Source organism: Mustelus asterias, unplaced genomic scaffold (genome assembly GCF_964213995.1).
Source record: "Mustelus asterias unplaced genomic scaffold, sMusAst1.hap1.1 HAP1_SCAFFOLD_539, whole genome shotgun sequence".
Taxonomy (NCBI): Eukaryota; Metazoa; Chordata; class Chondrichthyes; order Carcharhiniformes; family Triakidae; genus Mustelus; species Mustelus asterias.
In genome coordinates, this window is record NW_027590490.1 from 1 (window position 1) to 288,358 (window position 288,358).

The following is a 288,358-nucleotide window of genomic DNA, read 5'->3' on the forward strand; positions in this document are numbered from 1 at the left end:
TGGCGGACCAGAACTGGGCGCAGTATTCCAAATGTGGCCGAACCAACGTTCTATACAACTGCAACATCGGACCCCAACTTTTATGCTCTATGCCCCGTCCTATAAAGGCAAGCATGCCATATGCCTTATTCACTACCTTCTCCACCTGTGACGTCACCTTCAAGGATCTGTGGATTTGCACACCCAGGTCCCTCTGCGTATCTACACCCTTTATGGTCCTGCCATTTATCGTATAGCTCCCCCCTACGTTAGTTCTACCAAAATGCATCACTTCGCATTTATCTGGATTGAACTCCATCTGCCATTTCTTTGCCCAAATTTCCAGCCTATCTATATCCTTCTGTCGCCTCTGACAATGTTCCTCACTATCTGCAAGTCCAGCCATTTTCGGTGTCGTCCGCAAACTTACTGATCACCCCAGTTACACCTTCTTCCAGATCGTTTATATAAATCACAAACTGAGGGAGTGCCACACTGTCAGAAGGCCCTGTCGAAATGCCATCTTTTCAATAACACTGATGCCCTCTCTGCCTGCTCATGAGTGTCGATCGCACAGCCACTATTGCAAAGAGCAGCGGGGGGGTGGGGGGTTGTGTCCACGTACCTGACTAACTTCCTCTCTGGATTGTCTCCTGTCAGTTGATTGGATCTTGCGTAAACTGGCTGCTGCATTCCCTACGCGGGATTCCAGCTCACAGCCAGCAAGGTCCCCAGTCCAAGACAGCTGATAACTGGAAAGGAGGTGCAAGTGAAGGGACTGAGATTTAATTGATTATTGATCATTCTTCAGGTCTAGAATCAGCTTGCTTGATGTTGCTGGAAGTGGACTGGCCTCTGCGAGGAACTATGTCCCCAAACCTCTGCTCCACTCACCCAGAGAGGAAAGGTTCCCAACATCTTCATAGAACCAGTGTTCTTGCTGCAATCTGTACGGTGTCCATTCTGTAGCGCCCATCCAACCTCATCACACTGCACTCCCCTTTCCCTGCTTTCCCCGTCACCGCCCCTCCCCACCACACACAGTCCAGGTGAGCAGTTCTCTTCATCACTGAGGGTGATTGAAATTCAGAGGTGCCCGCGGGGTTGTACTCACCTTTGGAAGAGTGGCTGTAAGAGTAGGGAGTTGCCACAAGGTGTCAGCCTCACCCTGTGAACACATTGCTGACACTGGGAGAGGTCGGCGTGATGGAAGGTGCAGAGGGACACTGGATGGTTCTGTGACACTGGCAGAGAGGATAAAGCACTGTGACACAGCAGGAACAGCTTCACATCTCCATCAATTTATTGCTTCCATGCATTGCTGCCATTAAAGTGAAAGATTTTGTACAGTAATTTCAGAACTTTACAGTATACTTTTATCCCATTTTACAAAGACTTTCTTTTCTCTTTATAACAAACAGCAGGGGGATTAAACACACGTAATGAAGACCTCACATTGGGCGGTGATGCAGCACAAGCTGATGAACAAGTCTAGCTGCACAAACAGTGGCTCGAGGTAGCAGTCTCCAAATGTACCGTGTCAGCCACAGGCTCTGGGTGTATCCTCTACCCACCCCCCTCCCAGGATGGGCGGTCAGAGCCAGGGGTACAACCCCACCCCACCCTCCCTCCACCCTAACCAGGGGACAACCCCACCCCCCTCCCTCCCAGCCAGGGAACAATCCCACCTCCCTCCCAGCCAGGGGTATAAGCCCACCCTCCTCCTTCCCCCCTCCCTGCCAGGGGTACAACCCCACCCCCCTCCCTCCACCTTAACCAGTGGACATCCTGACCCCCTCCCTCCCAGCCAGAGGACAACCCCACCTCCTCCCTCCCCGCAAGGGGTACAAGCCCATCCCCCCCTCCCCCTATCCAGGGGTACAATCACCCTCCCCCCTAACCAGGGGTATAATCCCCCTCCCTCCCTAACCAGGGGTACAATCCCCCTCCCTCTCTAACCAGGGGTACAATCCCCCTCCCCCCTACCCAGGGGTACAATCCCCCTCCCCCCTATCCAGGGGTACAATCCCCCTCCCTCCCTAACCAGGGGTACAATCCCCCCTCCCCCCTATCCAGGGGTACAATCCCCCTACCCTCCCGCAGTAAATGCACTGACCAAGTGCCAACACTTGTATACCAGAAAGCACACTGAAATGAAAAGAGGCCAAGAACTACCCCTAGGAAAGTGCGCCTGTGACTTTCCACTGATAGATCACAGCTTCCTCGATAGCCCTTGTACATGGCAATTCCACAATACAGTGATTTAGTAATTCCTTATTCAAATCTCTCAAACTGATTGGCGATCAGTGCCAGTTTACACAGCCTCCCACATCACAATAATGTATCCCCAACAGCCTACCCAGTGAGCCAAGCTGAAACTTGCAGAGGGCGATGGAGAGGGAGCAGCTCTTACAGACTGAGACTGCCGTGCTCCCCAGACATGCATTACACAGGGCAGCAGACAGACAGTGCGCAGGGAGTTAGATAATAACATATCTTCTGGATTCAGAGTTCCGCCTGGAGCTTTTCTACATACTGGATTCACTTACCCTGAACAGATGAAGGCACAGGGCAGGGGGGTCGCCTGAGGGTAACAATAGAGCTCAGGAACCTGCAAGGTCCCAAACAAACACTCTGATATCATGTATGTGCCAGACCGAGAGAATGTTCACATTTCTGCAAATTCCAATCTATCCGATAGTGGTGTGTGTGTGTGTGCACTGTCCCATCAAACAGTCCCAGGACAGGTACAGCACGGGGTTAGATACAGAGTAAAGCTCCCTCTACACTGTCCCCATCAAACACACCCAGGACAGGTACAGCACGGGGTTAGATACAGAGTAAAGCTCCCTCTCAGTCCCAGGACAGGGACAGCACGGGGTTAGATACAGAGTAAAGCTCCCTCTACACTGTCCCCATCAAACACTCCCAGGACAGGTACAGCACGGGGTTAGATACAGAGTAAAGCTCCCTCTACACTGTCCCCATCAAACACTCCCAGGACAGGTACAGCACGTGGTTAGATACAGAGTAAAGCTCCCTCTACACTGTCCCCATCAAACACTCCCAGGACAGGTACAGCACGGTGTTAGATACAGAGTAAAGCTCCCTCTACACTGTCCCCATCAAACACTCCCAGGACAGGTACAGCACGGGGTTAGATACAGAGTAAAGCTCCCTCTACACTGTCCCCCATCAAACACTCCCAGGATAGGTACAGCACGGGGTTAGATACAGAGTAAAGTTCCCTCTGCACTGTCCCCCATCACACACTCCCAGGACAGGTACAGCACGGGGTTAGATACAGAGTAAAGCTCCTTCTACACTGTCCCCATCAAACACTCCCAGGACAGGAACAGCACGGGGTTAGATACAGAGTAAAGCTCCCTCTACACTGTCCCCCATCAAACACTCCCAGGACAGGCCACAGGGGCAAGGTTTGGAACAGAGCCTCTATGACAGAGCGGTTGGATTGGGTTTCAGGCAGCTGCATTATGCACTGGGCTTTCACTGGCGGCAGTAGGTCCGCTCATTTTAACCAAATCCCTGTGAACTCCACACACCCTCCCTTAGCCAATACTGAACCCTGGTCAAAATTCATCATTATCTACAAAAAAACTTTCCTTTTATAAAAAAAAATTAAAAGGACCAGTTAATAGTTGAGAAGATGTTTGGTTTGATCAGTCTATGAAGTTACACACAGTATCATTCCGGGACACAGGCATGCCACACATTGAACACAGAGTGACCGAGTGCAGAGCGGCGAGGGCACCCACACACCGGCCATGGTCAATGGCACCGCGCACAGGCACCAGCTACACGCGGCTGTGCACATCATGAGGAGGGGATGGAGTCAGAAACACAGCCAGACACCTGCCACAACACTCTCCAAACTCTCCCACACAGTGACGTCAGCCAGTCAGCAGGGGGCAGCAACATGGGGTGGGGGGGTCAAGGTGGAGGGTTGGGGGGGGGTAAGATGTGGGGGATGAGTGCGGGGCTGGCAGAGGGTGGCGGGTGGGTGGGTAGAGGGGGACGAGCAGTAGGGGGCACAGGGTGGGGGGGTGGGTGGGCAGAAAGGGGGACACACGCAGGTAGAGAGGGGAGCAGACAGGCAGAGGTGGGGGTACGGGCGGGTGGTGGACGTTGGGTAGAGGGGTGGAGAAATGGTGCAGGGGAGCAAGTGGCCAACAGAGAAGACAGGGCAAAGTTGGTGAGTGCCCTCGTGATTCTTAGTTTGACAGCACTGAGGAATGCCTGCAGTCTGGTTACACTGAGACTCCAGCCCCAAGCTCAACCACGAGTTACACATTCGACTCCGATTAAATTCCAATCCCCTCCCAGGCTAGCAGCAATGGGAATCGACAGGAACGCCGGGTCTGCACACAGCAGACTAGGGGCGCTGTGAAAGCACTGTTTGGATAATGACTAGGGCAGTTATAGGAGAGAGCTACCCCTCCACATGCAGTCCATGCAGTCACCATTGCAGCATGCACTGATATAAAGCTAACAGCCACAGGCAGAGAGGGTGTGAATGAACCGTGCTAGTGAGGACTGTGCCCGATAGTTGGGCACAGGAGCCTCTCGAATCACAAGTCCCTGGGGGGGGTGAACGTGTTTGGCAAAGCTCCACCATCCCATTACAGAGTAAGACATTCAACACTGAACAGTAACAGCACTTTTGGCACATGAATAAAATACTGATAACGATTCTGGGTCACTGACTGAGCAGACACCAGCATTCCCCAATGTCACCATTGCATGGGCCCAGCCTGAGCTAAAACACTGGATTAAAGATTTCCAGGAACATGCTGGATAAACACCCAATCTGATAAATATCTGACCATTCAAGGTGATGATATTTTCAGCGTGTGAGTGCTCAGAACTGATGGCTGCCCCACTCTCTGTTTCTCTCATCCTGCAGAGTCAGTCTGTCTCAATCTCTAACCAGCCAAACCATCCAGCACACACATTAGACTAAAACATCTTTATACATGATTCAGAAGCACAGGGTTTCAAGTTAAGGTTGACCTCAAACCAATCTCCTGTGTCAGAGTCGGAGTGACAATGATCAAAGGGATGAGATTCCACAGCACAATCCCCAGGCAGCCCAGGGGAGACTGCACACACTCATTCTTAACGTACTGAACACCTTGGTGACATTGTACAGCTGGTACATTCTTGGTGGTGCAACACACACACACACACACACACCCTCACACCTCACACACACACACCCTCACACACACACACACCCTCACACCTCACACACACACACCCTCACACACACACACACCCTCACACACACACACACCCTCACACACACACACACCCTCACACCTCACACACACACACCCTCACACACACACACACCCTCACACACACACACACCCTCACACCTCACACACACACACCCTCACACACACACACACCCTCACACCTCACACACACACACCCTCACACACACACACACACCCTCACACCTCACACACCCTCACACACACACACACACACCCTCACACCCTCACACCTCACACACACACACCCTCACACACACACACACACCCTCACACCTCACACACACACACCCTCACACACACACACACACCCTCACACCTCACACACACACACCCTCACACACACACACCCTCACACACACACACACCCTCACACACACACACACCCTCACACACACACACACCCTCACACCTCACACACACACACCCTCACACACACACACACCCTCACACACACACACCCTCACTCACACACCCTCACTCACACACCCTCACTCACACACCCTCACTCTCACACCCTCACTCTCACACCCTCACTCTCACACCCTCACTCTCACACCCTCACTCTCACACCCTCACTCACACACACACACACCCACCCTCACCCCTCACACACACACCCCCTCACCTCTCACACACACCCTCACCCACACCCTCACCCCACACACACACACACAAACACACTCACCCCTCACACACACACACACACACGGAAATACACACACACCCTCACCCCTCACACACACACACCCTCACCTCTCACACACACACACCCTCACTCACACACACAGAAATACACACTCACCCCTCACACACACACACACACCCTCACTCACTCACACACACAGAAATACACACACACCCTCACTCACACACACACACCCTCACCCCTCACACACACACACCCTCACCTCTCACACACACACACCCTCACTCACACACACAGAAATACACACACACCCTCACTCACACACACACACCCTCACCCCTCACACACACACACACCCTCACCCCTCACACACACAGAAATACACACACACCCTCACTCACACACACACACCCTCACTCACACACACACACCCTCACTCACACACACACACCCTCACTCACACACACACACCCTCACACACACACACACACCCTCACTCACACACACACACCCTCACTCACACACACACACACACACAGAAATACACACACACCCTCGCCCACACAGAAATACACACACACACACACCCTCACTCACACACACACACCCTCGCCCACACAGAAATACACACACACAGATGCACACACACTGATACACACACACACACCCTCGCCCACACAGAAATACACACACACACAGATACATAGATACACACACACACACAGATACACACACATAGAAATAAACACACACACACACACACTGATACAGACACAGATACACACACACACAAATGCATACACACACACATACAAACACGCATAGTTACACACGTGCACACAGATACACACATACACAGACACACACCCACAGACTTCACACTCACACACACAGATACATCTGGGTCAACACTATCAGGCTAAACATGAGTGTCATTCAAGGACAAACTTTGGTAAATGCGAGTGAATCTGTGAACTCAGGGTTCGATATTTGGGTAGAAGGTGTGAAGATTTGTTGCTGAGACTCTCCCTGGCGTGATCGGTGTTTGGATCTCTGCCACGGGCAGAGTTACTGTCCATTACTGAATGGAGTCTGGCCACAGCAGGACAGCTTTCAATGAAGTAGAATGGCCACAGGGAGAGGAAGTAATTCCAAGGTAAACGTCAGAAGATTGGGAAAATAACACGTGGGGATTACAAGTCTACACGGATTGAGCAATCACCGGAAACCAAGCTGGAGAGAGGCGAGTCGCTCTGACATTCCCACAATCTGCATCCTGTCAGTGAATACATTGTGCACTCAGTGACAGCCTCAGAAAAGGGTAATCCAGGAGCTGACCAGCTTGTATCTCTAAAAAGAACAGCAGCAACAGCAGAGAGTGAGCAATAGAGGGCCAGGATTGAGGGTGAGAGAGATTAGAATTGATGGTTTTGTTTGTAGGATATGCTTTTTAAAATAGCAAATAAATGTGGTGGGGAGATGTCTTTGTTGGACGGGGGTCTGGGGTGTATGGTGGAGAGATGTCTGTTGGAGTTATCATGTGCGTTCTCTGGATGAAGCTGGCTGGGTCAGTTGGACTGTTCTGGACTTTGCGTGGACAGGTTATTGTGTTTTAAAGCACAATGCTTATTCAATAATCAGCAATCTCCTGTACGCATCCTCTTCTCATCAGAGTCAGCTATACAACCAAGTGTGACTGCACACAGCCACACTGTGCACAGGGCACAAACTGACAAGCTCACAATAGAAACTGGACAGAGAGGAAACCTTCCTCCTCCAAGGAAAAGCGTGACTCCCATTTCAGGTCACTTACTAAAGGTGCAGATAAACCAACACATGGAAAGCTGGGTTCTTGAGTCCCTCGGTGAAGGTATCTTACGCACCTCTACATCTCCAAACCTTCATTAGACCCACCAGAGGAACCTGGTTAAAAGGCTAATTTCTTTTTTTTTTTTGCAGAAGCATTGCGTGTGCATGCTGCCCTGATACAGCTCAGGCACTGGAAGAGAATTCATGCAACAGGATAGGGAGAGAAAGGCCATAAAGCAAAGGATCCTCGCACGATTCCCCCCTCATCAACTCGGGGGAAGCTTAGGAATAAGGAACACCAGTCTGTAAAATAAATAAGATTAAATAAAATCCACTCCCCGGGGACAAAGAGCTCGAATACAAAGCTTGACCAAAAGGATGAACAGAGTCCCTGAAGTGTTGGGTCTCTCTTTTCCGCTCACTTGGTTCTGTTCTGGGCAGATTCCCATTCGGAAAGCCCATCTCCCCAATCGGTTGGATTCACTTGTTCTTTTTCTTGAAGAGCTTGAATCCTGGCTTCTTTTTGCCAGGGTTGGGCTCCGTCTCCTCACCTGTCGATGTGCTGTCTTCCTCCACTGGGGATTTTTTGGAGGCAAGTTGGGGGATCTTAGTGCCCTTGATGCCATTTTTTGCGTCGGTTACCGCGGACTCGGGGTCGGTGGAGGTGGGGCTGAGGGAGCGTGAAGACTCGGAGGGGCTGAGGGCGGAACCCTCCGTGCCCTGGTGGATCTCCCCCAGGCTGGCTGATTTCTCCAGGCCCCGGTTTGGATAGGCCTTCCTGCTGGCCAGAGGACTGTCCGAGACATTCTCAGAGCACATGCTGCTCAGTGAGTCGGCTTGCTTGCTGCTGCTGCTGCCGTCTGGAGTAGGAGCATTGGAGTCTGAGGCCACACTCTGGGTGGGAGTGGTTTCTTCTGTCAGTTTAAGGAGGGAGGTAGGTTTGGATGGGATGGATCTGGATCCGGAACTGTGTAGGAGGGCACTGGGGGATCCCGAGGCGCTGGGAAGTCGCTGATGATCACTGGATTGAGAAATGGAGGATTCGGAGTCGGAGCGATTTAACTCCCTGTTGGGAAAAAAAGAGGAAAACACATCAGCCACGATTAACAACACTAAAAGCCTAAAGCAAAGTGGAGGACAGAATAATTCATCTGAATTAACCCCAAAAGATGCTCAACACAAACATTGACAGGTTTAGAACAGCCTTAGCACTGAGCTGGCAGGCCCGTACAGAGCTGGCAGGCCCGTACAGAGCTGGCAGGCCCGTACAGAGCTGACAGGCCCGTACAGAGCTGACAGGCCCGTACAGAGCTGACAGGCCCGTACAGAGCTGACAGGCCCGTACAGAGCTGACAGGCCCGTACAGAGCTGACAGGCCCGTACAGAGCTGACAGGCCCGTACAGAGCTGACAGGCCCGTACAGAGCTGACAGGCCCGTACAGAGCTGACAGGCCCGTACAGAGCTGACAGGCCCGTACAGAGCTGACAGGCCCGTACAGAGCTGACAGGCCCGTACAGAGCTGGCAGGCCCGTACAGAGCTGACAGGCCCGTACAGAGCTGGGGCCTCCGCTGTTTATCTACAGCTTGAAGAGACCAAGGGTAATGTAATCAAGTGTGCTGATGGTACCAAAGAAGGTGGGAATGCAATCTGTGAGGAAGGCACAAAGATATAGACAGATTAAGTGAGTAGGCAAGAAAGGGACAGCTGGAGGAGGGGGGGGGGGGGGGGGGGGGGAAGAGTTCTGGTGGGAAAAGAGGAATTGAACTGCTTTTTAAAAGAGCGTGAATGTCTGAATGCTGATCACAGAATGATTACAGCAGGAGGCCATTCAGTCAGACCTGACCATACTAGCCTTGTTCAGAGGGACTTGGGTGTACGCACAAGAAACACACGCATGCAGGTAAGCAAACCATTAGGAATGCCAATGGCACACTGGCCTTTATTTGCAAAGGGATTGGTGTACAAGATAAGGAAGTTTTGCTACAATTGTACAGGACCTTAAAGAGACCACACCTGGAGTACTGTGTGCAGTTTGGATCTCCAAATTTAAGGAAGGACAGACTTGCAGTGGAGGTAGCACAGTGAAGGTTGATGAGATTGGTCCCCGGGATGAGGGGGTTTGTTTACGATGAGAGGCTGAATAAATTGGGTCTCTACTCTCTGAAATTTAGAAGAATGAAAGGTAACCCCATTGAAACATTTTTATTTGTTTGTGGGACATGGGTGTCACTGGCTAGACCAGCATCTGTTGCCCATCCCTAATTGCCCCGAGAGAAGGTGAGGGTGAGCTGCCTTCCTGAACCGCTGCAGTCCCTGAGGTGTAGGTACACCCACGGTGCTGTTAGGGAGGGAGTTCCAGGATTTTGACCCAGTAACAGTGACATACAAGATTCTCCAGGACAAGGTAGACAGAGAGAATATGGTTGGGGGATCTAGAACTCGAGGGAACAGTCTCATAATCAAGAGCCAATCACTTAGGACTGAGATGAGAGAAATTTCCTCAGAGAGTTGTGGTGCTTCATTGTTGAATATATTTAAGGCTGAGATGTTTCAGGGAATTAAGGGGTATAGGGAGTGGGAGTGGGGCTGTTATTATATCGAATGGTGGAGACGGCTGAATGGCCAACATCTCAGCAGTTTCATCTCTCTTAAATAATTTGCTAGAAGAAATATTTTCAACTCAAATAAATCATTTTTAATCCAAGAAAATATAAGTATCTGGTGACCTTAGGACAGAAGGGGAGGGAAAGGGACGATGAGCAAACTGACCACAGCACCAAGGTACAGGGAGCCATCCAAGTGGGGGGAGAAACAAAAAATGTAGTAGAAATTGGGGATAGTACACTTTTGGATGCTGTTGGGGGGGACGACTTAGCAGGGGTAAGCCATGGTGAACAGGTCACTGGCTCAGAGTCTGTCCTTGTGGCTCAGAAGGGAAGGGGGGAGAGGAGTAGAGGATTAGTCATTGGGGGCTCCATAGTTAAAGGGATGGATAGGAGATTCTGTGGGAATGAGAGAGACTCGCGGTTGGTGTGGTGCCTCCCAGGAGCCAGAGTCCACGATGTCTCGGATCGAGTTTTCGAAATCCTTAAGGGGGAGGGGGACCAGCCCCAAGTTGTGGTTCACATCGGCACTCAAGACATAGGTAGGAAAAGGGATGGGGATGTAAGGCAGAAATTCAGGGAGTTAGGGTGGAAGCTTAGGGCGAGAACAAACAAAGTTGTTATCTCTGGTTTGTTACCCGTACCACGTGATAGTGAGGAGAGGAATAGGGAGAGAGAGCAGTTGAACACGTGGCTACAGGGATGGTGCAGGAGGGAGGGATTCAGATACCTGGACAATTGGGGCTCTTTCTGGGGTAGGTGGGACCTCTACAAACAGGATGGTCTGCACCTGAACCAGAGGGGTACCAGTATCTTGGGGGGGAAATTTGCTAATGCTCTTCGGGAGGGTTTAAACTAATTCAGCAGGGGGGTGGGTACCTGAATTGTAGCTCCGGTGTGCAGGAGGTTGAGAGTAGTGAGGTCATGGATGAGGTTTCAGAGTCGCAGGAGTGTACTGGCAGGCAGGAAGGCGGTTTGAAGTGTGTATACTTCAACGCCAGGAGCATCCGGAATAAGGTGGGTGAGCTTGCAGCATGGGTTGGTACCTGGGATTTCGATGTTGTGGCCATCTCGGAGACATGGATAGAGCAGGGACAGGAATGGTTGTTGCAGGTTCCAGGGTTTAGATGTTTCAGTAAGTGCAGGGAAGGTGGTAAAAGAAGGGGAGGTGTGGCATTGTTAGTTAAGGACAGTATTATGGTGGCAGAAAGGACATTTGATGAGGACTCGTCTACTGATGTAGTTTGGGCTGAGGTTAGAAACAGGAAAGGAGAGGTCACCCTGTTGGGAGTTTTTTATAGACCTCCGAAAAGTTCCAGAGATGTCAAGGAAAAGATTGCAAAGATGATTCTGGATAGGAGCGAAAGTAACAGGGTAGTTGTACCGGGGGACTTTAACTTTACAAATATTGACTGGAAAAGCTATAGTTCGAGTACTTTAGAGGGGTCGGTTTTTGTCCAATGTGTACAGGAAGGCTTCCTGACGCAGTATGTAGATAGACCAACAAGAGGCGAGGCCACATTGGATTTGGTACCGGGTAATGAACCAGGCCAGGTGTTAGATTTGGAGGTAAGTGAGCACTTTGGTGATAGTGACCACAATTCAATTACGTTTACCTTAACAATGGAAAAGGATAGGTATATACCAAAGGGCAAGAGTTATAGCTGGGGGAAAGGAAATTATGATGCGATTAGGCGAGATTTAGCTGGCATAGGTTGGGGAAGGAAACTGCAGGGGATGGGCACAATTGTAATGTGGAACTTGTTCAAGGAACAGCTACTACACGTCCTTGATAAATATGTACCTGTCAGGCAGGGAGGAAGCAGACGTGCGAGGGAACCGTGGTTTACTAAGGAGGTTGAATCTCTTGTGAAGAGGAAGAAGGAGACTTATGTTAAGATGAGACGTGAAGGCTCGGTTAGGGCACTTGAGAGTTACAAGTTAGCCAGGAAGGACCTAAAGAAAGAGTTAAGAAGAGCCAGGAGGGGACATGAGAAGTCATTGGCAGGTAGGATCAAGGAAAACCCTAAAGCTTTCTATAGGTATGTCAGGAGTAAAAGAATGACTCGGGTAAGATTAGGGCCAGTCAAGGACAGTAGTGGGAAGTTGTGTGTGGAGTCTGAAGAGATAGAAGAGGCACTAAATGAATATTTTTCGTCAGTACTCACACTGGAGGGGGACAGTGTTGTCGAGGGGAGTACTGAGATGCAGGCTGTTAGACTGGATGGGATTGATGTTCATAAGGAGGAGGTGTTAGCAGTTCTGGTAAGGGTAAAAATAGATAAGTCCCCTGGGCCGGATGGGATTTATCCTAGGATTCTCTGGGAGGCTAGGGAGGAGATTGCAGAGCCTTTGATCTGTGTGTCGTCATTGTTTACAGGAACAGTGCCAGAAGACTGGAGGATAGCAAATGTTGTCCCCTTGTTCAAGAAGGGGAGTAGGGACAACCCTGGTAATTATAGACCGGTGAGCCTTACTTCTGTTGTGGGCAAAGTATTGGAAAGGATTATAAGAGATAGAATTTATAATCACCTAGAAAGGAATAATTTGATTAGGGATAGTCAGCATGGTTTTATGAAGGGTAGGTCGTGCCTCACAAACCTTATTGAGTTCTTTGAGAAGGTGACCAAAGAGGTGGATGAGGGTAAAGCGGTTGATGTGGTGTATATGGATTTCAGCAAAGCATTTGATAAGGTTCCCCATGGTAAGCTTTTGCAGAAAATACGGACACATGGGATTGAGGGTGATTTAGTGGTTTGGATCAGGAATTGGCTAGCTGTAAGAAAACAGAGGGTGGTGGTTGATGGGAAATATTCATCCTGGAGTTCAGTTACTCGTGGTGAAACGCAAGGATCTGTTTTGGGGCCACTGCTGTTTGTCATTTTTATTAATGACCTGGATGAGGGCGTGGAAGGATGGATTAGTAAATTTGCGGATGACACTAAAGTCGGTGGAGTTGTAGACAGTGCGGAGGGAAGTGGCAGGTTACAGAGGGACATAGATAAGCTGCAGAGCTGGGCTGAGAGGTGACAAATGGAGTTTAATGCAGAAAAGTGTGAGGTGATTCACTTTGGAAGGAGTAACAGGAATACAGAGCACTGGGTTAATGGTAAGATACTTGGTAGTGTGGATGAACAGAGGGATCTGGGTGTCCATGTGCATAGATCCCTGCAAGTTGGCACCTAGGTTGATAGGATTGTTAAGAAGGTGTACGGTGTGTTAGCTTTTATTGGTAGAGGGATTGAGTTTCGGAGCCAGGAGGTCATGCTGCAACTAGAACATAGAACAGTACAGCACAGAACAGGCCCTTCGGCCCACCATGTTGTGCCGAGCTTTATCTGAAACCAAGATCAAGCTATCACACTCCCTATCATCCTGGTGTGCTCCATGTGCCTATCCAATAACCGCTTAAATGTTTCTAAAGTGTCTGACTCCACTATCACTGCAGGCAGTCCATTCCACACCCCAACCACTCTCTGCGTAAAGAACCTACCTCTGATATCCTTCCTGTATCTCCCACCACGAACCCTATAGTTATGCCCCCTTGTAATAGCTCCATCCACCCGAGGAAATAGTCTTTGAACGTTCACTCTATCTATCCCCTTCATCATTTTATAAGCCTCTATTAAGTCTCCCCTCAGCCTCCTCCGCTCCAGAGAGAACAGCCCTAGCTCCCGCAACCTTTCCTCATAAGACCTACCCTCCAAACCAGGCAGCATCCTGGTAAATCTCCTCTGCACTCTTTCCAGCGCTTCCACATCCTTCCTATAGTGAGGTGACCAGAACTGCACACAATACTCCAAATGTGGTCTCACCAAGGTCCTGTACAGTTGCAGCATAACCCCACGGCTCTTAAACTCCAACCCCCTGTTAATAAAAGCTAACACACTATAGGCCTTCTTCACAGCTCTATCCACTTGAGTGGCAACCTTTAGAGATCTGTGGATATGAACCCCAAGATCTCTCTGTTCCTCCACAGTCTTCAGAACCCTACCTTTGACCCTGTAATCCACATTTAAATTAGTCCTACCAAAATGAATCACCTCACATTTATCAGGGTTAAACTCCATTTGCCATTTTTCAGCCCAGCTTTGCATCCTATCTATGTCTCTTTGCAGCCTACAACAGCCCTCCACCTCATCCACTACTCCACCAATCTTGGTGTCATCAGCAAATTTACTGATCCACCCTTCAGCCCCCTCCTCTAAGTCATTAATAAAAATCACAAAGAGCAGAGGACCAAGCACTGATCCCTGCGGCACTCCGCTAGCAACCTGCCTCCAATCCGAAAATTTTCCATCGACCACCACCCTCTGTCTTCGATCAGATAGCCAGTTACCTATCCAATCGACCAACTTTCCCTCTATCCCACACCTCCTCACTTTCATCATAAGCCGACCATGGGGGACCTTATCAAACGCCTTACTAAAATCCATGTATATGACATCAACTGCCCTACCTTCATCAACACACTTAGTTACCTCCTCAAAAAATTCAATCAAATTTGTGAGGCACGACTTGCCCTTCACGAATCCGTGCTGACTATCCCGGATTAATCCGCGCTGACTATCCCGGATTAATCCGCATCTTTCTAAATGGTCATAAATCCCATCTCTAAGGACCTTTTCCATCAATTTACCAACCACCGAAGTAAGACTAACTGGTCTATAATTACCAGGGTCATTTCTATTCCCTTTCTTAAACAGAGGAACAACATTCGCCATTCTCCAGTCCTCTGGCACCATCCCCGTGGACAGCGAGGACCCAAAGATCAAAGCCAAAGGCTCTGCAATCTCATCCCTTGCCTCCCAAAGAATCCTAGGATACATTTCATCAGGCCCAGGGGACTTATCGACCTTCAGTTTATTCAAAACTGCCAGGACATCCTCCCTCCGAACATCTATTTCCTCCAGCCTATTAGCCTGTAACACCTTCTCTTCCTCAAAAACATGGCCCCTCTCCTTGGTGAACACTGAAGAAAAGTATTCATTCTTCACCTCGCCTATCTCTATTGACTCCATACACAAGTTCCCACTACTGTCCTTGACCGGCCCTAACCTCACCCTGGTCATTCTTTTATTCCTCACATAAGAGTAAAAAGCCTTGGGGTTTTCCTTGATCCGACCCGCCAAGGACTTCTCGTGTCCCCTCCTAGCTCTCCTAAGCCCCTTTTTCAGCTCATTCCTTGCTAACTTGTAACCCTCAATCGAGCCATCTGAACCTTGTTTCCTCATCCCTACATAAGCTTCCCTCTTCCTTTTCACAAGACATTCCACCTCTTTCGTGAACCATGGTTCCCTCACTCGGCCATTTCCTCCCTGCCTGACAGGGACATACCTATCAAGGACATCCAGTATTTGTTCCTTGAAAAAGTTCCACTTTTCATTAGTTCCTTTCTCTGACAGTTTCTGTTCCCAACTTATGCCCCCTAATTCTTGCCTAATCGCATCATAATTACCTCTCCCCCAATTGTAAACCTTGCCCTGCCGTACGGCCCTATCCCTCTCCATTGCAACAACAAAAGACACCGAATTGTGGTCACTATCTCCAAAGTGCTCTCCCACAACCAAATCTAACACTTGGCCCGGTTCATTTCCCAGTACCAAATCCAATGTGGCCTCACCTCTTGTCGGCCTATCCACATATTGTGTCAGGAAACCCTCCTGCACACACTGCACAAAAACTGCCCCATCCGAACTATTTGACCTACAAAGGTTCCAATCAATATTTGGAAAGTTAAAGTCCCCCATGACAACTACCCTGTGACCCCTACACATATCCATAATCTGCTTAGCAATTTCTTCCTCCACATCTCTATTACTATTTGGGGGCCTATAGTAAACTCCTAACAACGTGACCGCTCCTTTCCTATTTCTAACCTCAGCCCATATTACCTCAGTGTGCAGATCCCCCTCGAAGTGCCTTTCCGCAGCCGTTAAACTATCCTTGATTAACAATGCTACTCCTCCACCTCATTTACCAGCTTCCCTACACTTAGTGAAACATCTATACCCCGGAACGTCCAACAACCATTCCTGTCCTTGTTCTACCCACGTCTCCGTAATGGCCACAACATCGTAGTCCCAAGTACCAATCCACGCCCCAAGTTCATCTACCTTGTTCCGGATGCTCCTTGCATTGAAGTAGACACACTTCAACCCACCTTCCTGTCTACCGGTACCCACCCTTGACCCTGATACTTTCCCCAATACCTCACCACCCTCACTGACTTCTGGACTACAACTCCTTTTCCCACTCCCCTGACAAATTAGTTTAAACCCCCCTGAAGAGCCGTAACAAATTTCCCTCCTCGGATATTGGTGCCCCTCTGGTTCAGGTGCACCCCGTCCTGTTTGTACAGGTCCCACCTTCCCCAGAATGTGTTCCAATTATCCACGTATCTGAAACCCTCCCTCCTACACCATCCCTGCAACCATATGTTTAACTGCACTCTCTCCCTGTTCCTCAACTCGCTATCACAAAACTGTACAAAACTCTGGTGCGGCCGCATTTGGAGTATTGCATACAGTTCAGGTCGCCGTATTATAGGAAAGATGTGGAAGTGTTGGAAAGGGTGCAGAGGAGATTTACCAGGATGTTGCCTGGTATGGTGGAAAAATCGTATGAGGAAAGGCTGAGGGGCTTGAGGTTGTTTTCGTTAGAGAGAAGAAGGTTAAGAGGTGACTTAATAGAGGCATATAAGATGATCAGAGGATTAGATAGGGTGGATAGTGAGAGCCTTTTTCCTCGGATGGTGATGGCTAGCACGAGGGGACACAGTTTTAAATTGAGGGGTGAGAGATATAGGACAGAAGTTAGAGGTAGGTTCTTTACTCAGAGAGTAGTAAGGGCGTGGAATGCCCTGCCTGCAGCAGTAGTGGACTCGTCAACATTAAGAGCATTCAAATGGTTATTGGATAAACACATGGATGATATTGGAATAGTGTAGATTAGAGGGGCTTTAGATTGGTTCCACTGGTCGGCGCAACATCGAGGGCCGAAGGGCCTGTACTGCACTGTAATGTTCTATGTTCTAATGTGAGTGGAGTTCATCATTTTCACAGAACTCCCCAAAGCAAAAATGATCAAGTTTAATGGCAAGCTTCTAATAGATCACTCCGTCTGACCCAATATCAGCCAGTCAAAAATAGACCTTTCACCCTCTAGAACCTGGGGCCAAATTCAGCCTTAGACAAAGGGCTGAAGCCTTCACCTCCTGCTTTGGGCACCAATGTCCCAGTCTGTTAGTTACAAGAAGCACTTGTCTTTATTCTGGAACACCAGTCACACGCTTCCGAATCCCCTGGACAAAATCCTTGCATGATTTCCACTTTTGGATAATGCAACACCACAGCAAACTTGTCGATCCCTCCTCATCAAAGATTCACAAGGAATTTTGGCAAAAGACTTTTTATAGAATGAGGAGGGGTTCTGGGAGAGAATGAGAGTACAATATTGCGTACTTCCCCAGTTGATGCTGTTCAACACCTAAGGCTATCAGCCTGCTACACTGCAAATCAACTGGAGCCAACTTCCACCTTTCAGAGTCAGAGAGGCGGAGGGACAGAGAGGCGGTGGGCTGGGGGGGGGGGGGCGCAATGGAGGGGGGGGGACCGAGGGGGGAGGGGGGGGAACGGAGGAGGGGCGGAGGGGGGGGAGGGCCAGAGGGGGAAGGGCCGGAGGAGGGGAGGGGCGAGAGGGGCGAGAGGGGCGGAGGGGCGAGAGGGGCGGAGGGGCGAGAGGGGCGGAGGGGCGAGAGGGGCGAGAGGGGCGGAGGGGCGAGAGGGGCGGAGGGGCGGAGGGGCGGAGGGACGGAGGGGCGGAGGGGCGGAGGGGCGGAGGGACGGAGGGACGGAGGGGCGGAGGGACGGAGGGGCGGAGGGACGGAGGGACGGAGGGACGGAGGGACGGAGGGGCGGAGGGGCGGAGGGACGGAGGGGCGGAGGGGCGGAGGGGCGGAGGGGCGGAGGGACAGAGGGGCGGAGGGACAGAGGGGCGGAGGGACAGAGGGGCGGAGGGACAGAGGGGCGGAGGGACAGAGGGGCGGAGGGACAGAGGGGCGGAGGGACAGAGGGGCGGAGGGACAGAGGGGCGGAGGGACAGAGGGGCGGAGGGACAGAGGGGCGGAGGGACAGAGGGGCGGAGGGACAGAGGGGCGGAGGGACAGAGGGGCGGAGGGACAGAGGGGCGGAGGGACAGAGGGGCGGAGGGACAGAGGGGCGGAGGGACAGAGGGGCGGAGGGACAGAGGGGCGGAGGGACAGAGGGGCGGAGGGACAGAGGGGCGGAGGGACAGAGGGGCGGAGGGACAGAGGGGCGGAGGGACAGAGGGGCGGAGGGACAGAGGGGCGGAGGGACAGAGGGGCGGAGGGACAGAGGGGCGGAGGGACAGAGGGGCGGAGGGACAGAGGGGCGGAGGGACAGAGGGGCGGAGGGACAGAGGGGCGGAGGGACAGAGGGGCGGAGGGACAGAGGGGCGGAGGGACAGAGGGGCGGAGGGACAGAGGGGCGGAGGGACAGAGGGGCGGAGGGACAGAGGGGCGGAGGGACAGAGGGGCGGAGGGACAGAGGGGCGGAGGGACAGAGGGGCGGAGGGACAGAGGGGCGGAGGGACAGAGGGGCGGAGGGACAGAGGGGCGGAGGGACAGAGGGGCGGAGGGACAGAGGGGCGGAGGGACAGAGGGGCGGAGGGACAGAGGGGCGGAGGGACAGAGGGGCGGAGGGACAGAGGGGCGGAGGGACAGAGGGGCGGAGGGACAGAGGGGCGGAGGGACAGAGGGGCGGAGGGACAGAGGGGCGGAGGGACAGAGGGGCGGAGGGACAGAGGGGCGGAGGGACAGAGGGGCGGAGGGACAGAGGGGCGGAGGGACAGAGGGGCGGAGGGACAGAGGGGCGGAGGGACAGAGGGGCGGAGGGACAGAGGGGCGGAGGGACAGAGGGGCGGAGGGACAGAGGGGCGGAGGGACAGAGGGGCGGAGGGACAGAGGGGCGGAGGGACAGAGGGGCGGAGGGACAGAGGGGCGGAGGGACAGAGGGGCGGAGGGACAGAGGGGCGGAGGGACAGAGGGGCGGAGGGACAGAGGGGCGGAGGGACAGAGGGGCGGAGGGACAGAGGGGCGGAGGGACAGAGGGGCGGAGGGACAGAGGGGCGGAGGGACAGAGGGGCGGAGGGACAGAGGGGCGGAGGGACAGAGGGGCGGAGGGACAGAGGGGCGGAGGGACAGAGGGGCGGAGGGACAGAGGGGCGGAGGGACAGAGGGGCGGAGGGACAGAGGGGCGGAGGGACAGAGGGGCGGAGGGACAGAGGGGCGGAGGGACAGAGGGGCGGAGGGACAGAGGGGCGGAGGGACAGAGGGGCGGAGGGACAGAGGGGCGGAGGGACAGAGGGGCGGAGGGACAGAGGGGCGGAGGGACAGAGGGGCGGAGGGACAGAGGGGCGGAGGGACAGAGGGGCGGAGGGACAGAGGGGCGGAGGGACAGAGGGGCGGAGGGACAGAGGGGCGGAGGGACAGAGGGGCGGAGGGACAGAGGGGCGGAGGGACAGAGGGGCGGAGGGACAGAGGGGCGGAGGGACAGAGGGGCGGAGGGACAGAGGGACAGAGGGGCGGAGGGACAGAGGGGCGGAGGGACAGAGGGGCGGAGGGACAGAGGGGCGGAGGGACAGAGGGGCGGAGGGACAGAGGGGCGGAGGGACAGAGGGGCGGAGGGACAGAGGGGCGGAGGGACAGAGGGGCGGAGGGACAGAGGGGCGGATGGACAGAGGGGCGGAGGGACAGAGGGGCGGATGGACAGAGGGGCGGAGGGACAGAGGGGCGGAGGGACAGAGGGGCGGAGGGGCGGAGGGACAGAGAGAGAGGGACAGAAAGGGGGAGGAGATTCCAGCACATTGCATGATGAAGCCAGTTTTCAGATCTGAAATCCGGCAATATGTCTGGGAGAAGTATAAACGGCATTCAGAAATGGGTAAATAACCAGATGGGCTGTGATGGATGTGAGCAGTCGATGGAATTTACGTGGACGATCTCCTCATTGCACTGGGGAATTGAAAGGCAGAGTGGACAGAGGAGAGAGTGCTTCACACAAAGGTTTGTAAGAATGTGATTCACAGTTCCAACCAGCAACGCACACACAATCGGGTGAAGTGCTCCAGCGAGAAATAAATACATTGGGTGGGAATTTTCTGCCTCGCTCACCCCGAAACTGTAAAATCCCGCCCGGACCTTCCGATGGTCCCCCCCTCGCCCGCTGCGATTCCCATGGCGGGCGGGACGGTATAATTCCGGCCATTGTTTGGAAAGTGAGTATGAAGAAATTGTGGAAAGAAGCTGTGATATTTGACAAGATTGAGAGAGGAGAGTGCAAGAGAAAGACAGACAAAGGGACAAGGAAGAGAGAGAGAGAAAAAGTGACAGAAACAGTCATATTCCCCTCGCATCTCTAGCCCAAAATCTTAAATCTGCATTCCCCCACCCCCTCCAAGTTCATGTACCATCAGCCAATGGGAACAGCTTGTCTTTGTCTACCTTATCCAATCCTGTCATTATCCTGTCCACCTCGATCAAATCTCCCTTCAATCTCCATCGCTCCAAGGAGAACAACCCCAGCTTCTCCAGCCCAACCTTGGAGCTAATATCTACTCATCCCCAAACCCATTCTGGTAAATCTCCTCTGCACCCTCTCAAGGACCCTTACATCCTTCCTAAAGTGTGGCGACTGGAAACCGGACACAGTACTCTTGGACCTAACCAAAGCTTTATAAAAGCTTCAGTAGAACTCCCCTGCTTTTATACCCAATATGTCTGATTATGAATCATAAAATCCCTACAATGCAGAAGAGGCCATTCAGCCCATCGAGTCTAAACTGACTCTGACGAGAGTATCTTATCCAGGCCCTCTCCCCTGCTCTATCCCGTAACCCCACACATTTCCCAAGGCCAATCCACCTAACCCGCACATCTTTGGAGTGTGGGAGGAAACCGGAGCACCCGGAGGAAACCCACGCAGACACGGGGAGAACGTGCAGACTCTGCACAGACAGTGACCCGAGCCGGGAATCGAACCCGGGTCCCTGGCGCTGTGAGGCAGAGTGCTAACCACTGTGTCACCGTGCTGCCCCGGGTCCCTGGCACTGTGAGGCAGCAGAGCTAACCACTGTGCCACCGTGCTGCCCCGGGTCCCTGGCACTGTGAGGCAGCAGTGCTAACCACTGTGCCATCGTGCTGCCCCGGGTCCCTGGCACTGTGAGGCAGCAGAGCTAACCACTGTGCCATCGTGCTGCCCCGGGTCCCTGGCACTGTGAGGCAGCAGTGCTAACCACTGTGCCACCGTGCTGCCCCGGGTCCCTGGCACTGTGAGGCAGCAGCGCTAACCACTGTGCCATCGTGCTGCCCCGGGTCCCTGGCACTGTGAGGCAGCAGCGCTAACCACTGTGCCATCGTGCTGCCCCGGGTCCCTGGCGCTGTGAGGCAGCAGTGCTAACCACTGTGCCACCGTGCTGCCCCGGGTCCCTGGCACTGTGAGGCAGCAGCGCTAACCACTGTGCCATCGTGCTGCCCCGGGTCCCTGGCACTGTGAGGCAGCAGAGCTAACCACTGTGTCACCGTGCTGCCCCGGGTCCCTGGCACTGTGAGGCAGCAGAGCTAACCACTGTGTCACCGTGCTGCCCCGGGTCCCTGGCACTGTGAGACAGCAGAGCTAACCACTGTGCCATCGTGCTGCCCCAGGTCCCTGGCACTGTGAGGCAGCAGAGCTAACCACTGTGTCACCGTGCTGCCCCGGGTCCCTGGCACTGTGAGGCAGCAGAGCTAACCACTGTGCCATCGTGCTGCCCCAGGTCCCTGGCACTGTGAGGCAGCAGAGCTAACCACTGTGTCACCGTGCTGCCCCGGGTCCCTGGCACTGTGAGGCAGCAGAGCTAACCCACTGTGTCACCGTGCTGCCCCGGGTCCCTGGCACTGTGAGGCAGCAGAGCTAACCACTGTGCCATCGTGCCGACCAGGTTCCCATATGCTTTGCTAACCACTCTCCTTATATGTCCTACCACCTTCAAATACCTGTGCACATGCACCCCCAGCTCCCTCTGTACCTGCATTCTATTCCCATATTCTCTCTTTGCTAGTCTTACTTTCCTCCTCACTTGCCCTCTTAACGATGTCTTTGGCCTGGTTCTCAGTTGAAGAATCCACCTACACTTTTTTTGTTTCATCATATTCTCCATCACTCTCATCTGATTCACAATGAATCACGAGGAACGAGAGAGAGAGAGATGTTGAGAAATCGATAGATCGAATGGCTGAGTGAGTGACTGAGAAAGAGAAGAAACAAAGGGAAAAGAGTCTTAAAGAGGAACTTATATTCTGAGGACAGGGAGCTTCTGGAGGGTGAGGCAGTGAGGAGGCGGCAGCATTGAAGGAAGGAGTCCCCCCATCCCAGGATGTCACTGGGTTGGGTACTGAGAGCTGTGTTGTACATATACTCCCTCCACATCATCAGATAATGCAAACCAGTCACAGTAAACCGAATATAGGCGGCACGATGGCACAGTGGTTAGCACTGCAGCCTCACAGCGCCAGGGACCTGGGTTCGATTCCCGGCTCGGGTCACTGTCTGTGTGTAGTCTGCACGTTCTCCCCGTGTCTGCGTGGGTTTCCCCCGGGTGCTCCGGTTTCCTCCCACAGTCCAAAAGATGTGCTGGTTAGGGTGCATTGACCCGAACAGGCACCGGAGTGTGGCGACTCGGGGAATTTCACAGTAACTTTGTTGCAGTGTTAACGTAAGCCTTACTTGTGACTAATAAATAAACTTTAACTTTTAACCCACTCAATGTTCCAACTAAAAAGCAGGAATATAAGGCCAGCCACTGAGTAATAACAGGGTCAGCTTGAACAGTAATAGTTACAGCAAAATACGCACTCATGCAGAAGGAAAAACCAGGCACCCAAAGCCCATGGGTTCGGCCCTGCCTGGGTGAGTCTCATTCCTATCTGAATGTCTCTGGGATGGGACAGCAGGCCCATCACCTAGCCCCAGGATTATAACTGAAAGCTCACACTGCCAGTGCAGTCATGCGATGGGAGTTATACTGCTCCATGGCACCTCTTTCTCTCCTGAACGCTGTGTATTAAGAGTTCAGTTTCCTTGCCCAAGCCTAGGTGGCTAGTCTGCTTGTGAGCACCACAGCAGTTCACAATACTTTCCCCACCTCAGGTTACCAACCCCTCCAGGATTGCCCTGGGGTCTCCAGGAATTAAAAAGATTCATCTCTTGGACACTACAGCGAGCAGCTCCCAGTGGAATACAAACTCACAAGACCATCAGGGGAGACCTCATTTGTATAATTGTAGAGTTACCGTGAGCGAGAAACTTTGAGTGGGGTGGGATGGTGATCAATTGAAGGAATTATGTGTAACTGGAATGATCTACACTACCTCCAGGAAGCTACAACAGATCACGATCAGATCAGTGGTAAACAAAGCCAATTTCCTCACCATTCCCTAGTCCAAAGGTACTGAGGCCAAAGGCACCCTGACCCTCAGATCAGCCAGCCCAGCACAGAGTGGAATACCATCAGTGACCCTCTGTTCCATACGGTTCAGCTACATACTATCATCACCCTGGACAGGGGACAGCTACTTGACATTGCTCACCCTGAATTATAGACTTGACATCTCACAGTAGGCTGGGGCCTTGCCAGCACTGAATAAGGATGCTTGTTGTAGTGGCCCCTCCCACTGGCATCCATATCCAAACATTTGATTCAACTCAGCCCAGGGATTTTAAAGTCTGCTTTAGAGTTGCCACCTCCTTCAGATATACTCCCATGGGTTTCATCACCCTGTAGCATCACCCCCCACCCCCCGCCAACCCCTACATGGCTGACCTTAGTCTCTGCCTTTGCAAAAACTGACTCCTTCATTACTCAACCCAATCATTCTTTGGCCTCCTCCAGCTCCGGTATTGTATCACCCAAGCAAGTGTTCCATGACTTCCTCTGGCTGAAATCAGTTTTTTTTCCCCAATATCGCTCTTTGAGTGTCCTCCTGAATTATTGACAGCAATCCCAGGAAGTCATCCCAAAGTCATTGACATGAGCCTCACTCCAGACTGAAGCCTGAGTGACATCTCCTGAATGGAAGGAGATTTCAAACCAGAATGGGAGTCTGCCCCGACTGCAGGGTGAATGGAGGAAGACCTTTATCCAGGAAATGAAAGCAGAAAACAGGATTGAAAAGTAGCAGTGAGGATTTCAATGGGGATAAGAGGAAACTGAAGGAATAGGCACACTGCAAACTCAAACCACACAGCAGCCAGTGCGCGCACACCCGAGTAAGATTTCTAACTGCAAAGCAATTGCACACTTGTTCACAGGGACATACAGTCAGGTACAGACAAACTAACAGACACAATCATCACAGCAAGAAGGCTATTCACTCCATTCTGCCTGTGCTGGCTGGAAGAGCTATCCATTCTATTCCTATTTTCCAGCTCCTGGTCCATAAATTTCAGCATCTCCAGCACAGATCCAAGTATATTTTTAATGTGACCAAGGGTTTCTGCCGCTCAGACTCTTCCAGGCAGTAAGTTCCAGATCCTCATCACCCTTTGGTCGTAAACAATTACTTTGTTAAGGGAAATAGAGTCACCCAGACTCGAAGCATTGCCTCTATTCTCTCTCCACAGACGCTGTCAGACCTGCTGAGATGTTGCAGCCTTTTCTGTTTTTGTTTCTGATTCCAGCATCCACGGCAATTTGCTTTTATCTTTATTATCCGTCCTATTGCAGACGCTCATAATTTCAGACGCCTCCATGAAATCTCCCCTCAGCCTCCAAAGAAATCAACTCTAGCCTATCCAATCTTTCCTCGCAGCTGAAACTCTCTAACACTGGCAACATCTTCTTACATCTCCTCTGTCCCATCTCTAGTTCGACCACATGCTTCCCGTAATGTGTCGATTTAAACTGTGCGCAGTAGTCTAGCTGTGGCTTTATACAGTTTGAGGATAACTTCTTTGCTTTGCCCTTCCAGCATCCTTAACATAATAAAATGTCCAAAGGTGCTTCACAGGGGCATTATAAAACTGTCACTGTTCCAACATGAGGAGATATCAGGTCATATGACCAAGAGTTTGGTCAAAGATGTAGATTTTAAGGAATGTCTGAAAGGAGTAAGGCCGGGTAAAGATTCACACAGGTTTCAGAGGGATTGCCAAAGCTTGGGACTGAGGCAGCTGAAGGTGCAGCCACCACCCAATGGGGGTGCTCAAGGAACCAAAATCAGCTGAGTGCACAATTCTTAGAGGATTGTGGCGGAGGAGATTAAAGAGAAAGTTTAAAGTTTATTCATTAGTCTCAGAAGTAGGCTTACATTGACACTGCAATGAAGTTACTGGGAAATTCCCCAAGTCGCCACACTCCGGTGCCTGTTCGGGTCAATGCACCCTAACCAGCACGTCTTTCGAACTGTGGGAGGAAACCGGAGCACCCGGAGGAAACCCACGCAGACACGGGGAGAACATGCAAACTCTACATAGGCAGTGACCCGAGGCCGGAATTGAACCCAGGTCCCTGGCGCTGTGAGGCAGCAGTGCTAACCGCTGTGTCACCGTGCCTGGGTCCCTGGTACTGTGAGGCAGCAGTGCTAACCGCTGTGCCTCCATGCCGCTCCATCTTTACTGTCTTCTCAGTTTTTACGTACTGATATTTATATGGATTTTATTTACCAATATATTTTCATTCCCTATAAATTTCACCCTGGCATTTCCTATTCCCTGTGAAACAGAGTACATGGCTGTCCCTCAGTTTCCTTTGAAACGTTTTTGGACTGCAGTTTTAAATTTAGAGTAAATGATGGAATCAGTTCTGTTCTGAAATCGGCCCGATAGCAAGACTGGGTGGCTTGCTCGTTAGAGGAGGCTTAGACTGATTAACTGGCAAGGAGCTGCAAGGTATTTAAGCTTGGAGACATTGGCAGCAGTCTCTGAGTTTACAATGAATAGACTGCGAGTCTCTCAGAAAGGTGTTGAAGATACCCGGGTGTAAACAGTTTTGCTGTAAACTGTCTATTTACTAAGGTGAGCGCAAGCTGCATTTAAGGATAGCTAATTAGCATTTGTAGCTAGGTGCAAGATTAACGTGTGTCATGTTGCCATGGGGAAAGGACAGAGGAAGCCATTTTCATGATCAGATTACAGGCTTCCCTACAAATCAATGAATATCATTGATATCGTGTGGTCAGCAGAGGAAAGAAGTTATGGCTTTACGAGCTACCACAGGTGGATGCAGGAGGGATCTGGCCTCCAGTCAAAGAGACATATTCTGCAGCCATCTAAAGATTCTGGGAGACTAATCGAAGTTACAGCTTAGCAACAGTAAGTAGTCTCACAACACCAGGTTAAAGTCCAATAGGTTTATTTGGTAGCACGAGCTTTCAGAGTGCTGCTCCTTCATCAGGTGAACCACTCACCTAATAGGCCCATCCATTCCTCCTGTTAGGCACAATTTGCAACTCAGTTTTATTAGTGTATAACAGACATTCTTTGTTCTTCACTTGCTGCTAAACTCAACTAAAACCAAGTTTATGCCGTTTAACAGGAAAAAGGGTGGCATGGACAAGTTGGGCAGGAGGGCCTGTTTCCATGCTGTAAACCTCTGTGACTCTACCTGTGATCATAAAATCCTACCGCTTGATGGCACTGAACCTGAGCAAGTTTCCGCTTATTAATATCTCAGAGTCTGGCTGCACCCATGCTTTGACTTTTAATTCCCACACTGACATTTCACAAGCTAAGGTTAAGTCTTGACTTTCTGTTTCACGGTAAGTCCTGTGTTATTCACTCTACTAGATACACCACAGTTCAGTTGTCTATCCAGCCTGTTTTTGATCATGGTGACCTCATTTATAAAGTGGCCACCTGAACCTCTCTTGGTTAGTTATAGACATTCTCACTCTGCAATCAGATCTGTGACTGCTGCCCCTTTTCACACCCTTCTGTGTGACCTGTACTCGCTGATTCACTGGCCCTCATTGTACACAAGGCTCAAGCTCCACTGGCTTCTGTTCATTTATCAAAACTTGCCCGGGTAAACACCCAGGTTACATTTTACTGTCTCATCTTAGAGTCTGAGGTCACGTGACTTGATCAAATTGGTAACTCCAGGAATGAGTACAGTCTTCAGTGGTAATTAATTAATTTCTGGAACCAGGTACAACTAAAGCTGACGGCAACTAACTTTATTACCGTGGTACCTTTCGCTGAAGGGTTAAGGTTTTGTTGGCTGATACTTGGACTATTATCAATTATATTGTGTAATTTCTGTTGCTGCGATGTTAGCCTCTGAGTCAGGTCATTATTGTGAACGAGAATTTGTACTCAGCTGACTCACCTGTCTCAATAAAGGTTAAACAAAATAAATAAAATACAGGAACTTATTGGAATGTGAGAGTAATTACGGACTGTTTGCGAAAAGGAATGTGATTCCACAGAAAGTGCGGTGTGTGGAGTAGAAAAGGGGAATGTGGCTGAAGGTATAAGTTGCCTACAAAAAGAAAGTAATGTTTAGTCAACAGTATTTTTAATCTGTTATTAAAGTAAAAGTTTTAAAACACTAAATCTTGTCATTTCATCCTTTTCAGTTATTAACTGTAAGTTTTACATTTCTTTTTAAATGTCACTGGTCTCTACAAAGATTGTAACACCTAAATATCTGATCACTGCACATGGACTCAAACTCATTCACAGATGCAGAAACCCAAGCACAAAGGGCGGCACGGTAGCACAGTGGTTAGCACTGCTGCTTCACAGCTCCAGGGTCCCGGGTTCGATTCCCGGCTCGGGTCACTGTCTGTGTGGAGTTTGCACATTCTCCTCGTGTCAGCGTGGGTTTCCTCCGGGTGCTCCGGTTTCCTCCCACAGTCCAAAGATGTGCGGGTTAGGTTGATTGGCCAGGTTAAAAATTGCCCCTTAGAGTCCTGGGATGCGTAGGTTAGAGGGATTAGTGGGTAAATATGTGGGGGTAGGGCCTGGGTGGGATTGTGGTCGGTGCAGACTCGATGGGCCGAATGGCCTCCTTCTGCACTGTAGGGTTTCTATGATTCTATGAGTGTAAGAAAGTGTAAGTGTATTCTGCACAAATTAAGGGGCTGGTTTGTATACACACAGAACTGTGATAACCATCCCAAGCACAAACCTGGGATAAGACATAAACACACACACAAGACTGCTCACAATGTACCACGCAACTGTATATCGGGATTTGCTGCAATGCCATACACTCAGTTTGCACTGTCATCACACACGCACACACACGCGCACACGCACACACACGCGCGCACACACACACGCACGCACGCACACACACACGTGCACGCACACGCACACACGCACACACATGCCTGCAGTCAGAAATCTTAAACAGGAGCTGAAAATCAGAGCAAGCCAGTCAGGCAGGCAGGAATGAAAGGAAAAGAGCAGTACCCATAACTTCTAGTCCGCACACGGATCCCAGTGGTGACGTCAAGGACATCAGGAGGGGGAAGGTCAGGGATGGATTCCAGCGTAGGATGGTGGGAGGGGTGAAAGAAGCAGTGAGAGTGAGTGCAGGAGGAAGGTAAGGTAGGTCCAAACACATCAGAACAGGGACACACAAAGGAAAGGCTTTGCATACGGCGGAGAGATGACTTGTTGCTCCACGGAAGAGATTCACTCTGTCCAGGAATAAAACCTTCTACCAACCTCTGTGAGCCAGCAGCGTGCTGGGTGTCAAGCTGACGTTGGCGGACAGTTGGGTGCAAGCTGAGGGAAGCTGTGAGGAGAGAAGAGAACAGTTAGAACACAGGAAAGAACACATTACTCAGTGTGGCCCTGAGCGACCACAGCCACTTCCCCCACCCCCTCCCCACTGTGTGTCTCGACAACCTGCCAGGCCCCAAGTGTCTCCTGCCCTGACCCAGTGCCATCTGACTATCCCTGTGCACCCAGTCCAACAGACTCTGCCCATCCCTACAGAGCCCCGCACTGCCACCTGATGCAAGGCTGCCACTTCACTGTGGGCACAGCGCCTCCCACAGGCTGTGACTTGGGCCAGCAGCAGCAACTGAGGCTGCGCCACTCAGAGGGAACACCAGACGGTGCTGCCCAGAGAGCCGTGACTGCCGGCAAACACATGAACCATGTTCAGAAGCGACCTGCTCAGTCCAGGCCGTTTGTACTGAGGAAGTGTCAGCAAGTGTCCCAGCATCGTGACACCAGGAGCACACCGAGTGTCAGATCAAATTCTAAGATCAGCGTGATCTGGACAGGTTGGGTGAGTGGGCTAATCAATGGCAGATGCAGTATAATTTGGATCAGTGTGAGGTTATTCACTTTGGAAGCAGAAACAAGGCGGCAGATTACTACCTGACGGCTGTAAATTGGGAGAGGGGAGTGTGCAGAGGGACCTGGGTGTCCTTGTGCACCAGTCACTGAAGGTAAGCATGCAGGTGCAGCAGGCGGTAAAGAAGGCAAATGGTATGTTGGCCTTCATTGCGAGAGGTTTCGAGTACAGGAGCAGGGATGTGTTGTTGCAGTTATACAGGGCCTTGGTGAAGCTACACCGAGAGTATTGTGCGCAGTTTTGGTCTCCTTTTCCGAGGAAGGATGTTCTTGCTCTCGAGGGAGTGCAGTGAAGGTTTACCAGGCTGATTCCGGGGATGGTGGGATTGATGTATGAGGAGAGATTGACTCGGTTAGGATTGTTTTCGCTGGAGTTCAGACAAATGAGGGGGGATCTCATAGAGACTTATAAAATTCTAACAGGTCGAGACAGGGTAGATGCAGGGAGGGTGTTCCCGATGGTGGGGGAGTTCAGAACCAGGTGTCACAGTCTGAGGATCCGGGGTAGACCATTTAGGATGGAGATGAGGAGACATTTCTTCACCCAAAGAGTGGTGAGCCTGTGGAATTCATTACCACAGGAAGTAGTTGATGCCAAAACATTGAATGTATTCAAGAGGCGGTTGGATATAGCACTTGGGGCGAATGGGATCAAAGGTTATGGGGAGAAAGCAGGATTAGGCTATTGAGTTGGACGATCAGCCATGATGGTGATGAACGGCGGAGCAGGCTCGAAGGGCCGAATGGCCTCCTCCTGCTCCTATCTTCTATGTTTCTATGTCACTCAGAACCCCAGGCAGCACTGTCAGAGAGGAGGAAACCTCAATCCGGAGCCTATCAGCACCTTCCTTCTGTTATTACCGACATACCAACAGCAAACAGTGATCAGAGCAGACACAACATGTTATCACAAGTGATTTTTTTGTGCAAAAGCTGCTACAAGACAGGACAGTTGCTGACCAAGCTGTGGAACAAAAGCAGTTAGCAATAAAAAAGACCATTACATCAGCTTGATTCTGAGTGAGTGAGAGAGGGACACCTTTAACCTCACTTCAGGGAAGGGAGTCCTGTGTTTGTAACTTGAAGTGATTCGGGGGCAAGGAGAGAGTCGAGGGGGGTGGCGGGAGGGCTGTGGGGGGGGTGGGGGGGTGTGGGAGGGTCGAGGCGGCTGCCGAGAAGGTCCGGGGGAGGCGGGAGGGTCCGGGGGGGGGCAGCAGGAGGTCTGGGCCGGCGGGAGGGTCCGGGTGGGAGCGGGAGGGTCTGGTAGATAATGTCAGAGAGGGAGAGGGTTGGGTTGAGGGCATGGCATGAAGTATGATGGGGAACCTGAGTGGTGAGCGCTAGCCATCCATGACCCAAATGGCAGGAAGAATTGGGGTGGGGGAGTTCCAGTTCCCAGATCCTCTTATCATAGACAGACTTACCTTTATAAAAACACAACTGTGAACAGTACAGTTTGAACAGGGAATCATTGCCCTCGGCAATGTCTATGTTTTTCCCCTATCTTCAGAATGATCACCTCCTCAGGCAGAGGGGGCCAGGTGGGCAGTGCATTTGGTAACTGGGTTACCCTGAAAGGGGGTTGAACGTGTCCGTGAAGTTAGTCTGTTGCTTGTGCTACAGGGTCTCGAGTTGGCTGTGGATGTTACGATCTCACGACACACGGTAGGTGTTGGGGAAGAAGAAGAGTCACCAGAGGAACAATGCTCTTAACAGACTGGAGGGAGTGACTGAGCTTCAACTTAACAGAGAAACTGAGCATTCTCTACACTGTCACCAAGAACAGCAACACTGTGCCCACAACTCACCACCCAGCACGTGACAGAGAGAAACTGTTTTTATAAAGCCCCTTTCAGGACACCCTTAAGATATTTACAGATAATCAAATAGCATTGAAAGATCAGTGAATTTGGTACAGCAAGATCCCACACATAATAATATCAAACATTCCCAGGACAGGTACAGCACGGGGTTAGATACAGAGTAAAGCTCCCTCTACACTGTCCCCATCAAACACTCCCAGGACAGGTACAGCACGGGGTTAGATACAGAGTAAAGCTCCCTCTACACTGTCCCCCATCAAACACTTCCAGGACAGGTACAGCACGGGGTTAGATACAGAGTAAAGCTCCCTCTACACTGTCCCCCATCAAACACTCCCAGGACAGGTACAGCACGGGGTTAGATACAGAGTAAAGCTCCCTCTACACTGTCCCCATCAAACACTCCCAGGACAGGTACAGCACGGGGTTAGATACAGAGTAAAGCTCCCTCTACACTGTCCCCCATCAAACACTTCCAGGACAGGTACAGCACGGGGTTAGATACAGAGTAAAGCTCCCTCTACACTGTCCCATCAAACACTCCCAGGACAGGTACAGCACGGGGTTAGATACAGAGTAAAGCTCCCTCTACACTGTCCCCATCAAACACTCCCAGGACAGGTACAGCACGGGGTTAGATACAGAGTAAAGCTCCCTCTACACTGTCCCCATCAAACACTCCCAGGACAGGTACAGCACGGGGTTAGATACAGAGTAAAGCTCCCTCTACACTGTCCCCATCAAACACTCCCAGGACAGGTACAGCACGGGGTTAGATACAGAGTGAAGCTCCCTCTACACTGTCCCCCATCAAACACTCCCAGGACAGGGACAGCACGGGGTTAGATACAGAGTAAAGCTCCCTCTACACTGTCCCCATCAAACACTCCCAGGACAGGTACAGCACGGGGTTAGATACAGAGTGAAGCTCCCTCTACACTGTCCCCATCAAACACTCCCAGGACAGGTACAGCACGGGGTTAGATACAGAGTAAAGCTCCCTCGACACTGCCCCCATCAAACACTCCCAGGACAGGTACAGCACGGGGTTAGATACAGAGTAAAGCTCCCTCTACACTGTCCCCATCAAACACTCCCAGGACAGGTACAGCACGGGGTTAGATACAGAGTAAAGCTCCCTCTACACTGTCCCCCATCAAACACTCCCAGGACAGGTACAGCACGGGGTTGGATACAGAGTAAAGCTCCCTCTACGCTGTCCCCCATCAAACGCTCCCAGGACAGGTACAGCATGGGGTTAGATACAGTGTAAAGCTCCCTCTGCACTGTCCCCATCAAACACTCCCAGGACAGATACAGCAAGGGGTTAGATACAGAGTAAAGCTCCCTCCACACTGTCCCCCATCAAACACTCCCAGGACAGGTACAGCACGGGGTTAGATACAGAGTAAAGCTCCCTCTACACTGTCCCCCATCAAACACTCCCAGGACAGGTACAGCACAGGCACCAATGACCCAAAAACTATTTTTAATTCCTTCACAGGATGTGGGTGTCACTGGCTAGACCAGCATTTATTGCCCATCCCTAATTGCTCTTCAGAAGGTGGTGGTGAGCTGCTGCCTTGAACTGCTGCAGTCCATGTGGTGTAGGCACACCCACAGTGCTGTTAGGGAGGAGTTGCTGGATTTTGACAGGAAAGAAATAGTGATATATTTTCAAGTGAGGACGGTGTGTAGCTTAGGAGGTGGTTATTCCCATGTGGCTACTACCCATGTCGGTCTGGGTAGTGGGTTTGGAAGGTGCTGTCTATAGAATCTTGATGAGTTCCTGCAGCGCATTTTGAGATGGCACACATGGCTGCTACTGTGTGGTGATGGTGGAGGGAGAGAATGTTTGAGGTGATGGATGGGATGCCAATCAAAACTGGCTGCTTTGTCCTGGATGGTGTCAAGCTTCTTGAGTGCAGTTGGATCTGCACTCATCCAGGCAAGTATTCCATCACACTCTTGACTTGTGCCTTGTAGATGGTGGACTGGCTTTGGGGAGTCAGGAGGCGAGTTATTCACTGCAGGATTCCTAGCCTCTGGTAACCATAGTATTTATATGGCTAGTCCAGTTCAGTTTCTGGTCAATGGTAACTCGAAGATGTTGACAGTGGGAGATTCAGTGATGGTAATGCCATTGAATGCCATGGGGGATGTTGGATTCTCTCTTGTTGGTGATGGTCATTGCCTGGCACTTGTGTGGTGTGAATATTACTTGACACTTATCAACCCACGCCTGGATATTGTCCAGTTCTTGCTACATTTGGACACGGGCTGCTTCAGTATCTGAGGAGATGTGAATGGCACTGAACATTGTGCAATCATCAGCGAACATCCCAACTTCTGACCTTATGATGGAAGGAAGGTCACTGCTGAAGTGACTGAACATTGTTGGGCCTAGGACACTACCCTGAGGAGACTACACCAATGGGAGAGACTGCAGCCTGACGGAGATTCAGCCAGAGTGAGGTATCGGGAATTTGGAGCTGAGTGGGAATTTGGTGCTGAGGGGAAAAAGGTGCTCATCTTCGTGAGGAGCGGAGAGGTGGACCTGCGAGGGAGACTCGAGGGCGAGCGAGAGGTAGAAAGAAATCAAACCGTAACGTCACAGCCAGCCCGTTAAGGATTGGCTGGTGACTGGTAAGTAATTTTTCCTTTTCTCTTTTTTTCTCTTGGCATTGAAGCTGTTGTTAAGTTAACTTAGCAACAGGCAGGAGATCCCAGACCCGTGTCATGCTCCTCTTGTGCGATGTGGGGATTGAGGGACCCATCTGGTGTCCCTGGCTCCTTCACATGCAAGAAGTGTGTCCAACTGCAGCTCCTGTTAGACCGCTTGGCGGCTCTGGAGCTGTGGATGGATTCACTTTGGAGCATCCGCGATGGTGAGGAAGTTGTGGATAGCACATTCAGTGAGTTGATCACACGCAGATAAAAATTTCTGAGGGAGATAGGGAATGGGTGACCACCAGACAGAGGAAGAGTAGGAAGGCAGTGCAGAGTTACCCTGTGGTCATCTCCTTCCAAAACAGATATATTGTTTTAAATACTGTTGGGGGAAATAGCTCACCGGAGGAAGGTGGCAGCAGACAGGTTCATGGCACCGTGGCTGGCTCTGCTGCACAGGAGGGCAGGAAAGAGAGTGGCAGAGCTATCGTGTTAGGGGACTCAATTATAAGGGGAATATACAGGCATTTCTGCTGACGTAAATGAGACTCCAGGACAGTGTGTGGCCTCCCTAGTGCAAGGGTCAAGGATGTCTCAGAGCGGCTGCAGGGCATTCTGGAGGGGGAGGGTGAACAGCCAGCTGTCATGGTGCATATAGACACCAACGATATAGGTAACAAATGGGATGAGGTCCTACAAACTGAATTTAGGGAGGTAGGAGTTAAACTAAAAAGTAGGACCTCAAAGGTAGTAATCTCAGGATTGCTCCCAGTGCCACGTGCTAGTCAGAGTAGGAATGTCAACTAAGGTGAAGACGTGGCTTGAGGGATGGTGCAAGAGGGAGGGATTCAGATTCCTGGGACATTGGAACCAGTCCTGGGGGAGGTGGGACCAGTACAAATCAGATGGTCTGCACCAGGGCAGGACTGGAACCAATGTCCTGGGGGAGTGTTTGCTAGTGCTGTTGGGGAGGGTTTAAACTAATGTGGCAGGGGGATGGGAACCGATGCAGGAAGTCAGAGGGAAGTAAAGTGGGGACTGAAACAAAAGGCAGTAAGGGAGATAGTGAAAAGCAGAGAAACCAAAGTCAAAAATCAAAAAGTGCCACATTATATCATAATTCTAAGAGGGCAATAAATGCCAAAAAACCAAGCCTGACGGATCTGTGTCTCAATGTGAGGAACATTTGTAATAATGTGGATGAAATAACTGCGCACAGTCATTAATGGATGTGATGTAATTGGGACCCCGGAGCCTGGCTCCAGGGTGACCAGGGAAAGAAACTCTACATCTAGGGTTAATCAACATTCAGGAAATCAACCATGATCATATTGAATGGTGGAAGGACCGAATGGCCTACTCCTGCACCTATTTTCTATGTTTCTATGAAAGATCTAATGTGTTAGAACCAGTTCAGGGAAGGTTTACCAGACTAATACCTGGAATAGGCCGGTTGTCTTATGAGGAAAGGTTGGAGAAGTTAGGCTTGTATCCACTGGAGTTTAGAAGAGTCAGATGCAACTTGACTGAAATTTAAGATGCTGAGGGGTACTGACAGGGTGGACATGGAGAGGATGTTTCCTCTTGTGGAAGAATTTACAACTAGAAGTCACTGTTTAAAAATAAGGGGCCACTCATTTAAGGCTGAGATAAAGAGAATTTTTTTCTCTCAGAGGGTGGTAAGTCTCTGGAATTATTTTCCTCAAAAGGCAGCGGGAGCAGAGTCTGAATGTTTTTAAGGCAGAACGAGATAGATTCTTGATTAACGAGTGGGTGAAAGGTTATCGGGAGATGGGCAGGAATGTGAGGTTGAGATTACAATCACATCAGCCATGATCGTATTGAGTGGGGGAGCAGGTTCGAGGGGCTGAGTGGCCTCCTCCTGCCCCTAATTTGTTTGTTCGTATGAGTGAGAACAGTTTCTCCCTATTTACTCTGTTAAGACCCCTCATAATTTTCTTCTGGACAGCACTTAGGATAAAATAGTCTGCTTGATCAATATCTGAACCATCACCGACACACAGTGGCAGCCGTGTGTACCATTGACAAGATGTACCCCAGCAACTCACCAAGGCAACACCTTCCAAACACACGACCTCTACCAGCCACAAGGGCAAGAGCAGCAGATACCTGGGAACACCATCACCTGGAGGTTCCCCTCCAAGCCACTCACCATCCTGACTTGGAAATATATCGCCATTCCTTCACTGTCGCTGGATCAAAATCCTGGAACTCCCTCCCTAACAGCACTGTGGGTGTACCTACACTACAGGACTGCAGCGGTTCAGGAAGGCAGCTCAACACCACCTTCTCGAGAGAATTAGAGGTGGGCATTAAATGACTCAGATCCCATGCAAGAATAGAAAGGCAATATCGGCATGGCTGGAAGGCTGGGAATTATTGTCAATCCCTCATCGTGACAAGTTGAGGCTTTGATGCAGCTGCCTCGCTAGCCACACAACAGGATAGTCAGCAATCAGTCAACCCCTTTAGTGTGGGACTGGAGTCACAGATAGAAGCAGAATGATTAAGGATGGGCCTGCTTCCTTTGTTGAATTCCATTACTAAACGGATTGGGATTTGATGATAATCTGACATCGCCGTGGTCAGTTTTACATTTCTGGACATTTTGAGGTGGAATTTGGGCCTCTCACTCCCTGGGTTACTGATCCAGGGTAACAGCAGGTTAAGCAGTAGGTTACTGGAGAGAGAGTTTGCGCAGAAGCACCCAGCAGAATGTCTCATCCTGTTTATTTCTGCAAAGAAACGGAAGAGCTCAGAAGTCACTACCCGCAGAGAGTCAGGAAGCACAGCATGCCGACTTGTGAGCAGAGGTGGCAATTAAAAAAACGAGATAGATATATATGTTTAAACTCAAACCAGTGGAGTTCCATGTTGAAAGACTGTCCAGGGGTGTCCTGGAATGCTCACTGACTCTTTGATCCATTAACCATGTCATATCTGGTCCCAATCCAAGTAAAAAAAAAAGGAAAAATTCACATATACCAAATAACACAGTCAGCATCACTGTCAGTATGCATTTCCTACTAGCCAAACCCTGTAATATGATAGCCATAAATTCATACACGTAACAGTGACTGGGTCTATTGGTGTGAGAAATAAGACTGTACAGATATTGGATGATTTAATACACAGTACGCGTGTGCATTTCATTAAGAAGCATGAGCCAGTGTAACTGGTGCCGGGGATGAAAATCCGGGATGTGTAGACAGAAGCACTGCTGACTGAAGGACTGATCCTGTTATTAAATAGGAATTCTGAGATAGCTTGATTTTAAACAGCATTTAGGGGGCATTTTGGGGCAGCACGGTGGCACAGTGGTTAGCACTGCTGCCTCACAGCTCCAGAGATCTGGGTTCGATTCCCGGCTTAGGTCACTGCCTGTGTGGAGTTTGCACGTTCTCCCTGTGTCTGCGTGGGTTTCCTCCGGGTGCTCCGGTTTCCTCCCACAGTCCAAAGATGTGCGGGCTAGGTGGATTGGCCGTGCTAAATTGCCCCTTAGTGTCCTGGGATGTGTAGGTTAGAGGTAAATATGTGGGGTGATGGGGATAGGGCCTGGGTGGATTGTGGTCGGTACAGACCCGATGGGCCGAATGGCCTCCTTCTGTATTGTAGGATTCGATGATTCTATGATTAATTTCTGTAATTCCAGATATCTTTCTGTGAAGGACAACAGTGGGATGAAGTTGTGTTTTGAAAATGTTTTCTCTGAGCAGAATGTTCAGTTGGAGGTAGGTGATGATCATTGCTGGCACGGACAATTTCCATCTCCACGGTTACTGGAATCATCACCACACGGGTGTACAACAGAACCCACGCAGTGAACTGGTCACCGGCTGCAAGCTGTGGGGAGATAGCAAACGGCAAACAAAGAGTGGCCATTATTTACTGCCATCTAACCAGGTTGGAGATGAGCTTACTGTGGGCTGCTCTGATGGATACAGTCAGATGGTGAGGAGTAAAGGATAGGATGGGGTTTAGCTGCATAGTGAGAGTTAAGGGATACAGTGAGAGGTTAAAGGATACGGTGAGAGAGAGGTTAAGGGGTGCGGTGGGGTTAAGGGGTACAGTAGGGTTAAGGGTACAGTGGGGTTAAGGGTACAGTGGGATTAAGGGGTACAGTGAGAGGTTAAAGGGTACAGTGGGGTTAAGGTGTACAGTGAGAGGTTAAAGGGTACAGTGGGGTTAAGGTGTACTGTGAGAGGTTAAAGGGTACAGTGGGGTTAAGGTGTATGATGAAGTTTGGGGGAAATGATGAAGGTTGAGGGATACAGTAGGGTTGAGGGATACGGTGAGATGGTGAGATTTTTTTTATTCATTCGTGGGGCATGGGTGTCGCTGGCTGGCCAACATTTATTGCCCATCCCTAGTTGCCCTTGAACTAGGCTTGCTAGGCCATTTCAGAGGGCAGTTCAGAGTCAACCACATTGCTGCAGGCCAGACCGGGTAAGGACGGCAGATTTCCTTCCCTAAAGGACATTAGTGAATCAGATGGGTTTTTCTGACAATTGACATTGGTTTCATGGTCATCAGTAGATTCTTAATTCCAGATATTTTTCTTGAATTCAAATTCCACCAACTGCCGTGGCGGGATTCGAACCCGGGTCCCCTGAACATTAGATGAGTTTCTGGATAATAATCTCGCGATAATACCACTTGGCCATTGCCTCCCCAATGGAGCGACATGGTGAGACGGACTTGTTGGGCAACCGGCCGTTTCCTGCAAAGTTTTGTGGTAAATGATGAGTGTTTATTACTTACATTGGAGAGTGACTGGAGTTACCAATTCCTCCTCCATATCATCCAGGTCATCAGTGAGGATGAAATGTGTGGGTGTGGACCGTGCTTGTCCAAGCCAGCTTGGATCCACATTCAGCACCGAGTGCAGGGCGCTGATCCCGGGGTTGTTCACTATTTGGAATCTGCAGAGCATTTCTATCTGCTGCCAGCGGTGGAGCCGTTCACGTAACGCTGCCGTCACCTCACTCAGCGACTGCCTACAATCACAAACAGCAGCTCAGTGCATGGCCAGTACACATCAGCACAGTCCCAGAGACTGGACACACACAAGACCAACATCGCCACCCGGCCCAATTACCAAGAGATCACACTCAGATATAGCCGCACAGTCCCAAAGACCTTCAGGGATATCGACTCTCCCAAAGACAAACCCTCTCCCATCCCTCCCCGGAATAGAAACACTTCCAGAGACCCTCAATCTGCAAATATCGGCCCGCCCTGAGACCCCCCCACACCCCTCAAATATCAACTCTTCTGGAAACCAGAACCCAATGCAAATATCATCACACCTCTTCCTATACAGTTATATCCTTGGCTTCGCTCTGGGTAATCCTCTTGCACTATTGACATGTTACTGGGACTTCCCCATCTAATTTCCAAACAGATGACAATGCTATCAGACCAGAATTGTGTTAAATATGCAGGAACACAAATGCCATGCTAGCACAGAAAGTCATGTAGAAAAATCTGATAGCGCAGAAACCCAGGTAGGAACTGCTGAAATCCAACTTGTTTTGTGTTGTTATGAAGCAGAGGTAAGTTTAAATGATCTATATTTGTATTGATAAATATTAGAAATAAGGTATAGATTTAAGTGGGATTAATTTAGTGTTCTGTGTGAGGAAGAGTAAAACTCTAGTTAGATTCATATTGAACAAAGGTGTTTTAATGTGTGGGGAGGGTGGGGGGGTTTGGTTTAATTTTAAACCGTGGCTGCATTGTGCTGAGAGAGTTTACAATGTGTAAAATAAATACGAGATTGGAGAAAGAATGAGTTGTTGCTTAGCAACCAAAAGCCACTTCTAGGGAAAATACTTTTTTGAGCTTAGCTTTAACTACAAGCCAGGGGAGAATGAGTTTTGCAGCCAGAGAGGGAACATCCCTCACAGCTTTGCCAGAAGCAGACCCATACAATGGAGTAAGGAGCAAGTTAGAAAGTGCCAGAGTTAGTTAAAGAAACTAGAGGAGCGAAGAGAAGTTTCCAGGAAGTCTGAAGTTAAAAGGAGCAGAGGAAACTGGAATTGGAACAGGATACTGTTCACTGAAGGCACAGACAGAGCTGAGAAGGAGTTGGCTCGTGAGAAGCTGCAGATATCTGAATTAATTCAAAGAATTGTGATATTTTACTACAGCCTGTGAAGCAATAGTTGAAGTAATGGTGGAGCAATTGGTGGCTGGATCTCAAAGTTTGTGTGAATGTTTAAAAGCTGCCAAATGACAAGTAACATTCACGCCACACTAGTGCCAGACAATGACCATCCCCAACAACAGAGAATCTAAACATTCCCCACTGGCATTCAATGGCATTACCCCCAACACTGAATCCCCAATATCCACATCCTGGAGACTAACATTGACCAGAAACTGAACTGGAGAGACCATATAAATACTGTGGCTACAAGATTAGGTCAAGTCTAGGAATCCTGTGGCCAATAGCTCACCTCCTGATTCCCCAAAGCCTATCCACCATCTACAAGGCACAAGTCAGGAGTGTGATGGAACACTCCCCACTTGCCTGGATGGGTGCGGCTCCAACAACACTCAAGAAGCTCGACACCAACCAGGACAAAGCAGCCCCGCTTGATTGCTACCCTTCCACAAACATTCACCCTCTTCACCACTGACCTACAGTGGCAGCCCGCGTGTACCATCTACAAGATGCACTGCAGCAACTGACTAAGGTTCCTTAGACAGTACCTTGCAAACCTATGACCACTAGCATCTAGAAGGACAAGAGTAGCAGATGCCTGGGAACACCACCACCTAGAGATTCCCCTCCAAGCCATACAGCATCCTGACTTGGAAATGTATCACCGTCCCTTCACTGTCACTGGGTCAAAATCCAGGAACTCCCTCCCTAACAGCACTGTGGATCTATCTACACCACATGGGCTGCAGCGATTCAAGAAGGCAGCTTAGCACCACCTTCTCAAGGGCAATTAGGAATGAGCAGTAAGTGCTGGCTTAGTCAGCAATGCTAACGTCACATGAAGCATTAGAAAAGTGACTTTTTGCCTTTATCAGGGGGATTGTCACAGTAACTTCATTGCAGTGTTAATGTAAGCATACTTGTGACGCTAATAAAAAACTTAAAACTTATCATTTCCCATCTCTACCCTACATCCTGGTTCCCTGAACGTAGGTCATCCCCCTCTATTGTGCTATTACCACCATTGATTCACAGAACTACCCATCCACCATTTCCTCGTTTCCAATGCTTCACAAATATCATGCATCCTTCAAAATTCAGGTCCCAATCTATGTCCTCCTGCAGCCATGTCTCTGTAATGGCAACAGATCATCCTTATTTATTCTGATTTGCTGTTCTCAGTTTATCAGTTTTGTTTTGAATGTTACGTGCATTCAGATTCAGAGCCTTTAGTTTTGTCCTTTTATTACTTTTGTAACCTCTAGCCTTATCTGCTGATTTACTCTTAAATTATTACTCCTTGTACTCTGTCCCTTCTTGTCACAGTCTGTTTCTCATTTCCCACATGAATACCTTTCTCTCTTGCCTTGTCTCTACTCTTTCTGGTGGCACAGTGTTTAGCACTGCTGCCTCACAGCACCAAACTTCAACTTTGATTTGCCACATCTTAAAGTTTTAAAGTTTATTTATTAGTGTCACAAGTAGGCTTACATTCGCACTGCAATTAAGTTACTGTGAAAATCCCCTAGTCACCACACTCCGGCGCCTGCTTGGGTACACTGAGGGAGAATTTAGCATGGCCAATCCACCTAACCAATTTGATCCCTTGCCCCCAATATTTAGTTTAGTTTAAAGTCCTCTCTACTTCCCTGGTTATGTGGCTCACTAGAAAATTGGTTGCAGCATGGTTCAAGTGTATACCGTCCCAACACTGGGTAGACTGGGACTTTTTTCTCTGGAGGGTAGGAGGCTGAGGGGTGATCTTATAGAGGTCTATAAAATAATGAGAGGCACAGATCAGCTAGATAGTCAATATCTTTTCCCAAAGGTAGGGGAGACTAAAACTAGAGGGCATAGGTTTAAGGTGAGAGGGGAGAGGTACAAAAGTGTCCAGAGGGGCAATTTTTTCACACAGAGGGTGGTGAGTGTCTGGAACAAGCTGCCAGAGGTAGTGGTAGAGGCGGGTACAATTTTGTCTTTTAGAAAGCATTTAGATAGTTACATGGGTAAGATGGGTAGAGGGGTATGGGCCAAATGCGGGCAATTTGGACTAGCTTAGGGGTTTAAAAAAAAAGAGCGGCATGGACAAGTTGGGCTGAAGGGCCTGTTTCCATGTTGTAAACCTCTATGATTCTATAACACTAGAGACCCAACTTTCCCTCAATACCACACAATGCAAAATCCTCTTCTCCCACACCAGTCTTTGAGCCACGTATTCACCTCTGTAACTTTATGCATCTGATGGCAATTTGCATGTGGCTCAGGTAATAAACCAGAGATTCTTATCTTTGAGGTTCTGCTTTTTAATTTTGTGCCTCGCTCCTCACCCTGTACAGAAGCTCTTTCCGAGTTCTGCCTAGGTCGTTGGAACCTACTTGGGCCACAACGTGACCTACCCTCCCACAGCAACTTCACTTCATCACTTCACAGAGATGACAGAAACACTGTTCAATTAAATGTCACGCTTCAGTTGCAATATACCCACCACCATCACCACCTTCCCCCATCCCGGTCCTGCCACTCCTGAAGATCTGTACTCACTTAGCCGACAGGATTTTATGATCAACATCATCCAGTGAGGAGCTGTGCGCCACGTGAAACGTTCCAAACAATGTGTTTCTCTTCTTCTTTATTTTTTCTGCCTGTGGGGAGGTGGGGGCAAGGAAAGTGGGGTTTGGGAGGGGGAGGTTTAGTGAGCAAAGACAGAGAGAGAGTTGCAGGTCAGAACCACACTCGCAGGAGGCCAGCTTCAGAAGGTCAGTTTATTACAGTAACTCACTCGATGGAATACATGTCTAACTCCAGTACAAGTGTTTGGGAGGAGCAAGAACCTTACTTCGCCAGCCTGTGTGAGGCAATTGACCATTGAAAGTTATTTTGCAGATCTGATTGAAATCTAAGTGGGATTGTGCTTTGATTAAGTCAGATAATGAATGAACAGTAATCAGTCAGGCAGCATGCTCGGTGCAGGCTTGGAGGGCCGAAGGGCTGTTCCTGTGCTGTAATCTTCTTTGTTCAGTAGTGACATTATTAACTGTAGACATGTTTTCCTAAGGCTGTGTTTTCCGCTCAGGTCATTCACAGCTGGTATCTGGCTGACATTTTTATTTTTCTTTTCGAACCGGCTGCTGAAATGAAAGATGTCTTTTGTTTATCAGAAGTGATTCCTCTCGCTGCATTCGATGAACTACAAGTCAGGACAATGAATAGCCTTACGCGTGGGGTGGAATCAGGAGATGGAGCTTGACTGATGCACAAACAACCTGATTAATGGCAGATGGGAGACATCATCGAAAGATGTGTAAACATCTTGATTGTGGCCTTGTAGTGTCTATAAGGAGGATTGATAAGGAGCCATGCTTATCAGACTCTGTTTTGAGAGCATCGGAATGAAGACGCGAGAGGTTGGAATGGAGCCAGAAATTTGGCATAAAGGGACTCTGTTTCCAGGATTCATTGTTGCAGCTGGGGTGTAATAGTTAACCAGTCTAGATTGAGGGAGGAAAGGCAACTAGAAATGGACAATAAACGCTGGCCTAGCAACACTGCCCACATCCTGTAAATGAAATCAAAAAATATACATCTTATATATGGCATTTTTATTTGACAACTATGAAACAATTATTAATGATTAAAAGAAAATCAAAGATGTTAATAAAGAGAAAAACACCATATATAAAACATAATAATACATATAACTCAGCCGGTTTTTTCTTCCTTTGTTTTTAGTATTATCTTTCTTTCAAAGGGAAGGAGGCTAAAAACGGGTACCTACTTGCATTGTTGGGAAAATGTTAGAATCCATTATTAAGGAAGTAATAGCAGCACATTCAGAAAATCATTATCTATTCATCAGCCGGGGCATTGAGTTTAAAAATTGGCAAGTCATGTTACAGCTTTATAGAACCTTAGTTAGGCCGCACTTGGAATATAGTGTTCAATTCTGGTCGCCACACTACCAGAAGGATGTGGAGGTTTTGGAGAGCATACAGAAAAGATTTACCAGGATGTTGCCTGGTATGGAGGGCATTAGCTATGAGGAGAGGTTGGAGAAACTTGGTTTGTTCTCACTGGAACGACAGAGGTTATGGGGAGACCTGATAGAAGTCGACAAGATTGAGGGGCATAGACAGAGTGGATAGTCAGAAGCTTTTTCCCAGGGTGGAAGAGTCAATTATTATGGAGCACAGGTTTAAGGGGCAAGGTTTAAAAGAGATGTACGAGGCAGATTTTTTACACAGAGGGTAGTGGGTGCCTGGAACTCGTTGCCGGGGGAGGTAGTGGGAGCGGATACGGTAGTGACTTTTAAGGGGCATCTTGACAAATACATGAATAGGATGGGGATGGAGGGATATGGTCCCCGGAAGGATAGAGGGTTTTAGTTCAGTCGGGCAGCATGGTTGGTGCAGGCTTGGAGGGCCGAAGGGCCTGTTCCTGTGCTGGAATTTTCTTTGTTCTAATCAAGCAGAATCAGCATGGCTTTATTAAAGGGAAATCACGTCTGACTAATTTATTAGAAAGTCTCAACCAGAGTTGATAGACGGGAACCAGTAGATGCATTGTATATGTATTTCCAGAAGGTGTTCGACAAGGCTCACAAAAGGTTAAGTCATAAGATAAGTGCCCCTGGTGATGGAGGTGGTAGTTTGGCGTGGAGAATTGGCAAATGGGCAGGAAACAGAGAGTGGGGATAAGGAGTTCCTTTTCAAGTTGGCGACCAGTAACCATTGGAGTTCCACAGGGATCAGTGCTGGTATCGCAACTGTTTACAATATATGTGAGTAACTTGGAGGAAGGAAGTGAATGTACTGTAGCCAAATTTGCAGATGGAACAAAAATAGATGGGAGGGCAAGTTGTGAGAGGGATACAAGCAGTTTACAGAGAGATATTTATAGGTTAACTAAATAGGCAAAAAGTTGGCAAATGGAGTATCATGTGGGAAAATGTGAAGTTGCTCATTTTGGAAGGGAGAACAAAAGAACAGAGTATTATTTAAGTGGAGAAAAACTGCAGAAAGCTGCAACACAAAGGGACTTGGGGGAACTTGTGCAAGAAGTACAGAAAGCTAGCACACTGTTGTACAGAAGGAATGTTGGTCGGATCAGCCTTATCCTAATGAATGGCAGAGCAGCCTCAAGGTGCCGAACGGCCTGTTCCTATTTCTTATGGTCTTGCGGTGAACTTTTTGTAGTCACATGACAGTGTTTCTATAAGAGGCCAAAAAGCTGTTGGCTTTTTTTATTCATTTGTGGGATACGGGCATCACTGGATGGCCAGCATTTATTGCTGGATCAACCCCATTGCTGCAGCTCTGGAGTGTAGGCCAGACCACGTAAGGATGGTAGATTCCCCTCCCTAAAGGATATTAGTGAACTAGGTGGGTTTTTCCGACAATCGACAATGGTTTCATGGTCATCAGTAGATTCTTAATTCCAGATTTATTTTTAATTGAATTTAAATTCCACCATCGGCCGTGGCGGGATTCGAACCCGAGTCCCCAGAGCATTAGCCGGGTTTCTGAACCAATAGGCTAGTGATTATACCACTAGGCCATCGCCTCCCCAATGACATGATAACGAACGTTGCTCTCAAAGTTTTAGAGAATGTTTCAACGATTGTTCAAGTCTTTGATTTCATTGAATCCGATGGGTGGAGAGAAACATAGAAAATAGGAGCAGGAGGAGGCCATTCGGCCCTTCGAGCCTGCACTACCATTCATCACCATCATGGCTGATCATCCAACTCAGGAGCTTGATCCCACCTTCCCCCCATATCCTTTGATCCCCTTTGCCCCAAGAGCTATATCGAGCTGCTTCTTATAAGATGTGGATTTTATATGCTGAATACAATTTACTCTGAGATAGTCCTCAAACTCTTGTGAAACAAACCGTGAACCATTATTGCTAACAATCTGTTTTGGTTTATCAAATCCAGCAAAAATGTCATCAAGTTATCCAATGATTTGATCAGTTGGAGCAGATCTCATGATAACTTCTGGCCACTTTGAACGTGCATCAATTATAACTGTGAATATGTAACCTTCAAACTAACCAGCAGAACCTACATGCAATCGCTGCCGTGGCATTTCAGTCCACTCCCGAGAATGTAAAGGAGATAGTGATGATAGATTTCCTATCCCTTTCAGACAGCAGACTGTAGATCACTGACTCTCTGCAGTTAAAATCTGTTTCCTCATCTCCCATCTGGTATTATTTCCCCTCACAATTTGGAGAGATAGCACATACCCCTTCCTTGGCAATGTTCAGCTGCCTCTCAGCACTCTGCTTCTTGATGTTATAATATTGTACTTCCACCTCGTGTGTAAGCTGCAGCCATTTCTGAAGAGTTTCCGGTGGCGACCAGCTCCCGCGGGATTCCAACTCCTTTTCCGCTTTCTTCAGCGCCATGCGTACCTGAGAGAGACAGAGGCCTGTTTCAATTTCCATTCTCACCTTTTCAGCTGTCCCAGGGAAAGCAAGAACGTCACCGCACACCTTACTGCCATACGGTGGAGGGGTGGACGCTCCCAGCTCTGCCTTCTCACTTGCCAAGGCCATTAGCAGCTGAGACTGAACAGCAGAACCCGTGAACTTCAGACATAAACCCACAGAGCCAAGCTCTGCAGCCCTGGCATGGACCCCGCCCACCCACCCAATCAGGCCCTACCTATATCACACCCAGCCCCCTCCACACCCTGGCCCAGCTTTGCCCACACCCTGGCACCAGCCCTCCCCCCACCCTGGCACAGCTTTGCCCACACCCTGGCTCCAGCTTTGCCCACACCCTGGCACCAGCCCTCCCCCCACCCTGGCACCAGCCCTGCCCACACCCTGGCTCCAGCCCCCTTCACACCCTGGCACAGCCCCATCCACATCCTGGCACAGCCCCATCCACATCCTGGCTCCAGCCCTGCCCCACACCCTGGCTCCAGCCCTGCCCCCCCACCCTGGCACAGCCCCATCCGCACCCGCGAGCTTCCACCCACATCTGTCCCTGTTCAGCTATGAGTAAACACATCCCAATGCGTCACACTGTACCTGATCCTAGCGAAACGTACAAATCCCACCTGTTCCAATTCCTCCTCCGCATATTTTTGGCGACTCAGCTCGTTCTCTGTGCCTTCCCGCAGTTCCCGCAGTCTCTGTGCTTCCTGCTTTGCGGCGTTGATCTCATCTCGCAGCTTCTGCTCCAGGTTAACTTTCTCCACCTCGACAGATCGATGTTCCTCCTGCGCCTTCTGCAGCCTGCAGGTCCAAGAGTTCAAAACATCCTCAAACCTCACTGTAACATCACATTCGGGGAAAAGCAGTCTCCTGATTTCATACCCGGACCTGGTTATAACTTTAAGGTGGGAGACAGAAAACTCCCCAAATGAACAGAGAGGTGCAGACAATTTAGCTTCAGTTAGAACTTTTCCTTCAATCAACAGGGTCATGTTGCAGATTATCATAGAATCCCTACAGTGCAGGAGGCCATTCGGCCCATCAGGTGCGCACCAACTCTCTGACAGAGCATCTTACCCAGGACCAGTCCCCCACCCTATCCCTGTGACCCCACACATTTACCATGGTCAACCCATCTAATGTACACATCTTGGGACTGTGGGAGGAAACCCACGCAGACACAGGGAGAACATGCAAGCTCCACACAGACAGTCACCCAAGGCTGGAATCAAACCCAGGTCCCTGGCGCTGTGGGGCAGCAGTGCCAGCTACAGGGCTGCTGTTACGTGACTAATGATTTAGCTGCCGCCCCGCCCTCAGTCCTTTTTAAAGGATCCATTCCCAGAATGTGGGCATCGCTGGGATCTGTTATCTGTCTCTAGTTGTTCTTAAAATGGTGGGAATAGAGTGGGGGTTTGGTGGGTGCTGGTTTGGTGGGTGCTGGTTTTAAGCTTCGAGTGCAACTGTTCTAATTTTTTTCTGGTGCCAGCTGACAGATTATCAGTGTGTTCATTTTGCTCTGGCGGGATTTAAATTAACAACTGTCCAGTACAGTAACCAGCACATCACCATGTCCCACTGATTCCATTGTACAGCCCTGAACTCTCCCTTCACAGGGTCAGACTAGATAACTGTCCACAAATGTTTAGGATATCATGGAGGTTTACAGCATAGAAACAGACCCTTCGGCCCAACTTGTCCATGCTGCCCCCTTTTTTAAACCACTAAGCTAGTCCCAATTGCCCATGTTTGGCGTATATTTACGAAAGAATTGAAGGTTTGAGGCAACTCTGCAGCTTCTGAAAAAGCCTGGCCTCATTAAAAGTGAACATGAAAGTGACAGATTGCAGATAAAACCCAACAAATTCATTAACGCGCGGTAGGGGAGGAATTCTGCCGTCCTTACCCAGTCTGGGCCAAGTTATGAGTCCAGACCCACCGCAATGTGGCTGTCGCTTAACTACCTGCTGAATGGCCCTGCCAACCAGTTGGATCAAACCCACTACCAGCTGCTGCCACCAGCCCATCTTCTCAGGGCAACTGTGGCTGGGCAATGAACACTGGCCTTGCCAGGAAGGCCCACTCCCCGGGAATGGATAAGAAGAAAACAACCAGGGACAAACACTTGGTACAGAAGGCAGATTTACTTAGATCAGCCATCTCACTTGGCTAACAAACCCATCCCTGCCCAGGCTTAATGTCTCTGCATCTTCAGGGTTGTGTAATGAAGTGACACTTATGGAGTGATCCTTGTCCCAATTTCTTACCCTGATCCTGCAGCTTGGCTTTTCATCGCACTCTCACCTTTCCTGCAGGTCGTGCAGACTCTGCTCTGCTTTCTGTAATCCCTCCAGGTCCTTCATCATTTTCTTCATGTGCTCCTTGGAATAACGGTTCTGGATGTATGCAAACCAGCAACCACCCACACCAATAACGATGGAAACCACCAACATGAAATCCTTCAGGTGATTGTGGCGAGTCACTACAAATCCAAGACATAGGGTAAATATTTCACAAGCACAGAATGGTTACAGTAAAGAAAGCGGCCATTCAGCCCGTCATGCCAGTGCTGGCTCTCTGAAGAAGCAGTGTCATTCGTCTGTCTTCTCCCTGTGGCACGGCTTTCTTCCTCTACAGATAAACCACCTCTTGAAACTGTTGATTGATTCTTCCTTGACCGCACCCTCACACAGTGCATTCCCGATCCTCACCCTCACACAGTGCATTCCCGATCCTCACCCTCACACAGTGCATTCCCAATCCTCACCCTCACACAGTGCATTCCCGATCCGCACCCTCACACAGTGCATTCCCAATCCTCACCCTCACACAGTGCATTCCCGATCCGCACCCTCACACAGTGCATTCCCGATCCTCACCCTCACACAGTGCATTCCCGATCCGCACCCTCACACAGTGCATTCCCGATCCACACCCTCACACAGTGCATTCCCGATCCACACCCTCACACAGTGCATTCCCGATCCTCACCCTCACACAGTGCATTCCCGATCCGCACCCTCACACAGTGCATTCCCGATCCTCACCCTCACACAGTGCATTCCCGATCCGCACCCTCACACAGTGCATTCCCGATCCTAACCATCGACCGCACCCTCACACAGTGCATTCCCGATCCGCACCCTCACACAGTGCATTCCCGATCCCAACCATCGACCGCACTCTCACACAGTGCATTCCCGATCCACACCCTCACACAGTGCATTCCCGATCCTAACCATCGACCGCACCCTCACACAGTGCATTCCCGATCCACACCCTCACACAGTGCATTCCCGATCCTCACCCTCACACAGTGCATTCCCGATCCACACCCTCACACAGTGCATTCCCGATCCCAACCATCGACCGCACTCTCACACAGTGCATTCCCGATCCACACCCTCACACAGTGCATTCCCGATCCACACCCTCACACAGTGCATTCCCGATCCCAACCATCGACCGCACTCTCACACAGTGCATTCCCGATCCACACCCTCACACAGTGCATTCCCGATCCGCACCCTCACACAGTGCATTCCCGATCCCAACCATCGACCGCACTCTCACACAGTGCATTCCCGATCCACACTCTCACACAGTGCATTCCCGATCCACACCCTCACACAGTGCATTCCCGATCCGCACCCTCACACAGTGCATTCCCGATCCACACTCTCACACAGTGCATTCCCGATCCACACCCTCACACAGTGCATTCCCGATCCACACCCTCACACAGTGCATTCCCGATCCACACCCTCACACAGTGCATTCCCGATCCTCACCCTCACACAGTGCATTCCCGATCCGCACCCTCACACAGTGCATTCCCGATCCTCACCCTCACACAGTGCATTCCCGATCCGCACCCTCACACAGTGCATTCCCGATCCACACCCTCACACAGTGCATTCCCGATCCACACCCTCTCACAGTGCATTCCCGATCCCAACCATCGACCGCACCCTCTCACAGTGCATTCCCAATCCTAACCATCGACCGCACCCTCTCAGTGCATTCCCGATCCTAACCATCGACCGCACCCTCACACAGTGCATTCCTGATCCTAACCATCGACCACACCCTCACACAGTGCATTCCCGATCCACACCCTCACACAGTGCATTCCCGATCCACACCCTCACACAGTGCATTCCCGATCCTAACCATCGACCACACCCTCACACAGTGCATTCCCGATCCACACCCTCACACAGTGCATTCCTGATCCTAACCATCGACCGCACCCTCACACAGTGCATTCCTGATCCTAACCATCGACCACACCCTCACACAGTGCATTCCCGATCCACACCCTCACACAGTGCATTCCCGATCCACACCCTCACACAGTGCATTCCCGATCCTAACCATCGACCACACCCTCACACAGTGCATTCCCGATCCACACCCTCACACAGTGCATTCCCGATCCTAACCATCGACCGCACCCTCACACAGTGCATTCCCGATCCTCACCCTCACACAGTGCATTCCCGATCCTCACCCTCACACAGTGCATTCCCGATCCTCACCCTCACACAGTGCATTCCCGATCCACACCCTCACACAGTGCATTCCCGATCCTAACCATCGACCGCACCCTCACACAGTGCATTCCCGATCCTAACCATCGACCGCACCCTCACAGTGCATTCCAGATCCTAACCATCGACCGCACCCTCACACAGTGCATTCCCGATCCTAACCATCGACCGCACCCTCACACAGTGCATTCCCAATCCTAACCATCGACCGCACTCTCACACAGTGCATTCCCGATCCACACCCTCACACAGTGCATTCCCAATCCTAACCATCGACCGCACCCTCACAGTGCATTCCCGATCCTAACCATCGACCGCACCCTCACACAGTGCATTCCCGATCCACACCCTCACACAGTGCATTCCCGATCCTAACCATCGACCGCACCCTCACACAGTGCATTCCCGATCCACACCCTCACACAGTGCATTCCCGATCCTAACCATCGACCGCACCCTCAAACAGTGCATTCCCGATCCTCACCCTCACACAGTGCATTCCCGATCCACACCCTCACACAGTGCATTCCCGATCCTAACCATAGACCGCACCCTCTCACAGTGCATTCCCAATCCTAACCATCGACCACACCCTCTCTCAGTGCATTCCTGATCCTAACCATCGACCACACCCTCACACAGTGCATTCCCGATCCTAACCATAGACCGCACCCTCTCTCAGTGCATTCCTGATCCTAACCATCGACCACACCCTCACACAGTGCATTCCCGATCCTAACCATAGACCGCACCCTCACACAGTGCATTCCCGATCCTAACCATCGACCACACTCTCACACAGTGCATTCCCGATCCTAACCATCGACCGCACCCTCACACAGTGCATTCCCGATCCACACCCTCACACAGTGCATTCCCGATCCTAACCATCGACCGCACCCTCACACAGTGCATTCCTGATCCTAACCATCGACCGCACCCTCTCACAGTGCATTCCTGATCCTAACCATCGACCGCACCCTCACACAGTGCATTCCCGATCCTCACCCTCACACAGTGCATTCCCGATCCACACCCTCACACAGTGCATTCCCGATCCTAACCATAGACCGCACCCTCTCACAGTGCATTCCCGATCCTAACCATCGACCGCACCCTCTCACAGTGCATTCCCGATCCTAACCATCGACCGCACCCTCTCACAGTGCATTCCCAATCCTAACCATCGACCGCACCCTCACACAGTGCATTCCCGATCCTAACCATCGACCGCACCCTCACACAGTGCATTCCCAATCCTAACCATCGACCGCACCCTCACACAGTGCATTCCCGATCCACACCCTCACACAGTGCATTCCCGATCCTAACCATCGACCGCACCCTCTCACAGTGCATTCCCAATCCTAACCATCGACCGCACCCTCACACAGTGCATTCCCGATCCTAACCATCGACCGCACCCTCACACAGTGCATTCCCAATCCTAACCATCGACCACACCCTCACACAGTGCATTCCCGATCCTAACCATCGACCACACTCTCACACAGTGCATTCCTGATCCTAACCATCGACCGCACCCTCACACAGTGCATTCCCGATCCTAACCATCGACCACACTCTCACACAGTGCATTCCCGATCCTAACCATCGACCGCACTCTCACACAGTGCATTCCCGATCCTAACCATCGACCACACCCTCACACAGTGCATTCCCGATCCACACCCTCACACAGTGCATTCCCGATCCTAACCATCGACCGCACCCTCACACAGTGCATTCCCGATCCACACCCTCACACAGTGCATTCCCGATCCTAACCATCGACCACACTCTCACACAGTGCATTCCCGATCCACACTCTCACACAGTGCATTCCCGATCCACACCCTCACACAGTGCATTCCCGATCCTAACCATCGACCACACTCTCACACAGTGCATTCCCGATCCACACCCTCACACAGTGCATTCCCGATCCTAACCATCGACCGCACCCTCACACAGTGCATTCCCGATCCTCACCCTCACACAGTGCATTCCCGATCCTAACCATCAACCGCACCCTCACACAGTGCATTCCCGATCCTCACCCTCACACAGTGCATTCCCGATCCTCACCCTCACACAGTGCATTCCAGATCCTAACCATCGACCGCACCCTCACACAGTGCATTCCCGATCCTAACCATCGACCACACTCTCACACAGTGCATTCCCGATCCTCACCCTCACACAGTGCATTCCAGATCCTAACCATCGACCGCACCCTCACACAGTGCATTCCCGATCCTAACCATCGACCACACTCTCACACAGTGCATTCCCGATCCTCACCCTCACACAGTGCATTCCAGATCCTAACCATCGACCGCACCCTCACACAGTGCATTCCCGATCCTAACCATCGACCACACTCTCTCACAGTGCATTCCCGATCCTAACCATCGACCACACTCTCACACAGTGCATTCCCGATCCTCACCCTCACACAGTGCATTCCAGATCCTAACCATCGACCGCACCCTCACACAGTGCATTCCCGATCCTAACCATCGACCGCACCCTCACACAGTGCATTCCCGATCCTCACCCTCACACAGTGCATTCCCGATCCTAACCATCGACCGCACCCTCACACAGTGCATTCCCGATCCTCACCCTCACACAGTGCATTCCCGATCCTCACCCTCACACAGTGCATTCCAGATCCTAACCATCGACCGCACCCTCACACAGTGCATTCCCGATCTAACCATCGACGCGTGAAAAGCTTTTTCCTCTTCATTCTCCATTGCTTCTTTTCACAATTGCCTTCAATCTACGCCCTGACATTCTCAGTGCTTCCACCAGTGGGAACAGTATCTCCCTTTCTACTCTGTCCAGACCGTTCAGGGTTTTGAATATTTCTATCAAATCTCCTCTCAACCTGCCCTTTTCAAAGGAACCAGGCCCAACCTCTCCACTCTGTGTAAATGAAGTCTATCATCCCTGGAACCATTCTCATGAATCACTTCTGGACTCTCTTTGATACCTCCACATTCCTAAAGGGTGCATGAAGAATAAGACTTCAGTGCATTTAGCACGGAGTGAGATGCAGAGTAAAGCTCCCTGCACACTGTCCCCATCAAACACTCCCAGGACAGGTACAGCACGGGGTTAGATACAGAGTAAAGCTCCCTCTACACTGTCCCCCATCAAACACTCCCAGGACAGGTACAGCACGGGGTTAGATACAGAGTAAAGCTCCCTCTACACTGTCCCCCATCAAACACTCCCAGGACAGGTACAGCACGGGGTTAGATACAGAGTAAAGCTCCCTCTACACTGTCCCCATCAAACACTCCCAGGACAGGTACAGCACGGGGTTAGATACAGAGTAAAGCTTCCTCTACACTGTCCCCATCAAACACTCCCAGGACAGGTACAGCACGGGGTTAGATACAGAGTAAAGCTCCCTCTACACTGTCCCCATCAAACACTCCCAGGACAGGTACAGCACGGGGTTAGATACAGAGTAAAGCTCCCTCTACACTGTCCCCATCAAACACTCCCAGGACAGGTACAGCACGGGGTTAGATACAGAGCAAAGCTCCCTCTACACTGTCCCCCCATCAAACACTCCCAGGACAGGTACAGCACGGGGTTAGATACAGAGTAAAGCTCCCTCTACACTGTCCCCCATCAAACACTCCCAGGACAGGTACAGCACGGGGTTAGATACAGAGTAAAGCTCCCTCTACACTGTCCCCATCAAACACTCCCAGGACAGGTACAGCACGGGGTTAGATACAGAATAAAGCTCCCTCTACACTGTCCCCCAACAAACACTCCCAGGACAGGTACAGCACAGATAATGCTGCTTCTGTACAGATGCAGACATGAAGCAGTGTTTCTAAATATCCAATAAAGTTACTGCGCTCCACATATTGGCCGTGTCTCACTGAGACTACGAATGATAGTTGAAGCTGTGTAGTTTTGCAGTGCAAGTCTGTACACACTGGGCTATGTTTTAAGAATCACCAAACACACTTCACAAGAAGCTGTAACCTGCTTTTTTACACTCACTGCAGGGGTGAACATACAGACCCACTAACTTCACACTATTACTGACACTAAGTACTTTGCATGGGGCTGTCAAAATAAGGCGGCCACTTATAAATCCAAGAGAGTTCAGGAAAAACCTCTTTGCCCAGGGAGTGATGGGAATGTGAAATTCATTCCAGAGAGTGGTTACGGTGAATATTTAAGCACCAGTTAGAAAGGCAGTTGCAGGAGAAAGGAGGATAAGAGCGTGTTGAGATAATTGAAGATTGAAGAATCATTGACAGAGTCCTAGCGGAGCTGAGTGGTGTGTTTTTGAAAGGTTGTGTAATACAATCACATTATCTCTCAGTGTGTTCCCCAGCAGCAGCACAGCACTTCATTTGCTTTTCCCCGCTGTTACGATGGAGATGGGAGGTGGTGCACTGTCTGCCTCCAGTTCCATTACTCCACGGGTTTCAACTTATATTTAAATGATTTCTCCAGCTGGCTACACAGCCAAATCTGTGCCTTACCCATTAATCTCAGAATTACCGCTCAATGTCCAGCTTTCTGCAATAAATTCGTAGTTTATTCTAAAACTAGATGTGCCGAACAGAAAGGCAAGGCTTAGTAACAAACAATATGAAATTTGAAAGTCCAATCCTTACTCACACCAGATAACAAGACAAGAGTCACTGTGCTGAAAGGTTAAAAGTGAAAAGGTTGAAGGGGAAAGGATGGATGGCGGTGGCCGGGTCCTTGAAATGGTGTCCAGGTTTCTTAGCCCTGCTCTGGGAAACAATTGGTGATTCTTGTGCTACGTTTCAGGTGGACTCGAGGGGCCCTGGCAGTCAGTGGATTTCAGAATGTGGAAGGAGCTCAGAGCAACTCGCACTCACTTCCTGCTCTGATCTGGTGTGCTCTTTACCCCAGCAGTTCATCGTCTGCCCTCCCCCAGAGCGAAACCTCAGCCAGCTTTGTAAGCACCGCTTTCTTGCTATGTCATAAACCACCATGTGACCCCCTTCTGCACACATCCACCGGGGTCAAAGGTTCCCAGCTTCTTTAAAACTGCTTCATGATTCTTTCCTGTAAGATGCTGACTTTTCCAGAAGCAGCAGCAACCAGGGTCCTTGCATTAACCCAACCGGAGACAGCAAAAAAACCCAAGTTCTTCCAGAATGTCCTTTGTCCTTGAACCTAGAACAGTACAGCACAGAACAGGCCCTTCGGCCCACGATGTTGTGCCGAGCTTTGTCTGAAACCCAGATCAAGCTATTTCCTCCCTATCATCCCGAAGTACTCCATGTGCCTATCCAATAGCTTCTTAAATGTTCCTAAAATTTCTGACTCCACTATCCCTGCAGGCAGTCCATTCCACACCCCAACCACACTCTGAGTAAAAAACCTACCTCGGACATCCTTCCTATATCTCCCACCATGAACCCTATAGTTATGCCCCCTAGTTACCGCTCCATTCACCCGATGAAATAGTCTTTGAACGTTCACTCTATCTATCCCCCTCATCATTTTATAAACCTCTATCAAGTCTCCTCTCAACCTCCTCCGCTCCAAAGAGAAAAGCCCAAGTTCCCTCAACCTTTCCTCATAAGACCTACCCTCCAAACCAAGCAGCATCCTGGTAAATCTCCTCTGCACTCTTTCCAATGTCTCCACATCCTTCTTATAGTGAGGTGACCAGAACTGCACACAATATTCCAAATGTGGTCTCACCAAGGTCCTGTACAGTTGCAGCATAACCCCATGGCTCTTAAACTCAAACCCCGTTAATGAACGCCAACACACTATAGGCCTTCTTCACGGCTCTATCCACTTGAGTGGCAACCTTCAGAGATCTATGGATATGAACCCCAAGATCTCTCTGTTCCTCCACATTCTTCAGAACCCTACCTTTGACCCTGTAATCCACATTTAAATTTGTCCTACCAAAATGAATCACCTTGCATTTGTCAGGGTTAAACTCCATTTGCCATTTTTCAGCCCAGCTCTGCATCCTATCTATGTCTCTTTGCAGCCTACAACAGATGAAGATGAACCTTTTTCCATGATTAAAGTGTTTATAACACCTGTCCCAGTACAATTTAATGGTTTCTGGTAGATGTGACATCGCAAGAAGGGGTTGTATTTTCTGTAAATGTTTAGGGAATGGAACAGTTGCCTGTGTCCTGGCACTGATGTGGGATTGGGAAGCAATGATGGACAAGTATGACTGACTTCATCTCACCTGCTCTCTGCCCAGCTGCTGTGGGCCACTGTACCCCAGTCAATGGAAACATTAAACAGCTGAAATTAAATTCAGATTAACACTTCCTATTTTTGAAGCAGCAGTGAGATAAGGCATTGTATTTTTAGCGCTCCAGCCGTTATTGGAAAGCTGATGCCTTTGCTTTGAACAGACTTTTTCAACTTGCTTCAAGGATTTACCCCAATGTTCAAACACCCCTCCACCAGCAGACAGACTCACAACCTCCCTGTTACTACTAGATGTCCAAACCCTCTCTTAGTCTCCCTCCCTGTACAACAGTCACTGCTCACCAATGTTCATCATTCAATGCGAAACCCCCCAGGCTATTCTCTCTACCTCTGCTCTGTATCCTTGTTGTATTGAAACTGAAGCTAACGACACTCTATTTCTTCCTTCAATATTGCATTCTGGGGATTTCAGACTGTACAACACCTTATCATCCCCAATTCAAGACCCTGCATTTATATAGTGCCTTTAACATAGAAAACAATAAAAAATGCTTCAAAGGAGTGTCAGCAGGAGAGCCACATGGTCAGTGCTGGGTCCTCAGGGTTACTCAGGGTCAATGCTGGGTCCTCAGGGTCAGTGCTGGGTCCTCAGGGTTACTCAGGGTCAATGCTGGGTCCTCAGGGTCAGTGCTGGGTCCTCAGGGTTACTCGGGGTCAGTGCTGGGTCCTCAGGGTTATTCAGGGTCAGTGCTGGGCCCTCAGGGTTACTCAGGGTCAGTGCTGGGTCCTCAGGGTTATTCAGGGTCAGTGCTGGGTCCTCAGGGTTATTCAGGGTCAGTGCTGGGCCCTCAGGGTTATTCAGGGTCAGTGCTGGGTCCTCAGGGTTATTCAGGGTCAGTGCTGGGCCTTCAGGGTTATTCAGGGTCAGTGCTGGGTCCTCAGGGTTATTCAGGGTCAGTGCTGGGCCTTCAGGGTTATTCAGGGTCAGTGCTGGGTCCTCAGGGTTATTCAGGGTCAGTGCTGGGCCCTCAGGGTTACTCAGGGTCAGTGCTGGGCCCTCAGGGTTACTCAGGGTCAGTGCTGGGTGCTCAGAGTTATTCAGGGTCAGTGCTGGGCCCTCAGGGTTATTCAGGGTCAGTGCTGGGTCCTCAGGGTTACTCAGGGTCAGTGCTGGGCCCTCAGGGTTATTCAGGGTCAGTGCTGGGTCCTCAGGGTTATTCAGGGTCAGTGCTGGGTCCTCAGGGTTATTCAGGGTCAGTGCTGGGTGCTCAGGGTTACTCAGGGTCAGTGCTGGGCCCTCAGGGTTATTCAGGGTCAGTGCTGGGTCCTCAGGGTTATTCAGGGTCAGTGCTGGGCCCTCAGGGTTACTCAGGGTCAGTGCTGGGCCCTCAGGGTTATTCAGGGTCAGTGCTGGGCCCTCAGGGTTATTCAGGGTCAGTGCTGGGCCCTCAGGGTTACTCAGGGTCAGTGCTGGGCCCTCAGGGTTATTCAGGGTCAGTGCTGGGTCCTCAGGGTTATTCAGGGTCAGTGCTGGGCCCTCAGGGTTATTCAGGGTCAGTGCTGGGCCCTCAGGGTTATTCAGGGTCAGTGCTGGGCCCTCAGGGTTATTCAGGGTCAGTGCTGGGTGCTCAGGGTTATTCAGGGTCAGTGCTGGGTCCTCAGGGTTATTCAGGGTCAGTGCTGGGCCCTCAGGGTTATTCAGGGTCAGTGCTGGGTGCTCAGGGTTATTCAGGGTCAGTGCTGGGTCCTCAGGGTTATTCAGGGTCAGTGCTGGGTCCTCAGGGTTATTCAGGGTCAGTGCTGGGCCCTCAGGGTTATTCAGGGTCAGTGCTGGGTGCTCAGGGTTATTCAGGGTCAGTGCTGGGCCCTCAGGGTTATTCAGGGTCAGTGCTGGGCCCTCAGGGTTATTCAGGGTCAGTGCTGGGTGCTCAGGGTTATTCAGGGTCAATGCTGGGCCCTCAGGGTTATTCAGGGTCAGTGCTGGGCCCTCAGGGTTATTCAGGGTCAGTGCTGGGCCCTCAGGGTTATTCAGGGTCAGTGCTGGGTCCTCAGGGTTATTCAGGGTCAGTGCTGGGTCCTCAGTGGGCATTGTAGTAACTCAGCCCATTTCCCGTCACCAGAATCCCTTTATTGGAAACCCAAAGGAAAGTCATACCCGCCACTTATGGAAAGCAAGTCTGTACTCGGGGACCCACAACAACCGTCTAGGTTAGAGCCCCCACTCGCTCAAAAAGGGAGTTCGTGCTCCACAGAATCCGTGGGGAGATCTATTGACGATCTCCCATGTCCTTTGTGGCCTTCACATAATTTCTTGCCCCCTTAGGTCCTTTTCTTTCCCAGCACCCCCGCTGCGAGAAGGCCCTTTCTGCCGCTTGGCAGTTGGCCTGAGTTGCGAATACGGGGCTGGGTCAGGTTGTGTAAAGAGAACAGGGGACCTTGCTTCCAGAGAGAGGGTCACAGGGGCACCAACATGCATTTACCCTCATCACACTGGCAGTCCTCAACTTTACAACGTTCGAGTTACAACCAGCGGCAGTTACAACATTTATAAACTGACCCCGCATTTTGACTTTGTAACATCGCTTATGACACCACTCCAACACATTTATACACGTGTGCTGCCCATCTCTGCGACTGAACAGCGCACACCAACTTTATTAGGTTGCAAACGAGTGTTTCATTCTGTTAAATGCTTTTGGCACAACCATCGTGTCTTTATTGCATTTACACACTCACATGGTATTTAATCAGCCTCGCAGAAGTTCAAGATTAAACAGACAATAGACAGTGATCGAATGGCTTTATTCTCTTCCCCACGCTAACCGAGGAACTTGTGCTGAGGCGTGCAGCTATCAACAGTCACCTCAGCAACTTGACATTGCAGGAGGTGAAAGCATTTAACTCCACCAGGCACCCAGTGAGTGGTTTCCACCCTTGGTTCAGCAATTAATCCTTCATTTATAACATTGTTCCGATGGGAAAATCGGTTCTAACGTTTCAACTTGCAACGCGTTTTTCAGGAACCAATCATGTCTGATAAGAACTAGGAGCAGGAGTAGGCCATCTGGCCCCTCCAGCCTGTTCCGCCATTCAATAAGATCATGGCTGATCTTTTCGTGGACTCAGCTCCACTTACCCGCCCGCTCACCATAACCCTTAATTCCTTTACTGTTCAAAAAATTATCTATTTTTGCCATAAAAACATTCAATGAGGGAGCCTCAACTGCTTCACTGGGCAGGGAATTCCACAGATTCACAACCCTTTGTGTGAAGAAGTTCCTCCTCAACTCAGTCCTAAATCTGCTTCCCCTGATTTTGAGGCCATGCACCTGAACCAGAGGGGTACCAATATCCTGGGGGGGAAAATTTGCTAATGCTCTTCGGGAGGGTTTAAACTAATTCGGCAGGGGAATGAGAACCTGAATTGTTGCTCCGGTGTACAGGAGGTTGAGAGTAGTGAGGTCATGAATAAGGTTTCAAGGTCGCAGGAGTGTACCGGCAGGCAGGAAGGTGGTTTGAAGTGTGTCTACTTCAATGCCAGGAGCATCCGGAATGAGGTGGGTGAACTTGCAGCATGGGTTGGTACCTGGGATTTCGATGTTGTGGCCATCTCGGAGACATGGATAGAGCAGGGACAGGAATGGTCGTTGCAGGTTCCGGGGTTTAGATGTTTCAGTAAGTGCAGGGAAGGCGGTAAAAGAGGGAGAGGTGTGGCATTGTTAGTCAAGGACAGTATTACGGTGGCAGAAAGGACGTTTAATGAGGACTCGTCGACTGAGGTAGTTTGGGCTGAGGTTAGAAACAGGAAAGGAGAGGTCACCCTGTTGGAAATTTTCTATAGGCCTCCGAAAAGTTCCAGAGATGTAGAGGAAAGAATTGCAAAGATGATTCTGGATAGGAGCGAAAGTAACAGGGTAGTTGTTATGGGGGACTTTAACTTTACAAATATTGACTGGAAAAGCTATAGTTCGAGTACTTTAGAGAGGTCAGTTTTTGTCCAATGTGTGCAGGAGGGTTTCCTGACACAGTATGTAGATAGGTCAACAAGAGGCGAGGTCACATTCGATTTGGTACTGGGTAATGAACCAGGCCAGGTGTTAGATTTGGAGGTACAATCATAGAAAGAATCATAGAAACCCTACAGTACAGAAAGAGGCCGTTCGGCCCATTGAGTCTGCACCGACCACAATCCCACCCAGGCCCTACCCCCATATCCCTACATCTTTTACCCACTAATCCCTCTAACCTACACATCTCAGGACACAAAGGGGCAATTTAGGCATGGCCAATCAACCTAACCCGCACATCTTTGTAAGTGAGCACTTTGGTGATAGTGACCACAATTCGGTTACATTTACTTTAGCGATGGAAAGGGATAGGTATATACCACAGGGCAAGAGTTATACCTGGGGCAAAGGAAATTATGATGCGATTAGGCGAGATTTAGGATGCATAGGATGTGGAAGGAAACTGCAGGGAATGGGCACAATTGAAATGTGGAGCTTGTTCAAGGAACAGCTACTGCGTGTCCTTGATAAGTATGTACCTGTCAGGCAGGGAGGAAGTGGTCGTGCGAGGGAACCGTGGTTTACTAAAGAAGTTGAATCTCTTGTGAAGAGGAAGAAGGAGACTTATGTAAAGATGAGACGTGAAGGCTCATTAAGGGCACTTGAGAGTTACAAGTTAGCCAGGAAGGACCTAAAGAGAGAGCTAAGAAGAGCCAGGAGGGGACATGAGAAGTCATTGGCAGGTAGGATCAAGGAAAACCCTAAAGCTTTCTATAGGTATGTCAGGAATAAAAGAATGACTCGGGTAAGATTAGGGCCAGTCAAGGACAGTAGTGGGAAGTCGTGCATGGAGTCCGAAGAGATAGGAGAGGCACTAAATGAATATTTTTCGTCAGTATTCACGCAGGAAAAAGACAATATTGTGGAGGAGAATACTGAGATACAGGCTATTGGACTAGACGGGATTGAGGTTCATAAGGAGGAGGTGTTAGCAATTCTGGAAAGTGTGAAAATAGATAAGTCCCCTGGGCCGGATGGGATTTATCCCAGGATTCTCTGGGAGGCTAGAGAGGAGATTGCAGAGCCTTTGGCTTTGATCTTTATGTCATCATTGTCTACAGAAATAGTGCCAGAAGACTGGAAGATAGCAAATGTTGTCCCCTTGTTCAAGAAGGGGAGTAGAGACAACCCTGGTAATTATAGACCAGTGAGCCTTACTTCTGTTGTGGGCAAAGTTTTGGAAAGGATTATAAGAGATAGGATTTATAATCATCTAGAAAGGAATAATTTGATTAGGGATAGTCAACACGGTTTTGTGAAGGGTAGGTCGTGCCTCACAAAACTTATTGAGTTCTTTGAGAAGGTGGATAAGGGTAAAGCAGTTGATATAGTGTATATGGATTTCAGTAAAGCGTTTGATAAGTTTCCCCATGGTAAGATATTGCAGAAGATACGGAGGCATGGGATTGAGAGTGATTTAGCGGTTTGGATCAGAAATTGGCTAGCTGTAAGAAGACAGAGGGTGGTGGTTGATGGGAAATGTTCATCCTGGAGTTCAGTTACTAGTGGTGTACCGCAAGGATCTGTTTTGGGGCCACTGCTGTTTCTCATTTTTATAAATGACCTGGATGAGGACGGAGAAGGATGGGTTAGTAAATTTGCGGATGACACTAAAGTCGGTAGAATTGTGGACAGTGCGGAAGGATGTTGCAGGTTACAGAGAGACGTAGATAAGCTGCAGAGCTGGGCTGAGAGGTGGCAAATGGAGTTTAATGTGGAAAAGTGTGAGGTGATTCACTTTGGAAGGAGTAACAGGAATACAGAGTACTGGGCTAATGGTAAGATACTTGTCCATGTGCATAGATCCCTGAAAGTTGGCACCCAGGTTGATAGGGTTGTTAAGAAGGCGTACGGTGTGTTAGCTTTTATTGGTAGAGGGATTGAGTTTCGGAGCCATGAGGTCATGTTGCAGCTATACAAAACTCTGGTGCGGCCGCACTTGGAGCATTGCGTACAGTTCTGGTGGTCGCATTATAGGAAGGATGTGGAAGCATTGGAAAGGGTGCAGAGGAGATTTACCAGGATGTTGCCTGGTATGGTGGGAAGGTCTTATGAGGAAAGGCTGAGGGACCCGAGGCTGTTTTTGTTAGAGAGAAGAAGGTTAAGAGGTGACTTAATAGAGGCATATAAGATGATCAGAGGATTAGATAGGGTGGACAGTGAGAGCCTTTTTCCTCGGATGGTGATGGCTAGCACGAGGGGACATAGCTTTAAATTGAGGGGTGAGAGATATAGGACAGATGTTAGAGGTAGGTTCTTTACTCAGAGAGTAGTAAGGGCGTGGAATGCCCTGCCTGCAGCAGTAGTGGACTCGCCAACATAAAGGGCATTTAAATGGCCATTGGATAAACATATGGATGATATTGGAATAGTGTAGGTTAGAGGGGCTTTAGATTGGTTTCACAGGTCGGCGCAACATCGAGGGCCGAAGGGCCTGTACTGTGCTGTAATGTTCTATGTTCTATAATGTTCTATGTTCTAGTTCTAGTTTCACCTGCCAGTGGAAACAACTTCCCTGCTTCTATCTTATCAATTCCTTTCATAATCCTATATGTTTCTATAAGATCTCTCCTTATTCTTCTGAATTCCAATGAGTATAGCCCCAGTCTACTCAGTCTCTCCTCATAAGCCAACCCTCTCAACTCCAGAATCAACCTAGTGAATCTCCTCTGCACTCCCTCCAGTGCCAGTATATCCTTTCTTAAATAAGGAGACCAAAACTGTACACAGTGCTCCAGGTGTGGCCTCACCAGCACCTTATACAGCTGCAACATAACCTCGCTGTTTTTAAACTCCATTCCTCTAGCAATGAAGGACAAAATTCCATTTGCCTTCTTAATTACCTGCTGCACCTGTAAACCAACTTTTTGTGATTAATGCACAAGGACACCCAGGTCCCTCTGCACAGCAGCATGCTGCAATTTTTTACCATTTAAATAATAGTCCATTTTGCTGTTATTCCAAAATGGATGACCTCACATTTACCAACATTGTACTCCATCTGCCAGACCCTCGTCCACTCACTTAGACTATCTATATCCCTTTGCAGACTTTCAGCGTCCTCTGCACACTTTGCTCTGCCACTCATCTTCGTGTCATCTGCGGATTTTGACACACTACACTTGGTCCCCAGCTCCAAATCATCTATGTAAATCGTAATCAATTGCGGTCCCAGCACTGATCCCTGAGGCACACCACTAGTCACTGATCGCCAACCAGAAAACACCCATTTACCCCCACTCTTTGCTTTCTGCTAGTTAACCAATCCTCCATCCATGCTAATACATTTCCCGTAACATTATGTCCATGGACTGCGTGTATTGAATGGCGGAGCAGGCTCGAGGGGGCACAAGGTCTATTCCTGCTCCTATTTCTATTCCTGCTCCTATTTCTTATGTTCTGATAATGAATAGATTTCTTGGCCCACAACAAACCTAGAGGGTTTGGAAAAGCTGCCTCATTTCATTGCAGCTTGCTAACACACCCACAGCAATGTGACTCCATGCTTTACCCCTGAGCCCCTGTCTAAAGGAATAATTGATGTGCGACAGGAATGTGAGATGAAAACTTACACAGGGGCGGTCCGAAGAGTACGGTGTCCAGAGCCTTCAGCTGTAGCTTCTGCCGGTGACTCCGGTCATTCACTTTGAGCAGGGAGCATGCCAGGGTGAGGTTATTCACAGCCAACCTATCAAATCAAAGACAGTAAAGATCAGAACCGGTATAGAAATGGAGACTGAAAGTCAACATCTGCTCTGGCTGCACGTGGACACAGACATACCGCAGTGTGTGAGGAGTTACAAACGATACTGAACATTGTGCAATCACCAGTGGACATCTCACTTTGACCTTACGGGCGAGGGATGGTGGAGGGAACATAGCAACATAGAAGTTAGGAATGAGAGTGGACAATTCAGCCCTTTGAGCCCGCTCCGCCATTCTGTATGATCATGGCTGATCTCCATCTCATCCTAACTCCACTTCCCTGCCTTTGCCCTTTATCCTGTTTTTGATCAAATATGTATCTGTATTTTTCTTGAATCCATTGATTGATTCTGTATTCACTGCACCCTGAGGCAGTGAGTTCCGTAGATTCACAACCCTCTGTGAGAAGGTGCTGCTCCTTATCTCTGTGTTGAACCTCCCCCCTTTTACTCTACAACTATGACCTCTTGTCCTTGGAAGGAATTGGTAAGGCAACTGAAAATTATTAGGCCGAGGACACTACTCTCAGATGCCCTGATACATTATGCCCACAAAAAAATACAGCTGCGGCAATCTAACAGCTTTGCCATCACTTGTACTCATGTCAACTCGTTATTTCCAGTCATTGGTTTGTGAAATTCAGCCAGTTTTGTGCTTTTAACCAACACTCGTGAAGTGGACAGATGCCAAGAGAGATTCCACTCAGGACCTTTAAGAGGTAGACACTGGGAACTGCCACCATCAATCAGGAGTGCAGTCAAAGGCAGATGCTGGAGTTGCACTAATCCAGTGTACAAGCCATGGCCTTATAATCACTTCACCATCAGACAGCATCTGTACAGAATGTACTCTGGGGCATGGCAACTTCAGAGCTCAGGCATAAGCAGCAAATCCCACAACTTATCCCCATTCTCTGTGTCACCCTCACACCCTGGTCTGGGTCTGGGGCCAGCTCAGGCTCCTCCGTGAATGGGAGCCAAGGCTGCAATGAAGGAACCAGCAAATTGGATAATGAATGGGCTGAAAAAACAAGAAATTGCTGGTGATTAATGGCGGTGTTAATTGCAGTGCTGAAACCAGAGCCAGGAACTTGTCATGAACATGCTTCAGAATCACCAGTGATGAAGCTGCTTGAAAAGCAGCCTCTGATGTACACACAATGCCTAATTGTGCAGAGAGAGAGCGAGACTACTACACAAAGCTCAGCAAATCACATTTAATCACACTGTCACTAACTGCAATCAATACAGGCTCAGGCAAGGCAACAAAGGGAATCGTGACTCCACAATGAACAAAGTACATTCACGGGAACACAGGAAATGAAAAGTTGTTTCCCTGGATCTAACTCTGAAATAAAGGCAGACACACAGATGAGCCTGGCTGTGTTAGCTCAGTTACCATCCACATCCTCCCTGCATCCCCTGACAGAGTGGTACATACCCTGCATCATCAGCCCCACATCTCCACTGGCCAGACTAAAAGAATAACTTGCATCTACACAATCCCTTTTGGAGGGGGTTTGGATAGGGAGTGGAGGTATTCTCAAAGACCAGGTGCCAGTCTCACAGACTGGGAGTCGGTTTAGCTCAGTTGGCTGGATGGCTGGTTCATGATGCAGAGCGATGCCAACACCGCAGGTTCAATTCCCATATCAGCTGAGGTTTTCTCAACTTTGCCCCTCGCCCGAGGGTTTTTGATTTGATTTATTATTGTCACATGTATTAACATACAGTGAAAAGTATTGTTTCTTGCACGCTATACAGACAAAGCATACCGTTCATAGAGAAGGAGTTTTAGAAGAACGAGAGTAAAAGATAGAATTAGAAGGTATGCCGGGCACAGCTTGCAAGAAGTCGCCTCACTCCGGCGCCATCTTGGATTGAGGTGGTGATCCTCAGGTTAAATCACCACCAGTCACAGCCTGTGGTCATCCTGAGACTATGGCGGTTTTAGCTGTATGACAGGTGCGGACTACGCGATGTTCAGGGCCATTCTGAGCAACCAGGGTCGATACTGTGGATACTGATTTGAGACTTGCCTTTGCACAAACTCGAATACTCTTCACAGACAGAGTGAACAGAGGGTGCCGTGTTTAGCTCTCACTCCTGTTTACGATGCAGTGCATGCACTGGATCACACCATGTTTACCCCATGACCAAAATGATTTGAGAGGAGCGGATTGGACATGACGATGCCGTATGGTGTGACTGGACATTCCAGGGTCAGAGTGAGGATTGTGGAGTAAGGGGAAAGGCCAGTCAGTTCCTCTGCTCGCTTTTCCTCCTGTCTTTGGCACTCAGCTTACTCATGGGTATTTGATTCCAGCTGAAGCAGTTGCCTGGGTTGTTCTTTTGGCACAGTATGTACTTTGCCAAGTGATACCTCCCTTCCAGGGAACTGCTGCACAAAGGCAAGCAAAGCTGTCAGCATGACGAGATTCAGACGAACGACACACAGCCTCTGTTGAGACAGATGGACGGCTCCCTCTGTTGAAGTGCCAAGCCATACCCAGAGGCTGCCAACGTGAGTCTTGCAGCACTCCCAGAATGAAAGAAGCCAAAAATTCAGCCTGTGAGGTTGAAGGGCGGGTACAGATAGGAGACTGCTTTAAGAATCCAGATGCTCCACGGGAAGAACAACATGACTAATATTCTCAAAGCAAGCCAATGTTCCAAATAAACCCTGTCATCCAAGTCCAGCTGGTAATCTGCCCAGACACCATATCCAAAGTCAGGCAATGGACAGAAATACAGTCACCAATAGGCATAGTGCGCTGAGTCAGGAGTGTTTAAAAGATAATGGATTCCCGTATATACTATGAGAATGAGCCAGGGCTGAAGGGGGATTGGGCGAATCAAGATCTTTCAATGATCTGTTTCGGGCCCGCTGTGGGTGAGGAGGGGGGTGTGAGCTGAGGAGGTGTATCTGACACGGACTGGGTAGGGGAAGAGGGTGAGGAGGGAAATGTCCTTGACCCATGAGGGGTGGGACTGTGACATACCAACCTTGGCATATCGTGTCCATTTATGCGCAGTTTTCTGAAGTGTTCTTCGTACTGTGGTAACTCTACATAGTTGATGAGCCATTCGATGACCTCCTCTCCCGTCCAGTTAAATACTGCATGAAGGAAACAAGAAGATATGATTAGGTACCGACAGGCTCTGGTCAAGGAGCTGCTATGAGGTGGAGATTTGGTGGTGGGGCAGAAATTGAGCCCTCGGCTGAGAACTTCGAACTGGTGTTGTGAGACTTCTTACAAGGAGCTGCTGCACAGACTGTGTGTAACCAACAAGAGGAGAATCCTCCGTGAACTAACTTTCACCACTGTTTGGGCTGTAATGTTACAGAGACCGCTTTCAATGTGACATTGATAAGACTGATGGATAGAATTAAACCCCACTCGGGAAAGAAAGTTGTATTTCGCTGGGCTGGCCTGTGCAAAACTGCCACTCACCGGAATCGGTGGAAATGACAGAATGGTCAGACTGAAAACTCAACCCACAGCTCACTAACTCTGCTCCAAGTACCAAAAACAAAGATTAAACCACATTCACCCTACATGACCTTGTGACAGCAATGAGGGAAGGACCGAGATAAGCCACAGACAAAACGTACAGGCTGAAGAATGAGTAGGAAGAACAATACAATTTTAAAATACTGGGGGAAAGCTGGAGTGAAATCTAAACAACTCCTTCAAGTTTCTGAAGAGTTCCTGGCTGAACAAGCCCCCACATGGGCGGCACGATGGCACAGTGGATGAACAAGCCCCACACTGTGACACAGAGCTACATCCATCTGAAAGCTATGGGTTTGATCCCTGGACTCTTAGCGTATCTGAACTGATCACAGCATCGCTGGAAAGCATGTGCATGGATATCAGTAAGAATACAGGGAGATACTGTAATGATGTACTGTAATTGTCTTTGCTCTTTGGGGTTTTAGTTCAGTCGGGCAGCATGGTCGGTGCAGGCTTGGAGGGCCAAAGGGCCTTGTTCCTGTGCTGTAATTGGCTTTGTTCTTTGTCTTTGTTCTTCATGATTCCTACTGTGGTTGAACAGTCCACCTGAGCTCACAATTAGAAACTGATCTTAAACAAGTTAAACTTAAACAAGGGGGTGGCATGGTGGCACAGTGGTTAGCACTGCTGCCTCACAGCGCCAGGGACCTGGGTTTGATTCCCGGCTTGGGTCACTGTCTGTGCGGAGTCTGCACATTCTCCCCGTGTCTGCGTGGGTTTACTCCGGGTGCTCCGGTTTCCTCCCACAGTCTGAAAGACATGCTGGTTAGGTGCATTGGCCGTGCTAAATTCTTCCTCAGTGTACCCGAACAGGCGCCGGAGTGTGGCAAATAGGGGAATTTCACAGTAACTTCATTGCAGTATTAATGTAAGCCTTCCTTGTGACTAATAAATAAACTTTAACTTTAAACTTTAAGTTACTCTGGAAGTGAAATTCAGCAACATTCATCTGGAGAGCAGCAGAGAGGAAAACAAATAAAGACAGCATCAACTACCAGCTGGGTTTAAATGGTCTCTACTCCCTGATAACAGTTTTGTGGCTCCTGCACTGGCCTTGTCCTGGATTTCGATAAAATGAAGCATCATCTTGCAGAGTGATGTGACAGATAATCATTTCAATGAAATGGAGCAGTCACAATTCAGTCCAGAGTGAGCATAACGTCACAACACAGTAACTCTCAACAACTCACTTCTGCTTAATGTATCTAACCTGGGAGTATTCACTGCAATAGTGAAAAGGTTCTGCACCTACCTCACATGGGAGTCATCGTTATAGAGTCATAGAAATTTACAGCATGGAAACAGGCCCTTCGGCCCAACTTGTCCATACTGCGGAGTGTTCAATGTGATGTTGTTGTATGAGTGTACAATGTAGATAATACGGTATACACTATATTAACGTAGATGAATCTGACCGGCGAATGTTTAAAATGTGATGCAGTTACATGTCCTATCCAAGGATGCTAAGGGAGCTTGGGGGTGCACCTGCCCCTGCATTTTAGCTGCTGCCAGGTTTATAATAGTGTTACGGGGTGTATAATAGCGTTACGGGGTTTATAATAGTGTTACGGGGTTTATAATAGTGTTACGGGGTGTATATTAGCGTTACGGGGTTTATAATAGTGTTACGGGGTTTATAATAGTGTTGCGGGGTTTATAATAGCGTTATGGGGTGTATAATAGCGTTACAGGGTGTATAATAGTGTTACGGGGTGTATAATAGTGTTACGGGGTGTATATTAGCGTTACGGGGTTTATAATAGTGTTACGGGGTGTATAATAGTGTTACGGGGTGTATATTAGCGTTACGGGGTTTATAATAGTGTTACGGGGTTTATAATAGTGTTGCGGGGTTTATAATAGCGTTATGGGGTGTATAATAGTGTTACGGGGTGTATAATAGTGTTACGGGGTGTATAATAGTGTTACAGGATTTATAATAGTGTTACGGGGTTTATAATAGTGTTACGGGGTGTATAATAATGTTACGGGGTTTATAATAGTGTTACGGGGTTTATAATAGCGTTACGGGGTTTATAATAGTGTTACGGGGTGTATAATAGTGTTACGGGGTATATAATAGTGTTACGGGTTTATAATAGCGTTACGGGCTGTATAATAGCATTACGGGGTGTATAATAGCGTTACGGGGTGTATAATAGCGTTACGGGGTGTATAATAGCGTTACGGGGTGTATAATAGCGTTACGGGGTGTATAATAGTGTTACAGGATTTATAATAGTGTTACGGGGTTTATAATAGTGTAACGGGGTTTATAATAGTGTTACGGGGTTTATAATAGCGTTACGGGGTGTATAATAGTGTAACGGGGTTTATAATAGTGTTACGGGGTTTATAATAGTGTTACGGGGTTTAGAATAGCGTTACGGGGTTTATAATAGTGTTACGGGGTTTAGAATAGCGTTACGGGGTGTATAATAGCATTACGGGGTGTATAATAGTGTTACGGGGTGTGTAATAGCGTTACGGGGTGTGTAATAGCGTTACGGGGTGTATAATAGCGTTACGGGGTTTATAATAGTGTTACGGGGTGTATAATAGTGTTACGGGGTGTATAATAGTGTTACGGGGTGTATAATAGTGTTACGGGGTTTATAATAGTGTTACGGGGTGTATAATAGCGTTACGGGGTGTATAATAGCGTTACGGGGTTTATAATAGCGTTACGGGGTTTATAATAGTGTTACGGGGTGTATAATAGTGTTACGGGGTTTATAATAGTGTTACGGGGTGTATAATAGTGTTACGGGGTTTATAATAGTGTTACGGGGTTTATAATAGTGTTACGGGGTGTATAATAGTGTTACGGGGTTTATAATAGCGTTACGGGGTGTATAATAGCGTTACAGGGTTTATAATAGTGTTACGGGGTTTATAATAGTGTTACGGGGTGTATAATCGTGTTACGGGGTGTATAATAGCGTTACGGGGTGTATAATAGCGTTACGGGGTTTATAATAGTGTTACGGGGTGTATAATAGTGTTACGGGGTGTATAATAGTGTTACGGGGTTTATAATAGTGTTACGGGGTGTATAATAGCGTTACGGGGTTTATAATAGCGTTACGGGGTTTATAATAGTGTTACGGGGTGTATAATAGTGTTACGGGGTTTATAATAGTGTTACGGGGTGTATAATAGTGTTACGGGGTGTATAATAGTGTTACGGGGTTTATAATAGTGTTACGGGGTTTATAATAGCGTTACGGGGTTTATAATAGTGTTACGGGGTGTATAATAGTGTTACGGGGTTTATAATAGTGTTACGGGGTTTATAATAGTGTTACGGGGTGTATAGTAGTGTTACGGGGTGTATAATAGCGTTACAGGGTGTATAATAGCGTTACAGGGTTTATAATAGTGTTACGGGGTTTATAATAGTGTTACGGGGTGTATAATCGTGTTACGGGGTGTATAATAGCGTTACAGGGTGTATAATAGCGTTACGGGGTGTATAGTAGTGTTACGGGGTTTAGTAGCCCACCTCTGTCCATGAGCACAGAGTGACAAGTTCCCCAGCAGAGCGTTTACCTTCAGAGCTTTTCCACGATTTCCACAGGTCTTCCACGCTGATCAGCTTGTCCCCTCCGTGAAAGGTGCTGTGCTTCGCTGCGGCATCTTGGTAGTTCAAGTCTTCTCGCAAAAACTAGCAGATACAAAAAACATTGAGAGTAACGATTTAGGGGATACAGACAGTCGCTTGTCCAGATATTTGGAGTAAGAAGTCTCACAACACCAGGTTAAAGTCCAACAGGTTTATTTGGTCGCAAAAGCCACTAGCTTTCAGAGCGCTGCTCCTTCGTCAGGTGAGTGGGAGTTCTGTTCACAAACAGGACACAGAGACACAAACTCAATTTACAGAATAATGATTGGAATGCACAGGTTAAAGAGATGTGTTTTGTCTCCAGACTGGAATGTGCTTAATGCTCTCTCCACTCACATTGTCTGTACCTTTAAGACTTGATTAGCTGTAAAGACTCGCATTCCAATCATTATTCATGTAAATTGAGTTTGTGTCTTTATATGCCCTGTTTGTGAACAGAACTCCCACTCACCTGACGAAGGAGCAGCGCTCTGAAAGCTAGTGGCGTTTGCTACCAAATAAACCTGATGGACTTTAACCTGGTGTTGTTAAAACTCTTACTGTATTTACCCCAGTCCAACGCCAGCATCTCCACATCAGGATATTTGTGTCAGCTTAATGCCTTGTGATAGCACCTACCCCCACGTCACCTTAAAAATCAGGTATGCCCTATGGCCAGTCTCCTAGCTGGCTGACCGCTCCTCTCCCTGTATTGTGTACAACGCAGGGTTGCAAATCCAGTTGTACCAAAAGCCAAAGCTATCTGAAAACAGACATTTCTACAATGCACCTGGAATGTCCTGTTCAGAGTTGTGAGTTTTAACAGAAAGGAAAGACTTAATTTACACACATTGATTCAAACTAACACAACAAGTTTTATTGAAAGCTCTCACTTAGTACAGTGTGGCACCTGACTAGTTACCCATGTCGCCACTTGCACACCGGTCTATTCCCTTGCCCCAAGCAACCCTTTACCCGAACCAGCCAAGGTCCAAACTGCCTGACACAAAAGCCAGCAGGATATGAAATGCAGCACCACCTGGTCCAGAGGCTGCTGGTTTTCAGACACTGTACCTGTATTAACTACAAGCAACAAGCTCCCAGTAAAAGCAGTCAACACTATGCTCATCAACTCCTTTGGAACTTGCTGGGTGAACATATGGTCAAAAATGAAACGGGAATTTTGCCAATCTCTTTCCCACAAACCCCACCTCTTCAATGACAAAGTGACATGAAAGGCTCTTCCTCACTAACAATAAATGAGGCAAGTCAGCAGACTTACGATGCAATCCCAGAACATTGAGAGTTAGTCTGACCTCAGCTTGGACAACAGCTCATGATCTGATAAAGGACCTCAACTCCCAACCTGACTAGCAATGTGCGCAGATCTGCCAGGATTTTCAATCATTATCCATCAAGGTTATAAAAGCACTCATTGATAAAGCATTACGGCAGGATGTATGTATCTGAAACCCGACTCCATGCTTAACTCTGAACACAATTTGGCGATTTTCAAGAAGACAAATAAACTAGTCTGAAGGAAAGATTACAGTATTTCCTAAACACAAAGCCAGTTATTAGAAACCATACTAACAGGTTACCTCAGTGGTTGTGCCCCTTAAAAATAAGTACTCTTGTTTGAGTTCTGTTGGGGTGGACAGCCCACCTGGTGGAAGCAGCAGTGGTCGTGCCTCCGGCGCGGAGTCCGGCCTTGTAGCACAGCAGGGTAAGGAAAGGAGGAGGAAGGCAGTGGTGATCGGGGACTCTACAGTGAGGGGGTCAGACAGGCGCTTCTGTGGCGGAAGTCGAGAAACGCGGATGGTGGTTTGCCTCCCTGGTGCCGGGATCAGGGATGTTTCTGACCGTATCCAAGGAATCCTGAAGTGGGAGGGAGAGGAGCCAGAGGTCGTGGTGCATACTGGTACCACTGACATAGGCAGGAAAGGGGAAGGGGTTATGAAAAGAGAATATAGGAAGTTAGGTAGGGAGTTAAGAAGGAACGCAAAGGTAGTAATCTCGGGATTGCTGCCTGTGCCACGAGACAGTGAGGGAAGGAACAGAATAAGGTGGAGGATAAATGCGTGGCTGAGGGATTGGAGCAGGGGTCAGGGATTCAGGTTCCTGGATCATTGGGACCTCTTTAGGGGCAGGTGCGACCTGTACAAAAAGGACGGGTTTCACTTAAATCCCAGGGGGACCAATATCCTGGCGGGAAGGTTTGCTAAGGCTACTGGGGAGTGTTTAAACTAGAATGGTTGGGGGGGTGGGAATCAAAATGAGGTGACTGGGAGAGAGGCGGTTAGCTTAAAAATAAAAGGGGCTTGTCGACAGTGTGAGAGGGAGGATAGGCAGGTGACGGAGAAGGGGAGCGCTCAGACCGAAGGGTTGAGATGTGTTTATTTTAACGCAAGGAGTGTAGTGAACAAAATGGATGAGCTTAGAGCGTGGATCGCTACTTGGAAGTGTGATGTGGTGGCCATTACAGAGACTTGGTTATCTCAGGGACAGGACTGGATACTTCAAGTGCCGGGTTTCAGATGTTTCAGGAGGGACAGGGAAAGAGACAAAAGAGGTGGGGGAGTGGCACTGTTGATCAGGGATAGTGTCACGGCTGTAGAAAAGATGGATGCCTCAGAGGGATTGTCTACGGAATCTCTGTGGGTGGAGGTTTGCAACAGGAAGGGGTCAATAACTTTACTGGGTGTTTTCTAAAGGCCGCCCAATAGTAGCAGGGATGTGGAGGAGCAGATTGGGAAGCAGATCCTGGAGAGATGTGATAATAACAGAGTGGTCGTAATGAGAGATTTTAATTTCCCAAATATCGATTGGAATATCCCTAGAATAAGGGGTTCAGATGGGGAGGAGTTTGTTAGGTGTGTTCAGGAGGGCTTCCTGACACAGTATGTGGATAAGCCTACAAGAGGAGAGGCTGTACTTGATTTGGTATTAGGGAATGAACCTGGGCAGGTGTCAGATCTTTCAGTGGGAGAGCATTTTGGGGATAGTGATCATAACACTATCTCCTTTACACTAGCATTGGAGAGAGATAGGATCAGTCAAGCTAGGAAAGTGTGTATTTGAAGTAAGGGCAACTATGATGCTATTAGGCAGGAAATTAGAGGCATAAATTGGAAGGAGGTTTCCTCAGGAAAACGTACAGAAGAAATGTGGCAAATTTTCAAGGAAAGTTTGTCTGGAGCTCTGCACGGCAATGTTCCGGTGCGGCAGGGGAGTTATGGTAGGTCACAGGAACCGTGGTGCACGAAAGCTGTAACAGATTTAGTCAAGAAGAAAAGCCTACAAAAGGTTCAGGGAGCTAGGTAATGTTAGAAATCTAGAAGAGTATACGGCTAGTAGGAAGGAACTTAAGAGGGAAATTAGAAGAGCAAGATGGGGTCATGAGAAGGCCTTGGCAGACAGGATAAAGGAAAACCCCAAGGCATTCTACAAGTATGTTACAAGTAAGAGCAAGAGGATAAGATGTGAAGGAGTAGGACCGATCAAATGTGACGGTGGGAAAGTCTGTATAGAACCAGTAGAAATGGCAGAGGTACTCAATGAATACTTTGCTTCAGTATTCACAATGGAAAAGGATCTTGGTAGTTGCAGTGCAGACTTGCAGTGGACTGAGAAGATTGAGCATGTGGACATTAGGAAAGAGGGTGTGTTGGAGCTGTTGAAAAGCATCAAGTTAGATAAATCGCCAGGACCGGATGGGATGTACCCCAGGTTACTGTGAGAGGCGAGGGAAGAGATTGCAGAGCCTCTGGCGATGATCTTTGCATCATCAATGGAGACGGGAGAGGTTCCGGAGGATTGGAGGATTGCGGATGTGGTTCCGTTATTTAAGAAAGGGAGAAGAGATAGCCCGAAAAATTATAGACCAGTGAGTCTAACCTCAGTGGTTGGTAAGTTGATGGAGAAGATCCTGAGGGGCAGGATTTATGAACGTCTGGAGAGGAATAGTATGATCAGAAATAGCCAGCACGGCTTTGTCCAAGGCAGGTCATGCCTTACGAGCCTAATTGAATTTTTTGAAGATGTAACTAGACACGTAGAGAGGGAAGAGCGGTAGATGTAGTTTATATGGATTTCAGCAAGGCGTTTGATAAGGTGCCCCATGCAAGGCTTATTGAGAAAGTGAAGGGGCATGGGATACAAGGGGACATTGCCTTGTGGATTCAGAACTGGCTTGCCCACAGAAGGCAAAGAGTGGTTGTCGATGGGTCTTTTTCAGCATTGGGGGTCGGTCACCAGTGGAGTGCCCCAGGGATCTGTTCTGGGACCCTTGCTCTTTGTGATTTTTATAAATGACCTGGATGAGGAAGTGGAAGGATGGGTTGGCAAGTTTACTGATGACACCAAGGTTGGTGGGGTTGTGGATAATGTAGAGGGAGAAGTGGCAGATGGACTTCAACCCAGATAAGTGTATGGTGGTTCATTTTGGCAGGTCAAATAGGATGAAAGAATGTAATATTAAGGGTAAGACGCTTGGCAGTGTGGAAGATCAGAAGGATCTTGGGGTCCGGGTTCATAGGACGCTCAAAGCAGTGTCGCAGGTGGAGGCTGTGGTTAAGAAGGTGTATGGAATACTGGCCTTCATCAATAGGGGAATTGAGTTTAGAAATCGGAAGATAATGCTGCAGCTGTATAGGACCCTGGTCAGACCCCACCTGGAGTACTGTGCCCAGTTCTGGTCGCCTCATTACAGAAAGGATGTGGAAGCCATAGAAAGGGTGCAGAGGAGATTTACAAGGATGTTGCCTGGATTAGGAGGCATGCCTTATGAGGATAGGTTGAGAGAGCTAGGTCTTTTCTCCTTGGAGAGGCGAAGGATGAGAGGTGACCTGATAGAGGTGTATAAGATGTTGAGAGGTATTGATAAGAGTGGATTCTCAGAGGCTTTTACCCAGGGCTGAAATGGTTGCCACAAGAGGTCACAGGTTTAGGGTGCTGGGGAGTAGGTACAGAGGAGATGTTAGGGGTAAGTTTTTCACTCAGAGGGTGGTGGGTGCGTGGAATCGGCTGCTGGTAGTGGTGGTGGAGGTGGATTCGATAGGGTCTTTTAAGAGACTTTTGGATAAGTTCATGGAAGTTAGTAAGATAGAGGGTTATAGGTAAGCCTAGTAGGTAGGGACATGTTCGGCGCAACTTGTGGGCCGAAGGGCCTGTTTGTGCTGTAGCTGTTCTAGGTTCTATGTAAATGAAGTGTACTGTCGGGTCAGGAGAGTGGGGGAGATGCAAACTGAACCAGGGTTTTAGTGATAGCCTGGAGGAATTCCAAGGGCTGGAGGACTTGGGAGCCGCTGAGTTGGAAATGCTAACTTTGCTTCACAAGTGAGGGTGTGGTGCGAAAGAGGGGGGAAGGAACAGGGCTTCGGGAGGGGAGGGGGGAGAAACAGCAGAGCATGAGGAAGTGGAAAGCCTTTGGCTCTGTGCCAGCTCTTTACCGAAACATTGAGAAACTAACTCCACTCTCCCTGCGGTTTATATATTTATCTACATTCTTCCTTAAAACATGTACTGGTCTCCAACTGTGATCATATGTGCCAACCTTCTGTGAAGACATCTTCCCGTCCCCCTCAACAGACACTTCCCCAAAGGAAGCGGTGCTTCCGTGAGAGAGGGAGAAAGCTCCAGAAAATTAAAAATTGTACTTGTGGCAAGAAAAGAGAGGAACAAGGCAGACTGTGACCACGTTCACACCCCAACACTGGGCAGCACAATGGAATATTCAGTCAATGTATCTGTACCAGGCCTGTCTCGCCTCCTTGGCAACATGTTAATGCAACGCTCAGGGTTAAATCTCACTGCAAGCAGGGAATGACTCAGACTTTCATGCTTATAATTTGCATTGCTTTACACAGGATTTAAGACTCAGAAAGCTACAGGAAAAGCAACACATAATGTGTCACGCAAGATTACCTTAATGCATCTCAACATTATTCACCATTCTACCCCCGCCAGTAACAAGCCTACACCCAGCAGAACTCAACCACCAACTGGCTGACTTCAGCAGCCCAATGGGATCTGGGTAGAACTGCTTAATATCTGCAGAAATTGAGTTTGCATTTGTCTCCAGACCCATCCTCACCAGTACTGTACCCCAACATTATACAGTGACAGACAAAGAACAAAGAACAATACAGCACAGGAACAGGCCCTTCGGCCCTCCAAGCCTGCACCAATCACGTGTTCCTAACTAGACCATCCGTTTGTATCCCTCTATTCCCAGTCTGTTCATGTGGCTAAGTCATGCGGATAAGTCTTAAATGATCCCAGCGTGTCTGCCTCAATCACCTTGCTTGGCAGTGCATTCCAGGCCCCCACCACCCTCTGTGTAAAATACATCCCCCTGACATCTGTGTTGAACCTTGCCCCCCTCACCTTGAACATGTGACCCCTTGTGTTTGTCATTTCTGACCTGGGAAAAAGCTTCCAACTGTTCACCCTATCTATGCCCTTCATAATTTTATAAACTTCTATTCGGTCACCCCTCAACCTCCGTCTTTCCAGGGAGAACAACCCTAGTTTACTCAATCTCTCCTCATAGCTAATACCCTCTATACCAGGCAACATCCTTTTCTGCCCTCTCTCCAAAGCCTCCACGTCCTCTGGTAGTGTGGCGACCAGAACTGGATGCAGTATTCCAAATGTGGCCTAACCAACGTTCTATATAACTGCAACATCATATGCCAACTTTTATACTCGATACCCCGTCCAATAAAGCCAAGCATGCCATATGCCTTCTTCACCACCTTTTCCACCTGTGCTGCCACCTTTAAGGATCTGTGGACTTGAACACCCAGATCCCTCTGTGTGTTGCCCTTCTTGGCATCCGGCAAACTTTGTGACTGCCTCTGAACTCTTTTGAGGGTGGTTTGCCCAACTCCTGTTAGCACGCATCCCTTCTGGAACAAAGCTTGGAGGACACATTCCCCCAAGGTGGACACTATTAGCCAGAACATCTCCCAACTCCTGCTACACACCTGTAAGATTAAAATCCAGCCCAATGAGATTGGATTAATCTACTGATTGAGAGTAGCATGTCGAGCCAATGCTGGATACCACTGACTGCTTCATGTTAAAGTTTATAACTGCCCACTGCCAGTATTCCTGTTTCACATTGGGCACTTCCGTCACCATTTCACCTCACCCAATCAGCACAGCCTTCTATCCGGTGTGCTGGGCACAATTTCAAAATTTGCATGACACAAAAATTAAAAGCACCATAAACCGTGAGCAAGATATTGATAAACTGCAAGAGGACACAGGCCAGCTGGTGGAATGTTTTAATGTTTGTTTATTAGTGTCACAAGCAGGCTTACATTAACACTGCAATGAAGTTACTGTGAAATTCCCCTAGTCGCCACACTCCGGCGCCTGTTCGGGTACACTGAGGGAGAATTTAGCATGGTCAATGCACCCTAACCAGCACGTCTTTCGGACTGTGGGAGGAAACCGGAGCACCCGGAGGAAACCCACGCAGACACGGGGAGAACGTGCAGACTCCACACAGACAGTGACCCAAGTCGGGAATTGAACCCGGGTCCCTGATGCTGTGAGGCAGCAGCGCTAACCACTGTGCCACCGTGCCACCCCATGGACAGATGCCCCATGGAGAAACGTGAAATTATTCATTCCGGTAAAAAGATCTCACACAGTATAAAATAAAGGATACAACTCAAAATGGGGTGTAGGAGCAGAGGGAGCTGCATGTGTATCTGCATAAATCACTGAAGCTGGCAGGACAGCTGGACAGAGCAGTTAACTTCACATTACGCCCAGCATGTCGTATTCTGGATTTTATTCCTAGGTGCATAGAGTACAAAAGCAAGGTGGTTTTTTAAAACCTGTATAAAACACTAGTGTGTCCTCAACTGGAGTGGTGTGTGCAGATCTGGGCACCACACTTCAGAGGAAAATGCAGAAAAGGTTCACAAGAATGGTTTCAGGCAGGAGAGACTTGAGTTATGAGAACAGATTGGAGAAATTGGAGGTATTTTCCTTGGAGCAGAGAAGGTTATGAGGCAATTTGATAAGAGGTGTTCTAAATCATGAGCAGTTAGGGAGAAACTGTTCCCACTGGTGGAAGGATCGAGAATGAGAGGGCACAGATATAATGTAATTGTCAAAAAAAGCAATGGAGACTTGAGACAGCGAGTGGTTAGGATCTGGAATGTGCTGCCTGAGAAGGTGCTGTAGGCAGATTCAATCGAGGCTTTCGAAAGACAAATTAATTATCTGCAAAGGAAGAGACAACACAGGCACAATGGACTCAACTGCCTTCTCTGCCTTACCAATTCTATCATTCTGGTTGGTTAGGATCTTGAAGACATTGCCCAAGAATGTGATGGACACAGTTTCAATCGACGCTTTCAAAAGGCAACTGGATAATTGCAATGCTGTAACCATTCTATAATTGCAGACAGTATATCAATCACTATGGCCGTAATTGTGTTTTTAGTAATAACTGAATGCTAAGCAGCGAGACGTGGATGAAGCCACTTCTACTCATGGAGATCAGTAGTTAATCGTGTCCTTCGTCTATAGAGCTGGCATCAGTTGTACAGAGCACTGGTGAGACCACATTGGGAATATTGTGTACAGTACTGGTCTCCTTACTTCAGGGAAGATGTAAATATGTTAGCAGTTTAGAGAAGCTTTATTAGCCTATTAACAGGAATGGGCAGGTTACATAGAAACTAGATGCAGGAGGAGGCCATTTGGCCCTTCGAGCCCATTCCACCATTCAGTTTGATCATGGGTTGCCTTGTGAGCAAAGGTTGGAGAGGTTAGGTTTGCATCCACTATAGTTTAGGAGTCAGAGACAACTTGGTCGAAACATTTAAGAACTTGCGGGGACTTGACAGGATGGATGTGGAGAGGATGCTTCCTCTCGTGGGAGAATATAAAACACCCCCGCCTGGAAGCTCCTCTCCAGGTCACTCACCATCCCTGAAAAACATCAGCTGTTCCTTCATTGTCTCCAGGTCAAAATCCTGGAACTCCCTCCCTAGCAGCACTGTGGGTGCATCCACACCCCAGACTGCAGCGATTCAAGGAGGCAGCTCATCACCACCTTCTCAAGGGTAATTAGGAATGGGCAACAAATGCTGCCTAGCCAGCGACACCCACAACCTGTGAATGAATAAAAATGCGAGTGGGAATCTCAGTTAAGTCTCATTTGGAAGACATTACCTCTATCAGTACAGCTGTCTCAGTATTGGCACTGGGAGTATCAGTCTGGAGCTTGGGTCTGATGTGAGAGTGGTACACATTACGCCCGGCTGCCAGAGTCTGGAGGCAAGCTCGGGTTTCCAAACCAGAATAAGGCACCAGTCTACAATGGGAATCTGTTTTGGGAGACGAGTTTCCACTACAGCAGTAATCTTTAATTATCATCATGGAACGTCTCCAGAATTTGTTGCCCATCTCTCCAGTTGACCATGTGAACAATTAAGAGTCAGCAACATTGTTGTAGGTCAGGAATCATATGTAGGCCAGGCCAGGTAGGGATGGCAGATTTCCTTCCTTAGTGAATGGTTTCTTCAATAGTCTATAATTCATAGAATTCATAGAAACCCTACAGTGCAGAAGGAGGCCATTCGGCCCATCGAGTCTGCACCGACCACAATCCCACCCAGGCCCTACCCCCACATATTTACCCGCTAATCCCTCTAACCTACGAATCCCAGGAGTCTAAGGGGCAATTTTAAACCTGGCCAATCAACCTAACCGGCACATCTTTGGACTGTGGGAGGAAACCGGAGCACCCGGAGGAAACCCACGCAGACACGAGGAGAATGTGCAAACTCCACACAGACAGTGACCCGAGCCGGGAATCGAACCCGGGACCCTGGAGCTGTGAAGCAGCAGTGCTAACCACTGTGCTACCGTGCCGCCCCCAATAATAGTTCGGTGGTCACCACTACTGAGACTAGCTTTCAATTCCAGGTTTTATAATTAATTGAATATAAATTTCACCAGCTGAGGGGGGCTATGAAAGCAGAACATTAGCCTGGGCCTGTGGATTTCAAGTCCTGTGACATCACTGTCTCACTGATGCCTGAGTGTAGGGGGTACAGCATCATCAGGATAATTGTGAAAGGAGTCAAGATTTCAGACCGATAGTCCTGTCTTTCTGTACCAGTGGTTCAAAGAGTTCCCTTGGTCAATTTCCCTTTCTCAATCAAAAGCGGATTTACTGACTGCGCACTGTTTATGGAGCCTTATAAGATGGCTGCCATCTTTCACGATGTAATGGTCACTGCACTTACAAAGAATGACTGTGTGTAACGCAGCTTGAGGAATACAATAAAGGTACAAAGAAAAAGTTACAAAGCTTTGGGCATTTTCAGCATTCTCAAAACTATGTCCAAAACCGCTTTGTTTGTCCCTTCCTCACACTCCTCCACACTTTCCTCCATTTCATCTCTACCACACTCCCCCTTTCTCTCCGAATCTCAAACAGAATGAACACCAAGATTAAACTTCACTTCCATGAGAAGCCAAAACCGCCACTGAATAGATAGCGTCTATTGCTAAGCTCCTGGTAACACTGACTTTCACAATTACCCTGCACCTGAAAGTGACATCTAGAAATAACGAGGCTTGTAAATAGACAATAGAAGGTGCCATTTCCAAACAGTGCAAATCATTGTTGAGCTGTCACAAGCTGAAAGGTTCGACAGAATCACAATTACAGCACCAATCCATGCAGCAGCTGCTGTGGGCCATCTCGGAGACAATCAGCACAACCTCCCCACACTGAGCCACCCAGGTCACCGCACAGTGACCGCCACACTGCAGGTCATCAACTTGTGGTGAAAAGATAGGGTGTGAGATTCAGACAGGGCTGAGGGGGGAGGCAGGCAGAAAGGGGCAGAGAGAGAGAAACAGAGGAAGGGAGCGACAAAGAGAGAGCAAGAGTACGAGGGGGCGCACGCCGGGGAGGGGGCAGGGGGCACGTGCCAGGGGAGGGACAGGGGGCGCGTGCCAGGGGAGGGGCAGGGGGCGAGCGAGAGAGGGGGGCAGGGGGCGAGCGAGAGAGGGGGGCAGGGGACGAGCGAGAGAGGGGGGCAGGGGGCGAGCGAGAGAGGGGGGCAGGGGGTGAGCGAGAGAGGGGGGTAGGGGGTGAGCGAGAGGGGGGCAGAGGGCGAGCGAGAGAGGGGGGCAGGGGGCGAGCGAGAGAGGGGGGCAGGGGCGAGCGAGAGAGGGGGGCAGGGGGCGAGCGAGAGAGGGGGGCAGGGGGCGAGCGAGAGAGGGGGGGCAGGGGGCGAGCGAGAGAGGGGGGCAGGGGGCGAGCGAGAGAGGGGGGCAGGGGGCGAGCGAGAGAGGGGGGCAGGGGGCGAGCGAGAGAGGGGGGCAGGGGCCGAGTGCGAGAGGGTGGCAGGTGGCAAGCGCGAGAGGGGGGCAGGGGGCGAGAGGGGGAAGGGGGCAGGGAGCAAGCAAGAGAGAGAGATATACAGGGAGCGAGAGGTAGGGAGATAGAATCATAGAATCCCTACAGTGCAGGAGGCCGCCATTCCGTGCATCAAGCCTGCAACTGCCTCAGTACTCAACACTGGCAACTGCCAATCTCCAGATGCAATTTTACAACTCATCCGCTTCATCCTGGACCACAACGTCTTCACCTTCGACAATCAGGTCTTCATCCAGACACACGGAACAGCTATGGGGACCAAATTCTCACCTCAATATGTCAACATCTTCATGCACGGGTTCGAACAAGACCTCTTCACCGCACAGGACCTTCAACCGATGCTATACACTAGATACATCGATGACATTTTCTTCCTTTGGACTCACGGTGAACAATCACTGAAACAACTATATGATGACATCAACAAGTTCCATCCCACCATCAGACTCACCATGGACTACTCTCCGGAATCGGTTGCATTCTTGGACACACGCATCTCCATTAAGGACGGTCACCTCAGCACCTCACTGTACCTCAAACCCACGGATAACCTCACGATGCTCCACTTCTCCAGCTTCCACCCTAAACACGTTAAAGAAGCCATCCCCTACGGACAAGCCCTCCGTATACACAGGATCTGCTCAAAGAGGAATGCAACAGCTATCTACAGACGCTGAAAAACACCCTCATAAGAATGGGATATGACACTTGACTCATCGATCTACAGTTCCGATGCGCCACAGCGAAAAACCGCACCCACCTCCTCAGAAGACAAACACGGGACACGGCGGACAGAGTACCCTTCGTTGTCCAGTACTTCCCCGGAGCGGAGAAGCTATGACATCTTCTCCGGAGCTTCAACATGTCATTGATGAAGACAAACATCGCGCAAAGGCTATCCCCACACCCCCACTTCTTGCCTTCAAACAACCGCGCAACCTCAAACAGACCATTGTCCGCAGCAAACTACCCAGCCTTCAGGAGAACAGTGACCACAACACAGCACAACCCTGCCACAGCAACCTCTACAAGATGTGTCGGATCATCGACACAGATGCCACAATCACTCGCGAGAACTCCACTCACCAGGTACACGGTACACACGCTTGCGACTCGGCCAATGTAGTCTACCTGATACGCTGCAGGAAAGGATGTCCCGAGGCATGGTACATTGGGGAAACTATGCAGACGCTACGACAACGGATGAATGGATACTGCTCGACAATCACCAGGCAGGAGTGTGTTCCCTTCCAGTCGAGGAACACTCCAGCAGTCAAGGGCATTTAATCATAGAAATCATTGAAACCCTACAGTGCAGAAAGAGGCCATACGGCCCATTGAGCCTGCACCAACCACAATCCCACCCAGGCCCAACCCCATATCCCTACATATTTACCCACTAATCCCTCTAACCTACGCATCTCAGGACACTAAGGGCAATTTTTAGCATGGTCAATGCACCCTAACCGGCACATCTTTGGACTGTGGGAGGAAACCGGAGCACCCGGAGGAAACCCACGCAGACACGAGGAGAATGTGCAAACTCCACATAGACAGTGACCCAAGCCAGGAATCGAACCCAGGTCCCTGGAGCTGTGAAGCAGCAGTGCTAACCACTGTGCTACCGTGCCACCCCTGATCTTTGGGTAAGCATTTTCCAAAGCGGCCTTCAAAACACACGACAATGCAGAGTCGCTGAGCAGAGACCAAGTTCCGCACACATGAGGACGGCCTCAACCAAGATCTTGGGTTCATGTCACATTACCTGTAACCCCCACAACTTGCCTGGGCTTGCAAAATCTCACTAACTGTCCTGACTTGAGACAATACACACCTCTTTAACCGGTGCTTAACGCTCTCTCCACTCGTATTGTCTGTATCCGTAAAGACTTGATTACCTGCTGAGACTCCCATTCCAACCATTACCTTACAATCGAGTCTGTGTCTGCATGTGCCCTGTTTGTGAAACCAACTCTCCACTCACCTGATGAAGGAGCAGCGTTCTGAAAGCTGGTGATTCCAAATAAACCTGTTGGACTTTAACCTGGTGTTGTGAGGCTTCTTACTGTGCCCACCCCAGTCCAACGCTGGCATCTCCACATCATGACTATGAACATCAGTTACATTACCAAGTATTATCTACGTATATACAATTAATACCAGTGTGTTTTTGGTGGATGTCAATTTGGTTTTGGCAAGAAGCAACGTTCCTGTCTGATCTTTGACATCCTCCATCGCCTGTTCCTCACGGGTACCGGGTATTGCATCTTGTGAAGTTGCTTCGTTGTCAGTTCCCAGAGAGGTTGGGTAGAATCTGAACTCGGTTCTGTAGTAATCCTTAGTTCAGGGATTTCACAAGCTTGGGAGTCTAACGCAAGCCTTTCTGATGCTGCCTCTGTTAATTCACTTTGTGACCCGCGTGTCTCCGCCACATTCTCCCGTCATCAAGTTGCACTGTATAAGAAATCAAGCCTATCTTCACTCGAATGGTTGCAGAGTAGTTTCATTTCTCTCATTTGTAGAGTAGTTTATAAGAACATAAGAAATAGGAGCAGGAGTAGGCCATCTGGCCCTTCGAGCCTGCCCCGCCATTCGATAAGATCATGGCTGATCTGAAGTGGATCAGTTCCACTTACCCGCCTGATCTCCATAACCCCTAATTCCCTTACCGATCAGGAATCCATCTATCTCGCTCAAACACTTTCTCCTTGTTTAAAACTCCTTAGTTTCGATGTTCATTCACGGCGAGTAACTCGTGCTTGTTATTGTCTCTCTATTGCCGTAGTGTCAGGTGGTGCGAACAGATCGAATCTCGTTCTCAGTTTCCTCCTCAGGAATAACATTGCCGATGAGTTTTGTGAGCAGCGTTCCGATAGGAGATGAGAAAGTGCTTTTCTCTCCTGGAGAGCGAACCCTCACCTTTTGCTGCTTTGATGGTATATTTCAGTGACTGTACAAGCCTCTCTGCCAATCCATTAGTGGATGGATGATATGGGGCAGTCCTATGTGCTGTATCCCATCGTTCTTAAGGCAATCCACAAGTTCCTGGCATGTGAATTGTGCCCCATTATTGCTGACTAGCTGTTCGGGCCATCCAATCTTGTGAACAACTCATCTCGCTCCTTTACAGTTCTGTTTCAGCAATTTCATCATCCTGACTTCAGGCCACCTTGAGTGTGTGTCCACTAGGGCAAGAAACATAAAAGCAAAATACTGCTGATGCTGGAATCTGAAACAAAAACAGAAAATGCTGGAAAATCTCAGCAGGTCTGACAGCACCTGTGGGGAGAGAGTAGAGCCAACATTTTGAGTCTATGACTCTTGGCAAGTCTAGGTGACCAAGGGTGTCTAGACTCGAAACGTTGGCTCTATTCTCTCCCCACAGGACAAAAAACATGTAGCCTTCAATGGGTCCTGTGAAGTTCATCCATATCCTCTGCCAAGCTTGTTTTGGCCAATCCCAGGGGTGAAGTGGTTGTAGAGGTAGAGTATTCTGTATTCTCATGACTGACATTGCCCCACTTTCCTTCTATTTGTTAGTCAAGTCCCGGCCACCAGAATCAGCTCTGTGCAAGCTCTTTCACCTGCGCGACCCCTGGATAACCTTCATGCAGTTGATCCAGGATTCGTTTTGTAAGCATGGAAGGATGATCACTCTGATTCCCTGGAGCAATACTCCATTTTGAACAGTTAATTCACATTCCTTCATTATATAAGATCTGAATTCAGGATTCTTCTTTTGTTTGTCCAATAATGTTCCTGTTAAAATCATGTCCGTGACTCTACCCATTGCCAGGTTATTCCTCATGCTTTTGCACCTGGGATGATGTTGCTGGAATTATAGAAACGTTACAATGTAGAGGGAGGCCATTCGGCCCATCAAGTCTGCACCGGTGCTTTGAAGGACCATCTTACCCAAGCCCACCCCCTGTGCAATCCACCTAACCTGCAACTCTTTGGATATTGAGAGTCAATTTACCGTTGCAAACCCGTCTAAGCTGCACATCTTGATCTCAGACACTTGATGCGCTGAAATATCAATGCCCAGCTTTGGTGACTTGCGGCTAATGAAGAAATTTCCTGGTGTGAACTAAAAATGGTGTCAATGGCATATGATCGGTCAAAGTTAGTTGTCTGCCATACAGGAACTGGTGAAATCGTTTAATGCCAAAATATTATGTTGAGTGCTTCTTTCTCAAGTTGTGCATAATTTTCTTTTGCACTTGATAACGTTCAGGAGACCAATCCCTGGCCACTCCTCCCCAATGACCATAACGAGAGATACATCATCAGCCACCCTGTAGGTGATGCATCACACACTGGCTGTATTTTCAACTCTGGGTAAAAGTGGACCAATACCTCAGGTTGCTCGAACATGTCTTTAATTCCTTTGTATGCACTTTCACACTCCACCAATTCCATTGCTGGTTAGCATTCAATAAAGTATGAAGTGGCTTTAGTAATGTTGCAAAGTCTGGGATAAAATTTCCGTAATAATTGATTAGCCCTAAAAATGATCGCAACTGAGAGACATTGTGGTTTTGCCGCTTCTAGAATCGCTGTCATTCGCTTAGTTTATTTGTGGAGGCCATCTTGCCTATTAGGTGACCGAGATAACTGATGGGTAACTTGAAACATTCACGTTTCTTTCTTCACACGGGGGTTGTACTTCACTAGAGGCTCCTGTGTTTCCTCTAGATTGTGTGAATGTTCCTGTTCAGTTCTGCCTGTGATTAGAATGTCATCCGAATAACACTGGACATCACTGAGGCCACTCAAGACTTGGTCCATTGATTTCCGGAATATGGCCTGTGCCGATGTTATTCCCAAACTTATACTGGAACAATCTTTGGTGGGTAACAATCATTAGCAGTGGTTGCGACTCAGTTGCACCCTTACCTGGAGGGTGCTTGGGACAAGTCTATCTTGCTGAACTGCTGACCACCAGCCAGCCCAGCTAATAGGTCCTCGATTAGTGGCAAGGGGTTCTGGTCAACGCACAGTGCTGGATTTAACATTGGCTTAAAAGTCCCTGCAGATACATACAGAACCATCAGGTTTAATCACTGGGATGACTGGATTTGACCAATCGCTCATCATTACAGGTTCAAATCACTTCCTCCTTGACTAATTTTTCTCGTCCCACTTCTACCTTTGGTCTAATTGCATAGAGCACAGTTCTAGCCTTGAAGCATCGAGGGTTGTCGTCAGGTTTGATCTTGAGCTTTGCCTCCACTCCAGTCATGGATCCTAGGCTTCCTATACTTCTCCAGAGGTTTTGGTTGCGTGTACTTGCTGTCAGCCAACTGGTTAATTGTTCCCCAGTTTAGCTTGGTTTTGTGTAGCCACGCTCCTCCAAAGAGTGCAAGAAAATTCCCCTTTACCGTGAGCCGAGGCAGTTCTGCTGATCGACCATTAGCTTCTACTTGAAGCGTGATAGATCCCTTCAGTGGAATAAATTCACAGGATTATGTTTGAAGGTTTTAGTGTAACTTCTGATTTTATATGCTTTCTGGGAGAAGTGATACAGCAGCTCCTCCACTTACTTCCATCTTTACTATTCGTCTGTCTAACTTTGGAGAAATCCAAAATAAACTCTTTCATGGATAGGGCACCTAGTTTAAGTTCTTGAACCTTTCCTAGCCCGGTATCATATTGGAAATCAGATATCATGTAGACCGTTTTTTTTTAGAACTTGCCATGTTTTTGCATTTGCACACCTTTGGGGTTGGAGAAATCTGCCGTCTCCAACACACCTCTGCTGTGTGGCCTTTCTTGCCACAGCTTCTACAGATATTTTCTCTGCTCCAACATTCATGTGGAGAGTGTGCCACCTATGCTATGCTTGCATTGTAAAGAGATTTCTTTCTTCCGTTCCCATCTTGTGTATTTTGGCTTCAGTTCCAATTTGGGAAGATTCTTTCACGGCCAATTCCACAGACACTGAGATCTTAACGGCGAGTTTTAATGTTTAAGAGTTTACCGTGAGCAATCGCCTTTGAATTGCTTCATTCCAAAGTCCACAAATAAGTCTGTCTCGTACAGTGTCTTCAAGGATTGAGCCATATTTATAGTTCTCCGTTAACCTTCTCAGCATTGTAACAAATTGCGATCTATTTTCACCCTCTTCTTGGCTCCTTTGACTAAATCAGAATCTCTCAACAACTGTCAGTGGTTTAGATGAGATATTACTTTCGAGAACCCTGCTCAGTCCCTCACAGGATTTTTTGACTTGACTTCTCAGGACGGACAAGGCTCTGTAGCAATGTAAAGGTTCAGAAAGTGATGACTTTAAGTTCATCCAGTATCTTGTTCATAGCCAGGTAACACTGAAATCTCTCTCTGTAAGCATTCCATGTTCCCACATTTTCTTCAAACGCCTTTTTGCCCACCATTGGAGTTACCAGTGATTAAACCGGAGTACTTTCATTAACTTTCCTCCTCTCCTGTCTTTTTTTCTCTTTATTAATTTGTGTTATTTGTTTTTTTTTAGTTGGATCTGTAGTTTGAATTTCTTTTCCAAACTATTTCTTGATAGGCAATCAATCTCCTTTTTACTCAAAGAAAATTTTATTTGCAATTCTTTTTATTTCTTTGTTGTAGTAGCTCTCTTTTAAGAGCACAGCGACTCTTTATAAGAGAATCCCAGTTACTGCAGTTCACCACACTGTGACGTTCCTGCAGCCTGGTGGTCTGCCCATCTTCAAAACGCTAAGTAAATGTTTTCTTTCAACCTGCTCAGAGTTTTGTATTTTTGTCACAATGTTTTCCCACTGCATTGATGGCTTTTCCTCCACTTATTTTAAGAGTTGAGGCTCTGGATTTTATTTTCTTCTCAACGTTGGGGCTCCAGATGAGAAAAGAAATCCAGAATCCGATCGGAAACCGATATATAACTCAAAGAAACACAAAGTGTATACAGACAGAGCTGAGTACATGATGTTTGCACCAGTCCCGCTAGACTTCAAAATAACTGAAAACACTTCCGATAAAGGAGGTTCATTAGATTAAATAATTTAAGAACATTTTATTGTCAACTTTTCAAAACACAAGGACAGCCAACCCCCGGGAAGTAAATTAGACAACAGTAGCATAATCTCCTAATTTGTTTTTATTCTTTGCTGGGACCCGGGATCTTGCTGCTTTCTTGCCAGCGTGGGCAAGGGACGAATTTGAATTGTTAGCATTAAGTGTCGACAGTTGCAATTGCACTCTTACTGACCTCATCACTCTCCTCCACATCAACATTTCCATTGGCATCGTCATCCATTTGCTTGTGAATACTCATGATGGCTTCAAAGCGCAGCACCTGCTCCTCAATGTGGCACGAGGCTTCATCAATCCTGCAAAGGTCTGAAGGGGAAAAACAGAATTAGACTGGAGTCCAATCTCAATCCCAGCAATTCTCTTTGAAGAAAATACATGCAACAAAATCCATCAACATTAACAACCATTGCTTGGGGTGGGTCTGCACACACAACAGAGTTACGGAGGCCATTGTGTCTGCATTGCCTCCAAACCCTTTAAGATATTCAGATTTGATTCTCAAGCACTCGACAGATGTCAACTCTGCCTGCTTTGAAAAAGTATCTTTCCTCCGCTGTAGCAATCACTTCTGAAATAAGAACGTAAAGGGCAGTGTGACATTAGACATCCTAATCCCTGGCAGCCAAGCGTTTGATGTATTAGAACCAGATACTCACTCCACTGCAGGCTGTGCAGTAACACAGAATGAGAGCTGGGCCAGGAACCAAACTAAGAGGCTTCAAATGCTCCGTGGTTGCAAAACATAGCCTTTTAATGAAGGTCTGTCTACACAGTCGTGTCACCTGGATTTCAGTACAGCGCAGTGCGGGGGATGAGTGGAATAAATTCCTCCAGTCCAGTTGCTTTGTGAAGCAGTTCTGTCAAGAGCTTTCCTGTCCACAGATGTGAACCATCGCTTTGTAAAACAATATTATACTGGAGACGCTGGAAATCTGAAATAAAAACAGAAAATGCTGGGAAAACTCAGCAGGTCAAGCAGCATCTGTGGAGGGGGAAACAGAGTAAACGTTTCAGAACTCATCCAGATGAAAAAAATCACAGACCTGAAACATTAACTCCATTTCTCTCTTCACAGAGCGGTTGAGTGTTTCCACAATTTTCTACCTTTATTTTGCAGAATTGGCACGAGGGCCAGGCTATATTAGATCAATAGAAGCCTCCTTCAACAGATGTAAAACTGTCACGTGCCACAACCACTACCTTCGGGAATCTAGAGGTAGGGAATGATTGCCGGCGACACCCACATATCATGGAACCTGCTGCTTCTCCTATTTTCAGGCCCCTTCATCTCCCCCCCCCCCCCTTTAATACTCTCCCACAATCATGCATTCTGAAGGTGATGTTCAGCTGAACGTGGTTAAGAGAGGACGTAGGTTAAAACTTGGGATAAAAGCAAACTACTGCGGATGCTGGAATCTGAAACCAAAAGAGAAAACGCTGGAAAACCTCAGCAGGTCTGGCAGCATCTGTAAGGAGAGAAAAGAGCTGCTGTTTCGAGTCCAGATGACTCTTTGTCAAAGCTAGGTTAAAGCTGGTTGCTCCAAAATGGCAGCACTAGCATCAGATCAATGTTACTCACTGCCGGATGCTAAGAGTTTCCCAATTCAGTATCTTTTGGGGAAACATTAGGTGTTACCAACATGGCATCAGGAGCGTTGCACACGCTACATCTTCCATTTCAGAACTTTAAGGGGCCTCACAACACCCAAAAATTCAATTTCGCCCACAGTATCCGGTCCTGTCATAGAATCATAGAGTCATAGAGGTTTACAGCATGGAAACAGGCCCTTCGGCCCAACTTGTCCATGCCGCCCTTTTTTTTTAAAACCCCTAAGCTAATCCCAATTGCCCGCATTTGGCCCATATCCCTCTATACCCATCTTACCCATGTAACTATCTAAATGCTTTTTAAAAGAAAAAATTGTACCCGCCTCTACTACTACCTCTGGCAGCTTGCTCCAGACACTCACCACCCTCTGTGTGAAAAAATTGCCTCTTTGGACACTTTTGTATCTCTCCTCTCTCACCTTAAACCTACGCCCTCTAGTTTTAGGCTCCCCTACCTTTGGGAAAAGATATTGACTATCTACCTTGTCTATGCCCCTCATTATTTTATAGACCTCTATAAGGTCACCCCTCAGCCTTCTACGCTCCAGAGAAAAAAGTACCAGTCTATTCAGCCTCTCCTTATAACTCAATCCATCAAGTCCCGGTAGCATCCTAGTAAAGCTTTTCTGCACTCTTTCTAGTTTAATAATATCCTTTCCATAATAGGGTGACCAGAATTGCACACAGTATTCCAAGTGTGGCCTTACCAATGTCTTGTACAACTTCAACATGACATCCCAACTCCTGTATTCAATGTTCTGACCAATGAAACCAAGCATGCTGAATGCCTTCTTCACCACTCTGTGCACCTGTGACTCCACTTTCAAGGAGCTATGAACCTGTACCCCTCGGTCTCTTTGTTCTGTAACTCTCCCCAACGCCCTACCATTAACTGAGTAAGTCCTGCCCTGGTTCAATCTACCAAATTGCATCACCTCGCATTTGTCTAAATTAAACTCCATCTGCCATTCGTCAGCCCACTGGCCCTGTGTTTGTGAATCTTGCTAAGCGCAGACTGAGTGTCAGAATTCCCTCCATAATAATTCCCTACATTATAACAGACTACTGAAGTACTTGAATAGCTGAAAAACACTCCTGTGAAAGGCACTCTATAAATGCAAATTCCATCGATTAAAACTTTTACAAACACACTTGGACACAAAGGTAAATGTCTAACAGGTAACCTAATTACAGCATTAACTTCAAATCCAGTTTTGTCAATGAAGAATTCAAATGAACGACTGGATTACTTCTTACTAACCTGAAAACTAACTATAGTTAGGACAGTTTGGGTCAGGTTTTGCATCCTCTTCTAGGTCCTGCTCTTCATACTTTCCACTTCTCCATCTCTCCTTCCTCATTTAAGATACTCCTTAAAACCTACCTCACTACCCAAACCTTTGGTCACCTGCCCCAATATTTTCTTCTATGACTTGGTGTGAAAGTTCTGTTTGATTACTTCCCTGTGAGCCTTTCACATACTAAAGGTGCTACATAAATGCAGGTTGTTTAATTGACCACCGTATGAACATTTCACATGCACATTACTGAGCAGTGGAATCCTACACACAATGTTGGTGCAGCTCTGGAAACCTAAATGCACTGATGTTGCATGGCTCATTGTGTGAGTTAGCGTGCAGTGAGCATCTATGGTGGAAGAGCAGTTGAACAACAGGGGCTTATATTTTGATTTGATTCATTGTCACATGTATAAACATAGTGAAAAGTATTGTTTCTTGCGTGGTCTACAAACAAAGCATACCGTTCATAGAGAGTGCAGAATGTGTTACAGTCATAGCTAGGGTGTAGAGAAAGATCAACTTAATGCGAGGTAAGTCCATTCAAAAGACTGACAGCAGCTGGGAAGAAGCTGTTATTGAGTCGGTTGGTACGTGACCTCAGACTTTTGTATCTTTTTCCCAACGGAAGGAGGCAGAAGAGAGACTATCCGGGGTGCGTGGGGTCCTTAATTATGCTGGCTGTTTTGCCGAGGCAGCGGGAAGTGTAGACAGAGTCAATGGATGGGAGGCTGGTTTGCGTGATGGTTTGGGCTACATTCACGATCTTTTGTAGTTTCTTGCGATCTTGGGCAGAGCAGGAGCCATACCAAGCTGTGATACAACCAGAAAGAATGCTTTCTATGGTGCATCTGTAAAAGTTGGTGAGAGTCGTAGCTGACATGCCAAATTTCCTGCCAAATAATCTGAGTACACCCCCTTTTGTCTATGATATACATAAATACACGTGAGGGTACAGAGCAGATTCAAAAAGATATGAGAAACAAAGGATTTTAGCAATGAGAACAGATGGGATCAGCTGGGGTTGTTTGCTTTGATTTGATTTATTCTGAATTTAGTTTTAAAATACTGGAAATAGAAAAAGCTATCAGATTGTAGTGAAAACCCCAACCGTATGTTCTTTAGGGAAGGAAAGCAACTGTTACCCTGGTCTGATTCCGAGAGACTCCAATCCTACATTAACTTCATCTGGACTTCCCCAACATCAGGAACATTCTTCCCGCATCGAGCCTGTCCAGTCCCATCAGGATTTTATATATTTCTGTGAGATCCCCTCTCATTCTTCTAAATTCCAGTGAGTACAAGCCCAGTCGATCCAGTCTCTCTTCATATGTCAGTGCTGCCATTCCAGGAATCAGTCTGATGAACCTTCTCTGGACTCCCTCAATAGCAAGAATGTCCTTCCTCAGACTAGGAGACCAAAACTGCACACTATACTCAAGGTGTGGCCCCACCAAGGCCCTGTATAACTGCAGCAAGACATCCTCACTCCTATACTCAAATCTTCTTGCTACGAAGGCCAGCATGCCATTAGCTTTCCTCACCACCTGCTGTATCTGCATGCCAACCTTCAGTGACTGTTCCACAAGTTGCACTTCCCCTTTTCCTAAACTAAAGTTTAAGTTTATTGATTAGTGTCACAAGTAGGCTTACATTGACACTGCAATGAAGTTACTGTGAAAATGCCCTAGTTGCCACACTCCGGTGCCTGTCCGGGTACACTGAGGGAGAATTTAACATGGCCAATGCACCCTAACCAGCACATCTTTCTTCCTTCCTATTTTTGCCACTAAAGTGGATAACCTCACATTTATCCACATTATGTTGCATTTGCTAAGTATGTATTTGCCCACTCAGTCAGCCTGTCCAAGTCACCCTGCAGCCTCTTAGCATCCTCCTCACAGCACACACTGCCACCCAGCTTAGTGTCGTCTGCAAATTTGGAGATATTGCATTCAATTCCTTCATCCAAATCATTAATGTACATTGTGAATAGCTGGGGTCCCAGCACTGAACCCTGCAGTACCCCACTAGTCACTGCCTGCTACTGGTGTTCTTCTCATTCTGGCCTCTCCATATTCCCAATTTTAATCGCTCCATCACTGGCAGATGTACCTTCAGCTGCCTGGGCCCTTAGCTCAGAATTCCTCCCTAAGCCACTGTGTGTGTATACCACTGCTTTAAGATGTTCCTTAGAATCTACTACCGACCAAACTTTCTTTCACCTGCCCTGATGCTTCTGTGCTTGGTTGCAAACGTTGTTTAATAATCAATTCTGTTAACTGCTTTGGGATGCTTTATTCAAATTAAGAGCACGAGAAAGCTATTCAGCCCTCAAGGTAGTTTAGCCATTCAGTAAGATCAAGGTTGATTGTATTACGGCCTGAACGCCACTCCCCCAACTCCCCACCACCCCGACACCCTTTGAATCCCTGCTAGTCAAGAATCTACTTCTGCCTTAAAAATATCCAATACCCTGTCTCTACTGCTCTCGGAAGAGAAGAGCTCTGCAGCCCCAAGACCCTCCAAGAGAAAGAAATTCTCCTAGTTTTCATCTTAAATGGGAGGCTCTTTATGTTTAGAATATATCCTCAAGTTCTAGTCTCTCCCACAAGGGGAAACATCCTCTCAGCATCCACTCTGTCAAGTCCTCACAGGATCTTATATATTGCAATAAGATCAACTCTCATTCTGCTGAACTCCAATGAATACAGGCACAACCTGTCCTCATAAGATTACTCCCTTGGATCCCAAGTACAGCACATCCACAGGTTCTCCTTTTTCCAACTTGCTTGTTACTTCCTCAAAGAACTCTAATAAATTAGTCAAATATGATTTCTCTCACACAAAACTATGTTGAGTCTGCCTGATTGCATTGAGATGTTCTAAATGCCTCTCTATAATCTCCTTAATAATAGATTCCAGCATTTTCCCTGTGACAGATGACTGGCCTGTAGTTTCCTGCTCTCTGTCTCCCTCCTTGTTTGAATAGAGGAGTCACACTCGCTATTTTGCTGGAAGAGCTCGACGGATTTTTGTTAGCCAAGACTGTCGAGGAAAGCAGAATGAAGGTGGGTAAATTAAGCTTACAGATCAACCAAGAATAGTGGAACAGACTCAAGGGGGCCGAATGGCCGTTCCTGCATTCCTATGTTTGGAATAAATTCTGGTTAGGGAGCTACACGGGAACAAAGACAAGCAGAAAGATAGAATCCCAATTGAAGCAAACAGTCGGTATAAGTTAGAGCAGCAGCAGAGGCACATTCAGACTATTCACAGCAGCTATCTTATCTCAATACATTTTATTTTACATCCCAGCTACTCGACTGATGGTAAATAGTTGAGGTTAATATTATTGGATAAGTGGCTCAAGGAGTTAGTTAAGTACAATGAAGTAAATTAAGTAACTCTCTGCCAGAGACCGAATACTTCAAATCGCTCGGCTGATCTGATGTGGAATTTTCTGCAAAACATTAAAGAAGACAACTTGCAGAAACAGACGACTGAAACAAAATAAACTTGCTGATTTGTCCTGTCTGCTCTCATGTTTACTGGTCACTTTCTGATGAATTGCATTGAGCGCATATTAATCACATCAAGAGCCCTCACAGTCACACCCGAGGCTTAGCTGCTCAGCCCCATTCTTTGTTCATACATGGCTGAAAATTAGATGCGCGGCCACAACACTAGTCAGTGCAAATTAAACAATGCTAGAATCACACCAAGGACAAACCGTATTGTGGCCAGCGCTCAGGAATGTGAGGTTGGAGTCCGGGAACATTGCCAGAGGTAACTGGTCTGAAATAACCTAAGGAAAGAGAGAGGATGTTAAAGCAGGTGGCAGGGTGAGCGGACCTGTTTGAGTGAGGACGGAAACTCTCAGCAATGGCAGCCCCGCCTCGGTCAAGGGGCAGGAACATTCAGAAGGGGAATGAGCAAACTTTCAGATGATGATTGCATACCAAATACAATTAGAAACTGTCGAGATTGGGGCTTTTCACAGGAGTTTAAATTAAATATTGCAGTATTCAATCTGTTAGTTCATCTGAAACGTACTGAACTGTTGTTATTCTTAAGACATGCACAAGCATCGCCACATTGCTGACTATGTTTGATATCCTTTACCACGTATGGAGCTACAATCTGCAGGCATTTTAAATCTGCAGGCGTTGATCATTCAATTTTTGGAATTGGAGCTCGTCACAGAAACTGCAAATAATATTTGCTTCAAATGAGTCAAGTCTGGAGAAGGGGAGGAAAGCGGCTAAATGTCCAATCACCCATGTTTACGGACTTTGAATATCAAAACAGTTTGACTCTTGCTTCATTTTGCACACAGAGTATGCGCGAATGGGTTGACTGGCAGGTGGTGTGGCAGTGTGAAGCTCAACCCAACTGCTTCACTTTTCTAAAGGGTCCGAGCATTCAGCTGAACCCTGCAGTCACCATTGCTTCTCAAGATAACAAAGGCTGCTGGAATCCTGACCAAACAGCTGCCAGATGCATCAGCTGCCGCACAAATTAATACTTCCTGCAAATCAACGTCACCCAATCTTCTGAAATTTGCAACACTTTCAGCAGTTTTAAGACTGTTACCAAAGATTCTCAAAGTGGGTCTCTATAACCACTGCAATTCCATTTTTTACTCTGGTAAATTCTTCAATGAAAAAACTGAGCTGCCAAAAACCAAAGCTTATGTAAATACCATCTTAACTCGAGGATCTAATGAACTCATTGTCTCGGTAAATTCAGATATACAGCTGTTGCAGTTAATAATTGTGAATTACAGATGTGCATCTCTACGCACAATACAGATCACTGAGGGCAGAGAGAACCATTGTTTAAAAAAGGATTCAGTCACAGACAGCGCGGCCAAGGCCAGATTTAGTTGCCCATGAGGTACTGGTGAGCCTTCTCCAGCAGTCACAGTTTCTGTGACGAGCTCCAATTCCAAAAATTGAATAGGGTGAAGGTGCTCCCATAGTGCTGTTAAATAAGGGGGAGGTTTCCTGGACTTTGACACAGTGATGTTCCCACGCACCTTCTGCCCTTCGAGGATTAGAAAGTGCTGCTGTACATCATGTAGATACCACACAGTGCAGACACAGCGCACAGCTAACAAAGGGAGTGGAGATTTAAGCCAGTGGATGAAGCAATGAAACAAACTACTTTGCCCTGAATGGTGTTGAGCATTTTAAGTGAAGTTGCAGAATTTAAGGTCACTTCCTCCAGACTGTATATACCACTGTGCCAGTACCTCTGGTAGGTCTAGCCTTCTACTGAGACAGGAACAATCCACGTTGGTGATAGGCAACTTCCCATCTACTTTTGTTTTGGAGTGTGATGGCTATTTATTTTATTCTCTGAGAAACACTAGTGAGCGAGTGGTTAGGATCTGGAATGTACTGTCTGAGTGTGTGGTGGAGACAGATTCACACAGTGAGTGGTTAGGATCTGGAATGTCCTGTCTGAGAGTATGGTGGAGGCAGATTCACACAGCGAGTGGTTAGGGTCTGGAATGTACTGTCTGAGAGTGTGGTGGAGACAGATTCACACAGCGAGTGGTTAGGATCTGGAATGTACTGTCTGAGAGTGTGGTGGAGACAGATTCACACAGCGAGTGGTTAGGATCTGGAATGTACTGTCTGAGAGTGTGGTGGAGACAGATTCACACAGCTAGTGGTTAGGATCTGGAATGTACTGTCTGAGAGTGTGGTGGAGAAAGGTTCAACTGAAGCATTCAGAATTGAATTAAATCGCTATTCGAAAAGGAAGACTCTGCAGGATTATGGGGAGAAGGTGGGTAAACGGCACTAGGTGAACTGCTCATTTAGACAGCCAGCACAGACAGGATGGATTGAATGGCCTCCTTCTGTGCTATACCCATTCTGTGATTGTGATTCTTTGGATAAAGAAATCTAGGATGTCAGCTGATCAGTCTGACTCTGTAAGAGTAACAATGTCAGGTTGCTGTATGCCTGTCTCCTGAGATAACCTCCACACCAGCCCCCAGGAAGCCAGTGTCACATTCCAATTCAATTCCCAAGTTTGTCCAGTTTTATTTGTGTGTTCCTTTCTAGCAGTTTGATATGAGTGGCTCACTGGGCCCTGCCACACACAGTAAAAAGATAACCATGTAGGTATGTGACTGGAGACATCACTTATAGGTCAGGCTGGGTCAGGCAGGCAGGGTTCCTGCCCTTGAGAACATTAATGAATCAGGTAGATTTTTGAGACAACCAGTCTCATTGTTTCCCGATTTTAACATGAAAATTCTCTTCCTGCCATGGTGAGTTCGGAACTTGTTCTCGGGGTCATTGGCTCAACAACAGCCACCATACAGCTGCACCCTATACCAGCGGGTATCTCCCACTGTACTTGAACAAGCTGCCAGCAGAGGAAGGCAGTGTGAGGTGGCTCAGTTCTTAGGCTGTCCTTTTGGATGGTTTAACAATTATAAACAATCCTGAAATTGATGCAACTTATTTAACAGCAGGCCCACAATTCACATCTGGCTCAGGATTGTTGAGAGGTTGAGAATAAAATTGCTTCCACTCCATTTCTCCCAAGCCCTGCTTTATTCCAGGCAAGCGATGGTTTTAGTGTCAGGGACATCTCAACAATTATTCTCCAATAATCTTCCACATTCTGACTCAAAATATACAAGGAAAATCCTCCAATGTTTCCTTGAGCAAGTATCTGGGTGATAAACATAACATCGCTTCACATGAGCCATTAGTGGTCAGTGCGCATGCTTCTAATGCAATGCTTGTGGGGGAACATGCTGCCTAACGGATATATTCATTTCTAAAGCAATCTAGCCAATGATCTTACAGCAGCACGAGGTGAACCATTTCAACCTGATTAGGAGGTTTCAGTTTGAACAAAGGAACTCTGGAGAATGAGGTGGGGGTGGTACTAACTTTCAGACAGTCAGTATAAACTTCTTCTGTGCCTTAATACTGTGATTCTATACGGATCAGCCAGGGAAAATGGATTGGTCAACCGATATCACCAATCAGCTTACCATCTGAGGTCCACTTAACAGAGGTTGGATAAATCTGTCTGCAACTGGGAGATCAGATAAAGTTGACCAATTGCGTGGGCTAGTGTTAAAAAATATTTGCAGTTTTGACTTTAGCAGGCAGTTTGAAGAGAGAGAACCCAATTAGTGCCTCATCATATGCTGGAGTGGGTGGACAGTGGGATGACAGCAACACGAGGATCAGTACTGAAGCCACACACTCAGGTGGCTTGTGTTAATTGCAGCATCAGCATACAGTGGAGGGGGCTGGTGCCACAGAGAGTATAAAGACTTGGATTTACACAGCATCGCATCCAGGCATCATACATAGCAGCCACTACTCTGAAGTATAGACTTTGGGAGATGGATTTATAGAACATTACCATCAGCACAATGGGATGTTTTCTACATCCAAAGCATTATATAAATGTTATAAAAGCAAAACACAGCATGCTGAAAATCTGAAATAAAAACAGAAAATCCTGTAAAAACTCAACAGGTCTGGCAGCAATTGTAGAGAAAGAAAGAGTTAATGTTGCGTGTCTACTGGACCCCTCTTCCCCCCTGCGCCATGTGGACTCCCCTGACCCGCATGGAACTCCCCCATGTGTCTGTATAACACTTTTTCTAGAAATGTTATTGATATGATTCTGAGAGGGAAGTAGAGTCAGTCACAAGGTCTCAAACTTACTAGCTAATCTGAAGGATGCCACCTTCAACAATGCAGCATTTCCTTCAGTACTGCATTAGAATGTGCGCTCTGATTCTATATTCAATCCGAGTGGGTCATTAACCTACAACTTTCCAAGTACCTGGATTAAAAACCTGAACAAGAATCAACTCAAAAACTTCAGTGAGCAGAACCAAAACTCTGCAGGTCTCAAATTTATTGATTCAAAGACATACTACAGACTGATGAAAGAACCAATGATGACAAGCTCAGCCAGGTTCTGCCCTCACCCCTGCAGTCGGTGCTAGCCACCATTTTTGAGTGAGCGAGTTGAGGCAGGTTTGACATAGCCTACCACCCTGGGCTAGCAAATGTCCAAGGCATTTGGCCTGACAATCAGTAACAGTAAACACCCTCGCAGTATTTCACACTGTTTAAATGAGGAAAATAAGTGCTTGGAGAGCCGGTGCCAAACACAAAGCGATATTGCAATGTCCCTCCCTTCGTGTGCAATGGAAAAGGGAGAAGGAAAGGGTGGCACAGAAAGGGTGGCACAGTGGTTAGCACTGCTGCCTCACAGCGCCAGGGACCCGGGTTCGATTCCCAGCTTGGGTCACTGTCTGCGCGGAGTCTGCACATTCTCCCCGGGTCTGCGTGGGTTTCCTCCGGGTGCTCCGGTTTCCTCCCCACATTCTGAAAGACTTGCTGTTTAGGTGCATTGACCCGAACAGGTGCCAGAGTGTGGCGACTAGGGGAATTTCACAGTAACTTCATTGCAGTGTTAATGTAAGCCTTACTTCTGACTAATAAATAAACTTTAAACTTCAAAATTGTGACCTGGGAATGGGTGCTCACACCTTCAATACAGAGCAAAACAACATTCAAAGAGCCACTGCTAAAACAAACTGCAGTCTGGAGACACTTCTTTGGGCATTGGTTAAGCCCCAGCTGACTTTAAGAAGCACGATATGTTGGGAAGGATGCCAAGGTATTCAAATCATAAAATATATCACAAGAGACCATTCATTCCATTCTGCCTCTGCTAGCTCTTTGTATTTTTGCTCACATTTTCCAACATTATACTCTATTTGCCAGATCTTTGCCCACTCATTCAACCCATCTATATCCCTTTGTAGCCTCTCATCCTCTTCACAAATTACTTTCCTATTTATCTTTGTGTCATCAGCAAATTTTGCAACCACCCCATCCATCCCTTCATCCAAGTCATTGATATAAATTGTAAAATGTTGAGATTCTAGCACTGATCCCTGTGGCACACCACTCACCACATCCTGCCAAGCAGAAAAAGACCCATTTATGCCTACTCTTTGTTTTCTGTTAGCTGGCCAATCTTCTAGCCATGCCAATAGGTTACCTCCTACACCATGAGAATCTATTTTCCACAGTAACCTTTGATGTGACACCTTATCAAATCTCTCCTGGAAATCTAAGTACAGTACAACCACCAGTTTCACTTTATCCACAGCACGTGACTCCTTCAAAGAACACTCCAAAGATGTGCAGGTTAGGTGGATTGGGTCTTGCTTAGTTGCCCCTTAGTGTCCTAAGATGCATAGGTTAGGGGGGAATAGCAGAGAAAATACGTGGGTTATGGGGATCGGGCCTGGGTAAGATGCTCTATTGGAAAGTCGGTGCAGACTCGATGGGCCGAATGACCTCCTTCTATACTGTAGAGGTTCGAGGGACTCCAAAAATTGGTTAAAAATGTTTTCATTAACTCTGCCTGATTGCCTTGAATTTTTCCAAGAATGCTATCATAGAATCCTTACAGTGCAGGAGGAGGCCATTTGGCCCATCGAATCAACACCGACCACAATCCCACACAGGTTTTAACCCCGCAACCCTACATATTTACCCTACTAATTCCCCTGACACTAACGGACAATTTAACCTGGCCAATCAACCTAACTAACCTGCACATCTTTGGACTGTGGGAGGAAACCGGAGCACTCGGAGGAAACCCACGCAGACACAGGGAGAATGTGCAAACTCCGCACAGACAGTGACCCAAGCCGGGAATTGAACCCAGGTCCCTGGCACTGTGAGGCAGAGTGCTAACCACTGTGCCACCATGCCGCCCTAACTGCTGTTATAAGATTTTTAATAATACTTTCTAGCTTAAAGGGGCACAATAAGCCCGAAAAGCAATCCAATTAATCTCACTCTCCTGCTCTTTCCCCATAGCCAGTAAATGTTCTTTTCAAGTATTTATCCAATTCCTTGTTGAAAGTTACTATTGAATCTGCTTCCCCTGCTTCTCCCACGTCGCGCCTTCCAGGTATTACTGCTGATAAATGCCGTATTTACTATGTAATCATAACTTGTGAGAAAAAATTGTACTCATCTCTCCCCACCCCCCCTTGGTTTGATCTTTCGTTACCCTTGCATGATTTGAAACCCTCCTATCAAAGCTCCCTCATCCCTGAGGAAATTGGAAAATGAGATAAGATTCAAATTTAATGCAAATCCCACAGGAATGACCTTCTGACACTGATCAGGCACTGAATCCCCAAAGAGCACCATGGAAATGAACAATGTCAGATTAATCCAACAATCGGAGAAGATACAAAGCAACAGCAGCAGCTTCAGTGCGGTGCACGTTCTTACCTTTCAAGGCTAAAGAGGAGATTCATGTGAATGTTTGCAGACATGAAAGACTCCCCCGTTACATGAGGGGAATCTGTTTCAATTGGCAGAAGGGTAGCTGCAGAGGTAGAGATGTTAACTGGCACAAGAACCGCCTCACAGCGCCAGGGACCCAGGTTCAATTCTGGCCCCAGGTCACTGGCGGTGCAGAGTCTGCACGTTCTCCCCGTGTCTGCCTGGGTTTCCTCCGGGTGCTCCGGTTTCCTACCACAGTTGAAAGATGTGCGGGTTAGGTGGATTGGCCATGCTAAATTGCCCCCTTAGTGTCAGGGGGACTAGCTAGGGTCAATGCATGGGGTTATGGGGATAGGGCCTGGGTGGGATTGTGCTCGGTGCAAATCCGATGGGCCGAATGGCCTCCTTCGGCACTGTAGGATTCTATGATTCCAAGAACCAGAGGTGTGGTGTGGAGGATTGATTTTGCACAACGATCAGTCGCAGCATATTGGTTTGAGAGAGTGCTGAAGCAGATTTAACGATGACTCTCAGATAAGAATTGGATCAATACCTAAGGAGTAAACACATTGCAGGGCAAAGGGAGTGAACGGGTCAGGCTAATTGCATAACTGTCTGCGTTCTCTTTCAAAGGACTGGAGCAGCTATGATGGGAAGAATGGCCCCACTCCATACAGTATTCTACAACACGCACGGTACGGGGCGGCACGGTAGCACAGTGGTTAGCACTGCTGCTTCAAAGCTCCAGGGACCTGGGTTCGATTCCCGGCTCGGGTCACTGTCGTGTGGAGTTTGCACATTCTCCTCGTGTCTGTGTGGGTTTCCTCCGGGTGCTCCGGTTTCCTCCCACAGTCCAAAGATCTGCGGGTTAGGTTGATTGGCCATGTTAAAATTGCCCCTTAGTGTCCTGAGATGCGTAGGTTAGAGGGATTAGTGGGTAAAATATGTAGGGATATGGGGGTAGGGCCTGGGTGGGATTGTGGTCGGTGCAGACTCGATGGGCCGAATGGTCTCTTTCTGTACTGTAGGGTTTCTATGATTTCCTTTCTAACACCACACAGAGTGGAGGCCATGAGTGTCTGAGAGAGCTTGTTCTGTCAGTTTACACAGTCAGCACTCAAACCCAACTCCCAGTATGTGAAGAAATTTTTTACCTCAAAAAATCAGATGAGTCTAACCTCTCAAATGCTGCCAGCCACATGACTGTACCATTAACAATATAGTCAGTACAGCAACCCATTATAGTACAACAGGTACATTTGATTAACCAAGATACTACTCGCCTTGTTTAGACCAGGAGTCTGATGATGCAGCTGTATAGAACGCTGGTTAGGCCGCATTTGGAGTACTGCGTCCAGTTCTGGTCGCCGCACTACCAGAAGGACGTGGAGGCATTGGAGAGAGTGCAGAGAAGGTTTACCAGGATGTTGCCTGGTATGGAGGGTCTTAGCTATGAGGAGAGATTGGGTAGACTGGGGTTGTTCTCCTTGGAAAGACGGAGAATGAGGGGAGATCTAATAGAGGTATACAAGATTATGAAGCGTATAGATAGGGTGAACAGTGGGAAGCTTTTTCCCAGGTCGGAGGTGACGATCACGAGGGGTCACGGGCTCAAGCTGAGAGGGGCGAAGTATAACTCAGACATCAGAGGGACGTTTTTTACACAGAGGGTGGTGGGGGCCTGGAATGCGCTGCCAAGTAGGGTGGTGGAGGCAGGCACGCTGACATCGTTTAAGACTTACCTGGATAGTCACATGAGCAGCCTGGGAATGGAGGGATACAAACGATTGGTCTAGTTGGACCAAGGAGCGGCACAGGCTTGGAGGGCCGAAGGGCCTGTTTCCTGTGCTGTACTGTTCTTTGTTCTTTGTTCAGGATGCCACACATCTGGCCCTTCAGTGCTCCACCAACAGAGTGCTGCACTGTCAGAGGTGTTGCCTTTCAGTGAGATGCTAAACTGCCTGCCTGTTCAGGTAGGCGCAAAAGATCCCGCTACATTATTCAACAAGGAAGTTATCCTGGTATCCTCTCCAACAAAAATAGGCTAACTCATTAACCATCGCATTATTGTACACGGCACCTTGAGTGCAAACTGCATACAAAGCACAGAAACCTCACTTCAACAGTTGTCCGTGAAAGCTTTCCGACATCTTCAGGGCCTGAAAGACTTTGTATAAATGCAAGCTCTTTGTTTACAAGGTAACTTTCTTTGAGAAAAAGAAAGACATGCTCCTCCAAATATCTTGCATTTACTGCTGTGTCCAATGCAGACAGAGGCAGTCGAAGTTTTAACATACATTTTTAATTCTGAGCACTCTCCCACGTACAACCAGCACATCCAATTAAAATGTGCACATTCATTCAGAGCTGCTGCTGCAAGGTTTAAGATTCCGTACAGATTCCTCCGCACTACAGACAAGCTCATCTGCATTCTCACTGCACCAGAGCTACTGAGATTCAAGACAACTTGTGTGGGCGACACAGCTCATCCCCATTTTCATTTGACGACCCTCTCTTAAATACAATTTCGATGGTTCTGGGCAAAATGTGATGACTGTTAAACTACCCAGGGGAGAGTGAGTGAGTGAGCGAGGGCAAAACCCTGAGACTGGAGCCAAGAAGGGAAAAAAACTCAGTCTTGGACATGTATCGAATTCTAGTGACAAGCCTGAAATTTATCTGCAAATTGTTATGCTTATTGCAATAGTCTGTAATATCAGACAGACATCAAAGCAAACCGACTTTGGCTAGTCTCGGAGTCTTAAAATATCCAACTGCACTAATTTAAAGTATAAATTACATGCTGTTTTTACACTTGGATATGCACTCTTATTTTGTAACTTTTCTACCAATTATTTTACTTGAAAGCATAGAATACATTCAAAGAGAATGACACAAAGCATATAAACAGCAGCTTTAAGACTAGCTATGAATGAGAGCCAGGATGGGGTGCTCAGAGATTCATGTTTACAACTTGGCAATTCTGAAGCAGTGCACTGGTGACTCTCGGCACAGCTCGAGAGAATGAGAAAGTTTATCCGGGTCGATGGAGCTGGACACAGGATGTCAGCACAAAGTGGTCAGAAGACATTCAATACTGCAAGAGCTGCACAGAAAGGTCGCTGGTTCAGAACTGTACGCTGCAGAGTCTAATTACACACAACCTATACTTGTTTGCATATTCTGAAGAACAATTTCAAATATTGTATGCTTAAGCTGGTTCCTCAAATAGCCAGTCCTTTAATCTGACATCCATTCACTAGCTTTTAGAAGAAAATACTTCTGAGAGATATTTTTGAAGTGTCAACTCGCTCACAGGGGCTGGATTAGTTCTGAGACGCTGATAAACTATTCTCTGATGTACAGGAACAACACCTGACCGGTCCAAGCTATTCTTGATCTAATCACTGGTTCAGAGAAACACGAGATTAGCCAGTACAGTGCGAAGGAGGTCTGGCAAAGTTAAAAAAGGCCCCACCATCTGACAATCCATAACAGCAAGGCCAATGCTCACAGCTTGTTAACCACTAAGATGGTTGAATAGTAGCAGTCCTGATGGGAAGTATGAATTTTAGCCAGAAGCTCGGTGGTTAGTAATGGGAGGAGTAAATGAAACAAAATCACGGCAGCCATTTCGAGAAGCTACACAGAACAATCTGCGCAGCTGCTGTGCGAAACACCAACAGCTCTGACCAATCAAGTGTCTATTGTGCTCCCAGAAACACCCTTTAGTCAGGCAGGAAGCCCTGCCATGCTACCCTGTGACAGATAGGAATGCTCTCTGCCAGCTAATGTATGGGCACTAGAGAGAACCCATTGTTTTCTCCACCCCTTCTTGGTTGTCAGCTGTGTCTCAATAGGCAGCACTCTCAACTCTAACTCAGAGGTTGGTGGGTTCAAACGCCAGAGCACATAAACCGGGACGACACTTCAGGGCAGTACTGAAAGTGTGCTGCACTGTCAGAGTTGCAGTCTTTTGGATGAGACTTCAACCCAAGGTCCTGTATTCCCGAATTAGGGAGTTCTGGTCAATATTTGATTTGATTTATTATTGTCACATGTGTTAGCATACAGTGAAAAGTTTTGTTTCTTGTGCGCTATACAGACAAAGCATACCTTTCATAGAGAAGGAAAGGAGAGGGTGCAGAATATAGTGTTACAGTTATAGCTAGGGTGTAGAGAAAGATTAACTTAATGCGAGGTAGGTCCATTCAAAAGTCTGACAGCAGCAGGGAAGAAGCTGTTCTTGAGTCGGTTGGTACGTGACCTCAGACTTTTGTATCTTTCTCCTGACGGAAGGTGGAAGAGAGAATGTCCGGGGTGTGTGGGATCCTTAATTATGCTGGCTTTTTTGCCGAGGCAGCGGGAAGTGTAGATTCAATGGATAAGAGGCTGGTTTGAGTGATGGACGAGGCTTAGTTTATAACCCTTTGTAGTTTCCAGCGGTCTTGGACAGACCAAGCTGTGATACAACCAGAAAGAATGCCTACCTCTCAACCAACACCAAAAGCGGCTTGAGGAACAGTATGACATCTTGTGATTAGGCATTTTACAGCCTTCTAGACAAAACACTGAATACGATAACTTCAACCATAATCCCATTTTTTGTTTCTTTTTCTTTGCATTTTGAGGTTTCTCTCCTATGTTTGTTTTCAAACAGTTATCACACCTTCTCCAGACACCTTTTCTACTTCTTTCAAAAAGCCATACACTCACAGGAAACAAAATCAGAAAATGCTGGAAATGCTCGGCAAGTCAGCAGCATCTGTACAGGAAGAGTTCATGTTACAGGTCAATGTCCCCCACGAAAGCAAAAGCTATTGGACAATTTCTCCTGAAGGTATTTGTGAAACTACTGCCCCTATGCCATAAGAAATCATAGAAACCCTACAGTGCAGGAGGCCATTCGGCCCATCGAGTCTGCACCGACCACAATCCCACCCAGGCCCTACCCCCACATATTTTACCCGCTAATCCCTCTAACCTACACATCCCAGGACTCTAAGGGGCAATTTTTTAACCTGGCCAATCAACCTAACCCGCACATCTTTGGACTGTGGGAGGAAACCGGAGCACCCGGAGGAAACCCATGCAGACACGAGGAGAATGTGCAAACTCCACACAGACAGTGACCCGAGCCGGGAATCGAACCCGGGACCCTGGAGCTGAGAAGCAGCAGTGCTAACCAGGTGGAGTGTAGCAGGCAGTAATGTAAACTGCCATCCTTGTATGCTTTCTCACATTGTTGTCTATCCCATGACTGTTTCGCACACACTAGATTATGCAATAGCTTCAAAAATGTAGCTAAGTTAGGAACAAATTTACCAGAATCGTTTACATATCCTAGAAAAGACCTTAATTGCATCACATTCATTGGACGTGTTGCTTTTAAAATAGCGTCCATCTTTTTCGGTGCTTTATGTGAGCCTTTACTATTAATGTGATCCGAATACTGGACTGATGTCCAGAAAAAGTCACGCTTTTCTTTCATGATATGCAGACCATGTGCTTGAAGACGTTCCAATGCTGATTCTAAGTGCTCTTGTTCACTGGACCCTGTAATCAGAATATCATCCGGGTAGCCTTGGAATTGAGGGCAAAACACCAGAGAGACCACTTAGAATCTGATCCACCCATCTTTGGAATAGGGCTGGTGCAGACGTTATTCCGAAAAGCAAACTTTCATAATAGAACATAGAACATAGAACATTACAGCGCAGAACAGGCCCTTCGGCCCACGATGTTGCACCGACCAGTTAAAAAAAAAACTGTGACCCTCCAACCTAAACCAATTTCTTTTCGTCCATGAACCTATCTACGGATCTCTTAAACGCCCCCAAACTAGGCGCATTTACTACTGATGCTGGCAGGGCATTCCAATCCCTCACCACCCTCTGGGTAAAGAACCTACCCCTGACATCGGTTCTATAACTACCCCCCCTCAATTTAAAGCCATGCCCCCTCGTGCTGGATTTCTCCATCAGAGGAAAAAGGCTATCACTATCCACCCTATCTAAACCTCTAATCATCTTATATGTTTCAATAAGATCCCCTCTTAGCCGCCGCCTTTCCAGCGAAAACAATCCCAAATCCCTCAGCCTCTCCTCATAGGATCTCCCCTCCATACCAGGCAACATCCTGGTAAACCTCCTCTGCACCCTCTCCAAAGCCTCCACATCCTTCCTGTAATGTGGGGACCAGAACTGCACACAGTACTCCAAGTGCGGCCGCACCAGAGTTGTGTACAGTTGCAACATAACGCTACGACTCCTAAATTCAATCCCCCTACCAATAAACGCCAAGACACCATATGCCTTCTTAACAACCTTATCTACTTGATTCCCAACTTTCAGGGATCTATGCACACATACACCTAGATCCCTCTGCTCCTCCACACTATTCAAAGTCCTCCCGTTAGCCCTATACTCAACACATCTGTTATTCCTACCAAAGTGAATTACCTCACACTTCTCCGCATTAAACTCCATCCGCCACCTCTCGGCCCAACTTTGCAACCTGTCTAAGTCTTCCTGCAAACTACGACACCCTTCCTCACTGTCTACCACACCACCGACTTTGGTGTCATCAGCAAATTTGCTAATCCACCCAACTATACCCTCATCCAGATCATTAATAAATATTACAAACAGCAGTGGCCCCAAAACAGATCCTTGAGGTACACCACTTGTAACCGCACTCCATGATGAATATTTACTATCAACCACCACCCTCTGTTTCCTATCCGCTAGCCAATTCCTGATCCAATTTCCTAGATCACCCCCAATCCCATACATCTGCATTTTCTGCAGAAGCCTACCATGGTGAACCTTATCAAACGCCTTACTAAAATCCATATATACCACGTCCACTGCCTTGCCCCCATCCACCTCCTTGGTCACTTTCTCAAAAAACTCAATAAGGTTAGTAAGGCACGACCTACCTGCCACAAAACCATGCTGACTATCACCTATCAATTCATTACTCTCCAAATAACTATAAATCCTATCCCTTATAATTTTTTCCAACATCTTGCCGACAACAGAAGTGAGACTCACCGGTCTATAATTCCCGGGGAAGTCTCTGTTCCCCTTCTTAAACAATGGGACAACATTCGCTAACCTCCAATCTTCTGGTACTATACCAGAGGCCAACGACGACCTGAAGATCAGAGCCAGAGGCTCTGCAATCACTTCTCTTGCCTCCCAGAGAATCCTTGGATAAATCCCATCCGGACCAGGGGATTTATCTATTTTCAGACCCTCCAGAATATCCTGCACATCCATGAAAAGACCTTGATGAATAACGATGGTAAGCAAGGGCTGAGATTCAGCAGCTACATTCATCTGTAAATATACTTGTGAAAGATCAATCTTGCTGAATTTCTGCCCACCTGAGAACCCGGCAAACAAATCTTCAATTAAAGGAAGCGGATATCGATCAGCACACAACACCGGATTTATGGTTGTTTTAAAATCACCACAAATACAAACTGAACCATCTGGTTTCATGACAGGTACGATGAGGGTAGCCCACTCATTGTGAAGCCTCTTTAGCAGCCAGTTCCATCGACACTGCGATTTCTACTGCTGTCTTTAAAGTCAAAGCATGTTCAGGAAGCAATCTTCTTTGGACAGCCTCATTTTGGAAGCCACAAACTGAACGATCTTGAAGAGTATCTTCTACCGACTCACCAAATTCACAATGTTGTGCCAGCCTATTAAGGTTGTCACAAATTGAGCAATACTTTCGCCTTCCACTTAATTCCTTCGCTGGAACCTGAACCATTCCACGATGATCAATGACTGTGAGAGAGTAATGCTCTTCAAGGATCTTTGCCAAGTCATTGTAAGTTTTACTTTCTGGCTTTTCTGGATGAATCAAGTTCTTTGATTTGATTGATTGTCACATGTATTAACATACAGTGAAAAGAATTGTTTCTTGCGCGCTATACAGACAAAACATACCGTTCATAGAGAAGGAAACAAGAAAGTGCAGAATGTAGTGTTACAGTCATAGCTAGGGTGTAGAGAAAGATCAACTTAACGCAAGGTAAGTCCATTCAAAAGTCTGACAGCAGCGGGGAAGAAGCTGTTCTTGAGTCGGTTGGTACGTGACCTCAGACTTTTGTATCTTTTTCCCAAAGGAAGAAGGTGGAAGAGAGAATGTCCGGGGTGCGTGGGATACTTAATTATGCTGGCTGCTTTTCCAAGGCAGCGGGAAGTGTAGACGGAGTCAATGGATAGGAGGCTGGTTTGTGTGATGGATTGGGCTACACTCAACCTTTTGTAGTTTCTTACTACTTCATCCCCATTGATGTAGACAGGGGCATGTTCTCCTTTACGCTTCCTGAAGTCGATGACTATCTCCTTCGTTTTGTTGACATTGAGGGAGAGATTATTGTTGCCGCACCAATTCACCAGATCCTCTCTCAATCCTGTACTGTCTCGTCATTGTTTGAGATCCGACCCACTATGGTGATGTCATCAGCAAACTAGACAGTCGAGTTGGAGGGGAATTTGGCCACACAGTCATAGGTGTATAAGCAGTATAGTAGGGGGCTGAGGACACAGCCTTGTGGGGCACTAGTGTTGAGGATGAGTTGTTGAGGTATTGAGTTCTGTAACAAACTGAAGGTGTTACTTCATATTGTACTGAGAAAAGCTGGAACAGGCAAGTCGTTTGCAATTTTATCCACTTGTACAATGTACTTAAAATACTCGAGAGAGGAACTCCTTGGTTCATCATCTTCATTGAAAGGACCCATGGATCCTAATTGACCTATCGTTTCTCTTGCAGGCTCTAATGACTTGAGACTGCTCAATGAATATCTTTTAACTCTCTTTCCAGTACTCTCCTTTTCACCCTTTCAAACAGCCCCAGCCGTACAGCAAAGCATTCCTTCAATATTTAATCCTGTTGATGTTCCCAGCCTTTGGAAGAATGTGGACCCACAACGTTTTATTCCCTCTACTTAGGATCTTTTCTCGATGTTGTCGATGAAACACAATCTTGACTGGTCATCAATTTTCTATTTATAACGTCCTAACTATGTTAGGGGTTGTGGGTTTTAAACAAAGAGAAAATATGTGGTTTGCACACGTAGATTCAAAGTAACACACAACAGATATATTCTCAGAGCTCTTGACTGTACAGAGAATAAACTGAAACTAAAAGCAGGAATCTATGAAATATCCCAATGGCATCACCATCATGTGACCAGCTCTTAAAGCAATCATGCAACCATTTAAATATATAAAATGACCAACATTGTTGTTGGTGGGATCTTGCTGTGCACAAATTGCTTGCCAGGTTTCCTGCATTACCACAGTGGCTTCACTTCAAAACTGCTTAATTGTCTACAAAACCATTGAAAGATCACGAAATACACCATAGAAATGCAAGTGCTCCTTATTTTTTTTAAACACTAAATACCAAGGCCATTGGTTCACAGAATTGTGAAATTCAGTCCCAAAACTACGTAAAATATCAACAAATCCCAAGTAATAACAAAATTAAATTCATTCAGTTACGGTTTACCCTATTTAGCACCCTTGCATATCAAGTGTTCATGAAGCCATCCAAAATATGTCGTCAATTTACACTGTCATTATCACGCTGACCACATTTCTGAAGTACTTCATTAGTTGTGCACTTGTCCAGTAAGTTCAGCAAGTCACAGGGAAGGTAAACGGAATGTTGGCCTTTATTTCAAAGGGAATGGAGTATAAAAATAGGGAATTCCTGCTAAAACCGTGCAAGGCACTGGGTAGACCACACCTGAAATACTAAACAGTTTTGGCCCCGTTTTCTAAGGAAAGATACACTGGCATTGGAGGCAGTCCAGAGAAGGTTCACTCGGGTGATTTTGGATAGGGAGGGATTTTACGAGGAGAGGTTGGAAGAATGACAGGCAACCTTACTGAGACATATTGGATTGTCAGGGGGTTCGACAAGATACTGAGAGACTGTTTCCCCTCGTGGGAGAGTCTAACACCAGAGGAAATAATCTCAGAGTAAGGGGTCGACCATTTAAGACAGAGATGAGGAGGAATGTCTTCTCTCAGTGGGTTGTGAATCCGTGGAATTCTTTACTGTAGAGGGCTGGGTAATTAAGCATGTTCAAGGCTGAGATAGACAGATTTTTAATTAGTAAGGGAATCAAGGGTTATGAGGATATGGTGAGAAAGTGAAGGCTAACATATCAGATCAGTCAGGGTCTCACTGAATGGTGCAGCAATCTCAATGGGTCGAATGGCCTACTTTTGCTCCAACGTCTTGTGGGCCTACACTAAGGTCATGCAAGACAAGATAGAAATGCAAGTCTATTTTTATAGTGAGGGGTGGGATGGTGGTGTAGTGGTAATATCACTGAACTGGCAATCTAGAAGCCCAGGCTAATGCGCTGGGGACGAGGGTTCAAATCTCACCATGGCAGCTAGTCTCAGTAATGGTGACCATGAAACTATCATTGACTGTTGTAAAAACCCATCTGGTTCACTACTGTCCTCTAGGGAAGGAAATCTGCCGTCCTTACCCAGTCTGGCCCACGTAACTCCAGACCCACAGCAATGTGGTTGACTCTTAATTGCCCTCTGAAATGGCCGAGTGAGACACTCAGTTCAAGGACAATTTGGGATGAGCAACAACTGCTGATCTTGCCGGTGACATCATACCCCATGAATGAATTTTAATAAAGCAGCCCCAAACAATGTGGAAGAATCCTCTCGATGAAATGAATGGATATGAGAGATTCGACATCACTTCTAGAAAGTGTGTCAGTGTGAGTGGGATTGCAAGTGTGTGGCTAGCACAAGGTCACTGCTCTTAGATAGCAAAGTGGTTTAGAACAGGAGATGACGAGCATTCTCAGAGCTATGAGCTGTCACAGTTACAGTGCAGCTAGATCTACGTCAATGTGGGGGAGAGGGAACAAGCAAAGAAAACTCAACGCAATATAATACCTTCTCCAAGAACACAAAACAGCAATACACTAGAAAAAGGGAATCGGTGAACAATAAGAACTCTCAACTGGAGCACAAAATGGTTTCAAAGAAACAGATTGATGGAATCAGTCAACTTCCAAAATACAGGTTGCTAAATAGTGATTAATTGATGAATACAACCTGAGCACTGGACAATCCAAATACTCTCAGCCAGGCATGGTGAGATAGGCCAATTGCCCAAAGCACCGGACAGTTTCAGCAAGACTCAATGTTGAGAATCTTCTTCCTCCTCTATACCATCACCAGCTCAGATATGTTGGCACTGGCAACATTTGCAACGTGTATTCATAGACTGCCACATAGCATTGCATCTCACATCAAACCAAAAAAATCCAGATACTTCCAATTAGTTACAATCCTTATATAACAATTCTTATATTAAGTTACTAACTCCAAAGGGGAAGGGGATTTTTTATGATTACCACTCAAGTTTCTTAGTGAAGGAGCCATTTTGCTCAATTCAAATAGAAACATGCACTATATGGCTTGCAAATGTGTCTGACTGATAGCTTTGGAATTTTAAGTTCACAAGAACAACTCATATTTGCATAATGCCACTGGTACAGCAAAACACGCCAAGGTACTTCACAGGAGTGTTATCAGACAAATTTTAATATCTAGGCACATAAAAAGATATGAGAGGTGACCAAAAGCTTTGTTTTAAAGAGTGTCTTGAAGGAGCTGAGGGAAGTAAACAGGCAGAGGGATTTAGGGAGTGCAGCAATGGAAATGCAACAGACCTGAACTGGAGGAGGACATACCTCAGATGGTAGGGTCGGAGGAGTTTAGAGATAGGGAGAGGTGAAGCAATGGATACATTTGAGCCCAAAGGATAAGAATTTTAAAATCAAGGACCTGTCCTTGCATTTTTAAGGGCATTTATCAATCTGCATTTTCCAAAGCAGTGTGTTTCAGAGAGAACAAAAGTCTTCCTGCTCGCCACAACTGGAGGAAAGGAAAAGATCTTAACGTTGATGCATTGAGGCACATTCCAGCAGAGCTCAATAAGGATAAAGGAATATGGAATGTTGTTCCTGAAAGGCCAAACTAAGGGAAGATCAGGGTTCCACCAATCTGCAGCTGCCTCAATGAGCAGCTAGGCCAAAGCTCCCTCCATCTGCTGCATAAAGAACAAAGAAAATTACAGCACAGGAACAGGCCCTTCGGCCCTCCAAGCCTGCACCGACCATGCTTCCCGACTTAACGAAAACCCCCTATCCTTCCGGGGACCATATCCCTCTATTCCCATCTCATTCATGTATTTGTCCAGACGCCCCTTAAAAGTCACTATTGTATCTGCTTCCACTACCTCCCCCGGCAACGAGTTCCAGGCACCCACCACCCTCTGTGTAAAAAACTTGCCTCGTACATCTCCTTTAAACCTTGCCCCTCGCACCTTAAACCTGTGCCCCCGAGTAATTGACTCTTCCACCCTGGAAAAAAGCTTCTGACTATCCACTCTGTCCATGCCTCTCATAATCTTGCAGACTTCGATCAGGTCGCCCCTCAACCTCCGTCGTTCCAATGAGAACAAACCAAGTTTCTCAAACCTCTCCTCATAGCTAATGCCCTCCATACCAGGCAACATCCTGGTAAATCTTTTCTGTACCCTCTCCAAAGCCTCCACATCCTTCTGGTAGTGTGGCGACCAGAATTGAACACTATATTCCAAGTGTGGCCCAACTAAGGTTCTATAAAGTTGCAACATGACTTGCCAATTTTTAAACTCAATGCCCTGGCCGATGAAGGCAAGCATGCCGTATGCCTTCTTGACTACCTTCTCCACCTGCGTTGCCACTTTCAGTGACCTGTGTACCTGTACACCCAGATCCCTCTGCCTATCAATACTCTTAAGGGTTCTGCCATTTACTGTATATTTCCTATCTTTATTAGACCTTCCAAAATGCATTACCTCACATTTGTCCAGATTAAATTCCATTTGCCATCTCTCTGCCCAAGCCTCCAACCAAACTATATCCTGCTGTATCCTCTGATGGTCCTCATCGCTGTCTGCAAATACACCAATCTTTATGTCGTCCGCAAACTTACTAATCAAACCAATTACATTTTCCTCCAAATCATTTATATATATTACGAACAGCAAAGGTCCCAGCACTGATCCCTGAGGAACACCACTTGTCACAGCCCTCCATTCAGAAACGCACCCTTCCGCTGCTACCCTCTGTCTTCTATGACCGAGCCAGTTCTGTATCCACCTTGCCAGCTCACCTCTGATCCCATGCGACTTCACCTTCTGCACCAGTCTGCCATGAGGGACCTTGTCAAAGGCCTTGCTGAAGTCCATGTAGACAACATCCACTGCCCTCCCCTCATCAATCAAATTCGTCACTTCCTCGAAAAACTCAATCAAATTAGTGAGACATGACCTCCTCTTCTCAAAACCATGTTGCCTCTCGCTAATACGTCCACTTATTTCCAAGTGGGAGTAAATCCTGTCTCAAAGAATCCTCTCCAATAATTTCCCTACCACTGACGTAAGGCTCAGCCAATCACTAGCTACAATGGGTATTCAGCCCAGTGGACTATTGCGGCTTTAATATCTGAAGGTGTTGTTCTCACAACAGATTTTCTTCCCAAACCTAGCCAAAGACCAACTTGTGCTCAGAGGAACAGGGAATGTATTCTGATCCACTCAACTCTCACACTAGCCATGCTGGAACTGTCCTAGAGAGATTCTGGAACAAACTATAATTCCCCCTGGGTCTCTTTGCTCCCTTATCCCCAAACCCTTGCACCTGATCTTCCTGCTGGGTAGAGAGATATTTGTTAGTCATTTTAACAATCTGTTTTATACCTCATGGCCTATAGTGCAGCAGCTGAATATGACAAGCTGGATGGATTCAAGGTTCAAAGTTTACATTGAGGATGCGGTGGAGGAGTGATATTGTCGCTAGACTAGTAATCCAGAGACCCAGGGTAATGCTCTGGGGACTTGGGTTCGAATCTCACCACGGCAGATGGTGCAATTTGAATTCAATAAAATTAATTAAATAATGGTGACCATGAAACCATGTTGGCTGTTGTAAAAGCCTAACTGCGTCACTAATCTCCTTTAGGGAAGGAAATCTGCTGTCCTTACCCGGTCTGGCCTACATGTGACTCCAGATCCACAGCAATGTGGTTGACTCTTAAAATGCCCCCAGCGATGGGCAATAACTGCTGGCCCAGCCAGTGATGCCCACATCCCGTGAACAAAAATAAAAAGTGTTCCAGAGTCATTGTCTGGTTTGTCCCCTTTCAATCACTATAATAACTTGAATCTCGCCCTTAACAGGAGGCAACTTTTCAAATCTTTCAATTTAACCAGAGTGTGGCCACCAGGATATGGAAAGTATGCGGGTAATGGGTAAGCTGTTACCATTGCCTCTCGTTTCACTGGGCAGAGGAAAATCTCCCAGTCTTTTTCCCTCTAAAGTTTTCCATTTCTATTTGTAGATTTTTGTACAGCTACCAAGAACTTTCATGGCTGATGGGTGGGTTAGACCCACAACTTCAAACCTGGTCCGGCTGGAACTGCAGGGAGGATTAAACCGACGGAAGGTCATGAGGCCAACAGCAGCGTGATATAACATGCGGTATCTAACTAATCCAGGAAAAGGAAGACACTATTTTTAGAACTGTCTTTTAAAAGGATCGGCATCCCACAATTATTCCAGTTAGTTACTTGACCGATGGTAGATGAAGGACAAAGAATGCGGAGCTTTCGTCTACATCTGATCTGCTGTCCATGACACTCGAGTACAGGGCTAGACAGATTCAATCTGGATCCTGTGGGTCTATCCAAGCTGTTTGAGACAGTGTGGCACCAAATCACTTGAAGAACCTGGTCCAATAACCATCTTAAATCCCTCCAAACAGCACAAAGAAAATAGAGATGGTTGCGGCAGTTCTGCTGGATGCACCAGGTGAGAGCTCAGCCGACAGTTGATAGTCAGGACACCGGGGCAGCTTCGTACACCAATCACACAGCTAGGTGAGAGGGGAATCATAGAAATCATAGAATCATAGAAACCCTACAGTGCAGAAGGAGGCCATTCGGCCCATCGAGTCTGCACCGACCACAATCCCACCCAGGCCCTACCCCCAAATATTTTATCCATTAATCCCTCTAACCTACACATCCCAGGACTCTAAGGGGCAATTTTTAACCTTGGCCAATCAACCTAACCCGCACATCTTTGGACTGTGGGAGGAAACCGGAGCACCCGGAGGAAACCCACGCAGACACGAGGAGAATGTGCAAACTCCACACAGACAGTGACCCAAGCCGGGAATCGAACCCAGGTCCCTGGAGCTGTGAAGCAGCAGTGCTAACCACTGTGCTACCGTGCCAAAGGTTATTTGGATTGACCAATCCAATGCCAGTTCCAGTTACCAAGCTTCTCCTCAAATCACCAACAATGTCTCTGATGTATCTTCTTAATGAATCAGTGTGCAAGTTAATATTTTTACTATTGCTGTGCAGAGAACACACAGCTTTGCCCAAGACTGCAATAAACTACAAAAAGTCACGAATGTAGTCCAATCCATCACGCAAACCAGCCTCCCATCCATTGACTCTGTCTACACTTCCTGCTGCCTCGGCAAAGCAGCCAGCATAATTAAGTATCCCACGCAGCCCGGACATTCTCTCTTCTACCTTCTTCCTTCGGGAAAAAGGTTCAAAAGTCTGAGGTCACGTACCAACCGACCCAAGAACAGCTTCTTCCCTGCTGCTGTCAGACTTTTGAATGGACCTACCTTGCATTAAGTTGATCTTTCTTTACACCCTATGACTGTAACACTACATTCTGCACTCTCTTGTTTCCTTCTCTATGAACGGTATGCTTTGTCTGTATAGCGCACAAGAAACAATACTTTTCACTGTATGTTAATACATGTGACAATAATAAATCAAATTAAAATCAAAATCAAATCAGACCCTGAAACCCTGTTTCTCTGACTCAACCCCCCCGCCCCCCCCACCCCCCCAAAACCAGCAGCGGGGGAGAAAAAGTACTGCCTCTAGACTGCACCATCAAAGCTGAATCTGGAACCCCATACATGCTCATTCACACCATCAACTTCAGTTCTTACTCCAGTCACAAATGGATAAATTGTATTGCGATGATATCTCAAGCCACACAGCCTATCCACACTCTTATTTTACAGGTTCTTCCCCCGATAGCCAATAAATACTTGGAAGAATCCGACAATTACAAACGTGAATAGAAATTACAATTCTTCAAATTCGAGCCATTCAGGAACGAGGAGCGCAGAGAGACCGAGACCCGGGGGAGGGGCGCAGAGAGACCGAGACCCGGGGGAGGAGCGCAGAGAGACCGAGACCCGGAGGAGGGGCGCAGAGAGACCGAGACCCGGAGGAGGGGCGCAGAGAGACCGAGACCCGGAGGAGGGGCGCAGAGAGACCGAGACCCGGGGTAGGGGCACAGAGAGACCGAGACCCGGGGGAGGGGCGCAGAGAGACCGAGACCCGGGGGAGGGGCGCAGAGAGACCGAGACCCAGGGGAGGGGCGCAGAGAGACCGAGACCCGGGGGAGGGGCGCAGAGAGACCGAGACCCGGGGGAGGGGTGCAGAGAGACCGAGACCCGGAGGAGGGGCGCAGAGAGACCGAGACCCGGGGTAGGGGCACAGAGAGACCGAGACCCGGGGGAGGGGCGCAGAGAGACCGAGACCTGGAGGAGGGGCGCAGAGAGACCGAGACCTGGAGGAGGGGCGCAGAGAGACCGAGACCCGGGGGAGGGGCGCAGAGAGACCGAGACCCGGGGGAGGGGCGCAGAGAGACCGAGACCCGGGGGAGGGGCGCAGAGAGACCGAGACCCGGGGGAGGGGCGCAGAGAGACCGAGACCCGGGGGAGGGGCGCAGAGAGACCGAGGGGGATAGAAGGGAATCTCTACCAGCCATTAACTTTTACACTCAGTGCTACAGCCTCATTTTTAGATGAATTCTCTCTCCTGATAGTGCTGACCTCTGGCTGGGTAGAACTGCAAAGCTCCAGGTACCCTCCAGCTCACACAGACATTTTTCATCCAGCAACTTAGACAGCAGACAATACAATCTATCCTTGCCTCTCCTCACCATGTCCATTAGCACGCAATATGATTTCCTGGCTAGGCTCTGCAACTCCCCAGGGGCTACTGAGACTAGTGAAGATACAACCAACACAGCATAGAATGGGAATTGAAAACTCTATTGTAGAACCTCACACTTATTTGTGAGTAACACCTTCTCCCTTTCCCAACTCACACCTTCTCAGTTAGCCGGGTCTCCTATTACCCCAACAACATCTCCTCCTATTCCTTCCTTCCTCGTGTGATTATCCAGTTTCCCTTTAAATACATCCATGTTATTCACCTTTACTACTTGGTGATAGCGAGTCCACAAACTCTCTAGATAAACTCGCCTGAATTCCACTCAGGATTTCTTTGAGACTCTGATATTGCCGATCCCTCTTCTGGTCTCCCCCCATCAAGGAGAAATTCTCTCCTATCTGCCCTGTCAAAACCTTTCATCATTTTTCAAGTCCTGTGTCTGGGCCCGCTCTCAGCTTCCCTTTTTTCTAAAGAGCAGAGCCTCAGCCTGTTCAATGTTTTCTGATAGGTCGAACTCCCTTGCTGCAGTATCATTCTTGTGAATCATTACATACCTTCTCCAATACTTCGTATCCTTTTCATCTTTGAAAACCAGAACTGTGCCCAGCGGAGTGTTTTTCTAAGACTAGCTGAACAACTTAGAAAACTCCCTCTGCCCACAGCGAATCTTACTGACTTCCGAATAACTCCAATTCAGATACCAAACTGCAAAGATCCATCTCCCAGCAGCATGGGAACAAACAGGAGCTTGTACTCTGACCACAGACACAAGCTGAGCCAAAAATACTGTTTTTCAATATGATAATTGATCTGATTATTGTCACATGTATTGGGATACTGTGAAAAGTATTGCTTCTTGCACGTTATACAAAGCATACCGTTCATAGAGTATATAGGGTAGAAGAAGAATGCAGAATGTAGTGTTACAGTCACAGCTAGGGTGTAGAGAAAGATCAACTTAATGCAAGGTAAGTCAATTCAAAAGTCTGACAGCAGCAGGGAAGAAGCTGTTCTTGAGTCGGTTGGTACGTGACCTCAGACTTTTGTATCTTTCCCGACGGAAGAAGATGGACAAGAGAATGTCCGGGGTGCGTGGGGTCCTTAATTATGCTGGCTGCTTTTCCGAGGCAGTGGGAAGTGCAGATGGAGTCAATGGATGGGAGGTTGGTTGCGTGATGGATTGGGCTACATTCACAACCTTTTATAGTTTCGTGCGATCTTGGGCAGAGCAGGAGTCATACCAAGCTGTGAGATTCAACTAGAAAGAATGTTTTCTATGGTGCATCTGTAAAAGTTGGTGAGAGGCACAGCTGACATCCTGAATTTCCTTGGCCTTCTGAGAAAGTAGAGGCATTGGTTGGTTTTCTTAACTATAGTGTCGGCATGGGGGGGACCAGGACAGGTTTTTGGTGATCTGAACACCTAAAAGCTTGAAGCTCTCGACCCTTTCTACTTCATCCCCGTTGATGTAGACATGGGCATGTTCTCCTTTACGCTTGCTGACATTGATGACAATCTCCTTCATTTTACTGACATTCAGGGAGAGATTATTGTTTTCACACCAGTTTACCAGGTTCTCTGTCGCTTTTCTGTACTGTGTCTCGTTATTGTTTGAGATCCGACCCACAACAATGTTGTCATCAGCAAACGTGAAAGCCGAATTGGAGGGGAATTTGGCCGCACAGAAGCATTTCCTCAAATAAAGTGACGAAAACTGGACCTGATTTTCCATTAGAGCAGTGACAGTGAACACTCTGTAATCATCTCAAACATCTAGACGTTGAAATGAGCGGCCTTTTGTATCTCTCTGAACAAAATACCAGTTGTGGCCCCTCTTTGGAACGATGTACCTACCGGCCTTGTTAAAGTCACTTCTGCTTATTGCTCTTACTACAATCACCAGCAAACTATTCACTCAAGATGGCGTTGGAGCGAGATAACTTCTTGCAAGCTGTGCCCAGCATACCCTCTAATTCTATCTTTTACTCTCATTCCATGCTACTAAAACTGTATTCTAACTCTTATAAACTCTCTAACAATGCTAAGTTGATCTTTCTCTACTCCCTAGCTATGACTGTAACAGTGCATTCTGCACTCTCTCCTTTCCTTCTCTATGAACAGTATGCTTTGTATTGCTGCAAGAAACAATACTTTTCACTGTGAACTAATATGTGTGACAACAATAAATCAAATCAAATAATGAATTGAATTTTACACCCACCCACTGACCTTGTGGCACTCCCAGTGACAGCATCGTGTGAAGTTACCTAGCGTGATCTGTACGCGATAACTAACACCAGCAGTGTTGAGGACTCCCTCTCCATGCATTCTTCACCATAGAAGTTCCATCCTACAGTGCTATAATATGCAATATTTTTATGGGTTTATCAAATCTAAAAACATACACATTCTGTTTAACTTAGCTTTGATAGGAGCTGGTCAATAATTGCTGATTGATAAGTAGACAGATATGATATAGAATCACATACAATCTACAGAACAGGAACATGCCCTATGGCCTGACTGGTTTTTGCAGTGTTTAAAACAGTGGAATCTTCTGGCTTAACACCAGTGCCCCACAAGGCTGTGTCACCAGCCCCCTACTATACTCCTTATACACCTATGACTGTGTGGCCAAATTCCCCTCCAACTCGATTTTCAAGTTTGCTGACGACACCACCGTAGTGGGTCGGATCTCAAACAATGATGAGATAGAGAACAGGAATGAGATGGAGAATCTGGTGAACTGGTGCGGCAACAATAATCTCTCCCTCAATGTCAACAAAACGAAGGAGATTGTCATCAACTTCAGGACGCGTAGTTGAGAACATGCCCCTGTCTACATCAAAGGGGATGAAGTAGAAAGGGTCGAAAGCTTCAAGTTTTTAGGTGTCCAGATCACCAACAACCTGTCCTGACCCCCCCATGCCGACACTATAGTTAGGAAAACTAACGCCTTTCATTTCTCAGAAGACTAAGGAAATTTGGCATGTCCACTACGACTCTCTCAAACTTTTATAGATGCATCATAGAAAGCATTCTTCCTGGTTGTATCACAGCTCGGTCTGGCTCCTGCTTTGCCCAAGATCGCAAGAAACTACAAAAGGTCGTGAATGTAGCCCAACCCATCACGCAAACCAGCCTCCCATTCGTTGATTCTGTCTACACTTCCCGCTGCCTCGGCAAAGCAGCCAGCATAATCAAGGACCTCACACACCCTGGACATTCTCTCTTCCACTTTCATCCATTGGGAAAAAGATACAAAAGTCTGAGGACACGCACCAACCGACTCAAGAACAGCTTCTTCCCTGCTGCCATCAGACTTTTGAATGGACCTACTTTGCATTAACAAAGAACAAAGAACAATACAGCACAGGAACAGGCCCTTCGGCCCTCCAAGCCCGCGCCGCTCCCTGGTCCAAACTAGACCATTCTTTTGTATCCCTCCATTCCCACTCCGTTCATATGGCTATCTAGATAAGTCTTAAACGTTCCCAGTGTGTCCGCCTCCACCACCTTGCCTGGCAGTGCATTCCAGGCCCCCACCACCCTCTGTGTAAAATATGTCCTTCTGATATCTGTGTTAAACCTCCCCCCCTTCACTTGAACCTATGACCCCTCGTGAACGTCACAACCGACCTGGGGAAAAGCTTCCCACCGTTCACCCTATCTATGCCTTTCATAATTTTATACACCTCTATTAAGTCTCCCCTCATCCTCCGTCTTTCCAGGGAGAACAACCCCAGTTTATCCAATCTCTCCTCATAACTAAGCCCCTCCATACCAGGCAACATCCTGGTAAACCTCCTCTGCACTCTCACCAAAGCCTCCACATCCTTCTGGTAGTGTGGCGACCAGAACTGGGCGCAGTATTCCAAATGCAGCCGAACCAACGTTCTATACATCTGCAACATCAGGCCCCAACTTTTATACTCTATGCCCCATCCTATAAAGGCAAGCATGCCATATGCCTTCTTCACCACCTTCTCCACCTGTGACGTCACCTTCAAGGATCTGTGGACTTGCACACCCAGGTCCCTCTGCGTATCTACACCCTTTATGGTTCTGCCATTTATCGTATAGCTCCTCCCTACATTATTTCTACCAAAATGCATCACTTCGCATTTATCAGGATTGAACTCCATCTGCCATTTCTTTGCCCAAATTTCCAGCCTATCTATATCCTTCTGTAGCTTCTGACAATGCTCCTCACTATCTGCAAGTCCTGCCAATTTCGTGTCGTCCGCAAACTTACTGATCACCCCAGTTACACCTTCTTCCAGATCATTTATATAAATCACAAACAGCAGAGGTCCCAATACAGAGCCCTGCGGAACACCACTAGTCACAGGCCTCCAGCTGGAAAAAGACCCTTCCACTACCACCCTCGTCTTCTGTGACCAAGCCAGTTCTCCACCCATCTAGCCATCTCCCCCTTTATCCCATGAGATCCAACCTTTTTCACCAGCCTACCATGAGGGACTTTGTCAAACACTTTACTAAAGTCCATGCAGACGACATCCACGGCCCTTCCCTCGTCAACCATTCTGGTCACTTCTTCAAAAAAGCATTAAGTTGATCTTTCTCTACACCCTATCTATGACTGTAACACTACATTCTGCACCCTCTCCTTTCCTTCTCTATGAACGGTATGCTTTGTCTGTATAGTGCGCAAGAAACAATACTTTTCACTGTATTCTAATACATGTGACAATTATAAATCCAATCAAATTTCATCTTTGAACTAAAAAAGATTACTGGTCCCTAACTGTATTGTAACAAAATTTAGGGATCTTGCCCAAGATTGTACCGAAATGCGAGGGTCTGGGCTTGGATCATATCAAGGAGTGAAAGTACAAAAGGATTTCAACACAAAGATAAGAATTTTTAAGTTGAGGTGTGTTAAACCAGGAGTTAACATTGGTCGCTGAACACGTGGTGATGGGAGAATCGGATTTGCTGGGAAATCATAGAATCCCTACAGTACAGAAAGAGGCCATTCGGCCCTTCGAGTCTGCACTGACCACAATCCCACCCAGGCCCTACCCCCATATCCCTACATATTTTACCCACTAATCCCTCTAACCTACACATCTCAGGACACTAAGGGGCAATTTTTAGCATGGCCAATCAACCTAACCCGCACATCTTTGGACTGTGGGAGGAAACCGGAACACCCGGAGGAAACCCACGCAGACACGAGGAGAATGTGCAAACTCCACACAGACAGTGACCCAAGCCCGGGAATCGAACCCAGGTCCCTGGAGCTGTGAAGCAGCAGTGCTAACCACCGTGCTACCCCACTTTGGATACGGGAGTTTGGATACGGATGGCAGAGTTTTGGATCAACTCAATCTGCAGAGGCTGCGGAACAGGAGAGCAGCAAGGTCAATGAAAGACAACTTCTACTTTTATGTCATTAAGACTGATCTTGGAATCCAGGAAGAATCAGCTATTAACACCAGTGAATCCCCCTTTAATTAAGCATAGAAACCAGACGGAGAAGGCCATTCAGCCCTTTGAGCCTGATTCACTATTCAACATAAGATGACTGATCCTCACTTTCCCACCATACCACTCGATGCCATTAAAACCTAAAAACAACTCTTCCTTTCTTGAATATATTCAGTGACCTGGCCTCCATGGCCTTCTGTGGTAGAGAATTCCACTGGTTCACCACCGTCAGTGAAGAAATTGTTCCTTGTCTCAGAACGGCACGCAGCCATTCAGCCACTCAATTAGATCGTGGCTGGAAAGTTACATAAATGAAACAGACAGTTCGAGGGATCGCACCACCACTCAAACTTGGAATAATTCTTGATACCCGAAGAAGTCCGATTGGCTTTGCCTGATCCAGTTTAGCCAACCCAGTTACCCAAATATTAAAGGTCAAACTAAGAGTAGCACTCTTTGCCAAAGCCATCATTAGTGTCTAAGCATCTACATTAGCTGGCACAGCCTCTGTATCTTCTAGGTGAGCAGAAGCAGCAGGCGTGGACATGTTAGCAGGACGGGACAACTCCATCTGGCACAAAATCAAAATATAAAGAAAAATGCAGAAAGCCGCCACTCCCCCTCCTCCCCCCCCCCAATGTAGATTAGTGTGATATAATGAAAGCATTTAAAATGAAAGAGGAATGGGGTAGATTCAATGGAGGCACTCTTGACTGCAGTTGAGGGATCTAGAAGGAAGGCCATAAGTACAAACCTTTATGCAAAAAGAGTTTGAATAAGGGATGGGAGAAACCTAACAGAATTCACATGTAAAGCTCGTGGTTAAGCAGAAATTGTGTCAACACAAGATTAGCTTTGTAATCAGTGGACGGGAAATGAAGGAGATACAGAGACAAGAGGTGGCAGGTAAAATGTGATTCCGACTATTTGCTCACATGGAGGGTAAACACTGACTGGTTGGGTGGAAAGGCCTCTCTCAGGGCTGTAACCTGCACTTTGAAGCATTTCTTTGATGAAAGAAGCTGCATTCTAACAAGGTATCTAGAATATCACACACGCGATTAGAATTCTGGAGTTCCTATTCACTTTAATGTGTGACAGACTTTGTACATGAAACACGCCTGCATCTCACAAAAATAAAATGCATGGCAGATGAAACATTCTTATAGATTTACAAGCCAACAACCTGTGGCATTCCTGACAGTTCAATAATCAGAATGTATAAGTTACCACATAAAGTTGGGAGAAAATTCACAAACTGACTCCACAAAGCTGCCTCGTGTCCAGAGTCTGCAATTACACCATGACAGTTGACATTGCAAAACCGCATGGTAAATATTGACAGCAGTTTGGAATGGGAAATGTGATACAAATGTATGAACATAAGTCATGATGCATGCCATCATTTATGGTGAAGGGAACTGAATACAAAAGAAGGTTATGCTTCAGTTGTACAGGGCACTAGTGAGACCACACCCGGAGTATTGTGTATAGTATTGGTTACCTTATTTAAGGAAGGATGTAAATGTGCTGGAAGCAGTTCAGAGAAGGTTTACCAGACCAATACCAGGAATGGGTGGGTTGTCTTATGAGAAAAGGTTGGAGAGGTTAGGCTTGTATCCACTGGAGGTTAGAATAGTCAGAGTTGACTTGATTGAAACTGTTAAAATCTTGAGGGGTATTAAGTTTTTTTAAAGTTCATTTATTAGTGTCACAAGTAGGCTTACATTAACACTGCAATGAAGTTACTGTGAAAATCCCCTAATCGCCACACTCCGGCACCTGTTCGGGTACACTGAGGGAGAATTTAGCATGGCCAACGCACCCTAACCAGCACATCTTTCGGACTGTGGGAGGAAACTGGAGCACCCGGAGGAAACCCACACAGACACGGGGAGAATGTACAGACTCAAAAGGCAATGGAACATAAGAACATAAGTACGAGCAGGAGTAGGCTATCTGGCCCCTCGGGCCTGCTCCGCCATTCAATAAGATCATGGCTGATCTTTTCATGGACTGAGCTCCACTTACCCACCCGCTCACCATAACCCTTAATTCCTTTACTGTTCAAAAATTTATCTATCCTTGCCTTAAAAACATTCAACGAGGTAGCCTCAACTGCTTCACTGGGCAGGGAATTCCACAGATTCACAACCCTTTGTGTGAAGAAATTCATCCTCAAACTCAGTCCTAAATCTGCTCCCCCTTATTTTGAAGCCATACCCCCTAGTTCTAGTTTCACCCGCCAATGGAAACAACTTCCCTGCTTCTATCTTATCTATTCCCTTCATAATCTTATATGTTTCTATAAGATCTCCCCTCATTCTTCTGAATTCCAATAAGTATAGCCCCAGTCTATTCAGTCTCTCCTCATAAGCCAACCCTCTCAACTCCGGAATCAACCTAGTGAATCTCCTCTGCACCCCCTCCAGTGCCAGTATATCCTTTCTCAAGTAAGGAGACCAAAACTGTACACAGTGCTCCAGGTGTGGCCTCACCAGCACCTTATACAGCTGCAACATAACCTCGCTGTTTTTAAACTCCATCCCTTTTGCAATGAAGGACAAAATTCCATTTGCCTTCTTAATTACCTGCTGCACCTGCAAACCAACTCCTTGAGATTCCTGCACAAGGACACCCAGGTCCCTCTGCACAACAGCATGCTGCAATTTTTTACCATTTAAATAATAGTCCATTTTGCTGTTATTCCTACCAAAATGGATGACCTCACATTTACCAATATTGTACTCCATCTGCCAGATCCTTACCCACTCACTTAGATTATCTATATCCCTTTGCAGACTTTCAGCATCCTCTGCACACTTTGCTCTTCCACCCATCTTAGTGTCATCTGCGAACTTTGACACACTACACTTGGTTTCAGGTCAACATCCGCTCCGCAGAACAGAAAACAGTTCAGAGATGTAACAGGTTTGAAACAATTCCAGGGGCAGGCGGGGTAAGAATAAAAGGCAATGTCTGTGATAGTTAGGAGGGATTACTGACAGTGGCAATGTGAAAAGAATCCACCAGCGCCTTGGACCCTTTTGTCACTTCCTCTCTCCTCGTTTACCGCTGACCTTCCCATTTGCTCTCCTTCTCCTTCCCCTTCCCTCCATTCCTGCCTCTCAACCTGCTTCAAACCCATCACATCTCCAACTTCATAAGAATCCCTACAGTGCAGAAAGCCATTCGGCCCATCGAGCCTGCACTGTTAACAATCCCACCCAGGCCCTATCCCCATAACCCCATGTATTTACCCTGATAACCCCCCCCAACACAAGGGGCAATTGAGCACGGCCAATCCACCTAACCCACGCATCTTTGGACAGTGGGAGGGAACTAGAGAACTCCAAGGAAACCCACGCAGACACGGGGAGAACGTGCAGACTCCACAGTCACCCAAGGCTGGAATTAAAGCCAGGTCCCTGGTGCTGTGAGGCAGCAACTTCTTCCAGTTCTCACAAAGGGTCAGCAACCTGCAATGTTTCCATGCTGTAAACCTGGGACTTTCTCCCTCCACAGACACTGCCAGATCTATTGTTTCAAATTTACAGCATTTGGTTTAACTGCTCCAGGTCAAAGTTTCCTCCGACCCTCAATCTGGAGGTATCCACGCGGACCAGGCAACCGATTTCAGTAGCTCCTCATCTGTGGCAACACCAGCAAATTCAAGGGGGTCTTGCACTTAAAAGAACAGGCCCGGAACGAGAGGAGGAATGAAAGGGGAGGTTGTTCCCTGGATGCCCAGCTGCCTGGGTACAGGCACAGCAAACTTCATCTCAACCTACAGACTGGACCCCAACCAGTCAACATACAACCGTCAGGATACATCAGTGCGACATCACAATCATCAACAGCACAGATGGAATCCATTCGGCCCATGCTGGCTCTCTGTGAAGCAATCTAGTCAGTCCCATTGCCCCACTCTATCCTGTAGGCCTGGATTTTTATTTCCTTCAAGAGCCCAGCCAATCTCCTTTTGAAATCGTCCATCATCTCCGCTCCATCACCCTCACAGGCAGGGAGTTTGAGGTCATTACCACTCTGTGCAAAAAAGCTCATCCTCACATTAACGATTTGGAGGAACACAAGAAATAGGAGCAGGAGTAGGCCATCTAGCCCCTCGAGCCTGCCCCGCCATTCAATAAGATCATGGCTGATCTGAAGTGGGTCAGTTCCACTTACCCGCCTGATCCCTATAACCCCCAATTCCCTTACCGATCAGGAATCCATCTATCTGTGATTTAAACATATTCAACGAGGTAGCCTCCACCACTTCAGTGGGCAGAGAATTCCGGAGATTCACCACCCTCTGAGAGAAGAAGTTCCTCCTCAACTCTGTCCCAAACTGACCCCCCTTTATTTTGAGGCTGTGCCCTCTAGTTCTAGCTTCCTTTCTAAGTGGAAAGAATCTCTCCACCTCTACCCTATCCAGCCCCTTCATTATCTTATAGGTCTCTATAAGATCCCCCCTCAGCCTTCTAAATTCCAACGAGTACAAACCCAATCTGCTCAGTCTCTCCTTATAATCAACACCCCTCATCTCCGGTATCAACCTGGTGAACCTTCTCTGCACTCCCTCCAAGGCCAATATATCTTTCCGCAAATAAGGGGACCAATACTGCACACAGTATTCCAGCTGCGGCCTCACCAATGCCCTGTGCAGATGCAGCAAGACATCTCTGCTTTTATATTCTATCCCCCTTGTGATATAGGCCAACATCCCATTTGCCTTCTTGATCACCTGTTGCACCTGCAGACTGGGTTTTTGCATCTCATGCACAAGGGCCCCCCAGGTCCCTTTGCACAGTAGCATGTTGTAATTTTTTTCCATTTAGATAATCCAATTTGCTATTATTTCCTCCAAAGTGAATAACCTCGCATTTGTCAACGTTATACTCCATCTGCCAGATCCTCGCCCACTCACTCAGCCTGTCCAAATCTCTCTGCAGACCTTCTACGCCCTCCACACGATTCACTTTTCCACTTATCTTTGTGTCGTCCGCAAACCTTGAAGGAACTGAAGACACTGTTGCTAAGTTTGCGGATGATACAAAGATATGTAGAGGGACAGGTAGTATTGAGGAAGCAGGGGGGCTGCAGAAGGACTTGGACAGGTTAGGAGAGTGGGCAAAGAAGTGGCAGATGGAATACAATGTGGAAAAGTGTGAGGTTATGCACTTTGGAAGGAGGAATGGAGGCATAGAGTATTTTCTAAATGGGGAAATGCTTAGGAAATCAGAAACACAAAGGGACTTGGGAGTCCTTGTTCAAGATTCTCTTAAGGTTAACATGCAGGTTCAGTCGGCAGTTAGGAAGGCAAATGCAATGTTAGCATTCATGTCGAGAGGGCTAGAATACAAGAGCAGGGATGTACTTCTGAGGCTGTATAAGGCTCTGGTCAGACCTCACTTGGAGTATTGTGAGCAGTTTTGGGCCCCATGTCTAAGGAAGGATGTGCTGGCCCCGGAAAGGGTCCAAAGGAGGTCCACAAGAATGCTCCCTGGAATGAAGAGGAACGGGTGAGGACTCTAGGTCTGTACTTGTTGGAGTTTAGAAGAATATGGGGGGATCCCACTGAAACGTACAGGCCTGGATAGAGTGGAGGCGGAGAGGATGTCTCCACTAGTAGGAAAAACTAGAACCAGAGGGCACAAACACAGGGACAATCCTTTAAAACAGAGATGAGGAGGAACTTCTTCAACCAGAGAGTGGTGAATCTGTGGAACTCTGCTGCAGAAGGCTGTGGAAGCCAGGTCATTGAGTGTCTCTAAGACAGAGATAGATAGGTTCTTGATCAATAAGGGGATCAGGGGTTATGGGAAAAGGTAGGAGAATGGGGATGAGAAAAATATCAGCCATGATTGAATGGCGGAGCAGACTCGATGGGCCGAGTGGCCTAATTCTGCTCCTATGTCTTATGGTCTCACATTCAGCCCACATCTCTTGCCCAAAACCTTACATTTGGCCCCATTAGACTTTTCAGCATCAGCTACTGGGAACATTTCTTTCCTTATCTACTTTATCCAAACCTGTCAATCTTATACACCTCAATCAACTCTCCCTGCAAACACCTTCGCTCCGAGAACAACCCTAGCTTCTCCAACCCAAGTTCATAGCTAAAACCCCCATCACTGAAACCATTCTGGTAAATCACACTAATGTATGGTTAAGAAAGTATTAAGCAAATAAAAGCATTTATATCCAGCTAATGCCAACTCACAGAGCTGTGAAGAACATTGAGGAAAGACAGATGTTTACAACCAGTTATCAGAGCCAGAACGTCAGTGATGGCTACGATCAAGCCCAAAATGGGTGCAATGCCTTATCTTAAAGTTAAAGTTTATTTATTCGCCACAAGTAAGGCTTACATTAACACTGCAATGAAGTTACTGTGAAATTCCCCTCGTCGCCACGATCCGGAGCCTGTTCGGGTCAATGCACCGAACTAGCACGTGTTTCAGAATGTGGGAGGAAACTGGAGGAAACCCATCTTGTCAGCTTGGATCTTGTCTGTCACTCTTGTGGGGACCATGAATTGGATTTAATTCGGCTTTTAGTGCAAGCAAGGAATGGATTTAGGTTTGCCCAGTGAGCATTGGATTTTAACTTTAAGTTAATTATAAAAATCAGGAAAGAGCCTTCAGAATGCAAAAATACAGTCCTATCCAAGGGCATATTGCACAAGTGCGCATGCATGCAGACCCTGCCCCCAGTGCGCGTGCACGCAGACCCTGCCCCCATAATCCCGGGTGAGTGTGTAGGTAGGTACGGGTGTGTGTGTGTGTACACGGTCCTGGGTGCCTATGTGTGTCTGTGTGTGCGTGTGTACACAGTCACGGGTGTGTGTGTACATGGTCCCGGGTGGGTGTGTGCGAGTGTGTGTACACGGTCCCGGGGGTGTGTGCGCATGTGCGCACGGTCCCGGGTGGGTGTGCGCACGCGCGTGTGCGCACGGTCCCGGGTGGGTGTGTGTGTGTGTATACACAGTCCCGGGTGTGTGTGTATATACACAGTCCCGGGTGTGTGTGTGTGTATACACAGTCCCGGGTGTGTGTGTGTGTGTATACACAGTCCCGGGTGTGTGTGTGTGTGTATACACAGTCCCGGGTGTCTGTGTGTGTGTATACACAGTCCCGGGTGTGTGTGTGTATATATACACACAGTCCCGGGTGTGTGTGTGTATATATACACACAGTCCCGGGTGTGTGTGTGTATAAACACAGTCCCAGGTGTGTGTGTGTATAAACACAGTCCCGGGTTTGTGTGTGTGTGTATAAACACAGTCCCGGGTGTGTGTGTGTGTATAAACACAGTCCCGGGTGTGTGTGTGTGTATAAACACAGTCCCGGGTGTGCGTGTGTGTGTATACACAGTCCCGGGTGCGTGTGTGTGTGTATACACAGTCCCGGGTGCGTGTGTGTGTGTATACACAGTCCCGGGTGCGTGTGTGTATACACAGTCCCGGGTGTGTGTGTGCGTATACACAGTCCCGGGTGCGTGCGTATACACAGTCCCGGGTGTGTGTGTATACACAGTCCCGGGTGTGTGCGTATACACAGTCCCGGGTGCGTGCGTATACACAGTCCCGGGTGCGTGCGTATACACAGTCCCGGGTGCGTGTGTATACACAGTCCCGGGTGTGTGTGTATACACAGTCCCGGGTGTGTGTGTATACACAGTCCCGGGTGTGTGTGTATACACAGTCCCGGGTGTGTGTGTATACACAGTCCCGGGTGTGTGTGTATACACAGTCCCGGGTGTGCGTGTATACACAGTCCCGGGTGTGCGTGTATACACAGTCCCAGGTGTGCGTGTATACACAGTCCCGGGTGTGCGTGTATACACAGTCCCGGGTGTGCGTGTATACACAGTCCCGGGTGTGCGTGTATACACAGTCCCGGGTGTGCGTGTGTATACACAGTCCCGGGTGTGCGTGTGTATACACAGTCCCGGGTGTGCGTGTGTATACACAGTCCCGGGTGTGCGTGTGTATACACAGTCCCGGGTGTGCGTGTGTATACACAGTCCCGGGTGTGCGTGTGTATACACAGTCCCGGGTGTGCGTGTGTATACACAGTCCCGGGTGTGCGTGTGTATACACAGTCCCGGGTGTGCGTGTGTATACACAGTCCCGGGTGTGCGTGTGTATACACAGTCCCGGGTGTGCGTGTGTATACACAGTCCCGGGTGTGCGTGTGTATACACAGTCCCGGGTGTGTGTGTGTATACACAGTCCCGGGTGTGTGTGTGTATACACAGTCCCGGGTGTGTGTGTGTATACACAGTCCCGGGTGTGTGTGTGTATACACAGTCCCGGGTGTGTGTGTGTATACACAGTCCCGGGTGTGTGTGTGTATACAGTCCCGGGTGTGTGTGTGTATACACAGTCCCGGGTGTGTGTGTATACACAGTCCCGGGTGTGTGTGTATACACAGTCCCGGGTGTGTGTGTATACACAGTCCCGGGTGTGTGTGTATACACAGTCCTGGGTGTGTGTATACACAGTCCCGGGTGTGTATATACACACACACACCCGGGACTGTGTGTATATACACACACACACACACACCCGGGACTGTGTGTATACACACACACACACACACCCGGGACTGTGTGTATATACACACACACGGGACTGTGTGTATATACACACACACGGGACTGTGTGTATATACACACACACGGGACTGTGTGTATATACACACACACGGGACTGTGTGTATATACACACACACGGGACTGTGTGTATACACACACACACGGGACTGTGTGTATACACACACACGGGACTGTGTGTATATACACACACGGGACTGTGTGTATATACACACACACGGGACTGTGTGTATATACACACACACATGGGACTGTGTATATACACACACACACACGGGACTGTGTGTATATACACACACACACGGGACTGTGTATATACACACACACACACGGGACTGTATGTATATATACACACACCCAGGACTGTGTATATACACACACCCGGGACTGTGTATATACACACAGACCCGGGTGTGTGTGTGTGTGTATATACACACAGTCCCGGGTGTGTGTGTGTGTATTTACACACAGTCCCGGGTGTGTGTGTGTGTGTATATACACACAGTCCCGGGTGTGTATGTGTGTGTGTGTGTATATACACGCAGTCCCGGGTGTGTATGTGTGTGTGTGTATATACACGCAGTCCCGGGTGTGTGTGTGCATATACACGCAGTCCCGGGTGTGTGTGTGCATATACACGCAGTCCCGGGTGTGTGTGTGCATATACACGCAGTCCCGGGTGTGTGTGTGCATATACACGCAGTCCCGGGTGTGTGTGTGCATATACACGCAGTCCCGGGTGTGTGTGTGCATATACACGCAGTCCCGGGTGTGTGTGTGCATATACACGCAGTCCCGGGTGTGTGTGTGCATATACACGCAGTCCCGGGTGTGTGTGTGCATATACACGCAGTCCCGGGTGTGTGTGTGCATATACACGCAGTCCCGGGTGTGTGTGTGCATATACACGCAGTCCCGGGTGTGTGTGTGCATATACACGCAGTCCCGGGTGTGTGTGTGCATATACACGCAGTCCCGGGTGTGTGTGTGCATATACACGCAGTCCCGGGTGTGTGTGTGCATATACACGCAGTCCCGGGTGTGTGTGTGCATATACACGCAGTCCCGGGTGTGTGTGTGCATATACACGCAGTCCCGGGTGTGTGTGTGCATATACACGCAGTCCCGGGTGTGTGTGTGCGTATACACGCAGTCCCGGGTGTGTGTGTGTATATACACGCAGTCCCGGGTGTGTGTGTGTGTATACACGCAGTCCCGGGTGTGTGTGTATATACACGCAGTCCCGGGTGTGTGTGTATATACACGCAGTCCCGGGTGTGTGTGTGTATATACAGGCAGTCCCGGGTGTGTGTGTGTATATACACGCAGTCCCGGGTGTGTGTGTGTGTATATACACACAGTCCCGGGTGTGTGTGTGTATATACACACAGTCCCGGGTGTGTGTGTGTGTATATATACACACAGTCCCGGGTGTGTGTGTGTATACAGTCCCGGGTGTGTGTGTGTGTGAGTGTGTGTGTACACAGTCCCGGGTGTGTGTGTATGTGTGTACACAGCCCCGGGTGTGCGTGTGTGTATACACAGTCCCGGGTGTGCGTGTGTGTATGTACACGCAGTCCCGGGTGTGCGTGTGTGTATATACACGCAGTCCCGGGTGTGTGTGTGTATGTACACACAGTCCCGGGTGTGTGTGTGTATATACACACAGTCCCGGGTGTGTGTGTGTATATACACACAGTCCCGGGTGTGTGTGTGTATATACACACAGTCCCGGGTGTGTGTGTGTATATACACACAGTCCCGGGTGTGTGTGTGTATATACACACAGTCCCGGGTGTGTGTGTGTATATACACACAGTCCCGGGTGTGTGTGTGTATATACACACAGTCCCGGGTGTGTGTGTGTATATACACACAGTCCCGGGTGTGTGTGTGTATATACACACAGTCCCGGGTGTGTGTGTGTATATACACACAGTCCCGGGTGTGTGTGTGTATATACACACAGTCCCGGGTGTGTGTGTGTATATACACACAGTCCCGGGTGTGTGTGTGTATATACACACAGTCCCGGGTGTGTGTGTGTATATACACACAGTCCCGGGTGTGTGTGTGTGTATACACACAGTCCCGGGTGTGTGTGTGTGTATACACACAGTCCCGGGTGTGTGTGTGTGTATACACACAGTCCCGGGTGTGTGTGTGTATATACACACAGTCCCGGGTGTGTGTGTGTATATACACACAGTCCCGGGTGTGTGTGTGTATATACACACAGTCCCGGGTGTGTGTGTATATACACACAGTCCCGGGTGTGTGTGTGTATATACACACAGTCCCGGGTGTGTGTGTATATACACACAGTCCTGTGTGTGTGTGTGTGTGTGTGTGTGTGTGTGTGTGTGTGTGTATACACACAGTCCCGGGTGTGTGTGTGTATACAGTCCCGGGTGTGTGAGTGTGAGTGTGTGTGTACACAGTCCCGGGTGTGTGTGTATGTGTGTATACACAGTTCCGGGTGTGTGTGTGTGTATACACAGTCCCGGGTGTGTGTGTGTATACACAGTCCCGGGTGTGTGTGTGTATACACAGTCCCGGGTGTGTGTGTACAGTCCCGGGTGTGTGTGTGTGTGTGTACACAGTCCCGGGTTTGTGTACACAGTCCCGGGTGTGTGTGTGTGTGTGTACACAGTCCCGGGTGTGTGTGTGTACACAGTCCCGGGTGTGTGTGTGTACACAGTCCCGGGTGTGTGTGTGTACACAGTCCCGGGTGTGTGTGTGTGTGTGTACACAGTCCCGGGTGTGTGTGTGTGTGTACACAGTCCCGGGTGTGTGTGTGTGTGTGTGTGTGTACACAGTCCCGGGTGTGTGTGTGTGTGTGTGTGTGTGTACACAGTCCCGGGTGTGTGTGTGTGTGTGTACACAGTCCCGGGTGTGTGTGTGTGTGTACAGTGTCCCGGGTGTGTGTGTGTGTGTACACAGTCCCGGGTGTGTGTGTGTGTGTACACAGTCCCGGGTGTGTGTGTGTACACAGTCCCGGGTGTGTGAGTGTGTGTACACAGTCCCGGGTGTGTGTGTGTGTGTACACAGTCCCGGGTGTGCGTGTGTGTGTACACAGTCCCGGGTGTGTGTGTGTGTGTACACAGTCCCGGGTGTGTGTGTGTGTACACAGTCCCGGGTGTGTGTGTGTGTGTGTGTGTACACAGTCCCGGGTGTGTGTGTGTGTGTGTACACAGTCCCGGGTGTGTGTGTGTGTGTGTACACAGTCCCGGGTGTGTGTGTGTGTACACAGTCCCGGGTGTGTGTGTGTGTACACAGTCCCGGGTGTGTGTGTGTGTGTGTACAAGATGTTGAGAGGTATAGATCGGGTGGATTCTCTGAGCTTTTTTCCCAGGGCTCAAACGGCTGCTACGAGAGGACACAGGTTTTAGGTGCTGGGGAGTAGGTGCAGAGGAGATGTCAGGGGTACGTTTTTCACACTGAGGGTGGTGGTTGAGTGGAATCGGCTGCCGTCAGTGGTGGTGGAGGCGGATTCGATAGGGTCTTTTAAGAGACTTCTGGATGCTTACATGGGACTTCATAGGATTGAGGGTTATAGGTAAGCCTATATATAAGCCTAGGTAGGTAGGGACATGACCGGCGCAAGTTGTGGGCCGAAGGGCCTGTTTGTGTTGTATTTTTCTATGTTCTATGTACACAGTCCCGGCTATACGCAGTCCCGGGTGTGTGTGTGTGTACACAGTCCCGGGTGTGTGTGTGTACACAGTCCCGGGTGTACACAGTCCCGGGTGTACACAGTCCCGGGTGTGTGTGTGTACACAGTCCCGGGTGTGTGTGTGTACACAGTCCCGGGTGTACACAGCTGAGGCCTGGGCCTGTGCTGCGGACCACCCCCCTTCCGGGCCTCACCTGCTCCGGCCACCTCCTCCAGAGTGGCTCCGCTCCGCCTCAGAAACGCTGCGCACAGCAGCCAGGCCAGGAGGGCGGCTCCGGCCTCCATGGTGCCGCTGTGTAGTAGTTGCTTCAGGAATGGGCCCGGGGCCTGCGCTGCGCTGCGCTCTCTCCGCTCCGCTCGGCCTCTCTCCCTCAGCCTCAGGCACCAACCCCGCCCCCGCCAGCCACCGCGCCTGCGCAGACCCGCGCCCCGTCTCCAGCACCGCCCCCTCCCGCCAGCGCGCCTGCGCAGGACCAGGCACCAGCCCCGCCACCGCACCTGCTTGGCACCCCCCTGCACCGCCGGCCTTGCAATTCACTGCGCCTGCGCGGCCGTATTTTGCCAGTATGTGACAAATAGAGCATCCGGCGTTGCCATATTTGTTACAGGTAAGAAATGATGTGGAGAGGCCAGCATTGGACTGGGGTGAACACAGTAACAGGTCTCCCAACACCAGGTTCAAGCCCAACAGGCTTATTTGGTAGCAAAAGCCACGAGCTTTGAGAGCACTGCTCCTTCACCAGGTGAGTGGGAGCTCTGTTCACAAACAGGGCATATAAAGACACAAACTCAATTTACAAAATAATGGTTGGAATGCGAGTCTTTACAGGTAATCAAGTCTTAAAGGTACAGACAATGTGAGTGGAGAGAGGGTTAAGCACAGGTTAAAGAGATGTGTATTGTCTCCAGACTGGATAGCCGGTGAGATTCTGCAAGTCTAGGCAAGTTGTGGGGGTTACAGATAGTGTGCCATGAACCCAACATCCCGGTTTAGGCCGTCCTCATGTGTGCGGAACTTGGCTATCAGTTTCTGCTCAGCGACTCTGCGCTGTCGTGTGTCGTGAAGGCCGCCTTGGAGAACGCTTACCCGAAGATCAGAGGCCGAATGTCCGTGACCGCTGAAGTGCTCCCCCCCACAGGAAGAGAACAGTCTTGCCTGGTGATTGTCGAGCGGTGTTCATTCATCCGTTGTCGTAGCGTCTGCATGGTCTCCCCAATGTACCATGCCTCAGGACATCCCTTCCTGCAGCGTATCAGGTAGACAACGTTGGCCGAGTTGCAAGAGTATGTACTGTGTACCTGGTAGATGGTGTTCTCACGTGAGATGATGGCATCCGTATCGATGATCCAGCACGTCTTGCAGAGGTTGCTGTGGCAGGGTTGTGTGGTGTCGTGGTCACTGTTCTCCTGAAGGCTGGGTAGTTTGCTGCGGATAATGGTCTATTTGAGGTTGTGCGGTTGTTTGAAGGCAAGAAGTGGGGGTGTGGGGATGGCCTTGGCGAGATGTTCGTCTTCATCAATGACATGTTGAAGGCTCATGTCGTAGCTTCTCCGCTCTGGGGAAGTACTGGACGACGAAGGGTACTTTGTCCGCCGTGTCCCGTGTTTGTCTTCTGAGGAGGTCGGTGTGGTTTTTCGCTGTGGCGCATCGGAACTGTTGATTGATGAGTCAAGCGCCATATCCTGTTCTTATGAGGGCATCTTTCAGCGTCTGGAGGTGTCTTGTTACAATACTCCTCATCTGAGCAGATCCTGTGTATACGGAGGGCTTGTCCGTAGGGGATGGCTTCTTTAACGTGTTTAGGGTGGAAGCTGGAGAAGTGGAGCATCGTAAGGTTATCTGTGGGCTTGCGGGACAGTGAAGTGTTGAGGCGACCGTCCTTGATGGAGATGTGTGTGTCCAAGAATGCAACCGATTCCGGAGAGTAGTCCATGGTGAGTCTGATGGTGGGAAGGAACTTGTTGATGTCATCATGTAGTTGTTTCAGTAATTGTTCACCATGAGTCCAAAGGAAGAAAATGTCATCGATGTATCTAGTGTATAGCATTGGTTGAAGGTCCTGTGCGGTGAAGAGGTCTTGTTCAAACCTGTGCATGAAGATGTTGGCATATTGAGGTGCGAATTTGGTCCCCGTGGCTGTTCCGTGTGTCTGGATGAAGAACTGGTTGTTGAAGGTGAAGACATTGTGGTCATCGACTCATCGATCGACAGTTCCAATACGCCACAGCGAAAAACCACACCGACCTCCTCAGAAGACAAACACGGGACACGGCAGACTGAGTACCCTTCGTCACCCAGTACTTTCCCGGAGCGGAGAAGCTACGACATCTCCTCCGGAGCCTTCGACATGTCATCAATGAAGACGAACATCTCGCCAAGGCCATCCCCACACCTCCACTTCTTGCCTTCAAACAAACCATTGTCCGCAGCAAACTACCCAGCCTTCAGGAGAACAGTGACCACAACACCACACAACCTCTGCAAGACGTGCCGGATCATCGACAGATGCCATCATCTCACGTGAGAACACCATCCACCAGGTACACGGTACCTACTCTTGCAACTTGGCCAACGTTGTCTACCTGATACGCTGCTTGATCTTTCTCTACACCCTAGCTATGACTGTAACACTACATTCTGCACTCTCTCATTTCCTTCTCTTTGAACGGTATGTTTTGTCTGTATAGCGCGCAAGAAACAAAACTTTTCACTGTGTGTTAATACATGTGACAATAATAAATCAAATCAAATTCTTGAAGGAGCTATCCAATCCAATCCCAACTTTCTTTTTCCTCTTCCTTTTTTTATTTTGTTTATTAGTGTCACAAGTAGGCTTACAATGAAGTTACTGTGAAAATCCCCTAGTCGCCACACTCCGGCACCTGTTCGGGTACACTGAGGGAGAATTTAGCATGGCCAATGCACCTAACCTGCACGTATTTCAGACTGTGGGAGGACCGTGGATTTACCCCGGGTGCTGCGGTTTCCTCCCACAGTCCGAAGATGTGCGGGTTAGGTGGATTGGCCGTGCTAAATTGCCCCTTAGTGTCAGGGAGACTAGCGAGGGTAAATGCATGGGGTTATGGGGATAGGGCCTGGGCGGGATTGTGGTCGGTGCAGACTCAATGGGCCGAATGGCCTCCTTCTGCATGGTAGGGATTCTATGGTGAAAATGGAGCTTCCGGAGGAAACCCACGCAGACACGAGGAGAACAGGCAAACACCACACAGACAGTGACCCAAGCTGGGAATCGAACTGAGATCCCTGACACTATGACGCAGCAGTGCTAACCACTGTGCCACCACTTACTCTTCAAATCTATCAGTATCAAGACCACCGCTTTTCATGACCTATATTGATGACTTTGTGTGCTGGCTACTCTTTGCAAAATAAGACATGCAGGATCCTGGCTTTATAAACCATTTGTTCTATATTCACTTTATCAAACCCTCAATATAAAATTTTGAAAGGGATTGATCTAGTGAATGTAGACCAAATGTTTCCTCTTATGGGGCAATCTAGAACAAGAGGTCACAGGTACAGGTTGAGAGGCGGTAGATTTAAAACTGAGATGAGGAGGAACTATTTCTCAGAGGGTGGTGAATTTGTGGAACTCGCTTCTCCATAGTGCGGTGGAGTCTGAATTGTTGAATGGTTTCAAAGAGATAGACATATTCCTAACAAAAAAAGGGATAAAGGGATATGGGAAATAGATGGGGAGGTGGTTTTGAGACCAGGGAGATATCAGTAATGCATTTTGGAAGGTCTAATACAGGTAGGAAATATACAGTAAATGGCAGAACCCTTAAGAGTATTGATAGGCAGAGGGATCTGGGTGTACAGGTACACAGGTCACAAAGTGGCAACGCAGGTGGCGAAGGAGTCAAGAAGACATACGGCATGCTTGCCTTCATCGGCTGGAGCATTGAGGTTAACAATTGGCAAGTCATGTTGCAGTTTTATAGAACCCTAGTTAGGCCGCACTTGGAATATAGTGTTCAATTCTGGTCGCCACGTGACCAGAAAGATGTGGAGGCTTTGGAGAGGATACAGAAAAGATTTACCAGGATGTTGCCTGGTATGGAGGGCATTAGTTATGAGGAGAGGTTGGAGAAACTTGGTTTGTTCTCACTGGAACGACGGAGGTTGAGGGGCGACCTGATAGAAGTCTACAAGATTACGAGGGGCATGGACAGAGTGGATAGTCAGAAACTTTTTCCCAGGGTGGAAGAGTAAATTACTAGGGGGCCATAGGTTTAAGGTGCGAGGGAGAAGGTTTAAAGGAGATGTACAAGGCAAGTTTATTTTCTTACACAGAGGGTGGAGGGTGCCTGGAACTCACTGTCGGGGGAGGTAGTGAAAACAGATAAGATAGTGACTTTTAAGGGGCGTCTTGACAAATACATGAATAGGATGGGAATAGAGGGATACGGTCCCTGGAAGGGTAGGGGGTTTTAGTTCAGTCGGACAGCATGGTCGGTGCAGGCTTGGAGGGCCGAAGGGCCTGTTCCTGTGCTGTAATTTTCTTTGTTCTTTGATTGATTGGCAGAGCAAGTTCGAAGGGCTGAATTTGCCTACTTCTGCTCCTAATTCCTATGTTCTTATAAATCAAAGTAAATGGAAATAAGTTACCTTAAATCTCAATGGAAACATTGGTTCAGTCTTCACTGAAGTATGACATTTAATTCCAGGCACCTTACTTTCACAGTGGACGTGATTAGAGTGTTCAGAAAAGAAACACAATTGTTCTAGCAATGAGAGACTTCAATTAGACGAATAGATTTGAGAAGCCAATACAATTCGCCTTAGTAAAGGACGGAAGGGTAATTGATAGTGACATCCAAAATCATGAGGAGTCTGAGCAAATAAGGAGAAAACTGTTCTCACTGGTGAAAGGATGAAGGTCAAAGTCCAACAGTTCTACCTAAACTCTTACTGTGTTTACCCCGTCCAACGCCGGCATCTCCACATCAAAAAGGGATGAAGGACCAGGAGAAACTGATTTAAAGTACCCGTGGATGTGCTGTAATGGGACTTCTCTCATCCAGGAGTCTCTTAAAAGACCCTATTGAGTTTGCCTCCACCACCACTGACGGCAGCCGATTCCACTCGCCCACCACCCTGTGTGTGAAAAACTTACCCCTAACATCTCCCCTGTACCTAGCCCCCCAGCACCCTAAACCTGTGTCCTCTCGTAGCAGCCATTTCCACCCTGGGAAAAAGCCTCTGAGAGTCCACCCGATCTATGCCTCTCAACATCTTATATACCTCTATTAGGTCTCCTCTCATCCTACATCTCTCCAAGGAGAAAAGACCGAGCTCCCTCAGCCTATCCTCATAAGGCATGCCACTCAATCCAGGCAACATCCTTGTAAATCGCCTCTGCACCCTTTCAACATTTTCCACATCCTTCCTGTAATGAGACGACCAGAACTGAGCACAGTACTCCAAGTGGGGTCTGACGAGGGTCTTATATAGCTGCATCATTATCCCCGGACTCCGAAACTCAATCCCTCGATTGATAAAGGCCAGCACACCATACGCCTTCTTAACCACCTCCTCCACCTGCGGGGCCGATTTTTTTTAGAGTCCTATGGACCCGGACCCCAAGGTCCTTCTCATCCTCCACAGTACTAAGAGTCTTTCCCTTTATATTGTACTCCTTCATCCCATTTGACCTGCCAAAATGGACCACCATGCATTTATCTTGGTTGAAGTCCATCTGCCACTTCTCCGCCCAGTCTTGCATCCTATCTATGTCCCTCTGTAACTTCTGACATCCCTCCAGACTATCCACAACCCCACCAACCTTCGTGTCGTCGGCAAACTTACCAACCCATCCCTCCACTTTCTCATCCAGGTCATTTATGAAAATGACAAACAGCAAGGTCGCAGAACAGATCCCTGGGGCACACCACTGGTGACCGACCTCCATTTAGAAAAAGACCCATCTATACCCACTCTCTGCCTCCTTTGGGCAAGCCAGTTCTTTTCCTTCGCCCTCTGAGTTCCAGGGCCGGACTCCACTCCGGAGACACGTCCACTGCTGCTTCCCCAGGAGGGCTGTCCCCCCCAGCAGTACTCAGGCAGGAGTACTTGTTGTGTAGGGGCACATCCACCGGGGTGCTCTCAATCACCCGAGCTTTACCCTTCCTGGCCGTCACCCACTTGGCCTCCACTCGTGGCCCTGGTGTGACCACCTGATGATAGCTCTTGTCTATCACCTCCTCATTCCCCCTTAACAGCCTAAGATCCTCGAGCTGCAGTTCCAGCTCCTTAACACGGCCCCTCAGGAACCGCAGCTCAACACACCCCTCACAGATGTGGATGTCTGGGAGGCCAGGTGCTTCCAGGACCTCCCACATCCTACACTGGGAACAACACACTGGCTTCACACTCATATTTGACCCTTTATACCAAGGTACACATTTAATATTACTGAAAAGAGACAAGCCCCAGAAGCTTTGCATCTTATACTAATCAGAAATGCAAGAATACCACACTTCAATCCCCATGTATATAACAAGGCAAAGGGGTGCTGATTGGCCAAGTTATAGCCATGGAAAAAGCAACAGGGACCAATAGGCTTTCCAGACTCCCAAGTAATTCAGAAAGGGCTCTCGGTTTGAACATATTCCTTTTATTTGCAGGGAACGAGTTCCTGTATGTGGAATGGATGTTGCTTCTAGAAACGTTTGAGCCCTGCACATAACAAGTGTACAGTTTCTCTATTCTGAAAAAACATCCACTCACCATGATTCAGCATCTTCTCAGGTCAGCTTCCACTCCATCTTGGCACAATCTGTACATCAACTTGATCAGTCAAGATTCACTAACAGAAACATCAAACTCCCGTTCCATTGGAAGGTCGCTGACCTGAAATGCTACATGTTTCTCTCTGCAGAGATGCTGCCTGATGAATAAGATTTCCAGCATCAGCAGTATTTTGTTTGGAATACATTTGCACAAGTTCCAGGAAATGACCATCTCCAACAGGAGGGAATCTAACCATCTCCCCATGATCTTCAATGACATTGATGAGGGTAATACATTTGATGTGGTCTAAATGGACTTTAAGCAAGGCTTTTGACAAGGTCCCTCATTTGATTTTTGTCGCATGTATTAACAGTGAAAAGTTTTGTTTCTTGCATGCTATACAAAGCATACCGTACATAGAGAACAAAGAACAATACAGCACAGGAACAGGCCCTTCGGCCCTCCAAGCCCGTGCTGCTCCCTGGTCCAAACTAGACCTTTTGTATCCCTCCATTCCCACTCCGTTCATGTGGCTATCTAGATAAGTCTTAAATGTTCCCAGTGTGTCCGCCTCCACCACCTTGCCCGGCAGCGCATTCCAGGCCCCCACCACCCTCTGTGTAAAATACGTCCTTCTGATATCCGTGTTAAACCTCTCCCCCCTCACCTTGAACCTATGACCCCTCGTGAACGTCACCACCAACCTGGGAAAAAGTTTCCCTATCTATGCCTTTCATAATTTTATACACCTCTATTAGGTCACCCCTCATCCTCCGTCTTTCCAGTGAGAACAACCCCAGTTTACCCAATCTCTCCTCATAACTAAGCCCTTCCATACCAGGCAACATCCTGGTAAACCTCCTCTGCACTCTCTCTAAAGCCTCCACATCCTTCTGGTAGTGTGGCGACCAGAACTGGGCGCAGTATTCCAAATGCGGCCGAACCAACGTTCTATACAACTGCAACATCGGACCCCAACTTTTATACTCTATGCCCCGTCCTATAAAGGCAAGCATGCCATATGCCTTATTCGCTACCTTCTCCACCTGTGACATCACCTTCAAGGATCTGTGGACTTGCACACCCAGGTCCCTCTGCGTATCTACACCCTTTATGGTTCTGCCATTTATCGCATAGCTCCCCCCTACGTTAGTTCTACCAAAATGCATCACTTCGCATTTATCTGGATTGAACTCCATCTGCCATTTCTTTGCCCAAATTTCCAGCCTATCTATATCCTTCTGTAGCCTCTGACAATGTTCCTCACTATCTGCAAGTCCAGCCATTTTTGTGTCATCCGCAAACTTACTGATCACCCCAGTTACACCTTCTTCCAGATCGTTTATATAAATCACAAACAGCAGAGGTCCCAATACAGAGCCCTGCGGAACACCTCTAGTCACAGTCATCCAGCCGGAAAAAGACCCTTCCACTACCTCCCTCTGTCTTCTGTGACCAAGCCAGTTCTCCACCCATCTAGCCACCTCCCTCTTTATCCCATAAGATCCAACCTTTTGCACCAACCTACCATGAGGGACTTTGTCAAACGCTTTATTAAAGTCCATATAGACGACATCCACGGCCCTTCCTTCGTCAACCATTTTAGTCACTTCTTCAAAAAACTCCACCAGCTAAGTGAGGCATGACCTCCCTCTCACAAAACCATGCTATCGTTAATGAGTTTATTCCCTTCTAAATGCGCATACATCCTATCTCAATCCTCTCCAACAACTTCCTTACCACGGACGTCAAGCTCACCGACCTATAATTATCCGGGTTATCCTTCCTACCCTTCTTAAATAACGGGACCACATTGGCTATCCTCCAATCCTCTGGGACCTCACCTGTGTCCAGTGACGAGGCAAAGATTTGCGTCAGAGGCCCAGCGATTTCACCTCTCGTCTCCCTGAGCAGCCTGGGATAGATTCCATCAGGCCCTGGGGATTTGTCAGTCTTTATATTCCCTAACAAACCTCACACTTCCTCCCTTGTAATGGAGATAATGGAGAAGGAGAGTTACAGTCATAGCTAGGGTGTAGAGAAAGATCAGCTTACTGCGAGGTAGGTCCAGTCAAAAGTCTGATGACAGCAGAGAAGCTGTTCTCGAGTCGGTCGGTGCGTGACCTCAGACTTTTGTTTCTTTTCCCCGACGGAAGGTGGAAGAGCGAATGTCTGGGGTGCGTGGGGTCCTTGATTATGCTGGCTGTTTACCATGGCAGACTGGTTAAGTATGGGCAAACATTGAAAAGCAGGAAGCAGAGGGTGATGGTGGAGGAATGTTTCTGTGATCCATATGTCTGTGTCCTATCCCGCTGCGCTGCTTCTTTAGTGCAGCGGGCTGGGAGACTGTAGCGGGGGCCGTTTCGCTGGCTCCACACTGGGCGCCCGGGCCTGAGCATGGCTCCCAGAATTTGCCTTATAGAAAGTTGTTCTGGAAGTCCAGGTCTTCTGGCATTTGTTCTATTCTACATCTAGCTTAACTTCAGTAGGCAGAATTAAGCTGTGTGGCATTTTGTTCAGGACTCAAAGTGAAGACACTATCGTGCAGCCTATGGAAATGTTTCGATGTCTCCTGCAAGGTGGCTATGAAGATTGGAACTGGAATAGCCCATTCAGCCCCTCAGTCTATAACTGTGACAATCCCATTTACCCATCTTTCTTCCATATTTTTAATCCTGGTGAAAGAGGCGACTCAACTGCACTTCCAGAGTGAGGGGCTAAGACCTCTGAGTGCAGCAGACCCTCAGCATCAGCCTGGATTACTCACGCACGCACAAATCCTATCGTATCACTTCCAAAATGATGACAACCGCGCAAAGATATCACTACTTAGCCCCTCAAAAAACTCTTACATTGACAGAGCAAGACCCGGAATACTGCACTGCAATCGTCAGTCTAGCGCGCCAATTCTCTGGACTGAGGTTTGAGTTTATCATCTGACCAAGTGAAAGTTCATTATGACTGAGCGGTGACTGCCGTCTGGCCAGCAGAATCCAGCCAAACCTTCAGAAAAAGACTCAAGATGCTGTATGGGAAAGTTTAATGATGGTTCACCATTAATAGTTTAAGAAACTGTACAAAGAATATACACTAAGAATCACAAGCTCATGGTTGAACAAGTGACAGCACCGTAGACAAACCACCCATCTAATCCTATGGCAGTGAGTGAGTGTAACAAACACCCAGGGCATACATACTACTTGTTATCCACTGTCATTAAAACCATCCCGTCAGCAGCCCCCTGCTCAAAGGGCATCCACCCATCACTGGAGCACACACAGACTTTACAAGCCCAGTGCCAGCAATTGGAAGGCTGCTCAGTAACCATGACTGGTGCTGCACCTCCCAAAGCTCACATCAAGTATGAAGATAAGATGGTCTCCTAATGTCGACCCCATTAGTTCTACATTTAAATCCAGGTTGTGACAAAGGTTCACATGACATTGGATCTGTTAACGGTTGAGGTCTGGTGAACGGAAAGGGCTCCTAGAAATGTTCCTCGTTGTTGGGTTGCCAGTGACTCCTACATCCGGTATTAGGGGGCTAAAGGGCACTGGCCAGGGACATGGGAATATCCCCGGGTTTAAGAGCCACACATCAGGCAATCTGCCCTGTTCTCCAGGGAGCACACCATAGCCGCCTTGTTCTTCTCCTTCTCATCGGCAGCCACTGCTACATTTTCCTGGAGTATTTCCTTGTTCAGAGTGAACTGGATAGGATTGGCTGCAGGCCTGGTCCTTAAATAATACATGCCAGTCTTCAGCCCCTGTAAAACAAAGCAGAGGGGCTGTCAATGCTGCACACTCAGACTAGAACCTATTTTTATACTGTGTCTCAAACAAAGTAAAATCTCCTGAGGTACTTTAATACTTTAAAAAAAAATGACACCAAGGTACAGAAGGATTTATTTGGGCAGGAGACCAAAGGTTTGATCAAAGTCCTGTGTTTTAAGGAGTATTAAAGACAAAGAGAGCAATGGAAAGTCTGGAACCTCATGATGAGGCAGATAAAGCAATGGTGGAGCAAATTTAAATGAGCAATGTGTAAGATGGCAGAATTGGACACAGAGTGCTACTCCAGGACCTGATAAATCTGTGCATTCTCACTCGCCATCCTGCCACACCCTCAGATTCGCTCCCCTCCTCAAGACAGCCAATCTCACAGGGGAAAGTGCTACTAACACCAACAGCCACAGTTACTGAGTAGCTTGTGGGAAAGGGTCAGTGGGAAATGGGATATTCGCCCCAGAGTGTGATGTTTTCCACATCCCCATTCCTCTTGGCAGAGATCTTTCCATCTCCAGCCCTACTCAAGAATCATTGATTGTAACCCCATCTCCTGCAGATGAACATTTAAACCTGCTGAGATCAGTCTCTATCTGGATCAGGTCCTTCCACCATCAATCTGTCGTGTGTGGAGTGTAATCCACCACCTGGTATTTACCTGCTTCCAGCCATAGAAATGCATGCTGGTCAGCTTGCCGTAGTTGGGCTCAGCCACGTGTATATTCAGCGACTGGCTCTGATCAATGTAGGCCCCACGGTCTGCCGCCATCTTAATCACCGTCTTCTGCGATATCTCCCAGACCGTTTTGTACAGTGACTTTAGCTCAGCAGGGATCTCTTCAATGCTCTGCCAAAAGAAACAAGATTTGCAACTCCAATGGGAAAGACATCACTGAACAGTGTAGGCCGAGAACTTCCTGGCACAGTGGTTAGCACTGCTGCCGCACAGCGCCAGGGACCCGGATTCTATTCTGGCCTCGGATCACTGTCTGTGTGGAGTTTGCACATTCTCCCCGTGTCTGTGTGGGTTTCCTCCGGGTGCTCCGGTTTCCTCCCACAGTCCAAAGATGTGCGGGTTAGGTTGATGGTCTAGTTAAATTGCCGCTTAGTGTTGGAGGGACTAGCTAGCGTAAATGCATGGGGTTACGGGTTCAATTCCGGCCTCGGGTCGCTGTCTGTGTGGAGTTTGCACTTTCTCCCCGTGTCTGCGTGGGTTTCCTCCGGGTGCTCCGGTTTCCTCCCACAGTCCAAAGATGTGCAGATTAGGTGCATTGGCCATGCCGAATTGACCCGAGTGTCAGGGGGATTCGCAGGGTAAATGTGTGGGGTTACGGGAAGAGGGCCTGGGTGGGATTGTGGTTGGTACGGACTCAATGGGCCAAATGGCCTCCTTTTGTACTGTAGGAATTCTAGTGAGTGCGTGTGTGAGAGAGGGAGAGAGTTCTTGTGTGTAAATAATGTCAGCATCTGCAATTCTGACATATATGGCAGGGGCTTAGGGAAAGAGGGAGGAATTGGGCCGAACAATCCTGAAAATTGGAGTCAGACCAATGTCAGGAATCACTTCACAGGAAAGTTAGTGAAAATCTAGAACTCAGACCCCCTCCAAAAAGGCCGGGAGCCAATTGAAAATGTCAAAACCGATCGCTACGGTTTCTGAGGATTGGACTTGTGCAAGAGCAACAAGCTGCTGGGTGACAGATAACAGGATTCACCCTCCTGGCTTACTGCATCCACTAATAAAGGGGCGCTTAAAACACACCAAGCCTTGTCTCTTTATGCTCCATCTTATCTGTGACTGGTTCTGCACAACATGAATTAGTTAAATGGCTGGGTGAGTTGCTACAACCAGTTTTCCAGATACACGTAGAATGATTCTGTCATATTTGCAAAGACCACCATACAGGACTTGCACATCAATCGCGATGCTCTGTCCATGGATTCATTTGCCATTGCCAGCCTATTCACCAACATACCACTCAAAGAACGTATAAACATGTTATTTATTTGTTTGTGTCACAAATAGGCTTACAATAACATTGCAATTAAGTTACTGTGAAAATCTCCTAGTCGCCACACTCCGGTGCCTGTTTGGGTACAGAGGGAGAATTTATACAGACAGGGTCGCTGTCTGTGTGGAGTTTGCACATTCTCCTCGTGTCTGCGCGGGTTTCCTTTGGGTGCTCCGGTTCCCTCCCACAGTCCAAAGATGTGCGGGCTAGGTTGATTGGCCATGCTAAATTGCCCCTTAGTGTCCCGGGATGCATAGGTTAGAGGGGTTAGTGGGTAAATATGTAGGGATATGTGGATAGGGCCTGGGTGGGATTGTGGTTGGTGCAGACACGATGGGCCGAATGGCCTCTTTCTGCACTGTAGGATTCTAATTTAGCATGGCCAATGCACCTGACCAGCACGTCTTTCAGACTGTGGGAGGAAACCGGAGCACCCGGAGGAAACGCACACAGACACGGGGAGAAGGTGCAGACTCCACACAGACAGTGACCCAAGCCGGGAATTGAACCCGGGTCCCTGGCGCTGTGAGGCAGCAGTTCTAACCACTGTGTCACCCCTAAACATTTGTACTACAGCACTCTAACATGGTGACCTAGACCTGCAGACGTTGAGAGAATTAGGATTCACTGAGCTTATGAATTCAGCAACTCATGCAGGTGAGTTCCGTTTTAATGATGCCATGTATACCCAAATAGATGGTGTTGCTATGGGATACCCTCTAAGCCCAGCTCTCGCTAACGTCTTTGTTGGGTTCCATGAGAAACATGTTTTCAATGATCTCCTACCCCTCGCATGTTTCCTATATGCAGATGCCTTACACATCTTGAATAGGCTTCATCCTGCACTCAGATCAACCTTTGAAAGGAAGCATTTAGACAAGCTCCCTTTCCTCGATGTACCAGTTGCGAAATCAGCTAGGGGGTGTTCTAGAGCCTTCTCCACAGGCCCAGCTTCACTGCTCGGTATACACGCTGGGACTCCACGCTCTGTAAGATTGACCTCATCAGCAATCTGGGAAACAGGGCCCGAGCCACATACCACGTGAGCTTGATGCTGAATTCGGCAAATCAAAGACACCCTGTGGGATAATGGCTTCCCTGATCAGATAATTGCTCGCTGTATACCATACAAACTCACGAATGGGCCAATTTGCTTGATAAAGACACCATTTTCTCTCCTGAAAAGTGCCCAGTCTACCTCAAAGGGCAAGGTCTCTCAAAATGTGAGCAACAGGTGAAGCTAGCAGTTTCACACTGTTACTATGCACAGTAAGTAGTCTCACAACACCAGGTTAAAGTCCAACGGGCCTGAGGGCACTCACCTGATGGAAGGGGCAGCGCTCCGAAAGCTCGTGCTACCAAATAAACCTGTTGGACTTTAACCTGGTGTTGTGAAGACTACTTACTGTGCCCACCCCAGTCCCACGCCGGCATCTCCACATCGTGTTACGATGCGGTAGCAACATGAGTGATATTGGTCACTAACAGGAAGCTGCCATCAAACCAAAAAGACATTGTGCCGATCACAGGAGTAATGCGGGGTATGAATTTCAGTGCCAGTGTGCTGCTAGCTGTGTAGACCATTGATATCCACCAGCCATTGGAACTAACAGGGTACTGGTCTCACCCAATCAGCCCAATGATTTCAGCCCATTGAGATGAAGGTGACTGACCTGGAACTCTCCGGAGAGGACGCGACGTGTGTAGATGTTGCTGGTGCAGGGTACACTGGCAAAACTCCAACACAATGTCCAGCATCAGATGTGATTCCACAACTGGACCTTTTCTAAACAATTCTCAGTGTGCTAAGAATGACACTGGCAACCAATTTAAGATGGTCAGTCAGGCTCGCATGTGTGACTAAAGTGGTCCGAATGCTACTAAACTCTACTCTGGCTGACACACATTGTTGCTAACCTGCCTCTGCGGGGAGGAAAACCAAGACAACAAACTCAGATAAGATGGATATGGGACCAACTGGAATGCGCCTGGAGTGAGCAAGTTGCAGTGTATCCTACCTGGATTGATCCATTCTGGGAAATGATCTGGTTCTTCATTTCTTCACTCCACAGTCCGTGTTCAGTCAGGTCTTTCAGCAAATGTGGGTTAACAACCTGTGAGAATTACAAACAGCATTACACACGGCTGCTGCTGCCGCCCACTGCCCCTGCGTCTCTACACATTACATTTCCCACAGCGTTCTGTACTTTCAGCCCATTGAGATGAAGGCGACTGACCTGGAACTCTCCGGAGAGGACGCGACGTGTGTAGATGTTGCTGGTGTAGGGTTCAATTGATTCGTTGTTACCCAGGATCTGGGCTGTCGAGGCAGTCGGCATTGGGGCAATGAGGAGGCTGTTCCTAACTCCATGTCTAAGTGAAGGGAAGAGTATGAAGAACAAGAAGCCTCGTCATATCAAGAATTCTCAAGAAAAAGTTTAATACAGAGCAAGAAAGGACATAACTCAAATAATGAGATTTGTCTCATTATAGGTCACAGAATCACAGCACAAAGGAGGCCATTCAGCCCATCATGTCTGTGCCAGCCCCTTGACAACTTTCCAGTCAATCCCCTTCCATTGTTCTTTCTCCGTAGCTCTCTTTTTCCCTCATCTCTGGTGCAAAGTTTCAGGTTCCATGGGTTCAAACAGCCTGAGTTTGAGATCAAAGAGGATGTGTTGGAACTATTGAATGGCATCAAGGTTGGTAAGTCGCCGGGACCGGATGGGATGTACCCCAGGTTACTGTGGGAGGCGAGGGAGGAGATTGCGGAGCCTTTGGCGATGATCTTTGCATCGTCGATGGAGACGGGAGAGGTTCCGGAGGATTGCAGATGTGGTCCCTATATTCAAGAAAGGGAACAGGGACAGCCCGGGAAATTACCGACCGGTGAGTCTAACCTCAGTGGTTGGTAAGTTGATGGAGAGGATCCTGAGAGACAGGATTTATGATCATCTAGAGAAGTTTAGTATGATCAAAAGTAGTCAGCACGGCTTTGTCAAGGGCAGGTCGTGCCTTACGAGCCTGGTTGAGTTCTTTGAAAATGTGACCAAACACATTGACGAAGGAAGAGCGGTGGATGTGGTCTATATGGACTTCAGCAAGGCGTTCGATAAGGTCCCCCATGCAAGACTTCTTGAGAAAGTGAGAGGGCATGGGATCCAAGGGGCTGTTGCCTTGTGGATCCAGAACTGGCTTGCCTGCAGAAGGCAGAGAGTGGCTGTGGAGGGGTCTTTCTCTGCATGGCGGTCAGTGACCAGTGGAGTGCCCCAGGGATCTGTTCTGGGACCCTTGCTGTTTGTCATTTTCATAAATGACCTGGATGAGGAAGTGGAGGGATGGGTTGGTAAGTTTGCTGACGACACCAAGGTAGGTGGTGTTGTGGATAGTTTGGAGGGATGTCAGAAGTTGCAGCGAGACATAGATAGAATGCAAGACTGGGCGGAGAAGTGGCAGATGGACTTCAACCCGGATAAGTGTGTGGTGATCCATTTTGGCAGATCCAATGGGATGAAGCAGTAGTATAATATGAAGGGTACCATTCTTAGCAGTGTAGAGGATCAGAAGGACCTTGGGGTCCGGGTCCATAGGACTCTTAAATCGGCCTCGCAGGTGGAGGATGCGGTCAAGAAGGCGTACGGCGTACTGGCCTTCATTAATCGAGGGATTGAGTTTAGGAGTCGGGAGATAATGCTGCAGCTTTATAGGACCCTGGTTAGACCGCACTTGGAGTACTGCGCGCAGTTCTGGTCACCTCATTACAGGAAAGATGTTGAAGCCATTGAAAGGGTGCAGAGGAGATTTACAAGGATGTTGCCTGGATTGGGGGGCATGCCTTATGAGGATAGGTTGAGGGAGCTTGGTCTCTTCTCCCTGGAGAGACGAAGGATGAGAGGTGACCTGATAGAGGTTTACAAGATGTTGAGAGGTCTGGATAGGGTAGACTCTCAGAGGCTATTTCCAAGGGCTGAAATGGTTGCTACGAGAGGACACAGGTTTAAGGTGCTGGGGGGTAGGTACAGAGGAGATGTCAGGGGTAAGTTTTTCACTCAGAGGGTGGTGGGTGAGTGGAATCGGCTGACGTCGGTGGTGGTGGAGGCAAACTCGTTGGGGTCTTTTAAGAGACTTCTGGATGAGTACATGGGATTTAATGGGATTGAGGGCTATAGATAGGCCTAGACGTGGGGATGTGATCGGCGCAACCTGTGGGCCGAAGGGCCTGTTTGTGCTGTGGCTTTCTATGTTCTATGTTCAAACCCGACTCCCACTCCTTTCTAAAGCAGCTAGCTACTGACCCATTGGTTTGAAATCAATGGCTGATTGATCACTAAAGATCACATTGGGGGAGTCCCATTAACGGGTAAATAGGAAGTCGAGGTGGATTTGTAAAGGGCAGGTTAAAAAAGGTTTTAATCAAAAAAGAATTTGTGAGGATAAATACTGAAACATCAACAATAACCTTCAAATTCGGGCCAGGAACCCTGAAAGAGGGGGGCGGGGAGTGGGGGGCAAGAAAAATATCAAAGTCTAACTGGACTAATAAATAGATAACAAGGGAACCATTGAATACATGAGACAAACACCAATATTTTAAAAGAAATAGTGAGGAGAAAGAGCATAGAAATATCCAGCACTATCCTCCTCAAACCCAACCTGCTGCAGCCCTCCACCCCACTGACTCCCCACATCCCTCCAGCTCGCCACCCCCTGTCGCCCCATATCCCTCCAGCTCTCCACCATTGCCCCCATATCCTTCCAGTCCTCCACCGCCCCCCCCGTCGCCCCATATCCCTCCAGCTTTCCACACCCCCCGTTGCCCCATATCCCTCCAGCCCTCAACCCCCACCATCGTCCCATATCTTTCCAGCTCTCCACCTATTCAAAATTATTTCTGGAAACCCACTTTGCAATCTTCTCCTTTAGCTCCTTCCAGTCCCAAAGATCAGTGGGAGTGACGTCCACATGTCATACTGAAGGATCTGAAAATAGAGCGGTCAGAATGGGTTATATCCAGTTCAGTACAGAGCAATGCAACAATCCTGAGAACACTGTCACACACGCACTGTTGCAGAGCGCACACACTGTGCACTCGGTTATTGCTACCACATGAGGCATTGCAGTGTCTGGTAGAGAAGTGTAGAGGTTGCTTTATTCTGTATCTAGCCTGTGCTGCACTGACATCTGCTGCAGTATTAGTTCCAAACACAAGCTGTCCTGCAGCCCTTTATCCAAAGAATGAGCAAGTATCAGCAGACATATCAAACACTCAGGGCCCGATTTTATCAACAATTTGCACCCGTTTTCGGGCACGAAATCGCAGTAAGGTCGGGTGTGAGGCCTTTATCGCAATCTGCAATCGCATCTGCTCAGACCGCCACTTTACCGAGACCCGCGAATGGCGGGGATCCATTCCACGCCCAAATCGGGCACAACGACGATTTAAATGCATTTGCATGCATTTAAATTGAATTAATGAACTGCCCGCCCAACTCTCTCAGCACTTCCCCCTTTACCACCGCGTTTGCCGATCCGGAACCGCACCTTTAGGGACCTGCTGAATAAAAGTCTGAATCGGGCGCTCCGGCCTCTGAAGAGCGAGTTCAGAGCTTCCAACGGCTCCCTGACTCAGATCTGTGGTGGGGGGGAGGGGGGGAGTGAGGTCAGATCATTGTCTGGTTTGGGGGGGTGGGGGGAGGAGGCAGGTCAGATGTATCTCTGGCGGGGAGGGCTGATCGGTGCCTGGTGGTGGTGCGGGGGGGGGGGGGGGGGGGGGAATCATCAGATGTTCGTCTGGAGGGGAGGGGGAGTGAGGCCCGATCGTTGTCTTGGGGGGGGGGGGGGGGGGGGGATCTCTGCTGGGGGGCAAGGGGTCCGCTGCCACTCTGCGGGCAATCGGTTGGGGGGGGGGGGGGGGGTGGCAATCGGTCTGGGTAGTAGGAGGGAGGGGGTGAATAAGGGACACACACACACATCACTGTCCCCCTTATCCACCACCCCCCGCTACCCAGACCGATCGCCACCCCTGTCCCCCTTCCCCCCCCCCCCCCCCCCCCACCGATCGCCCCCAGAGTAGTAGCGGACCCCTTGCACCAAGATGCATCCTCGCTCCCGCTTTTCGCTCCCGGGCCGCTTTCTGCGGATCGAGAGCGAACCGACACGGGCGCGCTTTTTCCAATTTTTTCTAACTGCGCATGCGCAGTTCAGAGCTCCGATCGTTCTGCAGCGCTAAGCCCCGCCCACAGCGCGAATCGGACTGGAGATGGCTGAGAGCGTATGGGGGCGCCTGATAGAAGATTTCTAAGTCGGATCTGTACTACGCCCAGATTCGGCACTTAGAATGAAAATGGTAAAATCGGGCCCTCAGTGCGCAATTCAGTCAGACCTCACACAGGAGGAACCACTAGCTAGCGATCCATAGCAGCCCTTTAATAACTCCAGGGGTCAACACCTCGCCTTAGATTAGTTAATTGGATACAGTGGTGCAGTGGTTATATTACTGAATTATTCAGAGGTTTGGTCTAATGATCCAGAAACACAAAGCAAGATCCTCCTTAGAATTTCAAACTCGTATTCTAAAGATCAGGAAATAGAAAGCTAGGAGCAGTAAGAGAGAGCATGAAGCTACCCGATTGTTATAAACACCCTTTATGGAAGTGAACTTACCATCCTTACGCTCTAGGCTGACTGGTAACTCCAGCCCAATGTCAACCCGACTGATTCCCAACTGCCCACTAAAGTGGGTCCAGAGAGGCCCTCGCTTGTTAAGGAGGCAGCCCACCCCCCACGTTCACAGGGCAACAAATTCCAGTCTTGCCTATAACGCCCAAGATCCCAAAAATAAATAAATAAACCCAAGGCATCAGGAATCTGGATGGTTATAAAGAGGAAGCTAGAGATAAGTAACAGGGAGGAACACGGAGGCTGTACCAGGACTAAAGGCCAATAGCCTCACTACAACAACTTGTGGCGTAAATGGTTAATGTTAAATGTAATTAGACCATCCACATGATAACAGACCTACCCGAGGGGCGATTCTGTGTCAAGCCCTGGCTAGGCCTTGTCCTGTATGTAGTTAGAAGAATGTTGGACGGCACGGTAGCACGGTGGTTAGCACTGCTGCCTCACAGCGCCAGGGACCCAGGTTCAATTCTGGCCTCGGGTCACTGTCTGTGTGGAGTTTACACGTTCTCCCCGTGTCTGTGTGGGTTTCCTCCGGGTGCTCCGGTTTCCTCCCACAGTCCAAAGATGTGCGGGTTAGGTGCATTGGCCATGCTGAACTGACTCTATTGTCAGGGATTAACTGGGTAAAAATGTGGGGTTACAGGAAATAGGGCCTGTGTGGGATTGTGGTCAGTACAGACTCGATGGGATGAATGGCCTTCTTCTGCACTGTTCTATGAGTCCTTACAAGTGGCTGTATTGCTCAAATCAAAGACAGAGTTTACCAACAGCCTTGTTCCAGCAGTTTATAATCAATACTATCCAAGGACAAGCAAAGCAAAGGCTCACAACTGTAACAGATCACTCACCCCCTTGCTGACAGGGCAGCCCTGGTAACTCTCATAAGGGCCCAGTTCCTTGGCCAGGTCACAACTCGCGTCCAGTGCTGCATAGTAAATAGTCTCAAAGATCTGGATGTTGAGTTCCTGCGCTTCTTCACTCTCAAAGGGGTAGCGCATCAGGATGAAGGCATCTGCGAGCCCCTGAACTCCGATTCCTATCGGCCGGTGCTTTTTGTTAGAATATTCCGCCTAAAACAAGTGGTGGAATGCAAGGTTAAACACTCATCTCAAGGCCTGTGATTTATAATGTTCCATCGGTAATATTCCAGACTCCAGGGACTGCCGCACTACTGATATTGGCCTGAACATCCTGTCCCCCTGCTCTTGGGGTAGCATGGTAGCACAGTGGTTAGCACTGCTGCCTCACAGCGCCAGGGACCCCGGTTCGATTCCCGGCTTGGGTCACCGTCTGTGCGGAGTCTGCACGTTCTCCCCATGTCTGTGTGGGTTTCCTCCGGATGCTCCGGTTTCCTCCCACAGTCCAAGACGTGCTGGTTAGGTGCATTGGCCGTGCTAAATCTCCCTCAGCTACCCGAACCGGCGCTGGAGTGTGGCGACTAGGGGATTTTCATAGTAACTTCATTGCAGTGTTAATGTAAGTCTACTTGTGACACTAATAAATAAACTTTATTTTAGAAACCCAAAGCAGCTCAGTTCAGACATCAACCTGAGAAACAGATCGTTTATGCAGAGGAGGAGGCTGATCAGTCCAGTGTATCTGTGCCATCCACAAGAGAGCTATCCAACCTAATGCCACTTCCCAGCCCATGGTTTGTAGCCCTGGAGAACATTCAACTGCTTTCCTTTCTGGTGTGCTGAGGGTTCAGCTTCCACCACCCTTGCAGACAGAGTTCCAGACACCATTTACATCAAATCTTTGCCCTCTATTTGACCACTGGCCACTGTAATGACTTCAATCAGGCCATTGAGGTTGGCCTATTGGAGTATGAACTCCCTGATTAAGGATCCCATCTACAGGTCCAGGCAGCAGGTGATTGAGAGGGTCATCCAACCCGACTCTCTGCCTCTCTACCACAGCTACGTTCGCGGCCGGGCGTCCCTGGAAAGGGAACATGTGGTGTCTGGGGGCACAGTTGACGCCTTCCGTGTCCGCTGGGCACCGCAGGGGCTGGGGTGTTTTATTGACCCCTTTAATCACATTTTAATTTGATGTTTTAAGTTTCTTTTCCGCTTTGTTTTTTTGTTTCGGCCGATTCCCCTCCGAGCTGCCCCTTTTGAGTTGTCCCCAAGTTAATTTGATTTTGTTTATTTGGTTGGGAAAAAAGGAGTTCCCTGATTAAGGATCCAATTGATGGGCCAATCAAGGAGTCTTTGCTTTGTACTTAACTGGGAGAGTCAGTTCCTCGGCCACCCCCGGAGGTAGACTGCTGGCTGCGAGCACTCTGTGTACTGCTGTCAGAGTTTGTAAATAAAGGGATTTTGGTGAGGGGACTTCTGCCTCCTCAGACTTATTACACCCACCTCCCCACTGTACAGCCTTGGCCCTCACCCCCAATCTAAGAACAGGGTTGTCCAGCCTGCCAGCTGTTAACGTACCTCTGGGATGGGATAGTAGTTCACTTCAATGATCTTATTCAGGTTCCGAACAACCACCCGCGTGACTTCAGCCAGTTTTTTGAAGTCGTAGGTGTGATCAGCGGTGACGTACATATTCAACGCCAGAGAAGCCAAGTTACAAACTGCAACCTGCCGACAGAAAGCAAAACCAGGTGAATAGCATCAGCCTCACGTATCACACAACACATTTAACACAGCCCCAGTAATAATTAGCTCAGCAGGCAGCTCCCCCAGTGATCAGGCGAGTAAAAGGCACCCAGTTTGTGTTTTGAGATAAAGACAAACCACAAGCTCAACACAAGGCAGCACTGAGCTAATGTTAACCAAGATCAGTGAAAACAAAGTTCGCTGTGTACACCCTGCGCCTCGGAGAGAAGGAAAACAAATAAGCGGTGTCCATTAAAACCAGGTTTACACCAATCAGCAACCATAAAAATACCAAATTACTGTGGAGTAGACAATTGGCAAAAACTGATCTACTGTCAATGAGTTATGTCACAGGAGTGACCATATCAGCGAACAGGCAGCCTCTAAGGTTTTCCAAATGGATATATTGTGCTACAGCCAATGAGCTCCAAAATACCAAAGTGGTTCAGTGGACAGCACTCTCACCTTGAAGAAGTCCCAGTCCAGGGACCTGAACTCTCAATGTGAGCCCCATTGCCACAGGCAAGCTGTTCCAGTGCAGCCATCATTGTGGAAATTGCCCAGGCAAGTCTTGGACAAATTCCAGCCAATTACCACCCCATCGCAATAACCTGCTCAGTGACGCCAAGTTTGGCTTCCGCCAGGGTCATTCAGCTCCTGACCTCATGGTTCAAGCATGGACAAAGGAGCTGGATTCCAGAGGTGAAGCGAGTGACTGCCCTTGACATCAAGGCCACATTTGACCGAGTGTAGCACTGACATCAAGGAGCCTTATCCATATGATAGTCCTGGGGAATCAGGAGGAAAACTCTCGCTGGTTGGAGTCGCACCTGGTACAAAGGAAGATGGCTATGGTTGTGGAGGGTCAGTCATCTCAACTCCAGGGCATCTCTGCAGGAGTCCCTCAGGGTGGTGTCCTAGACCCAACCATCTTCAGCTGCTTCATCAATGACCACCCCTCTGTCATAAGGTCAGAAGTGGGGATGTTCGCTGATGATTGCACAATGTTCAACACCATTCGCGACTCCTCAGATACTGAAACAGTCCATGTTCAAATGCAGCAAGACCTGGACAATATCCAGGCTTGGGCTGACAAGTATAATTCAAAGCCTGTCCAACACCTACAAGGCAAAGTCAGGAGTGTGATGGAATACTCCCCACTTGCCTGATGGGTGCAGCTCCAACACTCAAGAAGCTCAACACCATCCAGGACAAAGCAGCCCACTTGATTGGCACCCCATCCACAAACATTCACCCTCTCCATCACTGACAGCAATGTGTAACATCTACAAGATGTATTGCAAGAACTCACCAAGGCTCCTTAGGCAGCACCTTCCAAACCCACAACTACTACCATCTAGAAGGACAAGGGCACCATCAAGTGGAGGTTCCCCTCCAGGTCACTCACTTGACTTGGAAATATATCGCTGTTCCTTCACTGCTGCTGGGTCAAAATCCTGCAAGTCCCTCCCTAACAGCACAGGGTAATGTATTAGCATGGATAGAGGATTGGTTAACTAACAGAAAGCAAAGAGTGCGGGTAAATGGGTGTTTTTCTGGTTGCTGATCAGTGACTAGTGGTGTGCCTCAGGGATCAGTGCTGGGACCGCAATTGTTTACGATTTACATAGATGATTTGGAGTTGGGGATCAAGTGCAGTGTGTCCAAGTTCGCAGATGACACTCAGATGAGTGGCAGAGCAAAGTGTGCAGAGGATGCTGAAAGTCTGCAAAGGGATATAGATAGTCTAAGTGAGTGAGCGAGGGTCTGGCAGATGGAGTACAATGTTGGTAAATGTGAGGTCATCCATTTTGGTAGGAATAACAGCAAAATGGATTATTATTTAAATGGTAAAAAATTGCAGCATGCTGCTGTGCAGAGGGACCTGGATGTCCTTGTGCAGGAATCACAAAAAGTTGGTTTGTCAGTGCAGCAGGTAATTAAGAAGGCAAATGGAATTTTGTCCTTCATTGCTAGAACATGGAACAGTACAGCACAGTACAGGCCCTTTGGCCCTCGATGTTGTGCCGAGCTTTGTCCGAAACCAAGATCAAGCTATCCCACTCCCTATCATTCTGGTGTGCTCCATGTGCCTATCCAATAACCGCTCGAAAGTTCCTAAAGTGTCCAACTCCACTATCACAGCAGGAGGATGGAGTTTAAAAACAGCGAGGTTATGTTGCAGCTGTATAAGGTGCTGGTGAGGCCATATCTGGAGTACTGTGTACAGTTTTGGTCTCCTTAATTGAGAATCGAAGGAGTGCAGAGAAGATTCACTAGGTTGATTCCGGAGTTGAGAGGGTTGGCTTATGAGGGGAGACTGAGTAGACTGGGGCTATACTCATTGGAATTCAGAAGAATGAGGGGAGATCTTATCGAAACATATAAGAGTATGAAGGGAATAGATAAGATAGAAGCAGGGAAGTTGTTTCCACTGGTGGGTGAAACTAGAACTAGGGGGCATGGCCTCAAAATAAGGGGGAGCAGATTTAGGACTGAGTTGAGGAGGAACCTCTTCACACAAAGGGTTGTGAATCTGTGGAATTCCCTGCCCAGTGAAGCAGTTGAAGCTACCTCATTGAATGTTTTTAAGGCAAGGATAGATACAATTTTGAACAGTAAAGGAATTAAGGGTTATGGTGAGCGGGTGGGTAAGTGGAGCTGAGTCCACAAAAAGATCAGCCATGATCTTATTGAATGGCGGAGCAGGCTCGAGGGACCAGGTGGCCTACTCCTGCTCCGAGTTCTTATGTTCTTAGGACCGTGGGTGCAGCTCAACACCACCTTCTTGAAGACAATTTGGGATGGGAAATGAATGCAGGCCTAGCCAGTAACACCGACATCCCATGAATGAATTTTAAAACTCCAGGCCAACACTACCAGTGCAGAGGGAGTGCTGCACTGTTGGACATGCACTTTTCCACATGTGACATTAAGCCCACCTCCTTGGCTAGATGTGAAAGATTCTCCCATGGTATAATTTCCAAAGCAGTGTCCGAGGTAACATTTACCCTCAAGTAACGTCCTGAACACAGATTACCTGGTCATTATTTGAGTGCTGTTCATAGGGTCTTGCTGTGCACAAATTGGCTGCTGCGTTCCCTACATTACAGCAGTGACTATCCTTCAAAAGGCACATCATTGGCTGCAAAGCTTGACAGAAATGCAAGTTTAATGGTAAACACGTGCTGATGCCGCAGTGATTGTAACCAGTTTTCTGTTGGGGTTTGATCAGCTTTGCACAAATTAACAGGGTGGTATATGCTCAAAGCTCACCTCATCATTACTGGTGTATTCCACAATCTCAGTGCACAGGTTGCTGCTTTTGATGGTGCCGAGATTCTGCTGGTTACTCTTCCTATTGCAGGCATCTTTATACAGCATGTAAGGAGTTCCCGTCTCTGTCTGCGACTCGATGACTGCGTACCACAGCTGCTGGGCCTTCACCACTTTGCGTGCACGTCCCTCTTTCTCATACCTGCCAGAAGGGAAGGCTGGTTGGTACACAGTCTGATATTTAAATACATCCACTGGTTACTGTTCAGACCAGCATCATAGCCCATTTAAACCAATACAGAAACAAGCCTACAACAGGTTAGCGAGGTGGGTGAAGGAAGGGGTGCAGGGCAAAGGAAATCAAGGGATTAGTGAACAGTGTGGACACATGGGCCTAAGAAACAAACCATAGGCGGTAACTAAACAACCTGTTAAATGTTATTATTTCTATCCAAATTTATTCAATAGCAAAATTGTGCTATGGTCCATGCAGATCTGGACTCAGTGTTATACAGTGACAGGCCCGTCCCCACCAGTACTGTACCCCAGTGTTATACAGCAACAGGCCCGTCCCCACCAGTACTGTACCACAATGTTATAGTGACAGACCTGTCCCCACCAGTACTGTACCCCAATGTTATAGTGACAGACCCGTCCCCACCAGTACTGTACCCCAGTGTTATACAGTGACAGACCCGTCCCCACCAGTACTGTACCCGTGTTATAGTGACAGACCTGTCCCCACCAGTACTGTACCCCCAGTGTTATACAGTGACAGACCCATCCCCACCAGTACTGTACCCCAGTGTTACAGTGACAGACCCGTCCCCACCAGTACTGTACCCCAGTGTTAATACACTGACAGACCCGTTCCCACCAGTACTGTACCCCAGTGTTAATACAGTGACAGACCCGTCCCCACCAGTACTGTACCCCAGTGTTACACAGTGACAGACCCATCCCCACCAGTACTGTACCCCAGTGTTAATACACTGACAGACCCGTTCCCACCAGTACTGTACCCCAGTGTTAATACAGTGACAGACCCGTCCCCACCAGTACTGTACCCCAGTGTTAATACACTGACAGACCCGTTCCCACCAGTACTGTACCCCAGTGTTAATACAGTGACAGACCCGTCCCCACCAGTACTGTACCCCAGTGTTAATACACTGACAGACCCGTTCCCACCAGTACTGTACCCCAGTGTTAATACAGTGACAGACCCGTCCCCACCAGTACTGTACCCCAGTGTTAATACACTGACAGACCCGTTCCCACCAGTACTGTACCCCAGTGTTAATACAGTGACAGACCCGTCCCCACCAGTACTGTACCCCAGTGTTAATACACTGACAGACCCGTCCCCACCAGTACTGTACCCCAGTGTTAATACACTGACAGACCCGTCCCCACCAGTATTGTACCCCAGTGTTAATACAGTGACAGACCCATCCCCACCAGTACTGTACCCCAGTGTTATACAGTGACAGGCCTGTCCCACCAGTACTGTACCCCAATGTTATACAGCGACAGACCCGCCCCCACCAGTACTGTACCACAGTGTTATACAGTGATGGATCCGTCCCCGCCAGTACTGTACCCCAGTGTTATACAGTGACAGAACCGTCCCCACCAGTACTGAACCCCAGTGTTATACAGCGACAGACCCGCCCCCACCAGTACTGTACCAGTGTTATACAGTGATGGACCCGTCCCCGCCAGTACTGTACCCCAGTGTTATACAGTGACAGAACTGTCCCCACCAGTACTGTACCCCAGTGTTATACAGTGACAGACCCGTCCCCACCAGTACTGTACCCCAGTGTTACAGTGACAGACCTGTCCCCACCAGTACTGTACCCCAGTGTTATAGTGACAGACCCATCCCCACCAGTACTGTACCCCAGTGTTATACAGAGACAGACCCGTCCCCACCAGTACTGTACCCCAGTGTTACAGTGACAGACCTGTCCCCACCAGTACTGTACCCCAATGTTATAGTGACAGACCCATCCCCACCAGTACTGTACCCCAGTGTTACAGTGACAGACCTGTCCCCACCAGTACTGTACCCCAGTGTTATACAGTGACAGACCCGTCCCCACCAGTACTGTCCCCCAGTGTTATACAGAGACAGACCCGTCCCCACCAGTACTGTACCCCAGTGTTACACAGTGACAGACCTGTCCCCACCAGTACTGTACCCCATTGTTATACAGTGACAGACCCATCCACACTAGTACTGTACCCCAGTGTTATACAGAGACAGACCTGTCCCCACCAGTACTGTACCCCAGTGTTACACAGTGACACACCTGTCCCCACCAGTACTGTACCCCAGTGTTATACAGTGACAGACCTGACCGCACCAGTACTGTACCCCAGTGTTATACAGTGACAGACCCGTCCCCACCAGTACTGTACCCCAGTGTTATACAGTGACAGACCCGTCCCCACCAGTACTGTACCCCCAGTGATTGAAATGCCAAGTCATTGTTTCAGATATTTTAAACCTAGCTAGATCTTCTCTTTCCTGGCTGAGGTGTCTACTTACCTTTCGTACAGAGTCTCAAACTCTTCTCCCCAAGTTTCATCCAGGCCTGGACAATCGTGGGGACACATCAGGGACCAATCCTGCAAAAAGCAGAGCAATGAGTTCAATACGGAAAGGAGCTGATTCATTCCACTACAACTCAAATACTATTTCCCTGTTCCAATCTGACCAACTCCAGCCTGCTCTGCTCAGGGTGTGTCAAGATGCTCAAAGTTGTGGGTTCGGGTCCCACTCCAGACTTGAGCACACAACCCAAACTGACCTCCCACCAACTGAGGGAACACAGCACTGTCAGGTTGGGGTAGGGGGTCAGCAATGAGAGAGCACACCCTTATGGTCGAGGCAGTACCGAGGGAGCACTGCACCGCCAGAGGTGTCGTCTTTCAAATTACTCTTTAAACTGGAGCCCCTGCCTGCTCCCTTGGGGATGTCAAGGGTTCCTGGGTCACTAATTAAAGAGCAGGGGAGTTCTCACTATTAATTATTCCTCAATCAAAATATTAGAAAGCAATTATCAACCAAATTAAATTAAATTAATCAGGATAGGTGGACAGAGCTGTTAATAAAGCACATAGTATTCTGCACTTTATTAATAGGGGCATAGAGTACAAGAGCAAGGAGGTTATACTGAACTTATACAAAACATTAGTTAGACCTCAGCTGCAGTATTGTGTACAGTTGTGGGTGCCACACCGCAGGTCCCTGACTATCATCTCGATGGGATTACCTGGTTGTTCTCGACACGCTTCATGAAGAGATCTGGAATCCAAAGAGCATAGAAGAGATCACGGGCTCGCTGCTCCTCTTTCCCAGTGTTCTTTTTTAGCTCCAAGAAGTCAAAGATATCCATGTGCCAGGGTTCCAGGTAAATGGCAAAGGCCCCGGGTCTCTGCAGCAAAACAGCACAGCAGATGCTCAGCTTAGCTCTGTCATCGCCAATGGGAAAGGTACACTACACATTACCCCCCTCAAACCTCCTGAACCAGTTTCTGGACACAAACAAGGACTTACATTTATCCCGAAGCTTCATTTAAGCTACAGCTCAAAGCCTCCCTATTCATAAATCGGTACAAATTACTAGTCGGCACCCAACCACCTCAGGAGAGAAGGGACTACTCTCAAGGTGTGCGTCACTTCTGGATCGAACATCGTAGAGGCTGACTCACGAGTAACAAACACTTCCACAGATGGCACTGCTAAATAGCATTGACCCACGGTCAAATTCTCAATTCCACCGTCTGGTCATTTTTGTCCTCTGCTTTTCCCACACCTTTCCTGACTGCTCGTCTCCAGGCAACAGCAAGGACTTCCCATTCACAAAATATCCATTCGTCCATGGCCGTCATCCATTCAGTTTAAGTTTAATTATTAGTGTCACAAGTAGACTTACGTTAACACTGCAATGAAGTTACTGTGAAAAGCTCATGCCATCCAGCCATCAGAGTTGTCGTTGAATCGAGAGAGCAGACATGCTGGGGATCCCTGCACGCTGGTGCATTTCCATTCTCGGCACTCTGCCTTGTCAGCTGCCCAGTGTTCATCCGAGGCAGCAGAGGTGGAAGCTGTTCGGATGCTTTTCTTACCTCGTGTGAGTGGCTTCACTGCTGTAAAGGCGGGTGCTGAGAATGCAAGCCTGGTACACATGGAACTTGGTGTTTTCAGTTAGCTTGCTGCTGGGTCCACACTCAACCTCTCAACGTGGCAATCCCGGTGCTGATTTCAGCATCAAGGGGTGGATTGGTGAAAGTTGTACAATCCACGGTGTGTGAAGCTGTTGGCCACTCCCAGAGTGAAGCTGTGGATGTTGATGGAAGAGGGAGTCTATGTGGCATTGTTACAGAGAGTAATTTTGAGTACAGAGAGTGTTCTTATTAGCCTTTCGCCTATGCAATTGTTTTACTGGAGTATGTTGAGGGTTCTGAGCATGTGCAGGCTTTGGAGGGCTTTTCAGTCTGTAAGAGGGTGTTCTGTAAGTGAAACTTGTTTTACTAGTTCTCCTGTTTTCTTTGTTATTACTGTTCTGCTAAGTTAGCTATTGTTAAACTTGGTCATTTATATAAAGAAGCGCATTCTTTAAACAATGTATTGAACAGGTATTTTGTGTCAGTCTTCACAGTGGAAGACACAAATAACATGCCAAAAATTGATGACAGGAAGGCTACGGCAGGTGAGAACCTAGAAACTATTATCACAAAAGAGGTAGTGGTGGGCAAGTCTCCTGGCCCTGATGGAATGCATCCCAGGGAACTAAAAGAGATGGCTGGGGAAATAGCAAATGCACTAGTGGTAATTTATCAAAATTCGCTGGACTCTGGGGTGGTTCCCACAGATTGGAAAACAGCAAATGTGACACCACTGTTTAAAAAAGGAGGTGGACAAAAGGCGGGTAACTATAGGCCGGTTAGCTTAACTTCTGTAGTAGGGAAAATGCTTGAATCTATCATCAAGGAAGAAATAGCGAGACATCTGGATATAAATTGTCCCATTGGGAAGACGCAGCATGGGTTCATAAAGGGCAGGTCATGTTTGACTAATTTGGTGGAATTCTTTGAGAACATTACATGTGCAGTGGACAATGGGGAACCTGGGGATGTGGTGTATCTGGATTTCCAGAAGGCATTCGACAAGGTGTCGCACCAAAGACTGCTACATAAGATAAAGGTGCACGGTGTTATGGGTAATGTATTAGCATGGATAGAGGATTGGTTAACTAGCAGAAAGCAAAGAGTTGGGGTAAATGGGTGTTTGCTGGTTGGCGATCAGTGACTAGTGGTGTGCCTCAGGGATCAGTGTTGGGACCGCAATTGTTTACGATTTACATAGATGATTTGGAGTTGGGGACCAAGTGTAATGTGTCAAAATTCACAGATGACACAAAGATGAGTGGCAGAGCAAAGTGTGCAGAGGACACTGAAAGTCTGCAAAGGGATATAGATAATCTAAGTGAGTGGGCGAGGGTCTGGCAGATGGAGTACAATGTTGGTAAATGTGAGGTCATCCATTTTGGTAGGAATAACAGCAAAATGGACTATTATTTAAATGGTAAAAAATTGCAGCATGCTGCTGTGCAGAGGGACCTGGGTGTCCTTGTGCAGGAATCTCAAGGAGTTGGTTTGCAGGTGCAGCAGGTAATTAAGAAGGCAAATGGAATTTTGTCCTTCATTGCTAGAGGGATGGAATTTAAAAACAGCGAGGTTATGTTGCAGCTGTATAAGGTGCTGGTGAGGCCACACCTGGAGTACTGTGAACAGTTTTGGTCTCCTTACTTGAGAAAGGATATACTGGCACTGGAGGGGATGCAGAGGAGATTCACTTGGTTGATTCTGGAGTTGAGAGGGTTGGCTTATGAGGAGAGACTGAATAGACTGGGGCTATACTCATTCGAATTCAGAAGAATGAGGGGACATCTTATAGAAACATATAAGATTACGAAGGGAATAAATAAGATAGAAGCAGAGAAGCTGTTTCCACTGGCAGGTGAAACTAGAACTAGGGGGCATGGCCTCAAAATAAGGGGCAGCAGATTTAGGACTGAGTTAACGAGGAACTTCTTCACACAAAGGGTTGTGAATCTGTGGAATTCCCTGCGCAGTGAAGCAGTTGAGGCTACCTCAAGGCAAGGATAGATAGATTTTTGAACAGTAAAGGAATTAAGGGTTATGGTGAGTGGGCGGGTAAGTGGAGCTGAGTCCATGAAAAGATCACCCATGATCTTATTGAATGGCGGAGTAGGCTCGAGGGGCCAGATGGCTCCTAGTTCTTATATTCAACTACCTTATTTGAGGTCTCTCAAGTTACTAGTCCTGGCCAATAAATTTGGTCTTCTTGATGTTAGTTGTCTGTCCAAACTCCTCGTACATCTGGGAGAACCAAGCTTCAAGTTGCTGCAGGTGAACTATGAGGATGTGATGTCAGTGTGGCACCATCAGCAAACAACTCGCAGACCAAGACATTATGCACTTTGGTCTCGATATGTACTGCCTCACCAAGTTGAACAGCTTGTCATCAGCTCTGGTATGCAGCAGACACTCATTCAGAAACCTACACTAGCGGCACAGAGAAGAGTATGCGCGAGTTGGCACCAGGCCGCAGCCTTGCTTTACCCCTATTGCTGATCTTGATGGCATTTGATGCATCTTCATTGTAACGGGCAAAATGGTGCATTTTTCCACAGACAGATGTTCAGGTGGGTAACCTATTTTCCACAGCAGTTAGAAGAGTCCGTCTCAGCTAACGAGATCAAAGGCCCTGTAGTGTGGTGCGCGCTGTTTGCGGCACTTCTCCTGTAACTGCTGAAATTAGAAAATTATATGACCTTCGAACAGCCAGCGCTGAGGCCACACAGATTCAGGGCAGATGTGTGATGCCAGGGTCTGCAATTTGGTCAGAGCACCGCCAGCAAAGACTCGCTCACAATACTTACCGAGGAGACAGTAATTGTTGCTGTCCCTGAAATTCCCCCCATGTTTTGTACAAGGTGACGATTTTTGGATAGTCATCGTCTTGAGGCACCAACTTCTCCTCCCAACAGAGACAGAGGTTCATGGAGACGCCGCAGCAGTGCTGGCTTTCCACTCTGATTTGGAATGTCGATATTTCCTGGGGCTTTACTACTGGCAAGGTGGTCAATGGCCTTGTACCTTGTTGAGCTCGGCTATGGCAGCCTCGCTGTCCAGTGCGGACTGGCACTGACAGCTTCTTCAGTGACAATGTTCTCCATTGCTTTGGGTTGGAGTTGGTGCTCCACAGACCTTTCCCCACTTTCCAAATGCAAACAGATACCACTTACTCTGAAGCTTCAGAAAATCTACAACTCAGAGTGGCCACTCGTACGAAGCTGTAGAAAGGACTATTTAACGGCAGATGTAGAAACATATACTTAAAAGGCAACTCCATGCACACTCCCATGACAATATACAACCATCCCCCATCCCTCCACACACACACACCATCAACCCCCCGCCCCCCCCCCTCCCCCTCCGCAAACCATCGGCACAGCATGGGGCGGCACGGTAGCACAATGGTTGGCACTGCTGCTTCACAGCGCCAGGGACCAGAGTTTGATTCCCGGCTTAGGTGACTGTCTGTGCAGAGTCTGCACGTTCTCCCCATGTCTGCATGGGTTTCCTCCGGGTGCTCCGGTTTCCTCCCGCATTCTGAAAGACGTGCTGGTTAAGTGCATTGGCCCGAATAGGTGCCGGACTGTAGCAACTAGGGGAATTTCACGGTAACTTCTTTGCAGTGTTAATGTAAGCCTTACTTGTGACTAATAAACTTTTAAACTTTATCTCTCAAACCGGAGAGTGATTGTAGTCGCTAGTTACTGATGTGACAAACACCAGATAACTCAGCAAAGACTGCAGATTAAAACTAGTTTTGTATTCTTATTCCGAGGGGGCTGGATAGGGCAGATACTGCCACTGCCAGGAGAATCTACAACTGGATAACTATAGGGTTCGTGGTGGGAGATACAGGAAGGATATCAGAGGTAGGTTCTTTACGCAGAGAGTGGTTGGGGTGTGGAATGGACTGCCTGCAGTGATAGTGGAGTCAGACACTTTAGGAACATTTAAGCGGTTATTGGATAGGCACATGGAGCACACCAGGATGGTAGGGAGTGGGATAGCTTGATCTTGGTTTCAGATAAAGCTCGGCACAACATCGTGGGCCGAAGGGCCTGTTCTGTGCTGTACTGTTCTATGTTCTATGGATAGGACAGATACTGCCACTGCCGGGGGAATCTACAACTAGGCTGTACGGTTTAAAATAAAATGGTCTCTCATTTAGTACCGAGATTAGGAGAAATTTCTCCTCTGAGTGGTTAGTCTGTGGAATTCTGTTCCAGGGAGCAATGGAGGCTGGCTCACTCAAGGCCGAGTGAGACAGATTGTTCTACATCTGCAAGGCAGTCATGTGTTTTGGTGGGGGTGGGGGGTGGGAAAGAGAGAGAGCGAGAGTGGTAAAGGAAAGTTTGGAAGGAGGTGGAGTTAAGGCCACAATCAGATCAGCCATGATCTTATTGAATGGCAGAGCAGGCTCGAGAAACCAAATAGCTTCCTCCTGCTCAGCCTAATATTTATGTACAACAACTCCAATCAGGATTAAGTATTCAGCCCCCTGAACTCGATTTGACATGTCTCCATATTTTAAAAAAAGCATCAGTCTTGTCTTTGGAAGATTTCAGAGCCTCAGTACCCAGGCTTCACAGGTTCCCACTGCAGCTCGTATCAAACACTAGCTCCTGCTCTCACTCCTGAATTGTCTAGCTCGAACTGTAAAATCTCGGGCAAACCAAATAGAGCTGGAAAAACAGGAAAAGTTCTGCCACAATCGCAGAGGCGACATCTTTCCTCCACCCATCACCATCTCCACATTTGCATATAAACTGTTCCATCCTCCACTTCTTCCAGTTCCTGTGAGAGGCTAACAACTTGAAACAGTAACTATTTCCCTCCACAGATGCTGCCAGATCTGCTGTGTGTCTCCAGCATTCCACATTATGCTTTCTAATGGCCAGAACCCACTGTACTGTGTCTTTGGCTTCAGAACTGGAGTGCTTTGTACCTACAGTAAACAGATCTACATTAACATACTCACCTTGTTCCCACCCTGGTCCACATAACGAGCTGTGTTATTGTAAACCCTCAACATTGGGACAAGGCCGTTACTGTTTCCATTGGTCTGAAACAATAAGAGGAGCTGTTACCATATGTACAACAATGTTTTGTATTTATATAGCGCCTTTAATCTAGTAATGTTGAGGCACTTGACAGAAGCACCATCACACAAATATTCAACACATAGGAGAGATTAGAATGGGTGAAGCTTGGTCAAAGGGAGAGATGGAGGGGGTTAGGGGGTGAATTCCAGAGTTTGGGCCCCAGGCAGCTGAAGGCACGGCTGCCAATGGTTAATAATTAAAATCGGATTTACACAAAAGTACAAAACTGGAGTCGTGCAAAGATCTCAGAAGGGTGGAGAACTGGAGGAGGTCACAGAGATTTTATTGGCGGGGGAGATTTAAAAACAAAGGTGGGGATTTTAAAACCACCGTTTCTGTCTCGGAGTCACTGTAGGTCAGCCAGCACAGGGGCGATGGGTGAACAGGACTCGAGATTAGGATACAGTCAGCATTTCATTCCACTAGGGGCAACTAAATATTCCTCCAGCTCCCTTAGGATTCCAGTCCAAGTGTTTTTAGTCAGAGGATATTTCCCCCACGTTTGTGTAGAGCTGGCCACATCAACTCGAAGAGAGCCAATTTCAGTGAAGATTCAGAGACATGATTCAGAGCACAGTGGTTAGCACTGCTGCTTCACAGCTCCAGGGACCTGGGTTCGATTCCCAGCTTGTGTGGAGTTTGCACATTCTCCTAGTGTCTGCGTGGGTTTCCTCCGGGTGCTCCGGTTTCCTCCCACAGTCCAAAGATGTGTGGGTTAGGTTGATTGACCATGCTAAAATTGCCCCTTAGTGTCCTGAGATGCGTAGGTGAGGGGGATTAGCGGGTAAAATTAGTAGGGATATGGGGTTGGGCCTGGGTGGGATTGTGGTCGGTGCAGACTCGATGGGCCAAATGGCCTCTTTCTGCACTGTAGGGTTTCTATGTATTTCTTTCTTTCTATGTACAGCACAGGCAGCCATTCAGCCCATCATGTACACACTGGCCAACAAAGATCTTACTGCATGAATCCCATTTTCCAGTGCTTGGCCCAGAGCCCTGGAAGTTATGGCAGCACAGGAGATCGTCACCAATCATTGCTCCTTTTCATAACTACACTAAACCAAACAATATTGTGATGAACAAAACACTAAAGGGGAGAGACTCGAATGATCTGAATATTATAAAACAAACAAGGACCTGTGCAAAACATCCGACAATTTATAATTTAATTTCTGTTCAGGGATGACAGCTCTTTAAAGAAAGTGACTTGATTGAGGTCTTTAATTTTAAGGTGCTTAATGAGGTTGATGGAGAAACGATGTTTGCACATTCGTGGGCAATAAGAACTAGTGGCCATACATACAAGATAGCCACTAATAGCCATGGGTGGCACAGTGGTTAGCACTGCTGCCTCAGTGCGCCAGGGACCCAGGTTCGATTCCCGGCTTGGGTCACTGTCTGTGTGGAGTCTGCACGTTCTCCTCGTGTCTGCGAGGGTTTCTCCTGGGTTCTCCGGTTTCCTCTCACACTCCAAAGATGTGCAGGTTAGGCTGATTGGCCATGCTAAATTGCCACTTAGTGTCAAGAGGATTAGCAGTGTAAATACATGGGGTTGTGGGAATAGGGACTGGGTGGAATTGTTGTTGGTGCAGACTCACAGTCCAAAAGACGTGCTGGTTAGGTGCATTGGCCATGCTAAATTCTCCCTCAGTGTACCCGAACAGGTGCCAGAGTGTGGTGACTAGAGGTTTTTCCACAGTAACTTCATTGCAGTGTTAATGCAAGCCTACTTGTGACACTAATAAATAAACTTAAACTTAATAAATCACAGGGATTGTAGGAGAAATGTCTTTACCCGGAGGATGGTGAGAATGGGAAACTTTCTGCCATGTGGAATGACTGAGGCGAATATCAGGGGAAGCTGGATAAACTCGAGGAAGGTATGTTGATACAATGAGAGGAAGAGGAGCAGGAAGAGGCTCGTGTGGAGCAGAAACATCGACACAGTACAGAGGAGTTGAATATTTGTACTGTAATGTGCTGAATGCTATGTGTCCTCTCGCAGTGTGGATGCCCAAAGCCCACCCGCCAGTGTGCAAACCCCTGGCTCTTCATACTCACCCCTGCAATGTAGCTTCCTGTGGCTCGGATACAGCTCACAGCAACGCCAATCCCACCGGCTGATTTGGAAATCAGAGCACACTGCTTCAGAGTGTCATAAATCCCCTCAATGCTATCATCCTTCATAGCCAGCAGAAAGCAGCTGCAACACAAAGTCAGTTCAGTGGGTGAACAGAAGGGAGAAAGGAGGCAGGTTTTGCTCTTCCTTACCCAGAGTCCATTGTCTGCTCTTCAATATTGGCAAGCTGTGCAATAAAATCTAGATTTGTTTTCTATTCATGCGTCACTGGCAAGGCCATCATTTGTTGCCCAGGTCCAATTGTTCTCGACTCTCCTGAACCGCAAGTGCACCCACAGTGCTTTTTTCTGTAGCAGATTGACACAAGAGTGGCTATCCCGGTCATGTCAGAGGGCAGTTAACAATCGACTACATTGCTGGGGTGTGGAGTCACGTGTTGGCCAGTGTAAGCGCAGCAGATTTCTTTCTCTAAAGAACATACTATATATGGATCAGATAGGGTTTTCTGACAGTCCGGTATTATAGTTTCACCATTTCATTCCACAGCTACTGACTGAAGTTACATTTCCCCAGCTGCCATGGTGTGGATTGGACTCAGAATCTCTACAGTGCAGACGGAGGTCATTCAGCCCATCACGTCTGCACCCACTCATGCCTCCACAGCATTGGTCCAGGCTACCCGCACAGTACCGGGGGGGGGGGGGGGGGGGGGGGAGATGAATCGGTCCAGGCTACCCGCACAGTAACGGGGGGGGGGGGGGAGAGATGAATCGGTCCAGGCTACCCGCACAGTAACGGGGGGGGGGCGGGGGGGGAGATGAATCGGTCCAGGCTACCCGCACAGTAACGGGGGGGGGGGGGGGAGAGAGAGAGATGAATCGGTCCAGGCTACCCGCACAGTAACGGGGGGGGGGGGGGGGGGGGGGGGGGGAGAGATGAATCGGTCCAGGCTACCCGCACAGTAACGGGGGGGGAGAGATGAATCGGTCCAGGCTACCCCGCACAGTAACGGGGGGGGGGGGGGGAGAGATGAATTGGTCCAGGCTACCCCGCACAGTAACGGGGGGGGGGGGGAGAGATGAATTGGTCCAGGCTACCCCGCACAGTAACGGGGGGGAGGGGGGGATGAATCAGGGACTAGCTTTTGCCCAACACCAAGCACTAATTTCAAACTGTGAAGATTGTTGGTGGAAGGCATGGTGGAGGTCTAATTCTGAGTTGATGAGGGGCAAGGTAAGAGAGGCTGGAAGCAATATTATCAGACAAGCCATTATGTCTTGACTATGTCTTTGAGTGGCCTAGTCTCTTTTTATTCATCCTCAAGGTGTTGATGTCAATGGTAAAGTCACTGTGTTGCCCACCCCGAGTTATCCTGAGAACAAATACACTGCAGTCCCTTTTATTAATTGGAGACAGTGGAATGGCCTGCTCGGCCACGTCAGGGAGCAGTTACATGTCAACCACATGGCTGAGAGTCTGGTCAATTAGCTAATGTAGATCTTCCCATAGTAATGTCCAGACACGTTCAATAATCTTACAAAACTCCAAAGTACGAAATGCTAATAATGAAACTCAGCCTCAATAACCATTAACTTATCAATCACTGAATTAACTCAGCACCAAGGTGCCCTGGTTCAGCTCTCCTTGAAAAATTAAAGTCCAGTAGAGACCGAGAAGGCTTGGAAAACACAAAAACTCCATCCAGTAATCAGGAGACAAGACGGGGTTTAGAAAAGCTTACAGATTGGAGGAGAAAGCAGAGAAGCTCCAGAGATGAGGTTTGGTTTCAAATGGTGAGAACAGCAATGACAAGAAAGAAAGCCCCAAAAAGAGTTCAGAGCTTGGAAACAATGAGGGGCAAAGTTGAGAACAACATACCTAGATAGTTGGGGCCTGTTGGTACCAGCGTTGAACAGGGTGGGAGAGGCATGAGTGAACCATCTCTCCGACAGCAGGTTGTATGTTTCAATGGCAGCATCAATGTCATGCTTGTGGATTCCAACAGAAACCCTCATAAGCATGTGCTGTGGACGCTCCGCCACTGAAAAACAAGAGCCCGCATCAAACACTACCCGGCTACGGATCAGTAGAAACAGAATTAAGAAACTGGCAGTGAATCCAGTGCTGCCATGGGATTGCAAGATCTGTGTTAGGGAACACGTTCTCCCCGTGTTCAGACTAACTGGACAAATAAACATCCCATTTTCAAGGACTGAGAGAGCTCAGCACTAAACATTAACTCGGCATCATGGGGCAGGGCACGAGAGGGCTGGTGCAGGAAATAGAGCCATGCTACACCACTGCAGCCAATGTCCTTCAGCCAAACTAAACAGCCTCCCATATATTCCTATGCACAATGGAGTAGAATTCCCAGCACAAACCTTCCCACACACACAAAAAAAAAGACAATAAAATTGACATGAAACTGGGGCTGCCAACCTCCATTTTGTGACTTATTCAGAGGTTTATCATGTGAAGGGAATGAATCCGGTGCTCTGCCAGCTCAGGCTCATGGGGATAGAGAGATGACACATTCCACTATGAAGGGAGTTCAGTCATCAGCCCACTCCCTGGCTCAATGTGAAGCCAGGTCCCAGAGGCACCAATTAAAGCAAACAGCCAAGAGGATTGAAATGTTGGCTCCAGGGGGGAGTGATGGTCTCTGACCCTCTCTCTGCACCGCCAACATGCCCTCAGAAAAGGAGATCAAGGGAGATGTCCAACCTCTACTATTCCACAGCAACCACCAGCAAGAGGTAACGGCAGACTGCACATACCTTTCCCATTGATCTTTAGCAGATAGGAACGTTCCAGCGTCTGTAAAGAGATATTTTATGAGTAAGCCAACAACACACAAAGGCAATGCATTAAAGTGAGCAACTCCTCATCAAAAAACCCACCTTGAATCCAAAGTAATTGTAAGAGAAGTCCCGGTCATAGATAATGGCAGAATTCAGGCGCTAAACAAGAAGAACAGTCACTTTAGTACAATTCTGGAATTCATCCAAGTCCTAAAAGCCGCACAGTGCGACAGACGCACTCTGCGCCAGAGCGCAGCAGATGTTGGTACTTTGTGAACATTGTGTTACCCAGATGCAGTTACTGGATAACAAAATCAGGGATTCTGACTTCCATAATCAGAGGTTACTGAGGCCAATTGCTGCAGCCATAACAGGCCCCAGCTGTAATTAGCACAGATGCAGGATTAACCCTGGGCTGCGTCGGTTTGAGCACCCTAACATTGTACTAATTGCAGCTTCAATGTATAAAGGGAGCCAGAATTCCTGCCCTCCCCCACCCAGAGCAGGAAAGTACTTACATCTTTGTTTTCCAGTACAATGTCCAGGGTTTCCTTGGAAATCATAGGTGAGTGAGTTTTGGAAAGAGGGTTCACATAATTAAACAAATCTTCCATGACCTCTGCAAAACAAAACCGTATCAGAGAAAATGTGATTGCTCCAAACCAGGTCCAAACCCACTAGTGACAAGGGTAACCTACTAGTTATCCAACTCAAAGCAGCTACATCAATTTCAAACCAAATACATGACTTGTTTGCAAAATCAAACCAAACCTTGTCCCACCTTGCTGGTGCTAACAAAGGAATATTAAGAAATATCACTTCAACAAAGCAGAGAGAACTTTACTCTGTATCTAACCCTGTGCTGTACCTGTCCTGGGAGTGTTTGATGGGGACAGTGTAGAGGGAGCTTTACTCTGTATCTAACCCCGTGCTGTACCTGTCCTGGGAGTGTTTGATGGGGACAGTGTAGAGGGAGCTTTACTCTGTCTATAACCCCGTGCTGTATCTGTCCTGGGAGTGTTTGATGGGGGTCAGTGTCGTGGGAGCTTTACTCTGTATCTAACCCCGTGCTGTACCTGTCCTGGGAGTGTTTGATGGGGACAATGTAGAGGGAGCTTTACTCTGTATCTAACCCCGTGCTGTACCTGTCCTGGGAGTGTTTGATGGGGACAGTGTAGAGGGTGTTTTACTCTGTATCTAACCCTGTGCTGTACCTGTCCTGGGAGTGTTTGATGGGGACAGTGTACAGGGAGCTTTACTCTGTATCTAACCCCGTGCTGTACCTGTCCTGGGAGTGTTTGATGGGGACAATGTAGAGGGAGCTTTACTCTGTATCTAACCCCGTGCTGTACCTGTCCTGGGAGTGTTTGATGGGGACAGTGTAGAGGGTGTTTTACTCTGTATCTAACCCCGTGCTGTATCTGTCCTGGGAGTGTTTGATGGGGACAGTGTAGAGGGAGCTTTACTCTGTATCTAACCCCGTGCTGTATCTGTCCTGGGAGTGTTTGATGGGACAGTGTAGAGGGAGCTTTACTCTGTATCTAACCCTGTGCTGTACCTGTCCTGAGAGTGTTTGATGCAAATGCATTATAACATTGTCCGGCAATCAGAAGCTTGGCCTGTACATGTGCTCAGTCCCATTAATGATTAAGATGTAAAGTACAATGCACAATCATTGAGATCTATGTTGTTGCCACACTGATAAAGGATTCTCTTGTTTACATCAAATATTACTCACCACAGAACACTTTCTTGGTTTCTTTATGGAGATTGGAGACTGCAATCCTTGCAGCCAGAATGGCATAGTCAGGATGTTTGGTGGTCATGGTTGCAGCTGTTTCTGCGGCCAGTGTATCTAGTTCGACAGTGGTGACGCCACTGTACAGGCCTTGAATCACCTTCATCGTAATCTGTGCCTAAAAAACAATAAAAGCTACTTCAGCAGGTTACACATTGCACAATTTTGAATCATCAGTTGGTGCTGAAAACACACAAGACACGTTTAATTTTTCACTTTAACAGAAGCAACAACTTCTTCAATGGCACAGATCACCCAAATAACAACCCCCTGCTGCTCCCTCGCCAAAGCAGCATTCACCGAGAGTGGTGAACCTCTGGAATTCTCTGCCCCAAAGGGTATTGAAGGTTGTATCATTAGAAGTATTGAAAGTGGAGGTGGATAAATATTTGATAGATCGAGGAATAGAGGGCTATGGGGAAATGGCACGGCAAAGGAGTGAAGCCGGCATAGACCAGGCAGGGTCGTATTGAATGGTGGGGCAGGCTGGAAAGGCCTGGTGACCAACTCCTGCTATTTTGTGTGTTGTGTAGTACAGAACTTGAATATTGCTGTAAAGAGACACTGCTGTCAAAGCTTTTTATCTTGCACTCAGCAGGACAAATGCAAGAATGCCAAATTATAAACAATCAACAATTTATACTACAGGAGAAAAGCGTGTGATTGGTTGGCAAGTCAACTCTAATTGGCTGAGACATGGTCATGCAGAAAGTAATGGGGAATTACAGGCTCACAAGTAATTCAAAAAAGGCTGGCAAAACATGTGTGCGGGAACGAGTGCGAGTGAGCGTGTGCGAGGTTGGAGGGGGTGCATGTGGAGAAACTTCTACTCTTTTTCAAAACAAGATCATGAGATCTTTTGCAACAACCTGGATTTTGTGCAGACACGTTCGTGCAACACCAGCAGTGTGTCAGAAGTACTTATTTGTGCATTTGGATATCCTGAGCTTGTGAAAGGTGCTACGTAAATGCAAGTTTCTCTGGATGCTCCATGTGGTTTAGTAGCTTGCAGGCAGCATATTTACACCATCAAATCACGGAATCAGCTATCAGTTATTTCCTAATGATGGTTTCAGGCCAATCACAATAGAAAATGATTAAGAAGCCACTCACTGGATCCACAAAATCAGGGTTCAGGCCATAGCACAGTTTCTGTATCCGGGAAGTTATCTTGTCAAACATGACTCGCTCCTGACGACCATCTGCACAACAAAACGTTTCAAGTTTAAACACTTCATCTTACATTAGGCAGTCATCAATAACTTGAATTTAGAATCATAGAATCCCGACAGTGCAGAAGGAGGCCATTCGGCCCATCGAGTCTGCACTGACCACAATTCTACCCAAGACCTATGCCCGTACGTAACCCCAAGTATTTACCCTGCTAATCCCCCTGCCTTCTCCCCAGTGGATAGGACTAAAGACCCCGGGGCCTCAGATTCCAGCAGGCCAGAGACCAAATCCCTTCCTATCATGGGAGGGCCTGGATAGCCCCCAGGTTCCGAGTAGGTAAGCCAGTGCAATGTCCTGTGGAGGATAGCAGGTTTGGCATTTTGGAAGTACAGTCATGGCAGAGTGGAATAAATCGAACAGAAAGTCATTACAAAAAATCAAAGAGTTGCAAAAAACAAAGAAATCGGCTTCGAAAAAAATGGAAAAATCATATCGCTGCACTTCACACTTCCTGGAATTAATTCATCTGCCACTTGTCCACCCATTCCAACAGCCTGCTTATCATTTGAAGTTTATCTCTAACATCCTCACATTCATAATATTTCAGAATTTTGTGAAAGTTCCACAAATTTTGAAATTGCGTTCTCTAGGTCATTAACATAAATACTCTGTCCATCCTGTGCCAGTCCCCAAATAAATCCTGCCTAATACATTCCTCCAAAAACATATTGTGAACTACTCCCCTCTGGAGGATGTCATTGGGCCCGGATCATCCTCTTTGTAGGACTGTCAATCGAGTTGCTCTTCCCCCATAGCCCAATCCGCCCCCCCCCCCCCCCCCCCCCGCCCCACATCCCCCCCCCCTTAATTAACCAATTCCCTTTGGAAAGTTTTCCAATCTGCCCCCATCACCTTTTCGGGTACATTTTGAAATCACCTCACCCAAGGTCAGAGTGAAGCCACAAGCACAGGGTACTGTACCAATCACCTAGCCAGCAGATCCAAGGCAGGATACATCACAACGCCCAAACTTTGCCCAACATCACAGATATATCAGGGATGAAGTAGAAAGGGTTGAGAGCTTCAGATTTTAGGTGTCCAGAGCACCAACAACCTGTCCTGGTCCCCCCATGCTGACACTATAGTTAAGAAAGCCCACCAACACCTCTACTTTCTCAGAACACTAAGGAGATTTGGCATGTCAGCTACGACTCTCACCAACTTTTACAGATGCCCCATAGAAAGCATTCTTTCTGGTTGTATCACAGCTTGGTATGACTCCTGCTCTACCCAAGACCGCAAGGAACAACAAAAGGTTGTGAATGTAGCCCAATCCATCACACAAACCAGCCTCCCATCCATTGACTCTGTCTACACTTCCCGCTACCTCGGCAAAGCAGCCAGCATAATTAAGGACCCCACGCACCCCGGACATTCTTTCTTCCACCTTCTTCCTTCGGGAAAAAGATACAAAAGTCTGAGGTCACGTACCAACCGACTCAAGAGCAGCTTCTTCCCTGCTGCCATCAGTTTTGTATGGACTTACCTTGCATTAAGTTGATCTTTCTCTACACCCCAGCTATGACTGTAACATTACATTCTGCACTCTCTCCTTTCCTTCTCTATGAACGGTATGCTTTGTCTGTATAGTGCGCAAGAAACAATATTTTTCACTGTATGTTAATACATGTGACAATAATAAATCAAATCAAAGCTATTCTCTGACCTGCCACCTGTTGTCTAATGAGACAAAGTTCCACTTTGTGCTGTTTAAAAATTGCATGATCAATCTCACCACTTTTGCATTTTCAGAGGTACAACAAAGGCGGATATAAACTACTCTTACTGACATTTGTTTTAGAGTGAATGGTCTTCAATTCTGTCAGAAGTTAACATCTTTTCTTTCACATCCTCTCTCCTATCTGACCCTCTTCTCAACAATACCCCCCCCCCCCCCCCACGCCCCGTCTTACCCGGTGACGGCTGACCGAGTTTACTGGAGTTTTATCTGGAAGCTGCGAGCTCAGTGGGATCGGCTGGATGTTTCACTTTGACACCCAGTGTGGAGGGTTCTGCTCTCTCTCTCTGTCAGTTTGCCTGTGCGGCTTCCCGGGCTTTGACCCAGTTTAAAATGCATTGTGTGCAGTTCCGGGTGCGATTGGCCCACCCTGCCTGATACAACCAACTGCTTCGGCGCCAAATTCAAACCCTGCACAGGCGGGAGAGAGAGAGAACGCGGGAAATAAAACGCTGCACCCGGGCGATTCAATGGAGCTGGGGAAGGGGCCGCTACACTGCAAGTAGATATTAAAAAGACATGCAAATAAATCAGTGGGTGTGTGCAATCGACAGCGGGATAACCGCCCTTTATCCCAGTATCTTAGACAAAAATTATAGATAGAACGAGAGGGAGCAATTAACGGTTCTCACTGTGGGGAAAGTTATAAACCCAGGAATCGGCAGAGCAGCAAGAACCCTAACCCTCTAACACAGCACAAACACCCAGTGCCTTCACCAGCCCCTGAATATTACAAAATGTTTCAGCAATGGGAGTCACCAGATTGATAATCTGCCCCCCCAGGACAGGGACAGAGAAACTGCCGGCTAACCAGATCCAAAGTCCACTTAGTTCACCTTCTGTCACCCTGGCAGTCACATGCGAATGATGGGAGTTATCCCAGCATCGATCAACAGATCCAGACATGAGGGGAGGAAGCCCCCCACCCCCAGAGTGGAGGAGAGATTTATCCAGTCACCCTGATCCTCACCACATGACATGCCTCAAATTACTCCCACCCTCGGCAACATGTCACTCCCTGAAAGATATCCAACTTGTATTTGAATGAATCATGGATTTGGTTCCACTATCTCTGTCTCTCCATGATGTGTTGACAGGTTGGGGTACTGAACCATGGGCTGATCACATCACCGATCACTCTAAACTGAGAGTGTGTTGCATTCTCAGAGAACACATCACTCCTGCGGTGAAGATTTACACATTCAGTGGCTCTGGTAATCTGGACTGTCTTAAACATGGATGTATAACTACAGCCTAAAAATCACCTTTCCCTCTGACAATCCATCAGATTACTGGGATCAGGGCCCCTGACTAGCAGGGGACCTGCTTCATCAGAACCTACAACACCACAACAGCCCTGTCGACTCTGCAAAGTCCTCCTTACTGACACCTGAGGACTTGTGTCAAAATTGGGAGAGCTGTCTCAGACTCGTCAAACAACAGCCTGACATAGTCACAGAATCATATCCAAGACAACGATCCAGGCACCACCATCACTATGCTTGGGTACATTGTGGCGTGATGGTATTGTCACTGGGTTAGTGATCCAGAGACCCAGGGTAATGTTCTGGGGACCCAGGTTCAAATCCCACCACGGCAGGTGGTAAAATTTGAATTCAGTAAAAATGTGGAATTAAAAGTCTACTGATGACCATGAAACCCATTGTTGATTGTTGTAAAAACCCATCTGGTTCACTAATGTCCTTTAGCGAAGGAAATCTGCCACCTTTGCTCAGTCTGTCCTATGTGTGACTCCAGAGCCACAGCAATGTAGTTGATGCTTAAATGCCCTCTGAAATGGCCGGGTGAGACACTCAGTTTGGGATTAGGGATGGGAAACAACCTACATCACCAACCGAATAAAAAAAAAGAGGTGGCGGCAGTTTTATAGAAGCAACAAGTTGCTCTGGAATCCTCAAAAATCGACTCTGGGCCCCATTATGTCTCCTGGCACCAGACCAAAAATGAGCAAGGAAACCGCCTGCTGATTACCACATACTGCCCTTGCTCATCTGTGACAAGGGCACAGAATATACTCTGGGTGGGGGAACTTTGCCAGCGAGATATATCTGTCCTTGACAGTATCGGTAGGAGTGACCACCACACAGTCCTTGTGGAGATGAAGACCATCTTCACATTGAGATACCCCCATTGCGCTTCGCGGTGCTACCAGAACAGATCTAGCAACTCAAGACTGGCCATCCATGTGGCGCAGCAGCAGCAGCAGTGCTGTACGCAGCCACAAACTGCAAGGCCATAGCCAGGCAATGCCCCCGCTTGACCAGTATCACCAAGCCAGGGATCAGCCCTGGACCAGGGAAGAGTGAAAGAACAGCACAACACTGGGCCCCATTGGCCAATCCCAGCACAGCACTGGGCCCCACTGGCCAAACCCAGCAAAGCACTGGGCCCCACTGGCCAAACCCAGCACAGTAAGAGTTTTAACAACAGCAGGTTAAAGTCCAACAGGTTTATTTGGTAGCAAATGCAAATGGTAGCATTTGGTACCAAATAAACCTGTTGGAAATAAACCTGTTGGACTTTAACCTGGTTTTGTTAAAACTTACTGTGTTTACCCCAGTCCAACACCGGCAGCTCCACATCAAACCCAGCACAGCAGCCAGAACCCACTGGCCAATCCCAAGCACTGGGCGCCCTCCCACTGGCCACTCCCAGCACAGCACTGTGCCCCCCCCCCCCCCCCACTGGCCACTCCCAGCACAGCACTGTGTATTCCCACTGGCCAATCCCAGCACAGGACCCCCAGTGGCCAATCCCAGCGCTGGGCCCCGCTGGCCAATCCCAGCACAGTGCTGGGCCCCACTGGCCAATCCCAGCACAGTGCTGGGCCCCACTGGCCAATCCCAGCACAGCGCTGTGTATTCCCACTGGCCAATCCCAGCACAGAACCCCCAGTAGCCAATCCCAGCACAGCGCTGGGCCCCGCTGGCCAATCCCAGCACAGCACTGGGCCCCCAGTAGCCAATCCCAGCACAGCGCTGGGCCCCACTGGCCAATCCCAGCACAGCGCTGGGCCCCACTGGCCAATCCCAGCACAGCGCTGGGCCCCACTGGCCAATCCCAGCACAGCGCTGGGCCCCACTGGCCAATCCCAGCACAGCGCTGGGCCCCACTGGCCAATCCCAGCACAGCGCTGGGCCCCACTGGCCAATCCCAGCACAGCGCTGGGCCCCCCCCCCACTGACCACTCCCAGCACAGCACTGCCCCCCCCCAAAACTGGCCACTCCCAGCACAGCACTCCCCCCCCCCCCCCCCCCCAGTGGCCAATCCCAGCACAGCACTGGGCCCCCAGTGGCCAATCCGAGTCCAGCCGGTACCTCTCTTGATGACGAACATGGCTGCTGGGGCTCAGCCGGCGGGAGGATCCGGCGCGGGGGTGAAGGAGAGAGATTCGGGGCGATCCTTGGATGATCCAGTCAGAGTCAGAGAGATCGCGGGGATGATTTAGTGACACTCCGGGTGATCCAGTTGGTCTCGCAGTGATCCAGTCAGAGTCCGGGGAGATCCTGGGGGTGACTCTGGGTGATCCACTCGGTATCGGGCTGAGCGGGTCTGTCTCTGGGTGATCCACTCGGTCTCTGGGTGATCCTGGCGGTGATCCGGCTGCTGAATGGGTCTCTCTCTCTGACGCTAAATCGGCGCGCGCTTTTCCCGCCGGAATATTAATCAGCTCCGCAGCCAATCAGCGCCCGGAGACCCGCCCCTTCCCGCCTGAGCCAATCAGAACCGCCCGCCTGCCGGTCAGCCAATCAGTATGGGGTGAGGGCGGGGCCCCGCTCCACCAATCAGAGCTCAGCCCGCCCGTTGCCATGGCTGCGCTGGGCCTTGTGATGCGGGTGAAGCCTGCGGCTGGAGTTCAGAGCAACCCCCAAAGGAGAAGCGGTGTGGGCCAGGGCTCAGTAACACCTGAGGAGCATCAGGAGCTGGGGAAGAGCCCAGAGCCTCTAACCTGCTCCACCATTCAGTCAGACCTGAGAACATATCCCTCACAGTCTGCAAACTAACCCCAGAGAAATGGGAGTAACTGCACTGCAACAGACTGTCAAACATTCCTGCCCTCACATCCCCCTGGCAGAGCCAGAGCGGGCACAAACATACTGGCACATCATAGCCTGGGCTACTGGACACGGGCACGGCGTAGCCAGGGCTACCGGACACGGGCACGGCGTAGCCTGGGCTACCGGACACGGGCACGGCGTAGCCAGGGCTACCGGACACGGGCACGGCGTAGCCTGGGCTACCGGACACGGGCACGGCGTAGCCTGGGCTACCGGACACGGGCACGGCGTAGCCAGGGCTACCGGGCACGGCGTAGCCTGGGCTACCGGACACGGGCACGGCGTAGCCTGGGCTACCAGACACGGGCACGGCGTAGCCTGGGCTACCAGACAGAGCGCAGCTCCAGGAGAACTCTCTCATACATTATTAGTTCTGGTGAATGATACTCAGTCTGAAACTCCAGTTCCTCGTTCCACAGATGTTGCCCGACCTGCTGAGAATTTCCAACATTTTCTCTTTTTATCGCACACCTGCAGTGTGATGGCACGACCCCTTTAAGGGACAAGCGTTTGTGGGTTGCATCACCCTCCCGGGAGCTATCAGAGTGGAGCGCGCAAACCTCAGCCTATCGAGAGTGTTAGGGCATGGCACCAGGTCGGTGGGACCGCAGTGTGGGCCCTGTGAGTCGGGGGAACTAGACCCTGTGTGGAATTCGCTTTCGGAAGTCAGATCAAAAACTGATGAGACAGATTTCTCCGCAAACCTTCTTTATTGCATCGGAGGAGAGATCGCTAGACCATGCGCATCAAGCATGGGTTCGTGAGTCTCTGTCTGGCTGACAAAACAGTTTCAGTTATACACAACGGAGATACATCCACATACTTCTGTTAGCCAATAAGGGCATAGCTGTATTGTTACATTTTGATTAGATTACTTTCAAGAACAAAAGGCGATAACCACGTAAGGACATGGCTATGAAAGTTTCTGATTAGATTACTTTCAAGTTGTTCCCACTGTAGGATGTGGGAGGTCCTGGAAGCACCTGTCCTCCCAGACATCCACATCTGTGAGGGGTGTGTCGAGCTGCGGTTCCTGAGGGACCGTGTTAGGGAGCTGGAACTGCAGCTCGAGGATCTTAGGCTGTTAAGGGAGAATGAGGAGGTGATAGACAAGAGCTATCATCAGGTGGTCACACCAGGGCCACGGGTGGAGGCCAAGTGGGTGACGGCCAGGAAGGGTAAAGCTCGGGTGATTGAGAGCACCCCGGTGGATGTGCCCCTACACAACAACTACTCCTGCCTGAGTACTGCTGGGGGGGACAGCCCGCCTGGGGGAAGCAGCAGTGGACGTGTCTCCGGAGTGGAGTCCGGCCCTGGAACTCAGAGGGCTAAGGAAAAGAGGAGGAAGGTAGTGTTAATCGGGGACTCAAAGAACAAAGAACAGTACAGCACAGGAAACAGGCCCTTCGGCTCTCCAAGCCTGTGCCGCTCCTTGGTCCAACTAGACCAATCGTTTGTCACCCTCCATTCCCAGGCTGCTCATGTGACTATCCAGGTAAGTCTTAAACGATGTCAGCGTGCCTGCCTCTACCACCCTACTTGGCAGCGCATTCCAGGCCCCCACCACCCTCTGTGTAAAAAACGTCCCTCTGATATCTGAGTTATACTTCGCCCCTCTCACCTTGAGCCCGTGACCCCTCGTGAACGTCACTTCTGATCTGGGAAAAAGCTTCCCACCGTTCACCCTATCTATCCCCTTCATAATCTTGTACACCTCTATTAGATCTCCCCTCATTCTCCGTCTTTCCAGGGAGAACAACCCCAGTTTACCCAATCTCTCCTCATAGCTAAGACCCTCCATACCAGGCAACATCCTGGTAAACCTTCTCTGCACTCTCTCTAACGCCTCCACGTCCTTCTGGTAGTGCGGCGACCAGAACTGGATGCAGTACTCCAAATGTGGCCTAACCAGCGTTCTATACAGCTGCATCATCAGACTCCAGCTTTTATACTCTATACCCCGTCCTATAAAGGCAAGCATACCATATGCCTTCTTCACCACCTTCTCCACCTGTGTTGCCACCTTCAAGGATTTGTGGACTTGCACACCTAGGTCCCTCTGTGTTTCTATACTCCTGATGACTCTGCCATTTATTGTATAACTCCTCCCTACATTATTTCTTCCAAAATGCATCACCGCATTGATCCGGATTAAACTCCATCTGCCACCTCTCCGCCCAATTTTCCAGCCTATCTATATCCTGCTGTATTGCCCGACAATGCTCTTCGCTATCTGCAAGTCCAGACTCGACAGTAAGGGGGTCGGACAGGCGTTTTTGCGGAGGCAGGCGGGAGTCTCGGATGGTGGTCTGCCTCCCTGGGGCCGGGATCCAGGTTGTCGCTGGTCGACTCCCAGAAATCCTGAGGGTGGAGGGAGAGGAGCCAGAGGTAGCGGTACATATAGTACCGCTGATGTGGGGGGGAAAGGGTCATGAAAAGAGAGTATAGGGAATTAGGGAGACAGCTGAGAAGGAGGAAAGCAAAGGTAGTAATCTCAGGATTGCTGCCTGTGCCACGGGAGGGTGAGGGCAGGAATGGAGTGAGGTAGAGGATGAATGTGTGACTGAGGGACTGGTGCAGGGGGCAGGGATTCAGGTTCCTGACCATTGGGACCTCTTTAGGGGCAGGTGTGACCTGTACACAAAAAACGGGTGGCACTTGAATCCCAGGGGGACCAATATCCTGGCGGGAAGGTTGGCTAAGGCTACTGGGGAGAGTTTAAACTAGATAGGTTGGGGGGAGGGGATCGAGACGAGGTGACTGGTAGCGAGGAAGTTAGCTCGCATACAGAGAAGGGTTATAGACGGTGCAAGAGGGAGGATGGACAGGGGATAGAGAAGGGGAGAGCTCAGACCAAAGGATTGAGATGTGTTTACTTTCATGCCAGGAGTATAGTGAATAAAGGGGATGAGCTCAGAGCGTGGATCGATGCCTGGAAGTGTGATGTGGTGGCCATTACGGAGACTTGGATGTCTCAGGGACAGGACTGGATACTACAGGTGCCGGGATTCAGATGTTTCAGGAAGGACAGGGAGGGAGGCAAGAGAGGGGGTGGAGTGGCACTGCTGATCAGGAATAGTGTCACAGCTGTAGAGAAGGTGTATGCTGTGGAGGGATTGTCTACAGAGTCTCTGTGGGTGGAAGTTCGGAGTGGGAAGGGGTCGATCACTTTGCTGGGAGTTTTCTATAGGCCGCCCAATAGTAACAGGGAGGTGGAGGAGTAGATAGGGAAACAGATTCTGGAGAGATGCAATAATAGCAGAGTTGTTGTGATGGGAGACTTTAATTTCCCAAACATAGATTGGAATATCCCTAGGGGTAAGGGGATTGGATGGGGAGGAGTTTGTTAGGTGTGTTCAGGAGGGTTTCCTGACACAGCATGCGGACAAACCTACAAGAGGAGAGGCTGTACTTGATCTGATACTGACCAATGAGCCTGGACAGGTGTCAGATCTCTCAGTGGGAGAGCATCTTGGGGATAACGATCATAACTCTATCTCCTTTATGCTTGCATTGGAAAAAGAGAGGATCAGGCAAGCTAGGAAAGCGTTTATATGGAGTAAGGGGAAATATGAAGACATAAGGCAGCAAATTAGAGGAGTAAATTGGAAGGAGGTATTCTCGGGGAAATCTACTGAAGAGAGGTGGCAGTTTTTCAAGGAATGTCTGTCTAGGGTTCTACAGGACAATGTTCCGAGCAGACAGGGAGGAGTTGGTACGTTAAAGGAACCGTGGTGCACGAAAGCTGTGCGGGACCTAGTCGAGAAGAAAAGGAAAGCATACAAAAGGTTCAGAGAGCTTGGCGAAGATAGGGATCTGGATGAGTATACGGCTTGTAGGAAGGGACTACAGAAGGAAATTAGGAGAACCAGAAGGGGTCACGAGAGGCCTTGGCAAGTAGAATTAAGGAAAACCCTAAGGCGTTCTATAAATATGTGAAGAGTAAAAGGATGAGACGTGAAGGAATAGGGCCTATAAAAGGTGAAGGCGGGAAAATCAGTATGGAACCAGTAGAAATGGCAGAGGTGCTTAATGAGTATTTTGCCTCGGTTTTCACAGAGGAGAAGGACCTGGGTGGATGTACTGTGGGCTTGCGGTGGACTGAAAAGATTGAGTATGTGGACTTTAACAAAGAGGTTGTGCTGGAATCTTTGAATGGCATCAAGATAGATAAGTCGCCGAGTCCGGATGGGATGTACCCCAGGTTACTGTGGGAGACGAGGGAAGAGATTGCAGAGCCTCTGGCGATGATCTTTGCGTCGTCGATGGAGACGAGAGAGGTGCCGGAGGATTGGAGGATTGCGGATGTGGTTCCTATTTTCAAGAAGGGGAATAGGGATAGCCTAGGAAATTACCGACCGGTGAGTCTAACCTCAGTGGTTGGTAAGCTGATGGAGAAGATCTTGAGGGACAAGTTTTATGAGCATTTAGAGAGGTTTAGTATGCTCAAGAATACTCAGCATGGCTTTGTCAAAGGCAGATCGTGCCTTACGAGCCTGGTGGAGTTCTTCGAAAATGTGACTAAACACATTGACGAAGGGAAAGCGGTAGATGTGGTTTATATGGATTTTAGCAAGGCGTTCGATAAGGTCCCCCATGCAAGGCTTCTCGAAAAAGTGAGAGGGCATGGGATCCAAGGGGCTGCTGCCCTGTGGATCCAGAACTGGCTTGCCCAAAGGAGGCAGAGAGTGTGTATAGATGGTCCTTTTTCTAATTGGAGGTCGGTCACCAGTGGTGTGCCCCAGGGATCTGTTCTGGGACCCTTGCTGTTTGTCATTTTCATAAATGACCTGGATGAGGAAGTGGAGGGATGGGTTGGTAAGCTTGCCGACGACAAGAAGGTTGGTGGGGTTGTGGATAGTCTGGAGGGATGTCAGAAGTTACAGAGGGACATAGGATGCAAGACTGGGCGGAGAAGTGGCAAATGGACTTCAACCCAGATAAATGCGTAGTGGTCCATTTTGGCAGGTCGAATGGGATGAAGGAGTACAATATAAAGGGAAAGACTCTTAGTACTGTAGAGGATCAGAAGGACCTTGGGGTCCGGGTCCATAGGACTCTAAAATCGGCCCCGCAGGTGGAGGAGGTGGTTAAGAAGGCGCATGGTGTGCTGGCCTTTATCAATCGAGGGATTGAGTTTCGGAGTCCGGGGATAATGATGCAGCAGTCTAAGACCCTCGTCAGACCCCACTTGGAGTACTGTGCTCAGTTCTGGTCGCCTCATTACAGGAAGGATGTGGAAAAGATTGAAAGGGTGCAGAGGAGATTTACAAGGATGTTGCCTGGATTGAGTGGCATGCCTTATGAGGATAGGCTGAGGGAGCTCGGTCTTTTCTCCTTGGAGAGACGTAGGATGAGAGGAGACCTAATAGAGGTGTATAAGATGTTGAGAGGCATAGATCGGGTGGACTCTCAAAGGCTTTTTCCCAGGGTGGAAATGGCTGCTACAAGAGGACACAGGTTTAAGGTGCTGGGGGGTAGGTACAGGGGAAATGTTAGGGGGAAGTTTTTCACACAGAGGGTGGTGGGCGAGTGGAATCGGCTGCCATCAGTGGTGGTGGAGGCAAACTCAATAAGGTCTTTTAAGAGACTCCTGGATGAGTACATGGGACTTAATAGGATGGAGGGTTATAGGTAGGCCTAAAAGGTAGGGATATGTTCGGCACAACTTGTGGGGCCAAAGGGCCTGTTTTGTGCTGTAGTTTTCTATGTTTCTAAAAGGTTAATCTATAAGGCCCTGCCCTCCGAAGCCAGAACCACAATTACCTTTTCGCAGTTTCTTTAACGTGATCATTAGTTTTGGTGAGCCTTGTCGCCTCGCCTCAGGCCCTTTCCATAATCAGTTTATCCCTCAACTGATTCCTCGTTACACATCCCAATTTTAACCCTTTCCTCTTCTCTATCTACCTTATACACATTCCCATTCCCTCCTTTTGTCATTTCATGACAATCCTCAGTGTCCATGAATGGGTCAAGGGCAGGGGTTAGGGGATCGCATTCGGTTATGTTAACGAACAAGGCCCGTTTTCCAGGTAACAGATCCTGCAGCGAGGGCGAGAGCAACGATAAGATCCCACTTTATAACAATCAAAAAGCGTTGGGGAGGGACAGTTAGAAAGTCCGGAAAAAATCTGAGATCCTGGTTTTTGAAGTTGGCAGGTCTTTCTTCATTAGTCGTCCTGGATTAGATGTGATCAAGCTGTCCAACGCTTACAGTCACTCAGGTGTATCCCTCTTTCCTGCCCTTTCACCTTCACCGCGGTTGGGGTCTGTAGCAGAACTTGGAAGGGTCCTCTCCAGCGAGGTCCTAGTTTGGGTCGTTCCCAGTCACGAATCAGCACCCAGTCCCCGGTTTCGACTCCTTCCCAATCTCCGTCCTTGTCGGGTGGAGGCCTGGTAGATTCCTTCACCTGAGTGTGTAAAAACTTAAGAGACATAGTCAATTGTTTAAAATATTGCTGGAGTTGGTCAGACATGACGTGTAGATCTATCTGGGGAGGAGGAGGTCCAGCGCTATCCCATGGGGCTCTAAGTGGGCGCCCATATATTATCTCAGCGGCATTTAAACCGGCACCGGTATGGGGGGTAATGCGCATATGATAGAGTGCCAATGGGAGGACCTTCAGCCAATTCAGTCCTGTCTCAAGGGTGAGTTTGGTTAGCTTATCCTTCAGGATTCCATTTGTGCGTTCTACCATCCCCGCGGCCCTTGGGTGATGGGAGCAGTGGAATTGTTGGTTAATTTTAAGCACAGAGCATAGTTCTTAGTTGATCTTTCCAATAAAGTGTGGCCCATTATCGGAAGAAAGTCTTCGTGGTATCCCAAACCTAGGGATTATTTGCTTTAGTAGGATCTGCACTACTGTGGAAGCCTTGTTGTGTTGTTGGGAATGCTTCGATCCATTTGCTAAACGCATCAACAATTACCAGGCAATACTTATAACAATGCACTCTGGGTAGTTCGATAAAGTCCATCTGCAGAGTATCAAAGGGACTGGCTGGAATCGGTGCACTCCCTTTGTTGCAGCCAATAGATTTGCCGGGGTTGACTTTCTGGCATATGAGACAGTTCTTTGTTCGTTGCTCTGCCGCCTCATTGAGTTATGGACTCCACCATGTCCTTAGAAGGAGTCTACACATTCCCTCCTTTCCAAGGTGAGTGTCCGTCTGTAACTGATCAATTAGCAAAGGCAGGACGTAGATTCGTACGTGCAGTTCTATTAGATTTCAATCGTTACAGGGACTCGAACCCCCACAATCGCGAAGTTAACTGCCTAATTCCCTGAGGACTCGGACCTCTTTCTTGTTAACCCACTTATTTCTTACTAGGGACTCGAACCCTTTGGTATTGGCTCGCCAATTGTACTGAATAAACCTGTGGACTCTAACCTCCAGGCACATGTGGGGGACTCGAACCCTCCACTTTCTTGTTACCTGTGTCTCTCCGATTGTCTTATGTCCAGATTCGAGGAGCCCGTAGGATAGTTACTAGTTCGCCGAAGGATTTGAGATAGAAGCACAGGATGGTAGAGAGGGACCAAGGTTAATCTTACCTTGTGGCGCCGTCCATCTCTGTCCTTCCCCACCCCGTCTCAATCGCTTTCGGAAGTCGGCTCAAAAACTGATGAGACACAGGTTTCTCCGCAAACCTTCTTTATTGCATCGGAGGAGAGATCGCTGGACCATGTGCATCCAGCATGAGTTCATGAGTCTCTGTCTGGCTTACAAAACAGTTTCAGTTATACATGACGGAGATACATCCACATACTTCTGTTAGCCAATAAGGGCATAGCTGTATTGTTACATTTTGATTAGATTACTTTCAAGAACAAAAGGCGATAACCACTAAGGACATGACTATTAAAGTTTCTGATTAGATTACGTTCAAGAACAAAAGGCTAATCGATAAGGCCCTGTCCTCCGAAGCCAGAACCACAATGACCTATTAGCAGTTTCTTTGACGTGATCATTAGTTTCGCTGGGCCTCGTCGCCCTCGCCTCAGGCCCTTTCCACAACCAGTTTATCCATCAACTGATTCCTAGTTACGCATCCCAATTTTAACCCTTTCCTCTTCTCAATCTACCTTACACACATTCTCACCTGCGCCTGTGCTGATCTTGTCTGTATACAGTTATAACTGTTATTTAATAAAGCACCATTCTGATTTAAAGCTTCCTCATCGTGATACCTCGCGCTACAATATTCACAACAAAAATAAATCGGTCTGCTGTGGCAGGAAGGTCAACATTTGGAAGGGAAAGGGTTAGTCCCCGAAAACCTGCAAGGAAGGTAAAAAGCCGTCTACAACCATCGTCAAATAGCTGTACCATTATTTGGGAAAATTGGTCTATTCAATCCAGAGGTTGAAATTGGAGCCAGTAAATCAAAATGCTTCGATCCATTTTTGCTGCCAACAAAATAACTTCCGAAGAAAACCAGAAAGTTATTTTATTCACAGTCTGCAGCCCACAAATTTATAAGCTCATAAGAAACCTGACTTCTCCAGAGGTGCCGAATTGGGAATCCTTTGACTGGCTAGTCGCACTAGTGAAGGGATCACTACAATCTCTGATCCTCCATTATTATGCAGTGATATAAATTCCACTCAGCCGTACGGGACCCAGGGGACACAGTTTCTGCTTCTGTCTCCTGGCTTCGCCAAACACTGTGAGTTTGTTTCGTCTCTAAGTGATATGTCACGTGACCGTCTGGTATAGAGTGTTAATAATTTCAACATTCAGAAGAAGCTGCTTTCAGAAACTAAAGTACCCCCGGGCAAGACGGTGGAATTTGCTCAAGCGACTGAAAGCGCTGAACACAAGTGCTTTTGAACTGCGAGGCGTGCAGGCCGCGGTGAATCAAATATGGTGGGAAATGGCGGCCAGAAATACCAGCAGTGACGGCCCAGCAGAACCCGAGGGAAGGAAGAGAAATCGTCAGCACCCGGGTTTGACACGATGGGGTGACCATCCCCAAGGCAATGTAATTGTAAAGAGTTCATTTTCAGGTGCAAATCCAAAACTTAAACATTAAAAATTCATTTTCATCAACATGCATCAGGGCCAACTTTTTCTGGGATACCACATACCAAACTATCGCAGCCAAACAGACTGTGCCGAGCTCCCAAATAAAATGAGGATTCCAGTGAATAAGCTTGTGGAAGATTCAGATGAGAAGTAAGGTCAACATTATAAAGTTAAAGAAAACACCCCCCATTGAAATCATCCTGATGGTTAACAGGCCTCCATTAACTTTGAAGGTCGATACTGTTTCAGCCAGGGTAATAGAGCAAACACACAAGTATATACATGGAGGTTTGTGATCCTTGAGGAACAGAGGTACAATGGGCAAGTTGGCAACCTATACGGATGAAACACTGAAGATAACGGGCACAGCGTCAACACTGGTGTCTTATCACCAGCTACCCCGATGATGTTGAAAGAACAGAGGCCCAGCCTTATGGGACCAGACTGGATGAAGCAAATCAAGTTGAATTGGCTGGAAATATTCAACGTCACGGACATGGTTTTCCAGAAACCCTTGTGCCAGTATCAAGATATCTTTCAGAGGGATTGCGTCCGAGGAGTTAAGGCCAAAATTTATGTGAACCCAGGATCAGCACTAAAATTATTGAGAGCCCGGCCTGTTCCTTATGCCCTGCAGCAGAAAGGTGAGATTGTGCTGTGTTACGAGATAAAATTAGCTATCCAGCTGCTTTTGGATTTTGTCCCCCTTAAGTGATGAGATGAAGAATTTCAGAGAGTTAAAATCAGCCTTTATTTTTCGAGCTATATCAAGGGATCTGATACACCAGTTGGAGGAGCACCAGAGAGCCCCGAATATAGCATCACACATGGTTATACTTTCCGGTTCGGTTACAAGTAATTAGCATATCTCAGAAACTATCTGTATCCATTCACAACTAACAGTTAGGATTACATAAGGCTATAGTTGTCCAATTACAACTTGTGCATGTCTACCTAGGGGAATTTCACAGTAACTTCATTGCAGTGTTAATGTAAACCTTGTGACTAATAGAACATAGAACATAATAAATAAACTTTAACTAATATCACCAAGCACATATTTCTGTCTATTTAACTATTACCTTCCAGACACGATTATGATAGCTAGATTTCTAACCAGTGGTATTTCAACCCTTCATCTCTTCCCATGTTCATTGTCCCTTGTTAGAACAGATACTAACAAGCTGCAGCTGTTCATAATTCAATGAAGGCCTGGAATGTGTGCTGTGTGACTGAGGCCTTTCTTGTAACTGGGAGTTTTATGGACTTTGACTCTTATCTGGGGGATCTGCTAAATCAAGATCTGTGGTTTCCCTGTGTCTGAGTTTAACAGCTTATAGAACATAGAACAGCACAGCACAGAACAGGCCCTTCGGCCCACGATGTTGTGCCGAGCTTTATCTGAAACCAAGATCAAGCTATCCCACTCCCTATCATCCTGGTGTGCTCCATGTGCCTATCCAATAACCGCTTAAATGTTCTTAAAGTGTCTGACTCCACTATCACTGCAGGCAGTCCATTCCACACCCCAACCACTCTCTGCGTAAAGAACCTACCTCTGATATCCTTCCTATATCTCCCACCGCGAACCCTATAGTTATGCCCCCTTGTAATAGCTCCATCCACCCGAGGAAATAGTCTTTGAACGTTCACTCTATCTATCCCCTTCATCATTTTATAAACCTCTATTAAGTCTCCCCTCAGCCTCCTCCGCTCCAGAGAGAACAACCCTAGCTCCCTCAACCTTTCCTCATAAGACCTACCCTCCAAACCAGACAGCATCCTGGTAAATCTCCTCTGCACTCTTTCCAGCGCTTCCACATCCTTCTTATAGTGAGGTGACCAGAACTGCACACAATATTCCAAATGTGGTCTCACCAAGGTCCTGTACAGTTGCAGCATAACCCCACGGCTCTTAAACTCCAACCCCCTGTTAATAAAAGCTAACACACTATAGGCCTTCTTCACAGCTCTATCCACTTGAGTGGCAACCTTTAGAGATCTGTGGATGTGGACCCCAAGATCTCTCTGTTCCTCCAGTCTTCAGAACCCTACCTTAGACCCTGTAATCCACATTTAAATTAGTCCTACCAAAATGAATCACCTCACATTTATCAGGGTTAAACTCCATTTGCCATTTTTCAGCCCAGCTTTGCATCCTATCTATGTCTCTTTGCAGCCTACAACAGCCCTCCACCTCATCCACTACTCCACCAATCTTGGTGTCATCAGCAAATTTACTGATCCACCCTTCAGCCCCCTCCTCTAAGTCATTAATAAAATTATGTGATTTTTAAACTGGTGTGATATTAATCCTTTCAAGCTGGAACATTTGGAAGACCTAGGAATAGTTAAACTGGTAGAATTCTCCAAGTGGGCTGTGCCAATAGTCCCAGTGTTAAAACCAGACCGCACAGCGATGATTTTTGGTGATTACAAGTTGACTGTGAACAGGGCTACTCAAATAGATAGATATCACAGAGTCATTGAATGGAATCATAGAATCCCTACAGTGCAGGAGGAGGCCATTTGGCCCATCGAGCCTGCACCAACAATCCCAAACCCTATCCCTGTAACCCCACATATTTACCCTGCTAGTCCCCCTGACACTGGGGGGCAATTTAGCATGGCGAATCAACCTAACCCGCACATCTTTGGACTGAGGAAGGAAACTTGGAGCACCCGGAAGAAACCCACACAGACACGGGGAGAACGTGCAAACTCTGCACAGACAGTGACCCAAGGCAGCAATCAAACTCGGGTCCATGAATTGTGAGGCAGCAGTTTTAACCACTGTGCCGCTCCAAGGATAGAAGATCTTTTTGTGAAACTGGCATAAGGCCTTAAGTAACGAAATTGGATTTGTGTCACATGTGCCAGCAGCTTGAGCTGGAGGAAGACTCGAGGAAATTTGCAGCCATTAATACACACAAGGGCTTATTCCAATATATGAGGTTACTCTTCGGTATTCCATCTGCATGCGCTATCTTTCAGTGCATCGTGGAAAGCCCCAGCAAGGGATCCCAAGAGTCGCCATGTGTCTGGACGCTGTCTTAATAACAGGGGTGTTATCCGAGGAACATTGGGCTAATATGTTCAGGCTGATGAGGTCACGTGTTTAGGATTCAGAGTCGATGCAAAAGACTTTTACCCGCTGGAAGAAAAGGTAAAGGCGATAAAAGAGGAGCCTGCGCAAGCAATGTAACCGATTGAAGTCCTTCTTCGGGAAGGTCAACTATTGTGGCCAATGTTTGCCAAATTTGTCTACCATTTTGGCACACTTTCGCTGACTTCTAAAAAAAATGCTGCAATGGGAAGATTCTCAGAGGAAAGCCTTTGACCAAGTGAAACAGGTCCTACAATCATCTATCTTACTCATCGATTTTGACCCAGACAAGCAGATAACACTGACATCTGATGCATAGCCATAAGATGTCACGGAGTGGCTTATCACTATTGCTTTCAGACCTTGTTGGATACGGAAGGGAATATTTACAGATTGATAAAGAGAGTTTGGCAGGCATGCATGTTCATGGCCGCCACTCCGCCATTATCTTGGGCCACAAGCCGTTACTAGAGCTGTTCCGCAAAGATAAACTGGTTCCGCTGATCACATCAACCAGAGTATGAAGATGGGCTTACTTTTGGCTGTTTACAGCTACACTTTACAACACAGACCAGGGACACAGCTCTCCAATGTCGCTGCTGTATGTTGGCTTTCCCTTCCACAGCCGGTATCTTCACCTCCCGTTCCACATGAGATGGTCCTTGTTTTGAATTTTCTGGACATTCTGTCCATTTCCTCGGCTCACATCAGGACAGAGACTCCAAGGATCCAGTTTTACTGAAGATTAAAAGAATGGTTTTCACCAGCTGGCATTTTGACAAATCCAAACAAATTTAACCCTACTTGCAGCAAAGGGTTGAAATCAGCTGTGTAGACGGGGTGCTTTTGTGAGGGATCTGAGTGATTGTACCACCCCCGGGGCAACAGCCACTCCTCCAGTGCACAGCTGGGGCAAAGCAAGATGAAGATGCTGGCCAGGAGCTAGGTGGCCAGGAATTGACAAAGAAATTGGTCAATTTGGGGCGGCACGGTAGCACAGTGGTTAGCACTGCTGCTTCACAGCTCTAGGGCCCCGGGTTCGATTCCCGGCTTGGGTCACTGTCTGTGTGGAGTTTGCACATTCTCCTCGTGTCTGCGTGGGTTTCCTCCGGGTGCTCCAGTTTCCTCCCACAGTCCAAAGATGTGCGGGTTAGGTTGATTGGCCAGGTTAAAAATTGCCCCTTAGAGTTCTGAGATGTGTAAGTTAGCGGGATTAGCGGGTAAAATATGTGGGGGTAGGGCCTGGGTGGGATTGTGGTCGATGCAGACTCGATGGGCCGAATGGCCTCCTTCTACATTGTAGGGTTTCTATGATTTCTATGTTGAGGAAGCAGGGGGGCTGCTGAAGGACTTGGACAGGTTAGGAGAGTGGGCAAAGAAGTGGCAGATGGAATAAAATGTGGAAAAGTGTGAGGTTATGCACTTTGGAAGGAGGAATGGAGGCATAGACTATTTTCTAAATGGGGAAATGCTTAGGAAATCAGAAACACAAAGAAACTTGGGAGTCCTTGTTCAAGATTCTCTTAAGGCCCCCACCACCAGTTTGGGTGAACTGCTGCCTCACAGTGTCAGGGTCCCAGGTTCGATTCCCGGCTTGGGCCACTCTGTGTGGAGTCTGCACTTTCTCCCCATGTCTGTGTGGGTTTCCTCCAGGTTCTCCAGTTTCCTTCCACAATCCAAAGATGTGCGGGCTATGTTGATTGACCATGCTAAATTGACCCTCGTGTCAGGGGGATTAGCAGGGTCAATGTGTGGGATTATGGGACTTGGTGGGAACTGTGGACCTGCACGCCCAGATCCCTCTGTATGTTAATGTTTCTAAAGGTTCTGCCATTTACAGTACAATTCATACCTAAATTTGATCCTCCAAAATGCATCACCTCGCATTTGTCCAGATTAAACTCCATCTGCCATTTCTGTGCCCAAGTTTCCAATCTATCTCTATCCTGTTGTATCCTCTGACAATCCGGGCACTATCAGCAACTCCGCCAATCTTCATGTCATCCGCAAATGTACTAATCAGACCACCCACGTTTTCCTCCAGATCATTTATATATACTACAAACAACAGAGGTCCCAGCACTGATCCCTGCTGAATCACTAGCTACAGATCTCCATTCTGGAAAACACCCTTCCACAGAGCTACTCTAATTAATTGCCAACCTTGGAGGATATCATCAACTATCATCAGCAGCATCACTTTCGTGGCTTTGATTTCGAATCAGGTCCAGCAAGGTTGAGGACAGGAAGAGGTATCTATGGTAATTGTTGCACTGGTCAGCTACATCCTCCAAGCTTTTGACAAGACTGTGTGCAAATTGGTGATGAAGCAGATGCCGAAGAGGCTCTTGACAACACTTGACTCGATGGGCTGTCGGTTGCCATCTCTCATCTCTACAGCCCGACTCAGCTGATTAAAGAACATTAGAATTCCTGTGAGAATGCAAAATTAGAGTCAGGAACACTCCAGAGAGATTCGAGATCCTCGAGAAGGAGTGGGGAACAATGCTGAGCCCTAGAAGGTCACAGTGGGTGCTGTCTTGTAGGGGAAGAATGAGGAATCGGTTGATATGATTGAGTTGGTGTTGAAACAAAGCGAAGAGCAGAGATTCCTGGGCATTTCTGTCAGCCATGGCTCAGTGGGTAGCATTCTTGCCTCTGAGTGGGAAGGTTCTGTGTTCAAGTCCCACTCCAGTTTTTGAGAACAGTACTCAGGGAGCACTCTACCGTCGAGAGCTCCGTCTTTCAGGTGAAATGTTGAACAACTTTCAAGTGGGTGCTAATCTGGGGTGCTATTTCAAAGAAGAGGAGGGGATTTCTGTCCTGGGGCCAATAGTTATATATTTATTCCTCGACCACCATCACCAAAATAGATGATCTGGACATTACCACATTGTTGTTTGTTGGAGCTTGCTGTGCAGAAATTGGCTGCTGCATTTATTACATTTCAACAGTGATTACATTTCCAAAGTGTTTCATTGGCTGTAAAGCCATTTGACATGTTCTGCAGTTGTGTACGTTACGATAGAAAGGCAAGATTTTTCTTTAATTCTTCGGGAACTTGGGGAGCCTATAATTTCCCATTGCGTTCTCAGTAATGGCTAATCAGAGTCTACTTGCCAACAAGTCAGCACTCTTCCCTCCTGTGATATAAATTATCGTGATTGTTTGAAATTTAGTATTCTTGTGTTGGTCCTGATGAGTGCAACATGAAAAACTTTGACAGCATCTCTCTTTTCAGCAAGATTCAAATTCTCAGATGTTTAAATAGCCAGTGCCTAGAGGCTAATTTGCATTCACCTACATACGACCTTTAAATATGCACCTTCCAACAGGGATTGTTGATCAGCGGTGGAAACCAGTTATAGCAACTCGATGAAACTCACTGGCCTCATCTGGTTCACCATACACCGGAGATGTGAGATACACAGTCCACGTGGTACAAGTCATTAGTGACAGCCTCTGCCAGAGGGAATGAGAGAGTACGTGGTTAATTCATCAGAGCCAACAAAGCGTTATTCTGCTACTCAATTGTACTGCTGCAGATCTCACTGTCCGAAAGAACTGGAGGAGGCCATTCAACCCATCATCCATGTGCTGGCTTTTTGAATTGGTCTCACTAATCCCCATTCTTTCTCCCATGCCTGAACATTTCTCCCTTTCAAACATTTATCCAACTCCCTTTTGAAAGTTCCTATTGAATCTTCCTCCACCCACCTTTCACGCAGCCTGTTTCAGACCATACCTCACTGTGTAAAAGACCATTCCCCCCTCTGGCTCCCTTACTGTCTGCAATCTGTATCGTCTGTTACTGACCCTCCTCACTACGGAGCCAGTTTCTCATTATTCGCGCTTTCAAAACCCTTTGTCAATGTGAACACTACAATTTGATCTGACCCTCACCTTCTCTGTTCTAAGGAGATGTGGAAAATAAAAACAAAATCATAGAATCCTACAGTGCAGAAGGAGGCCATTTGGCCCATCGAGCCTGCACCAACCACCATCCCACTCAGGCCCTATTCCTGTAACCACACATATTTACCCTGGCAGTCCCCCTGACAATTTAGCATGGCCAATCCACCTAACCCACACATCTTTGGACTGTAGGAGGGAACCGAAGCACCCGGTGGAAACCCACACAGGCACGGGGAGAAGGTGTAAACTCTGCACAGACAGTGAGCCAAGCTGGGAATCGAACCTGGGTCCCTGGCACTGTGAGGCAGCAGCGCTAACCACTGCACCACCTATAGTTCAATGGTTAACCAACAGTTAAAGATAAAATCTCTTATCCAGCTGGGGTGTGTTTTAACTAGCAGAGTACACTGAGCTTCAGTAATTTTATGGTATGTTGCTTAACAAGTTTTGCAATCAGCCTGAAGGAGCCAGAAGGATGCAGCCAGTGGAATAGACTGTACTCGGTGTTGACTGAGGCAATAGTTAATTGGCACTTGCAAAGATACAGATTAATTCGTGAATCTGCAAGGATCTGTTAAGATAAATTGACCGGAATTTTCCCGTCCCGCCCGCCATGGTAATCGTAGCGGGGGTGGGGGGGGGGGGGGGGGGGGGGACCATGCAAACATCTGTTGACCTCGGGCAGGATTTTCCGGTTTTGGGGCGAGCGCAGCTGGCAAATCCAGTCCATTGTGTTTGATTAACACGATCAACTCCTTTGATGACGTAACAGAGAGAGTTGATGAGGGCGGCACGGTAGCACAGTGGTTAGCACTGCTGCTTCACAGCTCCAGGGTCCCGGGTTCGATTCCCAGCTCGGGTCACTGTCTGTGTGGAGTTTGCGCATTCTCCCCGTGTCTGCGTGGGTTTCCTCCGGGTGCTCCGGTTTCCTCCCACAGTCCAAAGATGTGCAGGTTAGGTTGATTGGCCAGGTTAAAAATTGCCCCTTAGAGTCCTGGGATGCGTAGGTTAGAGGGATTAGCGGGTAAAAAAAAAAGGGATTAGCGGGTAGGGCCTGGGTGGGATTGTGGTCGGTGCAGATTCGATGGGCCGAATGGCCTACTTCTGCACTGTAGGGTTTCTATGATTCTATTTCTATGATAGCAGGTTAAGGGGGCATTCAAGGGAAATGTTCAAAATTGTGTAAGATTTTGAGGGAGTAAATAAGGAGAAAGTGTTTCCGGTGGCAGGAGGGTGGGTAATCAGAGGGACACAGATTAAAGAGAATCGGGAAAAGAACCAGAGGGGGAGATGAGGAGAATTATTCTACGCGGTGAGTTATGGTCTAGAACAGGGGTCTTCAAACTTTTCAGTACGAAGGCCACATCGTATATTTTACACATTTTCGGGGGCCAAAGAATAAAAATTAGTTTTATAAATGAACTGGCGATGATTAAGCCCGTGAGATCGAATGAAATTCACTGTTGAAACAACAGGTTTCAGAAAGCAAGACATATCCACATATTTTCCGCACAATGCTTGTTGATGGATAATGCAATGCAGAAACATGGGCTTTGAGAATCCACCAACCTCACAAGCTTTTGTGATTTGTCCAACCAAACCTTTCTTCACCCCAAACATGTTCTTTCCTCCATCAATTGTCACGCATTGCAGTTTATTCCACTCCAGGTTATATTCTAACACAGTTTTTTGCAATTCTTTGAAGATGTCTTCTCCAGTTACTGTGCTGTGCATGCTATGCACTGATGCTAATTCTTGTGTCACATTAAATTCATTGTCGACGCCACGGATGAATACTAGGAGTTGTGATGTGTCACACACATCAGTCGATTCATCAAGTGCGAGAGAATACAACTGAAAATATCTTGCTTTGTCTGCAATTTGATGAAATATATTGCTTCCTATATCCTCAATTCTACGAGCAACAGTATTTGGCACAAGACTGATGATTTTGAACAGATTTGCCTTTTCTGGGCATAACTCTTCCACTGCTTCCATTATACACTCTTTGATGAGATCTCCATCGGTGAATGGCTTTCCTCTTTTAGCCAACACATAAGCTAGTTTGTAACTGGTCCTGGTTAAAGCTTCATTTTCAGTTATCTTCTGTGTAAAAAAAGCTTGTTGGGAAAGCAACCTGCGTTAGAATAGAATAGAAACCCTACAGTGCAGAAGGAGGCCATTCGGCCCATCGAGTCTGCACCAACCATAATCCCACCCAGGCCCCACCCCCACATATTTTACCCGCTAATCCCTCTAACCTACACATCCCAGGACTCTAAGGGGCAATTTTTTAACCTGGCCAATCAACCTAACCCACACATCTTTGGACAGTGGGAGGAAACCGGAGCACCCGGAGGAAACCCACGCAGACACGAGGAGAATGTGCAAACTCCACACAGACAGTGACCCGAGCCGGGAATCGAACCCGGGACCCTGGAGCTGTGAAACAGCAGTGCTAACCACTGTGCTACCGTGCCGCCTTGCATTGATTCAAATTTTTCCGAACGCTGTGTTCCTGTGAATTGGGAATAACTTGGTTCATGTTTGGTCTCATAGTGCCGACGTACATTGCACTCCTTCAAAACTGCAACAGTTTCGTTGCATATGACACACGAGGCTTTATCACCTGCTTGTACAAAGAAATACTTTATACCCCATTCTTCATTAAACAGGCGGCACTCACTGTCCACTTTTCTTTTCTTTTTTCCTTCCATAACTGAATTGGTCTGAATTGCCGCCATCATTGTCATTGTTCTCGCTCATTTCAGACAGATGGAGCTTACGGATTGGATAAAGCAGCTGTCACTCAGTCAATGCAGAGCGGCAATTGGATAACAGATGTCTCAATTGCTGATTCATTTAATGAACTGTCAGTCACAGGACGGCAGCTCTGATTGGACAATAGGCCGGTAAAGAGGGTGGGGATTCCCATGGGTCCATCAGACACCGCGCGGAGCGGCAGCAAATGTCCGGCCTGTGGCTTCCATCCCCGCGTCCGCATCCTGAGTCAGCGGCGGGGTTCCGGACGTGGGAGTGTTTTCGGCAGTGGGAATCCCGTCCCGCCCCACTGGCTGCGGGCCAGATGTTAGCCCGCTGCGGGCTGGATGTGGCCCACGGGCCGTAGTTTGGAGACCCCTGGTCTAGAATGTGCTGGCCGAAGGGACAATGCAAGCAGATACAATAATTTAAAAGAGGAAATATTTGCAGGGCTATGGGGGAAGGATCAGGGGGAGTGGAACTAATTGGATAACTCGTTTAAAGAACCAGTACAGGCATGATGGGCCAAGTGGTCTCCCTCTGTTCTACCTTGCTTCCTGGACACTATTAAGAAATAAGGAAGAAAAATGAATTCAATGAAATACTTCTGAAGTGGTGTGTGTTATGGAAGCATGACAGTAATTTGCGCACTGCAAGATCCCATAAACACAACTCAGAGCAATGACCTGTTATAGGGATTTTGCTTAATTTCTCTGCCCCTTCACCCTCACTTGGTTCTATTCGTTCCATGCCAATCACAGCAAAGTATTTTCTTCCTTCTCCGCCATCATTACCTCCAGATACCCCAAGGATCTGTCCTTACGACTCATCATCCTCATCCACGTCATTCATGATAAGGGGTCAGCTTCCATGTGTTTGCTGATAACCGCCAGCTGTACCTCTGCAATATATCAATCCCTCTGCTATCTGCAATATCTCTCTCAATCCCTCTGCTACCTCTTGTGCTGTCACACTGCTTGTCCTGGATGATCTGCCATTTCCTTCACTTGCCCCTCGGGAAGACTGAAGCCATTGTCTTTGCTCTCACCATTTCCTTGCCACTGATTCCGTTCCACTCCCTGTCCACTCCCTGGCAGCAGACAGTATACAGACTCAGTGACTTTCAACCCGTCCCCACAGTAACATCACCCCCCCCCCTGCCCTCCCTCAAAACACTGGCCCAGGTGTGGGATGAGGAATCTTTCACATTGAGCTGAAAGAGCGGATGGAGTCTCGTTTTATCCAAAAAAACTCCTACAATACAGCATTCTCTCAATATTGACCCACTGACAGTACAGCGCTCCCTCAATACTGCGTTCGAGCCTGGATGTTGTTCAAGATCTCTGGTGTATCCTCCAGCTTTCCCCTGGTGAATTCAGGGGACGTGCTGTGCTGTTTGTGTTTTGTAATTTTGCCCTACCACCACAGAATTAAAATGTTCCACTGACAACAAACACTTAGCTGATCTGGAAGAGTTGGCGTGCAAATAGCTCCACCCTCTGTCACTCTGGGTTATTATACCTGTGATAAACACAGTGGCCTCCAGGTGTTTTGTTACTGTCTCCATGGAGACAGGTGAAGGATCGTCTTACAGGTGAGACGCAGTTGTTACTCTTCAGTGTTTGTGGCCGTCAGCACCTTGGTCTCTGCCTGTCACTGTGGACTTTGCCTTCACTCCAGCTCCAACTTATTTATCTCTTGATGTCAACCAGGAACAACTTAAACCAGTTCTAAATGAGACTTCTAGAAAAATGGGCCAATTACATGAAGAACACAGAGAGCATCAGTCAGGAAATAAAACCATCTGGAACCCAGCAGGTGAGGTGGGCTCGGGGAAGTGGAGGGAGAGGCAGGCTGGGGGCGTTTGAGTAAATCTACCTTGAACCCTTTCCACTCCCAACAACTTCCTATCATTTCACGGATCACTTGAAAACATGTCAGGAAGATCGAGTGTAAATGCATCAACAGAAGGATATTGGAACAGAAATGCCTTTGGTGGGAAACGGGTTAGATTAGTCCAATGACGGGAAACGGGTTAGATTAGTCCAATGACTGAGAGGGTAACTATTCATTATCCCGCGGCTATGGGCAATGCAGAGAGCTCAGGAGAGGAGGAGGTGGGGCTTTGACAGAACTTTACCCCAAGCATTAACTATTGTGTTCTAGTTGGTAGTTGTAAACCCAGAGAGAGCGTTAACTAGCTGTCGGACGGGACAGAGAGGAACCATCTGATGTTCAACTGTGTGCAAAAAAGACTAGCTTTTTTGATGGACTTTGGGGTGGGGGGAGCGGTGTGTAGTGGTGATGTCACTAGTAATCCGAGGTCCCAGGCTAGCGCTCTGGAGGCATGGGTTCAAATCCCACCACGGCAGCTGGTGGAATTTAAATTCAGTCAAATAAACCTGGAATTGAAAACCAGTCTCAGTAATGATTACCTTGAAACTATCAACTGTAAAAACCCATCTGGTTCACTTGTTCTCCCCGTGTCTGCGTGGGTTTCCTCCGGGTGCTCTGGTTTCCTCCCACAGTCCAAAAGACGTGCTGGTTAGGTGCATTGGCCATGCTAAATTCTCCCTCAGTGTACCCGAACAGGCGCCAGAGTGTGGCGACTAAGGGATTTTCACAGTAACTTCATTGCAGTGTTAATGTAAGCCTACTTGTGACACTAATAAATAAACTTTTTAAAAAATGTCCTTTAGGGAAGGAAATCTGCCATCCTTACCCGCTAGGCCGACATGTGACTCCAGAGCCACAGCAATGTGGTTTACTCCTAACTGCCCTCTGAAATGGCCAAGCGAGACACTTGGTTCAAGGGCAATTAGGGATGGATAACAAATGCGACACCCACATCCCAAGAAAGAATATTTAAAAAACGCCTTTGGGATGACCAGTGACTGTGAAAGGTGCTATATAAATGCAGTTCTTTCTAATGTGTTGCCTAACTGATTGCCGGTAGAATTTGGCACAGACAGGCGGTTCTGTGGGAGTGAACGAGAATCCAGGATGGTAGTCTGCCTCCCTGGTGCCGGGGTACTGGATGTCTCCGAGAGGGTAGGAAGCATATTAAAAAAGGAAGGTAGTCAAACAGATGTGATTATACACATTGGTGAAAATGATGTAGGTAGGAAGAGCAGGGGGGGTCATACGAGAGAAATTCAGGGAGTTGGGTGCTAGGCTAAAAAGTAAGGCCTCCAGGGTAGCAATCTCTGGACTTCTCCCGGTGTCTAGTGCAAGTGAGGCTCGGAACAGGGAGATTCTACAGTTGAACGCGTGGCTAAAGGACTGGTGCAAGAGGGAGGGTTTTAAATTCATAGATAACTGGGAAATCTTCAAGTCAGGATGGCAACTGTACAGAAAGGATGGGTTACACCTTAACTGGAAGGGAGCAAATATCCTGGCTGGGAGTTTTGCTAGAGTGTTTCGGCAGGATTTAAACTAGTGTGGCAGGGGGGTGGGGAACAAAACAGGAGGTCAGTAAATACTGAGGCTGGGGTTGAGCTGGGGGCCAGGGCAAGGCTAGCTAAGAAGAGGAGCACTCTGGAGGAGGATGACCTGAGTGGGCCTGGAGGTCTGGAGTTCATCTGCTTCAATGCGAGGAGCGTAACGGGTAAAACAGACGAACTTAGGGCCTTAATGCTTATGTGGAATTTGGATGTGGTTGCGGTGACGGAAACTTGGTTAAAAGAAGGACAGGACTGGCAGCTGAATATTCCGGGGTATAAGTGTTTTAGGCGAGACAGAGGAGGGGCTAAAATAAGTGGGGGAGTAGTGATATTAGTTAAGGAGCATATTACCGCGGTGCAGAGGGTAGACAACTTAGAGGGGTCATGTACTGAGTCGCTGTAGGTGGAACTCAGAAACAGGAAGGGTGCAGTCACTATGCTGGGGGTGTACTACAGACCACCCAACAGCCCACGGGAAGTGGAGGAAAGGATATGTCAGGAGATTTTGGATAGGTGCAGAAAAAATAGGGTTGTTGTGGTGGGGGATTTTAATTTCCCTGGCACAGACTGGAAAGTGCTTAGAGCTGGGGGTCCGGACGGGGAGGAATTTGTAAAATGCGTACTGGAAGGTTCTTTGGAACAGTATGTAGATAGCCCGACTAGAGAGGGGGCTATACTGGACCTAGTTCTGGGAAATGAGCCCGGTCAGGTCGTCAAAGTTTCGGTAGGGGAACATGTGGCAAATAGTGACCACAACTCTGTTAACTTTAGGATAGTAATGGACAAGGATGAGTGCTGTCCTACGGGCAGGGTGCTAAATTGGAGGAAGGCTGACTATAGCCGGATTAGGCAGGAATTGGTGGATGTTGATTGGGAGAGGATGTTCGAGGGTAAGTCCGCGTCTGGCATGTGGGAGTCTTTTAAGGAACTATTGATAAGGCTGCAGGATAGGCATGTGCCTGTAAAAAGGAAAGATAGGAAAGGTAGGATTCGAGAGCCGTGGATAACCAGGGAAATTGAGGATCTGATTAAAATGAAAAGGGAGGCGTACGTTCAGTCCAGGCAACTGAAAACAGATGGAGCTCTGGAGGAATACAGAGAGAGTAGGAAAGAACTCAAACGGGGAGTTAGAAGGGCAAAAAGAGGTCACGAGATGTTCTTGGCAGGCAGGATTAAGGAAAATCCTAAGGCATTCTATTCATACGTTAGGAACAAAAGAGTTGTCAGGGAGAAAATCGGACCTCTCGGGGACAAAGGAGGGGAATTATGCTTAGAACCCAAGGGAATAGGGGAGATCCTAAATGAATACTTTGCATCGGTATTCACGAAGGAGAGGGGCGTGTTAACCGGGAGTGTCTCGGAGGGAGGTGTTGACCCGTTAGAGAAAATCTCCATTACAAGAGAGGAAGTGTTAGGTTTTTTAGGGAACATTAAAACTGACAAAGCCCCAGGGCCTGATGGCATCTATCCTCGACTGCTCAGGGAGACGAGAGATGAAATTGCTGGGCCTCTGACGGAAATCTTTGTCGCTTCTTTGGACACGGGTGAGGTCCCTGAGGATTGGAGGATAGCGAATGTGGTCCTGTTGTTTAAGAAGGGTAGCAGGGATAACCCAGGAAATTATAGGCCGGTGAGCTTGACGTCCGTGGTAGGGAAGTTGTTGGAGAGGATTCTTAGAGACAGGATGTATGTGCATTTAGAACGGAACAATCTCATTAGTGACAGACAGCTTGTTTTTGTAAGAGGGAGGTCGTGCCTTACAAATTTGGTGGAGTTTTTTGAGGAAGTGACAAAAACGGTTGATGAAGGAAGGGCCGTGGATGTCGTCTATATGGATTTCAGTAAGGCATTTGACAAAGTCCCACATGGCAGGTTGGTTAAGAAGGTTAAGGTTCATGGGATACAAGGAGAAGTGGCTAGAAGGGTGGAGAACTGACTTGGCCATAGGAGACAGAGGGTAGTGGTCGAAGGGTCTTTTTCCAGCTGGAGGTCTGTGACCAGTGGTGTTCCGCAGGGCTCTGTACTGGGACCTCTGCTATTTGTGATATATATAAATGATTTGGAAGAAGGTGTAACTGGTGTATTCAGCAAGTTTGCGGATGACACGAAGATGGCTGGACTTGCGGATAGCGAAGAGAATTGTCGGGCAATACAGCAGAATATAGATAGGCTGGAAAATTGGGGGGAGAGGTGGCAGATGGAGTTTAATCCGGATAAATGCGAAGTGATGCATTTTGGAAGAAATAATGTAGGGAGGAGTTATACAATAAATGGCAGAGTCATCAGGAGTATAGAAACACAGAGGGACCTAGGTGTGCAAGTCCACAAATCCTTGAAGGTGGCAACACAGGTGGAGAAGGTGGTGAAGAAGGCATATGGTATGCTTGCCTTTATAGAACAAAGAACAAAGAACAAAGAACAATACAGCACAGGAACAGGCCCTTCGGCCCTCCAAGCCCGCGCCGCTCCCCAGTCCAGGATTGAATCCTGAATCCAGGATCCCCACCCAATTTTCCAGCCTATCTACATACCAATATCCTATCCACCGAGCTGTCCCTCACAGCTACGATGCTTTGTTCATTACAACCTATTAACTTACCCCCACCCCCCCATTCCAGACCATGTGATCTCCAGGGAGAGGCGAAAACCCAGAGTGAAAAACCCCAGGGCCAATATGGGGAAAAAAAAATCTGGGAAATTCCTCTCCGACCCCCTGAGGCGATCGAAACGAGTCCAGGAGATCACAATGGCCCCGATCGGAAAATGCTTCCCAACCCTAGTCATTTCCACTTCCACGAACACCATATGAATCCCCTGCCCCCGAGACAGGTTCCCAACTATCCGCAGTATCACTCTGTACTGGCACCAGCAAGATGATCGTAGAATGAAGCCTTGAAACGAGAAACCAGGAACAATTAGCCCGCGCCGCTCCCTGGTCCAAACTAGATCACTCTTTTGTATCCCTCCATTCCCACTCCGTTCATATAGCTGTCTAGATAAGTCTTAAACGTTCCCAGTGTGTCCGCCTCCACCACCTTGCCCGGCAACACATTCCAGGCCCCCACGACCCTCTGTGTGAAATATGTCCTTCTGATATCTGTGTTAAACCTCCCCCCCTTCACCTTGAACCTATGACCCCTCGTGAACGTCACCACCGACCCGGGGAAAAGCTTCCCACCGTTCACCCTATCTATGCCTTTCATAATTTTATACACCTCTATTAAGTCTCCCCTCATCCTCCGTCTTTCCAAGGAGAACAACCCCAGTTTCCCCAATCTCTCCTCATAACCAAGCCCCTCCATACCAGGCAACATCCTGGTAAACCTCCTCTGTACTCTCTCCAAAGCCTCCACGTCCTTCTGGTAGTGTGGCGACCAGAACTGGACGCAGTATTCCAAATGCGGCCGAACCAACGTTCTATACATCTGCAACATCAGACCCCAACTTTTATACTCTATGCCCCGTCCTATAAAGGCAAGCATGCCATATGCCTTCTTCACCACCTTCTCCACCTGTGACGTCACCTTCAAAGATCTGTGGACTTGCACACCCAGGTCCCTCTGCGTCTCTACACCCTTTATGGTTCTTCCATTTATCGTGTAGCTCCTCCCTACATTATTCCCACCAAAATGCATCACTTCGCATTTATCAGGATTGAACTCCATCTGCCATTTCCTTGCCCAAATTTCCAGCCTATCTATATCCTTCTGTAGCCTCTGACAATGTTCCTCACTATCTGCAAGTCCTGCCAGTTTTGTGTCGTCCGCAAACTTACTATAGGACGGGGTATAGAGTTTAAAAGCTGGAGTCTGATGATGCAGCTGTATAGAACGCTGGTTCGGCCACATTTGGAGTACTGCATCCAATTCTGGTCGCCGCAATACCAGAAGGACGTGGAGGCGTTAGAGAGAGTGCAGAGAAGGTTTACCAGGATGTTGCCTGGTATGGAGGGTCTTAGCTATGAGGAGAGATTGGGTAAACTGGGGTTGTTCTCCCTGGAAAGACGGAGAATGAGGGGAGATCTAATAGAGGTGTACAAGATTATGAAGGGGATAGATAGGGTGAACGGTGGGAAGCTTTTTCCCAGATCAGAAGTGACGTTCACGAGGGGTCACGGGCTCAAGGTGAGAGGGGCGAAGTATAACTCAGATATCAGAGGGATGTTTTTTACACAGAGGGTGGTGGGGGCCTGGAATGCGCTGCCAAGTAGGGTGGTGGAGGCAGGCACGCTGACATCGTTTAAGACTTACCTGGATAGTCACATGAGCAGGCTGGGAATGGAGGGATACAAACGATTGGACTAGTTGGACCAAGGAGCGGCACAGGCTTGGAGGGCCGAAGGGCCTGTTTCCTGTGCTGTACTGTTCTTTGTTCTTTGGAGAAGGCAGCTTTTCTCTCTTTGGCAGCACATCACTGGGAGTGACTCCCAAATTCTCTCTGATGGGTATGACTCTGAACAGGTCTGGTCGCTGCCTCTAGTCGTGCCTGAGCTTGACCGGGCTGACTGAATTAAACAATTATCTAATTTTTGATTACAAATAGAAAAAGGCAGGTGATCTCACAGCCGCATCAGCAGATGCCTATAGCATTGCTCACAAAAGAAAGATTGATAGCATTTGACAGCAGGAAAGGAGGCCATTCGGCCCATTGTGCCCGTGCCAGCTCTTTGAAAGAGCTATCTAATTAATCTCACTCCCTTGCTCTTTCTCCATATCTCAGTAAATGTTTCCGTAAGTATTTATCCAATTATCTTTTGAACGTTATTATTGAATCTGCTTCCACCAGCCTTCCAGGCAGCACCTTCGAGGTCACAACAATGTGCTGTTAAGGAAGAAAGACGGGCATTTCTGTTGCAATTTTCACAACCTCAGGACATTCCTGAACATGTTGTGAACTTATCCACTGTTGGCAGGGCCTGACTATGGGCTAGGGATAGGACTTTCCTGGGGCAGGATGTACATCACTGCAGCTTTCTTTGTCCTGGTCAGGAGGCCAAAGTTGTCGTATGCATTGGAGGACAATTCCAAGCTACATTGCATGTTCAACTCTGAACTGGCTGCCAAAGCACCAAAATTGGCAAACAGGAATTTGCGAACCATGTCCTGGGTCTTTGCCTGGATTTGGTGCAGATTAAGCAGCTTTGTATCCAAACTTTGGCTGATTTTGATGCCAAGATCAGCATCATGGAAGGTTTTGGAGAGCATGGCAGAAAAAAAACACACAAGACCTTAACCATTCACTGTTTGGAGAAGCTTCGCCTCATTGCCTTCACTCCTATTTCCAATTACTTTACATCCCTCAATCCTTCCGCCAGCGGGAACAGTTTCTCTCTATCTACTCTGTCCAGACCCTTCTTGAATACCTCTATCAAATCTCCTCTCAGCCTTCTCTTCTCCAAGGAGAACAGCCCTAACTTCTCCATTCTAGCCACATAACTAAAGTTTCTCATCCCTGGAACCATTCTCGTGAATCTTTTCTGCACTCTCTCTCTCTAATGCCTTCACATCCTTCCTAAAGTGTGACACCCAGAACTGAACACAATACTCCAGCTGAGGCTGAACTAGTGTCTTAGACAAGATCAACATCACCTCCTTGCTCTTGCACTCTATGCCCCTATTAACAAAGTCTAGGATACTCTATGTTTTATCCACTACTCTTTCCAGCTGTCCTGCCACCTTCAATGCTGTGTTCACCAGTTCCCTCTGCTCCTGCACCCCCTTTAGAATTGTACCCATTATTTTATATTGTCTCCCCATGTTTTTACCAAATTGAATCACTTCACATTTCTCCACATTTAATTTCATCTGCCACTAGTCTGCCCATTCCACCAACTTCTTTATGTCCTTTGAAGTTCCAAACTATCCTCTCACAGTGGTTAGCGCTGCTGCCTCACAGCACCAGGGACCTGGGTTCAATTCCAACCTTGGGTCACTGTCTATGTGGAGTTTGATTTTTGATTTGATTTGATTTATTTTTGTATTAGTATACAGTGAAAAGTATTGTTTCTTGCACGCTATACAAAGCATACTGTACAGAGAGAAGGAAGCGAGAGAGTGCAGGATGTAGTGTTACTAGGGTGTGGAGAAAGATCAATTTAAGATCAACATAATGTGAGGTAGGTCGATTCAAAAGTCTGATTGCAGCAGGGAAGAAGCTCGTTTGCACGTTGGCAAATCAGACCACAAGGCTGTGCTCCTGCTCCCGGCTTACAAGCAAAAACTGAAGCAGGAGAATCCATCAAAGAGAGTCGTGCAATGTTGGTCTGAGGATTCGGATGATCTCCTACGGGGCTACTTGGAGTCAGTGGGCTGGTCAGTATTTACAAACTCTGCGACCAGCTTGAACGAGTATGCCACTACAGTAACTGACTTCATTAGTAAGTGTGTAGAAGACTGTGTGTCAAAGAAGCAAATCCGTGTGTTCCCCAATCGGAAACCATGGATGAACAGGGATATTCACTGCTTGCTGAAGTCCAGGTCTGAGGCGTTCAAGTCAGGCGACACTGACCTATACAAGAAAGCCAGATACGATCTAAGGAGATCCATCAAAGATGCCAAAAGACAGTACTGGACCAAGTTAGAGTCCCAGGCTAACCACACGGACTCCTGCCGACTGTGGCAAGGTCTGCAAGACATAACAGGCTACAAGATGAAGGCATGTAAAATCGCCGGCTCCAACGCACCCCTCCCTGATGAGCTCAATGCATTCTATGCCCGTTTTGAGCAAGAGGTCAGCGAGAGCATGCCCTCCACTCTGGATGAACCTGTATCTGGGGGTCACCATTGCAGATGTCAGAGCAGCTTTCTCCAAGGTCAACCCACGGAAAGCGACTGGCCCGGATGGGGTACCTGGACGTGCTCTCAGATCCTGTGCGGATCGGCTGGCGGGAGATTCACAGACATCTTCAACCTCTCTTTACACCAATCTGAGGTCCCGATCTGCTTCAAGAAGACGACCATCATCCCGGTACCTAAGAAAAACCAAGCAGCGTGCCTTAATGACTATCGGCCGGTGGCTCTGACATCCATCATTATGAAGTGCTTCGAAAGGTTAGTCATGGCACAAATTAATTCCAGCCTCCCGGACTACCTGGATCCACTACAGTTTGCCTATCGCCGCAACAGGTCCACAGCAGACGTCATCTCCCTGGCCCTGCACTCAACCCTGGAACACCTAGATAACAAGGACACCTATGTCAGACTCCTATTTATTGACTACAGCTCAGCCTTCAACACCATTATTCCCACAAAACTCATCTCCAAACTCTGTGGCCTGGACCTCAGCACCTCCCTCTGCGACTGGATCCTGAACTCCCTAACTCACAGACCACAATCAGTAAAAATAGGAAACAACACCTCCTCCATGATCCTCAACACCGGTGCCCCACAAGGCTGTGTTCTCAGCCCCCTACGATACTCCTTATACACCTATGACTGTGCGGCCATTTCCTCTCCAACTCAATTTTCAAGTTTGCTGATGACACCACAGTAGTGGGTCAGATCTCAAACAATAACAAGACAGAGTACAGGAATGAGATAGAGAATCTGGTGAACTGGTGCAGCAACAATAATCTCTCCCTCAATGTAAACAAAACAAAGGAGATTGTCATCGACTTCAGGAAGCGTAAAGGAGAACATGCCCCTGTCTACATCAATGGGGACAAAGTAGAATGGGTCGAGAGCTTCAAGTTTTTAGGTGTCCAGATCACCATCTGGTCTGGTTCTGGTCTCCCCACGCCGACACTATAGATAAGAAAGCCCACCAACTCCTCTACTTTCTCAGAAGACTAAGGAAATTTGGCATGTCAGCTACGACTCTCACCAACTTTTACAGATGCACCGTAGAAAGCATTCTTTCTGGTTGTATCACAGCTTGGTATGGGCTCCTGCTCTGCCCAAGACGCAAGGAACTACAAAAGGTCGTGAATGTAGCCCAATCCATCACGCAGACCAGCCTCCCATCCATTGACTCTGTCTACACTTCCCGCTGCCTCGGCAAAGCAGCCAGCATAATTAAGAACCCCACACACCCCGGACATTCTCTCTTCCACCTTCTTCCATTGGGAAAAAGATACAAAAGTCTGAAGTCACGTACCAACCGACTCAAGAACAGCTTCTTCCCTGCTGCTGTCTGACTTTTGAATGGACTTACCTTGCATTGAGCTGATTTTTCTCCACACCCTAGCTATGACTGTAACACTACATTCTGCACTCTCTCGTTTCCTTCTCTATGAACGGTCTGTTTGGCACGCAAGAAACAATACTTTTCACTGTATGTTAATACATGTGACAATAATAAATCAAATCAAATCAAAAACGTTCTCCCCGAATCTGCATGGATTTCATCCGGGTGCTCCAGATTCTTCTCATAGTCTAAAGATGTGCAGGTTAGGTGCGTTAGCCATGGTGGATGCGCAGGGTTGCAGAGATAGGGTGAGGGAGTGGGCCTGGGTAGGATGCTCTTTTGGACAGTCAGTGCAGACTTGATGGGCCGAATGGCCTCCCTCTCTGCACTGTAGGGATTCTATGGTTCACAATGCTTCCAAATTTTTTATCATCCACAAAGTCTGTAATTGTGTTCTGCCCCAGGATCAAGCTCATTAATATATATCTGGAAAAGCAAGGGTCCCAACACTGAACCCTGGGTAACTACACATTACTGGGGACCGAGTGTAGGGTAACAAAGTTTGCGGATGACACAAAGATGAGTGGGAAAGCTAATTGCATGGAGGATGTGGAAAGTCTGCAAAGAGATTTGGATCGGCTAAGTGAGTGGGCGAGGATCTGGCAGATGGAGTATAACGTTGGTAAGTGTGAGGTTATCCACTTTGGAAGGAATAATAGTAAAATGGACTATTATTTAAACGGTGAAAAATTACAACATGCTACTGTGCAGAGGGACCTGGGGGTCCTTGTGCATGAATCACAAAAACTCAGTTTGCAGGTGCAGCAGGTAATCAAGGCAGCAGATGGAATGTTGGCCTTTATCGCGAAGGGGATGGAGTATAAAAGCAGGGAGGTCTTGCTGCAATTGTACAAGGTACTGGTGAGGCCGCACCTAGAGTACTGTGTGCAATTTTGGTCCCCTTATTTAAGAAAGGATATATTAGCTTTGGAAGGAGTACAGAGAAGGTTCATCAGGTTGATTCCGGAGATGAGGGGTGTAGCTTATGAGGAGAGATTGAGTAGTCTGGGCCTGTACTCATTGGAGTTTAGAAGGTTGAGGGGAGATCTTATAGAGACATATAAGATAATGAAGGGGCTCGACAAGATAGAAGCAGCGAGGTTATTTCCACTTACAATGGAAACAAGAACTAGGGGGCATAGCCTCAAAATACGGGGGAGTCAATTTAGAACAGAGTTGAGGAGGAACTTCTTCTCCCAGAGGGTAGTGAATCTTTGGAATTCTCTGCCCAATGAAGTAGTAGAGGCTACCTCGTTAAATGTGTTTAAGTCACAGATAGACAGATTTTTAATCCTTAAGGGAATTAAGAGTTATGGGGTGCGGGCGGGTAAGTGGAACTGAACCCACTATCAGATCAGCCATGATCTTATTAAATGGCGGAGCAGGCTTGAGGGGCTAGATGGCCTACTCCTGCTCCTATTTATTATGTTCTTACTACAAACTTTCCTCCATTAATCACGACACTCTCTTTGCTGTCACTCAGCCAGTTCCATATCCACGTTGCTGCTGTCCCTTTCATTCCATGAGTTAGAACTTTTCTCACAAGTCTGTTGTGTGGCACTGTATCGAATGCCTTTTGAAAGTCCGTGTACACCACATCAACAGCATTACCCTCATCGACCCTCTCTGTTACCTCCTCAAAAACTCCCAACAAATCAGTTAAATGTGATTTTCAGTTAATTAACTCACATTTATCCATGCCATTATTAATTTTGCCCAGAATTATTCCTCTTTTTACCATCTTTTTACAATTTATATGCCTGTCAGAGGCTTTGGAATTTAAATTTATGTTAGCTGCCAGTCTCTCTTCATACTCTCTTTGCCCCTCTGAACTCTCGATATTCAGCCTGGTTCTCCATTGTATGAACATACAAATTAGGAGCAGGGAGTAGGCCACTCAGCCCCTCGAGCCTGTTCGGCCTTTCAATTGGATCATGGCTGATCTGATTGTAACCTCAACTCCACACACTGCCCATACCCTGATAACCTTTCACCCCTTTGGGCATCAAGGCTCTATCTACTTCTGCCTTAAAAATATTCAAAGACTCTGCCTGCATTGCCTTTTCAGGAAGAGAATCCCAGAGACTCCTGACCTGCAGAGAGAAAAGGATTCTCCTCAACTTTATTATAAATGAGCGACTCCTGAATTTTAAACAGCGACCCTTCGTTCTAGATTCTCCCACAACAGGAAACATCCTCTCCACATCCACCCTGTCAATACCCCCTCAGGATCTGAAAGGTTTCAATCAAGTCTTTTCTTACTCTTCTAAACTCCAGTGGATACAAGCCCAACCTCTTCAACCCTTTCCTCACAACACAACCCTTCCATTCCTAGCTCTGACGAAGGGTCATCCACATTCTTTTCTCTCTCCAGAGATGCTATCAGACCTGTTGAGTTTTTCCAGCATTTTCTGTTTTTGTTTAAGTCTCACTGGGGGCTGTGATCTGGATGTCACACCTCGCCAGCTTTCTATCAACAAGATCAGTTTCCTTGGGTCTGTCGGCAGTGGTGTGTCCATGAGGGTGCAGACATTCCAGTGCCCAATAGTGACCAGTGTCACCTCAGCACAGACTTGGTGGGCCGAAGGGCCTATTCCTGTGCCGTACTGTTCTTTGTTCAGAGATCATAGAATCCATACTGTGCAGAAGGAGGCCATTTGGCCCATAAAGTCTGCACCGACCACAATCCCATCCAGACCCCACTCCTGTAACACCACATATTTACCCTGCTAATCCCCTGATACTAGGATCAACTTAGCATGGCCAATCAACCTAACCCACACATCTTTGGACTGTGGGAGGAAACCGGAGCACCCGGAGGAAACCCACACAGACACGGGGAGAATGTGCAAACTCCACACAGACAGTAACCTGAGGCTGGAATTGAACCCGGGTCCCTGGCGCTGTGAGGCAGCAATGCTAACCACTGTGCCACCGTTCTTTGTTCTTTACTTTCTTTTCTGAGACAAACCTATGCCTGCTGGCAAGGGAGGTGAAGCAGACAATGTTTAGAGCACCTTTTCTATCCCTTTCAATACTAAGAAGGTGAGCAGTATGGTCCTGAAAGGGCTGCTTTGTCATCCAGGGGCCGTCGAGTTCCAATTCTGCATCAATCCAGTCAAGAACGACCCTATCCTGAGCTGCCTGTGTGGAGGGTCACTGCTGCTTCTCTCAGTGGCCCCTCACCTGCTGCACCATCGCTCATCCATGATCACCGCAGCACTAGCGACAGATAGATAGGTGATAGAATGTGACTTGTGTGTGATTATTGGGAGGAAGAGTTACGCATCACCAGCCATAAGACCATAAGACATAGGAGCAGAATTAGGCCACTCGGCCCATCGAGTCTGCTCCGCCATTCAATCATGGCTGATATTTTTCTCATCCCCATTCTCCTGCCTTTTCCCCATAACCCCTGATCCCCTTATTAATCAAGAACCTATCTATCTGTCTTAAAGACACTCCACAGCCTTCTGCGGCAAAGAGTTTCACAGATTCACCACTCTCTGGCTGAAGAAATTCCTCCTCATCTCTGTTTTAAAGGATCGTCCCTTTAGCCTGAGGTTGTGCCCTCTGGTTCCAGTTTTTCCTACTAGTGGAAACATTCTCTCCACATCCACTCTCTCGAGGTCTCGCAGTATCCTGTAAGTTTCAATAAGATCCCCCCTCATCCTTCTAAACTCCAACGAGTACAGACCCAGAGTCCTCAACCGTTCCACATACGACAAGCTCTTCATTCTAGGCATCATTCTTGTGAACCTCCTCTGGACCCTTTCCAAGGCCAGCACATCCTTCCTTAGATATGGGGCCCAAAACTGTTCACAATACTCCAAATGGGGTCTGACCAAAGCCTTATACAGCCTCAGAAGTACATCCCTGCTCTTGTATTCCAGCCCTCTCAACATGAATGCTAACATTGCATTTGCCTTCCCAACTGCCGACTGAACCTGCACGTTAACCTTAAGATAATCTTAAACAATGACTCCCAAGTCCTTTTGTGCTTAGAACATAGAACATAGAACAGTACAGCACAGAACAGGCCCTTTGGCCCACGATGTTGTGCCGAGCTTTATCTGAAACCAAGATCAAGCTATCCCACTCCCTATCATCCTGGTGTGCTCCATGTGCCTATCCAATAACCGCTTAAATGTTCCTAAAGTGTCTGACTCCACTATCACTGCAGGCAGTCCATTCCACACCCCAACCATTCTCTGCGTAAAGAACCTACCTCTGATATCCTTCCTATATCTCCCACCATGAACCCTATAGTTATGCCCCCTTGTAATAGCTCCAACCACCCGAGGAAATAGTCTTTGAACGTTCACTCTATCTATCCCCTTCATCATTATATAAACCTCTATTAAGTCTCCCCTCAGCCTCCTCCGCTCCAGAGAGAACAGCCCTAGCTCCCTCAACCTTTCCTCATAAGACCTACCCTCCAAACCAGGCAGCATCCTGGTAAATCTCCTCTGCACTCTTTCCAGCGCTTCCACATCCTTCTGATTTCCTAAGCATTTCCCCATTTAGAAAATAGTCTATGCCTCCATTCCTCCTTCCAAAGTGCATAACCTCACACTTTTCCACATTGTATTCCATCTGCCACTTCTTTGCCCACTCTCCTAACCTGTCCATGTCCTTCTGCAACCCCCCTGCTTCCTCAATCCTACCTGTCCCTCTACATATCTTTGTATCATCTGCAAACTTAGCAACAGTGCCTTCAGTTCCTTCCTCCAAATCGTTAATGTATATTGTGAAAAGTTGTGGTCCCAGCACCAACCCCTGATGCACACCATTTGTCACCAGCTGCCATCCTGAAAAAGACCCCTTTATCCCCACTCTCTGTCTTCTGCCAGTCAGCTAATCCTCTATCCATGCCAGGATCATACCCTCAACACCATGGGCTCTTAACTTATTTAACAGTAATAGAGATGTGGAGGAAGAAATTGCTAAGCAGATTATGGATATGTGTGGGGGTCACAGGGTAGTTGTCATGGGGGACTTTAACTTTCCAAATATTGATTGGAACCTTTGTAGGTCAAATAGTTTGGATGGGGCAGTTTTTGTGCAGTGTGTGCGGGAGGGTTTCCTGACACAATATGTGGATGGGCCGACTAGAGGTGAGGCCACATTGGATTTGGTACTGGGAAATGAACCGGGCCAAGTGTTAGATTTGATTGTGGGAGAGCAATTTGGAGATAGTGACCACAATTCGGTGTCTTTTGTTATTGCAATGGAGAGGGATAGGGCCGTACGGCAGGGCAAGGTTTACAATTGGGGGAGGGGTAATTATGATGCGATTAGGCAAGAATTAGGGGGCATAAGTTGGGAACAGAAACTGTCAGAGAAAGGAACTAATGAAAAGTGGAATTTTTTCAAGGAACAAATACTGGATGTCCTTGATAGGTATGTTCCTGTCAGGCAGGGAGGAAATGGCCGAGTGAGGGAACCATGGTTCACAAAAGAGGTGGAATGTCTTGTGAAAAGGAAGAGGGAAGCTTATGTAGGGATGAGGAAACAAGGTTCAGATGGCTTGATTGAGGGTTACAAGTTAGCAAGGAATGAGCTGAAAAAGGGGCTTAGGAGAGCTAGGAGGGGACATGAGAAGTCCTTGGCGGGTCGGATCAAAGAAAACCCCAAGGCTTTTTACTCTTATGTGAGGAATAAAAGAATGACCAGGGTGAGGTTAGGGCCGGTCAAGGACAGTAGTGGGAACTTGTGTATGGAGTCAGTAGAGATAGGCGAGGTGATGAATGAATACTTTTCTTCAGTGTTCACCAAGGAGAGGGGCCATGTTTTTGAGGAAGAGAAGGTGTTACAGGCTAATAGGCTGGAGGAAATAGATGTTCGGAGGGAGGATGTCTTGGCAGTTTTGAATAAACTGAAGGTCGATAAGTCCCCTGGGCCTGATGAAATGTATCCTAGGATTCTTTGGGAGGCAAGGGATGAGATTGCAGAGCCTTTGGCGTTGATCTTTGGGTCCTCGCTGTCCACGGGGATGGTGCCAGAGGACTGGAGAATGGCGAATGTTGTTCCTCTGTTTAAGAAAGGGAATAGAAATGACCCTGGTAATTATAGACCGGTTAGTCTTACTTCGGTGGTTGGTAAATTGATGGAAAGGGTCCTTAGGGATGGGATTTACGACCATTTAGAAAGATGCGGATTAATCCGAGATAGTCAGCACGGATTCGTGAAGGGCAAGTCGTGCCTCACAAATTTGATAGAACTTTTTGAGGAGGTAACTAAGTGTGTTGATGAAGGTAGGGCAATTGATGTCATATACATGGATTTTAGTAAGGCGTTTGATAAGGTCCCCCATAGTCGGCTTATGATGAAAGTGAGGAGGTGTGGGATAGAGGGAAAGTTGGCCGATTGGATAGGTAACTGGCTGTCTGACCGAAGACAGAGGGTGGTGGTCGATGGAAAATCTTCGGACTGGAGGCAGGTTGCTAGCGGTGTGCCGCAGGGATCGGTGCTTGGTCCTCTGCTCTTTGTGATTTTTATTAATGACTTAGAGGAGGGGGCTGAAGGGTGGATCAGTAAATTTGCTGATGACACCAAGATTGGTGGAGTAGTGGATGAGGTGGAGGGCTGTTGTAGGCTGCAAAGAGACATAGATAGGATGCAAAGCTGGGCTGAAAAATGGCAAATGGAGTTTAACCCTGATAAATGTGAGGTGATTCATTTTGGTAGGACAAATTTAAATGTGGATTACAGGGTCAAAGGTAGGGTTCTGAAGACTGTGGAGGAACAGAGAGATCTTGGGGTCCATATCCACAGATCTCTAAAGGTTGCCACTCAAGTGGATAGAGCTGTGAAGAAGGCCTATAGTGTGTTAGCTTTTATTAACAGGGGGTTGGAGTTTAAGAGCCGTGGGGTTATGCTGCAACTGTACAGGACCTTGGTGAGACCACATTTGGAATATTGTGTGCAGTTCTGGTCACCTCACTATAGGAAGGATGTGGAAGCGCTGGAAGGAGTGCAGAGGAGATTTACCAGGATGCTGCCTGGTTTGGAGGGTAGGTCATATGAGGAAAGGTTGAGGGAGCTAGGGCTGTTCTCTCTGGAGCGGAGGAGGCTGAAGGGAGACTTAATAGAGGTGTATAAAATGATGAAGGGGATAGATAGAGTGAACGTTCAAAGACTATTTCCTCGGGTGGATGGAGCTATTACAAGGGGGCATAACTATAGGGTTCGTGGTGGGAGATACAGGATGGATATCAGAGGTAGGTTCTTTACGCAGAGAGTGGTTGGGGTGTGGAATGGACTGCCTGCAGTGATAGTGGAGTCAGACACTTTAGAAACATTTAAGCGGTTATTGGATAGGCACATGGAGCACACCAGGATGATAGGGAGTGGGATAGCTTGATCTTGGTTTCAGATAAAGCTCGGCACAACATCGTGGGCCGAAGGGCCTGTTCTGTGCTGTACTGTTCTATGTTCTATGTTAACAGTCTCCTATGCGGCACCTTGTCAAAGGCATTTTGGAAATCTAAATAAATCACATCCACTGGTTCTCCTTTATCTAACTTCCTTGTTACCTCCTCAAGAACTTGAACAGATTTGTCAGACATGACCTCCCCTTGACAAAGCCATGCTGACTCAGTCCTACTTTATCATGCACTTCCAAGTACTCTGCAATCTCATCTTTAATAATGGACTCTAAAATCTTGCCAATGACCAAAGTCAGGCTAACCGGCCTATCATTTCCCATCTGCTACCTCCCTCCCTTCTTAAACAGCAGTGTTAACAGGGCAAGCCTAACTCTCTTGCCCTGACCTATCTTGGTCCAGGGGTAAAGTGAGTCCAGACAGTTGGAGATGGATGTAGTGCTTGACTGGTGTGTCTTCTGTGTCTTGTCAAGCCCTCCAGGTTCCACAACACTGTGCTGACCTGCCTCCAACACCGCCAGGCCTTAGATTGGTCTTAGCTGCTCAGTCCACTGGAACCAGTCTTCACATGACAGGGTAGGAGACTCAGCAGCTGCCCCCGCCTGGTTTGGGCCACTGTTCAAAGCGGGTTACTGGGGTGTGGCCACTCTCACACGCTAACAATATTTGGAGCCACAGGGGAGAGCGGGGAAAGGTGAGGGCCAATGCAGGATGAGCCAATCCTAAGAGTGTGGCAAGCTTGCCTGAGATAGGACAAAGAACAAAGAACAGTACAGCACAGGAAACAGGCCCTTCGGCCCTCCAAGCCTGTGCCGCTCCTTGGTCCAACTAGACCAATCGATTGTATCCCTCCATTCCCAGGCTGCTCATGTGACTATCCAGGTATGTTAGGCGTGTCAGCCTTTAGTGCAAAGGGATCGGAGTGTACAAGTAAAGGAATCTTTCTACGATGACACAGGGCATTGGTGAGATCACGCCCAGAGTATAATACCATGTGCTATTTTGGTCTCCTTACTTGAGGGAGATATACTTGCCTGAGAGAGAGGGTAATGAAAGTTCAGCGGACAGGTTTGTCCTGTTAGTAAATATTGAGATGGCTGTGCCTAAATTCCTTTCAGATATACGAGAGGTGCTCCAATTGACAGGGTAGATGCTCAGAAAATATTTTCCTTGACTGGAGAATCTAAAACAAGTCACAGTCTCAGAGTACAGGACCAGCCATTTCAGACTGAGATGAGGAGAAATCTCTTCACTCAGAGGGTTGTGAATCTTTGGAACTCCCCCGGCCCCCCGCAGAGGGCTGGAGATGATCATTGATTATGTTCAAGACGGGCGTTGATAGGTTTTTGCGAATGGACCAGCCTCCCATCATGCTAAACAGAATGTGCTTTCCATCGGCTTCCCCTGGAACGGACTGGGGGTCTGGGGGGTGCTGTGTAACAGACATTATTCCTGAAGGTACATTTCACTCCTGAATTTTCCCATCTCCAATGGGTTCGACCCCACCCGCTGTCAGGCATTTCATATCCTAATGACCAGCCACAGAACAATAAACCTTTCATACAGTCTGGCTGCTGCACTGCTATCAATATCACCCTCCAGGTAAGATATTTACACCAAAGCCCCTGCTCAGCGCAGAGCTTCTGGAACATTCCTCCCTTCACCATTCCGATTAAATGTACAGTCATCTTGTTATTCCCTGCAGCACTGCTGCAGACTATCTAAATATAGTTCATTATATTGAATATGTTACAACGTTCCTGTTGACGTCACAAATAGCAGTCCAGACTGCTTTTGTCCCTGTCTGTCTTCATTCCAGTCAGTGTAACCAGTGAAAGAATCTTCTCCTTTCATCATTTATGTATCTCTGTGGGTGGCATTATCACCTCCGGTGTCATAGGTTCAAGTTCCACTCAGTAACTCACATTGGTACATTCAGAATTGTACTGAGGGACTGCCGCACTGTCAGAGGGTCAGTACTGAGGGAGTGCCGCACTGTCAGAGGGTCAGTACTGAGGGAGTGCCGCACTGTCAGAGGGTCAGTATTGAGGGAGTGCCGCACTGTCAGAGGGTCAGTACTGAGGGAGTGCCGCACTGTCAGAGGGTCAGTACTGAGGGAGTGCCGCACTGTCAGAGGGTCAGTATTGAGGGAGTGCCGCACTGTCAGAGGGTCAGTGCTGAGGGAGTGCCGCACTGTCAGAGGGTCAGTACTGAGGGAGTGCCGCACTGTCAGAGGGTCAGTATTGAGGGAGTGCCGCACTGTCAGAGGGTCAGTGCTGAGGGAGTGCCGCAGTGTCAGAGGGTCAGTACTGAGGGAGTGCCGCACTGTCAAAGGGTCAATACTGAGGGAGTACCGCAGTGTCAGAGGGTCAGTACTGAGGGAGTGCCGCCCTGTCAGAGGTGAGCAGCTCCTGTGACGTGAGGATGTGATTGGATTACTGGAGCTCTCCATGCAGCTTTCTGTTATGTAAAGCAATCACAACTGTTTGTGTGCAGTCCAGTTTGCGATGTCACCAGGAATGTCTGTCGTACACACTTACAGAAAACACACAAGGGTTTCAGCTAAATTTAGCGCAGGAAGTATAATGACGTAAAGAGACACACCCCATGACGTAAGAACACTGAAGCTCAAGAGAGGGTGGGGCTGATTGAATCATTGAGATAAAGTGGGTGGATGAGGAAGAAGGAACTTAAATATGCACAATTGTTCACCTTACTCCCCTTCCACTGGTACTGATTGGCACTCTGTTACGGTGCCATAGGTCTCCACTGACCTTCCAAACCCTCAAACAAGGGACAAGCAAGACCCTTGGTCGAAAGGTTTGGCAGAATATCCTGGTATGGCTCCCAGTGTGACTGTGATAGCCTTAGAAACATAGAAACATAGAAAAACTACAGCACAAACAGGCCCTTCGGCCCCCAAGTTGTGCCGAACACATCCCAACCTTCTAGACCTACCTATATCCCTCCATCCTATTAAGTCCCATGTACTCATCCAGGAGTCTCTTAAAAAACCCTATTGAGTTTGCCTCCACCACCCCTGACGGCAGCCGATTCCACTCGCCCACCACCCTCTGTGTGAAAAACTTACCCCCAACATCTCCCCTGTACCTATCCCCCAGCACCTTAAACCTGTGTCCTCTCGTAGCAGACATTTCCACCCGGGGAAAAAGCCTCTGAGAGTCCACCCGATCTATGCCTCTCAACATCTTATACACCTCTATTAGGTCTCCTCTCATCCTTCGTCTCTCCAAGGAGAAAAGACCGAGCTCCCTCAGCCTATCCTCATAAGGCATGCCACTCAATCCAGGCAACATCCTTGTAAATCTGCTCTGCACCCTTTCAATCTTTTCCACATCCTTCCTGTAATGAGGCGACCAGAACTGAACACAGTACTCCAAGTGGGGTCTGACGAGGGTCTTATATAGCTGCATCATTATCCCCGGACTCCGAAACTCAATCCCTCGATTGATAAAGGCCAGCACACCATACGCCTTCTTAACCACCTCCTCCACCTGCGGGGCCGATTTCAGAGTCCTATGGACACAGACCCCAAGGTCCTTCTGATCCTCTACTGTACTAAGAGTCTTTCCCTTTATATTGTACTCCTTCATCCCATTTGTCCTACCAAAATGGACCACGACGTATTTATCTGGGCTGAAGTCCATCTGCCACTTCTCCGCCCAGTCTTGCATCCTATCTATGTCCCTCTGTAACTTCTGACATCCCTCCAGACTATCCACAACCCCACCAACCTTCGTGTCATCGGCAAACCTACCAACCCATCCCTCCGGTTCCTAATCCAGGTCATTTATGAAAATGACAAACAGCAAGGGTCCCAAAACAGATCCCTGGGGCACACCACTGGTGACCGACCTCCATTTAGAAAAAGACCCATCTATACCCACTCTCTGCCTCCTTTGGGCAAGCCAGTTCTGGATCCACAGGGCAGCAGCCCCTTGGATCCCATGCCCTCTCACTTTTTCTAGAAGCCTTGCATGGGGGACCTTATCGAACGCCTTGCTAAAATCCATATAAACCACATCTACCGCCTTCCCTTCGTCAATGTGTTTAGTCACATTTTCGAAGAACTCCACCAGGCTCGTAAGGCACGATCTGCCCTTGACAAAGCCATGCTGAGTATTCTTGAGCATACTAAACCTCTCTAAATGCTCATATATCCTGTCCCTCAGGATCTTCTCCATCAGCTTACCAACCACTGAGGTTAGACTCACCGGTCGGTAATTACCTGGGCTATCCCTATTCCCCTTCTTGAAAATAGGAACCACATCCGCAATCCTCCAATCCTCCGGCACCTCTCCCGCCTCCATCGACGATGCAAAGATCATTGCCAGAGGCTCTGCAATCTCTCCCCTCACCTCCCACAGTAACCTGGGGTACATCCCATCCGGACCCGGCAACTTATCTATCTTGATGCCATTCAAAGATTCCAGCACAACCTCTTTGTTAAAGTCCACACACTCAACCCTTTCAGTCCACCGCACGCCCGCAGTACATCCACCCAGGTCCTTCTCCTCTGTGAAAACCGAGGCAAAATACTCATTAAGCACCTCTGCCATTTCTACTGGTTCCGTACAGACTTTCCCGCCTTCACCTTTTATAGGCCCTATTCCTTCACGTCTCATCCTTTTACTCTTCACATATTTATAGAACGCCTTAGGGTTCTCCTTAATCCTACCTGCCAGGGCCTTCTCGTGACCCCTTCTGGCTCTCCTAATTTCCTTCTTTAGTCCCTTCCTACAAGCCGTATACTCCTCTAAATCCCTATCTTCGCCAAGCTCTCTGAGCCTTTTGTACACTTTCCTTTTCTTCCTCGACTAGGTCCCGCACAGCTTTCGTGCACCACGGTTCCTTTAACCTACCAACACCTCCCTGTCTGCTCGGAACGTTGTCCTGTAGAACTCTAGACAGACATTCCTTGAAAAACTGCCACCTCTCTTCAGTACATTTCCTCGAGAATACCTCCTTCCAATTTACTCCTCTAATTTGCTGCCTTATGTCTTCATATTTCCCCTTACTCCATATAAACACTTTCCTAGCTTGCCTGATCCTCGCTTTTTCCAATGCAAGCATAAAGGAGATAGAGTTATCATCGCTATCCCCAAGATGCTCTCCCACTGAGAGATCTGACACCTGTCCAGGCTCATTAGCCAGTACCAGATCAAGTACAGCCTCTCCTCTTGTAGGCTTGTCCACATGCTGTGTCAGGAAACCCTCCTGAACACATCTAACAAACTCTTCCCCATCCAATCCCCTTACCCTAGGGATATTCCAATCTATGTTTGGGAAATTAAAGTCTCCCATCACAACAACTCTGCTATTATTGCATCTCTCCAGGATCTGTTTCCCTATCCGCTCCTCCACCTTCCTGTTACTATTGGGCGGCCTATAGAAAACTCCCAGCAAAGTGACCGGCCCCTTCCCACTCCGAACTTCCACCCACAGAGACTCGGTGGACAATCCCTCCACAGCATGCACCCTCTCTACAGCTGTGACACTATTCCTGATCAGCAGTGCCACTCCACCCCCTCTCTTGCCTCCCTCCCTGTCCTTCCTGAAACATCTGAATCCCGGCATCTGGAGTATCCAGTCCTGTCCCTGAGACATCCAAGTCTCCGTAATGGCCACCACATCATACTTCCAGGCATCGATCCACGCTCTGAGCTCATCCCCTTTATTCACTATACTCCTGGCATGAAAGTAAACACATCTCAATCCTTTGGTCTGAGCTCTCCCCTTCTCTATTCCCTATCCATCCGCCCTCTTGCACCGTCTATAACCCTTCTCTGTTTGCGAGCTAACTTCCTCACTCTCAGTCACCTCATTTTGATCCCCTCCCCCCAACCTATCTAGTTTAAACTCTCCCCAGTAGCCTTAGCCAACCTTCCTGCCTGGCTGTTCATGCTTGGCTGCCACCCCAGAGTTCAGAAGTCCAATTCCCTCCGAGGCAGCTTGTGAAACTGAATTCAATCCCCAGAAGACTGGCCATGAAAGCTGATGGATTTGTGCAAAAACCCAACTAGTTCCTTTCTTTAACAACTGTACTGTTGCAGTATATCTGTTTTAAAGTTTAAAGGGGCGGTGCTGTGGCACGGTAGTTAGCACTGCTGCCTCAGCACCAGGGACCCGGGTTTGATTACTGCCTCGGGTCACTGTCTGTGTGGAGTCTGCACATTCTCCTTGTGTCTGCGAGTGTCTCACTCGGCCAATTCAGAGGGCAGTTCAGAGTCAACCACATTGCTGTGGCTCTGGAGTCACGTGTAGGTCAAACCAGGTAAGCTTTCCTACCCTAAAGGACATTGGTGAACCAGATGGGATTTTACAACAATCGATGATCGCTCCAAGGCACCATCACTGAGACTAGTTTTATATTCCAGATTTATTAATTGAATTAATTTAAATTCCTCCGGCTGCCATAGTGGGATCTGAAGTTCTGTTCCAGTACGTTAACCTGGGCCTCTGGATTACACATCCAGTGATGTAACATTACTGACTTGTGCCTTGTAGATGGTGGATAGACTTTGGAGAGTCAGGAGGTGAGTTACTCACTTCAGGATTCCCAGCTTCTGACCTGCTCTGGTAGTCACTTTATTTGGCTACAGAACGGGGTTAGATACAGAGTAAAACTCCCTCTACACTGTCCCCATCAAACACTCCCAGGACAGGTACAGCATGGGGTTAGATACAGAGTAAAGCTCCCTGTACACTGTCCCCATCAAACACTCCCAGGACAGGTACAGCACGGGGTTAGATACAGAGTAAAGCTCCCTCTACACTGTCCCCATCAAACACTCCCAGGACAGGTACAGCATGGGGTTAGATACAGAGTAAAGCTCCCTCTACACTGTCCCCATCAAACACTCCCAGGACAGGTACAGCACGGGGTTAGATACAGAGTAAAGCTCCCTCTACACTGTCCCCATCAAACACTCCCAGGACAGGTACAGCATGGGGTTAGATACAGAGTAAAGCTCCCTCTACACTGTCCCCATCAAACACTCCCAGGACAGGTACAGCACGGGGTTAGATACAGAGTAAAGCTCCCTCTACACTGTCCCCATCAAACACTCCCAGGACAGGGGCAGCACGGGGTTAGATACAGAGTAAAACTCCCTCTACACTGTCCCCATCAAACACTCCCAGGACAGGTACAGCATGGGGTTAGATACAGAGTAAAGCTCCCTCTACACTGTCCCCATCAAACACTCCCAGGACAGGTACAGCACGGGGTTAGATACAGAGTAAAGCTCCCTCTACACTGTCCCTCATCAAACACTCCCATGACAGGTACAGCACAGTGTTAGATACAGAGTAAAGCTCCCTCTACACTGTCCCCATCAAACACTCCCAGGACAGGTACAGCACGGGGTTAGATACAGAGTAAAGCTCCCTCTACACTGTCCCCATCAAACACTCCCAGGACAGGTACAGAACGGGGTTAGATACAGAGTAAAACTCACTCTACACTGTCCCCATCAAACACTCCCAGGACAGGTACAGCACGGGGTTAGATACAGAGTAAAGCTCCCTCTACACTGTCCCCATCAAACACTCCCAGGACAGGTACAGCACGGGGTTAGATGCAGAGTAAAACTCCCTCTACACTCTCCCCATCAAACACTCCCAGGACAGGTACAGCACGGGGTTTGATACAGTGTAAAACTCCCTCTACACTGACCCCATCAAACGCTCCCAGAACAGGTACAGCACAGGGTTAGATACAGAGCAAAGCTCCCTCAACACTGTCCCCATCAAACACTCCCAGGACAGGTACAGCACGGGGTTAGATACAGAGTAAAGCTCCCTCTACACTGTCCCCATCAAACACTCCCAGGACAGGTACAGCACGGGGTTAGATACAGAGTAAAGCTCCCTCTACACTGTCCCCATCAAACACTCCCAGGACAGGTACAGCACAGGGTTAGATACAGGGTACAGCTCCCTCTACACTGACCCTATCAAACACTCGCAGGACAGGTACCACACGGGGTTAGATACTGAGGTAAGCTCCCTCTACACTGTCCCCATCAAACACTCCCAGGACAGGTACAGCACGGGGTTAGATACAGAGTGAAGTTCCCTCTACACTGTCCCCATCAACCACTCCCAGGACAGGTACAGCACGGGGTTAGATACAGAGTAAAGCTCCCTCTATACTGTCCCCATCAAACACTCCCAGGACAGGTACAGCACGGGGTTAGATACAGAGTAAAGCTCCCTCTACACTGTCCCCATCAAACACTCCCAGGACAGGGTACAGCACGGGGTTAGATACAGAGTAAAGCTCCCTCTACACTGTCCCCATCAAACACTCCCAGGACAGGTACAGCATGGGGTTAGATACAGAGTAAAGCTCCCTCTACACTGTCCCCATCAAACACTCCCAGGACAGGTACAGCACGGGGTTAGATACAGAGTAAAGCTCCCTCTACACTGTCCCCATCAAACACTCCCAGGACAGGTACAGCATGGGGTTAGATACAGAGTAAAGCTCCCTCTACACTGTCCCCATCAAACACTCCCAGGACAGGTACAGCACGGGGTTAGATACAGAGTAAAGCTCCCTCTACACTGTCCCCATCAAACACTCCCAGGACAGGGGCAGCACGGGGTTAGATACAGAGTAAAACTCCCTCTACACTGTCCCCATCAAACACTCCCAGGACAGGTACAGCATGGGGTTAGATACAGAGTAAAGCTCCCTCTACACTGTCCCCATCAAACACTCCCAGGACAGGTACAGCACGGGGTTAGATACAGAGTAAAGCTCCCTCTACACTGTCCCTCATCAAACACTCCCATGACAGGTACAGCACAGTGTTAGATACAGAGTAAAGCTCCCTCTACACTGTCCCCATCAAACACTCCCAGGACAGGTACAGCACGGGGTTAGATACAGAGTAAAGCTCCCTCTACACTGTCCCCATCAAACACTCCCAGGACAGGTACAGAACGGGGTTAGATACAGAGTAAAACTCACTCTACACTGTCCCCATCAAACACTCCCAGGACAGGTACAGCACGGGGTTAGATACAGAGTAAAGCTCCCTCTACACTGTCCCCATCAAACACTCCCAGGACAGGTACAGCACGGGGTTAGATGCAGAGTAAAACTCCCTCTACACTCTCCCCATCAAACACTCCCAGGACAGGTACAGCACGGGGTTTGATACAGTGTAAAACTCCCTCTACACTGACCCCATCAAACGCTCCCAGAACAGGTACAGCACAGGGTTAGATACAGAGCAAAGCTCCCTCAACACTGTCCCCATCAAACACTCCCAGGACAGGTACAGCACGGGGTTAGATACAGAGTAAAGCTCCCTCTACACTGTCCCCATCAAACACTCCCAGGACAGGTACAGCACGGGGTTAGATACAGAGTAAAGCTCCCTCTACACTGTCCCCATCAAACACTCCCAGGACAGGTACAGCACAGGGTTAGATACAGGGTACAGCTCCCTCTACACTGACCCTATCAAACACTCGCAGGACAGGTACCACACGGGGTTAGATACTGAGGTAAGCTCCCTCTACACTGTCCCCATCAAACACTCCCAGGACAGGTACAGCACGGGGTTAGATACAGAGTGAAGTTCCCTCTACACTGTCCCCATCAACCACTCCCAGGACAGGTACAGCACGGGGTTAGATACAGAGTAAAGCTCCCTCTATACTGTCCCCATCAAACACTCCCAGGACAGGTACAGCACGGGGTTAGATACAGAGTAAAGCTCCCTCTATACTGTCCCCATCAAACACTCCCAGGACAGGTACAGCATGGGGTTAGATACAGAGTAAAGCTCCCTCTACACTCTCCCCATCAAACACTCCCAGGACAGGTACAGCACGGGGTTAGATACAGAGTAAAGCTCCCTCTACACTGTCCCCATCAAACACTCCCAGGACAGGTACAGCACAGGGTTAGATACAGGGTACAGCTCCCTCTACACTGACCCTATCAAACACTCGCAGGACAGGTACCACACGGGGTTAGATACTGAGGTAAGCTCCCTCTACACTGTCCCCATCAAACACTCCCAGGACAGGTACAGCACGGGGTTAGATACAGAGTGAAGTTCCCTCTACACTGTCCCCATCAAACACTCCCAGGACAGGTACAGCACGGGGTTAGATACAGAGTAAAGCTCCCTCTATACTGTCCCCATCAAACACTCCCAGGACAGGTACAGCACGGGGTTAGATACAGAGTAAAGCTCCCTCTATACTGTCCCCATCAAACACTCCCAGGACAGGTACAGCATGGGGTTAGATACAGAGTAAAGCTCCCTCTATACTGTCCCTATCAAACACTCGCAGGACAGGTACCACACGGGGTTAGATACTGAGGTAAGCTCCCTTTATCCAGTCCCTCCAAACATTTAGGGGAGGCAATGGCCTAGTGATATTATCATAGAAACCATAGAAAATTACAGCTCAGAAACAGGCCTTTTGGCCCTTCTTGTCTGTGCCGAACCATTTTATGCCTAGTCCCACTGACCTGCACTTGGACCATATCCCTCCACACCCCTCTCATCCATGAACCTGTCCAAGTTTTTCTTAAATGTTAAAAGTGACCCCGCATTTACCACTTTATCCGGCAGCTCATTCCACACTCCCACCACTCTCTGCGTGAAGAAGCCCCCCCTAATATTCCCTTTAAACTTTTCTCCTTTCACCCTTCACCCATGCCCTCTGGTTTGTTTCTCCCCTAGCCTCAGTGGGAAAAGCCTGCTTGCATTCACTCTATCTATACCCATCAAAATCTTATACACCTCTATCAAATCTCCCCTCATTCTTCTACGCTCCAGGGAATAAAGTCCCAACCTATTCAATCTCTCTCTGTAACTCAGCTTCTCAAGTCCTGGCAACATCCTTGTGAACCTTCTCTGCACTCTTTCAACCTTATTTACATCCTTCCGGTAACTAGGTGACCAAAACTGTACACAATACTCTAAATTCGGCCTCACCAATGCCTTATATAACCTTACCATAACACTCCAACTTTTATACTCGATACTCCGATTTATAAAGGCCAATGTACCAAAGGTACTCTTTACAACCCTATCCACCTGTGACGACACTTTTACAAAGAACAAAGAACAAAGAACAGTACAGCACAGGAAACAGGCCCTTCGGCCCTCCAAGCCTGTGCCGCTCCTTGGTCCAACTAGACCAATCGTTTGTATCCCTCCATTCCCAGGCTGCTCATGTGACTATCCAGGTAAGTCTTAAACGATGTCAGCGTGCCTGCCTCCACCACCCTACTTTGCAGCGCATTCCAGGCCCCCACCACCCTCTGTGTAAAAAACGTCCCTCTGATGTCTGAGTTATACTTCGCCCCTCTCAGCTTGAGCCCGTGACCCCTCGTGATCGTCACCTCCGACCTGGGAAAAAGCTTCCCACTGTTCACCCTATCTATACCCTTCATAATCTTGTATACCTCTATTAGATCTCCCCTCATTCATTTTAGAGAATTCTGTACCTGTATTCCCAGATCCCTCTGTTCAACTGCACTCTTCAGAGTCCTACCATTTACCCTGTACGTTCTACTTTGGTTTGTCCTTCCAAAGTGCAATATCTCACACTTGTCTGCGTTAAATTCCATTTGCCATTTTTCAGCCCATTTTTCTGGTTGGTCCAAATCCCTCTGCAAGCTTTGAAAACCTTCCTCACTGTCCACTACACCTCCAATCTTTGTATCATCAGCAAGCTTGCTGATCCAATTTACCACATTATCATCCAGATCATTGATATAGATGACAAACAACAATGGACCCAACACCGATCCCTGCGGCACACCACTAGTCACAGGCCTCCACTCAGAGAAGCAATCCTCCACAACCACTCCCTGGCTTCTTCCATTGAGCCAGTGTCTAATCCAATTTACTACCTCCCCATGTATACCCAGCGACTGAACCTTCCTAACTAACCTCCCATGAGGGACCTTGTCAAAGGCCTTGCTGAAATCACGAGACTATTAATCCAGAAACTCAGCCAATGTTCTGGGGACCTGGGTTTGAATCCCGCCACGGCAGATGGTGGAATTTGAATTCAGTAAAAAATATCTGGAATTAAGAATCTACTGATGACCGTGAAACTATTGTCGATTGTCGGAAAAACCCATCTGGTTCACTGATGTCCTTTAGGGAAGGAAATCTGCTGTCCTTACCTGGTCTGGGCCTCCATGTGACTCCAGACCACAGCAATGTGGTTGACTCTCAACTGCCCTCCAAGGGCAACTAGGGATGGGCAAAAAATGCTGGCCCAGTCAGCGATGCCCATGTCCCATGAATAAATAAAATAAATTCCAGTTTATTACAGGATGGGAAGCAGGAGTAAAACACGCCACAGCAGGAATTGAAGGTGAGCAGATAGTCTTCCCAGAGTTGTAGAAAATATTCAAACCATACAGTGTGATCAAAACCGCTGGTTCCCATGTGTTGTTTGTGGGCTCCTGCTGTACAATCTGGCTGCAGCATTTATTCATTAACAGCAGAGGTAATCTCTCAGCTAACATGGACTTTAGTAAGTGATGAGGATGTAATGTCGTATTAGTTGCTGCTTTACCCAGAGAGTGGTTCGAATGTGGAACTCGATATCACCGGCAGTTCTGTTTTTGAGACCAATGGTACATTCATCTGAGATTGAGGGGAAGTTTGATGGAACTGGTCAGAACTGTTAGTGCACTGAGAGTGACCAGGGAGAAAATATTTCCAGATAATTGACAAGAAGGTTGATGAGAATGTTTTTACACAGTGAGATGTTGCGATCTGGAATACGCTGCCACAAAGGGCAGTGAAGGCCAATTCAATTAGACAAACGCTGGAAGGCAAAGTGTTGCAAGGGGATGGGGAAGGAGCAAGGGAAATGGAAATAATTGGATAATTCTTTCATAGAGCCGGCACAGACACAATAAGCCAAATGGATTTCCTCTGCTACACAGGAACAGCCTGTTCCACCATTCACTGCGATCATAGCTGATTGTTATCTTAACTCCATCTCTTCTCCTTGTACCTGCCAAATAACACTCGCAATCTCCATGTTAAAATTCACCCTCAACTTCAAGAGGTTTCTTTTGTTTGGGAGAGAGTTCCAGATTTCCATTATCCTTTGTGTGAAATGTTCCTTCCTGATATCACCCCTGAAAGGACAAGCTCTCATCTAAAGTTTATGTTTATTTATTAGTGTCACAAGTAAGGCTTACATTAACACTGCAATGAAGTTACTGTGAAAATCCCCTAGTCTAAACACTCCGGCGCCTGTTCGGGTACTTTGAGGGAGAATTTAGCATGGCCAATGCACCGAACCAGCACGTCTTTCAGACTGTGGGAGGAAACCGGAGCACCCGGAGGAAACCCACGCAGACACGGGGAGAACGTGCAGACTCCACTTAGACAGTGACCCAAGCCGGGAATCGAACCCGGGTCCCTGGCGCTGTGAGGCAGCCGTGCTAACCACTGTGCCACCGTGCCGCCCAGCGTGCCACCGTTAACCTGGTTCTCATAATTTAACCCTTTTAGAGAGAGGGTCATTCTGGTGAATTCATCCCTCCAAGGCCAGTCTACTCTTCCTGTGTGGAGGTACCCAGAACCCAGTGACTCCAGGTAGGGTCTCTGCAAAGCCCTGTCTCAACTCCGCCTTCGTAGCCCAACTCCACTCAGGTAACGGGCAGCAGTCTGACAGAATGATTGTACAGAATTGTTGGTGCAGATGTATCGAAGGGGAAACTATGACTGAGAGATGGAGAGTTTGATGGAGTTGAGTGAGGAAGGATGGAGGAGAATAACTGTCATCATGGATTGGTTGGGCTAAATGGCCTGTTTCTGTGGAAAATTTCAACCCATGCCGACATTGCTAATATCCGTCTATCTCTTTTCTTCACACAGGTTTCTATGACTCTAAGCAGCGGGAACTTGGAGAACCATGTGAGGACCCAGGAGGCTATTGAACCCCAGCCCCAGCCCCAGCCCCCCGCTGAGAGCTCGGCGCCTGCTCCTCAGGCACTGCCATCCCGAGGAACCTGGGGTGGGAAGCATGAGTTCTTGCTGTCCTGTGTCGGATACTGTGTGGGACTGGGCAACGTGTGGAGGTTCCCCTATCTCTGTTATCGCAATGGAGGAGGTAGGAAACAATATTCCATCGGAATGATGCTAGCCACGCTTTTCATTCTGTCTAATTTTCCTTTCTGCTGAGTATCTAATGTTTTCCCCCGCCCCATTTTCACATTGAGATTACCCCCGCCCCCCCACCACCACACCCCCCCCCACCCCCCCCCTCCCCCCCCCCCCCCCCCCCCCCCACCCCCCACCCCCATTGTGTTGTGTGGCCCTATCACCTTGCTGAGTGGGATAGAGCCATAATTCTATGAAGCCATTCACCATCCTGTCTTGGAAATATATCGCCATTCCTTCACTGTCGCTGGGTCAAATACTGGAACTGCCTCCCTCACAGCACTGTGGGGTGTGCTGTTCAAGAAGGCGGCTCACCACCACCTTCTCAAGGGCAATTGGAGATGGGCAATAAATGCTGGCCAGCCAGTGATGCCCACATCCCGTAACTGAATATAACAGAACAAAATGGTGCTGTTATACTTGCCATCTTAACCTAGCTTTTGATCATCTGACGTAACATTTGGCATGGTCTGGAATATAGAATCATAGAATCTCTGCAGTGCAGGAGGAAGCCATTTGGTCCATCGAGTCTACACAGACCACAATCCCACCCAGGCCTTATCCTCACAACCCCTCATATTTACCCTGCTAATCCCCCTGACACTTGGGGCAAATTTACCACGGCCAATCAATCTAATCGTACATCTTTCAGACTGTGGGAGGAAACCGGAGCACCCGGAGGAAACCCACACAGACACAGGAAGAATGTGCAAACTCCACACAGACAGTGACCCGAGGCTGGGAATCAAACACGGGTCCCTGGCGCTGTGAGGCAGCAGTGCTAAACACTGTGCCACCGTGCTCCTGTGAAGTGCCTTGGGATGTTTTATTGTGTTAAAGGCGTTATACCAAGTTGTTGTTGACCTGACATCAGTAGCATGGTGAGGATGTAGAATGAAGCCAGCACAGATCCAGTTGTGTTCCTGATCCTGGGCATCCCCTAAGCTGGAGGGACAGCGGGGTTAGAGCCCAGTGCGGGAAGAAATTCTGGTCAAGAACAAAGAGCAGTACAGCCCAGGAACAGGCCCTTCGGCCCTCCAAGCCTGTGCCCATCATGATGCCCGAATTAAACTAAAAAAATCCTTCTGCCCTTACCCAGTCCGTATCCCTCTATTCCCTCCCTATTCATGGACCCATCCAGATGCCTCTTAAATGTTGTTAATGTTCCTGCTTCCACCACCTCCTCTGGCAGCGCGTTCCAGGCACCCACCGCTCTCTGTGTGAAAAACTTCCCCCGCACATCTCCCTTAAACTTTCCCCTCTCACCTTGAACCTGTGCCCCCTGTAATTGACACTTCTACCCTGGGGAAAAGCCTCTGACTATCCACCCTGTCTGTGCCTCTCAGTTTTATAAACCTCTATCAGGTCTCCCCTGAGATCCTGGAACTTGTGATGGAATCCCGACACCTCTGGGATAGTTTGGACTTTTCAAAGGGACAGCATGCGGGGGAGGTGGGCGGGAGGCAGGAAGCTGCTCAGAGTCCATGAACAGCCCATGATGCTGATTCAGGAGTTGGTTAAGCGGCCTGTCCGTTCGGGAATGCAATTTTCAATGTCTTTTCAGGCAAGCCTGAACCATCTTTTGTACATTGATGTCTCGCTGTCGGGATCCACGTGGGGCCCAAGTAAGATTTGTCATGGTTGATATTTATTCCCAACCACTGCCTGCTCTCCACGCTCGCTTTCTGCCACATTCATCCTGCGAGCTTCCTGAGCGGCTTGCCTCAACATGACCACAAAGCAGCAGCCCACTGCATGCTGCCGCCTGCCTTTGCTGCTGGTGCCAGGCTGGCAGCTCCACTCCTAACCCACTCAGAGCCATTAACTGGGAGCTGATCTAGAACCCTGCACTTGTGTTTCTCACGATGTGTTCCTGATCTTGTACTCTGTCTCTCTAATACAGATGTGTTCCTGATCTTGTACTCTGTCTCTCTAATACAGATGTGTTCCTGATCTTGTACTCTGTCTCTCTTTATTCTAGGTGTGTTCTTGATCCAATACTCACTCTGTCTCTATTCCAGATGTGTTCCTGATCCTAAGACCATAAGACATAGGAGCAGAATCAGGCCACTCGGCCCATCGAGTCTGCTCCACCATTCAAGCATGGCTGATATTTTTCTCATTCCCATTCTCCTGCCTTTTCCCCATAACCCCTGATCCCCTTATTAATCAAGAACCTATCTATCTCTGTCTTAAAGACACTTGGCCTCCACAGCCTTCTGCGGCAAAGAGTTCCACAGATTCACCACTCTCTGGTTGAAGAAATTTCTCCTCATCTCTGTTTTAAAGGATCGTCTCTTTAGCCTGAGGTTGTGCCCTCTGGTTCTAGTTTTTCCTACTAGTGGAAACATCCTCTCCACGTCCACTCTATCCAGGCCTCGCAGAATCCTGTGAGTTTCAATAAGATCCCCCCTCATTCTTCTAAACTCCAACGAGTGCAGACCCAGAGTCCTCAACCGTTCCTCATACAACAAGCTCTTCATTCCAGGGATCATTCTTGTGAACCTCCTCTGGACCCTTTCCAAGGCCAGCACATCCTTCCTTAGATATGGGGCCCAAAACTGCTCACAATACTCCAAATGGGGTCTGACCAGAGCCTTATACAGCCTCAGAAGTACATCCCAGCTCTTGTATTCTAGCACTCTCGATATGAATGGTAACATTGCATTTGCCTTCCTAACTGCCGACTGAACCTGCACATTAACCTTAAAAGAGTCCTGAACCTGGACTCCCAAGTCCCTTTGTGTTTCTGATTTCCGAAGCATTTTCCCATTTAGAAAATAGTCTGTCAATCTCTATTCCAGATGTGTTCCTGATGCTGTGCTCTCTCTGTCTCTGCTCTAGGTGTCTTCCTGATTCCGTACTGCATCATGATGCTGTTTACGGGGCTGCCTCTCTTCCTGATGGAGTTGAGTCTGGGACAGTACGGAGGAGCTGGACCGATACAAGTGTGGAAATGCTGCCCTCTGCTGAAAGGTTTGAAATATTGCAATCTGTCAATCTTCATTCCTGTGTTGCTCTTGGCTTTCAGAGGGTGGAATGTTGCGCTGTTGATGCCAGTGGGACATCCCGGTACCGTTGCAGTGAGTGGAGGTTTGGCTCAGCGCGAAACTCTCCATCCTTGTTTGCAGCGACAGCGCAGCGTGAACAGTCGGCAAGATCGCACCCGTATTTTATTGTGAAGGAGCTGGCTCCTACTGGGAACAACTACACAGCTCAGAGGACAACTCTCTCCAGCAATGACAGGGGCAGCAGCGCCTCAGGTTCACGCCAGTCCCCTAAATGTTTAATCGGGACTGACATTACGTCTCATGGACTGAGGGAGTGCCGCACTGTCAGAGGGTCAGTACTGAGGGAGCGCCGCACTGTCAGAGGGTCAGTACTGAGGGAGTGCCGCACTGTCAGAGGGTCAGTACTGAGGGAGTGCCGCACTGTCAGAGGGTCAGTCCTGAGGGAGTGCCGCACTGTCAGAGGGCTATTTGAGGAATTTATAAAAGAGGGTTATTTTATTCCTGTAATGTAACCTGCTAACCTATAGGAGGCGTTCATTCACTCCTCAGTGCGTTTCACTGTTCATTTAGTTTGGGATGATTCGTATCTGAACTCCATCTAACCGAGCTTTGGTGACCTAACCCAAGAGTACCTAAGGTTAAGTTTATTTATTAGTCACATGTAGTCTTACATTAACACTGCAATGAAGTTACTGTGAAAATCCTCTAGTCGCTACACTCCGGTGACTGGATCAATGCAGTTTTTCAGACTGTGGGAGGAAACCGGAGCTCCTGGTGGAAACCCACGCAGACACGGGGAGAACATGCAAACTCCACACAGAGAGTGACCCTAGCCGGGAATCGAACCCGGGTCCTTGGCGCTATGAGGCAGCAGTGCTAACCACTGTGCCATCGTGCCGCCCCAGTATCTGCAAATCCTGGTCTTGGGAAATCAGAATATTCCTGCTGTATTTCGAGCCTTTGGCAGGAGTAAGTTCCCAGTCTCACTTCCTGTAGCTTCACACACAGCCAGTCTCTGCAGCACTGTATGTGACGGAACCATGGCTTGCTCATCACCAACTGCCCTCACAAGAGTCTGGTATCCAATGAAGTTTGATGTTCTTCCTACTTTCCCAGGGATCGGAATCGGAATGCTGGTCGTTGCCTCTTTGGTCTCTCTTTACTACAACGTGATTATTGCCTGGACATTCTTCTATCTGGGAAACTCCTTCCAGAACCCTCTGCCTTGGTCCTGTGAGGCCCCAGCAAACTTTCACCTGTGTCAGGTAAGGAGGACTCCCTCTCTATTGACTCCAGTTGGGAGGGGATGTCTCTGAATGTGGGGGTGCAATGGGAAACAGAGAGAATGTGTGTCCTTGGAGACAGCCTCCCACATCCCACCATCCCTCACACACAGCGATGACAGCAATGGCAGCTGAACTTGCTTTGGTTGGTTGAAGGAGAAATGTTAACCAGGATACTGAGAGAGCCCCCTGTACTGCTCTGGGATTGTTAATAACCAAACTGTGTAGCTGGGATTACTGTTTAACATCTTATCAATGGCACATCCAGCAGCACTGGGTCACAGTGCATGATAGGGCCAAGGGTCACAGTGCAGGATAGGGCCAAGGGTCACACTGCAGGATAGGGCCAAGGGTCACAGTGCAGGATAGGGCCATGGGTCACAGTGCAGGATAGGGCCAAGGGTCATAGTGCAGGATAGGGCCAAGGGTCACAGTGCAGTATAGGGCCAAGGGTCACAGTGCATGATAGGGCCAAGGGTCACAGTGCAGAATAGGGTCATGGGTCACAGTGCAGGATAGGGCCAAGGGTCACAGTGCAGAAAATGGCCAAAGATCACTGTGCAGAAAAGGGCCAAGGGTCAGAGTGCAGGATAGGGGCATGGGTCAAAGTACAGAAAAGGGCCAAGGGTCACAGTGCAGGATAGAGCCAAGGGTCACAGTGCAGGATAGGGCCAAGGGTCACAGTGCAGGATAGGGCCAAGGGTCACAGTGCAGAATAGGGTCATGGGTCACAGTGCAGGATAGGGCCATGGGTCACAGTGCAGGATAGGGCCAAGGGTCACAGTGCAGGATAGGGCCAAGGGTCACAGTGCAGAATAGGGTCAAGGGTCACAGTGCATGATAGGGCCAAGGGTCACAGTGCAGGGTAGGGCCATGGGTCACAGTGTAGGATAGGGCCAAGGGTCACACTGCAGGATAGGGTCATGGGTCACAGTGCAGGATAGGGCCATGGGTCACAGTGCAGGATAGGGCCAAGGGTCACAGTGCAGGATAGGGCCAAGGGTCACAGTGCAGTATAGGGCCAAGGGTCACAGTGCATGATAGGGCCAAGGGTCACAGTGCAGAATAGGGTCATGGGTCACAGTGCAGGATAGGGTCATGGGTCACAGTGCAGGATAGGGCCAAGGGTCACAGTGCAGGATAGGGCCAAGGGTCACAGTGCAGGATAGGGCCAAGGGTCACAGTGCATGATAGGGCCAAGGGTCACAGTGCAGAATAGGGTCATGGGTCACAGTGCAGGATAGGGTCATGGGTCACAGTGCAGGATAGGGCCAAGGGTCACAGTGCAGGATAGGGCCAAGGGTCACAGTGCAGGATAGGGCCAAGGGTCACAGTGCAGGATAGGGCCAAGGGTCACAGTGCATGATAGGGCCAAGGGTCACAGTGCAGAAAATGGCCAAAGATCACTGTGCAGAAAAGGGCCAAGGGTCAGAGTGCAGGATAGAGGCATGGGTCAAAGTACAGAAAAGGGCCAAGGGTCACAGTGCAGGATAGAGCCAAGGGTCACAGTGCAGGATAGGGCCATGGGTCACAGTGCAGAAAAGGGCCAAGGGTCACAATGCAGGATAGGGCCAAGGGTCACAGTGCAGGATAGGGTCATGGGTCACAGTGCAGGATAGGGTCAAGGGTCACAGTGCAGAAAAGGGCCAAGGGTCACAATGCAGGATAGGGCCAAGGGTCACAGTGCAGGATAGGGCCATGGGTCACAGTGCAGGATAGGGTCATGGGTCACAGTGCAGGATAGGGCCAAGGGTCACAGTGCAGGATAGTGTCGTGGGTCACAGTGTAGGATAGGGCCAAGGGTCACAGTGCATGATAGGGCCAAGGGTCACAGTGCAGGATAGGGTCATGGGTCACAGTGCAGGATAGGGCCAAGGGTCACAGTGCAGGATAGGGCCATGGGTCACAGTGCAGGATAGGGCCAAGGGTCATAGTGCAGGATAGGGCCAAGGGTCACAGTGCAGTATAGGGCCAAGGGTCACAGTGCAGGATAGGGCCAAGGGTCACAGTGCAGAATAGGGTCATGGGTCACAGTGCAGGATAGGGTCATGGGTCACAGTGTAGGATAGGGCCAAGGGTCACAGTGTAGGATAGGGCCAAGGGTCACACTGCAGGATAGGGCCAAGGGTCACAGTGCATGATAGGGCCAAGGGTCACAGTGCAGGATAGGGCTAACCTCAAGCTCTGAAATGATTTGAAGTGATATCTTTATTGGTGACAGTGATTATCTTTTATTCAGCGTAAGCATGTCCTGACCCTAGTGTTGGGTCAGTCAATGTGACACGCAAAACCTCAACAGCTTCTGTCCTCTGCCCCTTCCTTTACACAGCAAAGCCACTGGGAACCGATTTAACCCAATCATCACCTTGCTATCATTTGAACTGTCTAATTACAAAGGATCTTATGAACCTATCTGCCTGCCCGGGCCTGCTCACAGTCTCAGCATCTCTGATTTCCCACAATTGGACCCACATCAGAGCCTAACCATCCCAATGCCAAGATGGGCAAAAGCAACGTTGTGATGTTGGAATGAAGCAATTTCTCTCAGTCCCAGCCCCGCCTGGGTCTCTGAGATTCTGCTCAGGTGGGTTTTAGTTTTCACTCAGCAGCCCGAGTGGTTTCAGCGTGGGCAGATTTCTGCTAAAGTTAAACCTTTTAGCTTTTGGTCACCAATGGCCCAAGTCATTTCCCATCAAGTCAGCTCTCAGCCACGCCGCGCCAGAGCCTATCCTTAAAGATAGACATAGAAACATGGACAATAGGAGCAGGAGGAGGCCATTCGGCCCTTAGAGCCTGCCCCACCATTCCTTACAATCATGGCTGATCATCCAACTCAATCGCCTGATCCCACCCTTCCCCCAATATCCTTCAATCCCCTTCGCCCCAAGAGCTATAAACAGGATTAAAGAAATAGAGCAAGATAAGATTGACTAGAACAACAGAATGAATGAAACAGGTAGTCAGCCATCGTATTTCTGCTAATGTTTAATAATTAGGGAGAAAACCTGATGGAGAACTCCCAAGATTTTTACAACTGGGAAGAGTGAAAGTGTTGGGGTGAACCAGATCACCGACAATAAGCTTAGGATGTAAAGCAAAGCTGTTTCTCCATCACCGCCTGGCCAGAAGATTTGAACCCTCTCCCTCCCAGCACTGCGGAAAGACCTTCACACACACACATACACTGCTGATCTTAACTGTTCTCTCTCATTCCCTGCAGAATCTAACTGCTAACCGCACTCATCAGAGCGCCAGTGAAGTCTTCTGGAAGTAAGTGGTCTCTTTCCCTCTCTTTTGCTCCAGTTTTATTCCTGATGGTGTTATAGAGTCACAGATTTATAGAATCATACAACGCAGAAAAGGCCCTTCGGCCCATCGAGTCAGCACCAACAATAACTACCATTAAAGTCGCACTGATCCCATTGTCCAGCACTTGTCTTGTATTCTTGAATGTTATATTTCAAGTGCTCATTCAAATATTTTTTGAAGGTTGTAAGGTTTCCAGCCTCCACTACCTTCCCAGGCAGCGCATTCCAGATTCTCACCCCCCTCTGGGTGAAAAAAAGTTTTCTCAAATCCCCTCTGAATCTCCTGCCCCTCACCCTAAAACTCTGTCCCCTCGTGATTGACCCCTCAACCAAGGGGAACAGCTGCATCCTACTCAACCTGTCCCTTCCCCTTATAATCTTATACACAGTTCCTGTTGCATTATTAAATAGATAGAAGGCTGAGCATGATGCAGCACTTTACACATCCCAGCAACATCTTAGATCAATAAGAATGACATTGAGTCCTCAGTGGTAATCTCAGACATTCAGCTAAACAGCTCAATGCTGCCGTTTTGTCCCACAAGTGTCTCAGTTAATATGTGTACAGGATGTTGAAACTGTGATGATCTTGCTGTAGTGATTCCCTGTAAACACGGAGATTCTTTGCCATTCTGTGCTGTAGTGTCCTGGCACATGTGTCTAATGGAGTGCGTTCCTTCTTTTGCAGTGAGCGTACACTGGGACTGTCGAGGAGTTCAGGCCTAAACGACCCAGGCCCTGTGCGGTGGGAGCTGGCTATTTGCCTCCTGGCTGCATGGGTCATCATCTTCCTGTGCTGTCTGAAAGGGATTCGCAGCTCCGGCAAGGTGAGCCGGTCGCCGAGACTATCTACTTCCAGTAATTAACACCAGTCAAGAACATCTGATGAGAAAAGATCATTTGGATCATCAACTATTAACCCTCCTATCAAACCCCAATCCCACATTAACCCTTCACTCAAACCCCAATCCCACATTAACCCTTCACTCAAACCCCAATCTCACATTAACCCTTCACTCAAACCCCAATCCCACATTAACCCTTCACTCAAACCCCAATCCCACATTAACCCTTCAATCAAACCCCAATCCCACATTCACCCTTCAATCAAACCCCAAACCCACATTAACCCTTCAATCAAACCCCAATCCCACATTAACCCTTCAATCAAACCCCAATCCCACATTAACCCTTCAATCAAACCCCAATCCCACATTCACCCTCCTATCAAACCCCAATCCCACATTCACCCTCCTATCAAACCCCAATCCCACATTAACCCTTCAATCAAACCCCAATCCCACATTAACCCTCCACTCAAACCCCAATCCCACATTAACCCTTCCCTCACAGTCTGTGCCTCTAGTTACCAACCCTCCGACACCCACAACCTCCGACCTTGCAAAGCAGTCAGCTGCTGTTTTTAGTCAATCTCCACCCGCTCCCCTCCCCCCCCCCCCCCCCCCCCCCAAGGCTAACCTCACAACTCGACATTGCAACTGCACCAATGAGATTGTCAATGTGGTGTCAGCTGGAGTTGGATTGTGCTGTGGGATGGAGCTCGTTAGGAATTGGTTTGGGGTTGTCAGAAACAGATTCCATAAAGACCTCTCACAGATAGATTGCAAAAGTACAAGACATTAATTCCATGAGTGCGAGCTGGCTTGATCCAGTCATGGCAAGCTCAGTCTGTGACCCACTTTGTGAATGCATTGTCAACTGTGGGATTAATCAGCCGGACTCCCTCTCGATGGCAATGTCTGACTTTCCCATGTTGCTTTGTCCTGACACCTTCCTATCTCTCTGTGCTTTTCAGATTGTTTACGTGACTGCAACATTCCCCTACCTGGTTCTGATTGTGCTGATTATCCGGGGTGCCACACTCAAAGGCTCCTTACAGGGAGTGCAGTTCTACCTCAGCACCAACTGGAAGCGTCTGGGTAGCGCTCAGGTACGAAGCGGATCATGCATCCACACACTCTCCTTCCCAACAGCCTCACGCTGTCTTTTACTCAGACTCTTTCTGTAGCAGATCCTGAGAGCTCTGCCTGCTCTTCCTACTGACTGTTAGAAGCTAGTTCACCAACTTACTGCTTTCCTTTGTCTTCGCACCTACTTTATCAAAGTACTCATTGGTGCAGTGGTCCTTTCACTGGGCTAGTAATCCAGAGACCCAGGTTCTAAGGACACAGGTTCGAATCCCACCACAGCAGATGGTGAAATTTGAATTCAGTAAAAATCTGGAATTAAAAGTCTAACAATTACATTGTTGTAAAAACCCATCTGGTTCACTAATGTCCTTTAGAGAAGGAAATCTGCCGTCCTTACCCAGTCTGGCCCAAATGTGACTCCAGATCCACAAATGCCCTCTGACCTGGTTTATCAAAGCATTCAGTTCAAAGGCAATTAAGGACGGGCAGAAAATACTGGCCCAGCGACACCCACTTTCCATGAATGAATTCTTAAAAATAACAGCATGGTGAGAGACCTGGAGTTCTGGTGGATCAGAGGGATTTGGGGATGCAAGTATCTCAATCGTTAGAATGCACTGTCTGAGAGTGTGGTGGAGACAGATTCACACAGCGAGTGGTTAGGATCTGGAATGTACTGTCTGAGAGTGTGGTGGAGACAGATGCACACAGCGAGTGGTTAGGATCTAGAATGTACTGTCTGAGAGTGTGGTGGAGACAGATTCACACAGCGAGTGGTTAGGATCTGGAATGCACTGTCTGAGAGTGTGGTGGAGACAGATTCACACAGCGAGTGGTTAGGATCTGGAATGTACTGTCTGAGAGTGTGGTGGAGACAGATTCACACAGCGAGTGGTTAGGATCTGGAATGTACTGTCTGAGAGTGTGGTGGAGACAGATTCACACAGCGAGTGGTTAGGATCTGGAACGCACTGTCTGAGAGTGTGGTGGAGACAGATTCACACAGCGAGTGGTTAGGATCTGGAATGTACTGTCTGAGAGTGTGGTGGAGACAGATTCACACAGCGAGTGGTTAGGATCTGGAACGCACTGTCTGAGAGTGTGGTGGAGACAGATTCACACAGCGAGTGGTTAGGATCTGGAATGTACTGTCTGAGAGTGTGGTGGAGACAGATTCACACAGTGAGTGGTTAGGATCTGGAATGTACTGTCTGAGAGTGTGGTGGAGACAGATGCACACAGCGAGTGGTTAGGATCTGGAATGCACTGTCTGAGAGTGTGGTGGAGACAGATTCACACAGCGAGTGGTTAGGATCTGGAATGCACTGTCTGAGAGTGTGGTGGAGACAGATTCACACAGCGAGTGGTTAGGATCTGGAATGCACTGTCTGAGAGTGTGGTGGAGACAGATTCACACAGCGAGTGGTTAGGATCTGGAATGCACTGTCTGAGAGTGTGGTGGAGACAGATTCACACAGCGAGTGGTTAGGATCTGGAATGTACTGTCTGAGAGTGTGGTGGAGACAGATTCACACAGCGAGTGGTTAGGATCTGGAATGCACTGTCTGAGAGTGTGGTGGAGACAGATTCACACAGCGAGTGGTTAGGATCTGGGCTGAAAAGCTTCCTTCTCTGGTGCAACAATTCTAGAAGTTGACACAATCTTCAAAGCTCGTATTACAGCAGCAATTCTATCATAATTATTTCACTATTTATCCTAGGTGTGGAACGACGCTGCCTCCCAGATTTTCTACTCCCTGGGGATCGGTTTTGGGGGCTTGCTTTCAATGGCATCTTACAACAAGTTCGACAACAATGTTGTCAGGTAATACAGAGTGAGGATGGTACAGGCAGGGGGAACACAGTTACTTAAAGTTACAGGGGCAGATACAGAGTAAATTTCCCTCAACACTCCCTCAGCACTGACCCTCTGACAATGCGGCACTCCCTCAGTACTGACCCTCTGACAGTGCAGCACTCCCTCAGTACTGACCCTCTGACAGTGCAGCACTCCCTCAGTACTGACCCTCTGACAGTGCGGCACTCCCTCAGTACTGACCCTCTGACAGTGCGGCACTCCCTCAGTACTGACCTTCTGACAGTGCGGCACTCCCTCAGTACTGACCCTCTGACAGTGCGGCACTCCCTCAGCACTGACTCTCTGACAGTGCGGAGCTCCCTCAGTACTGACCCTCTGACAGTGCAGCACTCCCTCAGTACTGACCCTCTGACAGTGCGGCACTCCCTCAGTACTGACCCTCTGACAGTGCGGCACTCCCTCAGTACTGACCCTCTGACAGTGCGGCACTCCCTCAGTACTGACTCTCTGACAGTGCGGCACTCCCTCAGTACTGACCCTCTGACAGTGCGGCACTCCCTCAGTACTGACTCTCTGACAGTGCGGAGCTCCCTCAGTACTGACTCTCTTACAGTGCGGAGCTCCCTCAGTACTGACTCTCTGACAGTGCGGAGCTCCCTCAGTACTGACCCTCTGACAGTGCGGCACTCCCTCAGTACTGACCCTCTGACAGTGCGGCACTCCCTCAGCACTGACCCTCTGACAGTGCGGCACTCCCTCAGTACTGACCCTCTGACAGTGCAGCACTCCCTCAGTACTGACCCTCTGACAGTGGGGCACTCCCTCAGTACTGACCCTCTGACAGGGTAGCACTCCCTCAGTACTGACCCCCTGACAGTGCAGCACTCCCTCAGTACTGACCCTCTGACAGTGCAGCACTCCCTCAGTACTGACCCTCTGACAGTGCAGCACTCCCTCAGTACTGACCCTCTGACAGTGCGGCACTCCCTCAGTACTGACCCTCTGACAGGGTAGCACTGCACTGTTGCACTGAGGTTCTGTCTGCTCTGTCCGGTGGAGGTAAATGATGCAGTAACCGCTGTTATACGATTGGGGTGCCCTGGGCTAATATTTCCAAATATCACCAAAACCAAACCTCTGGTCCTGATCATTTTGCTGATTGTTGGATCGTGCTATGCACTCCTTGGCTGCTGCTTTTCCTGCATTACCCAGTAAACACTGGGACCTTCGGAAGTTGTGAAAGGTGCCATATCATTCCAACAGAAGCTAAACTCTCAACTTGAACATTTCAACTACTTTTTAAAATTTAACACCACATGCACAGGTTTATTGTGCTTCGCCATTGAAATGGTGAGAGCACAACAGCGATTGAGAGGATTGAGCATAACTCGGGTAATAACTTCCTGTGCCCGATGCGGCCTGGTTTGTGAGTGAGCCTGTGCGATACACTGAGGGCAGAGAATGTTTCCCGCACCGTGCGCGAGCTTTAACCAGCAGTAACCGACCTTCTCTCTGCTAGGGACACTCTCATCATCGTGACTGGCAACTGCATCACCAGCTTCTTCGCTGGGTTCGCCATCTTTTCCATCCTGGGTCACATGGCATGGAAGAAGGGTGTGGCCGTGGAAGATGTCGCAGACTCGGGTGAGGCCACTGCCCAGCAATGATCTAAAATCATCTCAGCGCGGCACTGGGGGGATTCCTCTCGACAGCTTCCCACTTAAAAACTCTGTACAAGGAGAGTTTCTCTGGTCAAGAATGGTCCCATCAAACACTCCCAGGACAGGGACAGCACGGGGTTAGATACAGAGTAAAGCTCCCTCTACACTGTCCCCATCAAACACTCCCAGGACAGGTACAGCACGGGGTTAGATACAGAGTAAAGCTCCCTCTACATTGTCCCCAGCAAACACGGTAAGAAGTCTCACAACACCAGGTTAAAGTCCAACAGGTTTATTTGGTAGCAAATGCCATAAGCTTTCAGAGCACTGCTCCTTCATCAGATGGAGTGGAAATGTGCTCTCAAACATCATCAAACATTCCCAGGAAAAGGTACACCACGGGGTTAGATACAGAATAAAGCTCCCTCTACATTGTCCCCATCTAACATTCCCAGGACAGGTACTGCACAGGGTTAGATACAGAGTAAAGCTCCCTCTACACTGTCCCCCATCAAACACTCCCAGGACAGGTACAGCACAGGGTTAGATACAGAGTAAAGCTCCCTCTACACTGTCCCCATCAAACACTCCCAGGACAGGTACAGCACGGGGTTAGATACAGAGTAAAGCTCCCTCTACACTGTCCCCATCAAACACTCCTTGGACAGGGACAGCACGGGGTTAGATACAGAGTAAAGCTCCCTCTACACTGTCCCCCATCAAACACTCCCAGGACAGGAACAGCACGGGGTTAGATACAGAGTAAAGCTCCCTCTACACTGTCCCCATCAAACACTCCCAGGACAGGTACAGCACGGGGGTAGATACAGAGTAAAGCTCCCTCTACACTGTCCCCATCAAACACTCCCAGGACAGGTACAGCACGGGGTTAGATACAGAGTAAAGCTCCCTCTACACTGTCCCCAACAAACACTCCCAGGACAGGTACAGCACGGGGGTAGATACAGAGTAAAGCTCCCTCTACACTGTCCCCCATCAAACACTCCCAGGACAGGTACAGCACGGGGTTAGATACAGAGTAAAGCTCCCTCTACACTGTCCCCATCAAACACTCCCAGGACAGGTACAGCACGGGGTTAGATACAGAGTAAAGCTCCCTCTACACTGTCCCCCATCAAACACTCCCAGGACAGGGACAGCACGGGGTTAGATACAGAGTAAAGCTCCCTCTACACTGTCCCCTTCAAACACAGTAAGAAGTCTCACAACACCAGGTAAAAGTCCAACAGGTTTATTTGGCAGCACAAGTTTTCGGAACGCTGCTCCTTCATCTGGTGAGTGAGCACAGCACGGGGTTAGATACAGAGGTTTTACTAGTCCAGGAATGGTAACCCACCATACCACCATGCCCATAACTATTAAAGTAGCCATTTTGTGCCCAGGACTATTATTCTACTGACCCCAAAATGAACCAGCCCAGCCAGCATACTGGGAGATGACAATGGCAAACATTTAAAGAATTAAGTTGCAATGAGTATTGATTCCCTTAAAAAATAAAAATGTCTCGGGTAAACTGATCAAACATTTGCTGCCACAGAACAAAGAAAATTACAGCACAGGAACAGGCCCCTCGGCCCTCCAAGCCTGCACTGACCATGCTGCCCGACTGAACTAAAACCCCCTACGCTCCCGGGAACCATATCCCTCTATTCCCATCCTATTCATGTATTTGTCAAGACGCCCCTTAAAAGTCACTACCGTATCCGCTTCCACTACCTCCTCTGGCAGCGAGTTCCAGGCACCCACCACCCTCTGTGTAAAATACTTGCCTCGTACATCTCCTTTAAACCTTGCCCCTCACACCTTAAATCTGTGCCCCCGAGTAATTGACTCTTCCACCCTGGGAAAAAGCTTCTGACTATCCACTCTGTCCATGCCCCTCATAATCTTGTAGACTTCTATCAGGTCGCCCCTCAACTTCCGTCGTTCCAGTGAGAACAAACCAAGTTTCTCCAACCTCTCCTCATAGCTAATGCCCTCCATACCAGGCAACATCCTGGTAAATCTTTTCTGGACCCTCTCCAAAGCCTCCACATCCTTCTGGTAGTGTGGCGACCAGAATTGAACACTATATTCCAAGTGCGGTCTAAGCTTCTATAAAGCTGCAACATGTCTTGCCAATTTTTAAACTCAGTGCCCCGGCCGATGAAGGCAAGCGTGCCGTATGCCTTCTTGACTACCTTCTCCACCTGCATTGCCACTTTCAGTGACCTGTGTACCTGGACACCCAGATCCCTTTGCCTATCAATACTCCTAAGGGTTCTGCCATTTACTGTATATTTCCTATCTGTATTAGACCTTCCAAAATGCATTACCTCACATTTGTAGTGAAAAACAGCAGGAGGTCCGAGGGAGAGGTTTAGTGCTTTGCTGAAAAGAATAATAAAACCTGAAGATTGGGAGGATTTTAGAAGACAACAAAAAAAGACCAAGAAATGGATAAAAAAAGGGTAAAGAGAATAAACTCGATAAAGGAAGAGAGAGGGTTAATGAATCTGACAGTAGTACTCAGAGAAATACTGGAATATCGAATCTTACAATGTGTGTGTGTGGAGTCAACACGGATTTATGGAAGGGAAATTATGTTTGGGAAATCTGTCTGAGTTTTTGAGGATGTAACTAATCGGTTGGATAAGGGGGATGTAATGTAAATGGAGTTTCAAAACACATTCGACGTGATGTTTGATGCACTATCAATGGAGCAAAGACTAGTTTGTATGCAAGAACAAATAGGCTTTTATTAGCAAAAGACTTGGAGCACACCCATGCCGATGAACTGGTCCAGAGACTGAGGCAGGGGGTGGGGAGCAGTCGCCTTTATACCTGGACCAGGGGGGGAGGAGTCCCGGGCAGGGCCGGCAGGGACGTTCCAGGCATGTCACACACACACAGGCAATAAGCTAACAGTGGTTTACCACAATGTTGCACAGTGGTTTGTTAATGGACAGAAACAGAGAGTCGGAATAAATGCACCTCAGCTATTTTTAATTGATGTTAGTGACTTACTGTCATGGAACGAAACTGTTGATGCAAGGTAAGGTGGGAAAGTAAGAACACAAAGAGGCTACAAAGGGTTAAATGAGCAGTAGAAACAAAGCAGGTGGAATGTAATGTGGAGAAATGTGAAGTTATTCACTTTTGTGAGAAAAATCGGAAACACAATATTTTTGAATGGTTGTCGATGGAAATAGTGATATTCAGAGGGGCATAGAATCATGGAGTCCCTACAGTGCAGAAGGAGGCCATTCGGCCCATCAAGTCTGCACCCACCCTCCAACAGAGCATCTTACCCAGGTCCATCCCCCGTCCTTTCCCTGTAACTCCATACAATTACCCCGCTCGCCCCTATAACCTACACATATTGGGACACTAAGGGACAATTTAGCGTAGCCAATCCAACTAACGCGCACAAATTTGGAGTGCGAGAGGAAACCGGTGCATCCAGGGAGAATGTGCAAACTCCACACAGTCACCTGAGGCTGGAATCGAACCCGGGTCCCTGGCGCTGTGAGACAGCAGTGCTAACCACTGTGCCACCGTGCCTCCCCACCTGGGTGATTTTGGATCCAAGTCTTAGAAAGTTAACATGCAAGAACAGCAAACAGTTCGGAAGGTTAATGGTATGTTTGCTGTTGTTACATAAAAGATTGGAGTATAAAAGTGAAGAGGTCTTACTGCAATTAGACAGGGCTTTAGTGAGGCCAGATCGAGAGTATTGTGTCTGGTTTTGGTTTCCACATTTAAGGAGGGATGTACTTGCCCCAGAGGAACAAACATTCTCCAGCCTGATTCCCAGCCTGGGGCCTTGTCCTGTCAGGAGAGATTGGGTTGAGTAGGGCTATAGTCCCTCCAGTTTAGAAGAACGAGAGGAGATCTCATTGAAACATGGAACATTTTGAAGAGGTTTAGTAGGGTCGATGCCGGGAGGATGTTTCCTACAGCTGGGGAGTCACAAACACTGGGTCACAGATCAGGATACACATTCAGAATAGATTTAGGAATGAGGTGGGGTGAAATCTCATCACTGTGAGGGTTGTGGATTTTTGACATTCTCTACACCAGGGCTGTGAATGTTCCGTCATTGAGTGTGTTCAGGATAGAGACCAATAGATGTTTTGGATTTGAACAGGATTTGGGGGTAGTGCAGGAGATAAGGTAGAGAGTTAGTCTTATTGAATAGCAGGCAGGATTGAAGGACCAAATGACCTGGCTCCTATTTCTTACACTCTTGATCTAAATCCTCTCCCTCTCCTATGCTCTCTTTCGACACTGGATCTGAACTCTGTCCTTGAGATGAAGAGACAGAGTCGGACCTGCATCACTCAGATAAAAGCAAATTACTGCGGATGCTGGAATCTGAAACCAAAAGAGAAAATGCTGGAAAATCACAGCAGGTCTGGCAGCATCTGTAAGGAGAGAAAAGAGCTGACGTTTCAAAGCTTTGACAAAGGGCCATCTGGACTCGAAACGTCAGCTCTTTTCTCTCCTTACAGATGCTGCCAGACCTGCTGAGATTTTCCAGCATTTTCTCTTTTGGTTTCTGCATCACTCAGATCCTGTGGATAGTTGGATATGCTGATAGGATGATGAAATGGGCTGGGGGGAGATTGTTGTGGAGTATAAACACCAGCATGAGCTGTTGGGCCAAGTCACCTCTTTCTGTGCTGTAGACTCGATTTGACTCCCTGTCTGTTCACTGTAGGTCCCGGGTTGGCATTCGTTGCTTACCCAGAAGCCCTTGCACTGCTGCCTGGTTCGTGGTTTTGGTCGATCCTATTTTTCCTGATGCTCTTCACCCTGGGGATCGATACACTGGTAACTATGGCCCTCGGCACTAGTTGAGGGAGTGCCCCTACTCCCCATTGCCAATTGCAGGCTCCAATCTGCCCACCCAATCATAGCTTCTGCATCTGGGGAAGCCATGGGGATTGGTGGGATGGTCTAGGAGCCATGGTGATTGGTGCGTTGGTCTAGGAACCATGGTGATTGGGTGGGATGGTCTAGGAGCCATGGTGATTGGTGGGATGGTCTTGGAGACATGGTGATTGGTGGGATGGTCTAGGAGCCATGGTGATTGGTGGGATGGTCTAGGAGCCATGGTGATTGGTGGGATGGTCTAGGAGCCATGATGGCTGTATGTACCAATCTGATCATTGTTCAACACAGGGACAGGGTTGGATGGGTGGGTGAGGCCACGGTAACAGCACTGTTTCAAACTATTTCTGCAAACCCCGGCCTTTCCAGCTGGGTAATGGATAGACACGAGGAGCAAAAACTGTCTCAGCAGAAAAACTGGAACTTTGGCACAAGATCAAAGTCTGACACACTCCTTTGATCCCAATGTCTTGATAAGAGGTTGTTGAAATGTCTCCAGTTTTTAATTTCTTGGAGTGAGCCAGTATGTCTACTTGTGAGGCCTGCTGTCAGTGGCCAATACAAGGACTGCACACCTTGACTGTCCGAGTAAACCCACCTTCAGAGTCTCACAGGCAGCCTCCATTGAATAGGAACATGAGGAGGAGGCCATTCAGCCCCTCTGGCTCCTCCCACCATTCAGTTAAATCGAGGCTGATCTCGATCTTCAGCCCATTTACCCACTCTTCCTCCACATTCCGCAGCATCCTTACCCGACAAAAATCTATTGGAAATTCCAAATGACTCCCAGTATGCAAAGCTGTTTTAAAAGTTTAAAAGTTAAATGTTTATTTTAAAAGTTTATTTATTAGTGTCACAAGTAGGCTTACATTAACACTGCAATGAAGTTACTGTGAAATTCCCCTAGTCGCCACACTCCGGCGCCTGTTCGGGTTCCACTGAGGGAGAATTTAGCATGGCCAATGCACCCTAACCAGCACATCTTTCAGGCTGTGGGAGGAAACTGGAGCACCCGGAGGAAACCCATGCAGACACGGGGAGAACGTGCAGACTCCGTACAGACAGTGACCTGAGCCGGGAATCAAACCCGGGTCCCTGGAGCTGTGAGGCAGCAGAGGAGAAGGTTCCAGATTCCCAGTCCCCTCTGTGTGAGTTAGTGCTTCCTGACATCCCCCCTGTACAGCCTGGCTCCAATTGTAAGATTCTACTCCCTTGTTCTGAATGTCTCCCCTCAGAGGAAATAGTTTCTGTCGGTCGACCCTATCGAATCCTTTAATCATTTTCAGCACCTCGATTAGATCATCCCTAAACCTTCTTCAAGGGAATATTAATCTAGTCCGTGCAACAGATATAAATGATGTAAGTGACTAGCTGGTCTGGCAGGGGATTTGGGGTGACTAATCTTCACCAGGCTGATTCAAGAGATAAAAATTATTTTTATTGAACCCGGGTCCCTGGCGCTGTGAGGCAGCAGTGCCAACCACTGTGCCACCGTGCCCGGGTCCCTGGTGCTGTGAGGCAGCAGTGCCAACCACTGTGCCACCGTGCCCGGGTCCCTGGTGCTGTGAGGCAGCAGTGCTAACCCACTGTGTCACCGTGCTGCCCCGGGTCCCTGGCGCTGTGAGGTGGCAGTGCTAACCACTGTGCCACCGTGCCCGGGTCCCTGGCACTGTGAGACAGCAGTGCCAACCACTGTGCCACCGTGCCCAGGTCCCTGGCACTGTGAGGCAGCAGCGCTAACCACTGTGTCACCGTGCCCGGGTCCCTGGCGCTGTGAGGCAGCAGCGCTAACCACTGTGCCACCGTGCCCGGGTCCCTGGCGCTGTGAGGCAGCAGTGCTAACCACTGTGCCACCGTGCCCGGGTCCCTGGCGCTGTGAGGCAGCAGTGCCAACCACTGTGCCACCGTGCCCAGGTCCCTGGTGCTGTGAGGCAGCAGTGCTAACCACTGTGCCACCGTGCCTGGGTCCCTGGCACTGTGAGGCAGCAGTGCCAACCACTGTGCCACCGTGCCCGGGTCCCTGGCGCTGTGAGGCAGCAGTGCTAACCACTGTGCCACCGTGCCCGGGTCCCTGGCGCTGTGAGGCAGCAGTGCCAACCACTGTGCCACCGTGCCCAGGTCCCTGGTGCTGTGAGGCAGCAGTGCTAACCACTGTGCCACCGTGCCTGGGTCCCTGGCACTGTGAGGCAGCAGTGCCAACCACTGTGCCACCGTGCCCGGGTCCCTGGCGCTGTGAGACAGCAGTGCTAACCACTGTGCCACCGTGCTGCCCCAAAAAGGAGGAGAAGGAAGCTTGCAATGATTAAAATTTTCAGCAATGAAAGGGTCAGAGGAGAACTGTGTAGAGTGAGGATCCACACTCTTGTTGAAAGGCTTCTGTCTGCAATGGGGCTGGGCTGAGTGAGGAGAATGAGCCCATCACTCCGTCTGTCTGAGAATCTCTGACCTGGACTGAGTGAGTGAGTGAGGAAAAACAGGGAGCCGAGGTGGGAGAAACCGGTTTACTTGTTGCAAACAGCCTAGGGAATATGGATTAGACAGTGGGTTCTGCACTGTCCCTCAATCAGCAGCTGGGTCAGTACCCGACTGCAAATACAATCTCAGCTCATCGGGAAATGGAGCAAGCAATCTGCTGTGATAGAATCCAACACAGAGAGGGGCATTCCTGGGGGAGAGGAGAGGGGATACTGAATGAATACCCTGGTGGTTTGCTCAGTTACCTTTAAGGATCAATCACCAGAAGGCATAGGAGCAGAGGTAGGCCATTCGGCCCATCGAGTCTGCTCTGCCGTTCAATGAGATCATGACTGATGTGATAATCCTCAACTCCACTTTCCTGCCTTATCCCCATAACCCTCGATTCTCTTACTGATTAAAACTCTGTCTATCTCAGCCTTGAACATAATCACCCAGCCTCTATAGCCCTCTGCAGTAAAGAATTCCACAGATCCACTACCCTCTGACAGAAGAAATTCATCCTCGTCTCTGTTTTAAATGGGCAACCCCTCACTCTGAGATTATTCCCTCTGGTCCCAGACTCTCCCACACGGGGAAACATCATCTCCGCATCGACCCTGTCAAACCTCCTGAGAATCCGGTATGTCTCAGTAAGGTCACCTCTCATTCCCCTGAACCCCAATGAGTACAGGCCCAACCTACTCAACTTCTCCTCAAAAGAAAACCCCTCCATACCCGGGATCAACCTAGTGAACCTTCTCTGGACTCCCTCAAATGCCAGGATATCTTTCCTTAGATAAGGGGACCAAAACTGTTCACAGTGTTCCTGGTGTGGTCTAACTTGGATAGTTTTAGGAGGAATTCCTTATTTTAGACTCCATTCCCTTTGAAATAAAGTCCAACATTACATTTGTGATCCACTGGCTGTTACCGGCTGAACTTGCATGGCAGTTTTTTGTAATTTATGCACAAGGACCCCCAGATCCCTCAGCGCTGCAGCTTTCTGCAGTCTTTCCCCATTTAAATAATATTCACCAAAGTGCATAACTTCAGATTTTCCTACATTAGATTCCATCTGGAAAATGAATATTCCTAAAGAACAATTCCTCACATGTTAATTGGCTGAATGGAGTCAGTGATGGGGGAGAGTGGACATGGGGGTGTGAGAGGGGGAATGGGGGGGAGAGTCAGTGATGGGGAGAGTGTACATGGGGATGTGGGAGGGGGAATGGGGGGAGAGTCAGTGATGGGGGAGAGTGTACATGGGGTGTGGGAGGGGGAATGGGGGGGGAGAGTCAGTGATAGGGGGAGAGTGTACATGGGGTGTGGGAGGGGGAATGGGGGGGAGAGTCAGTGATAGGGGAGAGTGGACATGGGGATGTGGGAGGGGGAATGGGGGGGGAGAGTCAGTGATAGGGGGAGAGTGTACATGGGAGTGTGGGAGGGGGAATGGGGGGGGAGAGTCAGTGATGGGGGAGAGTGTACATGGGGGTGTGGGAGGGGGAATGGGGGGAGAGTCAGTGATGGGGGAGAGTGTACATGGGGTGTGGGAGGGGGAATGGGGGGGGAGTCAGTGATGGGGGGGAGTGTACATGGGGTGTGGGAGGGGGAATGGGGGGGAGAGTCAGTGATAGGGGAGAGGGTACATGGGGGTGTGAGAGGGGGAATGGGGGGATAGAGTCAGTGATGGGGGGTGGTTGAGGGGAGTGTACATGGGGTTGGCAATTCACAGTGGACCTGTCGATCGCTGGAGTTTTACTGCCACGGTAATCTGAGCGGGCGAGGGACAGAGAATGGAAAGGTCTGCTGACCTTGGGCAGGATTTTCTGGTCTCAGGTCGAGTGAGGCTATATAATCCCGCCCAATGAGTGAGTCAGTATCCGGTAAGAAGCTTCCAGACTATTGCTGATTTATTGTGGACTGTGTTGTTTCTGCAGTTTGGCAACATGGAAGGAATCACCACAGCGTTCCTTGATGAGTTCCCAGTGCTACGCAATGGCAAGTGGAAGGTGATGTTCCTGGCTGCGCTCTGCTTCGTCTTCTATCTACTGGGCTTGCTGCTTATCACCGAGGTACGGCACAGAATGATCCCACAAGCCAGCCTCAGGGCCAACTCCAATATAGGAACCATTAGGAACGCAGGGTCAAGCCCAACATAATGTCCAGTGGGAATAAGAACGGGAGTTAGTCTGAAATAAAGGTAACCTCGAAAGGGAGTCAGCGTAAACACGACCGCCCTCAGAAATACAGGGCTGTCCCCAACAAATAGAGAGGCTGATTCCACCGTGGATCTAATGGGAGGCTCGTTCGCGACCCGGGACTGAGTGTGTCAATGTGTTTGTCCAGACCCCCCTGATCAGCTGTGTCCATTGATCTATTCACACAGGGTGGCATCTACTGGTTCACTCTCATCGACTCATACAGCACCAGCTTTGGCCTCATCATCATCACTCTCTTCATGTGCCTGGGGATCGCATTCTTCTATGGTAAGCCCTGCACTCGAGCTTCTGGAAGTGGGGAGCACCAGTGTCGACTCACTGAGGTTTAGGGAAGGCTGTGCACAAAGACTGTACTTTAATCAAATCTTCCTTCAGTCCAATGTAACCCTTGGGTCTGTCTGGTGAAAGATATCAATGATGGGGGAAGAAAACCCTTTGTTGTGATCTGGAAGGCGCTGCCTGTAATGCGGTGGATGCAGATTCAATAATAACCTCCGGAAGAAGTTATTTGGAAGGGAAAACTTCTCCGGCCCTGGGGAAATACAAAGGAATGACACAGGGGAGGCGATGGCCGAGTGGTATTATCACTAGACTATTAATCCAGAAACTCAGCTAATGTTCTGGTACCCAGGTTCGAATCCCGCCACGGCAGAGGGTGGAATTTGAATTCAATAAAAAATACCTAGAATTAGGAATCTACTGATAACCATGAAACCTTTGTCAATTGTCGGAAAAATCCATCTGGGTCACTAATGTCCTTTAGGGAAGGAAATCTGCCGTCCTTACCCGGTCTGGCCTACATGTGACTCCAGAGCCACAGCAATGTGGTTGACTCTCAACTGCCTGTTCAATGGGTGATAAATGCCTAACCAGCCAGCAATATGCACGTCCCACAAATGAATAGAAGAAAAGATTAAGGAGGGAATTCCAGGCCTTGGGGTCTGGGAGCTGAAGGCACGGCCTCCAATGGTGTAGATGTGCAAGAGGAGCTGGAGGAGGACAGTGGAGTTTGTCGGGATGGAACAGGGAATGGCCTAGGGAGGGAGGTGATGGGATTTAAATACAAGGATGAGAATTGTGAGGGAGACATTGCTGGGCCAGTGAACACAGGAGGTGGGGGGGGGGGGGGGGGGGGGTGGTGGGGGGGTGGTGGGGGGGGGGGTGGGGGGGGTGGGGGGGGGGGGTGGGGGGGGGGTGGGGGGGGGGGGGGTGGGGGGGGGGGGTGGGGGGGGGGGTGGGGGGGGGGGTGGGGGGGGGGGTGGGGGGGGGGGGGTGGGGGGGGGGGTGGGGGGGGGGGTGGGGGGGGGGGTGGGGGGGGGGGGTGGGGGGGGGGGTGGGGGGGGGGGTGGGGGGGGGGGGTGGGGGGGGGTGGGGGGGGGGGGGGGGGGGGGTGGGGGGGGGGGGTGGGGGGGGGGTGGGGGGGGTGGGGGGGGTGGGGGGGGTGGGGGGGGTGGGGGAGGCGGGGGGTGGGGGAGGCGGGGGGTGGTGCTGATGGATGGTTTTAGTGGATGTTTAGATGGGGGCAACAGAGTTTTAGGTGATCTGAATTGATGAAAGGTAGATAGTGTGAGGATAGTGATTATACTGCAGTGTTTCCCTCGAAGGGCCTTCCTTGGCACATTGTAGCACGGTCACCACTGGGTCTACAGGCTGTGGGCTCAAGCCCCACTCCGGACTCTTGAGCAGAAAATCTAAGCTGACACTGGCAGTGTGGTGCTGAGGAATGTGGCAACGTGGGGATTGCTGTTAAATCAGGGTCCTGTCTGCCATTCCAGGTGGAGGGAGCAGGAGAGTTCAGCCGTGTCCTGGGGACAATATTTATCCCGCAACTGAAATCAATGCTTCATCTGGTCATTTATCACATTGCTGGTTGTGGGATCTTGCTGTGGGCAAGTTGGCTGCTGTACTTCCTACAACAGTGACGACACTTTGAAAGGTATTTAATTGGTAGTGAAGCACTCAGAGACATCCTGAGATGGTAGAAATGAGGGATTTTCAAACTCCTAATCCTGCTGTCTCTCGTCCACAGGTGTGAACCAGTTCTGTAATGACATTACTGACATGATCCGCCTCTGTCCACCTTGGTGCAGCAAGCTGTTGCTCTATTTCAAGGCGTGTTGGGCCCTCTTTACTCCACTGCTGCTCTTGGTAAGTGTACAAACCCACACACATGTTAATTTGATTCAGTGCCTTTCGCCCCCTCCTTCATTCCCCCTCCATCCCTGAGAACCTCCATTGGGTCCCACCCTAATGGCACCAGCCCCTCTCCCTCCTCCACCTTGGACAAGTAGCCATTGTCAGTGCACAGGCCCAGTCAGCCAGTGTCTCCAGTGTATCCTCTGAGTGTCACTCCAGCTCATTGCCACCAATGCTGGCAGCTCTGGGCAGGAACCCAGTCTGATCTTTACACTCTTGTGACCCCTGAGAGCAAGTTAATACAGGCGCAGTGTTGCAGCAGCTGAGGTTTTGGAGCAAAAGTAAAGTTTATTTATTATTCACAAGTCGGCTTACATTAACACTGCAATGAAGTTATTGTGAAAATTCCCTAGTTGCCAAACTCCGGCACCTGTTCGGGTAACACTGAGGGAGAATTTAGCATGGCCAATGCACCTAACCCGCACATCTTTGGATGTGGGAGGAAACCGGAGCACCCGGAGGAAACCCACGCAGACACAGGGAGAACGTGCAAACTCCATGATGCGCGATATCACACACGAGGCTTGAGATGCTCAAGGAAATAAAGGCTTTTATTTACTATTACAACGAAGCTACCATATATAGTACACGATCCCAGACTGAGGGGTCCCAGACAGAGCAGTGACCTTTATACCTCTCCCAGGAGGCGGAGCCCGACTGGGATGTACCATAATAACTATAATACAAGGTGTAACAGCCCAACCCTAACCCCAACAGCAACAAGTAGAACAACCCATCCCTAACCCCAACAGCAACATATATACATACTCGTAGTACTGGCCAGACCCTGGCTCAGTACTATCTAGTGGGAACCAACGATGGTTCACCACACTCCACACAGACAGTCACCCAACCAGGGATCGGACCCGGGTCCCTGGCAGTGAGAGTCAGCAATGCTAACCACTGTGCCGCCGTGCTGCCCTGCAAACTGGAGGTGGTGGGTTCAAATCCAGGAGAAGCCTCATGGAACCTCGGCTGGTTCAGGGAAGTTTTTGGTTGGACCGGCTGTCCTTACACAGTCTGGACTGACACAGGACTCCAGGATCCAGCCTGCGCAGTCCTCTTACCCTTCAGACGTGGTGAGCTAACTGCTCAGGGATAGACAATAAATACATCACTGTTCACACTCAAAGGACAGATTTTTTAAAAATAGCTCCCCTCTCCCGCTGCCCCCACTCACACCCTGTTAATTCAGCAGCACCGAGTGCTAGTTAAACACCGGATTGTCCCTTGCCTCACTCACTCACTCCTTCACACAGCCTCAAGCGCCTGGGCCATGCAGAAAGAGTTCCAGACATCGCTGGTCATCCCCAAATGATCCCTCACCTGGAAAGTTCTGCTTTAATCTGTCACTGCAGCCTGAGCGCATGCTGTGCTTTTCAGAGACCTTTACTGTTCAGAGAGAGAGAGGCCATTCAGCCCATCAGCCCTCTGCCAGACCTTTGAAAATAATTATTTCTCTTGTCCCAGTCCCAGCTCTTTCTCCCTCAGCCCTACAATCTTTTCCTGCAGCCAATTAGCTTTTTAAAGTTACTGTAGAAACTGCTTCCACCACCCTGGCTGTGAATAAACACAGTAAGAAGTTTAACAACACCAGGTTAAAGTCCAACAGGTTTATTTGGTAGCAAAAGCCACACAAGCTTTCGGAGCTCCAAGCCCCTTCTTCAGGTGAGTGGGAATTCTGTTCACAAACAGGGCATATAAAGACACAGACTCAATTTACATGAATAATGGTTGGAATGCGAATACTTACAGCTAATCAAGTCTTTAAGAAACAAACAACGTGAGTGGAGAGAGCATCAAGACAGGCTAAAAAGATGTGTATTGTCTCCAGACAAGACAGCCAGTGAAACTCTGCAGGTCCGGAAACTCTGCAGGCCTCAACCGGGATATTGGGTTCATGTCACACTATTTGTAACTCCCACAGTTGCCTGGACCTGCAGAGTTTCACTGGTTGTCTTGTCTGGAGACAATACACATCTTTTTAACCTGTCTTGATGCTTTCTCCACTCACGTTGTTTGTTTCTTAAAGACTTGATTAGTTGTAAGTATTCGCATTCCAACCATTATTCATGTAAATTGAGTCTGTGTCTTTATATGCCCTGTTTGTGAACAGAATTCCCACTCACCTGAAGAAGGGGCTTAGAGCTCTGAAAGCTTGTGTGGCTTTTGCTACCAAATAAACCTGTTGGACTTTAACCTGGTGTTGTTAAACTTCTTGCTGTGTTTACCCCAGTCCAACGCCGGCATCTCCACATCGTGAATAAACAATCCACATCTCCCCCTCTGGTTCCTTTCCCGATTCTCTTCAATCTGTGTCCCTCTGGTTACCCAGCCTCCTGCCACTGGAAACACTTTCTCCGGATTTATGTGTGTGTGTGTGCTGGTGTGGGGTATGTGTTCTGTCAATGCTGTCTCAGTCCCTTTCATTCCCTGTCTTTGTTTTTGCAGTTCATCCTGATGTACGTATTTATTGAGATGTACAACACTCCCCTGCACTACGGCCTCTATGAGTTCCCGCTGTGGGGGAAGGCACTGGGAGTGTGTCTCGGGGTGCTCTGTTGTATCCAGATCCCATTCTGGGCTGTCATCGCTGTAATGAAGGAGTCCGGAACATGGCGAGATGTAAGGGCCTCTTCTCATGCCTGCATGTGACGTTATGTAGTTTCATTGAGAGTAATCAGCCCCTAGCTCTGTCAGCAAGGTGTTAATGGGGTTATTACAGACAGGCAGTGACTTGTCATGTTAAGAAAATGCCAGACAATCTTTTTAAAAAGTTTTAAAGTTTATTTATTAGTCACAAGTAAGGCTTACATTAACACTGCAATGAAGTTACTGTGAAATTCCCCAAGTCACCACACTGTGCAGCACTCCCTCAGTACTGACCCTCTGACAGTGCGGCACTCCCTCAGTACTGACCCTCTGACAGTGCGGCACTCCCTCAGTACTGACCCTCTGACAGTGCGGCACTACCTCAGTACTGACCCTCTGACAGTGCGGCACTCCCTCAGTACTGACCCTCTGACAGTGCAGCACTCCCTCAGTACTGACCCTCTGACAGTGCAGCACTCCCTCAGTACTGACCCTCTGACAGTGCAGCACTCCCTCAGTACTGACCCTCTGACAGTGCAGCACTCCCTCAGTACTGACCCTCTGACAGTGCAGCACTCCCTCAGTACTGACCCTCTGACAGTGCAGCACTCCCTCAGTACTGACCCTCTGACAGTGCAGCACTCCCTCAGTACTGACCCTCCGACAGTGTAGTACTACCCATCAACCCAGTGTCCCAGTAGTCTCTCTTTATAAGTACTCTAGGCACTTAAATAAACAATGGCCCTGATTTTACCAGCACTCCCGCCCCAAATCTGGGGTGAGCAAGGCGCTCAGAGTGGCAATTCTCCGTTGGTCTCGGGTGGATATTGCCGGTAAAATTCCAGCCAATGTCATTCACCTGAGTATCAGAACAATAGAACTAAGATAACAAGACAGGCTGGGCCAGGCCTCTGTTACACCTCTCACTACACATCCCTCCTCCCCAGATCTCACCTCCAAATCCCAAATATTTCCAATGGGTCAGTTCCCAATGGAGATCAATCTCAAGCCCATCCCAACATCACCTCCCACTGGATAGTGACCTGGGCCCGTCTACGGTTTCCTGCAGTGATCAACTTACCCCTACCCACTGCGCCCAGAGAAGGTCCTTCACCCACAGTGTCTGAGGCTGGACTTGTCCCCTGACCGCTTGACCCTCCCAACTCTGGATCTCTGTAAGGTGCTGAAACTCAGCCACCCGCCACCACCATCGGCCCGCTCAAAGGTTAACCTGTTTGCGGTAACCTCCTTTAGCCTCCCATTTTAACAGAAACACTAACACATTCACAACGCACTGAAGGACAGTGAAGTTGGAGCAGGGGTAGGCCATTCAGCCCCTCGAGCCTGCTCCGCTAGTCAACATCATCATAGCTGATAAATTGCCTCAACCTCAGTTTGGTGTCTCCACCCGACATCTCTGAGAGGTCGGAAATCTGCCGTGCCGTGGTTTGAGGGTAGCACAGTAAGAAGTCTCACTACACCAGGTTAAAGTCCAACAGGTTCATGTGGAATCATGAGCTTTTGGAGCGCTGCTCCTTCCTCAGGTGAGTGGAGGTAGGTTCACAAACACGGCATATATAGACACAGACACAATTGCAAGATAGTTACACAGGATAGCAGAGAGAGGGAGCTGGTGTGTAACATTCTGTGCTGGGGCGAGACGATGGTATTGGATCCAGCTGACAGTTTCATGTATTCCTGTTCATCTCCAGCGGTTTCGGAAAGCCATCCGACCTCTGAACTCCTGGAAGGTCACGGGGGGTGATCGGACATTCACCCACCAGACGGTCGATGTGCCATTCTCGGTGACACTGACGGACCACGAAATCAACGAGATGCCAGCCTGAGAGGCCAAACTGGGCCAGCGAGAGCGACAGGCCCCACGCTGGGGGAGGGGGGAGATGGCAGCTGGGGCTCCTGCCACAGAGCGACCCTGGAGGGCTGAGACAGACTGTACACCGGCGAGAGATTCTCCCTCCCTCCCTTCCCCACGGCCACATCTCTGTACAGAGACTGGACAAAACACGAGAGCAATGGCGCTGCCACTGAGCGGGGTTTATCCAGACTGAGAACTATCACCCCCTCCCTCACTCCCTCCCTCCCTCACTACCTCCCCTCACCCCCTCCCTCACTCCTTCCCCTCACCCCCTCCCTCACTCCCTCCCCTCACTCGCTCCCTCACTCCCTCACCCCCTCCCTCACTCCCTCCCTCACTCCCACCCCTCACCCCCTCCCTCACTCCCTCCCTCACTACCTCCCCTCACCCCCTCCCTCACTCTCTCCCCTCACTCCCTCCCTCACTCCCTCCCTCACCCACTCCCTCACCCCCTCCCTCACTCCCTCCCTCACTACGTCCCCTCACCCCCTCCCTCACTCCCTCCCCTCACTCGCTCCCTCACTCCCTCCCTCACCCCCTCCCTCACCCCCTCCCTCACCCCCTCCCTCACTCCCTCCCCTCACTCCCTCCCTCACCCCCTCCCTCACCCACTCCCTCACCCCCTCCCTCACTCACTCCCTCACTCCTTCCCTCAACCCCTCCCTCACTCCCTCCCCTCACCCCCTCCCTCACCCCTTCCCTCACCCCCTCCCTCACCCCCTCCCTCACTCACTCCTTCACTCCCTCCCCTCACCCCTCCCTCACTCCCTTCCTCACTCCCTCCCTCACCCCCTCCCTCACTTCCTCACCCCCTCCCTCCCTCACTTCCTCCCCTCACCCCCTCCCTCACTCCTTTCCGCACACCCTTCCCTCACACCCTCCCTCACTCCCTCCCCTCCCTCCCTCACTCCCTTCCTCACTCCCTCTCTCACAGCCTCCCTCACTCACTCCCTCCCCTCACTCCCTCACCCCCTCTCTCACTCCCTCCCCTCATTTCCTCACCCCCTCCCTCACTCCTTCCCCTCACCCCCTCTTCACTCCCAACTCCCAGATTCCTGGAGATCCTTGTATCTTGAAGACAATGCTCTGTCATCAACCTCTTTGCTCTCTCGGGGGAACGAAAGGAATGGCTGCGAATGTGGTAGGCTCAGAAGGAAATCTTGCCATCACCACGCCGACAGTGGGTATCCAACCCTCTGTCACCGTGCTGGACTTCACTGACAGAAATGTTCCTTTGCTCTGCACACGGACGGTCAGCTCAGCTCCTCACAGCCTCCTCTGGGTGCTGGCGGTGTGCTTTCCCGGTCGACATGGTGCCCAGCGTCCCCTCTCCTGAAGACACTGACTATTGTAATATTGGAAAAACAGCAGCTCATTTGTACACAGCAAGATCCCACAAACAACAAAATAAATGACCAGATAATCGTGATTTTGTTCTGATGTGGGCACAGTAAGAAGTCTCACAGAACCAGGTTAAAGTCCAACAGGTTTATTTGGAATCACCAGCTTTCGGAGCGCTCACTGCTCCTTCACCAGGTTGTACTGATGCTGGGTCAGGAATCGGTCCAGCGTTTCCATGGGAACACGGCTGCTCTCCTTTCAACAGCAGTCATGGGATCATGTACAGGCACCAGAGAGGAAATACAGAGTTCATTTCTCATCCAAAAGTGGGCACTTCCAACAGTGCAGCACTCTCTCAGCACTGACCCTCTGACAGTGCGGCACTCTCTCAGCACTGACCCTCTGACAGTGCGGCACTCTCTCAGTACTGACCCTCTGACAGTGCAGCACTCTCTCAGCACTGACCCTCTGACAGTGCGGCACTCCCTCAGCACTGATCCTCTGACAGTGCGGCACTCCCTCAGCACTGACCCTCTGACAGTGCGGCACTCCCTCAGTACTGATCCTCTGACAGTGCGGCACTCCCTCAGCACTGACCCTCTGACAGTGCGGCACTCCCTCAGCACTGACCCTCTGACAGTGCGGCACTCCCTCAGCACTGACCCTCTGACAGTGCGGCACTCTCTCAGCACTGACCCTCTGACAGTGCGGCACTCCCTCAGCACTGACCCTCTGACAGTGCGGCACTCCCTCAGTACTGATCCTCTGACAGTGCGGCACTCCCTCAGCACTGACCCTCTGACAGTGCGGCACTCCCTCAGCACTGACCCTCTGACAGTGCGGCACTCCCTCAGCACTGACCCTCTGACAGTGCGGCACTCTCTCAGCACTGACCCTCTCACAGTGCGGCACTCCCTCAGTACTGACCCTCTGACAGTGCGGCACTCCCTCAGTACTGACCCTCTGACAGTGCGGCACTCCCTCAGCACTGACCCTCTGACAGTGCGGCACTCCCTCAGCACTGACCCTCTGACAGTGCGGCACTCTCTCAGCACTGACCCTCTCACAGTGCGGCACTCCCTCAGTACTGACCCTCTGACAGTGCGGCACTCCCTCAGTACTGACCCTCTGACAGTGCGGCACTCCCTCAGCACTGACCCTCTGACAGTGCGGCACTCCCTCAGCACTGACCCTCTGACAGTGCGGCACTCTCTCAGCACTGACCCTCTGACAGTGCGGTGCTCCCTCAGTACTGACCCTCTGACAGTGCGGTGCTCCCTCAGCACTGACCCTCTGACAGTGCGGCACTCCCTCAGCACTGACCCTCTGACAGTGCGGCACTCTCTCAGCACTGACCCTCTGACAGTGCGGCACTCTCTCAGCACTGACCCTCTCACAGTGCGGCACTCCCTCAGTACTGACCCTCTGACAGTGCGGCACTCCCTCAGTACTGACCCTCTGACAGTGCGGCACTCCCTCAGTACTGACCCTCTGACAGTGTGGCACTCCCTCAGTACTGACCCTCTGACAGTGCAGCACTCCCTCAGTACTGACCCTCTGACAGTGCGGCACTCCCTCAGCACTGACCCTCTGACAATGTGGCACTCCCTCAGTACTGACCCTCTGATAGTGCGGCACTCCCTCGGTACTGACCCTCTGACAGTGCGGCACTCCCTCAGTACTGATCCTCTGACAGTGCGGCACCCCCTCAGTACTGACCCTCTGACAGTGCAGCACGCCCTCAGCACTGATCCTCTGACAGTGCGGCACTCCCTCAGTACTGACCCTCTGACAGTGCGGCGCTCCCTTAGTACTGATCCTCTGACAGTGCGGCACTCTCTCAGTACTGATCCTCTGACAGTGCGGCACTCTCTCAGTACTGACCCTCTGACAGTGCGGCACTCCCTCAGTACTGACCCTCTGACAATGCGGCACTCTCTCAGCACTGACCCTCTGACAATGTGGCACTCCCTCAGTACTGACCCTCTGACAGTGCAGCATTCTCTCAGTACTGACCCTCTGACAGTGCGGCACTCTCTCAGTACTGACCCTCTGACAGTGCGGCACTCATTCTGTACTGATCCTCTGACAGTGCGGCACTCCCTCAGTACTGACCCTCTGACAGTGCGGCACTCCCTCAGTACTGACCCTCTGACAGTGCAGCATTCTCTCAGTACTGACCCTCTGACAGTGCGGCACTCTCTCAGTACTGACCCTCTGACAGTGCGGCACTCATTCTGTACTGATCCTCTGACAGTGCGGCACTCCCTCAGTACTGACCCTCTGACAGTGCGGCACTCTCTCAGTACTGACCCTCTGACAGTGCGGCACTCATTCTGTACTGATCCTCTGACAGTGCGGCACTCCCTCAGTACTGACCCTCTGACAGTGCGGCGCTCCCTCAGTACTGACCCTCTGACAGTGCGGCGCTCCCTCAGTACTGACCCTCTGACAGTGCGGCACTCCCTCAGTACTGACCCTCTGACAGTGCGGCACTCCCTCACTACTGACCCTCTGACAGTGCGGCACTCCCTCACTACTGACCCTCTGACAGTGCGGCACTCCCTCACTACTGACCCTCTGACAGTGCGGCACTCCCTCACTACTGACCCTCTGACAGTGCGGCACTCCCTCAGTGCTGACCCTCTGACAGTGCGGCACTCCCTCAGTACTGACCCTCTGACAGTGCAGCACTCCCTCAGTACTGTCCCTCTGACAGTGCGGCACTCCCTCAGTACTAACCCTCTGACAGTGCAGCACTCCCTCAGTACTGACCCTCTGACAGTGCGGCACTCCCTCAGCACTGACCCTCTGACAGTGCGGCACTCTCTCAGTACTGACCCTCTGACAGTGCGGCACTCCCTCAGTACTGACCCTCTGACAGTGCGGCACTCCCTCAGTACTGACCCTCTGACAGTGCGGCACTCCCTCTGCACTGACCCTCTGGCAGTGCGGCACTCCCTCAGTACTGACCCTCTGACAGTGCGGCACTCCCTCAGTACTGACCCTCTGACAGTGCGGCACTCCCTCAGCACTGACCCTCTGACAGTGCGGCACTCCCTCTGCACTGACCCTCTGGCAGTGCTATTCTCAGTGGAGCTGCCTAATTATTCCTGATGGATGATTATCAATGCTCTGGCAGCAGCCAGGCCTGCAGATCCTGACCAGAACCCCATCCCCCATGGACATTTCCGGAGTAGCTGGCACAGGTGACTGAGGGACCTGGCTCAAGACCATCTTGTCATTGGCTTCTCCCATTGCATTGATCTGAAATCCTGGCATTTTATGTTTGCTTTCCAGGATTACGGCTCTTCACCTGTTAGCTCTGACTTACAAACTGGGAATTCTGCCGGCCAGTCGCCAATCGGGAGTGATCCATGGCATCATTCTCCGTATCATGGGGCACATTCACTCTGTATACAGATGTGGTTAGTCACAGAGCTCCTCATGTGGAGATCGGCCAGCCTGGGATCCCTCATTCTGCCCCTCTCCTTCCTCTCTCAGGCAAGCAAATTCCCACCGGGAAGCCCACTGGAGCCAGTGATGGTGCTGGTGACAACATAATTAGCAAATGGACAAAAAGGAAGCTGATCAAACCAGCAGAGGTGTTCAGTCTTTTAAGTTTATTTATTAGTGTCACAAGTCGGCTTACATTAACACTGCAATGAAGTTACTGTGAAAATCTCCTAGTCGCCACACTCCGGCACCTGTTTGAGTACATTGAGAGAGAATTTAGCACGGCCAATCCACCTAACCAGCACATCTTTCAGACTGTGGGAGGAAACTGGAGCACCCGGAGGAAACCCACGCAGACATGGGGAGAACGTGCAGACTCCACACAGACAGTGACCCAAGCCAGGAATCGAACGTGGGTCCCTGGCGCTGTGAGGCAGCAGTGCTAACCACTGCCACCATGCTGCCCCAGGTTGAAAAGCCAGTTCAGGAATGTTTGTAAGGTCATCTTTGGCAGTTAACCAATGTGTAAGTTTGAAAGGATATTCAGAAGTCGCAGGGTTAATCTGCATCGTTTAATTTCACTGGTAAAGCACTTATTGCAGTTCCCAGCTGACGATGTTAGTTTACTTTGAACAATCTCCCTCGTTGAGTATCTGCACACGCGCAAATTGAGAGGGTTGAACCTGCCTGACCTTTGCCCTTTACATTGCTGTATACTCTCCCTGGTGAGAAATATACTGAGCATCAGCCAGCAGTCTGAGAGACCCAGTCACACTGACAGGTTTACACGGTTGATTTGATCATGGGATGTGAGTGTCACTAGGCCAGCATTTATTCCCCTTCACAAGGTGGTGGTGAGCTGCCTTCTTGAACCGCTGCAGTCCACGTGGTGTAGGTACACCCACAGTGCTGTTAGGGAGGGAGTTCTATGATGACCTTGTCATAACCACAAAGAATGACGTGTTACACGCACAAACCCTGAATTAATGTCTCAATCTGAGTCGCCTGATGGAAAAGGTGGATTTTATTGTCGCTCGGGCTTTAGGGAACCAGGGCCCGGTTCCATCCCTCCATCCAATCCATCCATCCTCACATCCCTCCATCCTCACATCCCTCCATCCTCACATCCCTCCATCCTCACATCCCTCCATCCTCACATCCCTCCATCCTCACATCCCTCCATCCTCACATCCCTCCATCCTCACATCCCTCCATCCTCACATCTCTCTATCCCCACATCCCTCCATCCTCACATCCCTCCATCCCCACATCCCTCCATCCTCACATCCCTCCATCCTCACATCTCTCTATCCCGACATCCCTCCATCCTCACATCCCTCCATCCCCACATCCCTCCATCCCCACATCCCTCCAATCCCACATCCCTTCATCCCCACATCCCTCCATCCTCACATCCCTCCGTCCTCACATCCCTCCGTCCTCACATCCCTCCATCCTCACATCTCTCCATCCCCACATCCCTCCATCCTCACATCCCTCCATCCCCACATCCCTCCATCCTCACATCCCTCCATCCTCACATCCCTCCATCCCCACATCCCTCCATCCTCACATCCCTCCATCCTCACATCCCTCCATCCTCACATCCCTCCATCCTCACATCTCTCTATCCCCACATCCCTCCATCCTCACATCCCTCCATCCCCACATCCCTCCATCCTCACATCCCTCCATCCTCACATCTCTCTATCCCCACATCCCTCCATCCTCACATCCCTCCATCCCCACATCCCTCCATCCTCACATCCCTCCATCCCCACATCCCTCCATCCTCACATCCCTCCATCCCCACATCCCTCCATCCTCACATCTCTCTATCCCCACATCCCTCCATCCTCACATCCCTCCATCCCCACATCCCTCCATCCTCACATCCCTCCATCCTCACATCTCTCTATCCCCACATCCCTCCATCCTCACATCCCTCCATCCCCACATCCCTCCATCCTCACATCCCTCCATCCCCACATCCCTCCATCCTCACATCCCTCCATCCTCACATCCCTCCATCCTCACATCCCTCCATCCTCACATCCCTCCATCCCCACATCCCTCCATCCTCACATCCCTCCATCCTCACATCCCTCCGTCCCCAACGCCAGAGTAAACCTGATCAATCCTTTACGACAGCCAGTCTAACAGCCATTGGTCAGTGTTCCTGTAGCTGAGAATGGACCTGCTCCGAGGAACTGCAACAGCTTCAATCTCCCTGTCCCGAGGAGTTAATTCCCAGAGGCTCCTGGCCAATCCTGAAGGGATGTGAAAGTGATATTCCCCCTGCTTGCACCTTGTAAATATTGAGGAGATGGGGGCAGGGCTGTGGTTCGAGTTTAACTACGACATGGTGTAGGACCCCACGCTCTCAGGAACCTGTTCCTACACCTTGACCTTCTCTTTGCTCCTCTGGGTGTAGCCTCAGTACATCTCACTGTCAGCAGCCTGTACAAACAGCTGGATCTCTGCACACACAGCTGGCTAATAGACTCTTTGTAACCCAGCCCCTTCCAACTACACACAAAACCAGTGAGCTCACCACACTAAAACAAATTGTATTTATACATCATCGAGCATTGCAAGGTGCTGAATCAGTCACATTGTGAAGCAAAGTTTGACACTCAAACTACATCAGGGGATATTAGGGCAGATGGCTAAAGCTTTGTTTTTGTGTCACAAGCAGGCTTACGTTAACACTGCAATGAAGTTACTGTGAAAATCCCCTAGTTGCCACACTCCGGCGCCTGTTCGGGTACACTGAGGGAGAATTTAGCACGGCCAATGCACCTAACCAGCACGTCTTTCGGACTGTGGGAGGAAACCGGAGCACCCGGACAAAGCCCACGCAGACACGGGGAGAACGTGCAGACTCCACACAGACAGTGACCCAAGCCGTGAATCAAACCCAGGTCCCTGGTGCTGTGAGGCAGCAGTGCTAACCACTGTGCCACCGGGCTGCCCTAGACTTAAAGATAATTTTATACAGAGTGTCTTAAAGAAAAGTGAGGTACTGAGGCGGACAGGTTTAGAGAGGGAATTCCAGAGCTTGGGGCTCAGGCAGCTAAAGGCATGACCGCCAATGGAACAATTAAAACTTGGGGTGCTTGACAAACCAAAATCAAATGAGTGCGGAGGTCTCGGAGGTTGTGGGGGCTGGAGGAGATCACAGAGAGAGGGAGGAGTGTGGGGGCTGGAGGAGATTACAGAGAGAGGGAAGAGTGTGGGGGCTGGAGGAGATTACAGAGAGAGGGAGGAGTGTGGGGGCTGGAGGAGATTACAGAGAGAGGGAAGAGTGTGGGGGCTGGAGGGGTTACAGAGAGAGGGAGGAGTGTGGGGGCTGGAGGGGTTACAGAGAGAGGGAGGGATGTGGGGGGTGGAGGGGTTACAGAGAGAGGGAGGAGTGTGGGGGCTGGAGGGGTTACAGAGAGAGGGAGGGATGTGGGGGGTGGAGGGGTTACAGAGAGAGGGAGGAGTGTGGGGGCTGGAGGGGGTTACAGAGAGAGGGACCCGGAGCAGCACAGTGACATAGTGGTTAGCACTGCTGCCTCACAGCGCCAGGGACCCGGGGCAGCACGGTGACACAGTGGTTAGCGCTGCTGCCTCACAGCGCCAGGGACCCGGGTTCGATTCCCGGGGGCACGGTGACACAGTGGTTAGCACTGCTGCCTCACAGCGCCAGGGACCCGGGGCAGCACGGTGACACAGTGGTTAGCACTGCTGCCTCACAGTGCCAGGGACCCGGGGCAGCACGGTGACACAGTGGTTAGCACTGCTGCCTCACAGCGCCAGGGACCCGGGTTCGATTCCCGGGGGCACGGTGACACAGTGGTTAGCACTGCTGCCTCACAGCGCCAGGGACCCGGGGCAGCACGGTGACACAGTGGTTAGCACTGCTGCCTCACAGCGCCAGGGACCCGGGTTCGATTCCCGGGGGCACGGTGACACAGTGGTTAGCACTGCTGCCTCACAGCGCCAGGGACCCGGGGCAGCACGGTGACACAGTGGTTAGCACTGCTGCCTCACAGCGCCAGGGACCCGGGGCAGCACGGTGACACAGTGGTTAGCACTGCTGCCTCACAGCGCCAGGGACCCAGGTTCGATTCTTGGGTCACTGTCTGTGTGGAGTTTGCATGTTCTCCCCGTGTCTGCGTGGGTTTCCTCCGGGTGCTCCGGTTTCCTCCCACAGTCCAAAGATGTGCGGGTTAGGTTGATTGGCCGTGCTATATTGCCCCTTAATATCAGGGTAGGGTAAATGCATGGGGTTATGGGGATAGGGCCTGGGTGGGATTGTGGTTGGTGCAGACTTGATGGGCCGAATGGCCTCCTTCTGCACTGTCGGATTGTATGATTCTATATTGGGAGCTGGGGTGATTGTGGGATTAATGGCTGGGTGGAGTTGGATTGTATCAGGAGGTGGTGATTTTGGCTAGCAAATATGAATGGGTTTGTTCTTCCAGTTCTAACAACAGAATTGAGGCATTTGCGAATCGGGCAGGAAAGATGTATAGACTGTTGGAGCAAGGGGCTTGAGAATCTCCTCCTGTTGCTGTCCTTTGTGTAAGTTGGTGTAAATAATACACATTGCCACCTGTAGCCCTTGTCTTGGCCTCTCGTGATCAAAGCTCAAATATCCACCGTCCATAGGTTTCATATTTACGGGACTTTTTCCATCAGGATCTCCAGGATACTCGGAGCGGTTCATAAACTTTCCCCCGGGAACCCGAGTCACCAGCCTCACAGGACAAGTTAGTGAGAACAACAGCTGCAGATTTAATAAATACATTTATATAAGGAAGACTGAGTCCCATGAGGGCAGTTCTGAGTCAGAGCGTTTAGAATTGCTTGTGTTTCTTGTTAATCAGCTGATTGCTGTTGCTGTGTTTTCTCTGGGTAAACGTATTTAAGGTGCACCATGCCTGTTGGAAGAGTTTATTGCTGCATCGCAGTGGCCAAGTGTGCAGGAGGCTACTGTAGTGCGAGATAATATGATGAGGAAGGTTTAAATCACAACGCTGATTTATTAAACAACAAAGCAATGCACATCCACTCCACACTGATACAGTTCCTGTCCCTCTGTCTCCCTGGCTTGCAATGAGGGTCTCTCCTCCAACCCACGCTCTATCATTACATAGGTCAAGGTCCACACGCTCCACTCCAATAGGTCCCAGCTGTTTCAGCCAGGGTAATAGAGCAAACACACAAGTATATACAGGGAGGTTTGCGATCCTCGAGGAACGGAGGTACAATGGACAAGTTGGCAACCTATACGGCGATCCTCGAGGAACCGAGGTACAATGGACAAGTTGGCAACCATGACCTGCAAACGATCACCCATTAAAGCGACCGCACAACTGCATACATGACGGCCAAGCTCTTTATCAATCTGCAATTACCTCCCTTCAGCATCCAGCAAGGTCCTGGAAGCAAAAACGACAGGATGTTCCTTGCCCCCATCCATCTTATGGGAAAAGTATGGCCCCAGTGCCACAAGGCAATGCACCCCATGTCACTGTTATCTGCTTGTCTGGGTCAAAATGGACAAATAAGGTAGCTGATTGTAGGACCTGTTTCACTTGGTCAAAGACTTTTCTCTGAGAATCTTCCCATTGCAGCATTGATGCTTCTTTAAAGGTCGGTGTAAACACTAACAAGTTATTACTATTTCTTTCCCTCACCCCTTTGACTCCTGGTAAAGATTGTACACATTTACAATAAGGAGAGAGGAATGAATATCAGAATGAAGTATTCTGGCCCGAGAGTGAACTGTCGATTCGTTTGGCAAAAAGCAGCTGCAATAGTTGACCTTCCCGAAGAAGGACTTCAATCGGTTACATTGCTTGCGCAGGCTCCTCTTTTATCGCCTTTACCTTTTCTTCCAGCGGGTAAAAGTCTTTTGCATCGACTCTGAATCCTAAACACGTGACCTCATCAGCCTGAACATATTAGCCCAATGTTCCTCGGATAACACCCCTGTTATTAAGACAGCGATCAGACACACGGCAACTCTTGGGATCCCTTGCAGAAGGCTTCCATGGTGCACTGAAAGATAGCGCATGCAGGTCGAATACTGAAGAGTAACCTCATGTATTGGAATAACACGGTGGCACAGTGGTTGGCACTGCTGCTTCACAGCGCCAGGGACTCGGGTTCCCACAGTCTGAAAGACATGCTGGTTAGGTGCATTGACCCGAACAGGCGCTGGACTGTGGCGACTAGGGGAATTTCACAGTAACTTCATTGCAGTGTTAATGTGAGCCTTACTTGTGACTAATAAATAAACTTTGTGTGTATTAATGGCTGCAAATTTCCTCAAGTCTTCCTCCAGCTCAAGCTGTTGGCACACATGACTTCAGTCCAATTTAGTGTATTTGAGACTTGCTGCCAGTTTAGTGTAACGGTGTTTTATCCTGGGGATAGGATATCTATCTATCAGAACGGCCAAATTAACGGTCAATTTATAATCGCCACAAATCCTCACTGTTTGGTTTTAACGCTGTGCTATTGGCACAGCCCATTCAGAGAATTGTCTCTGTTTAATTATCCCCAGGCCTTCAAACCCCTTCAACTCCATCTCACCTTTCTGCTGCAGGGCATAAGGAACAGGCCGGGCTCTCAATAATTTTAGTGCTGATCCTGGGTTCACATAAATTTTGGCCTTAACTCCTCGGACGCAATCCCTCTGAAAGATATCTTGATACTGGCACAAGGGTTTCTGGAAAACCCTGTCCGTGACGTTGAATATTTCCAGCCAGTTCAACTTGATTTGCTTCATCCAGTCTGGTCCCATAAGGCTGGGTCTCTGTTCTTTCAACACCATCGGGGTAGCTGGTGATAAGACACCAGTGTTGACGCTGTGCCCGTTATCTTCAGTGTTTCATCCGTATAGGTTGCCAACTTGCCCATTGTACCTCTGTTCCTTGAGGATCGCAAACCTCCATGTATATACTTGTGTGTTTGCTCTATTACCCCTGGCTGAAACAGTATCGACCTTCATAGTTAATGAGGCCTGTTAACCATCAGGATGATTTCAATGGGGGGTGTTTTCTTTAACTTTATAATGTTGAGCTTACTCCTCATCTGAATCTTCCACAAGCTTATTCACTGGAATCCTCATTTTATTTGGGAACTAGGCGCAGTCTGTTTGACTCTGCGTCTGGCCGGTAGGTGACCTTTACTATCGCACCTGAAACAAATGAACTCTTTACAATTACATTGCCTTGGGGATGGTCACCCCACAACGATAACAAACCTCGAACATGACCCTGTGGCTGATGACCTGCCTTCCATTATTCAGGCTCTGCATTGCCCTCTCTGTGGTTTCTGTGCGTTGCAGCCATTTCCTGCTGTAATTTATCTCACTTTGCACGCCTTGCAGTTCAATAGCACTTTATATAAGAACTAGGATCAGGAGGAGGCCATTCAGCCCCTCCAGCCTGCTCTGCTATTCAATACGATCATGGCTGATCTCACCTCAGCCTCAACTCCACTTTCCTGCCCGCTCACCATCGCTCTCCAACCCCATTACTCATTAAAAATCTGTCCAACTCTTCCTTAAATTTACTCCAAGTCCCGGCATCCACCGCGCTCTGGGGCAGTGAATTCCAGACTCACCATCCTTTGAGAGAAGTAGTTTCTCCTCATCTCTGTTTTAAATCTGCCGCCCCTTATCCTAAAACTACGACCTCTTGTCCCAGATTGCCCTACAAGAGGAAACACCCTCTCCACGTCTACTTTGTCCATCTCCATTATCATCATGTACATCTCAATTAGATCGCCTCTCATTCTCCTAAACTCCAGGGAGTATCGGCCTAAACTGCCCAATCTCTCTTCATAAGACAAACCTCTCATCTCTGGACTCAACCTAGTGAATCTCCTCTGAACCAAAACTGTGCACCGTACTCCAGGTGTGGTCTCACTAATGCCTTGTGCAGTTGCAGCAACACTTCCTTACTTTTATATTCTATTCCTTTAGCTATAAATGCCTCAATCCCATTTGCTTTCCTTATTACCTGCTGTACCTGCATACCAGTTTTCTGTGACTCGTGCGCAAGGACACCCAGATCCCTCTGCATCAAAACACTCTGAGGTCTCTCACTGTTTAGACAATAAGTCGCCTTCTCATTTTTCCGACCAAAATGATAACCTCACACTTATCCACGTTAAACTCCATCTGCCAGTTTCTGGCCCACTCTCCTAACCTATCGATATCCATTTGTAAATTTCTTATTTCCTCATTGCAACTTATTGTCCTGCCTATTTCTGTGTCATCTGCAAATTTGGCTACAGAGCCTCTATCCCTGTATCCAAGTCATTAATATAGATTGTAAATAGCTGGGGCCCAAGGACCAAGTCCTGTGACACTCCATAAGCACACCCATTTACCAAGACCAATTCACCTAACCTTCACATCTTTGGAGTGTGGGAGGAAACCGGAGCACCCGGAGGAAACCCACGCAGACACGGGGAGAACGTGCAGACTCCGCACAGACAGTGACCCAAGCCGGGTCCCTGGCGCTGTGAGGTAACGGTGCTAACCACTGTGCCACCATGCCGCCCTAATGGTGACAACATTATCTACAGTCTGAGAAATGTCCTAATAGAGATCTTTAAGATGATAGAATGGTTTGATTGGGTAGACGGCCTTTCCACTTGTGAGTGAAATCAGAACTAAGTAGCATAGATATAAGAGAGTCCCGAATAAATCCAATGGGGAATTCTGGAGAAACCTCTTTACCCAGGTCGTAGCTCCAGGGCTGGAGTGACATTACTAAACACTACCTCTACCTCACCCAACACTAATGTACTCCCCTGGGAGAGGGAGTAAAACAGAGAAAACTCTCATGGCGAAATAAGGAGGAGATACAAGAAACAGGAGCAAGGTTAGACCAAGCAGCACCTGCTCTGACATTCAGCACATCACCGCTGGCCTCAACTCCAATTTCCCACCTACTGCCCATAACTCCCGACTCCTTGATAGTTCAAACATCTGTCCATCTCAGCCTCGAATATGCCCAATGACCCGGCAGAAGGGCAGGTTAGTACGGTGGTGAAAAAGGCAAATGGGACATTGGCCTTTATCAATCGAGGCACAGATTGCAAAAGCAGGGGAGTCATGTTGGAGTTGTAGAGAACTTTGGTGAGGCCACAGCTGGAGCACTGTGTGCAGTTCTGATCACCACATTATAGGAAGGATGTGATTGCACTGGAGGGGGTTCAGAGGAGATTCACCAGGATGCTGCCTGGGATGGAACATAGAACATAGAAAAAATACAGCACAAACAGGCCCTTCGGCCCACAAATTGTGCCGGTCATGCCCTTACCTATCTAGGCTTATATATAGGCTTACCTATAACCCTCAATCCTATTAAGTCCCATGTACTCATCCAGAAGTCTCTTAAAAGACCCTATCGGGTTTGCCTCCACCACCACTGACGGCAGCCGATTCCACTCACCCACCACCCTCTGTGTGAAAAACTTACCCCTGACATCACCTCTGTACCTACTCCCCAGCACCTTAAACCTGTGTCCTCTCATAGCAGCCATTTCAGCCCTGGGAAAAAGCCTCCGAGAATCCACCCGATCTATACCTCTCAACATCTTATACACCTCTATCAGGTCGCCTCTCATCCTTTGTCTCTCCAAGGAGAAAAGACCGAGCTCCCTCAGCCTATCCTCATAAGACATGCCACTCAATCCAGGCAACATCCTTGTAAATCTTCTCTGCACCCTTTCAATCATTTCCACATCCCTCTTGTAATGAGGCGACCAGAACTGAGCACAGTACTCCAAGTGGGGTCTGACGAGGGTCTTATATAGCTGCATCATTATCTCCTGGACTCCTAAACTCAATCCCTCGATTGATAAAGGCCAGCACACCATACGCCTTCTTAACCACCTCCTCCACCTGCGAGGACGATTTAAGAGTCCTACGGACCCGGACCCCAAGGTCCTTCTGATCCTCTACATTGCTAAGAGTCTTACCCTTGATATTATACTCCTTCATCCCATTTGACCTGCCAAAATGGACCACTACACATTTATCCGAGCTGATGTCCATCTGCCACTTCTCCGCCCAGTCTTGCATCCTATCTATGTCACGCTGCAGCTTCTGACATCCCTCCAACCTATCCACAACCCCACCAACCTTCGTGTCGTCAGCAAACTTACCAACCCATCCCTCCACTTCCTCATCCAGGTCATTTATGAAAATGACAAACAGCAAGGGTTCCAGAACAGATCCCTGGGGCACTCCACTGGTGACCGACCTCCATTCAGAAAAAGACCCATCTCCAACCACTCTCTGCCTTCTGCAGGCAAGCCAGTTCTGAATCCACAAGGCAACAGCCCCTTGGATCCCATGCCCTCTCACTTTCTCGAGAAGTCTTGCATGGGGGACCTTATCGAACGCCTTGCTGAAGTCCATGTAAACCACATCTACCGCTTTTCCTTCGTCAATGTGTTTAGTCACATTTTCAAAGAACTCCACCAGGCTCGTAAGGCACGATTTGCCTTTGACAAAGCCGTGCTGACTACTTTTGAGCATACTAAACTTCTCTAAATGTTCATAAATCTTGTCCCTCAGGATCTTCTCCATCAACTTACCAACCACTGAGGTTAGACTCACCGGTCGGGAATTTCCTGGGCTATCCCTATTCCCTTTCTTGAATATAGGAACCACATCCGCAATCTTCCAATCCTCCGGAACCTCTCCCGTCTCCATCGACGACGCAAAGATCATCGCCAGAGGCTCTGCAATCTCTTCCCTCGCCTCCCACAGTAACCTGGGGTACATCCCATCCGCTCCCGGCGACTTATCTATCTTGATGCTATTCAAAATTTCCAACACATCCTCTTTCTTAATGTCCACATACTCAATCTTTTCAGTCCGCCGCAATCCTGTAGTACAACCACCCAGGTCTTTTTCCACCGTGAATACTGAGGTAAAGTATTCATTAAACACCTCTGCTATTTCTTCTGGTTCTGTACAGACTTTCTCACCTTCACCTTTTATAGGTCCTATTCCTTCACATCTCATCCTTTTACTCTTCACATATTTATAGAACGTCTTAGGGTTCTCCTTAATCTTACCTGCCAAGGCCTCCTCGTGACCCCTTCTGGCTCTCCTAATTTCTTTCTTAAGTCCCTTCCTACAAGCCGTATGCTCATCTAGATCCCTATCATCGCCAAGCTCTCTGAACCTTTTGTACGCTTTCCAGTGGTGTTCCGCTGGGCTCTGTACTGGGACCTCTGCTATTTGTGATATATAGAAATGATTTGGAAGAAGGTGTAACTGGTGTAATCAGCAAGTTTGCGGATGACACGAAGATGGCTGGAATTGCGGATAGCGATGAACATTGTCGGGCAATACAGCAGGATATAGATAGGCTGGAAAATTGGGCGGAGAGGTGGCAGATGGAGTTTAATCCGGATAAATGCGAAGTGATGCATTTTGGAAGAAATAATGTCGGGAGGAGTTATACAATAAATGACAGAGCCATCAAGAGTATAGAAACACAGAGGGACCTAGGTGTGCAAGTCCACAAATCCTTGAAGGTGGCAACACAGGTGGAGAAGGTGGTGAAGAAGGCATATGGTATGCTTGCCTTTATAGGACGGGGTATAGAGTATAAAAGCTGGAGTCTGATGATGCAGCTGTATAGAACGCTAGTTAGGCCACATTTGGAGTACTGCGTCCAGTTCTGGTCGCCGCACTACCAGAAGGACGTGGAGGCGTTAGAGAGAGTGCAGAGAAGGTTTACCAGGATGTTGCCTGGTATGGAGGGTCTTAGCTATGAGGAGAGATTGGGTAAACTGGGGTTGTTCTCCCTGGAAAGACGGAGAATGAGGGGAGATCTAATAGAGGTGTATAAGATTATGAAGGGGATAGATAGGGTGAACGGTGGGAAGCTTTTTCCCAGATCAGAAGTGACGATCACGAGGGGTCACGGGCTCAAGGTGAGAGGGGCGAAGTATAACTCAGATATTAGAGGGATGTTTTTTACACAGAGAGTGGTGGGGGCCTGGAATGCGCTGCCAAGTAGGGTGGTGGAGGCAGGCACGCTGACATCGTTTAAGACTTACCTGGATAGTCACATGAGCAGCCTGGGAATGGAGGGATACAAACGATTGGTCTAGTTGGACCAAGGAGCGGCACAGGCTTGGAGGGCCGATCTGGGAAAAAGCTTCCCACCGTTCACCCTATCTATCCCTTCATAATCTTATACACTTCTGTTAGATCTCCCCTCATTCCCCGTCTTTCCAGGGACACCAACCCCAGTTTACCCAATCTCTCCTCATAGCTAAGACCCTCCATACCAGGCAACATCCTGGTAAACCTTCTCTGCACTCTCTCTCCAACGCCTCCACGTCCTTCTGGTAGTGCGGCGACCAGAACTGGACGCAATACTCCAAATGTGGCCTAACTCGCGTTCTATACAGCTGCATCATCAGACTCCAAGGAGGTAAGATTAAGGAGAACCCTAAGGCGTTCTATAAATATGTGAAGAGTAAAAGGATGAGATGTGAAGGAATAGGACCTATAAAAGGTGAAGGTGAGAAAGTCTGTACAGAACCGGAAGAAATAGCAGAGGTGCTTAATGAATACTTTACCTCAGTATTCACGGTGGAAAAAGACCTGGGTGGTTGTACTACAGGATTGCGGCGGACTGAAAAGATTGAGTATGTGGACATTAAGAAAGAGGATGTGTTGGAAATTTTGAATAACATCAAGATAGATAAGTCGCCGGGAGCGGACGGGATGTACCGCAGGTTACTGTGGGGAGAGATTGCAGAGCCTCTGGCGATGATCTTTGCGTCGTCGATGGAGACGGAGAGGTTCCGGAGGATTGGAGGATTGCGGATGTGGTTCCTATATTCAAGAAAGGAAATAGGGATAGCCCAGGAAATTCCCGACCGGTGAGTCTAACCTCAGTGGTTGGTAAGTTGATGGAGAAGATCCTGAGGGACAAGATTTATGAACATTTAGAGAAGTTTAGTATGCTCAAAATACAGGTTCCTATATTTCCTGTGCTGTACTGTTCTTTGTTCTTTGTTCCTTTTCTTTCTCACTAGGTTCAGCGCAGCTTTCGTGCACCACGGTTCCCGTATCCTACCAACACCTCCCTGTCTCATTGGAACGTTGTCATGCAGAACTCCAGACAAACATTCCTTGAAAATCTGCCACCTTACTTCAGTACTTTTCCTCGAGAATGCCTCCTTCCAATTTACGCCTCTAATCTCCTGCCTGATGGCTTCATATTTCCCCTTACTCCAGATAAACACTTTCCGAGCTTGCCTGATCCGATCTCTTTCCAATGCTAGCGTAAAGGAGATAGAGTTATGATCACTATCCCCAAGATGCTCCCCCACTGAGAGATCCGACACCTGTCCAGGCTCATTAACCAGTACCAGATCGAGTACAGCCTCTCCTCTTGTAGGCTTATCCACATGCCGTGTCAGGAAACCCTCCTGAACACACCTAACGAACTCTTCCCCATCCAAACTCCTTACCCTAGGGATATTCCAATCGATGTTTGGGAAATTAAAGTCTCCCATCACGACAACCCTGTTATTCCTACATCTTAATACAGTAAGAAGTTTAGCAACACCAGGTTAAAGTCCAATAGGTTTATTTGGTAGCAAAAGCCACACATGGTGTTGCTAAACTTCTTACTGTGTTTACCCCAGTCCAACGCCGGCATCTCCACATCATTCCTACATCTCTCCAGGATCTGTTTCCCTATCTGCTCCTCAACATCCCTGTTGCTATTGGGCGGCCTGTAGAAACACCCAGCAAAGTTATCGACCCCTTCCCGCTCCAAACTTCCACCCACAGAGACTCCGTAGACAATCCCTCCGCGGCTTCCACCTTCTCTACAGCTGTGACACTATCCCTGATCAGCAGTGCCACTCCACCCCCTCTTTTGCCTCCCTCTCTGTCCTTTCTGAAACATCTGAAACCCGGCACCTGAAGTATCCAGTCCTGTCCCTGTCCCCAAGTCTCCGTAATGGCCACCACATCACACTTCCAAGCATCGATCCACAACTCTAAGCTCATCCACTTTATTCACTACACTCCTGGCGTTAAAATAGACACATCTCAAACCTTGAGTCTGAGCTCTCCCCTTCTCCATCACCCGTCTATTCTCCCTCTTACACTGTGTACAATCCGGATGGAGCATTTAAGTTCTGAAGAGAGATTGGGTAGTCTTGGGCTGTTTTCAGTGGAACAGAGAAGACTGAGGGGGCGATCTGATTGAGGTGTACAAGATTATGAGGGACATGGACAGAGTGGATAAGGAGCAGCTGTTCCCCTTCATTGAAGGGTCAGTCACGAGGGGACATAGGTTCAAGGTGAGGGGCAGGAGGTTTAGGGGGATGTGAGGAGAAACTTTTTATGCAGAGAGTGCTGACTATATTCTGGTGAATATATTTAGGGACCCAGCCTCCACTGTGCTCTGGGGAAGAGAATTACACAGACCAGCGACACTGTGAGAAAATAGTTCTCATCTCCATCCTAAAAGGGAGACCTTGTATTCTTAAACGGTATCCCCTAGCTCTCGTCTGCACACAAGTGAATGTTTATGGTGGTGGATAGGGTGCCAATCAAACAGGCTGCTTTACCCTAAGTGGTGTCAAGCTTCTTGAGTGTTGTTAGAAACATAGAAAAATAGCAGAGGAGCAGAAGTAGGCCATTCAGCCCCTCAGTCTGCTCTGTTGTTCAATAGGATCATGGCTGACCCTCTATCTCAATGGCAAACTTTTGTTCTCTCTCCATACCCCTTGATGTCCTTCGTGTCTAGAAAACTATCCATTTCCTTATTGTTGGAGCTGCACCCTTCCAGGCCAGTGGGGAGTATTCCATCACACTCCTGACCTGTGCCTTGTAGATGGTGGACAGGCTTTGGGGAGTCAGGAGGTGAGTTACTCACCGCAGGATTCCCAGCCTCCGACCTGCTCTTGTAAACATAGTATTTATGTGGCTGGTCCAGTTCAGTTTCTCTGAGACACACAGTGAGACGCACGCCGGAATTCTATCACCCACCATGGAATCGGAACAGGCGAGGGGCAGACGACGGAAATGTCTGTTGACCTCGGGTGGA

General features: G+C 48.7%; 3 protein-coding genes across 19 annotated transcripts; 1 reads left to right on the forward strand and 2 right to left on the reverse strand.

Annotated features, from left to right (window-relative positions):
- Nucleotides 1-1,258: 1,258 nt before the first annotated feature.
- Nucleotides 1,259-139,567, reverse strand: LOC144486965 (stromal interaction molecule 1-like). 17 transcript variants are annotated; one of them, XM_078204994.1, is made up of 17 exons: nt 139,248-139,467; nt 97,601-97,675; nt 91,137-91,267; nt 72,438-72,552; nt 68,374-68,485; nt 65,236-65,351; nt 49,141-49,318; nt 47,451-47,637; nt 46,639-46,806; nt 42,934-43,034; nt 38,985-39,220; nt 37,083-37,163; nt 29,071-29,140; nt 6,219-8,800; nt 5,936-6,166; nt 5,353-5,842; nt 1,259-5,201 (listed from the first exon to the last, which is right to left on the reverse strand). In XM_078204994.1, exons 1-14 carry the CDS (start codon nt 139,336-139,338, stop codon nt 8,215-8,217), a joined length of 2,247 nt encoding a protein of 748 aa, XP_078061120.1. In that variant the 5' UTR covers nt 139,339-139,467; the 3' UTR covers nt 1,259-5,201; nt 5,353-5,842; nt 5,936-6,166; nt 6,219-8,214. The 17 variants fall into 17 exon arrangements, with proteins under 17 accessions (XP_078061120.1, XP_078061111.1, XP_078061110.1 ...); XM_078204985.1 differs by having other exon boundaries at nt 5,394-5,842; nt 28,813-29,140; XM_078204984.1 differs by having other exon boundaries at nt 28,813-29,140.
- Nucleotides 139,568-148,834: 9,267 nt separating this feature from the next.
- Nucleotides 148,835-186,574, reverse strand: rrm1 (ribonucleotide reductase M1 polypeptide). The gene is given in 20 exon segments (XM_078205004.1): nt 148,835-149,576; nt 150,254-150,442; nt 153,626-153,721; nt 153,845-153,980; nt 156,511-156,562; nt 156,565-156,586; nt 159,137-159,358; nt 160,727-160,876; nt 164,171-164,372; nt 166,728-166,807; nt 167,455-167,616; nt 173,325-173,408; nt 175,510-175,651; nt 177,407-177,569; nt 178,306-178,345; nt 178,429-178,488; nt 178,848-178,948; nt 180,068-180,245; nt 181,241-181,329; nt 186,438-186,574. Coding segments are annotated over 20 exon segments (2,370 nt in total). The 5' UTR covers nt 186,457-186,574; the 3' UTR covers nt 148,835-149,393.
- A 21,064-nt stretch (nt 186,575-207,638) lies between these two features.
- Nucleotides 207,639-268,676, forward strand: slc6a7 (solute carrier family 6 member 7). Its single transcript, XM_078205003.1, has 15 exons — nt 207,639-207,804; nt 238,912-239,146; nt 242,041-242,172; nt 243,324-243,472; nt 246,711-246,760; nt 247,487-247,625; nt 248,615-248,749; nt 250,451-250,554; nt 252,068-252,192; nt 256,933-257,045; nt 261,500-261,634; nt 261,949-262,048; nt 263,811-263,929; nt 266,429-266,602; nt 268,282-268,676. Exons 1-15 carry the CDS (start codon nt 207,721-207,723, stop codon nt 268,414-268,416), a joined length of 1,929 nt encoding a protein of 642 aa, XP_078061129.1. The 5' UTR covers nt 207,639-207,720; the 3' UTR covers nt 268,417-268,676.
- Nucleotides 268,677-288,358: the final 19,682 nt, after the last annotated feature.

Coding starts and splice junctions, on each gene's coding strand:
- LOC144486965 (XM_078204985.1), bottom strand. CDS start 139,338: ATGGAGGCCGGAGCCGCCCTCCTGGCCTGGCTGCTGTGCGCAGCGTTT. Junction 65,352..68,373: donor AATGGACACGATATGCCAAG/GTTGGTATGTCA, acceptor TTGATTTGATAG/GTTGGCTGTGAATAACCTCA. Junction 8,801..28,812: donor GTGCGGACTAGAAGTTATGG/GTACTGCTCTTT, acceptor TTTTCCCAACAG/GGAGTTAAATCGCTCCGACT.
- slc6a7 (XM_078205003.1), top strand. CDS start 207,721: ATGAGACTTCTAGAAAAATGGGCCAATTACATGAAGAACACAGAGAGC. Junction 246,761..247,486: donor GCCAGTGAAGTCTTCTGGAA/GTAAGTGGTCTC, acceptor CTTCTTTTGCAG/TGAGCGTACACTGGGACTGT. Junction 250,555..252,067: donor TTCGACAACAATGTTGTCAG/GTAATACAGAGT, acceptor TCTCTCTGCTAG/GGACACTCTCATCATCGTGA.